The following is a 281,545-nucleotide window of genomic DNA, read 5'->3' on the forward strand; positions in this document are numbered from 1 at the left end:
TGCTCCATTTAGCATATCAAGACATCCAATGTACTACATTGCCTCTTCTTAAGACATCCAATGTACTACATTGTCTCTTCTTATAACAGTCACTGTACTTCTCATAAGTTATAAGAACAGTAAATGAATTATAGCCTATTATAGTTATAGAGCCTAAAAGTGGAGCACATTTATCTTTGGTCAAGTTGTTGAACCAGAATGAACAATTTACTTTCCTTGACTCCAGTCTGGGCTCATATAGGTTTTAGTTCTCTGGTGTGCTGGCTCTGGGAATGAGTTTAAGTTATTCTTATTCACAATGTGAAAACATTAAAGAGTTCCCTCGACTACACGAATAAAAGATTAAATCTGAATTGAGTCTTATTTCCTTTGACAGGGAAAGCTACCTCTCATCTGGCTGAGTTGCTAAGGTGATGGAATAAGATACAAGAGCTCCTCTGAAGAAACATTCGAAACGTATTTTGAAGGTTTTTAGACAAATTTGCCATTATGCAAAGTAGTGGTGACGGGGTGTGGTTAAGATATTTCTTTTTAATGACATTGTTCAATTGTGATATCATCAAACATATATCATTTCCCAAAGTTCTTGTTAGACCAGACTAGTTACTTTGTAGATTGAATATCATTACAAAACATACAGTAACCACTTTAGCCGATCTACAAGCTCACAATACGTCACGATGCGACCCATTGTGAGCTTGTAGATCTGCTATTTTCAAAAGATTTGTATACGTTCGAAAACATTCTGCACAATGCTTTTACTTTTAGTACTTTTGAAGCCAATACTTTTGTACTTTTACTCAAGTAAATGTTGAACTCCGGACTTTTACTTGTAACAAAGTATTCCTATATCGCAGTATTGATACTTTTACTTAAGTAAAACAATTGAGTACTTTTTTCCACCGTGCACTGCCTACCAGCAATAAAAAATGAATGACCAGAGGGGAGGAATATCAAAAGCGTAGACAACTAGCCCATTTTAGGCGGGAACCCCTTTTGGTGTTGGCATCATGCTATGCTTTAGCTATTGAAAAATAGCAGATCTACAAGCTCATAGCGCGCCACCGAGTGGCGAGCTACGAGCTTGTATGTCTGCTATTTTTGAAAAATCGAAGAACGACTGACATGGAAACATATAGCTTTTTCAGAAAACCGTCGGGATTCAGAAGACATTTTTAGAATCTGATCTCACGTCAGAATGGGCTAGACATGTACCCCCCCCCCCCCCCCCATCATCTCCTCTGCTAATCCAACCCTGCACCTAGAGTACCGCGTCCCCGCTAACCTCAAATTATATCCCTGCATGCTGCAATGAACTTGTAAGATGGATTGTGTCTGGCCTGGTGTGAGCTGCATAGTTACCATCCCCTAAGCTGGAGGGAGGAGGGCTGACTCACTGACTCACCTCGCCGCAGGAAGCAAGCTCTGTGTTGGCGGCCCGGTTCACAACCGCCCGCCCACGCCGGTGTATATATCCCTCCCGGCGCAGCTGACACCGCGCCGGGGCCAAACCCACCATCAATTCCTGTTAACCGATTTTAGACTTGAGTACACAAAATGTCTTCTAAATCCTGACAGTTTTCTGAAAAACCCTATATGTTTCTATTATATGTCGGTGGTGTTCAATCTTTTTCAGGGCCCCCAGAATTATCTGTATTTTTGGCCTATCTGATAGTAGTTCTGTAGTTCCAGGGACCCCCCCCCCCCCCCCCCCCCAGAAGCAAAGATTTAAGTTAAAAAACGTTCCCTCTGAAATAATATATGTCGAAACATTCGCACCACATTTTCACGATTTTTCAAAAATAGCAGACCTATACAAGCTCGTAGCTTGAGCTATGAGCTTTTAGATCTGCTATTTCTCAATATAGCTAAAGTATAACATAATGCTTAGAACACCAAAAGGGTGTTCCCGCCCAGAATGGGTTAAGAACAGTGGGAATGATGTGCACGGCAAGAGTCCATTTTGTCTCCCAAGTCATTTCAAGCCCTCGGCTGCTCTATACACAGCATGGCAACACAGCGTCCATGCTTCGCACCTGCACCTCCAGTCGTGTAACACATGTTGAGGATGCCTGTAATTGCTCACAACTACTGTCTATCATAACAACCCCCACCTACTATATATATATATATATATATAGGCTACACCACAGTATATCAACTAAAATAGTATTTGTATATTTTTTTATGCCTCCCATCATGTCCGACGTGTGAATCGAGATTGGAATCGAGATTGGAATCTGATTTGTTTAAATCAGTCTAAACGCAAACAAGTCACATTGTCACATTATTACTAACCCTACCCCAAACTTCACTTTATCTGCAAAAAAGAGTTGTTTGCGGTGGACACAGAAATGAAGGCGTGAGCAGGATTTGAACCCACTCAACCCAGGAGGTATACGGATTAAAAGTCTATTGCCTAACAAGCCATGCTACGAGCTGGCTGCTGGAACACATCTCCAGAGTCTAGTATATTATAACACGCCCAACTCATGTAAAGGAAAAGGAAAAGACCCTGTCCAGTAAGGAAAAAACCCTGCCCAGTACGGGAGGGGTTGGGAGAGGGGAAGCCTCGCCCGGCCCTCCCCCATCCCCTAAGCCCTAACCACACCAAAGGGTCACCAATGCAACTCCTTGGGTCCAAACGGTTGCAAGGAGTTAACGCTAAAACCGTCTCGACCCTTTGGTGTGGTTTTTGGGCCATTGAATTCCATGCGTTGAATCACTAGGCTGCAACGTGCGACAAGACATATCACACCGCAGGGACAACGCTAAAACCGCCTTGACCCTTTGGTGGGGTTATAGGGCTTTAAGGCCACCTCCCGATAATCCCTGATCCTCACTCAATGGACAACTAGACCTGAGGAATCCAGGGAGCCCAGGACATTTAAAGTAGGATCTAAAAATATTTTGTTGCCAGGAATCAAAGCCAAGATTTAAAAAATAATAAAAAATATCAAAACCTTTCAAGTTTTTATTATTATTATTATTTTAAATAGCAGATCTACAAGGTCACAACATTGTACTATTGTGTTGTGTATAGGTTTACTTGAAGTGGTTAAACTGATTTTGATGCTATATTAAATGTTTTATTTTGTGGATTTCGCCTTTATTTTATATGGAGGGACAGACAGTATAGACTGACAGGAGGTGGGGAGAGAGAGATGGGGGGATGACATGCGGTAAAGGCCGTCGGGATCGGGAGTCGAACCCGCGGCACACTGCCAGACTGGATTGCCAGCCAAGGTGCCTGGACCGCTGAGCCACGGCCCAGGACAGATGTTGATGCTATATTAACACATTTTGCTGCATGGGGGCCCACTGGGATGCCCTCAAGGACCCCTGGGGGTCCATGCACGGACCACAGATTTAAAGCACACCTGACTGAAGTATTCAGGTGCTTATGGGATCTTAAAATCGATTCCAAAATGTACAGGAATATGGTGCAAAATGCAGCTGATATAGACTTTCATCATTGGTTATCAGTGAAATACAAAATAGAGTTTAAATATTACTTTTAGTTTTTAAAGCCCCATATGTATTATAGCTCCACATTCCATCATTGATGATCTGCTATTCTCACTTAGGTCGGCCTATAGCTCACAACAATCCCCAAATCTGTTTGTGTTTTTGATTGTGGTTATTGTTTTTATTTACTTATCTTTGCAGTTTTTTCCCCTTTTTTTCCCTCTTTTGGAAAGCACACAAAAAAAATCAACAAATACACAGCGTGGGCCATTGAAATTGGGCTAAAACAACAACATAATTTAGGGCAGGACAATGAGAGCAAGATTGAGCATTGTGCACCTGATGTGCGTCATGCATGGCAAAGCAATACTACTTACAGTAGCCTAGCGTATGCTACTTTCTGCTATAGGAGACAATGGAGAGGTCGAACTCATAAAAGCAGGCTTCAGCATCGAAAGAATTAAGAGGAGCAGCCAAGCAGCCATTATCGACCCATTTCCAAACTCCCTCTCCTGTCTTAAGTTTTCAGAAAAAGACGGTTCTCAGTCAGCTGCTATATATTATACACTATCTCCATCAAACCTAGAAAAGTTCCAATCAGGTTTTAAAGATGGCCACAGTATACGGAATCGGTCCTTTCTGAAAGTAACCAATTAGTCCAATTAGAGAGAGAGAGAGAGAGAGAGAGAGAGAGAGAGAGATAGATAGATAGATGTCAAACAGGGGTCCGTGGCCTAAACTGGGGGTTGAGAATCACTGCTCTAATGTCTTCATTATACTTGTTAGTTTTGGCTGTGCAGCATCTGGCTGCCATGTTGCAGCTGATGCCCTCGCGTGCTGTTCCTCGCCACCCAGGTGTATCGTGAAGAGACACGGCCAATCGCATCATCGGTGGATCTGTTTTAATGATATGCAAATTACCATGGGTTCCAGTGTGGCAGGCAGCATGTAAAAAAAATGTAGTCCTTTCACCAACCTCTCAAATAATTGACCTCACATTTTCAGGATGATGATCACAAAGTCTATATACTCAGTCATTCCCCCCATGCCCATGGGGGGACACGTCAGCTCAACTGTGGACATCTTGAAGCCTGCGGGGACCACAGCCTGGCGATCGAGAGGGAGAAGTTGAAAATATCAGCAAACACTCCCGGGCAGCTGGTCCCACAGTCCACACACGCTCTGAGGACACGGCCCCTGGGATGCTCTGCGTATACGTCAGCCTTCCAGAGGTTCAGTGAGTGGGCTTCATGCCTCCTCAGGTGGGCCTGACGTCTCCTTGTAGTTGCGCTACATATTCTTGTTCGTCTCAAACCAAGTGACGGATGTGTGTGTGTGTGTGTTAAGATTTCAGACTGAGTTCGCCGAGTCAACTTTGTTGTCACACAGTGCAGGCTTACAAGTGTGAAGAGAAGTGGGAATATTTTTTTTTGTGTATAAGCTCATCATCATTTTGTTGAAAGTAGGGGGGCAGAGAGTCGAGGGAGGGCAGGGAGAAATAAAAAACGTCAAAAAGAACAAAATAAAATAGGCAAACTTGATCCTTGCAACTTAGGGCTGTATTTTGCGTGTCTTAAGTACCAGGTCTTTACTTAACTTAAGATGTGGAGGCGTGATCAATGCCATTTGGCTATTCTGAGTGGCCAAAGAGCATTGACCACGCCTCCAGGTCTTAAGTTAAGTAATAAGACCTGGTACTTAAGACACGCAAAATACAGCCCTTAAACTCAACTTGACTTTGTTCAATGCTTCTCTGCCTCTTCTGACTCACCATGTTTACACACGTGTGCACGCACGCACGCACGCACACACTAGAAGTGAGTAGCTAAATTATTGCTGTATAGCCTATCTTTTAAAGTGCTGCATGGTCATCAATCTTTTAATTTTATACCACGTCTATCTATAAATGAAAAGATGCCTGCATTGGGATCTGTTCACAGTGTCTGCCTGTTATGACAAAATAGTGCTGCCTAATGCCTTTTCTGCTGAAAATGAAGAATGAAAAAGCGGGCGGCACAATGCCCATTTTGTTTCCATTATTCTCATAAAATTGCTCACACAATTTAGAGAGAGACCATCAGCTCAGAGACTTGTGGCTCTGCACACAAGTCTGTATTTTAGGTTGTATTTCGTCTAATACTCTTGCCTATATGGCCGCAAGGCCATGTCGAATAATAAGAGAAAAAACTGCACTCGCTTTTGGCTTTTTATTGTTTGGGGCCATGCAGAAGCGGAGAATGCTGTTGGGAGAATGTGAATGACAGCGCGCGGTACAGGGCATATATCAATAACCTTGTCTAGAAGCTGTCTGAAGTCTGGACGAATCTCTCTCTATACTCTCTAGGCAAAGCAAGGGTCCATAATACATTTCATAACCTGTCATAAACTATATTCTCAGCTTTTGAAAGCATTCTGCTTGGCCCAAACTATAGAGCTCATTGACTCATTCGTTTTAAGCTTTTAATGTAAAAAAAAAGATGACATGAACATGCCCTTATTGAATCTATGATAAATTATGGATATTAGCTCAACGGTGCACGTTGTGAATTAATGTGCATGGCGTCTGGCACGTCTGTCAAATTGACTGTCTCTCTGTTTCTCTTTCTCTATATCTCCCTCTCATAGCCTATACACACTTGCTCACGCACAAATGCATGGATCCTTTGTGCAAATATTCTTTCTAAGTAAGTATACGGCATAACTACGTGTACAGTATGTTGACACGATCATCATATTACAGTACACAAAAATTGCTCAATAGTCTTCTGAGCCTCCTAATGTCTCCAGTGCAAGCATCGCATGGCCATGAGACGGAATAGATTATCCTTGACATACTGTTTGACTTTGCCAGATAATGAAATGTATAATTTGCAAGTGCCTAGCCTACTCTCCGCTGAGTGTATACTAGTGCACTTGCCTCAGACAAGGCATTTCAAAGGCTTCCGTGAAGACCAGAAAAGTGCGCTGCAGGTCTCCACCAGGCCGGGTTGGCGACCCAGGCCTGTGTCAGTCGTCAGGTGCAGCATGTCCCTATTTTGGGCTTGTCAAAATCTGTCAAAATGTGACTTGAGATTTGGACCAATCTTCATTGACTTTTCTTCATTTTGGCACATTCAGGACGGGAACCCCTTTTGGTGCTTTAAGCATTATGTTATACTTCAGCAGAGCTATTGAAAAATAGCAGATCTACAAGATCTACATGCTTGTACAGTAGATGCTATTTTAGAAAAATCGTGAAAATGTAACGCAAATATTTGTACATATATTCTTTCAGAGCGAACATTTTTAACTCTAATCTTTGCTTCTGGGGGGTCCCTGGAACAACATGTTTTCAGATGGGGGTCCGCGGCCAAATACAGATAATTCTGGTGGTCCTTGACATGAAAAAGGTTGAGCACCGCTGACATAGAAACCGTTTTTTTTTTTAAAGAAAACTTTTAGGATTTACAGGATTCGGCCTCCGGTCTAAATGGGTTAACATTATGTGATGTTATTATCATCCATAAGACCTTATCCAGTGGGGGTGCGTGCGTGCGTGCGTGCGTGCGTGCGTGCGTGCGTGCGTGCCTGCGTGGCCAGTCTGGCCTCAGATGACTGTCTACACCAACCTGCAGCTACGGTGCCATTTGTCATAACCTTTGGCTAAATTGACTTCACACAATTCCCCAAACAAACAAATTGCTAAACGCAACATCTGTGGTATCAAAATTCAGGGATGATGGCTCGACCACTTTATGGCACGACACAAACTTTATCAGGCACCTGAAAATGTGCCTGGATAGGGCAGTCACTTGGTATTGTGAAAGATAACATGTATGCTTCTATGGATAAAGAAGATATGTAGAGGCGTGTAAAAGCTTGCGTCGCAGAAGTGATGCGTCGTGAGCTTGTACAGTAGATCGGCTATTTTCAGTGTGCGACAAATACAGACAACGGACCATTAATTAGGTATTGGCACTTACTGTACCCTGTTGTGTGTTGGTTGATGCTTTCATGACATAATTGGCACAGTTTTGACATCACAGATGGCATTGGCAAGTGAAGTGATGATCGCATTATCTAATTTTGCATGAGGAAGCCAACATATCAAGCCCCATCAAAGTATCCCCCCCCCTCCCCCCTCAGATATGAACAACTATTTAATTCTGACCTTGACCTCGATTGTGACCTTGAACAATCAACACAGAAGTTGATCACCTATTTTGGGCTGATCATTCCCTCCAATTGTTTTATGAAAATATGGCCATGCGTTAGTTTGCTCACACACACACACACACACACACACACACACACACACACACACACACACACACACACACACACACACACACACACACACACACACACACAGTGGCAGATCAATTCTTTATTGATCCCCAGAGATCAGCAGGCCAGTGTTGTTTTTGGCAGCACATTTTTATTCCATAGTTCTCATTTAGTTTTAGTCACATTTTAGTCACATGGAATGTTTTAGTGTTAGTTTAGTTTTAGTCGACTAAATATCATAAGACTTAAGTCTACTAAATCTACAGTTGATTTAGTCGACTAAAATGTATTTTGGCGGGCCTTGATGCCGTCGTAATGACTGTTTTTACACTTGCTGAAAAGAGCCGATCTACGAGCTTGTAGATCGGCTATTTTCAGCATGCAACCAAGTGTGAAATGACTTATACTGGATCTCTTGACCACTAGTCCTTTCCTAACATTTTAGTCTAGTGTTTATTTGTTGACGAAATTGTCACTATATTTAGTCTTAGTTTTAGTCATCATAGCTAGGTTTTCATTTAGTTTCCATATAGTTTTCGTCAGTGGAAAAAAGGTAGTCGACCGACATTTTTCGTCATAGTTTTAGTCGACGGAATCAACACCAGTGTTGATTTTGTCGACTAAAACTATGTCAGCAGCAGCGACAGCAGTAATGAGTGAAACACAGTATCAGGCAGAAAATAATACAATCCATAGACTTATAGAGTCTGCACCGCACCGGGTTTGACCGAGTTAACATAATGTATATTCTATCAATAAATATTAAATATAAATGTGCAATCTATCACCAGGTGAATATATTATGCATGCATGTATAGGCCTACTGTACAGTATATCACCAATGGATATGTGAATGGATATATTATACCGTGTGTACAGACTATTAACCATACACATTACACTGATATATACAGTGTCAACCGGCATTTAACAGTAATGGATACGATATGGTGTACTGTCAACAGTGAATATAATGACTACAGTCTTTCAACAATTAATATTATAAATACGGGCGTCCGCTGCAGGCCTATAGTAGCCTCGGAAACCAAGATTCTTTTTTATTTCCAGGGAGAAAACTGGCCTAGTGGTCCAGCATGCTATAGGCTCTGACCTGACTGCATGCATGTCTCTCCCTCTTTCACTGTAACTATCAATAAACGCACAAAAGCCAAAAACAAATCTTTAAAAAAAAAGAATATATATATAAATTAGAAATACGAGCAGAAACAGACTATAGTATGCCCAGTGTTGCCGGGGGTTACTGTGCACTGATAATCTGTCGATCCAGGTGCGCAGCATTGGCTATTGGGTGGGTGAAATAACCAGTGGTGTAAAGTAACTAAGTACAATTACTTAAGTACAGTACCTAAGCACAATACTTTTGAGGTATTTGCACGTTACTTGAGTATTTCCAATACTTTTACTTCTACTCCACTACATCTCAGAGGCAGATATTGTACTTTTACTCATTATTACATTTTATTTATTATTACATTTATTTGAAAACTTTATTTACCAAAAGCCGCGAGCAGCAGGCGTCTCTTCCGGGTTTTTAGACAGCCGGTGGATGGAAATTGAAGCTCCACCCACGTGGCAGAATGCCGCGTCGGCCAGATTCCCGCAAACGCTTGCCCCGCGGCGTGGGTGGAGCTTCATTTCCATCCACCAGCTGTCTAAAAACCAGGAAGGTATACAGTACCGACGCCTGCCACGAGCGGCTTTTTGCCTCGCATGGAAGCCCAAGTGTGCTTACACACCCTGTCTGGAAGCAGTGATTCCCTCACCCTCTCACTCTCCCTGACTCCCTGTCACTCTCCCTGACTCCCTGTCACTCTCCCTGACTCCCTGTCACTCTCCCTGACTCCCTGTCACACTCTCTCCTGCCATATCTTTAGTGGGTCACAAGGCCATCTGACAACGGTCACCATGTCTACGTGTAAAACCGTAAAAGTGTCGCAGAGCAAGACACTTAATTCCATTTTGGCCATCTGAGCAGAAACAGAATCCCCCCCAGCATTTACCCTACCTCCAGGTCCTAAGTTCACGTATGGGGGTTAGGATATACTGTATGTGCTTTATACGAATTACATATCATTTACATTCCTCAGTGGAGCAGCTCCATTCGTCACCTTGAATGATGTACATTCTCAGCTATTTATCAGACCCCTAATCTCTCCTGGCAGATGAAATCCGACTGGAAAGAAAAAAGCAATTTTGTTCAGTGGCTCTGAGATAATCATGCCAGCATAATACAAATATTGTAAGCTAATAGTGAGTCTGGATATGATCGACCCTCAGGACAGAAGATTTCAGATCCGTCATAATTCAAAGCCGAAATACACAGCAAAGTGATGGCAAGTATTATAAAAAAAGAAAAGCATAATAATTATGCTGATTACATTTGAAGGGATAAGAAGAACAATGAGAAATGACTGGTTGACAAGATATCCATAAAGTTTGTCACGAACAATAATTAACCTGACTTCATGCTAAACTGTTCAAAGTTTTTAATTTTCACGACCCACAAAACTCTGAGAGTATGCATCATCTCGTTTTCGAGGGGGTCCAGCAACATACAGCAAATACAGAACAATACAACAAATTCATGCATACATATTACATAATCAAGGACAAAACAAACAACAAAGCTCTCCTAAAATTAGCCGCTCCCAGCCCACCTAATCACCCGCAACATAGTATCAATAAATCAATATATTCATGTAATGATGTAAAGATGATGAACAATACACCGGAAGCCAAAGACAGGCCAAAAACCACAACAGACATGCAAATGCGATATCTTGCATTATATTGGAACCAAATTGGGCCATTATTGTACACTCTTGGAGTTACAGGCCTGCAAGGGTCCTCCCTCGTACATGCTGCTCTAAAGGAACATTAAGCTTGGTAATAAAATGACCTGCAAGGTCACAGTTACATAATTCCCACAACAAGTGCTTGCGTGGCACACAAACATTACCTGTCCATCACCACAGAGTCTATTATTGTCCGACTATTGAAGACAGGGACGTGCAGAGAGCGTTACAGAGGCAGGGGCAGAAATCCCACTTTTGGACAGAAATTGCAGATCTACAAGCTCACAACGCGTCGTGCTGCGAAAGCAAAGTTCATTGTTTACCCAGGGAAGTGGACTAAGCTCGAGATGCAGCCACACCCTGCTCATAGAACATTTCATGGTAGGGGTTCAATGCCTTGCTCTAGGGCACTTCAGCGGTGGTCATTTTAACGTGCCGGTCCGGGGATTCGAACTGGCGACCTTCCGGTATCAAGACCACTCCACAAACCGTTCGGCCACCGCTGCCTCAAGCTCTCAACGTGACGTGTTGAGAGCTTGTAGATCAGCTATTTTCGGGTCACAACCCCAGCACTATCTACTGGAGATACGGTGTACGACACAGATTTCTAGTGGAAATGATGTTAGTGGAAATGTACAAGGTTTGTCCTTTCAGCGGTCCTCTAAGCTACATATATACAGTAGCCTCACCTGCCCCAGAAATGCATGGAGAATCAGTTATCACTGTACACCATTATTTAAAACCACTATGAATTGAATTGTATATGCAAAGCATTTGAAATTGGCTGAATAACTTCTTTCTCTGGGAGTAGGCTAATTCATTCATTCAATGTCTGCACAGCTGCACTAATGTTGCAGGTGCTCTTGAAATTAAAATCTAAAGTCAAAGGATTCATAAAAAGTGCACTTAGGCACACTTACATTTGATGCAAATGTTTTAACCACTCACTTCAAGACACACATTAAGAGTAAATGAACAAGGAAATCAATTTCAATCAAGATATTTAATAAATTCTTGGCAACATTTCAACTAATTGCCCCACTCTCATGGAAGCAGTGCACTCACTGCACCAACTATGACAGCATTACAGCAATTTATTTCCTAAATACTTCAAGAAAGTCTTCAAGATAGGCCTAAGTTGTTTTTAACATTTTTATTAACGTTTTGCTGCACAATGAACGGACTCTCTTTTTGAGAACTAAATAGACCAAATTGTGGCAATTGAATCTTGATTGCTTAAAAAAACAAGACCTAGAAAATGCTTTTATTAACTTCATCAGGTTTAAATTTGACACGATTGGTGATTTGATGATGATTGATATTTGGTCAAATGTAACCGAACACAGATTGTCATTGAAATCTTTTGGATTTTTTTTAAATTTGTATTTCATATGACAGTACTGTATGGACATTCTGTTTCACAGACGGCTTCTCTACCCACTCAGCTACAGCCGCCCCATAGATTTAGGGCATCCAGCAGACTCAAATTATCACATTTTGAAATGTCTTATTCTGGCCAAGAGGCTTTCCATAAGTGCTGATATAGAGTATATAAACAGCACTTAGATTTGTAGCACTCTGCTCCAGTCATTCTCAACATGTGGGTCGGGACCCACTGGGGGGGTCCCCCACAGGATTTTGGGGGTTGTCCACAGAGGACAGTGAACTGAGTGACAATGTTATTGACTTTTGACCTTTTTAATAGGCCCCACCTTAAAAAAAAAGAGAAAAGACCATTACTGCATCAAAATTAATCAACAAACTATGTATATAGGTCAAACATTGGCCAAATTGTCAAATAAGAAAGAGGCAAACCTTATGAAAATAGCCAATCTTTTTATTAATGTTTTTTTTGTGGCTTTCGCCTTTATTTTATATTTTTTATAGAGGGACAGACAGTAGGCTGACAGGAAATGGGGGAGTGACATGCAGTAAAGGACGTTGGGATCGGGAATCGAACCCGTGCCACACTGCCAGGCTCGGGCAACGGCCAAGGTGCCTGGACCGCTGAGCCACGGCCCAGGCGAAAATAGCCAATCTACAAGCTCACAGTGCCTCACGTTTGTGAGGAGGTGTGAGCTTGCAGATCGGTTATTTTCACAAAAGTTAGGTGTGGAACCGAGTCAAACAAAATGTACAGTAATACCTCAATATCTACATTCCAATTGACATTGCTTGTCAGGGTGAGGGGGTCCCCTGGCTGCACCCCAGTTCACATGATCATTTGGGGGGGGGGGGGTCCCCCTCTATGGGGTCCCCAGTTCACATAATTTGATTATTTTGGGGGGTCGCAGACTTGCGGCCTGAAGATGTTGAGAACCACATGCCTGTATAGCCCCAAAGTAGCAAGCTATATAGTGTGCAGGAAAACTTTTGCGTTGCTTGGCAACAGTCAACAACCCCAGTCCAGTTGTGGAACAATTTCTGTTAATAACCAATACATAGTGCTTGAGAAATGGTGCACACAACAGCAATAGCCTATATCACGCTCAAGGTGATGATTACCTCCGGCAATTGGCCTCGCGGCATGCCCACACAACTGAATCACAGCAGCGTACTCCCTCTCATGTGACATTGCTTAACCCATTCTGACCTGAGATCAGATTCTAAAAATGTCGTCTACATCCTGACAGTTTTCATTCTGACCTGAGATCAGATTCTAAAAATGTCTTCTACATCCTGACAGTTTTCCATTCTGACCTGAGATCAGATTCTAAAAATGTCTTCTACATCCTGACAGTTTTCATTCTGAACTGAGATCAGATTCTAAAAAATGTCTTCTATGTCAGTCGCTCTTCGATTTTTCAAAAATAGCAGACCTACAAGCTCGTAGCGCGCCACTCGGTGGTGCGCTATGAGCTTGTAGATCTGCTATATTTAAATAGCTAAAGCATAACGTAATGCTAACACCAAAACGGGTTCCCGTAAAGAATGGGTTAAATGATTACATCTATCCACTATTAGAAAAATCCATTAAACATCTCTCTCTCTCTCGCCCTCCCCCCTGTTGTCTTAACCTTAAACCCAGCCAGTCTGTGCGCTGTGCACGCTGTGAGTCAGTCAGTGATTTATTTATTTATTTTTTGCCAATCACTGTTCCCCACCTCTTGGTCTGCCTCCACCTGGGTAGGCCAGAAGCCATCCCAATGATTTCCTGTCACAGGCACTGCCTACACACAAGGGCCTCATCTCTCAGTAGTTGTTTGTAATTTTTCACCAGACACAGGACTCCCTGCTCTATTAGGGACATTAATGCTCGCTCTCGCTCTCTCTCTCTCTCTCTCTCTCTCTCTCTCTCGCTCTCTCTCTCTCTCGTTTGCTTTATTTTTACTACAAGATGCTTAAATGTTGTGTAGAGTGTTGTGGGCTTTTATACTTGAGCTCGGATTGAGCTCGGATTTGAATGAAAAGTTCACATTTGAAAGAAAACAAATTATACAACAGGTCGTTTCGAGGAAGCAGTCTGATTGGTTGAAACAGCCGTGGTTCAAACCGTGGTTCAAACAAGCACCACTAGTCTCCACACCTAATGAAAACAAAGAATTCAGCTGCTCTGTTTTCCCAGAGTGCAGCAAACTCGGTGGCTAGGCTAGCTAATTTCTTGGGACATTTGTGGTCGAAGGGACTACATCCGTCATTCAAAAAAATAGTTTTTTCAGCGATTTTCTTAGTTTTAAGGGTAACTGTTTTATAATTGCAATATTACACGAGAGGGTGTGGTTTAACGTGATTATTTAACTATGTCTCGTTCCTGACCACATCACTATCGTGGCAATAATCACGTTAAACCACACCCTCTTGTGTAATATTGCTTAATTCTCACATTACCGGTATGTTTTCCTTTCACTTATAGGCTATCCTCTTTATATCTGCCATCTTCCCTGACCCCCCCCCCCTCCCACTCATTCTCTGACTCATCTCGTCAGCAGGCCATCCTGCTCATGGTGTGTGTGTGTGTGTGTGTGTGTGTGTGTGACCGACCGCTCAACGTTTTACCTCCCATATAATATTGCACCTGCATTATTACATACATTCCTGCACTGATCTGCTAACATTTTGCAGACTGCTCCCCCACCCTACATGTCTTTTGAGGTTCACTTAGCACTCACGCTCTCATGCTTACTTCAATTGCTCCTTTGTGATTTATTTGCATCAAATTGCTTTTTGTGTCTGTGTGGTGTAGACACTATTGTGGGCCTCTTCCTGTACTCAAGAAAAATAATAAGTCTGCACACTGTTTTGAAAGCTCCCCAAAAACCTTTATTTAACAAGGCGGGGGGAAAAGAACACCTCTGTGGCCTTTGTCAGGTATATCTATTCATATACCTGATGAAGGTCACAGAGGCCCAAACGTGTTTGTTTTTTTCCCCCGCCTTGGTAAATAAAGTTTTTGGAGACCTTTCAAAACGGTGTGCAGACTTATTCTTTCTTGTTTGTTCTTTTCGTTCGAGCACAGGAAGAGGAAGGGGGTGCATACTTAGTTTAGACTAGTCATTGGTTAGACAAGTGGTCAGGAGGTGCACGCACATCCCAGGCTAATTCTCCTAACCACCTTTGTTGCACTAGCTTGTACGATTCATATAGAGCGTCGCAGTCCCACCCCCTAGAGAGACCCGGAAAATAAATCCCTGTTCATTTTCCTCATAGACTTTTCAGAAAGTATTTATTTAAAGACGTTTACGCCGTGGACAAAGCCAACTCTTGTCGTGACAAATCATGACAATAAACACAATGTTCTGGGCCAAACAAAGAATTAGAAAGTAGAACAAACTGCAAGGTACAACACTTTCTTTGTAAGTATTTGTTTGGTCCAAAATATTGTGTTTGTTGTCATGATTTGTCACGACTCGAGTTGGCTTCGTACGATGCTTAAAAGGTCTTTAAATAAATAAGTTTTGAAATGTCTATGGGAAAAATGCTTTGGGATTCATTTCCTGGGCCACTCGTCGTTCTGAAAGGGGGCGGGACTGCGATGCTCTATAGTGGCATATCTTCTTCAGCCAGACAGTTATCCTGTCATAAAATGCAGAGGAGACTCGTGTTGTAGTTTTAACAGCACAAAAGTAGCCCTATACAATCATGCAGAGACAATTTTCAGATTATATTGTTATTGTTGAGAAAAGTAAAGACCCTTTTTGTTTGGCACAAACAGAGGGGAAAAATACAATTTACTTTGAAAAATAAAACCATGAATGTCTCTTTGTCTATCTCTGTTGATTATTCTGTTATTAAATTACAGTAAAATAGCTACAAATGCAAATTTGAACAAAATTATGGTTTTCACAAGGTATCATAATATTGCCCACAACATGTATAATTGCCCCTGTTAAGTATAACGTTTTGTGCGCCTCTACTCATTGTGTCACAGTCCTACAGAGGGCAATGTTGTCTGCAGTACGTCCTGAACGTGACGTCACTGACTATACCTCTGTCACCTGCACTGCTACCTGTTCCGGTGTTCGATGATGTTGTTGTATTGATAATACAGAGCAGAGCGGCAACACAGCCGTATCATTGCCGCCTGATAAAATAAATATGCCTACAAGGCTAAAGATAGTCTACCGAGTCTAAGAGTTCTATTAAATCTCCACCGTAACTATGCTGAACAGCCCCCATCTCAACAAATTCCAAGAGCGAGTTTCAGCATCAACACGCAGGTGCAACACATTGTTAATTAGCAAGCTGCTGCAGTGTCTGGCGGCAATTTCAAGATTCTGTGTGGCAGAGAGTGCAGACTGAAGTTTTCATACAATTGTGTGCAACTGTGCACTGTGCAGCATCTTGTACACTAGGCTAAAATGAAAAGGAAGCAACCCCAACCTGCCCTACAATGTATACCTGCATCCCTTTTAAAAAAAATACTTTGCGAATGCCCCAGCAGCAGCAGCAGCAGCAGCAGCAGCAGACGACAGTGACGACTTCATTTTGAGCCCCCGGCTAATAACAGCAGCAGTGTAGGCTACAGGTAAACAATGCTACTGCTAAACCCTGCCCTATGCTATTTAAAATTTCTGACATTGTAAGCTTCAAGGCAGGGGTCAGTCAAAATGTAAATGTAAAAAATGTAAATGTAAAATAACCAGGCTATAATAGAAAGTTTCACACGCACGACACATGCGTGCTCGTGCTTTTTCTGAACTGACTTGCCTATATTTTAGTAAAGTGTATACTGTGTTATGCTATATAGTACGGTAAGTCCCAGATTGATAGCATTCTACATAGCAGAGTACTGTACCTGTCCAAATCTATTTATCTCATTCTACAATACAGCCATGCATACAAACAAACAAGTTTAATAGCGTGTTAGAGAAGGCTGGCCCATGCATGGTGCTTTTTGTCAGTGGTAGAAGAGGTACTTATTTTTTACTTGAGTAAAAGTATCAATACCACAATGTAGAAATGCTCTGTTACAAATAAAAGTCTGGTAGAGTAGAAAGTAGCTAGGCTAATTAAAATGATAAATTATTAATACTCCACCCAAAGTAAACAAATAAATAAAAAAATAGCTTACCTCACAATTGCACTTAAGTACAGTATAGGTAGCCTAAATGTACTAAGTTACTTTACACCACTGCTTGCACAGGAATATTTTGGGAGATGCTTATAAAGTATAACCCTTGCAGTTGCTAAACTCTTTATTGACCCTGACTAAGTGCTGTGCATTTATCTTATCTTAACCCATTCAGGACGGGAACCCCTTTTGGTGTTTTAAGGATTATGTTATTCTTTATCTATTGAAAAATAGCAGATCTACAAGCTCATAGCGATGAACCGAGTGCCGCGCTACGAGCTTGTAGATCTGCAAAAAAAATTTAATCGTTAAAAATTAAAATGTTGCGCAAATCTTTGAATATATATATATATTCTTTCAGCGCAAACGTTTTTAACTCAAATTTTTGCTTCTTGGGGGTGCCTGGAACAACATATTTTCAGATGGGGGCCCGTGGCCAAATACAGATAATTCTGGGGGTCCTTGACATGAAAAAGGTGGAGCGGCCCTGACAGGTTTTTCAGAAAACTATTAGGATTAAGAAAACATTTTTGTAGAATCGTCCTCAGGTCTAAATGGGTTGAACCAAGAGATGAATATGTATATGTTGGAAAGAGAGGATTTCCCCTCTGGGTGATCAGTGCATGGAGTCCAGTGCAGCAGAGTTAATCTCTTAGATTATTACGGAAATCCTCATTACCATTTTATTTGATCCCCTTTGTGTGAATATATACTTTACTGTATTCTCACAAAGACTTTAAGCTTTTTCAATAACATGTATATCATAAGTGTAGTTTGATAATTTTCTACACATGCCAAACAATACCTTTCTCTCAAATATTCTCAGTGTATGTCGTCTCCACTGTGATAAAGGGATGCAATTCAATTTGACAAACATTTTATTTATTGCATACAATACAAATGATTGGAATGAATAAAGAACAGGTCAGCTCCATATATGGAGATCTAATGGTGACAGCGAGGGAAGTGTCTTGAGTGTACAGGGTTTGATGAGTCTGGCCATATATTGAGCGTGTCTTTCTTGAGTGTACAGGGTTTGATGAGGTCAGATCAACATATGGAATGTCAGAACAGGTCAGCTCCATATATGGAGATCTAAGGGTGGCAGTGGGGGCAGTATCTTGAGTGTACAGGGTTTGATGGGGCCCAGGTAGCCTTGTAGGGCCGGGCCTTAATTTTCGGGCCTGTTGAGAATAACTCCGGGCGTGGCTGCACTAATAACTTTGCGGCGGGCCCCGATAGAGTTTGAATGGACGGGTATCGGCACGTGTGTGCTCCTGTCCGACCCGAGAGTTGAGATACTTGGGCAAAAACTGAGAAGTTCTGAAGCAGCAGACAGTCAGAGGCAGACATTTCGGAGTTCCGTTTTTATTGCACAACACAAATGCATACAGTTTTGACCTCTTACGTAGGACCAAAGGGCACAGTTATTTGTGGGCACCTCCTTGAAGGGACACGACGGTCAGAAATCATCTCCACATGATTGACACCCTAACCTGCAGCCTTAGAATGCAAATAGTTATCGCTATTTACGATGGAATACCAGCTGGAGACCCCTGGGGTGCCTAAACTCTTTGTCACGACATGTCCAGTTGGTCAACATCTAAAGTTAACTTTAGCCTATATTTGAACAGTAATTAAGACCTATGGATGTGAAATAACAGTGAACGGCGGTTCATTTATGAATAATATATACTTCACGTGTGTGCTTGTGTGAGTGTAGTGTGTGTGTGTGTGTGTGTGTGTGTGTGTGTGTGTGTGTGTGTGTGTGTGCTCAACAAGTACACCTATCACCATTAAGACGCCTGAGGGCGAGAAGCGAGCGTGCACGCATCCGCCTGGGTGACAGCAGACTGCTGGGCGAGCACTGGCGCTTTGGCATGGGGGGTCAGATCAACATATGCGTAGAGAGTGTCACAGGGCAGCCCGTGCCCTAGACAATATCAAGGACCTCGCACACAGACCACACAGCGAAGTCAACTTGATCATTGACAATCCAGCTGCATTGGAAGTGACTGTTCATATATTGTACAATGAGATTTCTTTAGCAATTAACACAATGATTGAAAGAGTTTTAAAGATGTTTATATTTGTATTTATTGACAGTTGACACTGAAGTTGCATTGTGTCTGTCTGTCACCTGTCTCCCCTCTGCAGTGCTGGCACTCCTCTCTAGATTGGAGGGTGCCAAGTACTGTAGAGGAGGAGGGGTGTTCGTTCATGTTTGTATTATGTTTGGTCTTGTTTATCTTAGGTTCTCTAAATTAATTGGACCTGTGAAATTGAGTGTAGTTGTACATTTAATATTCCTAAAATATAGTAGGGTGGAAGAATTACTCGTAGGCCTTAGTTGGCCGTGTGGTTGAGTTAATTAATGACCTTGCTGATTAGAGGATGGTTTGCCCCACCTGTTTAAGAGCAGGATTGCTGCAGGTGGAGGCAGTTCAGTCTCACTTGAGGCTAGGTAAGAGACAACAGGGGAGAACTGCCAGCCAGGGAAAAGCCTGTAACAGTTCCTGCTTGTCTCTTGAGTGTACATAGTGTTCATTTAGTTTTACTGGAAAGTTGTTTTGGCCAGACTTTGTCGCCGACTTGCACTGCACTTTCAAGGTAAATAAAAAGCCAAAAATGTTCTGTGGACCTGTCAACTTCCTGGAGCTTCTGGCCAATGTGTGTGTGCGTGTGCGTCTTTGTTTATTTTTGTGATACTCTTCCTATGGAATTAACAAACTTAAGAGACTAAGACTTTGTCTCTCAGTGCTCTACCCTGTTTTCCCCTCCGTCTATCATATCGAGTCCACTTCTCCCCGTCTCTGTCTGTAGATGTGAATATCATGAGCCTCATAAAAACAATTGTGTCTGTCACCTCACCTCCCACGGTGTCCACACTGCCATCTCTCTCTTGCCCGCAAAGCAGACATGTACAATGTATATAGACAGTTCATAGGCTACACTACTGTACATACTTCATAGGATATACATTGCTCAGCCGCTCTAATATTGGTGTCATTGTGTCTTTGCAGCCACGGCAGAGTTGAGTGACGTTCCGACGCACAGTGTTCCATCACCGTGTCTGGTGCAGATCCGACAAGGTGGGAGAGAGACCGTGGGAGAAAACGGACTATCACCCCTCGATGGGACAATGACAACACCAGGACAGGTGAGAGGGTTGAGGGGGTTGCGTGCGTGTGTGTGTGCGCTCGCGCACAGACATGTCAATGATAGCATCTTACCTCAGCAGTAGACATTTCGGTTCTTTATGTTCTGTGTAGGATGTGCGTGTATATCTGATCCAGGAACAGATTAAGACTCACAGGGGCCCCTTGGGCTTATTATCTTTCTCAGGGCCCTCTGAGTGATACCCAGAATTAGCCTGACCTAAGCAGAGACATTTCTGGTCTAGAGGGGCGGGTCGTGCCTCAGAAATGCGCGCACCCTGATTGGATCTCATCGATCTGTCCGTCACCCCCGGCCCCTCCTCTCCCCCCTAGTGCAGCACTACATCACATCATTTAGAGCGACGCCCACCCGGAAGGGTTGACTCCCACTTTTAGACTGGTTCAGCCCACGGCTTTTTCCAGGCTTTCATCTTTCGCACAGACGAAATGAAAGCCTGGGTATCGAGGCTACCCAGAATAGGCAGGTGGACACGCAAACGCAGTAATCGGATTGTAAGGCCTTTGTTGGTCAAGAAAGCTACTGTAGAGAACCGTTTACAGGACTTACGCCGTAACAGGGTTTGAGTGTAATGGGTTTGATGAGGTCGGATCGACAAATGGAATGCCCGAGCAGGTCAGCTCCATGTATGGGAGATCTAAGGGTTTGATGAGGTCGGATCAACATATGGAATTAATTCTGTACTGGCCATGGTGCACGCATCCGCCTGGGTGACGGCAGACGGAAGACTGCTGCTGCTGTCAGAACAGGAAGGGCGGGTGGGGAAGGATATGGAGATCTAAGGGTTTGAGGTCCGATGTAGAGTTGCTGGCCGGCTCCTGCAGTCTAGGTGATGATCCAGTCTTCTCCATGTATGGCTATCCAGGGTTAGGTGAGAATCAGTGTCGCGATCTCATTATATGGTGGCGTGACGTGACGCGAGGCGTGATGTCATGGAGATCTAAGGGTCTCCATGATGTCATGTGATGGAGACGTGATGTCACGAGGCGTGACCATAACATGGAGGTGTGGGTGACTAAAGGCCTATTCATAGTCTGGATTTTCGGTGGTGAGGTGACCACTGCTCCGGTGGTGAGCTGACCACCGGAGCTGAAATAATGTTGAGCGGTGGTGAGTAAAAACAGAGAGAAGGGCTGGAGCGGTGGCGGTGGTTTGCTCTTCACCGCGGCTCGTGACGTCATGTTGTAGTTCGATGGTCACCCCACCACTGAAAATCCAGACTATGTATGAGCCTTAACGGTGCGTTGTGTGACTAATGGACGTGACTAACGGACAGGAGATTCAGGTTTTCATAGTAAATGCGACCTACCGTCGCAACAAGTTGAAATATGGAGATAGTGATAGTGATACAAGGTTTCTGCCCGACAGCGCTGATATTGTCTTGGTTGTAGTGATGGAAATAAAGATGGACTCCGCCTGCCTGTGGTTCATTTTCACATGGTCAGCCCATTAAGTAATGGGCACATGGGAATCCATTTTCCAAGCTATTCATATCGGTCAATTTGACCATGACCATTTAATTTGATAAATGGGCTGCATTATCTGTCTAATTTCTGAAAGCAGCAGCAACTGAGTCTATTTATGCCAGGGGTGAAGAAAAGGATGAATACGAGGGGTAAATATGTTATCGTATCAATCATACTGGTTAATTAAAACGTCTATAATATATTCATATTAAAACGGATTTGTTTTGCCATCGTTGTCCTTGCTCGGGCAGAGCCATGGCTCACTGAGTGGTAGAGAAAGGGCTGTTGTTGGCAGACCTATTTGGTGGATCTGTCTGAATCCACGTTAGCCTTATTATATAGGCTCGTTTTGAATTATGAATAAATGCACTGCCCTCCGCTCTCCCCAACTCTCTCTCACACACACACACACACACACACACACACACACACACACACACACACACACACACACACACACACACACACACACACATACACACACACACACACACACACACATTTTTTTCCCATCAATATTTATAGAGAAATAAAAAACATAAGAGTAACTAAAATGAATTGGACAGCCAACTAGTGCTGCACGATTCTTCACAAAATGAGATTGCATAGGTGTCTGAATCTAGATATCGAACTTTTTTCAATTAATTGTGAAGCGCGTCTGTCTGTCTGTCTGTCTGTCTGTCTGTCTGTCTGTCTGTCTGTCTGTCTGTCTGTCTGTCTGTACTGTGTGACATCAATAGAACAATCAGCAGTCAGTAGTCACAATATAACTCGGCTCTTATAGTCACCGTGCGAGATACAGTACATCCTACAGTATGTAAACAATTTATTCATAGCACTGTTCTTTGATTTGACATTATGTTACTCCAAATGTACACTAACGGCATACTGTACATGTCTTCTCCAAGCAAACTCTCGAGCACAACATGCAATGACTTATTTCAGTTATTATTGGCGTGTCTCCAGCCCCTGAATCTCTAGCCGTGCCCATTAAAAAATATGTTCTTCTGGCGATGAAGTCAAACTAGCCTGAGCGTCGGGCTAAGTTATTACCATCATTTTAACTAACTGAAAGAACAGTTGTTTTATACGGGTCTGATGGTGGTTTTAACATTATGTTACATTAATGTGATTGATTAGAAACCCAACTCGTACCATTTACTGTACCATTCTGGGAAGAAAAAAAAACATCCCTTTTTGGGTTTAGAAAAATGTAGAACTTTCAAAAGTGCCTATTTTATCTACAAATGCCTAGTGGCTCCCCTTCCCCTAAGGGAATGTATTCATAGGAAGAGGGACAGTGGCCGTTGCACTATAGGTCAGACTCCAGAAGGGACTGCGAGCGAGGCCCACCACAGGCAGACCACCCTTGGACAAAAATGTCCTCAACAAAAGGTTGTTCGGACTGGCACCGTCTCCCAGTTGCCTTAACCCTCTAAGACCCAGCGTTGCTTTTTAGCAACAATTTTATTTTAATTACTAAATTATTATTTTTTTCTGTTCTTTTTTCACCTAAACGTCATCAGTGATGTTCATTGCAATGCCATTTCAATGCCATTGGTCATGATATTTGCATATAAATACCCCCCACAGAGGCTGAAATTCACACAAATAAAAAATGTCTGGACTCTGTGCAATTTTGAACATTTTTTAACCTAAGACTTTTGACCTTTACCCTAATAAAAGTAGGTAAAATTGTAATATATGTTTTTTTGTGATCATTAGAATGTCTAGATTCTAGACATTCTAATGATCACAAAAAAACATATATTACAATGTTCTAGACTCTAGAACATGTTTTATTCATTATTGTGAAAGATATCCCCCAAATGTAAATTATTAAATTATTATAATTATATAATTATTATATAATTATTATACATTTTTCATCAAACTTTTTATTATTATTTTTTTAACATATTTTTTAGTCTTAGTCCTAGTAGTACAAAGTAGTAGTAAGGTTGAAATCTATTTTTTGCAAGTAGAAATTAATGCGGGTCTTAGAGGGCTTAGGGTGAGCCCCACCCTCCCACATTCTCAGCCTTCAGAAATGAACCAGACATGTGGTGATATTTTTATAGACTAGCTCTAAATTAGTTTTTAATTTACCGGTATGCTTATTGTTGATTGTTGATGTACCTTCAGTTAACTTATGTTGTATCGTTGTTATATTGTAATCTTTTTTCTGGGGCAAATGTTTTCCGAAAATAGCGACAATATTTCTTATGACTAGAACTCTGTCTACTTGGCATTACTCCAAAGTATACCGTGTTGCTTGGATGACATTAATTTCAGAATGGTATAGAAACATGCTTTTAACAGTTCTGTCATAATTGTGTTAACTTTTAATGTAGCCTATTTATTCTATTTTATTTACTAAATTAAATCGTCCTTGGTCTCATTAAATACGCCATGATGTTTAGCCAACAGGAGAAGGTTATGTACTTATATTATCCCATTTTGGGCGTGGAACCCCTTTTGGTGTTTCAAGCATTCTGTTATACTTTAGCTATTGAAAAATAGCAGATCTACAAGCTCATAGCGCACCACCGAGTGGCGCGCTATGAACTTGTAGGTCTGCTATTTTTTTTTATCGTAAAAATGCGGCACAAATCTTTGAACAGGTGTATATATATATTCTTTCAGAGCGAACGTCAGGCCTAAATGGGTTAAATATGTTTATGGGGGAAGCTGTGACTAGACAGTGATGTACTGTATTGGCCGCAGTATATGGTCCATCACATCTCTAAACCATTACTTACCTCGTCCTTCGTGTCATTCAGGGCCCTTTGGGGGGTACAGACGATGTACCGCAGCACTAAACGTCTATTTGCCCGCAGGTTTTTTTTGATCTGCTGGGAATCCATGCATCTGCTTTTGACATCCCCCCCCCCCTCTAGTCATTCATTCTTCATTCATAACCGATGGGGACATGTTTTATCCCCGTTTCTGGTCAGACTGAATGCATTTCCTTTTGGGACACGGAAGACTGATATCTTTGGTATTTCTTTTTGCTAGGCCGATGCCTGTTGGGATTGGGAACGATGGGAGTGCATGCCCCTCCGGTTAAGCAATAGCCTACCCATTGTGCCCATTATCGGGTGCAAACGACGCACTCTCTCTGGTCCTCTCTGCGCCATGGACAAATTCACTCACACATTTGTAGAAGAATTTATAGAAGGATCACATCTCAGTTCAACAATTGAATAAAGAAATTGTATATTTTTAACACCGGTGTCTCTAAACTATAGGCCAATCTTTGACATTTTCTAAAGTTAGCATTGTTATTTTATTTCCCAAATGGCGGAAAAGGGCCGAGCTGTGTTGTGACTGTGAGTTTGCTATTTGTTGTGGTTTTTGTATTTCTTCCAGTTTTTCATGTGTTTATGAGCTGACGGTACTTAATTAGACCCCTTGGTGTGGTTGTTATGTGCAATGATGTCTTCCCTATAGGGTTTATTCCTGGAGGCTGAAACCTTGACAGTCAAATGTGCCAATGAAAAAAACTGTGATATAGTGACATCACAATATCAGCCCCTCCCCTAATCACATGTTTTAGGTTGGGGGAAAAAATCATGGCACCCATGGAAGGGGTGTATGGGTGGGTGGTAAAGTGATGGGGGGGGGGGGGGGGGTGTGTGTGTGGCTCTCTTAAGCCTCTTAACATGCACGTTTTAAGAGGCTGTGATGAGTGAAACTCGGGGGGGTTGATGGGGGGTGCGGTGTGGCAGTGACAGAATAGACAGTTGATGGGCTTGTGAGACGAAAAGAATCCTGATCTATACTTTGTCAGTCGCCGAAAATAGCCAACTGTTTTGCAAGTTTTTTAAATGAGGCATAATAAGTGGACGGTTTGATCTGATGCTCATACTGTCCAGGTTGTAACTAATCAGAATCCCTATATAGCAAGAGCCTTTCAAAAGGCTCCAATACATTCAGAACAGCGCTGCTCCACTCCACTGGGCTCCCTGTCTCATTTCGGACCGAATACAAGATCTCACTGCTAAACCCACCATTGCATCCACGGCAACGCTCCCTCCTACCTCAAAGAATTAGTCACCCTTCAACCCTCCACCCCGCTCCCTCCCTCCGCTCCTCAAACACTAACCGCCTCAAACCCGTTAAGACCAATGACGTGCGCCCCATGGGTGACCGGGCCTTAATTCTGCTCGGTCGCCCCCGAACTGTGGAACGGCGCCCTCCTCCCCGCCCACCTGCGAGCACCACAGTCGGTTGACTCATTTAACCCATTTAGGCCTGACCTATGGCAGACCTACAAGCTCGTAGCGCGCTATGAGCTTGTAGATCTGCTATTTCTTTATAGCTAAATTATAACAATGTTTAAAACACAAAGGGGTTCCCGCCCAAAATGGATTAAGAAGAGAGAAATTAAGACTTTCCTTTCTTATGTTTTTAGATTCTAACGAATGTAAAGTGCGTTATGAATCAAATCTATTATAATGTATTATTGTTATTGCTGTTATTACTGTATAGGCCAGTTGTTCTCAAGGTTTTCATGCCAAGGACCCCCACATTGATATATATTTGGTCTCGCACCCCCCCCCCCCCCCCCCCCCCATGAGAGAAGATTGGTGAAAAAAAGATTCAAGACCATTTTAGCTAAATGGGAGGGTCAGTGGCCGCGCCCTTATTCTTGTCGGTGACCCTCTGAAACCCGCTCAGCGACCATTGGGTGGTCCCCTGGCCCCACTTTGACAAGCACTGCTGTGGGCTGGCTGGGGATCTGTAACGGTGGATGGAGCACGCGGTGACGGGCCAGTATGCTCTGCTCTGTGAAGCATGTTAAATCATTCTGGGCGGGAACCTCATTATGTTACGCTTTAGCTTTAGAAAAATAGCAGATCTACAAGCTCGTAAGCGCGGCACTCGGTGCTGAAAATTGAAACTGATATTTAAAAAAGTTCAGGTCTAAATGGGTTAAATCATCCTCTTCAGCAGGATATTTGTTCCTCAGTTATGTCACCCTGCTACTCTGGCAGAGTGACAGCCTGCCATCAATAGGTTTTATTAGTGCAGTTATCTCCGCCTGGGAGCTGAATATTTCCCCCCTTTGTGTCTACAGTAGCAGTGCTCAGCGATAAAGCTATCAGCAGAGCAGCACACTTCTTCTTCCCCCCCCCCCGTTCTCCATGCGGGCTGAGCATTTGCCACATGGTCATACATCATAAGGGTGAAGATATGCTTAAGAATGCGGCAATCTTTTTGACAACTTGTTTTGATTATGACGGTGACGACACATACTGCAGGTTTACTTAAGGAAAAGAGCAATATGGGGCATGACTTCTGTTGACTGATATTTCTTCCCGCAGTTGTTTTTGTCCTGTCTCTTGTGACATTATTTAGTTGTTGGGACATTCTTTTCTTCAAATAAGATGTGCATTTCGGTCTTGCTCCACGTACTGCATACATTATTTACTAAGTGGCATTTAAATGAGGCAAATTATAACAGTCGAGTAGCTAAATGTAATCAATGCACACAGAAATAGTTCAGTTTGCTTAATACTGTTTCCCAAGGGGAGTTGAATTTACAGAGTAATTAGTTGAGTAGAATATACCCCCCCATTTACCCCCAAGCCTGTCTTGCTCTCATCTGCAAAGTTTACATTTGGTAATGAATTAAGAGCCTTGTGTTATTAATTTCTTTTTTCCCTTTTTTTTTTGCTGACATCTCTATAAGCTAAGGATAAGCTAGGCCTAAATCAGGAAAAATGCAGACAAAGCACATCGCAGTCCAAGGAAATCTTAGTGAGAAGAGCTTTCAGTGAAAGATAACGGCAGGTATATTTTTCTGCCTTTGTATGGTTCATAAAATGTCCTGGTTTTGTTGTAATTATGTAAAAATGCTTTTAGGGGAATCTTTTTCACATACATTTCTTTAAAAAACTAAAGTTTTCACATTCACATGTGTACTGTATAAAACAAAACAAGTTTATAATGTGCTAGAACTCCTTATAAAGCAGTAAAAACAAGAGCGCCATGGGTGCATTGTATAATAACCATGAAAATCAAGAGGAACATTATGGTATTACTTGGTTTGAATGTGCAGAATGATCCTGAAACATGAACTTGTTTGTGTTAACTTTGTACCGAGACCCCTATGAAGCTTCTTTAAACCTTGGTAGTCAGACCAGTGAAACATTATATACTGTAGTTACCGGTATACAAAAAAATGACCTTGGACTCAAGATTGTGCACAACATACTGAAACTCATTCAGGCTGTCTTTTGTACTGAACAGTTCCATGACGTTTCAATACAATTGCACTGGATGGGCGGGCAAGTGGTAGTCTCGCGTAGCCAGACAACTATTCCACAATCTCCGAGTGCCATATAGAGTCTGGGACTACAGCCCCCGAAATCCGAGTGAGGAAGCTGCCATTTCTAGTGTTCACGAAAATATATTTAAAAATATCTTTAGAGCTTATTCAGTCCTTTTCTGCTAAGCAACAAGCTATATATGCTCAGATAATTTCTATTATGTTGGGATACATTTGCGCGACTGTAAAGACGAAACGGAAGTGGCGAGGAGTCTCCACTTTTCTATTTGACTCATGACGGCTCTTCCGTTTCTCCAGACTGTATGACGAAAGCATTTGGAAATTGCGTCTGGTAACGCGAGACTATAGGCAAGCGGGGGTACAGACAGACAGACAGACAGCAAAGTGTTCCACACTGTTCCCCACCAAAGTTCTGGAGCCTGGTGCTTTCAAATGAGCTCATAGCAGGGGTTAAGTATTCTACGGTAAAAGTAAAACACAAGGTAATAGGCTGAGTCTCATAGTGTTTCAGAAGACCTTCTGAGGGTGAGAATCTAACAAAGACTGCAAAGCTCACAAATGACTGCAGACGAATGACTTACAGTATCTACCAGATGCAGGTTCTCTTAAGCCTCACACCAGCATGCCATGAAAGGCACTGTGTGATCCCTAACGGATAGACAGCATCGGATGCTTGCGTCGAGAAATGCTCCCATTGTTTTTTTTTAACGGCTGCAATCAAATTGCAAGAGGTGTCAGTCAGGTGAGTGCGTCAAAACCTGGGCACTTTTTCTAGTTATTTTGTTTTTCTCCCTAGGACTCACATTTGTCATAAAGGGGTGTCTCTTTCATGACATTATAATAGGAATATGCTCATTATTGTTGAAAGGCTAGGTCTTTATAACCTCACCTGCAATACGTTGGGCTGATCCTATCTCCAACGTTGCACTGTGAAATGACAAACATCATACAATAAACAATACTGGAAATCGTGTTGAAATATATGGCAACCTAACATGCAATAGCCTACTGCGTGTTCCCGTGGGGAAGTCATGACACTCCAATAGATGAAATCACTAGACTATGTGGCTTATTACCCCACAGTCAGTGCCAGTGTTCATTATTGTACACTGTTTTTTGTGTTGGAACATACATACTTTAGGGCAGTGGTTCACAAACTTTTTCATGTCAACGACCCCCAAATTGACACCAATGAGCCCGCAGACCCCCATTTGAAAAGATATGCCAGGGACATCCATAAGAGAACATATTTTTACGGATCTAGCCGTGATTCTCAACCATTTTAATTTCAAGGACCCCCACTTTGACCTGAATTATAGCCTACGGACCCCCATTTAATGGCATTTCTATCCCTGGGACTGACAAATATCTGACGAAGCACTGACGAAGGTCTTAGGACCGAAACGTTTGCTTTTTAATTGCACTTTGAGCACAGAGCACTTTAAGAGCATGATAAAATAAAGTCTCCGTCTAAGGAGTTTTTACTTCTATTTTCTATACGGTCTTTTCCTGTCAAAGTATCTCTGGGCCCCCAATTTATATTGTGAAATCAAAGTAAATTGAACTCTGAGAGTGTACAAATGGTAACTTGCATGGTAACTTGCATGGTGATCACAGATGAGCTAGGTACATTTTATACTAATTCAAATAATTATAATTAAATATTTCTCAAAATAATGCAACCGGCTTATTGGTATCACAATAGATTCTTACACCGCCAGAACACGTGAGGGAAAAATCGGGGTACATTTTTAAAACCCACCACGTCCGCCAGCCTTGGATGGTAAATAAATAAACAGAGATTGTTGCGATGTGGTCATATTATCATAATGCAGTGGCTAATTAAAGGAAAGAGTGACTCGTATGTGCTTTAACCCCCCTGAACCATTAAGTGACCTGAAGCACTATCGTTTACTGTTGTATATAGACCATTGCTTCGGCGATAATTTATTTATATGTACAGTAGCATGGTTACGATTTCATGCAATGCTGTACATTCCTCCCATTTGTTGGCAACTGTGTAATGTACAAGGCTCCCACGAGGCCACGCTTCCAGCATGGCATACTCTGTATGGCCCTCAGTTCTGCGACAATAGTGGGCTCATCTGTGTGCTTATGTAACACCGATAAGCATACGGTCTTCCCGCATGCTACTACATTCTCTCTCTCAACGGCACATATATATATATACATCACCCTGGGGCTGAAAGAGAGTAAATTACATTTGTTCCACTGTTGTGGCAGATATACAGTTCTCTGGTCTGGTCTCGCTGGTGTTGTCCTGCCACAAGAGCACATGTATTATGTGCTGGATCTTCGTACCGATCCCGAGTGCTCTGAGAAAGGGAAGCGCTTCGAGGTAATTCAGTTGGCATTCAACCGAGTCTTCCAACAAATACAGATCTTGATCTGTCTCTGTTTCACACATTATAGCTGAGGTTGAGTTCGCCTGCCGGTGCATGGAAATGGTACCAGAAATAAGCAAAATGACTCTAGCTGTAGAGAATCAACATGGCTTGATTTATTCCTCATAACAGATGCAAGCAACAAAAGGTTGGTGGGACATGCCGGATGCACCACGATGGATTTGAACCGACAACCTCCGCGGGCAGACACTTTACCACTGAGCCACCAAATCCTGTCAAAAAATGTCTGCATGAAAAAGATCATTGAACAAGCAAATATAAAGCCTGACTTATACATGGCGGACTAGCACGCTGAAAATAACCCTGTCATATAACTGTCATAATGACAGTATAAATTAAGCATAAAGTCTTTGATTTTAAAATCTGCAGTCATACCATACTATACACACTAATCAAAAAGGCCTCTCTTTTTTTCCAATTGTATTATTTCCAACTCTAAAGGGCCATTCACACTGAGCACTATAGTATAACTATAAAGATGATTATATCATTCACTATTGTATTTGATTTAAAACAAAAATGGCGGTGGTGTGAACTCTGCCATCCACTTGACTTTAGAACGATTCTTAAAACTGTATTTTATAATTGGTTAACGTGCTCCTGCTCAGTGTGAATGGCCCTTTAATAATAATAATAAACTTTATTTGTATAGCACTTTTCATACATAAAATGCAGCTCAAAGTGCTTCACAGGGCAGGACACAAAAATAAAATACAATAAAACACAAGTAGTTAAAATGATAGAACAATAGCAGAGAACAAAACCGAATATAAGAACATAAAATAAATAAAAACACATAAAATAAATAAATAAAACTCAACTAAAAGCAAGGGTGAAGAGGTGAGTCTTGAGTTGAGATTTAAAAATGTCTACAGATGGTGCGTGTCTGAGCTCGAATGGAAGTTTATTCCAGGCTGTTGGGCCATAGAAGCAAAAAGCTGCCTCACCGTACTTTTTTGTGCACATACCTTTAGGCACTTCAAGTAGGCCAGCGTTGGAGGACCTGAGGGGGCGGCTAGGGACATATCTAGGTAGGCAGTCACGGAGGTACGGAGGTGCGAGACCATTGAGAGCTTTATAGACAAGTAACAGAATTTTAAAGTCAATCCTGAAAACAACCGGAAGCCAGTGCAGTGATGCCAAAACTGGAGTAATATGTTCTCTCATCCTAGTTCTAGTTAAAACTCTAGCTGCTGCATTTTGGACAAGTTGTAATCTGTCAGTCGCTTTCTTAGACCTGGTTGTATTTGTTCTGTACCATTGGGAAAAGGAGGAGGAAATTTAATTCGTTAGTGTGTGGCAAACTGGCAATAGGATTGGTTGTATCATTTCTCTACAACCTGTAATTTACTTATCAAGCACCTTTTTTACAATCTCTTTTTAGATGGTTGGACTGACTGTAACTTGTTCTTAAGTTTCCTGGTACAAGATTCTTTCCCAATAACAATATTTTATTATCTAGTTCCCTACTAGTTTAAATGTGTTACTTGGAAATTAAAGTACTTACTATACTATTTTTTTCGTCCTACCAAGTGTCCACCAAGTGTTTTTCAATTGTTACATTATTTTCATTTACATACAACTGTACAGTGGTGCTTCTTCGTAAGTAATATGGACCTTTTAAGTAGGATGGAAGCACTTGGTCATATTGGCAAGGAAATGTGTGGGGAGGAATAATTGTCCTAACAGACTAAATTGGGAGAAAATAAAGGGTATAATTTAGTGATGCACCGAATATTCGTCCGCAAAAACTATTCGGCAGAAAATTGGCTAAAAATGCATTTTCGGCTTATTCGGTTTCGGCCCGATAAGGCAGAACATGTCACCGAATAGTGTATGCAATTAATGCATTCAAAAGAGCTGAATAAATGTTTTATCGACCCATAATAGTGATTATTATTATAAGTTAAGTTCACCTTCTTTTGCCATAAATCAGGTAGCTTTAAGGTACGGCCATGACAGAAAGAGGGGAAGAAAGAGAGCCTCAGTTTTACAAAGAGAAACATCACATCATCGACATCATTGATCAACATCTAACTGGATCTAAAAGTATATTGAGAAACAATTCACTTTATGGACATTAATCCATTCTAGGCTTTCTGCTATTTTTGGAAAAATCGTGAAAATGTGGCACAAATCTTGAGTCACAGTGAATATTTTTAACTCAAATCTTCAGTTGGGCAACATATTTCAAATCGGCATCTGCGGCCAAATACATATAATTCTGGGAGTCCTTGACACAAATGTTTGAGAACGAGTGACATAGAAACATGGGTTTTTCAGAAAACGCCAAAACGGTCAGGATTTAGAAGGCATTTGTAGAATCGAACTCAGGTCTAAATGGATTAAGAGACAATTGACTCATTTATGCTCCCTGAGACATAAACTATTCAGGAAGATTTGTTTTCAAGGTTTCCATCAGACACATCTATATTCCCCATGGGCTACCTGTTTGTATTTGTATTGGAAACCTTCTCTGCATTATTGAGTACCTTAACAAAATGTCTGCTATACTTTTGTAGCCTGAACAAAGTACTCTCAGCCCCAGCAAAGTATAGATACTTCTCTATTAAACTTCTGGTCAATTCAAGTGAAAGTTGCTCCGTCAAATTGTACTTGAGTTGGAGTACTTTCTTTTAAATATGCTTGAGTATTCAAAGTACTCAAAAGTACATATTTTTATATACAGTACATACATTGAAAGTTAGGGGAAAAATATAAAATAAATATACAGTATATAGTGAAATATAGCAGATACTTGTATCTGTATTTATACTTGTATATCAGCAATTTCAGTTAATTCATAACTTATTCATGTGCATTTTGGTCTTGTCCTAAATTGGGAGAAAAAAGGGTCACTCCTAATAAAAAAGGACTTTCAGAAAGATGGGAAGAAAGAGAGCCTGAGTTTTTCAAAGCGAAACATTACATCATAGATCAACATCTAACTGATATAATCCATTCTCATATATGGTAATGATGCAGCAGCATTCCGTTTGTATTTTATTCCAAAGTATTACGCTTTTTTTTTTAAGTACAGATACTGAAATACTGTTGAGCTCACTTATTATGAGAATGATAACATCAATTCACAGTCATTTAGGCATTTAGAGAGACACTTTCATCCGAAACTTGCAAAATGCAAGAATAAAAAGTGCATGGACCCACAAAATTGACAGGGTAAATGGCAAGTAAATAGAGTGGGAAGAAATTAATTGCCCGTTACCTTCCACACTTCTTTTTTTAAATGGAAAATAACTGGTGATTTATATCAGTCACTATACTTTTTTACTTTTGACATTTTTAAACGCAAATTTTTTGTGGGCTAAAATTGAGTTTCAACTAACGTCTCATCAAACATACTTGGGGAATAAAAATACTTTTTCTTCCTCTCTGTACACGAACCACTGACAAAAATACTCTTCTACATGCCACAAGAAACAATGCCACGGAACACTGGTCTCTGCCAGGTCAGCTAGGTTATTGTAGGCCAGCAATATTGATTTGTATTATGGACTATTGGTTGTCGGACTAGTGGGACTGTTGGAATAGTGGGACTGTTGGTTCTCTATTGGCTGTCTGACTATTGGCTGTCTGACTATTGGCTGTCTGACTATTGGCTGTTTAACTATTGACTGTCTGACTATTGACTGTCTGACTATTGGCTGTCTGACTATTGGCTGTTTAACTATTGACTGTCTGACTATTGGCTGTCTGACTATTGGCTGTTTAACTATTGACTGTCTGACTATTGGCTGTCTGACTATTGGCTGTCTGACTATTGACTGTCTGACTATTGGCTGTCTGACTATTGGCTGTTTAACTATTGACTGTCTGACTATTGGCTGTCTGACTATTAGCTGTCTGAGTATTGGTTGTCGGACTATTGGCTGTCGGACTATGTAGTCTGTACTGTACTGCAGGCTCGGCCCTTCCTACAGGCCGACGAAGCAGCCGCTTCTGGCGCCATGTGTCCCCCCAGTGCCTCCCCAGTACCTCCTCAGTGGGGTGCATACTATAGGGCCTCCCCAGTGCCTCCCCAACCTTTTCTTTAAAGACGCGAAAAATCCTGCTTGGGGCGCCAGATTGCTCAGGACCGGCCCTGCTGTACTGCCTCTCATAATGCAACCTGTGCATGTGCTACACCGTAGTCTGTGCTCTGTGCTGGCGTTACTCCCCGGAACATCCAGACCCCCAGGAATGCGGGGGGGGTTCCGGCGAGCCACCCACGTCCGAAACAGTCGAGAAATGTCTGTTACCGTGTGGGGGTCCCAGTGGGTTACTGTACTGTACTGTACTGTACTGTACTGTACTGTGTGTCTTGAGTGTACAGGGTTTGATGAGGTCAGAGCAACATATGGAATGTCGGAACAGGTCAGCTCCATATATGGGGGTCTAAGTGAAGGTCATATAATGGAGGTCTAGAGTGTCTTGAGTGTGTGCACGCACGCACGCAGCTTATGCAGTATACTGTATACAAGTAGTATACGTACAGTATGTAGGCCTGGCCTGTATATTAATACCATTTTTGGCAACATGCCCAAAATAGGGATGCCAGATTGAAAGTGGTAAAAATCACAAACAAAACCATCAGGACAGCAGTATGAAAACATGGGCATTTGCTTCCGACTGACAGCAGCTCTCTCCTAAAAGAAGACATTCAACGGTTGGGAAAAGTCATTTCAGAGAGGTTGAGCAGCTGACCTGAAAATAAGAAGCTAGCTCGGCCTCTCTTCCTCTGTTGTAGAACCCTTGGTGACTTGTCATGGCCTGGAAAACAGATCCTGACCACACTGTCAAATCTGTCTCCAGCTGCATACCACAATAGTCTAAATAATGTATTGATTTTATAGATTTGTTATCATTATTTATTTATTTTACTCACTGTTTGAGAGTGGCTGAAGGGCAATGGCAGGAGGCCAAGCTGGTTGTTGAGACTTTCTCTGTCTGTTAGTGTTTGCAGACTTTGGGAAGTCTCCCAATGTCCCATTTAGACCTGAGCTCGATTCTACAAAATGTCTTCTAAATCCTGGCATACTGTATCAGTCCATATCTTTCCAGACTGACAGTTCCGTAACGAATGAGGAGGACCAAACAAGAGGGGTTACAAAATGGAATTTCTTCCTTGGTTCAGTAGACTGGGATCAATTTGTTGCAGGTCTAGCGAACACAGACATGCAGGTCTGTGTTAATGTGTGCAAATTACCGGCGGATACAGTAGGCAGGCTCTGGATTCAAGCTCTGAGCAATAAATGGAGACCAGGCTGGTGACGTAAGCTTATGGAGGAGATTTGCGGGAAATGTACAGTACTGTATGAACGCTTGTGGGTTTCAGGGAGCTGGCCACAAATTCAAAGACCCACTGGTGACCCACAATGGTCACCTTTTAAAGTAGCTATAAGCAATAATATGTCAACATTTTAATGACTTTGTTTTATTTTATTTTATTGGTAGGTATTCAGACAGCCAGCAATGAGTAAAACACTCTCAGAAAAATGTTAGGAAGGGACTAGTAGACAAGTAAGACGCGTGAATGCAGGAAGCGAACGAAGTGTTGTGGCAGTCTGACACACACACACACACACACACACACACGTGCACACACACACACACACACACACACACACACACACACACACACACACACCTCTGTCGTTACAATTTCTGTTCCTATTGGTTATCTGTATCGTTCCAACTTGTATCGTTCCAATTTCTTCTCTGTATCGTTACAATTTCAGTTCCTATTGGTTCTCTGTATCGTTCCAATTTGTATCGTTCCAATTTCTTCTCTGTATCGGTCCAATTTCAGTTCGTAAGCCCTCTGGTGGCGGGTGGGTGGTGTTACAGCGTGACACGCACGCACGCGCGCGCACACACACACACACACACACGCACACACGCAGACACAGACACAGACACAGACACAGACACAGACACAGACACACACACAGACACACACACACACAGACAAGCTAGGCCGGCTTCTATAGTAATCGCTGGTCTGAGAAGGAGGCAAGCTGAGGTGGTTGGAATAGTTCATCACTTGTTTCCAAATTGCACACGCTAGTGGGCTACCGAGATACATACATGCTACATAATGTAAACAGACTGGCACAAGCATGCACAAATCACTTCCACGCAGCAAAAGACTAGAGAGAGAGAGAGAGAGAGAGGACAGTGTATCCAATGAAAATGACGGGCCGTTTTCGAAATGTGCAATTGTGCAAAAGGTATACATGCGCTTTAGTCCATTTTATTTCATTTTCACGTTCATTTGTTTTATTTGTTGATTTCGTAATGGATGTTCACAAACACCTGTTATTACCTACAGTATGTGTACTGTATTTTATCCCCGATGATGGCTACATGCCAAAACATTTTGGCACGTGAAAAAGTATGGAAAAAAAGTCACCTGTGGAAAAGTATGAACGCTAAATTCTAGTAAGTAAGAATGCTGAATTACCTGTCCTGCAATTTCAAAAAGCACCTAATCTTGTTGTACCTTGGAGCCAGGGAGCACTGCTCATTGGAGAGGCTGCGCCTACAAGTTTGACTGCTAATCTTCAGATAATTCAGATTTTAATTAACATTCAGGATATTACAACTAAATGTTTAATAGTTTCACATCTCATGAGTTGAACATGTCTCAGAGGAGTCTGTGATCGAATATGTATTATAGAGAAACATTTTGTATTCTATACCGGGGGCCTCATCTGTATCTTTGCCGGTTGTTTTGTTCAGTATTGAGATTCCGGTGTGTGAGGATTTATTTGTTATTAATCCCATTCATGGAATGATGCACGCATTTTGTACTGGCGTGTATATAATGATAATGATGATGATGATGATGATAGTTTTAAATAATGAGACCATGAAATATTCAGTGAAATACTAGATTAATGTTCTTCATTCTTCCCAAGATTCTTAACCTAATTATTTTATGTTCAACACAAAAAAGTACTAAAGGAAGCAGAAATCCAATGCAGAAATGGATGACCACGGTACCATGCAAAAACAAGAATTGATTAAATCAATTAATTACCTGCTGATTGTTATTATCTGCGGGGGTCCGCTATAACTGCCTCTGTCAGTTTCAGCGCAGTAGTTTAGGTATAGGAACCAAAGTTCTCTAAGGTGGAACTATTGTGCCGGCGTCATTGCTGCGTGTGGTTTATTTGCCACTTCTATGCCTGGTGGCTGGCATCAATTTCCACATGGCTAGTATCATAGATAATGTATATAAGAAAGACGTGAATCTTCTTCATGGCGTGCAGACTATGGGATGTTATCCCCATAGGTTGTTGCTGGAGACAAGGCATCCAATCAGCAAGCAGAAGTAGTCGGCAGTATGGTTGCCAGTGTAGTCAACTCTTTCGTGTCAGAAATAAGCTATCCAGGCTTCCAGAACCAGCCAAGCAACTGTGAGGTGATGAACAAGCGAAGCTTGGCGGGGAATCTGCGGACTAGGCAACCCATTTTGTCGACTAGGTGTTTTGTCGCAATTTGCGGTGTTGCAAGTTTCAGACCTATTCATAGACCTGCTGTTTTCTTTGCAATCAGCAGGTAAAAATATCAGACCAGTCTGAAGCGAGTGGTGCAACTCTGCACCACCAACTCTGCACCTGCCTCATGCAGCCCTATAGAGCGTCGCAGTCCCGCCCCCTTTCATGACGACGCCAGGCCCAGGGAATTAATCCCAATGCATTTTTCCCACAGACATTTCAAAAGGTATTTATTTAAAGACCTTTTAAAGGGACACTTCACCCTTTTTGCAAAAAAATATATGTTAATGACGTTTAGAAGCTTTAGATCACTTTCCTGGGGGCATTTATGTGTGTAATATGTGGTTTTAGTTATTTTAGATTGTAGCAGTGAGCCTGTTGTCTCTGATGTCATGGACACTGGTCTCACTACCTTCCTGGACTACAATTCCCATAATTCTTTGGTGCACTGCTCCTCCTTGTGGATAGGGGGAGAGCTGTCTTACTGAGACAACATGTAGTCCAGGAAGGAAGTGAGCCCAGTGTCCATGACATCAGAGACAGGCTCACTGCTACAATCTAAAATATCTAAAACCACATATTACACACATAAAGATCTCCAGGAAAGTGTTCTAAAGCTTCTAAACGTCATTAACATATATTTTTTTGCAAAAAGGGTGAAGTGTCCCTTTAAGCGTTGTACGAAGCCAACTCTTGTCATGACAAATCATGACGACAACACACAATATTTTGGACCAAACAAATAATTACAAAGAAGAAAAACAACAAAAAGTGTTGTAACCTGCCGTTTTTTTCTACATTCTAATTCTTTGTATGACCCGAATTTTTTCTTTGTTATGATTTGTCACGACAAGTGTTGGCTTTGTCCGCGGCGTAAACGTCTTTAAATAAATACTTTCTGAAAGGTCTATGAGGAAAATGAACAGGGATTTATTTTCCGGGTCTCTCGAGGGGGCGGGACTGCGACGCTCTATGGGTACTCTAAACATCAGGACATAGGGACATTAGGACATAGGGACATTGCTGTTCAACAACAGTTTAACTTTTAATGCCTTCAAAATGTTCAAATACACTTTTGTTTTTACAAAACCCTTCCCCAGGCAGCAATCATTTATTCCTGAGTTTTGTACTCTAAATGCGTCGCTGAGTAGTTTGTAAGAGTTCTTGCCATTTTTTGTTGTCTGCCTACTAGACAAAATATAAAAAATATGCTTATTTGAAGACATTACAGCTATCTTTTGCATGGCAAAGTGGTCTCCCTGCTTCTGTTTTTGCAATGTTTATAGTCAAAGCACTACAGCACTTTGCATACTTATCTTACTTAACCATGGAATGGATCAAATGGAATACCAAATCAAGGATTCAGAAGATAACAATGTTTATTTTTATTTTTACTAAACATCTCCATATTTTGACATCAAGTCCATTAATCCATTTTTTTGTGTTGCACAAAAGATACAGATAAACATTTCAACATAAACAATGATTCTTCGCATCTACCGTAGCTCTTTGTCCGTTGGGTTGCTTTTCAATAAGAAGCATTAAAGATTAATTACCCTTTTCCCAGAATATGCATTGTGATCTGCTGTGCAACACTGCTATAAAATAGTTTTTCTAGGGGAAGTGTACTCACATTTAGAAACATTTATGTAACTCTCATTTGCATATAACTGGTGGGAGTGGGAGTGTGATCACTCCGGTAGATGATTGTGTTTCCACAACCCCTGGAGGTATTGAAAAACTTGACTCTAACCCTGCCTCATGCAGTCCCTCGACGGTGAAAATAGATCGATGTCTTTGGAATGCCCTCCAGAGTTCGGCACGGTGGCATGGTTAGCCTGTAGTAGATGTGACACGAACCACAGGCTTTTACAAATGGTCAGAACACTTAGGTTGACACCAAACTATTCATTTGGGCAACCACGAGAGAGGTAATTTGATATTTCATACTTAGCGTGGTCTGGTAAAAGCAGTGCCAGAGATGGATCATGCGGCATATCATTAGTCTATGAATGAGTGTGCCTGTTTTGCTAATGACAGCGGAAGCAAGCCCAGGGCTTATCTTGCCATTTCCCACCTTGAGTTCTGCTGACTCCTGCTCTACTGTTTGTCTTCAGGTAGACTGTATATAGACTAAAGACCTCTGCTGTTCTTATTCATCACGTTTGATCTTGGCATAATACAATTAACGACAGCCGATGGATTGAATGGCGTTCAAGTCTGTTCATTCCCTCGCTATTTTTGACAGCTCGGTTGTACAGTTACGTATAGCTATCAGTGAGCCTCCACCAATGTTCATAATATAGTGACGTACAGCTGACTGGTAGAGGCATAATTTTCATTAAAACCTTTTTTTAACTAATTTACTGAAGGTAAAATATGTATGAAATAAATATGTATGAAATAAAAGCGTGAGCACTCACTAATTTGCTTAACCTTTCAAGGAGTTTGGAACAATTAAGCCTTTCAAAAACATTGAAATCATGACTGATTCTATAAATGCTTCGCTCAACAAGGGACTGATGACAATCTCACAACTTGTGTTGATAAGACACGAACGAACGCACGCACGCACACACACACACACACACACACACACACACACACACACACACACACACACACACACACACACACACACACACACACACACACACACACACACACACACACACGCACGCACACTGTCTTGGGCAGCGGCAATGGACATGAACTCAGGCTTTAGTGTTTATGTCAGTCAATTAAAGATGAGGTGCTGTGATTTTCACTCTGAAACATGATCATCAGGTATTATTATATACAGTAAGGAGGAAGATTTTATTTTCAAAACAATTGTACAGTATTTTTAAGAGGACACGCCCGCAGGTTCATTAAGTAGGCCTGGTTTGCCTGATGGGTGGTGATCCACTTGAACTGAAGCCGCACCCACAGCTGTTGTATGATAAACAGGGAGGGGTTAGGGCCGGGGTGGGGATGATTATTGTAATATATCTATCACTGTTTTTATCATTGACATGTTTGACTGTCAAGGTTTCAGCCTCCACGAAGACATCATTGCACATCACAACCACACCAAGGGGTCTAACGAAGTACTGTCACCTCACAAACGCATGAAATCACGGCACTTCATCTTTTAAGATTTTAATCAACCCATCTGGCAGATTCTTATAATGTACAGTGAATTCGTATATCACCTGACAGTTTGGAATTGATGAAAAACGTAATTCTGTGGTTAAGAACCCTTAGCGTCCCTATTCTGTGGCGAACATTCAGCAAAAAATGATCCAAAAGCTCTCTTAGGTCTAACTAAGTGAGAAAGATGACCCTGGTCTTACTAAGGGGCCATAGTCTAATTAGTAGAGAGCCGGCCTGGGAATCAGAAGGTCCCAGGTGTGTGTTTGTCCCCGCGCTCACTTGAGAAGCACTCAGCTGGAAATGTGAAATTCCCCCATGGGATGACATGGGTTTAATTACCATTCATACAGGATTTAATCGGTTCATCTAGGGAGTTTTTGTCTGCTGTTGTTTCAAATATATTGTCATTTATTTGTATTCTTATATAATAAAAAATATTACATATGAAAAATGGAGGCTATGAAGAATCTAAAACGTTTACCTTTATTCATACAGGTGAGAGACGACATACAGATGTCACAGAAAACGGAAGCAGATGGAAATGGATGATTTGCTGTGGCGACCCCGATGGGAATTTCCTGAAAGAAAAAATATGATGATACACACTACACAGGTAATTTCATTGGGACCTGAGGTCTCATTCTCAAGAGAGAACCTATTATATAGCATATTATTATGTAGCGTATATATGTAATGTTTTAACCTGCGGTTAAAATATTACAATATACCAGTAAGACGCCCTGAGGCACGCATCCGCCTGGGTGGCGGCAGACTGCTGGGCGAGCGCTGGTGCTTGCCATGGAGGGTCAGATCAACATGTGGAATGAATTCTGTACTGGCCATATGTGGAGCGTGTCTTGAGTAGAGATGGGTATCGTTAGGATTTTTTTGAGTCCGGTATTGCTACACGGTTCCCTATTTCAGGTTCAGGTTCAGGTTCATTTATTAGATTGTCCCCGTGGGGCGATTTGGTTTACAGCAAGGCATAACACAGGCAGGTAACATGAAACACAAAACACATAGTACACATAGAACATTTAAAACAGGATGGCAGTTCAAGGTATCAGTGTAACATTATAATTCATAACTTTTCCAGAAAGTAGTATAACAATAAGTAAAAAATAACTATTAATACAGATATAATTTATCTCCTCCTATCGGCATTTAGAGCCTTGATAGCTACAGGCACGAAGGAGAACTTATACCTGTTGCTTTTGGCCCCTGGAACTTCTAGGCGAATGCCAGAGGGAAGCAGCTTGAACTCAGAGCTGAGGGGATGGGAGTTGTCCGTAAAAATGGACTTGGCTTTCTTAAGCACCTGATTTTTAAATACTTGGTCTAGACTACTGAAGTTAACTCCGGCAATCTTTGAGGCCGTTCTCACAATCCTACCAAGGTGGTTTTTGTCCTTTACATTTAGGTTTCCATACCAACAAATGATGGAGAAGGAGATAACTGACTCAATAAAGGCACTGTAGAACAGTTTCATGAGGGATTTGTCAACCTGAAATTTGGCGAGCTGCCTCAAGCAAAAGAGGCGTTGTTGGCCTTTCTTGCACAATATTTCACAGTTCACATCAAATTTGAGCTTGCTGTCAAATGTAGTACCCAGGTATTTATAAGTGGTCACCAGGTCGACTTGCTCACCATGGACAACACTGTTCTGGGGAACTGGGGGGGATCTCCTGAAGTCTACACACATTTCCTTGGTTTTCAAGACATTCAGTTGGAGAAAGGCATCCTCACACCAGGAGAGAAAATCCTCAAGTACTTGGCCATGACCAACTTCATCATCATCAAGCAAGCTGACTATGATGGAGTCGTCAGCGTATTTGATAATGAATCTGTTGGCGTGCTGACTAACACAATCATTTGTATATAGAATATACAAGAAGGCGGACAAAACACAACCCTGGGGTGAGCCGGTAGAGGATGATAATAGGTTGGATAAAATACCATTGACCTTTACCTGTTGTGATCTATTGGTAAGAAAATCAAGGATCCAGCCTACCAGACCTGCATCTAGACAGAATAAGTTTACAAGTTTGTCTGCCAGAACGTGAGGCTGAATTGTATTAAATGCTGATGAGAAATCTACGAAGAGCAGCCTGGCGTGCTTCTTACTGCCTTCTAAATGTTTATAAAGAAGGTTAAGTAAGGTCGATGAGGCGTCTTGAACGCCTCTCCTGGTTCTGTAAGCAAACTGAAAAGGGTCTAACATGGACTCCGTTTTGACCAGGAGCTCAGTTTTAACCAGCTTCTCAAATTGTTTCATAACCAGGGAGGTCAGGGCAACAGGTCGGAAATCGTTCAGCACTGTAGGGTTCTTTATTTTGGCCACGGGCACCACTATGGACTGTTTCCAAAGAGATGGAACCTTCTGCAAGGAGAGGGACAAATTAAAAATGTAATTAAAGATGGGGCCTAGCTGATCAGCACATGTTTTTAGTAGGCGCCCACTGATTTTATCAGGGCCAGGACTTTTCCTGGGTTTACACCTCCTAAAACATTTAGTTACATCCTTCTCGTTAAAGAAGGGATTCGTAGGAGGGGCCGACATGAGACATGAGTTCCTAATTTCATTGTGTTTGGGCTTGTAATCGTGAGCATCGAATCTGCCATAGAATGTATTCAGATCCTGCGCCAGCTCTACATCTGAGGTGTATCCGTTGAGCTGAACTTTACTCCTGTCACAGTCCTTCATCCCTGTAATTATTTTCATGCTGTTCCAAGCAGATCCTAAGTTGTTCATTTTGAGCTGAGACTCAATTTTATCTTTATACCTACTTTTACATGCCCTGATTTCACGTTTAATTTCCTTCTGAATGTCACACAAAGCAACTCTGTTCCCATCACTGAAGGCTTTTTTCTTACTGTACAGAAGCTTTTTGAGTGTCTTAGAGACCCACGGTTTGCTATTCGGATACACTTTCACAGTTTTTTCAGGAATAACAATATTTTCACAATAGGACACCCAACTGCTCACAACGTCTGTTAACTCATTAATATCATTAGTAGATTCCTTGAACATATCCCAGTCGGTCGCCTCGAGGCAACCCTGTAAAGTGAGGCATGCATTTTCATTCCAGTCTTTAACCTATTTCGGTTCCAAAATGGTATAAAATAACTTCAATTATGTTAAATGTTTAACAACATACTATATATCTTACTGTAAACAACATCAAGGATGGGATAAAAAGGGAAGATGACGAATAAATATATCTGTAGGAGCCGATAGGGAGAACCGTAATCATTTGAATGCGTACCCGTTATGCGGTTTGGTACCCGGAACCCAACCCGGTTTGAGGTTCTGGACCCACCCCTACTCTTGAGTGTACAGGGTTTGATGAGGTCAGATCAATATATGGAATGTCAGAACAGGTCAGCTCCATATCTGGAGATCTAAGGGTGGCAGTGGGGGAAGTGTCTTGAGTGTACAGGGTTTGATGAGGTCTGGCCATATAGCGAGCGTGTCTTGAGTATACAGGGTTTGATGAGGGCCTGTTGAAAACACTAGTTTTTAGGGGGCACGGTGGCACAGTTGGTAGTGCTGTCGCCTCACAGCTAGAAGGTCCTGGGTTCGATTCCCGCTGGGGACGCTGTGGGCACTGGCGGCGTGTTCCCTCCTCCGCGTCATCAGTGCCCATACCCGAGGAGGGGGTTGGCGAAAGGGCCTTTCTGTGTGGAGTTTGCATCTTCTCCCTGTGTCCCCTAGGGTAGATACCCTCACAAAAACATGCAGTAATCCTGGTCTCTAAAACTACCTCCCCCTGGCCAGCCTGATGGAGGGGAAAGGAACTGGTCGGAATAACGTGTCCCTTCCACGCGCTACGTCCGGCCGGGGAAATTCCCCTCTGTCAGGTGAAAAGAAGCAGCTTGGACTCCTCATGCATAGGAGGAGGCATGAGGTCAGTCCGCTGCCCCCCCAGGTTGGCAGAGGAAGTGTAGCGCCCAGGATTACATTAGATAATTGGCACTGGGTGAAAAGAAAACTGGGTTACAAAATCGTGGGATAAAAATGTAGAATAAAAAAAAAGAAAACACTAGTTTTCGCCGGCTGCCAGGCACGGCTGCGCTAATAACTTTGTGGCAGGTCCGTCTAGAGTTTGAATGGACAGGTATCGGTCAAAAGGGAGACATCGAAGAGGAAGGACGGGTGGGGAAGGATCAACATATGGAATGTCAGAACAGGTCAGCTCCATATATGGAGATCTAAGGGTTTGAGGTCAGATGTAGAGTTGCTGGCCGGCTCCATACAGTATATGCAGATCTAGGTGATGATCCAGTCTTCTCCATGAATTGCTATCAAGGGTTTGATGAGGTCAGTGTTGTGATCTTCATATATGGAGACGGCCATATATGGAGAGTGTCACAAGGCGTGACGGACTGAAGGCCATATATGGTGGAGTGACGGATGGAACAACTGACAGGTTTAGCAGGTTTTCGTAGTAGGTCGCAACAATCAACTATTATGGAACTACAGCAAGACATGGATTAAAGGCAGTGCAGTACAGCAAATGTATATCTTAATATTGGGAAGTAGTTACATTTACATAATGTCTTATAATCCCTATAAAAGAAACAACTTTAGTAGCACTGTCACATAATACATTGGGTCCAGAACTCCAGATATAATGATCAACACAAAGTTTGGATCTCTTTGGGAACCACTGGGAGTGGGAAGAAAAATGGTTTAAAATGCACACAAAAGAATCAATATACAAAAAAATCAATAAGGAAATAAAAACGCTGAAGATGAATAAATAAGGAAATATACCTATACCTGGAGATTGATGCTACTGCATGTTGTAGAAAGTGAACTCATAGGCTATACTTTATGAAAGTTATTGCAGTTTCTTGCCAACAAAACCGACCGCTTAAAATAACATGCTGCATAGGTCCCAAAAACATGAAATACAGTTTCCAAAACATAGCCCTGCCATGGTGTCTATTAGCTGGAAATGTATTTCGGCAAGAGACAGTCTATCTCTTGCCAAGAAACTCATGCTAAAGCTCTGCCCACCATATCTCCTCCAGGCTACAGGGAGTTCCTCCGTTTCTTTAGCTCCAAAAACAAAACAAGTGCAAAGCAAACTGCATGTGTCTGTGTGCGTGGGTGTGGAATTTGTAGGCCTGTACATGTACATGCATGTTGTATGCACGTGTGTGTGTGTGTGTGTGTGTGTGTATGTGTGTGTGTGTGTGTGTGTGTGTGTTTGCTCGCCCACGCATTTTGCATTTATAATGCATTTGTGTCTGTGTATACAAATTTGGGGGGTGGTGTGTCTGTCAATTGCCCTTATATCGTTGCTGTCACGCAGAAACCTTCAATCTACATATTGTTCAACTATTAATTTCCCTGTGAATAAATCCCCTTCCCACAAAAGGAGAAATAATTGCCGGTTATATACATATTGAGCAAATGGGAAGAATATGAACCTAACAAAGAGCTTCGGTGACGAGTAAAGAACAGCATTGCATGCTTTGAAACAGATGTTCTCTTTTCCATATCCTGACAAGTAAACAGTCTGCGTATACATTCAAACTGGGTGCGCATGCATTCTGCATGCCAAGGAGGCATTGTCTTTGTTTTATCACTAAGAAGCTAGAGGCAACACAGGCAGTCTTGAAGTGCAGGTTACTAAACCCAATGTACATACAGGATTAGCATCTAGTCCTGGGGGCTTATGTACTGTACGTACGTACGCCATGCTGTGATGTGAAACATCTACCTCTTAGCCAATCAAGTTCCAGCGTTCACCTGAGCCAGTTACAATGTCACTCTCAAATAAATAAATGGCAAAAAATAGCCTCTACAAGCTCACAAGGCGCCGCATGATTGCATGACTGTAGTATGACTTAGTAGGACGGTAATTTACCAAAAAAAAAAACATGAAATGTTGAAACATGTAGATGTGTGGTTGGCCTGTGACAAGCAACGTGATCGTACCACACTTTCTTGAGTTTTTAATTGGTCATCATGGTAAATGAGCCTCAAGCCTGCGGTTATTCACATTTTCTAGTATTCTAATTCCACTTAATAGCTTCTTTTTGTGAAATAGATGGTTTTCAATGGGTTTTTTTCTTTTTTTTCTAATTCTATAATAACATACCCCAAATGCGGAAGGCAGTTTGAAAGTGGAAATTAATATTAATCTCAAGGCACACCTGGCTGGAGTTGTCACACCAGTGTGCCTTAATTGGGACCCAACCTTCAGACGGGAACCAAATAAATGGACGAGTGGTTCTCATTGACCGACTGGTCACGACCTGAAAATGCACGTGGCCCAGCCATCAGATGGGTGGGCGAAATGGGTGGGCAAACGCAAGTCCGCCCTGTTCTAGGAACGTTTGAGAACCGCTGAAATACAGTGATGTGGAAAATGGATAAAATATGAATGAATGGGTTATTTCAAATGTTGCTGCTATACAGTGTCATGGATGGAATAGGCTGGTGGACAGTGGACCTTCTTTTCCCTGGTGCTGTAGTCGATAGTAGGGTTTAATGCCGGGATCCCGGTCCTCCCGGGTACAGGGCACGCAATTTCCCGCCCGGAAATGTCTTCGGGACCCGTCATCCCGGAGGTTGTTGTTTTTTTCTTGTTAGTTTTCACACAGTGCGCGTTCTTTTCCCTGATCTATAGTGGTCAAATTTCCAATCTGAACCTTCCCATCATTTTCATCATTTCATGTTTGATGATATTTATATGGAATTATGGATCACACTCAAGGGCTGCAACGGGGGAGCCAGCGGGACCCAACGTAAATGTTGGCGGCACGGGCGGTATTTAAATACCTGCGGGACGGGCACGGGCGGTCAAGATAAAATCAGCGGGACTCCGCGAATCCTGCATCCTCCCGCAATTAACCAGATACAGAGCTTATTATATGAATGTCTGAGGAGAACGTATAATTTCCTGTCTGCGCTGGACAAGCACCGACTCGATCTCTCCAGAACTGTGTTGGACATCTTCAGGCACGCTCCCAAAGCTGCTGCACTTGTCAATCATTTGTAGCCTAATGAGTCTCTGTGAGAAGTGTGTTTTACCGACGGAGCAAGGAGTTTCCTTTCCCCGTGATGGACATTGTCACTTCTAAACCCCTTTTTGCTTTTGCCTGCATGTGTGCGTCACTCAGCAATAACGTGAAACGGAACACAGATGAGTATAGGCTACAATTTGTTTTATAATAACCACCAGCACGCAGTCTCTCTCTCTCTCTCTCTCTCTCTCTCTCTCTCTCTCTCTCTCTCTCTCTCTCTTCCCCCCCCCCCCCCTCTCCCAATATAATAATCACTAATCATCAGTGTGCTGTGCTGGCTATTTTAACACCCAATCAGACTTTTCATAAAGTACAAAGCGGGATGATCACATTCTCTGCAGCGGAGAAGGGGACCCAGCAGCACTGCTCAAAGGGTGAAAGACCATAAGCTAATGTGAAAGAAAGACGTGGGGTCGTTTATTTTTCCCCCCGTGCTTCGACAGTCCCATTAGTGCAAACTCCTTAAGTGTCACGTTTTCTGAATAGCGTGGTAGGCCTATAACATTATTCATATTTTGATTTAATAATTTTATTGCAGGCTATATGTTCATATTTCGTTCAAATAAAACGTTTTAAACCAAAAGATATCAATATTCTATTGAACATATGAAGTATCTACCGGTATACAGATTAATGCATTTTGGTGGGCACTTTGTTTCTTCTCTTTGGTTTTTTTCTGATGGGAATTCCTGCGGGAGCCCGGGAAAAGATCCGCAAATTCCCGGGAATTAAAATGAGCCAAATCCGGGAAAATATTAAACCCTAGTCGATAGTAAGCAAATCTGGTCCACCTAAAGGTGCTTGTACACAGTGGCGTGCACAGATAGACACTAGGGGGTGCTGGAGCCCCCTGCCCTTTTCCCTCTGGACAAAATGTGCCCTTTTGGATTTATTTATTTTGTGTACAGTATGTCAATTGATAAAAAAGCTTCTAATATATTATTTAGGCCCCAAAATCTATAAATCTCACACTATTAAGGCAACCGGCTGGTTCCACGCTCTGCACAAGATGCCCTTTTTTCACTTGAGCACCTGCCCCTCTAAATGTCTGTGCACGCCACTTGCTTGTACACTTTGCTTGGCCATACGTTCAGTCATGATACATGCGTAATGGGAAAAGGTGACATTCAATTGTGACACTCCAAGCCTGTCAGACTATCAAGGAATAGTCTCAGGAATAGAATATAAAAGAGGAGAGGGTGGGGCACAGGGAGAGCAAGGCGAAAAGGAAAACAAACCACAAAGAGAAACATGTCAAGCATATAGAAATCAAAGACTATACCAGGTGAATTCATTGTACTACCGTCACATTGTGCGACAAACAACTGATGTACTATGCCAGAGCAATATTTGACCAAAAAGTTGAATTTGGTCTTTCTTGACATGAGTTGTATGCCATTTGCTGCCATATAGACATAGCAGATAGTGATAAATCCCTTAATTATATTGATGTTGGTAGCTGTTTTTTAAGTCTGGCTTTGCTACTGTAGGTAAAAGCTTTGCTATGCAGACCTGGGATATATATCTGTCATCAGGGGTGCCAGAAAGGTAAAAGGTTTATCTCATAATTAGCTGTGCAGATTTGAGTGAATATAAAAACATGTATTTTACACATTGTCTGCCTTATTTGTCAGATGATGCATTACATCTTTAATCCAGTGAGTGAAGATTTGGGGGGGAACCTTTCCTTCCAGTTACGCAATTGCGCAAAACATTTGTCATCTTGACAAAAGGGTTTTGAAACCTATTCTTAAGCATTCTGGGTTATCTGGAGTAAGCCAAAATATGTGTAGAAAAGACAGACAATTGATTGCAGGGTGCACGGTGGCATAGTCTGTAGTGCTGTCGCCTCACAGCTAGAAGGTCCTGGGTTCGATTCCCTGGGGACTTGTTCTCTCCTCCGCGTCATCAGTGCCCATACTGGAGGTGGGGTTGGCGAAAGGGCCTTCCTGTGTGGAGTTTGCATGTTCTCCCCGTGTCCCCTAGGGTAGGTACCCTCACGTGTTCTCCCCGTGTCCCCTAGGGTAGGTATACCCTCACATGTTCTCCCCGTGTCCCCTAGGGTAGGTACCCTCACGTGTTCTCCCCGTGTCCCCTAGGGTAGGTATACCCTCACGTGTTCTCCCCGTGTCCCCTAGGGTAGGTATACCCTCACATGTTCTCCCCGTGTCCCCTAGGGTAGGTATACCCTCACATGTTCTCCCCATGTCCCCTAGGGTAGGTATACTCTCACATGTTCTCCCCGTGTCCCCTAGGGTAGGTATACCATCACATGTTCTCCCCGTGTCCCCTATAGGGTAGGTACCCTCATGTGTTCTCCCCGTGTCCCCTAGGGTAGGTATACCCTCACATGTTCTCCCCGTGTCCCCTAGGGTAGGTACCCTCACATGTTCTCCCCGTGTCCCCTAGGGTAGGTACCCTCACATGTTCTCCCCGTGTCCCCTAGGGTAGGTATACCATCACATGTTCTCCCCCGTGTCCCCTATAGGGTAGGTACCCTCACATGTTCTCCCCGTGTCCCCTAGGGTAGGTATACCCTCACATGTTCTCCCCGTGTCCCCTAGGGTAGGTATCCTCACATGTTCTCCCTGTGTCCCCTAGGGTAGTTATACCATCACATGTTCTCCCCCGTGTCCCCTATAGGGTAGGTACCCTCACATGTTCTCCCCGTGTCCCCTAGGGTAGGTATTCCATCACATGTTCTCCTCCGTGTCCCCTATAGGGTAGGTACCCTCACAAAAAACATGCAGTAACCCTGGTCTTTAAACAACCTCCCACTGGCCAGCCGGGGCACCTGATGGAGGGGAAAGGAACTGGTCGGAATAACATGTTCCTTACACGCGCTACTTGCACCCAGGATTAGATTAGATAATTGACACACTGGGTGAAAAAATGGGTTGCAAAATCGTGGGATAACGATTTTAACAAAAGGAAAGAATATTGATTGCAAAAAAAAAGAAACAAACAAGCAAGCAAAAAGAAACAACAAATGAACACAGCCAAAACATGTGAGAGCCTGAGGGTACACAGCTGATGCTTGTTTGGATCAAGCACATATGGGTGAGAGTCTGAAAATGCACCTCTTGCAGGCTCAACCCTCCAGCATCCTCTAGCAATAGATGCTAGTTTACTTTATATGGGCGCTTTGTTGTGGAGCTTGATGACTTGTTCTGGCACCAAGCCAGGACTGTCGGAATCGTTTGGCCTTTGTTTTTGTCTGGGGGGGGGGGGCGGGTGGGGTCCAGCTTCCTTGTCACCCTCCCCTCCCCTCTGCAGCCACCTCAAGATTGTCCAGTTTAACTACAGAGCTTTAGCCTTCCTCACCAGCTTGTTCATTTTCTTAGCATTGCTTCTGTTATGTTATCCTCAGTGGCGTGCACAGATAGACACTAGGGGGTGCCCTTTTGGCAATGTGCCCCTTTGAGAAATAAATAAATAACCCCCCCCCCCCTTTTTTTTGTACAGTGTACACTGTACAGTATGTGGACCATGGTGACATTAATCAATTCTTGATAAAAAAGCTTCTAATATATTATTTAGGCCCCAAAATCTATACATCTTACTATTCTGTACGTAGGACAGACCTGTACGTCTTAAGGATTCGAACCGAGCTGTACAAAGAACGTGTAAGGACGTCCTAGCGCATCCTCAATGATACGGGGCGAGATAAGAATATTCGTTCAGCCTTTCGGCTGCCGTATGCTACGCTCTAGGCAATTATTAGCTTGCCGTTGACTTACATGTTAGCGCGGCGGAAAGAATGACTCGTATCTCCTAATCCAGGGCGCTCTCCGTGGTTATGAATAGATCGATATGCTGGCACTTCATTTCTGCTCCTCATCCGTCTCTCCCACAAAATATGAACGCCTTTTGGATCATATATCGTATAAATTAAAATGATCGCAATGTAAGCTAGCAATGTAAAGTCAACTTTTTTTAGTAATTGTTTCCGGTTCATGGCTTTCAGAGTAAAAGCACTGAGACAACCCCGGCACCCCAGAGCTCCTATTTTGAAGCACTTCCGGCACTGGTAGTGTTAAGGCAACCGGCCGGTTCCACGCGCTGCACAAGGTGCCATTTTTTCACTTGAGCACCTGCCCCTCTAAATGTCTGTGCACGCCACTGATTATCCCCCCACATTTATACCATGGCAAAGAAGAGATACTGGAGTATTGAATTCACAGGAGGACCCCAATGGAAACAAACGAGCCATAGTGCTTGCTTTCTTGGGTTCAATCCTTTTAGCACAGTATTTTGTATGAATCTGTACTTTCTGTGCTTTTTGTGTGCGCGCAAATCCCCAATGGGCACCATCTAGTTCATTTAACCCATTTTGGCCTGATGTCGACAATTTAAAAAGGTCTTCTAAATCCTGACAGTTTTCTGAAAAACATGTTTCTATATCAGTGGTGCTCAATATTTCATGTCAAGGACTGTTGGAGATAGGCTCTTGATAACAACAAACACATTGTGCAGTGAGATACTTTAGAAAACCCTCTATCTCTGCGCGTCCTTTAATTGGTGAAGTTATAAGAACGGACAAAGGTATTAAGGATTTAACATGTATTTAATCAAATTCTATGAAGTTAAAAGTATTACAGATTGAATAATAGAATGAATATGAAATGTATTACATCAGATCTCATGGGCGTCAGAATTCTATCCCTTGCTGATTACAATCACCAAGTGACAGTTTGTGAAGTCACTGGTCAAATGCTTTCCCTGCCCGTTTTCTACATTAACATAAAGCCAAATCGGTAGATTCCAGATGACGATTTCTGTATGTTCCCCTCGATACTTCTGCTTTTCCTCGTGGGTTATGCGATGGTCAGTTTAGTCAGAGAGTTAGCCTGCAGGACAAAGCATAAGGACGAACCATACACCATATAGAAAATATGGAACTGCGTGATGCAGAGAGGCCTCTTGACCTCTCCTCTGGTACTTCCGTTTCCTTGCTTAACATCTGAGTGTCCATTTTTAGATTTCTTATCAACCAGCTCATATCAGAGGAGCCTTTGATGCTGTTTTGGGAAAACACAGTCACGGAAATATGGTCATACAGTGTATTCGTCATCCTTTGGTCATATAGATTAAAGGTTAAACATGGATGAATCAATATCCTGATCAAAATGTATAATTAATTTGTATTTACAGTAATCACATTATGCCTTTACATAAATGGCTCGTTATTTAACATTAATTATTTAGAAAATAATATCATCAACTGGGTATACTAATTGGATCTCTTTAACCAATAAACCAACAGGACCAAGACAATGATATGAAATTGGCCACCGACCCCCATCTAAAAATATGTTGGAACCCCCCAGAAGCAAAGATTTGAGTTAAAAAGGTTCGCTCTGAAATAATACTGTATATATTCAAAGATTTGTGCCGCATTTTCACGATTTTTCTAAAATAGCTGACCTACAAGCTCGTAGTGTGGCACTCGGTGCCGCGCTATGAGCTTGTAGATCTGCTAAAGTATAATGCTTAAAACACCAACATGGGTTCCCGGCCCAGAATGTGTTAACTCTGAGTTTATCACATGTACAGACATCAACATCTGCCATTGCTGTGCAGTGAGTAAGTGCTCAACAGCATGGAAAGTAAAGTACATTAAAAGACCACTTCACCACTTTTCAACCTATCTTCATATAATAGGTCCTCAATAATAATCATGATAAAATGGCACGATTTTTTCCTACTCAGTCTGTGTCTCATAGGAGGGCTGTGGGCAGTTTAGAAACCGTCTTCCAGTGACATCATCATTAGGCAGATTTTTTTTTAAACAAGATTTCTTTACAAAAATGTTTAGATTTTCATTATCGTGAGAACGATGGCTTCCATTTCCGCATTGCAACTTTTCAGGAATAGAAAGCCTGCAGTTTTTATTAGCTTGTATTCCCCATCGATGATGTCACTGGAAGACGGTTTCTGAACTGCCCACAGCCCTCCTATGAGACACAGACCGAGTAGAAAAGAATTGCGCCATTTTTTTCAAGATTATTAGTGAGGACCTATTATATGAAGATAGGTTGAAAAGTGGTGAAGTAGTCCTTTAAGTGACATCCATTCAGTATACTGCACACGTCTAAGTAAACGTTGATAAAGTAGACCATTAAAGCATCTACCATTACGTTACTTATAAGAGAGTGCACACTATAGCTGTGCCTATCGAGGTCACAGAGAGAGAGACAGAAAGATTTCTATATAGTGTCACCGAAAGAAAAGACACGTCAGAGAGCTCTTCAGGACTGACGACACCTCTGGCCCTGCGCTTCGAGGGGCGCCCCGACCGATGGACTGAATAATAGATTTGCAAGATAACGGGTCGTATCTGCTTTCATCCATGTTCATTTGCTGTTCATATTCATGTCACGTGGTCCCATTTTGTAATCGTTAAATATCTCTTAAACCATTCTGAGCGGGAACCCCTTTTGGTGTTTAATTTAATTTTTTATGTCTTTCTTTTTTTGTGGCTTTAGCCTTTATTTTATATTTTTTATAGAGGGACAGACAGTAGGCTGACAAGAAATGGGGGAGAGAGATGGGGGGGGTGACATGCAGTGAGGGCCGTCGGGATCGGGAGTCGAACCCGCAGCACACCGCCAGACAGGGCTGCCAACTTTCAGAAAAAGCCAAGAGTGAGACTTTAGTGTTTTAATGCGCACGACGCAAAAAAAGTGGCCTTTTTAATGTTGATTTGGCCTTTTTTAACATTGATTTAGAGGAATACAGACATCCAACCCTAGAAAAAAATGTGAGTGATGCAACGCTGTGTGGGGGTCCCCGGGGGTCTCCCCAGAACATCCAGACCCCCATGAACACACGCACCCGTGGGGCCGGGCCGGTTCCGGTGTGCTGTTTTCATGCTCAGACCCAGGCAGCCAGCCAGCCGCACACATAGCTCCGAAAGGGAGTGGTTGCACCACTCAAAAAAATCCAAAAATAGGCCTATATGAACATATATTTGTACATGCCACATCAACATATTTGTGGATATATTGTTTTTGTTTAAACTGCAAAAGAAAATGATATCTGCATATTATGCTGAATAATAGGGCATTTTGAATAATAGCATTTAACAAAATGAGTGAAAGAGTTGCACCAGGTGAAGAGATGGTCAGTCTCCTATTGGTCATATGGTGCACCTTCTCCATGTGTGCCTATGTCTTCTATTAAATATCCATATTGGTTTACATAAAAACGTATTCTGATGTGATAAAACAGACTACATCATAAATTAATCACCCACCTCAGTGGAACATTCTCTGTCAGTCAGTCAGTCAGTCAGTCAGTCAGTCAGTTGTGGTCTCTCTCTCTCTCTCTCTCTCTGAACAGAACTAATGAGTCGCGATGCGGCCCCTCCCCCTTCACACACACACACACACACACACACACCACAGACATATTATAATGTGCGTCTGGCACCGTTCCTCATCTCGCGCAAGAGACGCCACACCAAATATATATATATATATATATAGAAGAGAGATAGTCACTTGTTGTGGAGGCTATATTGTCTTCCATGAAAAATATTTCGAAGCGATGTTAAACTCTGCATGGCTCATTTCCATGCGTCACAGTCAGGGACCCTGCTGACGAGTTGGAGGTTACACTACTGCATATAACAGCATATGCATTATCTCATGCAGAACGGCTACTCTGCCGTTTGTGAGGACGCACACATCGACGCGCGGAGCCGCGGAGAAAACTGTTATTATGAGAGCCGGCTTGGCTTTTTTGGCACATTATATGCCCCCCTCGGCGTGCATATTGTGAGTGCGTGAGAAATGGTGGGTGTGGCGTGAGTGCGTGTGAAAGACGTCTCATGCGTGAGTCTCACACTGAATGCGTGAGAGTTGGTAGGCCTGCCGCCAGACTTGGGCTACCGGCCAAGGTGCCTTAGGGGCAGCGGTGGACGAACGGTTTGCGGAGCGGTCTTGATACCGGAAGGTCGCCAGTTCGCAACCCCTGGACCGGCACGTTAAAATTACCACCGCTGAAGTGCCCTTGAGCAAGGCATTGAACCCCTACCATGAAATGTTCTATGAGCAGGGTGTGGCTGTAAACAAGTCCTTGGCTTAGTCCACTTCCCTGGGTAAACAAAGAACTTTGCTTTGCTTTGCCTTGCCTGGACCGCTGAGCCACGGCCCAGGCCTCCTTTTGGTGTTTTAAGCATTGTTATGCTTTAGTTGTTGTAAAATAGCATATCTACAAGCTCATCGCACGGCTATGAACTTGTAGGTCTGCTATTTTTGAAAAATGATGATGGTGATGATGGTTTCAGAGCAAACGTTTTTAACTTAAATCTTTGCTTCTGGAACCGGTCCCTGGAGCAACATATTTTCACATGGGGGTCGTCGGCCAATATACATATTTTTGGGGACCTTGATATGAAAATGTTTGAGAAACGACTGAAGCCCAACACACACCGTCTGTGAACGCCGCGCGTCAAAGCAGCCGCCTCCGTTATTTTCAATGAACCTATCCCACACCGGCGGCGTCAGACGCGCGCTGGGCGCGCGTTCAAGCCTCGCCTGACGCTCCGATACGCCTGCTGTTCTATTTTCCAGGCGTTGCCGCACGGCCTCCATCCGGGAATCCGTGGGTGTGGCTGGCCAGCCGTGCGGTAGCGTGCCGCATCCTGTGGATGTTGCTGTGCGTCTATGACGCGCGGCAATACTGTGCCGCGTCACTGCGCACCCGCTTCACAGACGGTGTTGGGCTTGACATAGAAACATGGATTTTTCTGAAAACTGTCAGGATTTAGAAGGCATTTTTAGAATAATCTCAGGCCTAAATGAAGGTCCCGTTGAGTTTGTCAACAGCCCTTTTTATTGGAATTTAGATAATTTGAACACCAGTACCGACGCATCAACATAGTGCATAGTGGGAGTTTCTCATGGGGTATCCACAGGTCGCCCAGTCGGTAACTGGGGTAAGCGTGTTCTGTCCTGAGGCGAGTGTTCTTGTATTCTAGCAACCTAATACATAATTTGCCAGCATGAGGCACTGAAATAGCAACGTTTGTTACTGAATCATGAGACGTGTAAACATTTTAACCACTGAAAAGGCTTTGAAAACAACATTCCCTCCCCTAATTAGAGCCATCAATCTTACATGTGAGGCGGGCATAATTGACAGGATTTCAGGTCATGCTCAGTGTCTTGAATTTTGAAAGTCCCTCTGCTGCTCGTTTGCACATAACATAATCAAGGCTTGTTAATGAATGGGTAATTATTGGTTGAGTGCACTTTGTTGTCAAGTATTTTCTCCACAGACTTCACATCATTGAGATCTATGTGAGTGTTACTAGACTACGATGTCTAGTGTCTACTCCTGTAATGTACTGCACTTCTTGATGACGACAATTACTACGGTTTGAAATGCGATATAAAAAAGAAATGCTTGTCTCAAGGGTTCGAGGACGAAAGTAGATTACCTAATCCCGAGAGAGAGAGAGGAAGAAAAACAAAAACAACTGAACAATTAAGCAGTGCATAACAAGGCAACTCAGGCATCATTAATTTTTGACCGCCTGTGAGATCCAGCCTCAGCACAAACGCGCACACGCTCACGTCATAACTTCCTTATACAAAACTTCCTTACAAAACTTGCTTTTTGTTTCATTCTACATAAGGCCTCACCAAGAAAATGAAAATGCATTCAACAATCTATCAATTTTATGTTGTATTTAGGATTAATGAGACATCAAGATTTTCTGGCTCCACCATGCTGCCGTAGCCATTGTGGAACTTGCCCATAATTAATAACTCCTATATGAGTGATGAAGTCGCCACTGCAGTCTATACATATTTCAACATGTTTTGAACCAGAACTTGAACAGTCAGTTTATGACCCAGAAGAAAATCAACCTGGCACCCACAGTTGATCATATTAATTTATTTAATAAAGTAACCTTTACGTTGGGAATGTCTGAGATTTCTCCATGAAATGCATGGTGTCTGGGTGTGCTGGACGGAGGCAGAGCGCTTATCTCCGCTAGGCCAGGTGCTCTTACCCAGCAGTGTTGTTTTCGTCGACTAAAACTAAGGCGAAATTTTTTCGTCGACTACCTTTTTTCCACTGACGAAAACAAAATGGAAACAAAATGAAAACTAAGCTACGATGACTAAAACGAAATATATTGACAATTTTGTCAACAAATAAAAACTGGACTAGTGCACAAGAGATCCAGTAGAAGTCATTTTACACTTGGTTGCATGCTGAAAATAGCAGATCTACAAGCTCACAACGCGTCGCAGTGTGAGCTTGTAGATCTGCTGTTTTCAGCAAGTGTAAAATCAGTCATTACGACGGCATCAAGGCCCGCCAAAATACATTTAGTTGACTAAATCAACTGTAGATTTAGTCGACTAAAATCTTAAATTTACTCAACTAAAACTAGACTAAACACATTCCAGTTGACAAAAATGTGACTAAAACTAAATGAAAACGTTTCAAGCTCACAACGCGTCGCAGTGTGAGCTTGTAGATCTGCTGTTTTCAGCAAGTGTAAAATCAGTCATTACGACGGCATCAAGGCCCGCCAAAATACATTTAGTTGACTAAATCAACTGTAGATTTAGTCGACTAAAATCTTAAATTTACTCAACTAAAACTAGACTAAACACATTCCAGTTGACAAAAATGTGACTAAAACTAAATGAAAACGTTTCAAGAGACCGACTAAAACCAAAATAGAAATTTCCTGCCAAAAACAACACTGCTACCCATGAATGTGTAAATTGTGCATGGAGTGCAGCCGTTAACTCAATGGAGCAAAATGGCATTTCTATGACATGCAGTTTAACTTCTTGCATTTTGTAGTGAAGTGAAAGGCCTTTTGGAGCACTCCCTTTTGTGACATGAATCTCAAGATCATGTCTTTCTAATTTGGTGAACATTTGTAAAGAATCACACCCGTGTGAACTGAGTGGTGCAACCCCCCCCCCCCCCCCCCCTCTCTCTCTCATTAGCAGGAAACAGTGCAGCACTATCTCTCTCTCTCTGTTTCTGGCACAACAGCGCCACCTTTGCCCCTACTGGTACTCATAGTCACATAGTCACACAGTCACATAGGTAGGTTAACACGGACATTGCTGTTCCTTGGAGTGGTTGCACCACTCAAAAACAACAAACAACTGTATATATTTGTGGTCATAATGGAAAGAAAGTGGAAAGGCAACACCACCTACAGTATATTATTGGAGACGTGCTGGCTAGACAACTATAGTGTTTGAAAGGAGACACGTAACACACACACCACATATTGCTCCCACCATGCAATACTGTATTGATTTCAGCATGCAGACAATCTGCCGCGAAGAAACCCAGCATGTCTGTATCACGTCAGAGTTATGAGTGTGATGTCTCCCTTAAAGATCCATTATGCTTCTAGCTAATCAAAACATATGTTTTAATCGATATGGTCCCCACATAACCATGTCGTTTAAACCAGTAAATAACCACATAGTTGGTTTGATGTGTGCGTGTGCGTGCTCGCACTGCAGGACTGATCAGCACTGTGATTAGTCCAGCAATAACGTTCTTGTGCACACTCCCACTATGCAATACCTATTTTATACTTTTTTGAAATATTATATAAAAAAAGTTTTGTGGAAAGAAAAAGATAGTAATGAATATAGTTTAGAGTAGACTATAGTGTCTCTCCAGCTCTTAAAAGTAAATGGAAAATGCAGTTTCAGGTCAGGATGCCAATTTTAATTGGAATAAACAAGGAAGTGATGGAAGTGAAAAGGATGACACAAAGAAATGAATAGACAAAATTGTAACTGGGACACTATGCAGTTGAAGCTGATAAATGGGTACTGTCTGTCTCCCCTGGAAATTTATTTTCTGTTTATTAAAGGGCTGGAGAGATGGGGAGACTTCCTGTTTCTGAACAAACACTCAATAGCAATGAGCACTATCTGAATATTTTAAATATAAAATATCACTTTTACTGCACCTTTAACTTACATTTTATAATTGAAGTTGCGCTGAAACCTTGCCCAGATTGGGAGTCAACCGCGCTGTTTCCAACTGATTCCTTAAAATATCTAGCTAAGATAATGTGCAGAATGTGTCTGTTGAATGCGGTTGACAAACCACATTGAATGACTCCCTGCATGAAGATAGAGGCAGTGGGTGCATTATTATGCCTCGTACAGTATTGACAACAACACAGTCCCCTTAATGTTTCTTTAGAAACACTACGGCAAATACTCTTTTCACACACACTGTTTGCTACCTACTTTTCAATATCCGACTGTATTTGTGGAGCACTTGGAGAGTCAATTTGCAATTTAGGCATTTAGCAGACGCTCTTATTCCAGAGAGATTTACATTAAGAAATAACAAAAAAGCATGGCAATATGCATAAAAAGTAGTTATCATGAAACATGCGTAAGCTAAGAACGTATCAGTGGAGATTCTATATAATTAAACTATATACTATACTATACATATTATCTACTATAAAGTCCACGTGTAATGACACCCTTCCTTTGTGATCACAAGAATAATGAACAAAACTATCTAAAACGTGCAATGTAGGCCTACCCGTTTGGTGACGAGTGAAACGATGGATTTAGAATGGTCATTGACGCCATCAATTGTCCCCAAATCACCCATGGCAGGTCCCCTTTATGACATTAACCCTGCCATAACCCCGCAGGAGCACTTTTGCCTCTGTGTCCCTCGGGAAGAAAAATGGCACTTAACTTCCCTGACTCCGCCACCGGATTACGGGAGTGCTGTGGCAATTGTCTCCGTTGTTCCTCAGCCCCGGTGCATTTGTCATTGTAACATAGTACAAAACCCAACTGGCACAGTGTGGATAAATCTGTTGTTTTGTCAGACTGAATTGACTTTATATCTCCTCCGCCATGTAGCCTTTCATTGCTGCTTGCTCACAGCGCCGTAATTCATTCTTTATTGTTTTTTAGAACAGTGTAGCACATTGTTGCTGTGTCTTGTCTTGCGTCCCTGTGTATCTCCTGCGAGCACAGAACATGAAGCCTGCATGTCCTTGTACAGTACATTATGTACACAACATATATCAGTCTCTTGTGAGCTGCACAATTGATATTGTGGGAAGATGCTCTACAGTTTAAGAGCCATAAACGTCAAGACGTCTAATTGCCAATTATGTACCGGATGCCACGGACGACAAGACGTCTTCCCTTGGGAATTCATTTTTTTTTCTCTTTTTTCATATTCATTTTTTTATTTTTTTTATTTATCCATATTTTGAAAATTCCTCTAATCTGGTGTAAAGGTGATGACATGCACAGTACATGCATAATATAATTACAAATTCTTTCTTTCTTTATAATGGGAGAATTGGCACTCAAAGCCTAAACTGGTGACCACCAGGTGGCGCTGACTAGCGCTTTCTTTCTGTCTCCTTTTTTCTTCATACTCAAACAAGAAAACTATCACGGATTGTATCGTCCCTCGGCGAGCGGTTATTTCTTCATCATGAAGAAAGGCAGGCGGGCAGCAACACTAACCGCGTCACAACAGTCTTTCCACCTCAGAGGAAAAAACAGCAACACCACCGTCCCTCGGCGAACTTGGCTAGCCGAGTTGGAACGATACACAGTGACAGACACATTATGGATAAATGATAGTAATGACGACGCGTCTTTGCATCGTTTTATCTGCCCGCCTGACGTGTGCTCGATCCATCATCTTCATCATATTAAAATAAACAAAACAGTAGTAACGTAGCCCCGATATGTTCCCTCAGTCCCTATGCCCATTCTTTAGCTCATACAAAAGCCAATTACCGACAAAGGGTAGGTGGGATCAATGTGTACTTTTTTCCTCGTAAAAGTACACATTCAGGGCTTTCATCCAGTGTAGAGTATGTATGGGATATTATGTGTTCATTTTTATAACTGCCTGTCAACGTCTGACATAAAACAGGGCTAACTAGGCTTTCTGTTCAATAAGAGTATACGTTACTACAAAAGCAGGTGTTACATAAAGGTAAATATCTCCAGAAGGAGTGGACAAGTTAAGCTTTCTTTTGAGGTATGCTGTGTATTCTCGCTATAAGAGAACATTTACTGTGGGCCTCAGAAAAGGTCCTTCGTTCAATGTATCACCCCTAGCACCGCAGCTCTGCCCGGAATGGCTAGCAAACAGAGTGTTAAGATACGATATGTTAAGGGAGGGCGAGCTCCAAAAGTGGTATATACCACTTTTTGTAGAGTGGTATGCCGAAGACCTGCACTTTTGGAGCTCGCCCCTCATGAAAAATTGAGCGTTAAAGTGCCAGCAGATATGGCAGATTTTACTCTGAAAGGTCCCCCCTTCCGTTCCCCAACCAAAACTGGTTTATGTTTATTTCTTTTATTTTTTTTGGGGGGACAAAGCTCATTAATCAACATGTCAGTTTTCACCTCAATGTAAATAAGCCAGAGTTAGCCAAAGCTACATTTCATCTGTAGTCCCTGAGCAGGCTCTTAAAAAATTATTGATAAAAGAAAGACGGAGTGTTCCATTCTTACCTCGCGCTGGTCACACTAAAGTCTCTCTAGAAGCGTTTATATTCCAAACGAGAGGCATGCTGAAGTCAGAAATGAATCAAATGATGACAGAACATTGTCTTTCTGGTCAAAACCATGGAGAGCTCCCTAGATTAGGAGATACGAGCAATTCTTTCTGAGCCGTAAACAAGGAAGTGAACGGCAGCGCACATGCACGAAACGGCAAGGAGTAGAGGCCGATTTTTTTTGTTTTATATCAATAAGAAAAACTTAAGACGTGTTTGCACACATGTCTGAGGCCACCTACGGTTTGATTAGAAAAGGCGTGTATACACGTCCACGGCCATAATTGTGTTAACCAGTGGTAGAGGCAAACAAATAAAAAATAAAAAATAAATCTACCCTGAGCACACCTCAGCTCCGACCGTGCACAACGGGTTTATCGCTAAATCACTTATTTTGAATTTTTGATCGACGATTTGTCTTTCATGATGTCGGAATACTCTCCACAGAGTTTTGTACCAAATGTTCTGCCGTAACATTTCTCATCTGTACCATTGGTTGTTGGATATCAGATTGCGGTAAGAAAAGGGGTTGTCTGGAATTCTCCTTTAAAAGCACTGAAGAAATGTTAACAACTTGAACCGTTGTGAGCTTGTAGCTTGACTATTTATCAGGGAGGATATTTAGTGTAGAGTGAAAAGGGGAGGCAGCTTAGTACAGTATCGAGCATGGGCGACTTCAGTTAAATAAGAATAGGGTTCAAGTGTAGTATTAGTAGTTTGTCCTTGTTTACTTTACTGTGACACAGGAGGGATGGCATGCAACATGTCCCGAGGACATTAGTGAACTGAATCCAGAGAGTTTACAGTTATTTGATCTGCAAATGGAGGGTATCATCATCTGGGTATCAATATCTGGAGGTTATTGCATGCGGGAACGCCTACTAATCGAGTGGCAAAAAACTACTGGCCCATACATCAAAACAGAAATGTCCTATCTGATTGCATTCAACGACATTAAACAATGTTAAACTCACTTTGCCACTCGTTTTGTCACTTACTTTATGCATGTGCATACCTTCTACCAACAGGTTGGGACACTAATGCAGCCCCAGACTCTAATATTCAACTATGTTTGTAGAAAAGCTGTAATGGGGCACGGTGGCACAGTTGGTAGTGCTGTCGCCTCACAGCTAGAAGGTCCTGGGGACGCTGGCGGCGCTGGCGGCGTGTTCCCTCCTCCGCGTCCTCAGTGCCCATACCCGAGGCGGGGTTGGCGAAGGGGCCTTTCTGTGTGGAGTTTGCATTTTCTCCCCGTGTCCCCTAGGGTACGTAGTACCCTCACAAAAAACATGCAGTAATCCTGGTCTCTAAACTACCCCCACCTGACAGGGGGGGGACTAGGTTGGCGGAGGGTGTGTAGAGCCAAGGATCACATTAGATAATTGACACAGGGGTGAAAAGAAATGGGTTACAAAATGGTGGGATAAAAATGTAGAAAAAAATGAAAAGCTGTAATGGTGACCTTGTGATAAAAAACCCCCAAAAAACATGGTAACCGTCATCACGTTTAACAGCAAGGTTTAGTGAAGTCTGTGACCATATCTTGAATTGAAGATTGAATTCCAGAGTTACTTGATGATAATTATCGCAGCAAATGGGTCTTATCGGCTTGATTGTTTCCACCATTTTACATTATACACACTATTTCCACTAAAAGGAAAGCAAGTCAGTGAGCTAATGTAGGCCCACAACTTGCAGCGTGCACCTCCTCAGATGACACTACTCACTCTAGCTGCTGCTGCTTACTGGCACCATCAATCATCAAAATATCTGTCCTTGTGTGACTCCGAAAATATTGTACAGTGCTTATTCAGTGCAGTGCAATATTTGTCTTTTTTAGCTCCTATAAACTATTGTGTCATTTGCATTTTTATTTTCCCAGTTATGACAGTGATGGATTATGTCTAGTTAAACATTGATTAAAAAGGCATGCAAAGTGGAGCAAGCAGAAAAAGACATATTATAGTCAAACCCTATAGTTTTGATTTATATGGATGGACAATGCCTACCAAATTACCAATGTACAACCCAGCAAAATACAGTCGTATACCGGTATTATAAAATTAGTTTTTATGTACAGTAGGCTACATTATGCTTTAACCCATTCTAACAAAAAATAGCAGATCTACAAGCTCACACATTGTTACTTTTTAACAATTAAAAAAAATCCTGTAGGCCTAAGTGTTTTTTAACACAAATCTTCTGGTGGTCCATTGCACATACCATTTTCAGATGGGTGGGGGGGGGGGGGATCCGCGGCCACAAATATATCAATTTGGGGGTCCTTGTCGCAAAATCGTTTGAGAAATACTGGTTTCGAAGGCATTTGTAGAGTTGAAGTTGGGTCTCATTGGGTTACGGACAACTTATCGGCACTGGTAAAGTAGGCATAAGCCCAACACACACCGGGTGCGCAGCGACGCGGCACAGGCGTTGCCGCGCGGCAACGCGTGGAAAATAGAACAGTGGCGTATCGGAGCATCAGACGAGGCGTGAACGCGCGTCGGACACCGCCGGTGTGGGATAGGTTAATTGAAAATAACGGAGGCGGCTGTTTTGACGCGCGGCGTTCGCAGACGGTGTGTGGAGGGCTATAGCTTGCCCAGGTATAGACCCCTTCCTTCTGCAGTGCTTCAACAAAAGTGAGTACATGCCTCAAAGCAGATGCAAAGGAAAAGGCTGCTTTCTGCCGAGCTGCGTTTCAACAGAGTTTATATTTAAGCAACAAGGGAGTGCCATGTCGTGGGATATTGACACCGGGTTGTTTGCCGTATAGGCACAGGTCTGAAGGCAGTGTCCTCGATCAGCACAGCTATCACACTATAACGCAACCTTGGCTGTGTTTTTTAGATTAAAAGGCTAGGTTGGCAGGGGGAGTGTAGCGCCCCTGTTTACATTAGACCATTGGCACTGGGTAAAAGGTTTAACAAAAGCTGTAAGAAAGAATGAAAATTAAAAAAAAAAGAAAGTGAAAAAGTGAAAAGTACAGCAGCCGTTGCTAGGTTACAAGTCAACAAGGTGGATGTTATGGGAAGACATACAGTAGACCTTGACAGTTGCTAGGGAACAGTACTGTAAGTACTGTAAGACTGGGTCTTGTTGGTACTGTAACCTATACTGACAAGTAGAAATAAACATGCACCCACTTAGAATTATGTTTTCCTTTAAGTGTGAAAACATCTATCGGCACTTAGAAATAGACTGCCTCTAAGCCAATCCCAAGTCGTGGTATAATATTACATAATACAAATTTGGTTATTGATGCTTTTGTTGCACCAAAAAAGCCCATAGCTTAACAATCATTAGGATATATTGGACTTAAATATACCCCTGAAACCGGCTATCACCTTGGGATGTGTCTCAGAAGAATCTTTTGGATCAGGGGTCGCACAAGCTCACATATTCTGATGATTGAGGAACTTTTTGCTATAATCTGTGACTTGAGTGTAAATATGATCATAGTATCGCCAAACTCAGGTTGTGGTTTATCCGTGTCACTAGAGGAGCATAGCAATTATATATTCCTATGCAGAGAATAAAATCAAATAAGTATATCGGATTTTCCTAGCCTAGCGTGACCTTGTTTATGCACTTATTAACCCATGGCTGAAGGACTCACTTGAAAATCAGAGCCCATGGTTTAATGTCTCTAGAATGCTGCACAGCACTATGCTTGTTTATTTTTCTAGCATACGCTTCCTACAGCAGTTGTCTTTGTTGATAGATTTGATAGATTAATAGGCTGCCAGCAAATGGGGAGAGAGACGAGGGGGCGATACGCAGCAAAGGTCGTCAGGATTAGGATTCAAACACGTTGTCCAGATGGGGCCCAGACGGCAACGACAGACGTCCAAGCCACAATATTCCGATATTCAAATTAGACAGACTCTTTGGTATAGAGGTAGCCACGGCAACTTACAAAGTGCAAGCACCGAGTAAGTATGCCGCTTACTTGGCAACCAACAGGGGAATGGTTGCATAGTGCTAAGAATTCAAGTATATATGTGCTTAAAAAAGTAAACTAGGATTGCATAATAGACTTTGAAACTGGCATCTGTCTAATAAGCATAATTAATATCTGTGAGCAAGAAAACAACTTGGTTTGAAAACACGATTTAAAGGCATGCTTAATCATACTTAACGACAGGGTCTACTTTGTGTCCATGGGTAATTTCACAACTGAACAAAAAACGTTCCACAGGGCTCCGTTCTGGGGACTCTTCTGTTCAATATCGCCATGCTCCCACTGGCTCAGATTATGGAAAACAACAAAATGCTTCCATAATTATGCAAATGTGCACATTTACATAACCGTATCACCGTGAGACTATGGTCCAATGCAAACCCTGAGTAAATGGGGTGAACAAATCCACAATTGGATGTGTCCGAATTTGCTTCAATTCAAATAAAATAAAAAGACAAAACTGAAATATTAGTTTTTAGGACCTTTAGCCATCCAGTAATCTTGTAGTCATGGACTAGCTCAGACCTGAATTCCAACAACCGCATTAACGCATTCAGGGCGGGAACCCCTTTTGGTGTTTTACCATTATGTTATACTTTTGCTATTGAAAAATAAATTGCAGATCAAAAATCGTGAAAATGAGGCACAAATCTTTGAATATATATTCTTTCAGAGCGAACGTTTTTAACTCAAATCTTTGCTCCTGGGAGGGTCCCTGGAACAACATATTGTCAGATGGGTGTCAGTGGCCAATTACATATATTTTGGGGGGGTCCTTGACATGAAAATGTTTGAGAACGACTGACATTGACAATTGTCAGGATTTAGAAGACATTTGTAGAATCGTCCATACAGTAAGTCTAAATGGTTAAGACATTTACTAAATCAGCCTTACGAATATGAAAAGGATTAACCGACTTATGTTTCAGCAAGTTAAAAAAAAAAAAAAAAAGTCCATGCCATTCAGTAGACTCCACTACTGTAACGGTGCCTTTACATGTCTCCCTAAAATAATAATAATAAGCAAACGACTGCAGGTGAACGCTCTGAACGCTGCTGCTTATTAAGAAATATCACTGCAACATCACTACAGATCTTGAATCTTTACACTGGCTGTCCGTCAAATCATTGATTTCAAAATTCTACTGTTGGTTTATATACGACCATATAACCAATAGTGCCTGCATACATTTCTGATCTTGTGCTCCGGGACAACGTCTGCTTTCCTAAACCTACGTATATAGAGTCAGAAATATAACTCTGATGATCTGAAGCCACCTGAAACGACTCTAAACTCAGATCAAACGGGTCATCATGGGGTTAGTCCTCTTGACAGCTCCAAGAATCCCCCCACGCTCGCCCATAATGCCTCTCCATATTTGGGTCTTAACCCAGGCTACTGTAAGCGTAGTGTGGACAGTGCTTAATGTAGTAGACCGTTTCCAGGCAGCGCCAAAGTGGCATATGCCGCAGCCCGTTGAGAGCGGTACTCGTCTGATCGCTTTGGTCGGGTTCATTATCTCCCGTTTTCATTCGGTACAGCATGATTCTTTCACATTCGATTTGTACAAACAGCTCAGCGTCATACATAATTCATAGTTCAACGGGCTTACAGGCTTTTGGTGTAATGCTAATTGAGTCGGAGTATCTCATATAGACAAATTGTTTGTGACTTCATCCTGTGCTATAATTACCGATGTTAAATGTGAAAAATATGGTACAATGTGTGTAATAATCCGTGTTGCTACAGGAAAGCTATTGTGTCGCACGCATTTTCAACTAAGTGTCCCCGCAAAGGAGCTCATGCTCGTTTTGACGGTTCTCTGAGCAAGCAGATGAGTGTACTAGTGTCTGCCCAACAAAGTGTGACCGCGTTTGACTCTTGTCCTTCAATTTGATTGTGAATGTTGACGGTAATATCAATTCCACGTTTTTGACATTGTCTGCAATCAATGTTGTCTGCGTGGATGTTGAACGCAATGGCCCGTTTCTTGATTGTACACATGCTCAAAGCGTCGAGGCATTAGCATGAAGTTAACGATCTCCATCTATTGCCTGAAAGTTGTTATGATGGCGGAAAAAAGAGAGAAAAGATTGGCTTTATATTTTTTGACACCGATTCTTGTCCCTGGCTATGTTGGGTCAACTTGGGTGAGGTTCACAATTGTGCTGTAGAGATGGCAACCAAAACAGTCAAAGCTTGGGGGTCCTGGCCTTACTGCTGGTTCTTAGCTTAGGTTTAGTTTAGTGCAACAATGTTGAGCACATAATGGGCTCGAATCCAACCTTTATCTTGTCTCTTGCATGTCTCTCGTCTTACCCTTGGTTTTCTTGTCTGTTTACACTGACCCAAAGCATAAAGCATGCCGGAAAAATAAATCTCAAGAAAGACAAACAAAATAAAGGTGCAGACTCCACTCTCACTGTGGAAAGACACAAATGAAAGTCTCCATACCATGACTATGGGCCTTTTCAGTGTCTTCTAATAATATAATAAAACTCCCCCCGCCGCCATCACCCCGTACGTGTAATCTGGTCTCTTGTGAGTCATTCTCACCTTTTTTTGTTCTCCGCCGTCTCCGCTCCACTTCTCTCCTGAGTTTTATATTATTAGTGCTTCCAGGCAGGCAGTGGAAAAGGAGACGTTCACACAACATCTGGTGGAGTGGAGACTGTTAATTGACTCACCCCGAAAACTACACCTGCTGTGCATAGCACTTCCACGATGTCAACTGTTTTGAACTTTTCTAAATAATGATTCATTCCCTTTTCCTGTCACTCCATGTTAATCAATAGCGTACACATGACGTTTTTGATTGAATTTGGTGGAAAATTTGCTATTGAGCTTGAGAGTTTCGTTTCCCGGTCTACCTGCCCGAAGAGCTCCCACTAATTGTTCCTTTTAAAAGGCATCATTTAATTATGTCCAAAAAATCACGGTACAAAGCACAGTTTGGAAATGTGTTTCCGCTTTGCTTTCAGCTATTAGCTTGCCTTATATTTTAAACCTGGCTGCCTTCTAATTGGTTCTTGAAGGGCTTTTAAATCCCTCAGAGATGTATATAGCTTCACGGCGCTCTATATTCAACCGCGGGGTATATCGGAGAGAGAGCGGGCAGCAGCAGCAGCACCGTGCCTCCACTGAGATGAAGAGAGACAGTGGGTGCTTTCTCCAGAGAAACAGACAGCAGTATTCATTAGGACAGGATCATGGCAGCAAGAATCTGCAGTTGGACTGCCGAGAGTATATATATACTGTATGCACAGCAACAGCTTACCCAAAACGCTTAGTGCTTCCTGCTGCTGTCTAATACAGTCATTAATATACTACACTACACGACACGCATACAAATACTCACTCCTCTGACTCAAACATGCGCACGCACGCACACTTATGACGTACAGTACATGCAGTAGGCTGCATGTATGTCATGTGTGGGCATTGCCCCGGTGACATCACACAAACAAAGAATAAGAAATTAAATGAATGTGCAAATGTTGAAAGGGCTGGAGATGAGCTGTGATACTGTAGGGTGTAACTCGGAGTCGAGGAGGAAATGCGTGCTCAATTCTGTCCCAATTTAACCACGCAAACCAATGCCCCCCTTCCAAAATATTCTTATTCTTATTATTACATAGATTTATAAATTCTGGTCATGTGTGCCAATTAGCATGTCCTACAGTATAGTTGGCACCTATACTGTAGTTGGCACCTACTGTATGTATACTGTAGACACCGCATACCGTGTCTCTATGCAAGCGCTGCACAAATTGTACTGAACTGTACGTTAAAAAGAGGGTTTGTGTGCCGTTTTACCTTTTGCCGTCACTGTTAGAAAACGTCTTTTTGATGGAGTTCCATCCATGGAGGGGATTGGGCTGCGTTCAGCAGCTTTTGGCTGGTGTGCAGCGCAGCGCGGCGCGGCAGTCCAAAGTACAGTATACCGCTGGAACAAAACAAAGGGCCGTCACTGTACCCCACATTCTGTATGCTGTGTTCTATCAGGGAGGCGTTCTTCTCAATCCTCGCAGATACAGCCCCATTCATGTAGAAAGCAAGCGCGGTCGCTCGCACACACACACACACACACACACACACACACACACACACACACACACGCTGGTGTGTGTTTATTTAGGCTACATATATAATACATTACACACACATACAGGCATACGCGGATTACGCACGCATGCACACACACATGTATACCTATCTATAAATACACACACGCACGCACGCACGCACGCACACTCTCCAACATTCATTCCTGCCGCATCACCTCCCCCTCAAAAAGTGCCATTGTGGGGGTTTGAGCTGAATTAAAGCGATGCACGGTGGATGCGGTGTACTGTCCACCAACCCTCGCCATGTTGCCTGCTCAACGCAGACAGACGGGAACGGAGAGAGAGAGAGAGAGAGAGAGAGATTTGATCGAGGCTGAGAGAATAGATGGAAGTCTTCAGTCAGTCTGTGTGTGTGTGTGTGTGTGTGTCCATGAAAGAGGGATTGAGTGGCCTCCAGGCTCTCTCTCTCTCTGTGTGTGTGTGTGTGTATGTGTGCACGCACGCGCACGCAAAAGGGAAATTGAGAGACACTGCTTGAATAACCAGTGGGAGAATAAGAAATTAAATTAACATGCAATATTGAAAGAGCTGGAGATAAGCTATGATACTGTAGATTTGTAACTTTGCGTTAAGGAGGAGATGCATGCTCAATTCTGTCCCAATTTAACCAATGCCCAGAATGTCAGAATGTATTATCACGTCGCAGGTTTATAGGTGTACAAACAAAAGTGAAATTAGTTTTTATTTATCATGATTCATCATGACCAATAATCACTCATTTATGCGTTTCCTCTGCACAATATCACTGTTCTAATACAGTTACTACTATTATTAACATACTGTTGTGTGTATACTCCAGTGGTTCCCAAACTTTTTCATGTCAAGCACCCCCAAAATGACACTCATTGGAAACCGCGGACCCCCCCCCATTTGAAAAGATATACCAAGGACCCCCATAAGAGGAGATTTTGACGGCTCGGTGGTGGCGGTGGCTCAGGGGTAGAGTCGCCGGATGGTAAACCGCAAGGTTGCCAGTTGGAACCCTGTGGGCTCCCCCAGAGTTAGTGTCGAAGTGTCCTTGAGCAATGACACTGAACCCCTAATTGGTTCCGATGTGCAGGTTGGTGCCTTGCATGGTTTCCGTCGCCATCGGTGTATATGAATGTGTGGGTGAATGCACAATCTATGTAAAGCGCCTTGGATAAAGGCGCTATATCAATTTACCATTTACGGCTCTATAGCAGTGATTCTCAACCATTTTCATTTCAAGGGACCCCTGAAATTAGGCTACGGTTCAGGTTTGACCTGAATTAGGCTACGGTCCCCTATTTAATGGCTTTTCTATCTCTGGGACCCCCGATGTATATTTTAAAATATAAGTTAATGTAACTCTGAGTGTACAAATGGAACCAAATGGACACATCATTAGCTGGGGACCCCCTGGAACTCCCTCAAGGATCCTTAGGGGTTCCTGGACCCCACTTTGGGAACCATTCATATATACCATGGGGGGGGGGGGGGGGGGAACGCACATCTTGACCTCCCGGTCAAGAAGAAAATCTACCAATCTATAAATACTGCTTGTGTGTATTCATATACAGGGGGTGCAAATTGAGCTGCCATGCGACAGCGCAGACTTATAGCCAGCACGTCTGGACTCCTGGCTCGCTGCCCTCCTCCACTCCCTCCTATCCCTTATCCTCCCACAGTCAGTTTGTTCGCTAATCGCTGTACCAATTCCGGGAGCCTGACACAGTGCCCATACACAGCCAGCCTAATCCTTCACGCTCTGACCTCGTCTTAGGGGCCACGGGAGGTCTCCGTAGATGACCGCGTTTCTAATGCGGTCTGCTTGCCGCATTTGCCATCGTAGCATAGTGTATAGACGCCAATGCAGGGGATTTTCCATGTCTTATAGCCCCCAATGTGCTATACTGATATCTACTGTAGCCTCAAAAAGGCTGCCTGCTGAGGTATACACTCTTCTCATCCCATACGAGGCATTCCAGGCAGGCAGGCAGGCACGATGCTGTTCCGTCAAGGCAGTCCAGCCACTGATATATTTTAAGTCCTTGACGATACCTCCGGCAACCGTCCCAGCAGCAATGGTCTCTGTCCTCTGTGTAAAATGCCATTACTTTAGTTCTTGGCATTGAGGTTGAGGCCGATCTTGTGCTGCACTCCATCTTGACTGCCAGTGTAGTATAGTTCCCTTTCCCGTTCTGTGTCGGAGACGTAGAGCATTTCCATCTGCTTCTATAGTCTCTCTCTCTCTTCCTAATTGGGACCAGTGTGAAACTCCCTGCCACTGATTGCGAGTCTCAGGGCATGGTCCATCACCACAATAAACGAGGACAGGGTTTCAGCTGGGTATCACCTTTTGTAGGATTTAGTCACACTATAGAGCGTCGCAGTCCCATGACGACGACTGGCCCAGGAAATAATTCCCCATGCATTTTTCCCCATAGACATTTCAAAGAGCATTTATTTAAAGATCCGTAAGCCTCAAACAAAGCCAACTCGGATTGTGACTGACAAATCATGATTGTGACAAATCACAACCAATATTTTGGGCTGAACAAATAATTGTTCTTTTTCTTCTTTGTAATTATTTGTTCGGCCCAAAATATTGTTTGTTGTGATTGTGTTTGGCTTTGTCCGCGGCTTTAAAGGTCTTTAAATAATAGGGACTGCGACACTCTATTGTGGGCCAGAACCATGGCACGATTCCGACTATAGCTCGCCGCTATCATATGCACCACCTTCCAGTATATCCTCCTCAGAGCCACTATCTGCCCGACTCAGGGCTCAGGCCATTCTGTGAGTTTCTCAGCAGGGCCACCACTGAACACTACTTTAATTTAATTTCACTGATGTTCTATGCCAGATTAAAAATGTAATGGTGTTATTATAAGCTCACAATGCATTATGCTTGTAGATTTGCTATGTTTGGTGCGTGACACTCACAACTAGATATAAATCACTTCTTAGCGTGTAATGCAGTTCAGCAGTCCTGAAACACTGTTCAATGAGGAAAAGGGGTGGGGCAAAGCTACACTAGAAGTCCTACATACTTACTATAGGCATAGGGCATAGCAGTGGGTGTGGCTTTCTGGTTCCACTGAAAAATCGGCTATTTTCCCATAGAGATTTACCAAAATATTTATATCAATTATATTAAGCCTAGAATCAAGCCGTCCAGAATCCTATGGTGAATCTTGCCTATAAAACGTTTGATTTGTTTTTTTAAACAGCAAAAAAGGGTATGTATTAAAATTTTTCCCACATCAAAGGTTTTATGGTCTTGATTCAACAGGATCCTGGATGGCTTGATTCTATACGCTTAAAATAATTGATTCAGTGGAATCAGAAAACCACGCCCACTCCTATGCGTATAGCAGGGGTTCTCAACGTTTTTTGGCTGGGGACCCCTGGAAATGCTTTGGCTATGTCTCGCGACCCCCCCCCCCCCCTTCCCCACCCCCAATACAAACTGACTGCAAACATAACCTTAATAATAGAGAAATTCTATCACAAATGAATACTGAAACCAGATATAATCATTAAGGAAAGTTTATGCATGTACTATGTCACATGGCTTGACCAAGCATTTTTGTTTGATGGCTGTGTTCTGCCCCCCTTCCCCCCATCAAACAAAAATGTTTGATCAAACCATGTGACTTCCATTGGAAAGGCATTGGGGCGGCCATTAAACACGGACAAGACACAAAACGGGTGTCTTTTAGGTGTGAATGAGGCCTAAGGGAGCCTAACGCCATCTCTCCAAGGACCCAAAGTCTCACACCACCCACATGACCCACACAACCCCACAGCTAACATCGCCATGCCTCGAGCATCCCATGGAGCAGGTCATGGGGGTCATCATAGCAACCGCTGCAATTGGTATGATGATGATGACCTGTGAGTCCTGAATGGCGAGGAAAGGGCAGGCCATTATTGGAGATGTTACCATAGGTCACAAAAAAGGTTACATCCATTTTAGCACTGGGGCAGCAGGACACAAAAAGGACTAGAGCAACTATACACGAGCTCTTACAAGACAGACAGATTTATACAGATGACACTTGGACCTTTGTTGGACGGACCTGAAGTTACATTGTGTGTGTGTGTGTGTGTGTGTGTGTGTGTGTGTGTGTGTGTGTGTGTGTGTGTGTGTGTGTGTGTGTGTGTGTGTGTGTGTGTGTGTGTGTGTGTGTGTGTGTGTGTGTGTGTGTGTGTGTGTGTGTGTGTGTGTGTGTGTGTGTGTGTGTGTGTGTGTGTGTGTGTGTGTGTGTGTGTGTGTGTGGTGTCACTTGAATGCCATTGTTGGTTGCATTCATGAAAACTAACTGAACAAATGCGCGTGCACTGGAGCTAAACTCACAAACCACTGGACTTGTTTTTGCATGCTGCTAGTTGACTGGCACCAAATTTGAATGACATATTGAGGGGCCTCTAGTCTACACACAACACAGAGCCAAAAGCATTTACAGTACATACGCACATGAAGAAGAAAAAAAACGCAAAATAAATCAAATTAAATCGACATTGTGTTTCAAACCTTGCATGTTACATTACATAATTATAGGCATTGCTGTTGTTTCTCATTCCCCCATATCCATATTCTGTTCAGTATTAAATGATGTCCATTTGGACCAATTGTCCTCCATTTTTTCTTCCTGTAGCCTCAGACGGTGTGTCAGTTTCTCCATGAGATGTATCTCCTGAATCAAATCCTCCCATTGTCCCTGTGTTGGAGGTTCCATCTGTCCCCATTTTCTTGTGATAGCTTTCTGTCCTGCCGCCAATAAAATGTTTACCAGATATCTATCCTCTCCTCGAATCTTACCCATCAAGTTTCCTAAATGAGCCAAAAGACATAAATGTCACAAAGCCACAAAAAAAGAGAAAAACGTATTCTTGCCCCTCCCGTTTGTATGCGAGATCTCAGATTAGATCTCAGGAGTCATGTGACGACAATGAATGGATAAATGTACGTCAGTGTCTGAGCAAATGGACTCAGATCAGATGAGGTTTGATCAGATGAGAAACCCGGTAGCCTAGCTAATAGATTCCCAAATCCCATTTTCATCTACGTTTCCGATTTACCTTAAATTTAGACCTGAAGACGATTCTACAAAATGTCTTCTAAATCCTGACAGTTTTCTTGAAAAACCCATGTTTCTCTGTCAGTCGTTCTCAAACATTTTCATGTCAAGGACCCCCAGAATTATATGTAATCGGTCGCCGACCCCTATCTGAAAATATGTTGTTCCAGGGACCACCCCCGAAGCAAAGATCTGAGATAAAAACGTTCACTCTGAAAGAATATATAGTCAAAGATTTGTGCCACATTTTCATTAATTAAAAAAAATAGCGAAAGTATAATATAATGCTCAAAACACAAAGGGGTTCCCGCCCAGAATGGGTTAAGTTCTCCGTAACCGTGACAAATCAAACTGAAACGAATCGCCATCAAAATGTAATAACTGCTCCCTTATGACACGTGACTCTTGTGCAGCGAAGTTGTTAAAGGGACACTTCACCCTTTTAGCAAAAAAATATATGTTAACTATGTTTAGAAGATTTAGAACACTTTCACAGGTTGGTTTTTTTATGCGTGTAATATGTGTTTTTAGATATTATATAGAGCTAGACTGTCTTGAGATATTGTCTTCACAAACCAAAGTATGGCCTCCAAGTGAGCAATGCCGTGAAAAAGCAATTGCACTAGCACAGTGATAGCCTAACTGTTACATCAGACCTCAACAATCTCTGACTGATCACAACCTATTTAATATTCTCAATACTATGCTGTGTGTGAACAACCTCTTGTGGTCAAGGACATTGGATCAGGTCCACCATGCTGCAGAATGAAGGCCAGTGTGAACAACTCTGCTACATGCAGTGGTGGAAAGTAACTAAGTACTTTTACTTAAGTACTGTACTTAAGTACAATGTTGAGGTATTTGTACTTTACTTGAGTATTTCCAATTTTCCAGTATTTTTACTTCTACTCCGCTACATCTCGGAGCCACAATTTGTACTTGCACTCCACTGCAATTATTTGAAATTTTTAGTTACTTTGGCTTTGATTTACATTTTGATTAGAAAATATACAGCAGGCCCGGGAGGTTAGTTCAACCGTCTGGGCACCTATAGGCCTGACTCACACCTTTACAACAGACTGATGTATGCTTGTTGTATGAGATGTATAGCTGATGCAAGCTCGCAATGCATTTCCAATGGGAGTCACATGGTTTGACACAACATTTGTGTCGAAACACAGCCGAAAGCCGTTTGACACAAATGTTGTGTCAAACCATGTGACTTCCATTGGAAATGCATTGGGGCAAGATGTATCACACCCTTTGTATACATCTAGCATGCATCGATGTTGTATGCTAGATGGAAAGGTGTGAGTGAGGCCCTAGGCTGCTGAGCCAGCCAGACAAAAAATATCTTAAAAAAAGAAAACATACAGTAACCACTTCAACCCTATACATTTCGGCCATTTGAAAATAGCCGATCTACAAGCTTGGCTATTTTCAATAGATTCTCTACACATTTTGAGCTTGTGAAATAGGACATTCTGCAATATGAATACTTTTAGTACTTTAAGTACATTTTGATGCTGATACTTTTGTACTTTTACTCAAGTACATTTTCAATTCCGTACTTTTACTTGTAACGAAGTAGTTCTGAATTGCAGTATTGGTACAGTACTTTTACTTAAGTAAAACAATTGAGTACTTTTTCCACCACTGGCTACAGTACATGAATATATATGACTTATGAAATGGGAACAAAAAAACCGACGGGTGCCCTAAGCAATGATATGGGAGTAATTGGGTGGAGTAGCAGGCTGGTTGGGTCAGTAATGAGATTTCCCAAATGCTCTTTTTCCAGGTCTTTTTTAATCTCACCCCTGACTTCCCCATATTTCGATAAATAACACTGAAACTAATACAATAAACGAACCATTTTCACAACATAAAAACTAAAGTAAACTAGCAAAACCTTCTTTAAAAAAACATTTTAAACTGATTAAAACTAACTGAAATTGAAAACATGAAGTCAAAATGAACTTTAACTGCACAATTGTGCTTAAGTCTGATTCTATGTCACAACATAGAGCATGACACTCGCTAAGTGCATTGGAGGCCAAGAACACCAGAATACATACAGTATACCTGTCTGCACATGCAGCATTCATGGCAAAACTGTACCTTATGCTACTTATTCACCTAGCGACGGAGACAATGGAGACAGCTCTAAACATAAAAGCGTTTTAGGAATGAACATTAAGTTGAGAAAGCAAAGCTTCCAAAATTAGCGAATTACTTCCAAAAGAAAGAGGCGATGGCAGCTGTAGTCCTATAGTCTGCAACAGAAGATTGACTCTGCGAACTGACTGGTGGATATTTACAAAGATGACAGTCACATAACCTTTGCATTTTTGATGCAACTGTAAGTAAAGCAAATAGACTTTGGAATCAAGGGTTGCCGAACCATGCAGCCCATAAAGGACACTCGGGACCATGACCCATGTTTCTGTAGCATGAGGCAGCTAGTATGTCGCAGGGACTTACCCCCAAATCCAGCCCTTGATGTGGAGTGCCAAGCAGGGAGACATTAGGTACCATTTGTATAGTTTTTGGTATGAAACTGCCAGGAATTGAGCACCGACCACTCGGTCACAGGGCGGCCACTCTAACCACCACAAGGCCACACTGATCGAATTATTCTTTGGTGCTTAAGAGAAACGTTTAAAGTGAAAACTATCCCACGGCGATGCTGATTGCTTAGAACAACCATCACTGCACGTTTTTTAGGATGCCTGCATGGTTTTAGTGATTTTCTTAACTATACCAGAGACAGTGGCATCTGCTGAATATTCATTTTCTAAATTAGAACGGATTAAAGAGGAGGAATATAAGAGCACTGCGTGTGTCCGTAATTATGTGCAACTGTAATCGGGTTCAATTTGGAGAGGGTTAAGCAATTTAAGATAAAGTTCCATCCATTTGTACAGAAACAATGTTGAGTACCTCAAGTGATAGTATGTCAAATGATCCAAGGCACACTGTTCGAAAAACTAAACGAAACTAAATCAAAGGTATAGTACAGGTGGCACACCAATGATCCCTGGGTCTGCGGTTAGAATCCCGGCTCCTCCTGTCCACATGTCGTGTCCTTGGGCAAGACACTGAACCCTACCTTGCCTCCAATGAGTCGGTCGGTGTGAGCTCGCCACCATTGGTGTGTGAATGTGGGAAGTGAGGACGCTGGCGTCGACTTTTCGCCGCTTCACCTCCCAATGAATGGATGAATCATTGTATAGCTCTGTGAGCACTTGGAAAAGCACTATAAAAAAAAGCACTTCATTATAATAATGCGGTCCGTCTTCCAGTGATAATTTATTAGATTAGATGCATAGCCCTCTACTTACACTCCACTTCTATACTTGTATACTACTCGCCTGTTCCTAGTGGTCTAATAATCTAATTGTGATGCCCATGCACACCATGGCTCAAGAATCCACCACTCCTGAATGAAGTGTCTGGTGCTGGGAGTCTGGTGCAACGCACAGGTCCTCGCTGTACTCCTGGTGAGTGCAGGAGTGGACCTGGTGAGATGTAGGAGGGGCCCGGACAGGAGTCAACCCACAGAGCCTATAGTCCCTCCACATGCCATAATTGTACCTCTCAGTCCCGGCATAGTAGTTCCGGAGTGGTTCCAACGGATTGTGTGGCCCCTGGTCTTTCCCTATTGGGTCTGATCGAGGGTAGCTACTGGGATGTAAGTCGGGACTTGGATCACCCCGGCTGGGTCACCTGAGTGAGGGGTATGATGTTCGCGAGACCCAAAACCCAGATGACCTCGGGATAGATCACTGAGGATACGTCCAAGTTGCATCCATGCAATGTATTTTTTTGTTCTGCAGTACATTTCACTGTTATGGGTCAGGGTCATTTTAAAGCTGCTTCAAAATATGTGTGTTCGCTGATGACATTACGCACCCGCACGTTCTGGTAAAGTGAGATATGGGCTTTGGGGAGCCTGTCTTTGGGGCCCAGTATTGCCTTATTTCACCCCCGGAGGCCAATTAAGTGGCTCAATGCCCAGGTCTGTTATAGATGTAAGAGAATGAATAAGTCACATACAGTACACAGTAAAACCAGTGTAAATCTAAATCTTAATTCCATTTGTACACTCTCCGGACTTAAATGGACCCAATGAGGACCCAATGAGTAGGAATTCCTATACAGACACGCAGGCGGATGAGGGATATATAGCCCAGTAAATGCAGATGGCAAAATGCAATTACTTTGGGAATGTACAGTGTGTCGGGTGCAAAACGAGGCCTTTTCGAGTGCTTCAGATACATAATAATTCGCTTTTAGAGCAAGTGGTTCCCAAACATTTTAGCTGGAGTCCCAAAAGATAACATTTGATGTGTCCCCGGCCCCCGGGGACACAAAACTGCAAGCACATCTACAAAGTTTACAATTTAGGCATTTAGCAGACGCTCTTAATCCAGAGCGACTTACATTAAGTACTCCTATGGGCTGGGACGTCAGTCGGCTGTCAGCGTGTTAGGTGGGAGAAGTCGGACAGAGGCTCCACGTCCTCCCGGTGGGGGTTCTTCTCTTTGGCAGGTGAGCCAATACAACGGCTGTGATGACACAGAATTCACGCATGCACGTGTGGGGAGGAATTAATTGGCATATAATGCTGTGTTGTTTTTGGCAGCAAATTTCTATTTTAGTTTAGTCATAGTCTTTGGACTGAAAATTCATTTAGTTATGACATTTAGTCGACTAAAACTGTATTTTGGCGGGTCTTGATGCCGTCATAATGAGTGTTTTTACACTTGCTGAAAATAGCCGATCTACAAGCTCACAACGCGTCGCATTGCGACACCTTGTGAGCTTGTAGATCAGCTATTTTCAGCATGCAACCAAGTGTAAAATGACTTATACTGGATCTCTTGTCCACTAGTCCCTTCCTAACATTTTAGTCTAGTTTTTTTTTTGTCGACGAAATTGTCAGTATATTTAGTCTTAGTTTTAGTCATCGTAGCTTAGTTTTCATTTAGTTTCCATTTGTTTTTGTCAGTGAAAATAGGTAGTCGACGAACATTTTTCGTCTTAGTTTTAGTCGACGAAAACCACACTGATATAATGACTAAATTGGGAAGAAAAAGCCCCGGGGAAAAAGCACCAAAACAAAATGTCTTTGCATCGATTAACGGTATTAGCAATGTATGGCAATTGTAGTCATTTATGTAGGCTAATAACGTTGCAACACAGCCACGAGAAGCCAAACGACGTAACACCCAGGATTCGAATGTGGGGAAACAAAGCATCTGCTGCTCGTACAAAGGGGAATCCATTATTACACAGCAGGTGAGGAAATAATGAAGGAATGCAACATAATCAAAAGGTGCTCGACTGCTAATGGTTGTTTTGCTGATGGCTGTAGCAGGACATTACTGCTGACTGGAGTCACAGCTCCACTATTGCACACCTTTAATTCCCCACTTCTTCAATTCCCCCTATAAGCCTCAATTAATTTGCCCGAAATACAGAATTATTATGGTGATGATGAAGTAGCTAACCCAGGGCTAGTGGGCCGCTAAACTGTAATGGGAAATTTCCACTACGTCGACGATGCTTTGGGCCATCAATTAAATGTGGCAATAAGGTGTGCAACACTTCACTGCATGCGTACATTTTCTCACACTGCCATAAGGGTTTCAAAATACACCTTTTGTGAAATCCATGCGCTGAATAACAATAAATGGTTTCCTCCACCTGTAGTTATGTGTTTTAAACAATAGGTGCAGAACCCCCCCCCCCCCATCATTCCAGGAGCATGCGATGAATCAAATGGCGCCTTTTTCACTGCACGACACCAGCTCGACTCGCAGATAAGCCAATATGGAAAGTCAATGTACCTCAGTGGTCATCACAGCGACGTCCAACTGTGGGGGATCGTTTAACCCATTCTGACCTGAGATCAGATTCTAAAAATGTCTTCTACATCCTGACAGTTTTCCATTCTGACCTGAGATCAGATTCTAAAAATGTCAGTGGCTCTTGGATTTTTCAAAAATAGCAGACCTACAAGCACGTAGCGCGCCACTCGGTGGCGCGCTATGAGCTTGATCTGCTATTTTTCAATAGCTAAAGCAAGACATGATGCTAACACCAAAATGGTGTTAGCATCGTGATGCAGGCGATAGATGGATGGGTAGATAGGTAGGTAGAGGGATGGATGGATGGATGGATTCGTGTGTAGTTTAGGGCTGTGGACCGTTAAGAAACCAGTGAATTAGTAAATACAAACTCTTTTCAAATGTATTTGTATTTTGACAATGGCTACTATTTCAGCAGCACACCAACTTTCCATGATGTATACATCTGTAGTTTTATTCCCAATTGATGTCACTGGTAGGCCAGGTGTCCCAGTCGTGTCCTCTGAGACAGTGTGTAGACAGCAATGGTGGCATTTTAAAATATATATTTCTTTTACTTTTTGGGAGGGGCTCGGGGTGTTCAGTAGCATAGTCACCTTATTATTTATCTCTGTACCTAGTACATGTAAACAAAAGAACTCTTCTCTAACATAACTCTAAGATCTTGTGTTGTACTTACGGTACTTTAAATATGTCCTATTACCCGAGGAATATGATCTGTGATCATGACTATTACTGTGTCTACCTGATCCTGGGATATCTTTCAGTGAAAATCTCAATAAAAAAGATTTATGAAAAAAATAAAATGGTGGCATTAAAATGAGGACCAAATTACATGAAGATGGGTGAAGTGGTCCAATTGGCACCATGCAGTGGTACTGTATGACTGGTATATGGTCACTGGGCCTGTGCCGGCGCGTAACTACTCCATAGGTCATTCTCACATGACGGTGAGAGGCGCGCTTGATTCGTGTCTCACCTACCGCTGTAGTGTCAACCTTTATGATGGTTGCTCACCTCCTACATTGCGAAGCGTGGACCGTGTTTCTATTTTTCTACATATGCGAAGTGGATTGAGGGGCTCAAATATTGCACCCAACATGAAAGGAATTCAGACTATTAGTCACATAGCCCCATAATAGGCATTGTGTAAAGAGAGGCTAAGAAGAAGAAAAGAAAGACGGGGAGAGTGTGGGAAGATGTAAATTGTGAAAGAAAAGGAGCGTGTACGTTAAATTAGGAGGCTTCCTGGCGCCTGCGTGTAGTGCAGTGCCCGGGACATTTTAATTGAGGCAGATTCAGAGAAGTGACAGAACGGAAGAGGAATGAGGCGCAACTGAATGAGTTTATTAATAAAACATGTTACAGCTGAGCTCACCCACACGTCTCTGTCCTTTGGAGATGTCTCTGTCGCTCTGTCGTTTAATATTTTTGCTGCTACCTGGGTGCAAGAAAGGAACGCCGGCTTCACTTGTTGTACTTTCTTGTAACTTGACTATAATTGCCCTGTCACTTTGAGACACAATATGAACTTGAGAGGATAGTATGCGTCACTGACCTACCTTATTGGGTATATAATACATTATGTGACTTGTTTTTTAATGATTTGTACATTTGTTAGTTAATACTAGAGAGAGAGATGATGCATTAAGGGCCTTGCAAACGGCGAGCGATAAAACGCGCCTATAGTTAATTTCCAATGAGACCTGCGTTTTTGCTCTGAGAAGTCGCGGTGCGACAACGCAAGCGTATTCACGTGAGCGCGGTCCTGTGAATTTGTTACAAGCCCGCGACTCACCAGACCTGGATTCTGTTTAGCTTTTTTTTCTTTAAGCTTGCGTTGTTGCGCAATAGACCTGGAGGTGACCTGCTATTTTTCAATAGCTAAAGTATGACATAATGCTTAAAACACCAAGGGGTTCCCGCCCAGAATGGGTTGAACTAATTTGTGCGGGAGGGAGGCCTTACGTTCCGTTTCCCGAAGCCAGTTAATGGGACGCGTAAGGCTGTGCTCTAGAAATGTGTTGTTCCCCAAAGCCAGTAATGCCAAATTGGCTGCACCTTGCGCAGCCAGCTAAGGCTTTCTGGAAACGGGTTACCTGCTATGCGTGCGGCCTTCTGGGCATGTGTGCATGCGATGCACACCTGTGCATTCTTTTTGGCCTTTATACAGTGCTGATGTGATTATGGGTGAACACACAATTAATTGCAGAATAATGCAGCTGTTTACGGACTTGTGGCCACAACTTGAGAAACTGTTTGTACCTTGTTGTTTGAACATAGTACCATTATGTTATGCTAAACGCAGCGGCATTAAAGCCCCGCAGTCTGACACAAATCTCTTACATATGGCCTCAGGCTTACAACTAAGATTGGATAAAAACAGCAGACATATTAAAGTTGTTTGACTGGCTTGTGCCTGTTCATCTCAAAGGCTGAGTCCCATGCTGGAAAAAGAATAATGCGAAGGACATCTATGCTTGCGCTTATCAATGATGAGCAAGGCACCGCTTGCTTGTGAAGCATTGAAAATAATGAAAATATATGCTTTTTCAAGGAGCCATAAGCTCATTATACATCATACAATTCAGCTCTCGTTCTGTTGTGCAACAGAACGAAAACAAACACAAGTTCATGCCATACCCGGTCGGCGGTTATCAAGCTATTAATTTTACATCCCACAGTAAAGGACACATGATTCACTTACGTATTACAGGTCACGGTCAGTGCATCCACACCATTGTCTAGTTTCACTCTCAACCTAGAATTATATTCTCACTGTAAATTAGGTATACACTTAGTTTTTTTTTTTTTTAATAATGTGACTGTTGAGACAGTATGAAGAAACTATCAAATATGCACACCGGAATGATGCTCCCATCATGGGTTTATATTAATTTATCGGCGGTAACGTTTCGAGCAGGGAGTCTCTTCCTCAGACCTCACTGCTTAATGGTTGAGACAGTGTACACCATAACTAATCAGATGTGCCTGGGCAAGCCTATCATGATCGTACATCATCACAGAATACATCAAAATGCATGCAGGGCAGGCGAGGTGTCCCGCTAGCTCAGTGAGTTATAGAGCAAAGACCATATAAACAAGGACTAAGTTGCAACTGACCTTGGTTCAAAGCCAGCTTGAGGCATTTTACTGATTGTTTTTCTTCACTTCTTCCCCTCTCTCTCTATTTTGCCTGTCTCTCTCTCTCACTGTATTCATCACACTGTATGCATTCTATCTATCTATCTATCTATCTATCTATCTATCTATCTATCTATCTATCTATCTATCTATCTATCTATCTATCTATCTATCTATCTATCTATCTATATTTCAGAATACTATAATCTTCTTGAGATTCTGTCTTATAAATCACTTAAGAAACCAGATGTGCGATACCATCTCCTGACTGATCTTTGGGCTTCTAAATACTTCTTTAGTTTGCCAAAGTGCATCCTTCTAATTGAACCCTGCGTGGACTTACTGGACTATACTAACAGAATGTTGGTGAAAGGCAGAGGAGCCAGCCAGGGGGCTTGAAGTGCCAGCTCTATATTCCCCCGTATATACAGTAGTGGATATTTGGTGGCTGGAACATTTAATTAGTAAACAGACCATGCGACATGTTCAGTCCAGAGGCAATAATTTGAACCGCATCAACCGTTCACATGTTCATCGCTCCGTGCCCGAGTTACAAGGCATTTGAAAATGACACACGGTCCATTAAGTTATTGTGAGTGAGCGATGGCATTGACTCATTGACTCACTTCTAATGACTTAGCTGTACCTAAGCAGTAGCTGCAGCGTATACAGGAACAAGAACCACACACTGCAATCAAGGAAGAACAAACAAACAAAAGAGAGAAGGATCCGGGCAGTGGGCACACAAAGTGGAAGAATTAGGAACGTCTTCATTGAATTAAAAAGCAACTGCCAACATGTTTCATCAGGGCAAGAATGAAGGACAACATCAAACATATCTCATTATAAACTGGTTGGAATAACGTGTTCCTTCTGCACGCTACGTCCAACCAGGGAAACTCCCCCCTGTCAGGTGTAAAGGAGTAACTTGGACACTCAGGCATGAAGGAAGCATGAGTTCAAGTCCGTTGCTCTCCCCTTGTCCCCCATATATGGGGACTAGGTTGGCGGAGGGTGTGTAGAGCCCAGGATCACATTAGATAACTAGAACTGCACTCTGTCGAGTGCATACTTGCTTGTTGCACACTAGTAGGCCATAAATGGCCAACTAGTGCGCAAGCAGAGCGCGCATGTAATCTTTTCGCCCGCTGTAAACTGCCAAATTTCAGTATCTCTGTGAAGGAACGTTTGAAATGATTAATGTTTAGATGTAATTATTTGCTACCTACTATACATGTAATCATTTAGTATTAAGTATGATTCTAGTTTCTATCTATATAAGAAATACTGTTTTATTGTTGTAGATATATTCTGGATCCATTTTTTGTTTTTCAGAGACAAATAAATCATTTATATGTGTTGAAAAAAAAAGGTATATAAACTGAATTAAAATATGTTATACAGTATACTTTTTCTGTAAACGGTGGAATCTCAATATCTCTGTGAAGGAACATTTGAAATGTGTAATTATTAGGTGTAACTATTTACTACCTATCTAATTTATGTATGTAAACGCCTATAAAAAAAAGTATATAAACTGAATTAAAAATGTAATTTTAATTTTAAATCTATTTCATGTTAGACTATAGTGATATTAATACTAAATCATGGTCAGAGTAATATGTGTCTCTAACTTCAATTTCTATAATAATACTTTCACATTTGTTAAAATATACATGATCTAAAATATTTCCGTAATCTGTAGTTGGATTTGTATTTAATTGTTTAAAGCCTAATTTTGACATGTAGGTCTTTATACTTCTTTCTATCTCAGTATTATGGTCTTCATTGAAATCTCCTATTATCAAAATTGCAGAAGTCGGAGATGATATGTACTGTATCATGTATTCGAGAAATGTGTTTAATTTTGAAAGGTCTGTTTTAGGTGATCTGTACATAAGAATGATATATAGATTTTTATCTTTTACATGTATACATATATGTTCTACTTTCTCTAATATCCTGCTTTCAGTTGGAATTCTTTCAATGGAAATATCTTCTTTTATAGCAAACATAACTCCCCCACCTATATCTTTTTCTCTGTCATTCCTCATTGTATTGTAATTCGTGTTCGTTGTTTTTAATTTAAAAGTAATGTTATTATTTTTCTTTAAGTGTGTTTCAGTAAAAGCTATTAGATCCAACATTTCGAGTTGGGAATCTGAGTTTATATCTTCTAAATGTGGTAGATAACCGCCGCGATCCTAACTCCTCCGGATCAAAGGCTCCAGCCCCTGTCAGGATTGGCCTGGTGAATGCCAGATCGCTGACAAATACAACATTTATCCTGAGGGATTTCTTCAGCTCCCGCGCCCTGGATCTCCTCTGTCTGACAGAGACGTGGATGGTGGCGGGTGAGTGCAGCGCCCTCGTTGAACTGTTGCCGGCCGGCTGTTCCTATTTCAACTCCCCGCGGCCCTTGAGCAGGCAGGGTGCGGGAACATGGAGCAAACACCATAGGACCTAAAGGATGAAGCGTTTGAATGTCGTGTGGGTGTCCAGCTAGCCAACAGTCCAACAGTGTGAACAGCTGCGGTTGTCAGTAAGATTACCAGAATGGCTAAACCTAACCGGCCTAGCCTAGTCGGCCTGGCTTTGTTCGGTTTCGTCTCATTGATCTGCAGCGGCTCTCCATCAAGCAGGGCGTTATCGCTTCTCCTGGGCGTCGTGTGGGATGTCTTCCCGGCGATGGTCTACTGGTAGTTGCCGTCTCGGCCCTTGTCACTGCGGCAGCTGGCGATTTGAGGCCGTTTGCGTCGTGAAGCTGAACCTCCTCAGTGGTCGCATGGTCGACCACTGCCTCAGCATTCCTGGCCACTCCGTCACTGAAGAGAGAAACCTGGCAGCGAACCTCCACTCAGGATTGTTTATTTTAAGGACCTTTTTCTTCATAGAATTTAGGTTTCCAAAAATATCATGTATTTCAGTTGAAAAAAAAACATTTAAAAAATAGGTTGTTCCAAAAATATCATGGATTCAAGTTGAAAAAAAAAATATTAAAAAAAAATATATTATACTCGTATTTATTTACATAAAGAATCAATAAATGTGCATTGTTTTTTATCAATTTTCTTTACATTTGTCGCTGTGATAGTTACATTCTTTTTTATGTTATTTGTTACTATTTTCAGGCAGATTTTAAACATAACGATTTCTGATTTTAATGCATCTAAATGTTCATTAAACTTATTTTTATTACTACCATTTAATTCAATCAAATAATCTTCTGACTCACCCAACATTTCAGAAATAATATCATGTTGACAACTTATCAAAAGGTATTGATCACACACTGCTATATCTTGCGTTTTAAATATGATCTTTAATCCTGATTTACAATTGTCAGATGTTGTATTACACGAATTACAAAAGTAACCTTCATCCACGAGTCGAATGACCGATTCATCACAAGTTCGACATAAAATCGTTGGCGAATCTTCCAATTTAAACTCAATAATCCTCCCCAAATAACTATATAATATTTCCGTCTCTAAGTCATTTACGTTGTTCATATTAAAAGAAAACTTTTCTGTTGGTTCCTCATTTAATATTACTTTTTTTCCTTCTTTTTCAAACCATAATCTTAATTCTTGAACTTCTGGTATATCAAGCTCCCTATATAATATAGTACCTGTATTACTAGTCAGATTCTTTTTGTCATTATAGCTAGTTATGATGGTTCCCTGTAAAATTAAAATAGGGTAAAGAGAACCGGTATCCATGGTTGTGTCTTCTTCCCAAGCTGTATATATAATTTTTGTATTTGATGAATCCAGTAACTGTAATTCCCTTTTTCTACGTGGTCCATTATTTGTAGAAATAGTCTTTACTTCTGAGAAATTAATGCAAATCCCCAATACGTCTATGACACATTTGTCTTCTAACAACTGTATGTCAGGTATCCTGGTGAAATTAAACTTAGGTTTCAAAATTTCCACATCTCTATCAAATACAATAATTTCTGTCCTTGATTTCAGTATAATTTCAAATTTTTCGCGGTCCGTAGAATATTTTGCATTTATTTCTTTAAATTGTCCGTCAGTGATGAAATAACATTGGTTTACTTCAATCAAATTAAAATATTTGTCACATTCTTGAGTAAATCCTGTTACCTTAATTGTTGCTGTACTGTCTGTAATCCGAAAGAAGAAGTATATTCCGTTAGTAAATTTACGTTGTTCACTTTTAGTAACTACCTTTCCACAGATTTTCCATCTTTCACGACTTCCAAATGATAATGAACTTAATGCTGAGATTTTAATTACGGGGTCCTTCTTCATCCTTTTATTTGAAGGTAGCCTATATCTGTAGATAGTTCCATTGTTTTTCTGTATGTTTCGGTGTGGAGGTGTCCTATTGATCTAGATCTGTGTTTACAACAGGCTTCCGTGTGAAATTGTCAAATGATCTGGAGTGTTGATATGCCCGAGTCTGTCTGCGTCTTCCTCGGAGAGTCCTGGTTTCAATATCTTCCTTCTTTCACTGTGCATAGGATAGCTGAGAGTCTTTGGCTGAGAGTCACCCCAGCTAACTGGTACACCTGAGAGTCTTTCACCCTTTCTAGCCTTCCCCCGTGGACGTGTCAAATGATCTGGATTGTTGATATGTCAGTTTCGGTGTGGAGGTGTCCTATTGATCTAGATCTGTGTTTACAACAGGCTTCCGTGTGAAATTGTCAAATGATCTGGAGTGTTGATATGCCCGAGTCTGTCTGCGTCTTCCTCGGAGAGTCCTGGTTTCAATATCTTCCTTCTTTCACTGTGCATAGGATAGCTGAGAGTCTTTGGCTGAGAGTCACCCCAGCTAACTGGTACACCTGAGAGTCTTTCACCCTTTCTAGCCTTCCCCCGTGGACGTGTCAAATGATCTGGATTGTTGATATGGCCAAGTCTGTCTGCGTCTTTCTCGGAGAGTGTTAAATGACTGAGCTTCTTGCGATATTATAACTTAGTTTTTGCATATATAATTATATACTTAGATATATATTTAATTTTGCAAACCACACTAATATTAATAATTATGGTAACATTTTTGACACGTTGTGACTTTTATACATTCCAGAATCATAATGTTGTATTACATACGTCATTACTGAGAGCAGTTATACAATATCTATATACGTATATAGGCATATACTATATACGTATATCTATAATACTCTATACTCTATACTGTATAAAGTGTGTAGTTGTAAGTTGATTAGCGGTATTCTGTGATCGGCCTGGTCCAAAAACCGTGACAGCAAAAAAACCGTTCCGCCATTTCAGGACCCCCCCAGAAAAACATCAAATCTGTGCCCGTATTGCTGGACCAATGATGACGAAATGACCATATTTCTTACGTCATCATTTAGAGCTAGTCATACACATACGTGTATGACTAGCTCTAAATGATGACGTAAGAAATACGTGTATGACCAGCTCTAAATGATGACGTAAGAGATATGGTCATTTCGTCATCATTGGTCCAGCAATACGGGCACAGATTTGATGTTTTTCTGGGGGGGTCCTGAAATGGCGGAACGGCTGTCACGACAAATGGACCAGGCCGATCACATTACTTGCGCGCTCTGCTTGCGCAAGTAATTGACACAGGGGTGAAAAATGGGTTACAAAATCGTGGGATAAAAAATATATTAAAAAAAACATACTCATTATATATAGCAACAGGACACACAGCTTTGCAATGACATAATTGGCAGTGTCTGAGGCACGCGAGTGCCCATTGGTTAATACAGTCCGTAATAACACGGACATGCCATTAGGCACTCAATCAGCAGCTGACGCCACACATGTGTGTGTGACAGCCAGAGGAATATATAAGCAAAAAGCCAAGCACCGTCCAAAATATTCAACGAAAGGAAAAGGACACTTTTTTATTAAGATCATTAAAAACCCAAACAGGTGTTGGATGTGCTGGTGGGGGATGGTATGGGAGTCCATATGCCTTTGGACATCTGGTTATGTCCGTTATGCATAGGACTGAGTATAGGCTGAGAGGAAAAGGGGGATCGTGACATGCAGCAAAGGAGTGAACCCCCATGACACGCTGTCAGTCTAGCCTGGCGCAGCCAGACTTCATCCGCCCCTAATTGCATATGCATAATGCCCCGAGGTGCAGCGCAGTGGTACAGTTACTACAGTATATTAATATCGCAACGCGAGGCTACTGTCAGGCTACATCGTTAGCCTATGGTGCCGCTACACACCAGTGATCCGGATCATTGTCTCCACCAGGCCAAAGGCGTGGCGAGAGAGTGTGTTGCACTTTTGCGTGTGTGTGTGTGTGTGTGTGTGTGTGCGTCCGTCCATCCGTTACCAATCTCTGGCACCGTTGGCCCGATCCATGCCAAACTTTGCACACGCACTCCCTGGATGCCCTCTGCCCCCAAATATTCCACAACGGCCTGTTATAGCGCCACCATGAGGCCGATTAGGGACAAACACATTTCTGTAGATTTCCCGTACACATTTTATCCATACACCACACAATTCGGTATACGCTATCTCCATAGTCATGTGATCAACACGGATCTGCACCATTTCCCATCTTCCATCCTGATTGGCTATAAGATTGGCTTCCAAAGCTCACATGATTGGTCCGTTTCGAACAAAATGCCACAATTCACAAACGCACTGTGCAATTTCCGTGAAATTATACATGCACATTTCCACTAGGCCGAGGACCACATGGCACTAATTATTTTCCAAATCAGCCTCACGGTGGCGCTATAACAGGCCAATTCCTGTTTTTAGCTATAACTGCATCCATCTGTATACAACGTATGTATGCGCACTCCCTAGAGGCCATGGAGAAATATTTTCCCTGCATCCTTTACATCTGCCGGTTATAGCGCCAACATGAGGCCAATTTCTGCAAAACACATTGTTTATATTTTAGTCGCACAGATTTCATCCAAATCTCATGCAAATCGGCGCAAATGATCTCTGCAGTCATGTGATCAAGACGAGTGTTGGATTTCTCAGATTCTACACTGATTGGCTAAGATTGCCTTCCAAAGTTTTCAGGAGGGGCCCGTTTTGTACAAAATGCTGCAAATGTCCTGCAGAGATGCTATATGAGTGATCTGGCAAAAAAACATGTTTATATTACTCCTAAACATTTAGCCAAACATCACACACACACACACACACACACACACACACACACACACACACACACACACACACACACACACACACACACACACACACACACACACACACACACACACACACACACACACACACACACACCTATCCTCCTGGTGGAGACCTGTGCCCAGAAGGGCATTCTTTTTTGTTTATTTTGTATTTCCGGTATGTTATCCCTGCTTCTGGTCAGACTGAGTATAATTGTATTTAAAATGTATAATATGCTAAACCACATTATGACATTGGCCCGCACCATTAATATGTTGGGGACATTTTCAAAACGTCCCCAAAAAGGTTGTAAAATCAATACACTAAATTGCTAAAATGGCACATCAACAACACGTGAGCTTTTAAATCGGGTTTGTTTTGGTCACACCCTGAATCCAATGGTGACAACTTAAAAAGGTTGTTATCTCATAAATTATTATGAATTATGAATGGGGCTATGACGTATAGAAATCATGAACATAGACCCGTGTGGGGAAATGTCTGCCATATTTGCAACAACACATAGAGCAAATTAATGCCTTATGAGGCACTGTAATTTTTCATTTTAATTGATTCCTTTGTGTAACGTTATTGAAATGCATAACAGCAGCTGTGCTGATGGACAATAAATTATTTTCAATTTCATCAAGTCCCTTATGGTAACGACGACAGTACAATAACAAAACATTGCAGCAGTTGCTTATTGCAAAAATGTATTCCATGAAATTGTCATGTTTCTGCTTGACTGCGAGTGTTGTAATCTCCTCCGAAAGTCGGGGTAAATAAATTGCATCTTAACCACCTCTCTCTGTTCATATAGAACAATGTGGTTATCCAGATTAACCCATTTTGACCTGAGATCAGATTCTCGATTTTTCAAAAATAGCAGACCTACAAGCTCGTAAGCGCGCGCTATGAGCTTGTAGATCTGCTATTTTTCAATAGCTAAAGCATGACATAATTCTAACGCCCCAAAAAAGGTGTTCCCGCCCAAAATGGGTTAACGGCTTCCATGTCGGCGAGCCATGGGGAATGCAATTGAAAAGGTGTATGTGTATGCTTTATACAAGGAGATAATGTGGAGCATGCTCGGTGTGATTGAAAAGGGTATTGCAAAAAACAAACAAACAGATAAGGACGTAGACTATAGAGGACATATTTCATTAAAGAAATCAAATGGTAGAGAAAAATGGACCGGGTACTATCTGAATAACATATGGATACATTGCTTCTGCAATGTCTCCGTATATATATATATATATATATATATATATATATATATATATATATATATGCCTGCACTGAGCACTGTACGCAGGAGTTGTGCCTCTTTGCAGAGCACTCTCTGTCTACAGCTTGGACATCTGTTTGCCTGGAAGGGTTGGGGAATGAGCGTATAAAGTCAAGATACGGGGTCAGTTCAGCCCATAGAGTGTGTGTCATATTAGTCATTTATAGCATATACCCCTTCCTGCTGGCTTGGGATCCGTCCAAACAGCAGCACGTCGAGGAACAAACCCTTATTATAATGACGACAGGGTTCTCCTTTCAGGCAATGTCACGTCACGGGGCAAGAAATCAATGCGGCCTTATCTTGTCCGCTGTCGCAAGACTGGGACAAGCGCTTGACAGAGGGCTGGTTAGAGCAGTTGAAAGTGGCCGCTCTCCTTTTTACAGAATCGGATGCACACATAGGGGTGGCAGGGATGTTGCTGTCTGGGCCGACGGATTGACTATACACGCCCCCCCTGTGCAGTCTCTGAAGTGTCTCCGGAAGACGCGGCTTATACTTGGAAGCCGGGAACACTGTGATTGCTAATTCTTTCTCCAACTTTAACCCATTTTGACCAGGGAATGATTCTACAAATGTCTATAAATCCTGACTGTTTTCTTGGAAAAAGCTATGTTTTTCTGTGTCAGTCGTTCTCAAACACTTTCATGTCACTTCTCACGATTCTTCAAAAATAGCAGACCTACAAGCTCGTAGCGCGGCACTCGGTGGCGCGCTATGAGCTTGTAGATCTGCTATTTTTCAATATCTAAAGCATAACATAATGCTAACACCAAAAAGGGTTCCCGCCCCAAAATGGGTTAAGGAAAAGACAGAGAGACAGACATTACAATTTACAATTTACAATTTAGGCATTTAGCAGACGCTCTTAATCCAGAGCGACTTACATTTAAGCAAGAACAAAGCATGGGAATACATCACATAAAAAGCATTTATCATGAAACATGCGTAAGCTAAGAAAGTAACAGTGGAATATTTATATAGTGAAACTATACATACACTATACATATAAACTATACATCTTTACTACTATGCTATATATGTGTACTATGGCGTGCTATGACTACATACAATACAATTACAGTGCTGTCTACATAACATGCTATAAGTCTGTATCAAATGCTATATAATCCAACAGAAATGCTATCTAAGGGTTTAGGGTAAGTGCTAAGGGCCATGATGGAGTCTGAAAAGGTGGGTTTTCAGGCTACGGCGGAAGATTGGGAGTGATGCTGCAGTTCTGACTGCAATGGGAAGTGCATTCCACAGTTTTGGAGCCAGAAGGGAGAAGAGTTTGGGACGTGTGGAGCGTTGTCCCGGCGTTTTTAGTGAGGGTACTTCCAGCTTCCCTGCGTTGGCTGATCTGAGTGCGCGGGAGGGTTTGTAGGGTTCAATCATACTTGTAAGATATGGGGGAGCCATACCTTTGGTTGCTTTGAATGCCAGCATCAGAGTTTTGTATTCTGTGCGGGCAGCGACCGGGAGCCAGTGGAGGGAGCGGAGCAGGGGGGAGACATGTGAGAATTTTGGCTGGTTGAAGACCAAGCGAGCTGCTGCATTTTGGATCAGCTGGAGAGGCTTAAGTGCACATGCTGGTAGGCCAGTAAGGAGGGAGTTACAGTAGTCGAGTTTTGATAAGACTGTTGTCTGGATTAGGAGCTGGGCTGATTCCTGGGTGAGGAACGGTCTAATTCGTCGTATGTTATAGAGTGTGAACCTACAGGATCGAGTGACAGCTGTGATGTGAGGTTTGAACATTGCAGTCATAACAAACACGAAAGTGCAGCACAGGCCAGGCCAGGGCGACGGGTGTACTGTATGGGAGCTCCAGGTGTGTGCCTGTGGATTTTGTGACAATCACACATTTGTACAAAACGTTATTCATTCTTTTTTATTTACTATAACAGTACTTTGTTATTACCCCATTACAGAAGCAAATTATATGTCCTAAAATATATATTTTAACCTCTATCAAACCTATTTTGGGCATGTCATTATAGCCAAACATGACATTTTTGATGGGTTTTTTTTTTTATGCTTTCACGCATCTTTAAAAATAGTGAAAAAAGCTCAGTCATAACACACTGCATCACGATATGTTATGAGCTTCTACATTGGCAATTTCGCTATGAATACAGGTGTGCCTTGAAAACCATTGCTCTAAAGTAGCAGCTATAACTGCCACTCGCATACATACGGTATCAGAAGAGAGAGTTTACTTCATGCTCTCAAGCTATCTTCCCTCCGGCTGTATAATTATTAGAGCATCACATGTGCTCCCTCCCCCATGATGTCAAACCAGGACATGAACACACACAGAGTTTCAGACAGAAAACAGAAAAGCAGAAAAGATATCTTTATTGCTAATCCCGAAAACCGAAAATTGGCTTACGAGCAATCAGTACAAAATATGTACAGTAAGTACACTGTATATATACACACCATTGTTTATTGCCCTGCTGTGTTGAAGTCTATTCCCTTCAGTTACCGCGCCGGATATATATAGTATTTGTAAATATGTAGTTTTTAATTTAATTTTATTGATATCCCTCTTCCCCTTGCTCCCCCCTTCTTCTTTCCTTTCTCTTTAATGGAAATAACAAAACGATGGAGCTTGCACTAAAACAATAATTTCACCTGCAATTTTACACCTGGAAACCTGTGACGTGATGAATAATAAAGTTTATTCTGTTGATTCTGATTTGTATACTAGTGGGTTTTGCGGTTACCGCATGGTTATGCTTCAAAATCAGAAGGAGAGATGCTTCTCACGGCAACGAAAAAGAAGATTAATAGGGTCCCACTATGAAAAGCACCGTTCAAATATGTGACACCCACAGTCACGGCCAAATAAAATGCATCTCAAAGGGGTGAAATAATCTAGCGTATAGTGCATCACGGTTCAGCATGTTGAAATAATTAAATTGCTTCCTTAAGGTCCTTTCACACAGGAAGTGCCTGACGCGCCTAGTAATTCATTTCCAATGAGATGCGAGCGTTCAGATGGGGCAGACCGGGCAGTCTGACAGCCGTTGCGGTAACCGGCGGGCGTTCGTGCTTGTCTCGTAAGCCCACATCTAGAGTTTAATCTTTTTCCTACGCGATATGTAGAAATACATCCATTCACATGAGGGAGTATATACAGTAGGCAACAGTGCGACCCCATGGATCTTAGATTATTATGCTGTAAGTAGGCTAAGACTTGACATGTGGTTCTCAAACCTCATTTCAAGGACCCCCAAATTAATATATTTAGCCTAAATATTTTGTGCCAGGGATACAAGATTTAAATGTTTAAAAATATATATTCAAATTCTTTCACATTTTTTTTTCAACAATACTTAGTTGCTCTACAAGCTCACCAGTCACAATGTGGGGTGTTGTAAGCGTGCTAGATTTTGATGCGTCAAATTAAAAACATTTAAAACTCATCTTCTAAAACTGGTAGTCCCAATACTTAATTCTGATGGTTACGGCTGGTTACCGTCACGTGACTGGTGTAAATTTCCACCGATAACCCACTCCTTCAATCACTTTATATCATTCGCAGCTGATTCCGGCTGTACTGGGGAAGGGGAGCGCTTGATTGCTTTACAGACACATGCCGTGCGGGCGTGTGTCACCGCCCGGCTCATATGACTGTGAATGTGTGGCTCCAGGCAGCCCCGTAAAGACATCAAGCGCTATTCTCCCGTCACATAGCAGACTTGCCGAGCACATAAAGTTATTTGGCTCGCTGCGCCTCGGGTCGGCCTACGCCCCCAGCCAGTGTAAAATACCCGGTAACCTGAGACCTCTCGTGGCTTATTGCTTAATTTGACTTTCTTTAATAACAACCTAAAACATGAACCTTGGTTGTTAAACCTTTAAAGTTAAACCTTTAAAGACGTACAAATATACACAAATGAGAACGTGTACAGTATGGAAAAGTAAGGGGAGGGGGGGACTTACACTTTTTTTTACAGGGGCCAGTTTTTTATTGCAGCCGCCCGTATAACTGCTCTTTGAGAGCGGTTTTGAAGGAGTCTACGGATTCACATTTCTTAATGACTGTTGGTAGGGCGTTCCACATTTTAGTGGGATAGGAGCAAAATTAATTTAAACCCCTTGTTTGAGACGAATCTGGGTTGCACATGGTTTGTTGAACTCCCTCTGGTGTTGTGATTAGGGAAGTATTTTGACAGATACATGGGTATCTTAGTGGTGTATAGCAAATCTTGTAGACCAGGCCCATTGCACGTTGCTGTACTCTGTCTTCAACCCAATGCCATTCCAGCCTATCACAATGTGCAGGGTTGAGGTGGGTTCTGGGAGTACAAAAGCAAGGTGGTGAAAAGCAAGGTTTGCCACAAAACTATTGTGTAAAAACAGTTGCTGCTGTGCTCCATTAGCTCCTACTTCTGTTCATATTCTATTGTGTAGGCAAACTGAGATTGATTCATCTTAGTAAATAAAAACACTTTTCTGGGCAAACCTGTATTATGCTACATTGATTGACTACATTGTGCACCATAGAACCATTTTTGTCAAATAAGTGCATTTTGAGTACAAGGCCTTAGTTGAAAGTGTCTTATGATCACAATCCCATAGTCTTGAGTGGTGTGTATGCCCTAAATAGATAGTTGGTTGACAAATCTAGGCTCTACCGATTAAATATAAACCCTCTATATTTAAACCAATACTTAGTTGACTGGATTTGGTTCGGCAAAAGTAGCCAATCTATAAAGCTCACAAAATGTCATGTTGCAACACAATTTGAGCTTGTAGATGTGCTATGTTTCTGCGAATGTTGTGTCTCCCCCCCCCCCCCCCCACGCTCTGTCTGAGACACACTTTCTGCATGCACTTTCACTTTACATGGACTTGAAAATCAACATACACCTACTGTACAATAGCCCACCTCGTTGCCATGGTTACGTGACATAAGAGTTAAAACCACATGAATGTGGTTTGGTTAGACATATTATTTTGATGGAACGGAATACCGCTAATTGCGAGTGTTTCATTATAAGTGTTGTAATGTGTCTGCCCGGCGCAAACAAATAACTCGTTTAACTTCACGCTGGCTCTCTAATTGTTATCACCTTCAGTTGTTTACATGTCAAATTGCCTGCTGTCAAAGTGGACCAATAAGATGAAAAACAGGAATAACAGTTCCTGGAGGGAGCCTTTACTCATTTTATAGCCCTAGCAGTTAGGGGTCTAGTGTCTTGCTCAAAGACGCTTTTCTAATGCCAGGGATTCGAACTCGGGCCTCCCACGTGAAAGTCCAACATCTAGAACCACTAGACCAAAGGGATATCCCTATGGACCGGGGGATATATTAGACTTTTTGAGGCCATCAGGCAGAGGCTCTGAGCCACACTGCTACACTTTGATATCGAACTGTGTAGATGCAAGAATCTAGTGAAAGTTACATATCCATGCAACTTGGACTGAAGCACATATACCTCCTTTCAGGCCGCATTCCCCACCCAGGGCTGTGTCAGTCTATGGGTTGCAGGTGTCATGACGGACCCACGGAAGCTGAATGGAGAAATAGCATTTGTATGACATACATGACACACGCATTTCTTTAATTTCAGTGTCAACCTGTACAAACATCTAGTCTTTGCAATTGGCGCGAACATTGTTCTCTTGGAAATTGGAGCTGAGAACGGTCGGGTTGGCTGAGTGTCACGCATGCAAATGTTTTTGCTTGTAAACAATCCGTTTATGTTCTGAAAGAGATGGATAAGAGTGTGTAAATACAAATGTATTCTGTGTTTTAAGTGTTGCATTGTGTGTGTTCTCTCTTTGAAGTTATCGCGTTTCAGAGTGCCATGTCTTGCAGATCATTGCATCATGGGAATAGACAAAGCATGGGTCCTTTTTTTGTTTCTGCAACTGCCCGTGCACAATTCCGTCAATTCCATCGGGACACATTCTGTTCTACAAGCTGCTCATCGCCGTGCATAATGTACATTATTCTGTTCTGACATCGGAACTGATACCTGTTAGTTCAGGTATTTCACATCTGTATGCAGTGCATTATGCCTCTGGTGTCATGTGATCAAGATGTAATATAACAATAAAAATATTAATAAACTTTTTCTATAGCACTTTTCATGTCATAGAATGCAGCGCAATGTGCTTTACAGGGCAAAAAGAGAAAAACACAAACGTAAAATAGAATCAAAACAAGCAAGACACAGTAACATTATTAGGACAGTAAAACAATAGCAAAGAGCATAAAAACAGCAAATCAGGCAGTGAGCATGAATAAGAAAGAACACACGGGTTTAAAAACTCAACTAAAAGCAAGAGTAAAGACAAGAGGTGGGTCTTAACTGTGTTTTAAATATGTCTGAAATGGGAGTTTATTCCAGCCTGTCGGACGGGAGAAGCAGAAAGCTGCTTCATCGTATTGTTTTCACAGAGCAGGCCAGCAGTGGAGGACCTGAGGGGGCGGTTTGGGAGTTCTGTTCTGTGATTATGCGTACATGTCAATGATGTCATTCCAATTGGCTATGATAGACTTCCAGAGTTTGTGGGCCTTACTTGGGCAACCGGGTCTGGCGGAGATCTGCACTCGGAGGAAAGCACTTTTGTTTTTAAATGTATTTTGGTAGGGAATATTTTCAAATGGCTTTTCACATCCACTAGGTGGTTTACTGGTTTATTGTTGTCTACAGTACCCATAAAACAGTAGGCTGGTGTGTGTGTGTGTGTAGCCACCACCAGAGGTACTGTAGGCAGGCCATCACCTGTGAGTGGCATCAGGAGCAATGGACCAGACCGCGGCCATCTTTTTATGTTTTATTTTTTTTGTATATGTTTTGTGGCTATAACCTTTATTTTTATTTATTTTTATGGAGGGACAGACCGTAGACTGACAGGAAATGGGGAGAGAGATGGGGGGGTGACATGCAGTAAAGGCCGTCGGGATCGGGAGTCTAACCCACGGCACACTGCCAGACTGGATGACCAGCCAAGGTGCCTGGACCGCTGAAGTTAATGGCAAGGTGCTAACACAGTGCAACTTCCCATAGACAGCCCATTCATCCAAACAGAAAAGTCCTATCTGATTGTATTACACAACGTCAAACTCACCAACATTGCAGCTGTACGAAAAGCTTGAATTATTCTCTTTCTATCCTCAAAGTGTTTGTTTCATAAAAATCCACTGTAGACATGTTATGAGCTACTTTGTGTCCTTGCAGGTGATTATTTTTCCAAGTGCTGGAGTTTGGAAGTGCTCGTTAGATATCACTCAACTGTCCTGCGTACCACCTGTTTTGAATTTGCACATAATGCAGGAGGCAGCAGGACATTGCTTTATTGAAAACGAGTGCTTCCAAACTCTGATGGCAAGACGGCCACGGTCTGCAAATGTTCACAGCACTTTCTAGACGGGCAGATAGGAAGACACCAATGTTTGGGTCCTGACAAGCTGACACCGGTTTACAGCATGAGGGGATTGTTTGTTGGTTGCTAATGGTAGGCACGGCTTGTCATGTTTCTTGCTTACTTCAGATTTTTGTTTAGTGATAATTGTGCATATGTTACAGAACTAAATGTTTGCATCGTACATCTGTAGCCTATACCATTGCTGTTTTTTTAAGATGGTGCAAGCTGGTACATGTAATGTGCTATAGGCCTATGTTTGGTGGGTATAGAGAGAACACCTGGTAATCAGAAGGTCACTGGTTCACCTCAATCTCGGCCCCGGTGTCGAATTGTCCATACAGCGATCATCATTACCATCTGAGCAGCCATCAGCTGGGTAAAACTGACTGGATCTGAATTTCTAAATTACACGGTATAAATATATGAATAAATAACACACACATGCACATGCACATACACACACACGCGTTTGTACATTAGTGGGTTGAGAAAACATGCGACACTGTAAGTAACCTGTTGAACAATGGTTAGAGATTGTGTCACAGTACCTAACTTTAGTGTTAGTCTACTTTTAGTCGACTAAATATAAGATTTTAGTCGACTAAATCTACAGTTGATTCAGTCGACTAAAATGTATTTTAGTGGGCCTTGATATTTTACTTTTTACACTATTTTCAACGAGTATACAGTATACTGGATCTTCTTGTTCACTAGTCCCTTCCTAACATTTTAGTCTAGTTTTTATTTGTTCATTGTGTTAGGGTTAGGGAAATTCTCAGTATATTTAGTCTAAGTTTTAGTCATCGTAGCTTAGTTTTCATTTCGTTTCGTTTTTGTCAGTGAAAAAAGGTTGACGAAAACAACACTGATGGTGTATAGGAGTATACATACAGTAAGAGTGGAGCCCTGTAGGCAAGCTGCAAAGTCAAGTTGCCACTACATGGAGGGAATGTTCATTGTATTACTGGCCATAAAACCTTTTACGCTACTCGGCCTACAGCTATTGTCCAACACTCACAGAAATCATTGCACATTACATTACTGTATCTACCCTGTATATGGAGTCATGTGATGAACATGAGTTTTGATATTCCATACCGATCGCCTATAATTGACGGCCGACATTTGCGGAGTGACCTGTGTTACACAAAAATCATGAGAGCAGCACCTGATCAACACACATTGATGGGCCTCTACACAATGATATGCACACCTCGCCCCTTTATTTCATTTTTAATAAAGTGCTAAAGATCCTCCATAACTGGAATAATTCATTATGGGGTGGCCTATCTAAGAATAACCTGACATTGAATGACAGATGCGGTCACTGAAATCATAATTTCATTTCATTTCAGCCACCCGAGACAAGACCAGATACAGCTGTGTTATCAATTCTATCATCTACTCATCTGCGCTGCTCATTTTTCATGGCCAAGTCGTCAGGAAGATTGGTGAGTCATACCATTTATTTCTTCGCAAATTGATCGCCAATTTAATAAGCCAGGAGAAAGTAAGTCCCAGTAAATGAGCAAACTTCGAGGATACATTGAATAGGGAGAGTCAGGTAGGGACAAGGGACGTAATATTATGAGCACAGAGGGAGCATAGAGAGCATATCTTTGCACCTCTAAAGTGGCTTTCTGTGTTTGTGAGGAAAGTTTAGAGAATATTATATTAAAGGTGAGCTTCGCGTGAGATTCTGAGCGCTCCTTTTACCAAGCTCCCTCGCAAAAACAGCCAGGGAAACCACGAGACTGCAATTCTACAGTTTTCCTTTCCTTTCCTTTCCTGCAAAGATTTCAACCCCTTGCGTAGAGGTGCATCCGCCCGAATGACCAGTGAAAATGTTAAGCCTAAAACTCAACAATTAATTGCAATGCGGAAAAGAAAACCTCATTGTCTCCACCAGGCCAAAGGCGTGGCCGAGGCAGTGTTTAGCACCCTGTCTGTCCGTCCCGACTCCCTCCGTGTGTCCGTCCGTCTGTTTGTGGACAGCTAATCTCCGTGCACACACACTGAAACTGTGCACACACACACACACTCCCTGGATGCCATAGCAGAATTCTTCACATCAGCCTGTTATGCACCACCACTATCTCTATACAGTATGAGTATGTGATCTATAAGCGATCAAGACGGCCGATTGGCTTCCAATATTTGCAGGAGTGGTCCATTTTTAACAAAATGTCTCAAATCATGAACGCAGCGATTCCACTCACCTCTATAATGACTGATAGTATGTAGTATGTCATCAATGTGCTATATATATTTTTTTTCTTTTCCCTCTGTGTGTTAAGCATGTGCAGCAGTTATATCTGGTTGGACCATATAATGTAACCTAATTCTGATTAGTGTTTGGGTCTATTGTATTACGCCTCTTGTGCAAATCCAAATAAAATAATTGTGTGTGTGCGTGCGTGCGTGTGCGTGTGCGTGTGCGTGCGTGTGTGTGAGAATTAAGAATACGCCACAATGTTTACCCACACTGAACAATTGTTCAGATTTGTCACAGAAAAAAATGCAATTAAGGGAATTTGACGCGCCAAATGTCTTGGCTCCTCAAACTATGGCTTTGTTCAGGCTCGGGCAAATCTGATTTGTTTCTCAAATGTGACACTTACTTGCGACGGAGCTTATTACTTCCGGCAATTATCAGCTATAAATCTAATCCAACTAAATCCAGCTGACTTGTTTGGAGAGAACCAGGGAGGCGATAACATCCTTCTTCCAAATACAGAAACGCGTCATCCCTGGAACGCTCTGAAGATTTAATTGTTCCTGTTTGATCGTGCTCCGGCCAAAAGTTAGTATATTGGTTTTTCCAATGTCCTTATCCTGGTTAATTGCCTGTGTCAGTTTGCTCATGCGTGTGGAGAGGGAAAGTAAAAGCCACTTTTCCACCTGAAAATGTGCGAAAATGCGTGTGTACGAGGCGCGTAAATAGATATCTCCGTGTGTGTGTGGCTCTCTAATTGTTATCACCTTCATGTTTACATGTCAAATTGCCTGCTGTCAAAGTGGACCATTACGGTGAAAAACAGGAATAACAGTTCCTGGAGGGAGCCTTTACTCATTTTATAGCCCTAGCAGTTAGGGGTCTAGTGTCTTGCTCAAAGTGTGTGTGTGTGTGTGTGTGTGTGTGTGTGTGTGTGTGTGCGCGCGCGCGCGTGTGTGTCCTTTTTACTTTTTAAAACGACTCCCTGACGGAGATGTCATACCGCGATGTATGTGGGAAGCTGGTTAGCTGTCCTCTCTCTCTCTCTCTCTCTCTCTCTCTCTTTCTCTCTTATCCATCTCCACCAGGCCATACGCCAGGGACTGAGATAATATATTTTATGCCCTGCGTTTGAACCAATCTGTGATTCTGTGCCACACTTTTTGTGCACGCTGCCAGTATAGGCCAAGGAAGACACTCGACACACACACACCCCTGCTGCACCTCTCCTCCCATATCGGTGCACGGCATGTCCCCAAAACATCAAACGCATACCTGATGGAGAAAAACACGTTTTTCACCCTTTGGAAAATGTCAAATTGCCTGTCTGCTGCGCATGCCTCACACCAATCTGCCTGCCCCCGAAAATATTGGTCTTAAACCCATTGGTGCACGGTAAAATGAAGTACATTTACTTGCATGAGTACTGTACTTGAGAAAATGCTTTAAGTATACAGTCAGTCATAGGCCGTCGGTGATGATGATGGGTTGCACCTGAGTGGTCAGGTTTTCTTGCAGCGGCGGCGGCGGCTGTGCATGGACAGCCCCGCTCCGGAGTAGCAGTCTTTAACCTATTCTGGGCAGGAACCCATTTTGGTCTTAGCACTATGTTATGCTTTAGCTATTTAAAAATAGCAGATCTACAAGCTCATAGTGCTATGAGCTTGTAGATCCGCTATTTTTGAAAAATCGAAGAACGACTGACGTATAGAAGACATTTTTAGAATCTGATCTGGGGTCAGAATGGAAAACTGTCAGGATGTAGAAGACATTTTTTTAATCTGATCTCGGGTCAGAATGGAAAACTGTCGGGATGTAGAAGACATTTTTTAGAATCTGATCTCGGGTCAGAATGGGTTAGTGCAGTCGGCGCAGACAAAACGAGAGGGGACTGTCTGTCACAGGAGTGGGGTCTGCTTCGACGCAGGTTTCCTCTCCCGTCTCTCTCCGCCTGCAGCTGAAGAGATGTGTCTCTCCTCGGCACGGCTAGTTCCTGCAGCGACGGTCTGCCTCCCAAGAACTGCTATAAGAACTGCAGATCTTCAAAACAATGTAGTTGGTGCTAATCTAGCATCCTGACCTATGGCTATACATTAAGTCTACTTATTTGTGTTTTATATAAGCCGATAATGCAGTGATCCGGTTCACACCTCGTTATCGGCAGGTTATTTCACTGAGTGTGTGTCCAGGAGTTTGTCCAGGTTTTGTACCTGTGTGTGTGTGTGTGTGTGTGTGTGCACACGCAAACACTGAGTGTGTCGCTCTCTCTGTGGATTGTTGAAACTTTAGTAAAAACATTACACCACTTCTCAATAATTAAAGATGTGCTACTCTCTGCTTGGAAGCTGGTTCACATCAATCTGCTGTGCTGCTGTAGCATATATACCTGATCTGGACCCTCCAGCCTGGCATGATGCCTGGATGCATGGATGACACCCACTTAGTAGAAAACAAAAAGACCAGCTTTTGATTAATCTCACCCTAACGGTGTATTATGGTATGCGGCGAGGTCAGGGAGTGATAATCTGAGTTGTTGAAGTCCAACTCTGCATTCTGTTCTATGTTCTGCTCAGTAGAATCTACTGTGCTGAATGTCACTTTAACTTAAACTCAAACTAAGCTAAACTAACTATAGAGCGCCTCCTTTCATGACAACGCCAGGCCGATGAAATGATTCCCAATGCATTTTCCCCATAGACATTTCAAAATGTATTTATTTAAAGACGGTTACGCCGCGGACAAAGCCAACTCGAGTCGTGACAACTCATGACAACAAACACAATATTTTTGACCAAACGAATATCTTACAAAGAAGAAAAACAACAAAAAAAGTGTTGTAACCTGCCGTTTTTTTCTTCTTTCCAATTATTTGTTCGGCCCAAAAAATTGTGTTTGTCATGATTTGTCACGACAAGAGTTGGCTTTGTCCGCGACGTAAACGTCTTTAAATAAATACTTTTTGAAATGTCTATGAGGGAAATGAACGGAGAATCATTTCCTGGGCCCTGCGACGCTCTATAGCACTATCATACATGATACACCTGCATGAATGTAGACAATCATCTCATGCATTGATTACATTTTCTGTTGGCTGTTGCTTTCGATTTGTCTCTCTCAACAGTACATCGTTCACATAATACACACACAACCTCACACGCGCGCACACGCACTCACTCACACACACACACACACACACACACACACACACACACACACACACACACACACACACACACACACACACACACACACACACACACACAGCCAATATACTGTTTTGTATACATATGCACCCATGCAAAATCACTGAACATAATGCATGCATAAGCACATACTGTAGACATACAGCATACTAGTCTAAAGATTCTATTACGATTAATCTGTATGAAACTGCAGATTGAAAAACTTTTCTTTTGAGTTCAGAATACAGGATGCCCTGCCAGAGGGCATTTTCTCAGTTTAATCAGTTCGCTATTCTCCAACGACACACAAAGTTAGTGAAGAAGAGTGGAGTGGAACATCTATAATGTTGAGCTCTTTTTGCTCCAGAATACAGTATATGGAAAGCAGTTTGTATTTCACCATTTAACAGAGAGGAGAGGACATATAGAAATGCGATTCACTCAAAAGTGGCAAGGGATGTGCCGATGAGACATTTTGGCCGATATCAATGTCCGATATAATTAATTTCTGTTATGGGTTGTTAACCGATATATCCGATGTCGATATGATCTCATTCGGTATTGAAAAATTATAAAAATATTGTCCATTGTGAAAAATACATAGGCAAGTCAGATTGAACTTAGATACCTTCATATTATTATATTGTGAGCTTGTAGATCGGTATTGAACAAACTGCACAGCCCATAGGATGGTTCTGTATACTGTGGGGACCTCGTGTTTTTGTATTGTCTTGTGCTCTGTGTTGTTTTTGATGTGGATGTTTGAACAGACTGTGAAGACGAATATCCTTCGGGACAATAAAGATTATTAAACTCAAGCTGTGGGCATACAATATAAATTCAGGACTTGCCTGCACAAATGGGCATTGTTCAGCAACAGTTTGTGCTGTGTGTGATGTCTTACCCAGTGTAGGTTGAAAGGACGGAGATCGAGTGACGCAACGAGAGAGAGCGATCGAGCCTGAGTGAGTGAGGGAGAAAGAGAGTGAGGGAATTGTGTAAACGTATTTCAACGGTGTAGGAAGATGTTGAACACAGTTCGTGCTGAGGTAGGCTGGGCTGAGGGCTTTGCCCTGCCCATTCTAAATGCTGAGAACCAAGCTTTGGAAGATGAGATTCAAATGAAGGAAAAGTTAAGTATACAGTTGGACTATAAACTTCGAGGATGGAAGGACAAAATAGAAGCCATGTCTGAACATTCGAAAAACTTGGATCAAGCGCTGTCACAAACTCAGGCTCTCCGCATGGCTCGACACAGAGGGACAGACTCGGAGAGGCACATCAGAGCCATTGCAGAAAAGGAGGCGGGACACCTGCGTCAGGAGATGGGACAGCTACAGATTGAGGTGAATTTTTTAAGGGAGAAGAAAAAGTCCGAAGAGAACGACATCTTCAAGTCCAACCAGAAACTAGAGGAGCTCCGTAAGCAGCTGAACTGGGACCAGGAGACCCTGGAGGCCTGGCTGGACGACTCTGCGCACAAACGCGAGGACACCATGGCCATCGTCAAGTACGCCCAGCAAGATGAGAGCAGGATCAGGTTTCTCACTGCAGCCATAGAGAACAAGTCACTGGAAGCTATTAAAAAGCATAAAATGCTGGACAATGCGGTGACCGAGACGATGTCGGCGCAAATCAGTTTCGACAACTCTGCCGAGCATTTCCGACAGTCTCACCTGGAGAGGCAGGAACTAATCGGTGAGTGGGAAAACACCATTGGACAGATGAGGAAGCGAGATGACGAGACGCAGCAGTGTTCACTGCAACTTGCTCAAGTCAACCAACAAATTGGGGTGAAGAGCTATACAGTTAAAGAGAAGACGACTCTTCTGGAGAACCAGACAGAGGACAACAACGAACTTCAGAGGAAGATAATCGTGGCCAGCCATCAGATGGAAAAAGTGGAACGACAATACCGAGAGCAAGAGAAAAAATGTGCCGGTGTGAAAGTCACATTGGCGGCTCTTAAGCCCTCAGTGAGCAGAACTTCCACGGACGTGGAGTCAATGAGGTTGCAGATAACCAGCGAAAATGAAATCATCCAGGACAAAACTAGCAAGCTAAAAGAGGCCAGGCTCCAAAATGCTGCACTGGGGGCAAAACTGATGATATTAAGGGAAACGGTCCTCAGCATGGAGGAGCTGGCTGCCCAGATGGACCAACTCCTCAAAGATGATCAGGAGAGCTTGTATGCATTGGAGATACAGATAGAACGCCATGTGGAGGCGCTGTCCTGTGCTCAAGATGACGTGCACACTCTAAGGATAAAGGAGAAAGACATGGTTGCCCTGCTGATAGCGAACAGGTCGGCACTTTCGGGGCTGGAAAGCGATCTCGGCAAACTCGACCAAGACCTCCTACAGCACGAGACCGCCATCTACAAGCAGGACTTCCAGATCCAGCAGCTGCAGAGGAAATTTGCTCGGCAGGAAGAAGAGAAGATCAAGGACGAGTTGATTTTGGTGAAGAAGACAACTGAGCTGGCTGATGCCGTCGACAAAAGTAAACAAACGTCCAACATGCTGAAGCCTGAACTTATACAACTGGAGACCTGCATCCTCCGCATGAGGAGAGTATTAGAGAAGACGGGAGCAGCGACGAAAGATCTCAACACTACGATAGACGAGCTCCGATATTACATTGATAAAAGGGACAAGGAGGTGGGGAGAATCCAACGTAAGAAACAGGACAGCATTGTGGACTTCAAAATCCTGGGTTTGCAAATCAAGCAGCTGAGAGCTCTGCTCTACGAAAACGAAGACGGAGTACTGTCTCAGGAGACGACGGGGAAGAAGATGCGAATGCTCATGAAGGAGAGGGAGAAGGAGATCAGGGACCACAGGGAGAGGCTCAGCAAGCAGGTCAAGACTAACGAGCAGGAGAGGCAGATGGTCTGCATGAAGGTGAACGAGACACAGTCTAAGATTGACTTGATGATGAAACGCTACGAGATCCTGACTTTTTCTATGTACACTCCAGAAGGAGAAGAGGAGAGGTCAGAGGCTTACTATATCCTGAAGGCTGCGCAGGAGACAGAGGAGCTCAAGCGAAAGGGAGACAGCCTGGACAGGGAAATCCGCAAGAAGGAAATGGAGATGAGAGCGTTTCAGAACTTGCTGCACCTCGCAAACAGCTGTAACTCCAGGTACCGCAAATCTTTCACTAGTGCGACTGAGTGTAGGGCAGAAAACCAGAACAAGCTGAAGTTGGAGGAGCAGGAGAGAGCGGCCATGGAGAAAGTCAAACGCAAGAAAAGACACATCAAAGAGCTGCAGGAAGACATACAGCACATGGGCAATCCTGGCAGTCTCCTGCAAAGCAAAGTTTATGTGCAGAATGAACAGATGGAGCAGGTGGAGAGAGAAATTGCCAACCTGAAAAAAGGGCTGGCCTCTCAGAATGAGAAACTTGTCCGGGTCACAAAACAGTGCTCCAGGCTGATCAAAGAGATCCGCTCATCCAATATGACCAGAGAGGAGACGTTTACAGAACGAGACATTAGCCTGAGTGAGCTCAGAGACTTCAACAAGATGGTCAACAACTTGCTGCTGGAAGTCATGGATGAATATCCAGATCTTAAGTTGGCGCTGCAGATGTACTTTCTCCAGGCCAAACTGCCCCTTCCATCTGCAGCCGCATCCAGCAGAGGCTCTAGAACCAGCTCTGCCCGCAGCTCCGTCTCTCTGATGTCTTCCATATCTTCAGCCAGCAGAAGTCCCATGACATCCGTCATGTGATCCTCCACAGGCAAGGCCAATGGACCTGGGGCTGTGCCTCTCTGTGATCCCACTGGCTGAAAACGGAAACAAACACATTTCAACGATAATACTCCGCTAGCAAGGTACAGTTGAGGAAATTCTGTCAGGGTTTCACTTTCAACACAGACTGCAGTGTCAGTATCGGGCCACCTAGGCAGAGTCATGGGGATCCAGTCTCATCTATAATAATCCAATAAATAATAAACAACAAAGTGGTGTCTAATAACAGCGTGGCTTCCATGTGGTTCTCAGACAATTGGGAAGCTACGTATGACTCCATAGCTGGGCAAGGTTTCAGCCTGATTTGATGGCCATTGACTGCCATTATAAATTTAAGTAAAGTAAAATATAAAATATAAACGTATAAATCTATATATAAAACAAGACTGTGGCAAGACTGTGGCTCTCATGTGTCTATGATAGCAGTGTCGCCCCTTTGAGTTACATTTAAAAATTAAAGTTAAATATTTGAAAAAAATATAAAACCTTAAAAAAAATGCAAGGAGATAAATCCTTGGCCTTACTGATGGCATCCAAAATCGGTGCTGATCAGACAGACGGATGGACAGACAGACAGATGGAGACAGACAGACATATGGACAGACAGACCGGGGAATAGTATGACAAGGCAAAGAAGTTGCTGACGTGTGGAAAGAGCTGTGGAAAAGACAGGGTTGTTCTGCAACATGTCAACTTCATCAACCCTCATGCTTTACCTCATAATGCTTATGGACGATCCTGAGACCAATGGAGCACCCTCAACATTGTTCCCGGTTAACGAATCCGGAGTTCCGACATATACAGTACCTACAGCTAACGGCGTACCAATTTCCTCGAATAGGGCCTTTTATGTGCAACGACTGCAGAGCACGGAGTCTTAGATTAGAGATGCATTTCTTTTTTTATGAATCAAAATGAATGAATCAAGGTTTTGAACCTATAGTATATAATATATATAATAGTAAAACATACTGGGTGCATTTAGTGAAAACAAAACATTCCCAGCTATTACATATAGCATTAATAGCTATAGCCAATACAATTCAAGTACACACAAAATGTGTGTACTTAACAAAAACAGGATACATTTCTGTCATAAATATTAGAACAATTTGACCAAAGACACCCTAGCATAAAACCTTAAGATAAACAAAATGGTACCAGGGACCAGGGTATCTTGGTAGTACTTGTATCACTTGTATTCCCTGGCCCTGTATTTTGAGATCAGACTTCATCCAGTTGTGCTGAACACCCCCCCCCCCCCCCCCCCCCCCTCTCTACTGTTGTAGACCGGCTTTTAATTGAGATAGACTGGCTTTTAATTTAGTACTCCTTTGGTGAAGAAGACTTCAACGGGATCCATCCAGTTCCCTCTCCTGAGAACAACTCAGAGGTCATGCAGACCAAATCATTACACTGCAGAGAATAATGAAGGGGGTCAAGGGCACAACATTTCCCAAGATTTTTTACTCAGGGCATATGGGACACCAAGGAAGCTTGTTGAAAACTGCGGCTGCATTCTAGCCTGGGTCACCACAGCCATCCACTGAGATGTTCGACATCATAGCAGGAGTACCGCAGGGGGACTCGCACCATATCATGATTGACCATACACTGAACAAAGCCATCAGAGAGAGACTATGACGTAGGCTTTACCCTGTCCCCAATGCAAGAGTCTGTGACTACCTCCAGTGAATATCGCTGACCTGGACTTTGCCGATTACATAGTGCTGGTCTCAGATACTGTGGAGCAAGCCTGCACCTCTCTATTGTCATCGGAGAATGAGTGTCACTCTGAAGAATCTCAATCTCAAATATGCAGCAAAAACCAAGGTCACCGACGCCACTGTCCACTCCAGAGACAGCTACAGGCTCAAAACCACGACTGACTTGAAATATCTTGGTGCCTGCATCAACTGAAAAGGACCTCAGGACCAGATGTGGACTGGCGAGGTCAGCGGCGCTCCATAGCATTAAGAAATTGTGGACATCAGCCAAAGTTGACTGTTTCAACAATTGAGTGAGTCTTAACTCTATGATTCAGAGGCGTTGAACCTCAGACCAAGACTGAGAAGTCAATAGATGGCTGATGTAACCACATGCTGCACATGGCCCTTGATGAATCGTGGCAGGACCATGTACGTAATAAGCTTTAGGACAGTATGCTGACTGTAATAGACAAGCTCAGGGAGTGTCATCTGAAGTTTGCCCGACTACCTCTAATGGTGGCCTTTATTTGCCTCAACTCCAGGGGCCTTTATTGGATGGGGATTACATTAAAGAGAGGGACAGGCCTTTATTTATTTTTTAAATAAATGGATCAGAAGGCATTTGATCTAGATTTTGTGTCAGTTTGAACCCAGTAAAATAAACAACCAACAAACACTGGGGACATTTATTGAAACAAAACAATTCCTCATATTACTGTACATACAGTAACATTAATAACCATAGCCAATACAATTATAATAAATTGCCATCCATAAATATTAATATAAGAACAATTTAAAAAAACATGCTAGCATTAAACATTAATAACAAAAATAAAAAGGTGCTACCTTGTGGCACTTACATAAACCACCTGTTTTTTTTCCCCCCCTCCCAGCCTGTACTAGAGACGAGCCTCTATTTGTTTGTGTCGACAACGTCCCCTGACGACAATGTGTCGATGCAGTTACGCTAATTGAACAACATTTTAAATGACTTCTCAAACTAGTCAAAACAAAAGGCAAAAGTTTAGGTATAAGGGCCGGGCTATAAAGGCACTGTAGAAAATGGGGCCAATAATCTCCACCTTCCAGGCGCTTTAGATAAGGATGAATTATAATTGTATTCAATAATACTTTGTGGTAATGTAAAGATCTTTTTTGTTAAAACATTTTTTTTTTGTTAAAATGTTGGTTTAATATTCTGATAATAATTACTATTAGTCTTTCTGGGCGGGAACCCCTTTTGGTGTTTCTAGCATTATGTTATACTTTAGCTATTGAAAAATAGCAGAACTACAAGCACATAGTGTGGCACCGAGTGCCGCTCTGCGAGCTTGTAGGTTTGTAACGTTTTTAACGCAAATCTTTGCTTTTGGGGGAGTTCCTGGAACAACATATTGTCAGATGGGGGTCAGCGGCCAATTACATACATTTTTGGGGGTCCTTACCTTGACATGAACATGTTTGAGAACCACTGACATAGAAACATAGGGTTTTTCAGAAAACTGTCAGGATTTAGAAGACATTTGTAGAATCGTTGTCAGGTCTTCTTCTTGCTGCGAGAGTGAGGTCTAGCCAACACCAACTCGGGATTCCTGGATTGCTGCCCTCCACAAATTCCTATCCAACATCAGGTTCTTGAGCTCTGCAGTGTTATCAGCCAAGTTGTCGCGCCGCAGCACGTCTACATAGGTGGTACGCTTCTTTCCCCTCCTGGCTTTGCCCTGGGTTGGCTCCCATAGGGTCAGGTCTAAATGGGTTAATAAACGGGTTAATAAACAGAAAATACATGTCGAGGTGCGTTGCCAATTTTCAGAGAATACCCATTTTCACACGGAATGTGATGTAAAGTATGATAAGACCGCCCCTCACCTCACACAGGTGTGATTTTTATCCTCACATTCCGTGCTCAGCCAATCAAATAAGTCATCACCATGGGGTACACACAAACACAAAGCTGGGCAGAAGAGTGGCTAGTATGCGCGTGACAACATCATCATACCCGGAAGTTATGCGGTGTGGAAAAAAACTACGTTCTGACCTTGACAGCCCATACATCCAAACAGAAAAGTCAGATTTGATTGCATTAGATGACTTTAAACGACATTCAATTAACTTTGTCACTCACCTTGCCCCTCTATTTGCCACTCGATCTGCCATTCACTTTTTTGTTTGGTTTCGAATGCATTCCAAACCAATTGTTTAGCAAACCATTTTGAGGGGCGCTAGCCACTCCCATGGTGGGATGGCTGGATGCTTTAACTTTAACCACAGCACTGTGTCAAGGCCTGAATACTGTCATTTAATTGACCTACTGTGCCTCTGCTACGTTGTCTCCCTTAACGTTAATAGAAAGAGAAAAAAACACAAGCCATAATTACTACTCACTGCCCTCTAAAAGTGTAGTTGACCCACAAATGGAAATTCTGTCATTATCAACTATAGCCTCGTGCCAAGTTGAAACTCAGACATTAGGCCTACCTTATCCACACATGGAATTTGCCAGCAAAATTCCACTGTAGCTTTCTCTAAAAACCGTTATATATATAATTATGACACCAATTTAGTTTTTATAGTTCCAAAAACTGCAAATATAAACGGTGGAGATATATATTCCCTTGAGGGAGGAAAGCTCACGTCTGACAATGTGCTGGGCACACTGCACCATCTGTAGTGTGTTCCGGTCAAGGGCGGTGGTGGCTCCCTCCCGTACCGTACCAGGTGGCGATGCTGCTTTTTGTAGAATGACCTCGGTGTGCGGGGACTCGCACTGGATGTTTTTATGCAACAGAGGCAATACACAGCTGAGACTCTTGAGACCTTTTGACGACGTGCGTGGTCCATTTGCAGTCCCCAGCCATGACCATGCAGGCACTTGATATCACTGACATCTCCACTATGCAACACTAGGGCCTCCTGTAGTCCTCATTCAGCGATCCTTGGTCTTTCTGACATGAAAGGAGAATTTCGGACTAGAAGGCTTTCTTACCTTTATTTGTAGTTATGTCCCCACCAAAGAGGTCCAGGTTTGCGCATAATTGGCTATTTACCCTACCACAAGCCCTCAATGGGGGTTGGGTTTTAGTGCTAATTCGCTTATTTCCATCGAAAAATAAGTAGTAAAGTGTGCCGCTTGGGATACTATTTACATCATGAAGAGAGGATATATATACAAAAAAAAGATTTTTGAGCGATGGAATTGGCACTAAAACCCAACGCCCAGTTCAGTTCAGTTCATTGAGAGCTTATATTAGGGGAAATAGCCAATAATGCGCTTTTGCACAAAATAACACCTGGACCTCTTTGGTGGCGACGTAACAATTACAAATAAAGGTAAGAAAGCCTTCTAGTCCGAAACTCTCCTTTAAAGGACCACTTCACCACTTTTCAACGTACCTATCTTCATATAATAGGTCTTCACTAATAATCATGATAAAATGGCACGATTTTTTTCTACTCATTCTTTGTCTCATAGGAGGGCTGTGGGCAGTTTAGAAACCGTCTTCCAGTGACATCATCATTAGGTAGATTTTTTTTTAATCAAGATTTTTGTACAAAAATGTTTAGATTTTCATTATCGTGAGAACGATGGCTTCCATTTTCGCATTGCAACTTTTCAGGACTATAAAGCCTGCAGTTTTTATTAGCTTGTATTCCCCATCGATGATGTCACTGGAAGATGGTTTCTGAACTGCCCACAGCCCGCCACAATGGTGCACAAAATGCGTACATACTGACTCTGACAGACAGTGTGATAAAAACGGTTCCAGAAACTGTTCCAAATAATTATGATTAAACCGATTCCGCTTCCGCAAAGTTGGATCCGGTTCCTTCGGCTCCAGATCCCAAACATAGCTTAGAGCATACATGGGCAACTGGCGGCCCGCGGGCCCCCACCTTCACTTAATGTGGCCCGTTTTGAGCTTGTAGATCTGCTATTTTTGATAAGACATTACAGTATATATATATATGCAATGTGGCGTTGTGGCCCTCTGGAGTGAGTTTGGAGTTATAGTGGCCTTCTCAAGGTTGCCCACCCCTGGCTTAGAGCCTGGCTGTTCTCATGACAGAGTTAGCTGATCTTGTCCCTTGTACCGTCATTGTTTGACACTCCAGGCCACCTGTGGTTAACTACGTTCTAAATTAAAATAGACAGGACATCGGGATATGAAAATTAATCTTTGCTTTATATAGGAGAGGGAAAGAAAAGCTGTCGTACAAAAATACTGAAAATAGATCTTCTTCTTGGCATCACCTTTGCTCTCTGGCAAGCTCAACAAGCTTATATATTTCTTCACTTAAAATAATAACATTTGGTCATTTCATCATCTACTCAGGTTTATGTGAACACCCCAGACACATTTTTAAGTTAGTCGACTTAGTATTTAGATATTTGATATTCATTTTAGCTGCCTCGTCCCCTTCCTATACAAAGCTATTGTAACTCAATTTTAACCATGATGATTATGATAATTTATTTTTAATATACCTATTTTTTAATAAATTAAATAAGGAATAAAAAAAAACCCTGGGCACATCACATATTAGGAGGGCAGTATCAGTCACAAGAAAAAGTGTTTTTTGACGAATCTATTATGGTTAAAATGGAGTTTGGAGTTACAATGGGTTTGTATAGGAAGGGGGCTAAAATGAATATCAAATATCTAAATACTGAATCGAGCAACTTAAAAAACTCTCTGGGGTGTTCACATGAGCCTGAGTAGACGATGAAATGACCAAAAGTTATTTTGAAAGTGAAATATCCCTTTAAAACCCAATTCCCGCCAGCATTAATTCATCCCTCGATAGCGTATTGCCGAGGTTTTATCGCGTGTAACACTTACTTTGAATAGCCAAATATCCGTAACCGCATGTTACAATGACAAAATGCTGACCGGTTGTTGTTGTCTCGGTCGGTGGTGAAAAATCCCGACCGCGAATATCACAGCGCCTGCTACAGGCCACTGAAAAACCTTGTCTTCCCCAGAAACGGCGCAAAGAATGTCGTTTCTGAGATGCAAGGCTTTGAATGCCAGCCTATACAATGCAAGTGGATGCACGCACATCTTCAAAATGGCCGCGGCCACTGTCCCACTTTGACTGTTGTGCTAACGAACGGTAGCTAACGATTCGATCGGATAAAAACATGGATTAAAGAATATAAACCCCGGTTAACCCTTTGTTAGGCAATACAATAGAAAATGAACGTCAAATCAATATCAATCAATGTAGTACAAACGAGATTAACTGTTTTTAACTGTACTGTACATAATCTACATTTCAGCAGCTTCCAAATAAATTATGCAAGTGAATTTACATCACAAAACCAAACCATGAAACCCATTAAGTTACAAACACACCACCACTGTCATGTCGTCCCCATACTTGATGAGGTTGGAGCTGTGGTTGGCCCATAACGCAGTCGAGTGTATCCAGGGAGCTGAGGAGAGGACTCTGCACAACACAGGAGCCCTGAGGGGCTCCTGTGTTGAGGGTCAGAGGGTCTGATGTGATGTGATGCTGCCCATTCTCATCACTTGGCGGCTTGTCAGGAATCCCTGTATACACTAAGTTGAGTCAGGCCCAGGTCTCTGACGCTTTGTGTTGTGTTGTAGGAAACTGTTGTGTTGTGTGGAATTCTAAATTATTACTGAGCATGTCGTCTGAGCATCTTTGTACACTGTGCAATCCTGAGTGTTAATTTAACTCAATTTAACCTCTGTTACAAATGGATTTCATTATCGCTGAGGATTTGACGGTCTTTCTTGTTCCATTATGCTCTGTTCTTGCCACACGTCCAGTCCAATTACGGATCACATGAATGAGCTTTTACGAGTTTAAAGGGAAAGAGTTTCAATTAGGTTCTCTGCGAGAGGACTTTAAAGTACCCCCTATCCTGTGGGAGGTGCCGCCATATTGTTTTGAAGTGCAGTAGGCTATAGGCAGAGTTGAAAGACTGCGTGTGTTGTAAAAGCTTTTTGATAAGATTAATTAATTGCAAATCAATTGGCGCTGGACACGGTGGTGAATAGAGACACAGTTTAATTATCTATGACTTCTAGTTTACTACTACTTTGTTGTCAATACCGTTGTGCCTAAGCCTGATAGCAACACTGAAACAAGAGGTTGTTTCTTGTCTTGTCCTGCCCACCTTTATTTCAATGTTTCGGTGTCAGAAATCAATGTTGCATATTATTCCTGACATGCCTCATTTATTTTTCTTCACTTTGTCATTCTATACCTGAATATGAGTGATGCTGTGTGTATAGTATGTGGCCACAGTGAGCTGAATTGCTGAGCTGTATCGCAACTTGAAACGATTAAATACCGCACAGGGTAAATAAATCAAATATTTAAACACGAAATATGGGCTGTGCATGAATTATGACAAGAATGTCTGCAAAGAACTGTAAACCTTCTCCCTGAATTACACACTGCACACACAAATGCATCTTGCATCAAGAGTTGCCAATGCCGAGATTATGTTTTGCTGTCTGTCTGTCTGTCCACCCGTCCGTCCATCTGTGTAGGCCTACAACTAATCTCTGGCACTGTATATACTCTATTGGCGTGAAACTCCCTGGAGACCAGCGTAGACGTAGACCTAAATGTTTCAAATCGGCCTGTTATAGTGTCAGGATGTAGATTCTTGCAAAATCTCCTACCGATTTTCTCCAAACATCACACGAACCGGTACACCTTATCTCTATAGTCATGTCATCAAGAACATTTTTCATATTTCATCGTTATTGGCTAAAGACTGACATCTACCTAGCATCGGAAACCCAGACGTTTTTATTTCCAGGGAGAAAAAAAAGCCTGGGGCCGAGTCCACTTCAATTTGGCATAGACATACAGTAGCGCAAACGTCGCTCACGCTCTGCTGATTTCTGATCGTCTGCACCTTGATGCACACACACATACACACTCCTCTCTCTCTGTCGCTCTAATTAATTAGTCTCATGTCCAGCAGCTGTGCCTAGTTTCTCCTGGCAGATCCTGCTGGGAGCTGCCTATGCCATAAAGAGAATATAAGTGAGTTCCAATCTAACATCTATACCTGGCCTGGTGGAGACCTGTGCTCTGAGCAGTCCAAGGCTAATTTTTTCTAGTTTAGTATATAGTCTTATTATGTAACATATATATATGTTATTGCCAGCATCATCATGTGAGACGTACATGTAAGGCAATAGCACAGTCCCTTGTTAACTGTGCCACATGTTTTATCTTGCGTCTCTGCAGGAATGCCATGAATAATTTTCCGTGTATGTTAATCTCATAGAATAAAGCATTTCCGAATTCTTAAAAAAAAAGAAGAAACAAAGACAGTACAGGCACTGACAGATCTGTGACGTTCACCACATGAGGCCCTTAATTAAATTAGTCTCCAACACGGTTACAGTGTATTTTACATTCACCCATACATCCACCCACCAACGGCGAAGGAAACCACGCAAGGCACCTTGCACCTCTACCTCCTGAGCCACTGCCGACCCCGTTCTATTCTGTTCCCTTTGCTGTAGGTTACCCCCTCTCTCTCTCTTCTCTCTCCGTTCCATCTGCACTCCAAGCGGGCAAAGCTGACCTCTTGAATTTGCACTGAACGTGCTGTCATATAAACGACAATTATCTTCTCTTATAGAGAGAGTCTGTGCGTATCACGTTTGGCGGTCCTTGCCATGGAAATGTTTGAGAACCACTACTCTGCACTACTGTGTAACTGCAGTTTCTCTATATGGCTGCATGTTTCAGTGACGCAATGGAACGTCCCCTTGTTTTGTTGAAGTGTGTGGTTGCTGGACTCTTGGGGGTTTTAATGCAGATGTTGGACCTGTTTTTACTAATGTGATTCTTCACGACCCTGCTAAGTTTTGTCCCACATATAGCCACAAGGGAGGGTACAGTAGTTTAAATTTGGACATCTACAGTTATTGCATACGCATGCTGAAAATATTTGAAGTGTTAGGAAAGAAAACTATTTTTTTCTTCTTACACAAAATATTTTCAGATTGTGGGGGGGGGGGGGGGGGGTCCACGGCCAAATACATATCATTTTGGATTTACTGATTAAGATGGCATTTTGTAGGATCGGCCTCGGGTCCCAGTGGGTCGAAGTGGTTAAATCTGTTCTAGATTATTGTTCTCACTAAAAGACCCCGTTTAATTATCGTCAGACAGCTGCTTGTGAAATGAAATTACGGCGAAGCACCACAGGGGCTTGGATAGTGTACACAGCTAGTCAGCTTCCATCACGTCACGTAACACGCCAGAAGAAGTTAATCTCCTTTTTTTTCTTCTCCCTCTGCGTATGCTGTGGATCATGTCTGACATGTGTCCTATAATAATCAGCGAAACAGCTTGAAAATGTTCCTGTGCATGTCTCACCACAGGATAGATCCCAGCGTTTTTTTTGTTGCCCTGAAAGGCTCGCGAGGCAGCATGCCCTCGTTCTAGCTTGCAACTGGGTATTACTAGCCCCCCGAATCCACAGCAGGCCTAATTATGCAACATGAGATCATGCTAGGTACAGTATATATACACAGTGTAGAGTAGGAGAGTAGCGACATGCTTTGATCTCGCCGCAAAGCGCGGGTGCCCTATGGGCGATAGTTCCAAACATTGCTCCTATATGGATGGAACTATCCCATTGAGATAGAATGACCGCATTCCATTGTTACAATGCCCCCTTTCTTGACAACGCCAGGCCCATGAAATTAATCCCAATGCATTTTTCTCATAGACATTTCAAAACGTATTTATTTAAAGACCTTTTAAGCGTCGTACTCTTGTCGTGACAAATCATGACAACACACACAATTATGTTGGACCAAACAAATAATTGCTAAGAAGAAAAACAACAAAAAAAGTGTTGTAACCTGCCGTTTTTTTCTACTTTCTAAGTCTTTGTTTGGCCCGGAAAATTGTGTTTGTTGTCATGATTTGTCACGACAAAAGTTGGCTTTGTCCGCGGTGTAAACGTCTTTAAATAAATACTTTCTGAAAAGTCTATGAGGAAAATGAACGGGGATTTGTTTTCCGGGTCTCTCGAGGGGGCGGGACTGCGACGCTATAGTGTCGCCACTCTCTTACTATATTACTCTGGGTATACATACCCACTAGAGTTGTGTCATCAGGATGATCACTCTGCCTGTATGTGACTAAAACTATGACGGAAAATGTTCGCTGCATGACTGCCTTTTTTCAATGACGAAAACTACATTTAAAAACTAGACTGGATAAAATTAAGACTATAATATTGTAACGTTTTTATAGCACCCTGAGCTGGATTCGAACTGACTTATTTCATCAACAAATAAAAACTAGACTAAAATGTTAGGAAATAATAGATCTACGTCGCCTATTTTCAGCATGCGACAAAGTGTAAAATCAAGCATTACGACAAGGCCGCAGCCTTAACGGTACGTTTTAACAGCGGGCGACAGCCAGACAAATTCTCCAGAAGTGTTGTCAATGGGACCCGGCGACGACTGGCGATAGAGGCCATAGCAGGCGAACAGGCGATGGTCGAAAAGTGGGCGGAGGAACGTCGGCCGAAAATATACAAATAATTAATATTTTGGGCAACGTCCCCCTGGCGATAGTGGGCAATAGCCAATGAAATTCAAGCGATGCTCGCCGTTGGTCTCCCGCTGTTAAACGTGTTGGATTTAAAACATCACCTGTGTGAAGTGCCCTGGGGCACTCTTATATTCCTACATTCTGACTCTCTGCCCGACCTCCTCCACCTCCTCCACAATACATGCCCTAGTTCCTTCACGTCACTGAGATGAGGCATTACACAATGCCCCAGAGTTGTTTTCGTCGACTAAAACAATGACGAAAACATTTCGTCAACTGCCTTTTTTTCACTGACAAACTAAATGAAACTAAATGAAAACTATACGCTATGGTGACTAAGACTAAATATATCGTCAAGAAATAAAAACTAGACTAAAATGCTAGGAAGGGACTAGTGCACACGAGATCCAGTATACCGGTAGGCTAAGTCATTTTACACTTGGTTGCATGCTGAAAATAGCGGATCTACAAGCTCACAACGTGTCGCAGCGTGACACGTTGTGAGCTTGTAGATCGGCTATTTTCAGCATGACATTTAGTCGACTAAAACTAGACTAACACTAAACATTCCAGGTGACTAAAATGTGACTAAAACTAAGTGATAACTATTCAAGAGACTATGACTAAAACTAAAATCAAAATTTGCTGCCAAAAACAACACTGCGAGGCCACTTCTCGCTCATATTATACCGACGCAAATAATATTAACAAGAATTATATACAATTATATACAAGGCCGATTTGCCCAGACACATATGACGTGAATTTCTCCTTTCATTGTCAATGGCAAATCTGACACGAGTTAGGACAAAGAGCTGTGTGTGTATATATGGGTCTAACACCAAAACATTTTAGATGACTAAATTATGATTAAATTACATTTTATTCAAAAGAGTATGACTAATTAAAACGAAATCAAAATGTGTCTTGCAAAATAACTTGTCTGCAAACAATGACCGCATGAAAGTGAAAAAACATCTACAAAGGAGAAACTGCCACATGGTCAAAGAAAGGTTGCAACATATACCTGCATCATGTGCTTTAGGCTATATAAGCTCTAAACAGATGAACAACACAAACGGAAATCAAATTCTAATCAGCTATGTCTGGCAGCAGCTGTCGTTACTGTCATCTTTGTATTTTGTACTCTTCTTTCAGCCCCACATTAATTAGCCTACTCTCTCTCTCTCTCTCTCTCTCTCTCTCTCTCTCTCTCTCTCTCTCTCTCTCTCTCTCTCTCTCCTCCCCTCCTCTGTTTCTCTCTCCAACCCACACACGCACGCCCGCACCCCCGCCACGAGTTTGCGCGCGCGCACGCAAACCTGCTCACAAATGCGCACACACACACAAGCCGACGCCGTCACACTAGTGCCAGCTTGGTCCGGCGGCAAGCCTATATTCTATGCCTGTCCAAGATCGCAGCACCGCATGCATGTAGCCTACCTATACCCTCTCTGGATGTTTGCGCATAAAGAATGACCGTCAGTCGCTAGATCAAATTCAGTTCATCACGATGGCTTTCCTTTAACTTTGCAACGAGAGTTCTAGGGATCATTTTCGTGCAGCCGCGCTCGTCTCCCCGTGATCGTTTTCGGTCGGACAAATCCTTTCCCAGGCATTTTTTCCACTTCAAACTTGTCAATATAGGATCAACTATATGATGCTATGATATTTAGACCGTCTCCACAAAGTTTTCGGTGTGTCGACTGGAAACCATGGGCACAAAATTCGAATGTCATGATGATGGACATCATGGGGGGGTTCGTCACATCGCTGCCTGAAGTGTTGAATTAGGATGAAGGCAGGTGAGTCAGCCTTCGCGTTTGTCTAAACGCGGCGCGCACAGACCGAGCATATCGCCCGCGGTTTAACGGTGCGTATTTGCTGCCGGAGAGCCAAGTCGTGCATCTGTGCAGCGGATTGCGCCACGGAAACCGGGGGAATAACGTACCGATGAGCCGATATGGGTAAGTGAACTTGTTTTTAAAACGATGACCACGGAAGCGTGTATCACATAATATACTACTGACTAGTGAGTCAGGTCATTTCACAAATTATCACCATCAGTCATGCAGGAGCGCCAGTTGTGGTCTGCGCTTTAGGCTATAACGGGGCACGAAATAGGTTGATTTGTTGGCACAAGTCCACCGTATAACTGGGTGTTTACATAGCGGGAACGAACGACTTTTTTTTTTTTTTTTTTTTTTTTTTTTACCGACCCTTTTTTTCCTCAAATCCATGCAGGCTCTTTTGATTCCACTCTCCCTTAAATAGAGCAGAATGCATTGCTATAGAGTATAGACCCTGATTTTTTTTTTTTCTTTCCAAAATGGAAAACTGCTTAGATTATGCTTTCCTATTTCATGCGTATTCATTGGCAAGGGCCAAAAAAAAAACGCTCAAGATCGACAGTTCCATTGCTTTTAAATGCAGAAATGCATCAGATAGTTGTACAGTAACATTCTATCTATAGCCATTCTCTAAATGCACTGGACAGTGGAGTGGACAATAGTGTTAAAACATAGGCCTGCCCTGCAGCAGCATGAGGTATATAGACTTTAGAATGTAAATGTTTAACTGTGTGGCCCTGTTGCCCACTCAGTCTCAGCCAAATGCATGTGTATAGCCCACTAAGGATGAATTGCCCGCATGCACACCAGTAAAATTACATTATCTGTATCTGTATTATTTGTATTTTTTATTATGCTATAATCACTCAGAATACTTTCAGACAATCACAAGCACTTTATGGCCCATAATATGGAAAAACCTTTCACACAATTAAGCAGCCTTGCAGGCATCCCTATTAGCCAGTGGAGCCAGCACCAAAAAATTGAGAGGACCTGTGATGTCATTAAATACTTTTTATTTGTATTTTTTTTTCCTTTCTATTCATTTGGTCATTAAGGTCCACAGAATGAGTGGTCTGATCTGCCGGAAATATCGCGAAAAAATGTTATGGCCATTTTTGTATCCCCCACCATAACTGACCAATAAGGCAACATTTTATCATACTTTAATTGGCATAGTAACAAAAATGGCGATAACTTATTTTCGTGATGTTTCCGGCAGAGCAGACCTCTCATTCTGTGGACCTTAATGACCAAGTGAATAGAAAAAACACAAATAAAAAGTACTGTATGTAATGAAATCACAGGTTAATCCTTTACAGTTGAGCTTTTGGGCCTGTGGCTCCCCGGCTAGGCTATGCTTCCTCAACGCCCCTACACACCTGCCACCAGTTGGGCAACTCATGAGGAGGTTTGAGGATTAAATTGAACCTACCTACTGTATACAGTTTTAGAGTTAAAACAATGGATTCTCCAGATTTGACTGCTTTGGAAAATAAGCCCATCTAGGCTATGTTTGGCCCATGACACCTTTGTATAGGACAGAGTATAGGGCAGTAGTCTATAGCATTAGTAAAAATGACTATCCAGTTCTCTCTCTCTCTCAATAAATCTGTCTCCAACAGAATCATCAATCATTCTTATTGTCATGTCACAGGTAAACTGTACAGGTGTGAAATTTGTTTTTGTGCGAGGTCCATTGTTTTCTGTTGTTTCCATATTTCCATAAAGAGAAGGAGAGAAAAAATATGTTGGGCAGGAGGTGCAAGGGGGAAAAGAAAAACAAAGTATCTATATTTATACATCCACGTGAGGTTTATGCATGGTGCATACACACGCACGCAAGGATGCGCACACACACGTGTGTAGGCCTACACTGCGCATGTGCAGGCGTGGGCGCACACACACACACACACGCGTGCGCAGTCGCGCACGCACTGTGAGGCTGATATAAATCAGTGACAATGTTATTCTCCTGACATCAGGGCATCTCACTTGTTGGAACGTTGTGGCTGATTATCCTATATGGTGATGGTAGAAGAGAGGGCACCACGCAGCCAGACGGATGCACATCCTCTGATTACAATTGCTGCCATTATGATTAGGGATGCAACTAACAATTATAATCGTTGCTGTCGGGAGAAAACCTCCTAACTCCATTTTTTAGGTTTTAGATTTATTTTTTTATTTTTTTGCATAAATCGGTGCTAATGAACACCCTTTACGTCTGTGTGTTTAGAAAATATTGAACCAATGGAAAGTAGTAAAACGCTTGGGACAAAACCTCTTAACTCCATTGGACTATCAAACTGTCTGCTAAAGCAGCTAACTCCACCACCGCTCCCCCTCTCATGCAAGTAATTGACAATATATACACTCAGTTTATTAAGAGGTTTCTTCCCGACAGCAGAGATATTCACTATAGCGATTCATTTGATGATCATTTGTCAGATTACAGCATTTGATGAGTCAATTTTTACCAAGAACATAAAAAAAGATATAATGTGATAAAGTACAAGATTATGATAAAAAATGCTTATTACATGATACATAATGCGCAACATTTCAATTTGATTAGTTCCACACACTAAAGTAAGCAAAATAAGATTAGTTAGATACATACATTTTCTCTCATCAGTTCAACTAATTACTGTGCAAAACCATGATACTGAAACTACACATGAACTCTTTTGAGAATATTGCAAACTTTCAATGTTTCACCTACCCACAGGTCAGAGGCTGGTTATGACTTCTAGTCTTGCATAGTCGGACGATAAAAATAGATCCCACCTACTGTAAAGTTGATTTTGTTGACTAAAACTAAGACAAAAGATGTTTGTCAACTGACGGAAACTAAATGGAAACTAAACTATGATGACTAAAACTAAGACTAAATATAGGCTACCGACGATATCGTCAATAAATAAAAACTAGACTAAAGTGTTAGGAAGGGACTAGTGGACAAGAGATAAGTTACACTTGGTTGTATGCTGAAAATGGCACATCTACAAGCTCGCAAAGCGTCGCAGCTATTTTCAGCAAGTTTAAAAACAGTCATTACGACTGCATCAAGGCCCGCCAAAATACATTTTGTTGGACTAAATCAACTGTAGATTTAGTCGTTTAAAATCTTATGATATTTAGTCGACTAAAACTAGACTAACACTAAAACATTCCGGGTGACTAAAATGCGACTAAAACTAACTGAAAACTATTCAAGAGACTGCTAAAACTAAAATCTAAATTTGCTGCCAAAAACAACACTTGGACTCACAGCATAAATTAAACCAAAAGGACACGTAATGGGGGTCCATTGTCTAATGCATACCATTTTCAATTTAGACATTTAGCATACGCTCTTAATCCAGAGCGATTTACATTAAGCAAGAACAAACATGGCAATACATCATACTCCAAAGTGGGGGTCCCTAAATGGTGATGCCACTGGAATAAATTGTAGTTGTGCATGCACCAACTATGCTACACAACTTCAGATTCTCTGAAGTCCCACTTTCAGTGATTCATTTGAACTATCATTTGGCCTCTATTTGCGTCATTATAATTTAGCCTTTGATGTTGCTGTACCCAATGTATCCAATCTGAATGCCATAATCACTGTAATAATGGAAACTAGAATAATGGCATTTTGAACAGCTAATACATAGCTTTTGTACTGCTTTTCAAATAATGTGTGTGCACAATTAAATTTGCCTTGCATTTTTGTTGGTTAGGGCAGGACTGTGGAAGGACTAAGCTAGTCCTATTCAATTATTTGTGCTACAACATATCATTAATGAATTATGATTTGTAACCAAAAACATTGATATTGCCTGTCACTTGGCTTGTTCACTTAACCTAAGGCCAAAGGATGTTCCTATAGGAAAAGAGAAGGGAACCTGCACACTCATATGCTCCAAAAGGTTTATTTATTGACAACGTTTCGAGCCAAGGCTCTTCATCTGGTCAAAACGGAACGCAAAGGATGTAACTAACTGTCCTAACTCTGATAGGGGAAGGACATTGACAACAGTGTGGCTGGAAATTTGATAGTCATGTAAAATTGGCACTGCCTTAATAGGAGGCAGTGCGGTTAACGGTTTATTTAAATTGAACTTATTCGGCCTCAGTTTCAACTTATTTTTCAAGCCGGATAAAATTAAACCAAAATCTCAAACATCATATTTCCATTTTTGAGGGGGCGCTATAGCCACTCATATATCACAGCTTTGTGTGTTTGTACCACGGAACGTGATGATTCGATTGGCTGGTGAATCACGATAAGAGCGGCCCTCACTTCACGCAAGTGTGATGTCTAATGCTATGTCTGTCCAAATGGATCGGTGACAGTTATTCATCTGAAGTGTGAGCGGCGTGAATGTTGTTGGTACACACAGACTGCACAAAAAGCTTTCCTGCGCTGGAGTCCAGTGGCATTTCTGGCTCTCTGGATTCAACCAGGCATCCCCCTTCCAGATGGCACCCTACGCACGCACGTGTGACGCAACGCGCCCAAACGCGCCCAGTGGAGCCCTGGCGTTAGGTTGCCTATATGCCTAGAAATGCTCCTGGCAATGCTGCCAAATGATTACAATTTGAACAATGGTTAAGCCAGTGCCTTTTTCCTATAGAGTAGGCCTATGGTTTTTAATTCATACGGGTCTGTGGTAGGTAACATACAGTAGGCTAAGTGTCAGGGCTGATGTCACGCCTACCTAGTGGTGACGTCATCCCCTCCTTTTATAAGGCATTTCGCCAGCACAAGTTCTCTGTCCGATTATCATTTCATATCTAGTCTGTTTGAGATATAAACTATCTAAACTAAGCCTTGCAACTTAAGCTTTCTTAACTTGCCCATTTAGCCAAAGATATCGCCAAGACCTAACTCCGAATTATACCGGCTGGTCAGCACTTTCCCGCTCCTGTGACGAAGAACCTCCACCACCCTTACACTAAGTTATATGACATAAAAAATACACAGATAAATATCTTAGCCGTGAATATTGAAGCTGTTGCCACCAAAGTGGACTAATCACAGCTCACACCACGATGTGCATGTCACACAAACCTGTAACGTAACTTGCAGCTGAGAACAGACCATGACATTGCACAAAACGTAATGATTCATTCGTGGACTTAACTGAAGACCACGTTGAAATGAACAACTTGGACAGGAAGGCCATAGGAATCTACTGTATATCTTGTTTTTTTTGAGCGGAGCTAGTGTTTTAAGACCCATATACAGATGCGTTTTGCTGCTGGAAAGCCCTGGTTATGCCCCGTTAAAACGGGAATAAAAGTATAAGATGGATGACAACGCTGTTCTCCCTTCAGCCTTCCTCGGCAGAATCAATGTATTAATTCACAAATCAATATTTCTCTTCTCTGTATCTTGTTCCTTCTCGATCAATCAAATAACATAGTCACAACATTATTTTCCTTTCATGAACTATTGTCAAGCACCGCCACGAATGGCATCCACACTTTTTGGAACTTAGCTTGTGTATTCTGACCGTCATGACGGATTGGTTCCAGCTCAGCAATGGAGAGCATCTCGTTGAGCCATCTCTTGAAACATGGAGAAGCCTTAAACCCATTCTGGGCGGGGAACCCCTTTTGGTGTTTTAAGCATTATGTTCTTCTTGAAAAAGCTATTGAAAAATAGCAGATCTACAAGCTCATAGCGCGGCACTGAAAAATCGTGAAAATGTGGCGCAAATCTTTGAATATATACTTTCAGAGCGAACATTTTTAACTCAAATTACATATATTTGTGGGGGTCCTTGACGTGAAAATGTTTGAGAACCCACTGACACAAACATAGGTTTTTCAGAAGACATACATTTTGTAGAATCGTCTAAATGGGTTTTAAGGATCTGTTATTGGTGGAAAGGAAGGGCCCTTGTCTCATCAGAGCAAACATATATTGCTAAACAGCAGTCTGGCTGGATATCCTTTCCCAGTCAGTTGTCTTGAGAACCAATTAAATATATTTACCCAGAAATTGGATGATACTGGACACTGCCAGAATTTATGTTACAGAGAACCCTCTGCAATACCACCATCTGTTATTCGGAACTTTCCTGAATGGATGTGAGCTACCTTTCTTTATTATGTCTTACGGGTAGTATTATATTTGCCACTTTCTATTAATATGAAGTTTCAGTTTTCAGGCATTAAGAGAAAAGCTTTAGATTTTTTCACCGTCGCTCTTCATCACAACACATGTATTTCTGTTCACTACGGGGTCAAGGTCAAGTCGGTCAAATACAGTACTGTATAGGACCGTGTTAATTTCTGCATACAGCTTTTGCCTGCATTCTGCTGCTCAATCACATCAAAGCATGTTCCTTTTCTTTTTCTTTGGCGTTTTACAGCACCTGGCATCCGCTATATGTTGCATTTCTGCCATCTTAAGGCGGCAGGCCTGTGTATACTCGGTCATTAGATTAGATCCGTGGGGAGCGGGGGAAACGGTGGGGGAGAGAGATATTTCTCACGTTTTGTCTGTGCATTTTTTGACTGGTGCAACCACTCCTATAGACAGCTAAGCGTGTCCCTGGGTCCCTGGCTGCATGGCTGGGTCTGTCCGAGCACGGAAATAGCGCTTGGTTGGTTTCCATGACCAAGTGTCACTGTTGTGCAGCCTAACACACATACACACGTATTAACTGTATATATGATGATTTACAATTACAATACAGTACAGGGACAGTACAGTAGAGGGACCCCTACACGGTAACTCTAGATGTTCTGGTTGTTCCGGGGACCGTTTCGGACGTGGGGCGGCTTGCCGGAACTGGGGGGGCTTGCCGGAACCGGGCCGTCACCCTGGCCACATTCCTGTGGGTCTGGAACTTCCGGGGGCCCCCACACGGAGTTGCACCACTCACTTCAGACGGGTGTGATTATCATCTCTGTTCGGTTGTTCCGGACTCTTCCCAATCCCCTGTACACTAACGTACGTTGCTGTATACGGTTGGTACAGTATACCTCCTGGTGACCTTTGGTAGTAGAGAGAATGAAAAGCCTTCCCTTGGTTCTAGACCCCCGCCTGACCACAAGAACAAAAACAGACTCCAGAACAGCTCTAAGATTTTAAAGCCTGACCACAAGAACAAAAACAGACTCCAGAACAGCTGGGAGATCGCCTAATCTGTGTTGGGATTCGTCAGTCAGACCTGCGCCACTGGAGTGATGGCATATAATGTATCTGATAGATTTGCGCAATGATAACATTAATTATTTGGGCCAGCTGTGTGGACTCGACTGTGTGGTTGCATTGCATATTCACCTTTAGCTAAGCCCCGCCCTCTCCCACTTAGACACTCCCACTTGGACACTTTCCAGCCGGGCTCATTCATTCCAATGTAAATAATATGGATTTTACACATTAAATACTGGTTCATTTTTGGGAACCAGACCAAAGCGTTTTGTTTTGTTTTTTAACCTGCAGTTATACCTTATTGTTGGTATAGGCCTAGAATGTTTTAACCCATTTTCACCTGGGAACGATTCTACAATTGTCTTCTAAATCCTGACAGTTTTCTAGAAAAACCTATGTTTCTATGTCAGTCGTTCTCAAACATTTTCATGTCAAGGACCCCCAAAATTATATGTAATTGGCCGCCAACCCCCCCCCCCCCCCCCCTATCTGAAAATATGTTGTCCCCCCTAGACGCAAAGATTTGAGTTAAGAACGTTCGCTCTGAAAGAATATATATTCAAAGATTTGTGCCACATTTTCACGAAAAAAAGCAGATCTACAAGCTCGTAGCGCAGCACTCGCCGCGATACGAGCTTGTATATCTTGCTATTTTTCAAGTATAACATAATTCTTAAAACACCAAAAGGGGTTAACCCGTTCAGAATGGGTTAAATGCGCTAGACCCCTGGGAGATGGATTGATGAGGTGGAGCTTACATAATTATACCCAGAATGTGGGTGCTCTTATCAACTGAGTTAGAGTTTCCTTTCAGTTTTTTGTATTACTTTATAGTACAACCAGAGTGATCTAGTGAGAGAGTGGTGACACGCTTTGATCTCGCCGCAAAGCGGGTGCCTTATATGGGCGATAGTTCCAAACATTGCTCCTATGGCTGGAACTATTCCATTGAGATAGAATGAGCACTTCCGCGTTCCATTGTTACAGTGAGAGTCAACGGGAGTGTCATTACTCTCTTACTAGATTACCCTGAGTACAACATACATGGTTTTCCCTTTTAGTTTTAGCCTTAGTTTTTAAAACTTTTTTTAATATTTAATAGCATATTGTCTATGTCCCTCAAACGTATTACTTGCGCAAGCAGAGCGCGCAAGTAATATTTTCGCCCGGTCTCCTTCGTCGTGACAGCTGTTCCGCCATTCGAGGCTTACGCAGAAAAACATCAAATCTGTGCCTGTGTTGCTGGACCAAATGACCACAAATGACCATATCTCTTACGTCATCATTTAGAGCTAGTCATACGTATACTATATACATAATCAGTAAAAAATAAAATAGCAAATTGTGCCTGATCTGCTGGGACCAGAGTACGTGGTGTGTATGTGTATGACTAGCTCTTAATGATGACGTAAGAAATATGGTCATTTGTGGTCATTTGGTCCAGCAACACAGGCACAGATTTGATGTTTTTCTGCGTAAGCCTCAAATGGCGGAACAGCTGTCACGGTTTTTGGCGCAAAGTAACCACAGTATACCGCTAATCAACTTACAACTACACACTTTATACAGTATAGAGTATATATGTATACGTATATAGTATATGCCTATATACTATATATATACTATTATATATTTCTTACGTCATCATTAAGAGCTAGTCATACACATACACACCACGTACTCTGGTCCCAGCAGATCAGGCACAATTTGCTATTTTATTTTTTACTGATTATGTATATAGTATACAGCAATATGGTCATTTGTGGTCATTTGGTCCAGCAACACAGGCACAGATTTGATGTTTTTCTGCGTAAGCCTCAAATGGCGGAACAGCTGTCACGGTTTTTGGCGCAAAGTAACCACAGTATACCGCTAATCAACTTACAACTACACACTTTATACAGTATAGAGTATAGAGTGTATACGTATATAGTATATGCCTATATACTATATATATACTATATATATTTCTTACGTCATCATTTAGAGCTAGTCATACGTATACTATATACATAATCAGTAAAAATAAAATAGCAAATTGTGCCTGATCTGCTGGGACCAGAGTAAGTGGCGTGTATGTGTATGACTAGCTCTTAATGATGACGTAAGAAATATGGTAATTTGTGGTCATTTGGTCCAGCAACACAGGCACAGATTTGATGTTTTTCTGCGTAAGCATCAAATGGCGGAACAGCTGTCACGGTTTTTGGCGCAAAGTAACCACAGTATACCGCTAATCAACTTACAACTACACACTTTATACAGTATAGAGTATAGAGTATATATGTATATATGTATATCTAAACATTAATAATTTCAAACGTTCCTTCACAGAGATACTGAGATTTGACATTTTACAGCGGTCGAAAGGACTTGCGCGCTCTGCTTGCGCACTAGTTGGCCATTTATGGCCTACTAGTGTGCAACAAGCAAGTATGCACTCGACAGAGTGCAGTTCTAGTTTCTAATGGTTTGAGCCTCAATCACCACTCTGATATATATCCAGTCCATGGCATTTCTTTGTTTTGCTTCTGAAGCTGTTTTATCTGCAGTACCACAACGTCCTGAGGTGGTGGCGGTGCTGATATGCAACTTATTTAATATTTGAGTCATTATAATAATGATGCTAGATAAACACAGGCTTGTTTCCATTTCATGGCAGCTTGGAAAATGAACAATGGCGGACATTGTAAGCAAAGTGGAAATGCAAATTTGGAACTGAAGACTGAAGAGAGGAGAGCAATTTCCATAAAAGCCCCTATATGATGAGAAATCCTGATTGTTCAAAATTGCATATTTGTGGGGATAGAAAATACACAGGGGAGCTAAAAAAAAAACACAAATAAAAAAGTAGAATTTTATGTTATAGGTCCTTTAACATGCACCTTTTGTAGTCAAGTCATCATCCCATAGCCTGGAGTCAGGTTATGAATTCATAAAAAGAAACTGTTGGTTATCGATGTGAAACACACTCCGGAAATTGAGTTCCTTGGCCTACTGACAGGCAGCATGCACACATAATACATACATGGAGGCAGGAGGACATTACATGCCTGAACCCTTGGCTGACAAGTTGGCCTCGACAGCCTGCGAGTCTGTGGATCTTACCGTTGCTGTGTGGGCCAAACCTTGTATCTCCATATTTCAACTTTTCATGCTTTTTCTTACATTAATCCTTTCTGGGCGGGAGCCCCTTTTTGGTGTTTTAAGAATTATGTTGTACTTTAAATATTGAAAAATAGTAGATCTACAAGCTCATAGCGTGAGCTTGTAGGTCTGCTATATATTTTTTTATCGTGAAAATGTGGCCCAAATGTTTGAATATATTCTTTCAGCGCGAGCGTTTTTAACTCAAAACTTTGCTTCTGGGGGGGTCCCTGGAACAACATATTTTAAGATGGGGGTCGGCGGCCAATTAGATATATTTCTGCGGGTCCTTGACATGGAAATGTTTGAGAACGACTGACAAACACAGGATTTGGATGGCATTTGTAGAATCGTCCTCAGGTCTAAATGGGTGAATCCCCTATCACCCTACGTATAGCGGTAATAGCTGATCTACAAGCTTGTAGATCATCTCTTTTCTCTATTTCTGATGCGTTTCATTTTTGAGTAGTGCAACCACTCCTACAACCAGCAATGTCCGTGTGTCTGTGTCTATGTGAGCCGTGTGTCTGTGTCTGTTCACCTATCTATGTGACGTTAATGAGCACCACCAGTATAATGAGTACCAGTAGGGGCACTGTTGTGCCAGAAACAGAGAGAGCGTGCTGCAGTTGCCTGCTAATGAGAGAGAGAGAGAGAGAGAGGGGGCGTTAAGCGAAAGTGGTTAAGTGTGTTGACTGGTTTTTATAAATATTTAACCAATGAAAAGTAATAACAAAAGCTTCTGACTAAAATAATTACATTGGAGCTGTTTCCCCCCCCCCCCCCCCCAGGGGTATGAAAGGTGCTATATAAATAAAGTTTATTATTATTATGAATTTGGGGGTCCTTGACATGAAATGGTTTGGGAACCACTGGTGTAGGGCAAGCAAATAGACTTGTCGACTTACAGTAAGAGAAAGTTGTATCTGTGTGCTTCAACCCCTGCACCTCCATAGCCTGAATCCTAGCCGTTAGCGCAGCCATGTCAAACATACGTCCCGCGGGCCGAGATGATTTAATCCGGCCCCCCACTTGTAGAGCATAAATGTATGAGCCTGTAAAAAAAAGTAAGTCTCTAGCACATTCCTGTCAAAGGTTATGATTTTTTTTAAAGAAATATAAAAATGCTCAATCCCAGTTCTGAGCTGCCCTCCCTAACTAGTCTGATTGCTGTCAGCTGTGCTCAATTGAATTCACTGTTAAGGCGACGCATGTCCCCCCCCCCCCCCTCTCTCTCTCTCTCTCTCTGCTGCTAGCCTGGCGCAGCCACACTTCACCCGCCCCTATTGCATAATGCATATGCCCTAATATCCCACGTAGCCCAGCCCAGCGCAGTGGTATATTAGTATCGCAACGCGAGGCTACTCTTCTGCTGCGTGTCGAAGAGTAGGCTACTATACTTCTCCAGTACAAGGGTCTATAACCGAGGAACATTCAGATCACAGCTGACAAAGAAATGATCTCACCACTGCAGATCATACATATTATTTAATGATGTTATGAAAATAACTTCTCAGAAACTGGTCCCTGATATGTGAAAACAAGACAGAGATGAAATGTCATGTTTTCATTAATTTTTTTGGCTTTTTTTTTTAAATAACAAGATTTTTAAGTATTAGTTATTGTTATTCACTCATATTTTTTTGAATGTTCCATTGTTCATCACTTCAATAAAAAAGGAGGCCTGCATAAAACCAAGGGTTGTGTAGCCATTTACACATTTCTGCTGAGACAGTATTTGAAATTTAAATATTCTATTTTAAAATGGTTTATTGGCGCTCCATAATTAAAATAGCATCTCTCATAGCAAATGGCTTCTACACACTAAACCAGGGGTCGGCAACCCAAGATGTTGAATGAGCCATTTTCGACCAAAAAAAATAATTCAAAATCTATCTGGAGCCGCAAAGAAATTTAAGCCTTAAAATGCTTATATAATGAAGACAAAAGGGCTGCAAGTGGATATTAGCCTATCTATCAAAATAAAAAGTGCGCTATGGTTTAACTTTCATTACGGGCACGTTCGGAAATAGCGCACTGAGCGCACTGTGCAATGCAAACTAATATAGGCGAGTGCGCTTCCGTAATTGTCTGGAAGAGCATTCCATGTTTTCCACACAAGTGTGTCGTGTTTTGGGAGGTTTACAATATCGGTATTTGCCTGTATGCTTATTAATCTGCAGTGACAAACTATCAAACAATAAAAAAGTAACGTTGAAAGACATGTCCAGGGAAAGCATGCTAAGTTTGCATGAATGAGAGAAAGAGGGCTGTTGCAGTCGCAGAACTGCTGAAGAAAGCAGAAGGGAGCAAAGTCAGCAAACTAACTTTTAAGAAGCAGCTTTAAACTCCACCACTCATGCTGGCTGCTGCTATAGTTTCGTTGCAACACGGGAGATAATACGTCTATATGACTCCTTCAACGTCTATATGACTCCTTCATATACTGTAGTCACCGTCTGAACGGCTTGCCACGTTTTATTTATTGTTTGATAAGTTTGTCACTGCAGATTTAGCCATGGTGCGTCATGGCAACTGCAGCCTGTTTTACGCAATCGCTACATTTACATTGTAAACGTGTACATAAACATTCAGATTCCAAATATAAAGTACTCGCCACGTGTGCCACTGGTGTTAAAATGTTGCTGGTACAGCGATTAGCATTGCTGCATCCCGCGTTGTTTAATAAAAAGCATTTTTATCCGAGCTGTTATTTTGCCATTGGCTTTCAACTACGCGCCCCCAACCGGTGTGCAACTGTGGATTTCCCAACCCCGTTTGAGAAAAGTAGCCGGGGCGCTCGGATAAAAATGCTTTTTATTAAACAACGCGGGATGCAGCAATGCTAATCACTGTACCAGCAAATTTCTAACCCCCGTGGCACATGTGGCGAGGACCTTATATTTGAAATCGGAATGTTTATATACACGTTTGGACTGCGATTGCGAAAACAGGCTGCTGTTGCGTCATGGGCTACTGCAGATCAAGCATACAGGAAATCCATCTGCATTGGCTGTGAAGGCATAAGCGTCTGTCCACGAATTGTTAAATCCTCTGTTTTCGTCTGCTATCTTTCTTTTTCTCCCTGTAGAAGCCATAGCGTAGCAGCTGGCACCAGCCTCACACACCCACCGGTTTGTTTATAATAGTGTCTGGCGCGCAGCATGCGTCGCATGCTATGACGCAAATTTTAGTTGACATTATTGAAACTTAATATTTATTCTACACATTTTTACAAATTTGGGAAACTTAAGAATGTTTCTGTCACGTTTTGCCTCCTACAGAAACCATAAATGAAAAATAAAAATGTGAAAAAATAAACTTTATACATTTTCATCGATTTTTTTGTAATGCTACAGAGAGCCACCAGGGGAGTGCTCAAGAGCCGCATGCGGCTCTAGAGCCGCCGGTTGCCGACCCCTGCACTAAACCCAAGCGTTTAGGTTATAAAGGTTATAAACACTTATTTGTAACACTTTTTAACCGTGTCAGTGTTTAGATTATAAACAGAAGAACATGTTTAATCGCCCGTAAAACTTTTTAAACACATAAACGTGTTTAGTTTTTACAATCAAAGTCAGTCATATAGGTGTTTAGAATTCAAACACTAGGTGTTCTCGTGAGGTGTTTGAGTGAACTCGTGTTCTACTGTATTTTATGACCAATAATAAACATTTGGCATTTTATTATTACACACTGGTGTTTATGTTTTAAACGTGTCACATGTTCCAGGGATTTACAGTGTAGGCTACAGGTATAATACCAATAATGAAAGTTAATAATTTAAGTACCTATTCTTATTATAATTTGTGTGATGTAGTGTAGCTATAGCATGCACAACCGGAAGAAAAACAAAGCCAAATGACAGCTGTGAACGTAAACATGCGTGAGCATGCTTGCAGTCCGCGACTGCATGCATGGTTGCACCGCTCCGGCCCTCATGAAGTCACATTTCGTCCAATGTGGCCCCCACCCCAAAATGAGTTCGACATCCCTGCGTTAGTGGGTCCTGGGGAAGAGCACGTACAGTATAGTAATGTGAACTTATTTACAATACTTATGCAGCTTTGCAATGTATATGTCGTCCTAGCCTGAAAACCAGACGAATCTGCCAGTGCAAAAAAAAAAGAAAAAAAAAAATCCCTCTGCAGATTTTGTCTGGCCCAGCTCGGTTGTGATTGTATTTTGCTGCCCCCCCAAAGTTGTGGGGAAACCAATGAGGGCCTCGCCCAGTATGCAAATGTGAGGTGGGTTTATCACCAGAGGTGATGGCTAATTATTTTTAAATCAGCCCCTTGGAAATGGAGGTTCCACACAGAGATTCCAGACTAATATCGCAGTCATATTTGTCTGACCATGCCAGGCTAACGTTGTCCATATCTCTTTTGCACTGCTGCATGAACGAGGAAACACAAGGAACAACCGTAAAAAAATAAGTCAGCATTTGCTACAGTTATAGGATTCAGGCTATATGAAGGTGCAGGGGTTGAAGCACACATGCCAGATACAAGGTGAATGCTTATCATTAGTCTCTGCCTACAGGCACATGTGACACTGCAATGTGAAACAGTCCACTAGGTTAAACAGATGAACACGTACGTGTACCGTTAAACATTACTGAATCAAGGGCTTTATAGATCGGGGAGCGACGCAACGCCTATATGTTCTCGCTTGGATCAGCGGATCAAACCTCGTGAAAGCACAGACAAACTCGCTTTGCAAGGCCTCACTCACACCTAAATACACACTTGTGTCTTCTGTGTGTTATGGCCTCCTCAATGCATTTCCAATGGGAGTCACATGGTTTCATGACACAATCTTGTTGCAGGGCTGCCCCCCCCCCCACCCACCCATGCAACAAGGTTGTCTTCAAACCATGTGACTCCCATTGGAAATGCATTGAGGCGGCCATGACACACGGAAGACACAGGGCACAAGTGTGTCTTGCATGTGTCTTATAGGTGCGAGTGCAGAGGCCCAAGTAAACGACAGGCGTTCAGCCTGGAAGCTGACCGCGATCCAGCTCTAGATGCGGGCGGGTGGAACGAGCACGAGCGCGGCAATTTCACGGGTGGCTGCGCCCGCTTGCCGCGCTCCGCCCATTAGAGTGTCCACGCCTCTCAACTAGTCGCCCGCCTCTCATTGGAAATGGATTACTGTAGTCGTGTCAATCGCTCCACGTCTGAAAAAGGCTCTTTAATGCATTTCTTTTTAAATATAGGCCTAAATAATATGGTAATATATTTTTAATATAGCTATAGTGGATGTACAGTAGCCTATACTCTCTATACTGTTATTATTATGTCAACTATGCAGACTAAATTAATGCAAGTTTTCAATTTGATCATAGTCATTCTGGCTTAATCAAAACAAACTTTTTTTTAATTAGTTAATTAATTTATTCAATAGGCTTCATATACAGAGCTGACATACTGTACCAGACAAGCTGAGTTTGTTCTTGGTCAATGACAAGAAACTCATTACAGCAGAGACATCAAGCTGGATGTTTTTGGATCCCCCTCGACATCGAGACATGCTCGAGAGTCAGGAAATACTGGCAACTTACTGTATACTGGGGCTGCTGTTGTTTGGTACTGTGCACAGCAGAGAAAGGAAATGCTGTGTCCAATGAAATGAAGAATGGGCTTACGCTGTCTGGGGAAAGAATGGGGGAGTTACACTTCATATCAGCACGGGGAGTTACACTTCATATCAGCACGGGGAGTTACACTTCATATCAGCACGGGGAGTTACACTTCATATCAGCACGGGGAGTTACACTTCATATCAGCACGGGCAGTTACACTTCATATCAGCACGGGGAGTAACACTTCACATTTGTCGCTGTCGGGTAGAAACCTTGTATGTCCCCTTCAGGGCGGGAACCCCTTTTGGTGTTTTAAGCAATATGTTATACTTTAGCTATTGAAAAATAGCAGATCTACAAGCTCATTGCGCGGCGCTACGAGCTTGTAGATCTGCTATTTTGGGAAAATCGTGAAAATGTGCCTCAAATCTTTGAATATATATGAATAGAGGGTATGCGCGTGACATCATCAAACCCGGACGTTATGCAGGAATGCCTACTGAGTGGCAAAAAACTACTTTCTGGCCATGACAGCATGACAACATGCATCCAAACAGAAAAGTCTGTTTCTGATTGCATTGAACAACATTGAACAATGTTAAACTCACTTTGCATGTTGCTTTGCCACTTGGTTTGCCACTCGGTTTGCCAATCGGGATGTGTCTGTGTACTAATGGGTCCAATGTATAGTTATTATTTAGTCACAAGCTCTTGTTGATACTTTGCATTGGTCGCAATTAATCAGTACAGTAGACTTAGCCATTTTCACTTAAAAATAAATAACAAACGTAGCTCATCTACAAGCTTACAACACGTCATGATGCGTCTCGTTGTGAGCTTGTACATCGGCTATTTTTGCTTCTTTAGCGTGACACTGTTGTGCAACAAAGTAGGTTAATCATTTTGTATTTTTTTTTTATTTAGTCATGCTTTTGTTAATACTAAATACTAATAAGATAATTTAGTTGGTTAGTAAGTTAATGAATTCATTAATTAATTAAGGAAGAATATCTTGGAGATTTGTTTCTGACAAACCGACGTCCAACCATATTGTATTGTTTTTGCAGAATGTGTTGTTATAATTGTACTCTGTCCCACGCTTCAAAATCATTTGACACATCTTAAATCAAATGTATTCAAAGTCCCTTGGAACCATGGAATTCATATTTGGCACTTAGTTGTAACGCGTGCAACAATTCAGTCACACCCATTCTGGGCGGGAACCCCTATTGGTATCTTACACCCTCAGGCCGGGCACCCATATTTGGGTTCTGTACAGTATGTACAGTATTCAAAAATGTAATTTTTTTGATGCCGCTATATAAATATTTGAAGTTTTTCAGAAACCTTAGGTCAGGATTTATAGGCGTTTTTAGGCCTAAATGGGTTAAGAACATGGATATAAGCCTCTGTATTTAAGGCTAGCGGTAATCACACGGGAATAACATGATTTACAATGCGTTTAAGTAATACCAGCCACGCTTCATGGGCACTTTAGTAATACACTTCCTGGGTCGATGGTTCATTTAAAGGCCATTGTTGAATAGTTGTCTTGATTTGTGGCTAAATTAGAATTCAATATGTAAGTAATTCTAAAGAAAACCATTTATCTCCGATCCATTAATCCCCTTGGATCTGAAATGCCAATGCCTAGATTGCATACGTCAGTGCACATATTCATGGCATTTAGTCTTGAATGACACATTGTGAGGATTACATGATTCTAAAAACAAAACGGACACGTTTTTACAGACACATATAGATAGATAAATAGATTAATGTAGGTAAATCTATCGGTGATGGACAGTACTGTAACTAATAGAGATGTCCCGATACTGTATTGGTATCAGAAAAGTATCGGATCGGCCCTTATTTGTCATATCGGTAACATAAGATCACAACACTGGTATCGGTATTTGGTTACGGTATCGGCTAACACAGAAAGTGTGGGATCGGATCGGGAACGAAAAAAGTGTATCGAGACATTCCTAGTTACTACTGTACGTAAAGGAGAATTCGGGATTAACCATTTTCTTGACCTTAATCTGATTATTTATCAAATATCTGGTTATTTTATCCAGTAACTAGAGGTGGAAAAATGGCATAACTCCAAACAGAACGAATTGTCTTCCGCCTACAGCGAGAGGCCGTTAAACCCCGCCTCCCTGCCTAAAGCTGCAGTGCGTTTGGCGTCGGTATACCCAGGCTTTTTTTTTCTGTCGCATTTGGCTCAAAAATGAAAAGCCTGGGGAAACCCATTGGAAATTCTGGCATAGGAAGCCCACTTCCTTGTATTTCGCTGTGTAACAGTGTAACAATGACATTATACTTTTATTTTCTCCACCCCTACGTTATCATCAGAATCCTGCAAGAAAATGGCTACTTCGGAATTCTCCTTGAAGTCCATTTTTGAGTGGCGCAACCACTCCAAGGAACAGCAATGTCCGTGTTAACCGCGTGTGTGGCTATGACTACCAGTAGGGGCAAAAATGGCGCTGTTGTGCCAGAAACAGAGAGAGATAGTGTTGCACTGTTGCCTAGTGCTAATTACAGAGAGAGAGCGAGAGAGAGGCAGGGGAGAGGGGAGTTGCACCACTCAGTTCACACAGGTGTGATTTTTTATTGTTTAACGTCTGTCTGTCTGCAATAATCTACAGAACAGCTATAAATGCACAACTAATTTAGAATATAATTAACCTGTAGTAGCAAGTAAATCACTTCCCTAATTCCTGTCCATAGTGTTCATGTCGAAAAATGTATATGTCTCTCCCTCATACGCTTAGTTTCAATATTTCTTCTGGGCACAGCACCAGGCTTGTGTCACCCCTTCCTTCCTATATAGAATAATTGCTGTTACAGTACAATGTTTTGGCCTGCTATCATTTAACCCATTTAGGCCTGACGTCAAAAAAAGTCTTCTGAAAGAATATATATATATATATATATATATATACAATAATATACACAAGCTCGGCGCGCTATGAGCTTGTAGATCTGCTGTTTTCCAATAGCTAAAGTATTACAAAATGCTAATGTTAAAACACCAAAAGGGGTTCCTGCCAAACATGGGTTAAACCATTGTCTAATAAATAATCTATGGCATATACTGTACCCCTCAAAATCACAGCATGTCGTCGGAGTAAGCGCAAGCGGCACCACTCAAAGGTACTCCCTAGTACAGTATGCACGTGGGACACCGTCTTCCGTCTCCAAATGTACTGTATATGCGGTAGTTCTGTACGGTATATGCAGTTCTACTGCACGGCAGTTATAAAATAAGCTTTTATCATAAATCTGTCGTTTTTATACGACTCCCATGTTTTCGTGCGTGAGTTAAGCCTGCTACTCTCTCCAATTTTCAAATTAATGAGCATAAAATAATGGGTTTTAAGTGTGCAAAAGGTACTTCATTTCAATATTGCAATGCCAGTGTGTCCAATTAATCACTGTTGCATGATGGGGCTCGGGCCCGGTAATATGTCACCTGGTTCTGTGGCCCGAAAGTATTTTTAATTTTATGTGCCTTAAATCTGAGCGAACACACTCAATAATGTAATATATCACTTGCACTGTATAGTGCCCTAGAATATTCTTTTTTGCTTGCCTAAGCTCTATCACATCAGACACTTTTAACCCATTCCGAACGGGAACCCCTTTTGGTGGATAAGCGCTATGTTATACTTTAGCTATTGAAAAATGGCAGATCTACAAGCTCATAGCGCGGCACCGAGTGCCGCGCTATGAGCTTGTAGGTCTGCTATTTTTGGAAAAATCGTGAAAATGTGGCGCCAATCTTTGAATATATATTCTTTCAGAGCGAACGTTTTTTAACTCGACTCGTGAGTTTAAAAACGGCGGCCAAATACATATAATTCTGGGGGGTCCTTGACATGAAAAAGGTTGAGAACCACTGACATAGAAACATTGTTTTTTTTTTTTTTCAGTTTGATTTAGATTTAGAATCGGCCTCTGGTCTAAATGGATTAAACCCTTGGCTCTTGTGTCAGAGGAAGACAGTAAAGAGGAAGGTGGTGGTTGGGGGAGGGGGGCCCAGGCAGGCACTCGATTCACATTTGAAGCTTCCAAATCGCTAAGCCTTTAACATGTTCCAGGTAGTCTCCGCACATCAGAAGTATGCTGATTAAAGCTTTTATAAGTGGACTATATCGCTGGCAGCTTCTTTACAGCAGCCAGAGTTATCTGTATGGCGTGCGTGTGCGTGCGTGCTTGTGTGTGTGTGTGTCACATGAGATGATTTAGCCCTCTATATCATATGCACACGTGCTATAATGTATCCTATACCGTATGTGAAAAGATAGCTATACAGATAGGTACATTTTGTCTTCAAATACACTTTTCATTTCTCCGAAGTGCTTCGCCGCCTCAGCCTTATATAGCAGCGCTGCTCTGGTTAGCCCACTCGGGCACTCTGGGTAATGGCCTTTGCGTCGGTGCTCCAGAGCTCCCATGCATTCAAATGAAATATCAACTTGTCGCTTTCGCCAGGGGGGAAAAGACGGGGCAGGTTTGACTGCTCCGACTTCAGTTAAAGGAAGCTCTCGGTCTTAGAGGATTTTTTGAGAGACGGGTTGCTTTGAAATAACCTTAGTTGGTGAAGTTGACGCTATTGTGAAGGAGAACGCCGAACATGATGATATTATAAATAAATCAAAATACAAATGAATACATTTAAGCGCAGTATACACTGAAGTGAAAAGTCATTTCTGGGGACCAGGAGGACGTGATGGAAAATTGGAAAGTTGCACATTTGATGTTTTTTTCTGCAAAGCCTAGTGGTTTGGTTTCCCAACAATTAACATTTATCATCTGCTCCTTTGCAGTGCATGCATGGACAAATAAACCCTTTTACAGCTTTTACATAATTATGCCCTCTGCTCTAATCACAATTGCAGTTGAACTACAACATGATGCACCCTGGGATTCCATACGTACATGGCAGTTTTTGACATCACTGACTATTTAAGTGTATGTGCGTATGTGGGTTCACAGAAGGTGAACACACACGTGTCTGTCTATAGGCCGACTGCAAGTCACTGTTGATTTTGACAGCACATTTTGATTTTAGTTTTTGTCACATTAGTCACCTGGAATGTGTTAGTCTAGTTTTAGTCGACTAAATATAAGATTTTAGTCAACAGTTGATTTAGTCGACTAAAATGTATTTTGGCAGCCCTTGATGCTGTCGTATTGGCTGATTTTACACAAAATAGCAGATCTACAAGCTTGTAGATCGGCTATTTTCAGTATGGAATCACATCTAGGACTTGTAATTGACTTATACTGGATCTCTTCTGTTGGACAGAATTGTCAATTATATTTAGTCTCAGTTTTAGTCATCATAGCTTAGTTTTAATTTAGTTTCCATTTAGTTTTCATCAGTGAAAAGTCGAGTTAGTCGACGAACATTTTTCGCCATAGTGTTAGCCGACGAGATCAACACTGCTGTATAAGCAAGTGTGCGCTTGTGTGAACATGTTTGGAAGTGAGGGGTTGTCGTTCTCTGTCTTTCTTATCTGTGTTCCCTCCCCATTAGACACACCAAAGAGACAGATTGTGTCCTAACGATTGGTTTAACTCCATTCGTCTGAAGTGCTGTTGATACATCGCAGCCAAAGACCCATGTCTTGGAGACCATTAAGCCACCTTGGCAGTGAGGTCTGTGGGAGGTCCCCAAAGGGCCCTGATACATGATATACTGTATATAGGAGAGAATTGAGTCGTATACTGTCGGGCTCACGCAGCCTGCCACATCTAACGACCAGTAACGACCGGGTGGTGATCAATCTGAAACAATCCGATGCCTCCCCTTCACTGTAGTCCATAAAGGGCCCCCCTCAGGACTCTGATATAGATACGACAAATGGGCTTTCATCGCTCTGGGTCTGCAGAGAGAGAGAAATCTACGCCGACACTATATGCACACCATGCACACTAATTAAAGTGGCGCTGGCTTGAGACCTCAATGAGGCAGCGGCAGAGAGTGTTGTGTGATTTTTCATTCATATCGTTATATCTTGCCCGGGGGGGCAATTTTGTTTTTTTTAAGAAGCTGAAATATGCCGGAATCGCTGTTGAAAACTCCCTTTCTTTTTTTTTTTTCCCGAAGGATTGTGAACAGACGTCACAGAATGTGGCTTAACCCATTTTGGCCTGACGTCGAAATAAAAAAAAAAAACTTCTAAATGCTGACAGTTTTCTGAAATAGCTATGTTTCTGTATCTTTCATGTCGAGGACCCCGGAAATTATATGTAATCGGGCCACAGGACCCCCATCTGAAAATATGTTGTTCCAGGAACCCCTCAGAAGCAAATATTTGAGTTTAAAACATTCGCTCTGAAAGAATATACATTCAAATATTTGCGACGCATTTTCACGGGTTTTAAAAAAATAGCAGACCTACAAGTTAGTGCCTAGCTATGAGCTTGTAGATCTGCTATTTTTCAACAGCTAAAGTATAACATAATGCTCTCTAAGACACCAAAAAGGGGTTCCCCGTCCGGAATGGCTTATAATAAGTGACCTCAGCGGTTGAGGGCTCTCCGGAGTATTGCTGAGGGGGCCTCCCTAACTGCTCCAATGGGATTACCGTTTAGGTGAAACTGACGACTCATTGGATTACGGAAGGATGTCGGCCCATCTAACAAGGCGTTCCCCCTAATGGTGCTGATGGAAAGTGGATGTGCGTGCGGCACCACTATGAACACTTAAGCCATTTAGACCTGACACACTAGATTCTACAAAACTGTCTTCTAAATCCTGACGGTTTTCTGTGTCGGTGGTGCTCAACCTTTTCCATGCCAAGGACCTCCAGAATGGTCTATTTTTGACCGCCGACCCCTCCCCCCCCCCCCCCCCCCCCATCTGAAAATATGTAGTTCCAGGGACCCCCGCCCCAGAAGCAAAGTTTTGAGTTGAAAACGTTTGCTCTGAAAGAATATATATTCAAAGATTTGCGCCACATTTTCACGATTTTTCAAAAATAGCAGACCTACAAGCTCGTAGCATCTGCTATTTTTCAATAGCTATAGTATAAAAGTATGCTTAAAACAGCAAAAGGGGTTCCCGCCCAAAATGGGTTAAGCCTTAAAACCACATGAACCCTAGCGGGCCCCTTTCCGGGCACGTCGTAATAGGCTTAACATTTGGTGAAAATGGCAGATCTATAATAAGCACGCAACTTGCGCTGCAACATTCTAGATCAGCTATTTTCAGTCCTCAAACTTTTTTAATTGGGGAGTGTACAAATGGAACCCTCTCAGAAACCTCTCAAACCACTTTGAGAGTCATCGTGTATATAAGGAAAAAGGAAGGGACCAAGTACAGACCCCTGGGGGACCCTGCATGAGCTACAAGCTCGCAACGCAGCAATGCAGCTGTGAGCTCGGTTGTTTTGTTGGTAGTTCGCCAACTTCAGTACTAATCCATTCTTGGCTGATTGTTTTCATATCATATACAAGCCTACTGTACGTGGGTTTTGCCGTCACCCTCACTCGTGCCGTCACCCTCACTCGTGTAGGTGCGGTGGGCGGCGGTGGCACTAGCAGCATTCAAGACAGATTTTCTTTGGGAAAAGCATATGCGATATGCCTCATAGGCTCATAAGATCAATGGGGACAACTGCAGTGTGTAAATACTTTTACTATTGGTGAGTTTATTACTGTAGTTTGTTCAACAAGTTAGATTGGAGACGTGTCGTCGTCATCCGGTACAGTAACGTATAGCAGGAGTTCCTCCTCGCTCTGCCCAATATTATCCAGTTTGGTGACAGTCAAACTACAGTAGCTCTTGCCGTGATTTCATGTTTCTTCATGCTTATCCAACAAAAGTCCAGGCGTGCCGCGTGTGGCATTATTAAAAACAAACAGCTATGCCGCACGAGCATAGTTCTAATAGTCGCAAAAGACTTGCGATAGAGTTAAGTAGTTGATCATCTGATTCATAGCCTGGCAGCCTGCTAGCTAGCAAACCTCCCCCTAGCTTGTAGCTCCTTCTAAAAACCAAAGGAACTGTTGTTGTAACTTGTTGTTGAACATTTATGGTTGTATGAAAAACATCGCAAGGTTCATTCCTTCGCCTCTTCCCCGCTTCAGTCTCCACTCCAAAACATTGTGAACAACGTAACATGCCGTAGAACGGTCTTGCGCATCAAAAATAGCAGATCTACAAGCTCACAACGCGTCCATCCGTGAGTCATTGTGGACTTGCAACTTTGACTTGAAACAGCTGAGCTAATTTCGGCCAACCAGAGCGGCATTCAGCGTAATCTAGTAAGAGTGGCGACACTCGCGTTGACTCCCACTGTAACAATGGAATGCGGAAGTGCTCATTCTATCTCAATGGGATACAGTTCCAATGTTTGGAACTATAGCCCATAGGTGTCGCCACTCTCTTAGTACTATTCCACACGGCCTGCATTGAGTGCATTCACCGGCTCTGTTTTGCTTCACTCGCTGGCTGTTTCAGAACGCGATGTTTTAATGCTTGATTGGATGGAATAAATATCATATTTTACCGCCGACTAATCGACTATAAATCAATTTTGATGGTAGTCGAGTCGACTATCAAAAATCACGTTTGGTTAATGCCCTAGTGTGTGTGTGTGTGTGTGCGTGTGCGTGTGCGTGTGTGTGTGTGTGTGTGTGTGTGTGTGTGTGTCAGTCACTTGGTAGTGAAAACCAACCAAAGGCTATTTCGTGCTCGGACGGACAGACCCAGCCACGGACGGACAGACCCAGGTGTCTATTGGAGTGGTTGCACCACTCAAAAACGCATAAAAAGTTCTCCATGACCATCACAGGGCCTCTCAAAGTTTGGGCCTGTGGCTCCCCGGCTATAAGAAAGCTGTTGAGCTGTTGAGTCTTACTGTGTAACCCTTTCAAGTACAAAAGAGTAATTTTTATATATATATAATCTTTCACACAATGTTCTTTTCTTCGTTTGATAACCTCTCTGTCTGCCCCGGCCCTGACAACCGTGCTTAACACATTTAGGCCTGACCTCGAAATGTAAAAAAGAAATCTTCTAAATCCTCCAGTTTTCAGAAAGAAATACTTTCACGATTTTTTCAAAAATAGCAGACCTACAAGCTGAGCTGGTTCCCGCCCAAAATTGGTTAAATGACATAATAGCCACCGGCAAGAAAATGGGTACAACGCTATTTCCTTTTTGTTTTTAAACCAACTTCATTCCTATCTATAAAAGTCGGAAGTCAAACGAAGAAGAGAGCAAAAAAAGTTAAATTGTTAATCTGCTCACACTGCCCCGACCATCATCGATGAAACAACCACTAAAAACATGTGCTCCACATAATAAAAGCAGGCATTGAGAGTTTATGTTCATGTGTGAGTGTTTGTTTGTGTGCGCTTGGTTTGTGTGCGCGTGTGTGATTCAAATGTTCACGCAATGTTCATTGTTCAAAACAAAAGCAAAGAAAAACCTGTTCCAAACAGTAATTACATGGCCAAGAAAACATCCTCTTAAGTGTGTGTGTGTGTGTGTGTGTGTGTGTGTGTGTGTGTGTGTGTGTGTGTGTGTGTGTGTGTGGGGGTGTGTGGGGGTGTGTGTGTGTGTGTGTGTGTGATGGGGGTGGGAGGGCAAGGCAGACAGGCGATCTTTCTCTCCATGGAAACACGTTTCTGCCACTGCATATCAGAATTTCCTGGATGGAGTATATTTTCCACAAGATGTGATTGATTTGTTCACGCCAGCACAACCTTTTCACCGCTTCCCTCTTGACAGAAGGCTTCTCGGTGGCCAGAACATGTAATTCCCTACAACACTGAAGTGGAGGAGGGTATACATGTCATTCACAAGATAGCATGTCTTTATTCCTCTGCACCAGACACGTTGCCAAGGATAGGTACTGTAGGTACTGTACTGTACTGTAGGACACGTTGCCAGCCCAAGGATTGGTACTGTACCAGTGTTGTTTCCGTTAACTAAAACCAAGACGAAAAAATGTCCGTCGACTACCTTTTTTCATAAATGAAAACTAAGCTATGATGACTAAAACTAAGACTAAATATACCGACAATTTTGTCAACAAATACAAACTAGACCAAAATGTTAGGAAGGGACTATAGTGGAAAAGAGATCAAGTATAAGTCATTTTACACTTGGCAGCATGCTGAAAAGAGACGATCTACAAGCCCACAACGCATCGTGACACGACATTGTCTAATTTCAGCAAGTGCAAAAAAACAGTCATTACGACGGCATGTCAAGGCCCACCAAAATACATTTTAGTCGAGTAAATCACCTGTAGATTTAGTCGACTAAAACTAGACTAAACACTAAAACGTTCCGGGTGACAAAAATGTGACTGAACAGTTTGCAACACACTGCGACGTGCTGTGTAATGTCTTGACAAATCTCCTTTCTGATGGGGGTTCCGGAGGCCAAATGCATAACAATTTGGGGCTCCCTGACATGAAAATGTTTGGGAACCACTGTGCTACATGTAAGGGTCTGTGTGTATTGGACACCTCGTATACCAGGGGCGGAACTAGGGGGTAACTTACTGTACTGTACACGTACAGGTCTGTGTGGAGTGGACACCTCGCTAGCAGGGGCGGAACTAGGGGGTAACTTACTGTATACGTGGCTGTAGCCCAGAATGTTTTCTAAAAATCCTGCAAAATAATAAATTAAGTGAAAATTAAGGATTACAGGAACAAGAGATATAAGCATATAGTACAGATTCCAGGTTATATAACATGATGGAGCCCCAAGTAAGGTTTCATTTCAGCCTCTCTCCATGTGTGTGTGTGTGTCTGTGTCTCTCTGACTGTGCCCTGCGTGGGATTGTTTTTGTAATCCAGCCCACACCCGCTCGATATCTGACCATTAGTACAGCCTGGTTTCAAATAGTTTCGCCCGGTTTGTGTCCCACCACGCTCTCCTGACCCTCCACGCAATTTAACCCATTTAGACCTGAGGACGATTCTACAAATGCCTTCCAAATGCTGACAGTTTTCTGAAAAACCCCATGTTTCTATGTCAGTGGTTCTCAAACATTTCCATGTCAAGGACCCCCAAAAAATTTATGTATTTGGCCGCCGACCCCCATCTGAAAATATGTTGTTCCAGAGACCCCCCCCCAGAAGCAAAGACGTTCACTCTGAAAGAATATATATTCAAAGATTCGCACCATATTTTCATGATTTAAAAATAATATCAGACCTACAAGCTCGGTGCCGCTCTATGAGCTTGTAGATCTGCTATTTTTCAATAGCTAAAGTATAACGATGGTTAAAACACCAAAAGGGGTTCCCCGTTCAGAATGGATTAAGTACTGCATGCAGCTCACGCAATATTTACTTCACTTCTCAGTCTGGGGCAGTGTGGATGGGCCGGTTTTTTGGACACCAGCTGGAGCCCAGAGATTCTGATTGGCCTGTGGGCATTACATCTCCTCTCCTCAATGTAAAATTGAAGTTATACTTCCCTTCCTAGCCTCGGTACCCCATGCAGGCTTTTATTTTCGTGTTTCGTGTTCGGCTCAAAAAATAAAAGCCTTGGGGGGGAACGTGACACATTTCCTGGTCTAGGAGAGTATAGGAGTGGGAGTGAACTACAGTGGAGAGGGGGCGTCGCTTTCCTCCGCTGATTGGAGGTTGCTCCAGGCGTGCCCGCCCCTCTAGAGCAGGCTACTGTCCTTCCTATGCTGTTATTCGTTGAGCACTTTCCAATCATCTAAGCCAGGTGTGCCCTACGTAACGGGGAACATCGGAAATCAGGCTCCAAATGCAAGACTGCAAGACTGAGAAGCGAAGTGGGGTGGGAGCGGTTGGAGACACTGAACGAGTGCCTCAGTCCCTCTCAGGCTACAGCTTGAGAGAGAGAAGGGGAGAGCGACTCAACCATTTCAGCACCACGGAGGCATGGACAGAGACACAGTGGACTGGGCTACAGTCTAAAGGGGAGAACGACTGAACCATTTCAGCACCACAGAGGCATGGACAGAGACACAGTGGACTGGGCTACAGTCTAAAGGGGAGAACGACTCAACCATTTCAGCACCACAGAGGCATGGACAGAGACACAGTGGACTGGGCTACAGTCTAAAGGGGAGAACGACTCAACCGTTTCAGCACCACAGAGGCATGGACAGAGACACAGTGGACTGGGCTACAGTCTAAAGGGGAGAGTTTCAGCACCACAGAGGCATGGACAGTGACACAGTGGACTGGGCTACAGTCTAATTCATGCTTCGTCGCACAGCAGTTGGCGCGCACCGCTCTCGCTGTGACACAATCATGCGAAAGTATGTCTATTAAAGCTGCTATAAGCAATAATAGGTCAACATTTTAATGACCTTTTTTTTTTGGGGGGGGGGGGGGGGGGGGATTCAGACAGCCAGCAATGGGTAGAACGCTCCCAAAAAATATAGACGCTGTGACACATCTATAGGGGCCGCAATCTGCATTCAAAGATGTTCCTAGAAGCTTTGTCATTGGTCGACAAAACCCGGTCGCAATGACTAACCATTCGGGAAGTAGACAGGCAAATCGACCAATGACAAAAGCCTCTAGGAACATCTTTGAATGCAGATCGCGGCCCCTAGATTTGTCACAGAGACTGCATTTTTTGGGAGCGTTCTACCCATTGCTGTCTGTCTGAATACCACAAAAAAAAAAGAAACGTCATTAAAATTCTGACATATTATTGCTTATAGCAGCTTTAAAGGGATAGATGCCTACAGTATATAGATTACCTGTCGGCAACATTTCAAAATGACGTTCTGCTCCCCGAGACTATCACTGACTGACAATGTAACGGACCCGTAACACTGTGGTTAAGTGTTGTTTTTGGCAGCAAATGTCTATTTTAGTTTTAGTCTAAAAGGGCCTTTCAAACGGGAAGCGAGGAGTGCAGGCGTTGTTGCCTTGGATCAACGACAGGTCTGCTACAGGTCTGTTCAAGAGGGGCGTGACAACACAAGCGTAAAATAAAAAAGCTAAACAGAATCCAGGTCTGGTGAGTCGCAGGCGTGTACAAGTAACGAGCACGCGCGCAACATATTCACGGGACCGCGCTCACGCAAATACGCTTGTGTTGTCGCACCGTGACTGCTCTGTGCAAAAGACGCATAGGCGCGTTAACTCGCTTCACGTTTGAAAGGACCTATAGTCTCTTGAATAGTTTTGACTTAGTTTTAGTCACATTTTAGTCACCTGGAATGTTTTAGTGTCTAGTCAAGTTTTAGTCGACTAAATATATAGGTTTTAGTCGACTAAAATGTATTTTGGTGGGCCTTGATGGCGTCGTGTTTTAACATTTGCTGAAAATAGCAGGTAGATCTGCTATTTTCGTCTAGTTTTTATTTGTTGACGAAATTGTCAGTATATTTAATCTTGGTTTTAGTCATAGCTTAGTTTTCATTTAGTTTCCATGTAGTTTTTGTCAGTGGAAAAAAAGATAGTCGATGAAATCAACACTCCTTTGGTTACAATTGTACACTTGCGCTAACAGCCCATACTTTCCAGACTGCCCAGTGAGAAGCCTGTACGTGCAGTGTATAGGGAGCTTCTTATTTTGGAAGGGAGCTTTTATAGTGTAGCTCGGTTACTTTTTTTTTTACCACACAAATCCTTGGTGTCTAGTACTGATGCAATAGGTTGTGTCAAGACACAAGGCACATGTCAAGACCGGTAGAGTCACAGAGCAGAGATGCATTCCCTCCTGGTGGCTGGCTGGCTGGCTGCAACATCATGGACTACAAAAGACTACAGAACCCATAGTCAGCATCAGCAAGGCATTCAGGTCAGGACAATGGTTGCTTCCCAGCTAAACTATATAAGCTGATTGCCCCAGTGAGGGAACCATACTGTAGGAAGAGAGGACTGAGGCCAACAGAGGAACAGGGATTTCATTGTGGTACAAAGACGGCAAACTTTAGAATTTTGATTTAAATGCCTCTTTTACTTTAGTTTAGCTTCTGTCTGCGTTGAAGGGGAAGACTGAATACACTTAAGCTACGTTGGGAAAACAACGCTTTACCGTCTCCAGATAGAGAGAAAATAAATACTTCTGTTATTGCTGTTTTTTTATATTATTGCTTATGAATTTATCTCGCCCCCCCCACACAATAATAGGTTAGTTTAAATGTCTTAAAGGATAAGCTGAAGGCCCTGCAACAGTCCCTTGCATGTCCCTCACAGATATATCTTTCATCTAACGTGCCTTATATAATCTGTCATAGCCATAGTTTCTCTCATGATTAACCCATTCTGTGCGGGAACCCCTTTTGGTGTTAGCATTACGTCATGCTTTAGCTATTGAAAAATAGCAGATCTACGAGCTCATAGCGCGCCACCGAGTGGCACGCTATGAGCTTGTAGGTCTGCTATTTTTGCTGCTATTTATTTTTGCTGCTATTTAAATCGAAGAATTTTTTAGAATCTGATCTCAGGTCAGAATGGGTTAATAATGAAACTGTCAGGATGTAATAGACATTTTTTTAATCTGATCTCAGGTCAGAATGGGTTAATAATGAAACTGTCAGGATGTAATAGACATTTTTTTAATCTGATCTCAGGAGAATGGGTTAAAATTCTGAGCACAGCGAGAGGGCCTCATATACAGTTATATTTTTGAATCCAGTGTAGCTTTGCTAAAGCAAACAACTTGTTGACAGTTCTGGGCACTCGGCAGTGGAGGACGTGAGGATATATGGGCGAGAGAGAGAGAGGAGAGTCTGAAAGCTTCTCTCTCTCTCTTTGATTATGGCTTTGCACTTGTGAGTGTAATTCTCTGTTTATTTCCCCGCCGCCCGAGGTTGGCGCTATAGAGGAAAGCCATGGGGCTCAACAGAATCAGCAGGGACCGTCATCTGTGGAGCATGAAGCTATGCATGCACATAGAATCACATGGCAATCCAATCCAAGTCTTGTTTGTTGCAAAATGTGAGGAAGAAATGTTGACCTATAAGGCAGTGGTTTTCAACCAGTGGTCCGGGCAGCACATTTTCATAGATTCATAGTCGTTTGAATAGTTTTCATTTAGTTTTAGTCACATTTTAGTCACGCAGAATGTTTTAGTGTTGGTCTAGTTTTAGTCGACTAAATATCATAAGATTTTTGTCTAGTAAATCTATAGGTGATTTAGTCGACTAAAATGTGTTTTGGCGGGCCTCGATGCTGTCGTAATGGCTGATTTTATACTTGCTGAATGCGACGCTTTGTGAGCTTGTAGATTGGCTATTTTCAGCATGCAACCGAGTGTAAAATGACTTATACTCTCTTGTCCACTAGTCCCTTCCTATCATTTTAGTCTAGTTTTTATTTGTTGACAAAATTGTCAATATATGTAGTCTTAGTTTTAGTCATCATAGCTTAGTTTCCATGTAGTTACCATTTTGTTTTCGCCAGTGGACAAAGGTAGTCGACGAACATTTTTCGTCTTAGATTTAGTCGACGAAAACAACACTGGGTCGGTCCTTGAGGGGGTTCCAGGTGCTCCCCAGCTAAATGCTGGAGTTGGTAACAAAATTAGATCTTTATGTATGCATGTAACAATAATTTAACTCTTGAGAGCGTAACATGACGCTCTCAAGAGTTAAATTATTGTTACATGCATACAGTACTGTTACAATGCACCTGTATTAGGCTACTTAATTTATAAGAAGTGCTACACAATTTGAGCATGTAAAATAATTGTCATTTTGATCGTTTGCCTTATCTCTCCCATGGTACCACATCAATGGAATTGTGGGTAAAACCGTATCCAACGACGACAAAACAGTTTGGGTTTTGGGAGGCAAAATCTCATCAAACGGCGGTCCGTGGATTAATCCATTCTGGTTTGTGTTTTAAGCATTATGTTATACTTTAGGAATTGATAAATAGCAGATCTACAAGCTCATAGCGCGGCACCGAGTGCCACACTATGAACTTGTAGGTCTGCTATTTTAGAAAATGTTGCGCAAATCTTTGACCATATATTCTTTCAGAGCGAATGTTTTTAACTCAAATCTTTGCTTCCGGGGGGTTCCTGGAACAACATATTTTCAGATGGGGGTCGGCGGTCAATTACATATAATGTTTGGGGTCCTTGACATGAAATATTGAGCACCACTGATATAGAAACATAGGTATGTCAGGATAAATTTCGACGTCTGGTCTAAATGGGTTAAATGCCGAACAAATAATGGGCCTTGAGATGAAAATGGTTGAAAACCACTGCCCTGAGGCATTCGAGGGCACCATTCTTTAGCTTTTGTCACCAACATCAGGAGGGTTCATTCTCTGAACCCAGAACATGTCATGGCAATCCAGCTGGTAATCCTTTAGATATTATTAATATTTGGACCTGAATAACTGAGCCATAGTGGGGTTAAAAATAAATAAAAGTCTGTGCCAAATGTGTGCAATGTGGCATCAACATTTAGAAGGTTGCTGTCCACTTAAAACACCAATTCAAACAAATAATGGCTCAAAGTCTTTGGTAGCACGGTACAGTTTTTATACAGTATATGCAGCAAACCTATAGTCACCAGCGAAGTTACGTTTTCTGGAAATGTTGAATATCTATTCTGCTGTGTGTCTCTGAACCAAAACAAATCACACTTGTGTGAAGTCAGGGGTGCCATATTTCTTACAGTCTATGGTGTGCACGCACGCACGCACGCACGCACGCACACATACTGTCTCTCTCACTCTCATACTGTCTCTCTCTCTCTGTGTGTCTATAGGTCCATTGCTGTATGATGGACAACTGGCGCTCATCCTCGTCCCCCTCCTGCTGCTGCTGCAGCCTCCGTTGTTGCTCGGCTTCGGGGAGCGAACCTGTCCCAACGGCTGCCGCTGCGAGGGGAAGATCGCCCACTGCGAGTCGGCCGGCTTCCTGGACGTCCCCGAGAACATCTCGGCGGGCTGCCAGGGCCTGTCGCTGCGCTACAACGACCTGCACACGCTGCTCCCCTATCAGTTCGCTCACCTCAACCAGCTCCTGTGGATATACCTGGACCACAACCGGATCTCCGCCATGGACAGCCGCGCCTTCCAGGGCGTCCGCCGGCTGAAGGAGCTGGTCCTGAGCTCCAACGGGATCACGCTGCTGCACAACGCCACCTTCCACGGGGTCCCCAACCTCCGCAGCCTGGACCTGTCGTACAACAGGCTGGAGATGCTGCAGCCGGGTCAGTTCCACGGCCTGCGCAAGCTGCAGAGTCTGCACCTCCGCTCCAACGGCCTCGCCAGCATCCCCATCCGGGCGTTCCTGGAGTGCCGCAGCCTGGAGTTCCTGGACCTGGGCTACAACCGCATCAAGGCCCTGACGCGCACCACCTTCCTGGGCCTGCAGAAGCTGATGGAGCTGCACCTGGAGCACAACCAGTTCTCCCGCATCAACTTCTTCCTGTTCCCGCGCCTGGCCAACCTGCGCTCGCTCTACCTGCAGTGGAACCGCATCCGGGCGGTCAACCAGGGCCTCCCGTGGACCTGGTACACCCTGCAGAAGCTGGACCTCTCCGGCAACGAGATCCAGAGCCTGGACCCGGCCGTGTTCCACTGCCTGCCCAACCTGCAGGTCCTCAACCTGGAGTCCAACAAGCTGTCCAACGTGTCCCAGGAGGCCGTGTCGGCCTGGATCTCGCTCACCTCCGTCAGCCTGGCGGGCAACATGTGGGACTGCGGCGCGGGCGTGTGCCCCCTGGTGGCCTGGCTGCGGCACTTCCGGGGAACCAAAGACACCACCATGATCTGCAGCAGCCCCAAGCACCTGCAGGGGGAGAAGATCCTGGAGGCCACGAGGAGCCACGGCATCTGTGAGGAGAACGACTACTTTCAGACCGAGACGCCGCCCTCCTCCTCGCCGCCGCCGACCTCTGACCCGGTTTCCGAAACCACCGCCCCGTCGGACCCGCCGTTCACCCCCACCACCAGCCAGCCGCCGCCGCCCTTGTCCCCGCCCGCGACCTTTGGACCTCGCGTCCCCCCTCCCCCCGCGCCGGGCAGACCCCAGCCCCTTCCCCACCCGAACCTCCCCAAGCACGTGAGCGCCGCGAAAGACCCGAAAAAAGACACCGCTCCTCCTCCTCCGCGCGCTACGCGGCCCACGCTCAACGGTCCGCTGCTCACGCCGCCGCCGCTGGAGATAGAACACATGACTCTGCACAAGGTGGTGGTGGGCAGCGTGGCGCTCTTCCTGACGGCGTCCCTCGTGCTGACCCTCGTCTACGTGCTGTGGCGGCGCTACCCGGGGGGCGCGGCCCGGCTGCTGCTGCTGCGGCGGCAGCAGCGGTCGTCGGTGGTGGTGGCGCGGCACAAGCGGCGGAAAAAGAGCCCGGCGGAGCAGCCCGAGGAGCAGAACCTGAGCTCCCAGCTGCAGGAGTATTACATGAGCTACAACCCCGCCGCGGCGCCCGAGGTGCTGGGCAACGGCACCGGCGGCGGCGGCGTCGCCTGCACTTGCACCATCTCCGGTTCCAGGGAGTGTGAGGTATGAGTCCATCCATCCATCGCAATCAAGCTAAGAAAGAAAAGAAAAAAAGAGAGAGAGAGAGATCACCCCCCCCCACAAAAATCTAAACACAAAGGCATCGACGGAGAGGTAAATCCTTCGTTCAGATATGTAGCACTGTAGAGAAATTGGGATGCCTTTTGAATGAGAGTTAAGCACCCTTGTCTTTTTGGTTTCATAACACGCTTACCTTTAAAATCTTCAAGGTTTTCCAGTTATTTGAGAGTTTTACCTTTTTATATAAAAAACTGGAAAATATGAATGAGGGTGTGAACCAGGGGACAGTGGTCCACTGCTTATGTTCAGAGCACTGCATTTTTATAGTTTTTTTTTAAGGGCCTTTCTCGGCCCCACCCCTCTCCAATTATTGTTTACATTGTTTCCAAGATGGCCGCAGCACCAGGAGAGGGTAGGGCGGAGGTGAGCGGGTTGAGGTTGATATATGCCCTTACTGCGTTCACACATTCAAGACACCTGTGTCTAGTGTCTGTGTTTAATGGCCGCTCCAATGCATTTCCAATGGAAGCCCATGTGGTTTGAACAAACATTTTGTTTGATGGGGGGAGGGGGGGGGGGTGGCAGAACGCACCCATCAAAGCTGTGTTCAGACACAAGGCAAGTGTCTTGAATGCAGCTCAGTGAGGGCATATGTTGACCCCACCCCGCTCACCTCCGCCCCACCTGGTGCTGCGGCCATCTTGGAAACTAAACACACTATAAACAGTGGCCGAGAAAGGCCCTTATTACACCTGCTGCCAGTTACTTTAACCCATTCTGACCTGAGATCAGATTCTATAAATGTCTTCTACATCCTGACAGTTTTCTGATAAAGCTATGTTTCTATGTCAGTCGTTCTTCAATTTTTCAAAAATAGCAGACCTACAAGCTCGTATCGCGCCACTCGGTGGCGCGATATGAGCTTGTAGATCTGCTATTTTTAAATAGCTAAAGCACGACACGATGCTGACACCAAAATGGGTTCACGTTCAGAATGGGTTAATATTGAATTGTTTGCTTATCCAATTTGAATATGGCCGAGTTTTTGCACCACGTTGTTGTTATTATCATCATCATCGCATCTTTTGATCTATTGTTTGTTTTTCATCACACATTCTATCATTTTAAAAGCACACTTTGTACACCTGATGCAAAGCTTGCCTCAGTGTGCATCATACCTTATATAAGTGTCTACAGAACCCTGGCATGGCTCACGGAATGTTTTAAGATGCTATCAAACATGGCATTTTAGGTACATTATGTTGGAATTCACAAGGTTTTTAAATGCATTTACAGTAATTGTGGGCTTGTAGATCGGTTATTTTCCGATCGTCTTGTAGATCGGCTTGTAGATCAGCTATTTTCAGCATGCAACCACGTGTGTGTGTGTGTGTGTGGCCGTGCTTGCTGCGTGAAAAGAGATTTTAACGGGCAATTATGGGCACTAGATTTGCCCGTAAACCGCAAGTTTAGCAGCATATACAGTAATATACGGTAATATACAGATGTGATGGTACAATTCTGGAGTTTACCGAAGTTTCTTGAAGTTTAACGGGAGTTTCCTGTAATATACACGTCCGTATTCCATGCTTTTTGCGCACGTGTACGTGTTGTGTGCGCGTGTGTGTGCGTGTGCGTGCGTGCGTGTGAGAGAGAACACTGACAATGACCCTGTTGGTGGCTCCTCCAATAGTTTTCATGTCGTGAGCACCTTTTCAGTCACTATACAGGTCCAAGCCCGTCTCTATTGATCAACCACCGGGGCTAGAGTACTGTACGTCTTGGTGTTGTGGAATAACAGTACAGTACAACATCAATCAATGCAAAAATCACAGCAGGAATTGATCAAACCGCATCGATCGGCCAACAGTTGGATACCAAATTACACAGTGCACGAAGCTGCTTGACAGCTCATTAAAGCAACTAATAGAAAAGTACCAGAGGCACACATCAACATGGCCACTCTGGGCACGTACGCTTGAATGCCTATTATTGGCTCCCATGGTTGGCTGAGTTTTACTGTCTACATCATGGGCCTTAATTCCGCCCACTGTAACTTGCTGATTTTTTCCTCCGGTACATTTTTTTAACCCATTTTGACCTGAGAAAAGATTCTATACAAAATGTCTTCTAAATCGTGACAGTTTTCTGAAAGCCCTATGTTTCTATTCTCAGACATTTTCATGTCAAGGACGCCCCCCCACAAAAAAAACAATGTATGTAATTGATCGCCGACCTCCATCTGAAAATATGTTGTTCCAGGGACCCTCCCAGAAGCAAAGATTTGAGTTAAAAACATCGCTCTGAAAGAATATATATATTCAAAGGTTGGCCACAGTTTTTTTTTTTAAATAACATTTTTCAATGGCTAAAGCGTAACATAATGCTTAAAACACCGAAAGGCGTTCCCTGCCCAGAATGGGTTAAATGCTTTACCTTGCACTCTGTTCTGTGGTATACACTATGCGGTATAACGGCTGATCTACAAGCTCACAAAGCACCGCGTCCTCGAGAAGCACTGTGAGCTTGTATACCGTATAGACCAGCTTATTTTTTACAACACTGTACGGCTGAAGTATTATTATTCGGGCTTCCACAAGTCTTTGGCCGCCGGTGACGGACTTTAGTGTAGAAGCTTTTTGTGGGGGTGGGTGGGGGCAAAACAGTCAGTACTTTGGTTGTTATAGGAGATTTGTGGTAATCTGTAAAGAGGCGAGGCAGTACAGGTACTGTTATCCCCAGAGCTTATGGTTTTTATATATACGGATCTCTTTGCGATGATAAGGAGCATATTTATATCCTTTCCTCTTACGGCGGGGTAATTACGATCACCTTGCCTGAATGTTCAGAGAGGCAGGGACGTTTGATCTGGAGATGCACGCTTCAGTGCAAATGTAGCCCCCTTCGAATCAAAGGATGCACACCTTGAGTGAGCCGACTGGAAGAGATTATTCATGAAGCGCGTGCGTGTGCGTGCGTGCATGTTGTGAGGGAAATGTATTCGTAAGCTTAACTTAAGGGAGTCAACTTCCAGAGGAAATCCCCCTACTGAGAATGTGCAAAATGATTAATAAATAAATGAATTAATAAATAAACAAACAAACAAACAAAGAATGTGAAGAATTTCACCTAAACAATATTTGTGTCATTTCTCCCCCTGTACCAGTCAGCTCCATTTCCAAGCCATTCTTTCGCACCCCCTCTCCAACTGTGCATGACCAGCGGGTGAACCGAAGCAGTCGAAGCGCCATTAGTTTTCATAACAAATCTGGCATCTATTTGAGCTGTGAATACACACAGTTGACACGGTAGGAAATATCCCGTCCTAGTATCTGTCTCCCTTTTGAGAGCCGTCTCCTGCGACAGCAAATAAAGCAGCTATAGGCACCGAAATGTTCATTAAAATTCTTCTTCTGGCTAAGCTTCTCATGTGGCAGAGAGCGTGACTAATGCTTTTGCACTCCATCAATGCTGTATGCCCTTAATCCTTTCAGATACAGAAACTAATTATTACCTGTAATGTGATTTAAGTGCAGCAACACTGAAATCCAGAGCTCGGATATGTTTTGGCATGCTCCCCTGACACTCGCACACTCGCGCACGCACACACACACATACTATTACTACAGTTACAGTTTTTTGATGCCTCCATGCTCCACCTGTGACAGCCATATGGCCTGAGGCATTATGTTTCCGTCTGTCTGTCTGTCCGTCCGTTCGTTTGTACATCCATCCCAACATCGTGCGCGCGATATCTCAAGAGCGCCTTGAGGGAATGAAGTGCCGTTTTGACACAAACATCCACTTCAAAGGGTCAAGAGATGAATTGATTACAAGTAGATGGGGCAAAAGGCTAAGGTCATTCGTGGCCTCATGTCTGTTCCATTCATGTGGAGGTGATAAACTCGATTGACACCTTGGATGAAAATGTCACGGCATTTGGCCACGAATTGGCCCCGCTTTGCGACTGATGATTGAAATGATTAGTAGTAGGTGCAGGTCACCGTGACCTCACAGAAGCTGTACATTAAATCCCTTTTAGAAATGTTCATTCTGGCCTGGGCCGTGGCTCAGCGGTCCAGGCTGGTGATCCATTCTGGCGGTGTGCCGCGGGTTCGACTCCCAATCCCGACGGCCTTTACTGCATGTCCCCCCCCCCCCCCCCCCACCATCTCTCTCTCCCCAGCCTACTGTCTGTCCCTCCATAAAAAACATAAAAAAAATAAAGGCGAAAGCCACAAAAAAACATAAAAGAAATTAAGAAATACAAATGGGGCGATGGAAGCCGGGCAGGGACGGTGACATCACTGCCTGTGTTCCTGACTGTGCAGTGTTGTTTTTGGCAGCAAATTTAGATTTTAGTTTTAGTCATAGTCTTTTGAAAAGTTTTCATTTAGTTTTAGTCACATTTTAGACACCTGGAATGTGTTAGCGTTGGTCTAGTTTTAGTCGACCAAATGTCATGAGTTTTTTGTCGACTAAATCTACAGTTGATTTAGTCGAACAAAATGTGTTTAGACGGGCCTTGATGCCGTCGTGATGACAGTTTTTTTTCACTTGCTGAAAATAGCCGATCTACAAGCCCTTGTGGGCTTGTAGATCGGCTTGTAGATCAGCTATTTTCAGCATGCAACCAAGTGTTAAAATGACTTATACTGGATCTCTTGTCCACTAGTCCCTTAACATTTTAGTCTAGTTTTTATTTGTTGACGAAATCGTCAGTATATCTAGTCTTTAGTTTTAGTCATCATAGCTTAGTTTTCATGTAGTTTCCATTTAGTTATTTCGTCAGTTTAAAAAGGTAGTCGACATGTCGGAAATGTGTGTGTGTGTGACTGTGTGTGTGTGACTGTGTGTGGGGGCAGGATTCAGTTGGCATGGCAACAACAAAATGGGTGGAAAAACAACAAATATATTTTAATGCATGAGTAACAAGTGCTTAAACAGCCGACAACAGTTGGGCCTACAGCATGATATTAAGGGAGTGAAAACGAATTGAACATTCAGGAGTAAGCTAATAGAATAATAACCGATTCATTTGCTTAATGGGTTTATTTTACATTTGGCTACAGTCGCGCAGTTGGTGTCCGTGGCTGTGTGTGTAATGATCTTGCAACAAAATGTTGTTATATGTTATACAATGACAACAAAGTTTTTAATAGTATTATAACCTTCATTATTCTATTATTTCTTACCCTATTCTCCCTTACAAGGACATATGTAATGGCTTGGCTAATAGGACAACAATATGGTGACCATATTAGACTGCTATATTAGTTTTCTCTAGAAAAGAAAAATGTCAAAATAACCTAAAATATTGTATATATATTGTGCATTATATGCATCCATAGAACTCGAGGCAGTTTTCTCCGTTGCATTTCAATTTATCGTGCATGTGTTGATTGATTGATTGATAATTTTATTAGACAATAAGATGCAAACGGTACAGGGTACAGTCAAGCACAGCATTGTGTTGATTAGGTCTTAATAAACACGACGTTTATACAGTTGTAAATGACTTTATTTTCCGTACACCGGCTGAACATGTAAACATGGTTCCCTCCACAATTCACATCTGAATACCTGCGCTCACTGCGCATGCGTATATGTCCTAGTGTCCGTTGCCGTAAAGGAAACTATAGAGAACTGTCGTAAAGTGTACAATAGAGAACAACACAAGTTAACAATCTCCCTCTTCTTTCTTTAAAATAAAAAAATAGATTCAGCCATCCCATAAACCAAGTGCAAAGAAGAAAAGTCAAATAGAAAAACATTCAAGAAAAATAACAAAATACAAACTTCTCCACTTTGTCTTTTTTTCCATTTAGGCTGGATGCCATAGTCCTTCACAGAGTGCTTTCAAGAGCACTAGAGGTGACGGTCAGACAGTCAGCGAGTTGGGCTTTCGTCACTGACCAGAGCACCTTTTTGATTGTTTTACTCTGAACGAGCTCTTTGATGCCGCTTATGTCTAACCGAAGTCTCTTCTCTGTGACCTGTTTAGTCGACTTAAGGGCATCGTAAAGGGAGTGATTGTCAGTCACACAGACCAACCCGGGAGCATTCAATTCGGCAGTCCCAGTAGTGAGCTCAGAAAAGAGGGTGGCAAGGAAAATTGCATTGTCAATTCCATCCGACATAGCAAGAGTCTCTCCCGCAAGTGTGCTCCGCACTACACGTCTGATCCTCTTCGATTGCCAACAGAGAGGAGAAAACTTTCCGCTTTCCTCCATGAGTGTGATCAATGTCCCCCCTTGTGTACCTCCATCTGGCAAGTTCCCCAGCGAAGCATCACTGAAAACAGTCAAGTTCAAAGCATCATTATTACCCAAATGCTGAAATTTCAGAGTAACCTTTTCAGCTTTAAGTTTACGAATCACCTTATTTGCAGGTCTGGTTTGCCTTGCAACCCAAAGAATTTGTCCTATTTTTGATCTCAGCTGCTCTCTTTCAGTTTCACTAAGAGCTGAATCTCTTTGTATAGCACGTGCTGGCTGCATGTGGATGAGTTGCATGTTGTCAATATAGCTCTGCTGAAGGAATCACATCAGTTACAAAGTGTTGCGAGCCGGCCCATCTACATGACATGCCAGTACACCTTTAACTTTGCATTGGTCATCTAACCAATAAAAGACTGCAGGATCCACTTTTGACACTTTACCACCTGTGCTCAGCATGATTTCTTTCACTCTATTATACCAATAAAGTGATGCATCAGCAAGACCATATACTGTACACATTTCTTTAGTTTCCATAGAATCCCTTTACCGTTTGCTTCCGGGGGTGGGCGGACATGAATGTCTCTTGACAACTCCATGCCCTGCAAAAAGGCAGATTTAATGTCCATAGAATGGACTTTCCACTGATTTTGGCAAATCACTGCTAGCAATAACCTCAGGGATTCAGAGGCACAAGTCGGTGAATCTTTCTGCAGCTGTTGAGTATTAAACTCTTCAAACCCCCTGGCTACAAGCCTAGCTTTAGGTACAATACCCTTGTCAGTTTCTTTTAGACTACAGACCCAACGGGTGGAAACACATTTCTGGCCTGCATCTTCAACCTCTTCAAAAACATAATTATTGTTCCAGTTGTCAATCTCTACTTGTTTTGCTTCATCAAATGATATGTGTTTTGTTATAAGAACATCAGCATACCTGACTTCTGAATCGGATTCAATGTTGAGACTATTCACACGTGACAGATCAACCGCCTCCTTTTGACCATGACCCCCATCATTTTCAATAAATTGCAGGTTATACCAATTTTTGTACCCTCCTGTGGCTTTGCCTGCCCTATTAAAGGGACACTTCACCCTTTTTGCAAAAAAATATATGTTAATGACGTTTAGAAGCTTTAGATCACTTTCCTGGGGGTATTTATGTGTGTAATATGTGGTTTTAGTTATTTTAGATTGTAGCAGTGAGCCTGTTGTCTCTGATGTCATGGACACTGGTCTCACTACCTTCCTGGACTACAATTCCCATAATTATTTGGTGCACTGCTCCTCCTTGTGGATAGGGGGAGAGCTGTCTTACTGAGACAACATGTAGTCCAGGAAGGAAGTGAGCCCAGTGTCCATGACATCAGAGACAACAGGCTCACTGATACAATCTAAAATATCTAAAACCACATATTACACACATAAAGATCTCCAGGAAAGTGTTCTAAAGCTTCTAAACGTCATTAACATATATTTTTTTGCAAAAAGGGTGAAGTGTCCCTTTAAGGACTTTAGCTCTACATAGAACACTTTCATCTCTTTTCATAAAAGTTAGTCTGTCCTGCTTTTACCTTGACACTTGCAGAAATCACAGGGTTATCATCACAGACATTGTGCTCCATTCCAGTTTGTGTTACATCATTTTGAGTCACTAATGTATGTGCTCCCTCTCCTGCATTGGACTCCCTGTCACTTTCCTGTTCGTTGTCTGTGTTTTGTTCAGTAAATGAGCTACCTGTGGCTCTGTTCACCACACCTGTGTTTTCACTATCTGCTGCTTGGTTCTGTACAATTGTCTCACTGTTTGTGTCATTGAGAACCTCATCTTGAACACGTGTGTGTATCTTATTAAGCCTTAAGTGATGTACTCTAGCAAGGATACCACCATGTCGTACAAATACAACAGCCCCATCCTGACCAATAACTACCCCTGGTCCCTTCCACTCTGTACTGTCAGCTCGTTTGTAATAGACTTTGTCTCCTGTCTCATACTTTTCATCTGTGGGTCTGAGCTGCTTACGTAGTGCTCTCCTTATCCTCTCTGAACATTCAGATTCAGTGAAAGCTTTCCTAGAAGCATGCAACGCTGATATGTGTTGCCCTACCCTTGCACTTACTGTAGTGCCTTCTAGTGCAGGTAGTTTATCAATTAATACAGAAGGAAGGTTAGGGTTTTGTCCAAATACCAGTTGATGTGGGCTATAACCATGAACACTGTGCATACAGTTCTTAGCCATAAGGGCCCAGTCTAGGGCAGTGTGCCAGTCACATCCGTTTTCCTGTCTCACCTTCAGGAGGATGTCAGTGAGAGTCTGCTTATGTCTTTCCAACAGCCCGTTGCTCCAGGGACTGTATCCTGCCGTTGTCCTCGTCTCGATGTTGAAGTTTTCTGCCATATCTCTGAACTCTGCGTTATTGAACTCTCCACCGTTGTCGCTGTACAGAATACGAGGGGGACCGTGAACACTTATCCATGTGTGGATAAGGGAGTTGACTATTTCAGAGGCTTTCTTCGTTTTCACAATACTTCCTGCGCTGAAGCGTGTGAATTGGTCAATCACATACTTATCACCATACTCCTGGCTCCAACTCGTGCAGGTCCACCGCCACTGTTTCATTATACTCTGAAGCTAGAGGCAGACCAACAGCTGGCTTCGGCTTAGTTTTGCTGTATCTCTGACATATGTCACAATCATGCACTATTTGTTGCAAAATAGTGAGGCAGTCCTTGTCTTTGTTTCCCAAGCTCTGGATTAGCCTCTGCAGCCTGTCTGCAGATGCGTGGCCAAACTGTTTGTGTAGCTTGAGAAGGACTTTGCGCTTTTCGGCTGAAGACATGTTTTCTGTCACTGTCAGGGCTTCATCTTCAGCTGTCGCTGCAAGTATCACGTCATCTTTCATTCGCTGTGTTGTGTTGTCTTTGTCTCTTATGTCTACACAGTAGTGTCCTGAGCTAGTGAACTCAAGAGGAATCTGCTGCTTAAACATTACTGCTCTGTCATTCTCCATGTCTAAAACAGTTCCTGCCTTCTTCAGTGAAGATTTACTCAGTAACAGTGGAATGTCAGCATTGACCACTTCTGCCTCAATGTGACATTTTGTGTGTCCTATTTTAGCACGTAGTTTCACTTTTCTGGTGGAATATACCAAGTTGCCATCTCCAAAAGGAAATGGTCTGGAACTGGAATTTTCTGTCTTCATCATTTTGTCTGCCTGCTCTTGACTAAGACCATTAACAAAACTGTCAAGCCATTTCTCCCCACATACAGTACGAGTGCATGCAGTGTCTATGATGGCGGATCCTACTGATTCAGTTATGAAAATCTCTGCGTCAGACATGGGGTTATTTGTCAACAACGTGATGTTAACTTCATCTACATTTTCGTCTTCAGTTAATCTTACTTGTTCGTTCTTCTTGTGGGGACAGTCCTTGGCCCAATGAAATGTGCTTTGACACACAGCACATCTTCACCGTTTACCGAACTTATCCAATGGGTTGGTGCCCGGCAACAATGTCCTTTCACTCCTTTGTTGAAATGTCGTGTTCCGTCTTCCTTGTCCTTGTCGTTGTTCAGTGAAGAAAGCTGCATCCTGGTTTAGTTGTATCCCGCGTGACGATCCTGGCGCCGTCTTCCCTCCAAAAATGCCGACTTCATCGATGCAAACTTTAAGTCGGGGCACGCCGTTAGTGCTAGTTGTCTGTCTTTTTCATCGAGGCAGGCCGTGTCTAACAGCTTGAAGGCTAACACCGCATCTGGAAGCGCCATGTTGTACCTTTTGATTCGGTTGTAACGCTGCTCAAAGTCGATTATGTAATCTGCCATGGAAACCGAACTGTCTTTCATTAAACGATCAAACTGAGAATACGCTTCGTACGCACGGTCCTTTTCTTCTTGCTGAAACACGCCGTCCAGTTTAGCTAATAATGTCTCCATACCAGTATCATTGTCCAAGTCTTCTGCTATCTTCTGATATCTCCATCGCGATTTCCCTGGCTCGTCCTTCCAGTCCCAAAGCCACTGCAAGCGCCTGCTTCTTCTTGTCGAGTTCGGTAACTCGCGACCATATGTTGACTGCATTTTTCCAACCTGCATTCATTCACAATGACAACAGTGACAATAAACAATACGTTTCTCAAACACATTTAATCTATATGTACAGGTTGGAATAGAAATACATTAATAAAACATAAAGGGGGGGGGGGGGGTACTTCAAAGGATGAATTGCTTTGAGTGACGGCTCAGCTCTACCAGGTTCTGGTAGAGACGATGTATTTAGTCAAATATCTCAGTTTTCCCATGAGATTCAACAGGAGATGTGACAGGATGGCATTCACCGCACAACTAAAAATGCAGGTGTAATTACAATTTACCCCACATTGCACCAACACCACAATGCACCTGCGTCAGAAGCATGATATTGATGATTTGCATGATATTTATTTGAATATTATTTTGATCTTGTAACACTTTAAAACAGTGGTTTTCAACCTTTTTCATATCGATGAAATTTTAAAAAGAAAAGAAAACTTTTCTTCTCGAGTATAACAATAAACCAAATGGAGATGGACCCGTAAGGTCCATTTGGTTTCATGTTGCACTCGAGAGTTAAAAATCTATGAGGGTCCATTTGGTTACCAACTCTCCACCTGGAACCCCCTGAAGGACCGCCGGTGGTCCCCGGACCACTGGTTGAAAACCACTGCTTTCCTTCCTTTAAATGTAGGAAGGAAATATTAAAAAAAGAAACGCTGAAAACAGGACATCATTTGGAATTCAACTGACTGTCCCCGAACTTGGGATGTCTGGTGACTGTACAACACTCTTATCAACAGTTTAGCGGACCATTATGTCTTCAGCGATGTCGAAAGGGGAACTATGTCACCATGCAAGCTCCTAAATTTTGAAATCGGTGTGTCTGTCCTGCTTCGGCAAAGTTGTTGAAGAAAAAAAAACGTGTCCATCTGATAGCTATACCCATAATTATGGATTGTCTTTCTTGGGCCATAATCATATTGGCTACATGAATCAATTTAGAATACTATATTTATTACTTGGAGAGATAAATGATTAACATCCATAAACAACGTTGGTGGAAATGCAATCAATTCCATGATTTCCATCTAGTTTCATAACCAATCAGTTTGGGAAACCAAACGGGTGCTCCGTATGCAGTATAGCCCATTCTGACCTGACTCACCTGAGATCAGATTCATACGAGGTTTCCACTGGACACACACACTGGTCTGATGAACCCATTCTGACCTGAGATCAGATTCTAAAAATGTCAGTCGTTCTTCGATTTTTCAAAAATAGCAGACCTACAAGCTCGTAGCGTGCCACTCGGTGGCGCGCTATGAGCTTGTAGATCTGCTATTTTTCAATAGCTAAAGCATAACATGATGCTAACACCAAAATGGGTTCCCGTTCAGAATGGGATAGAGCCTCGATGGTGGCATCAAATTTCCCATTTACGCCTGATAATATCAATCTGTATGAAAAATCAATGAAGCATGCGTTTAAAATAGTTTTCAAGTATTACTTGAATATACAAGATGTATAGAAAATATGTGAGAAAATATGGTGAATACAAGATTGCAAACAGGCTTGCAAGATGATCTACAATTATATTATTTAAGGGAGAGGAATGTATATATATATATAATGTTTATATACTACTATTACTGATAAGACTTATCATTGCTGGCAGGCTTTTGTTAAAGTTTTGAATGTGAATGTGGTTGAGTGCATGTCTCTCTATCATTTACCCATTTCGACCTGAGGACGATTCTACAAATTAATTCTAAATCCTGACAGTTTTCTTGAAAAACCTATGTTTCTATGTCGGTGGACCCTCAGAATTAGCTGTATTTGGCTGAAAATGTTGTTCCAGGGACCTCACAGAAGCAAAGATTTGAGTTCAAAACGTTGAAACTCTGAAAGAATATATATTAAAAGATTTGTGTTCACGATTTTTCAAAGATAGCAGACCTAAGTACTCGTAGCGCGGCACTTTGAGCTTGTAGATCTACAATTTTTCAATAGCTAAAGAGAACATAATGCTTGAAACACCTTGAACCCCTTTTGGAGTTTTAAACATGTTATAATTTAGCTATTGAAAAATAGCAGACCTAAAAGCTCATAGCGCGCCACCGAGTGGCGCGCTACGAGCTTTTAGGTCTGCTATTTTTGAAAAATCGTAAAAATGTGACGCAAATCTTTGAATATATATTATTTCAAAGTGAATGTTTTTAAATCAGGTCAAAATGGGTTAAGCTGTAGTTTGGGGTCATTTTTGGAGGCTATAGGCTTTATGATATTGATAGTCTGACATACCACTCAGAAGGAACAGTATACTAGGCTACTATTGAGACAATAATAATAATAATGATAGCTTGAATTTATATACTGCCTTTCATGAACCCAAGGACACTTTACAAAATGTACCAACAACAATCAACAACTATATGCCATAAGCCTGAGAGAATAAGTGTCTTTTCAAGGCGGCCTTAAAAGAGTCCAACGTTGGAAGAGAGTTCCACAGGGTGGGGGCTGCCACACGGAACGCTCAGGATTTAAACACCTCAAGCTGGATTTGGATGAACTGGTGATCTGATCTCAATTACCTCATTGGCAATCTCATCAATTACAATTCTCATACATTTTTTTAAACTTTTAGTTTAATCTATCCGCCGTCTTATGACGTCTCGTTCAGTGAAAATACTACTGTAGATCTGTAATCTCACAAAGGCATTGTGAGTTTACAGCCTATACAGGTCTGCTGTTGTTGTGGCGCAACACTGGTATGCAACAAAGTATAAAAGTTATACTTTGTTGCCAAAACATAATAGATGAGTTACACTATATGAATGAGTTGATAATCGTAGACGAGTTATTTAAATGTAAGATGAATGTACGGATATAATTAAACTTTGCTGTTTCATAACTTTGTTCAACTATTGATTCAACCCTCCGCATGGGGGTGTAACAAACAGGTATAGTAATTGTGATTTAAACACACACCGTTATATTACTCAAACACACACTTCCTCCAAGTTGTAATAAGGCTCTCAAACATTTACTTATTTTCCGGCCATTTTATTACTAATAACTCATAACACACTCACACACGTACAAACACACTTCTACTAAACTTGTGTACAGTAAAAGCCCTATTTGCTTTGTCTGGCCCGTGTTTAGATATAGTTCAAATAGCTTCCACAACTAAATGCTCTTAATCATTAGCACAAGATTCAGAGGTCGCGACTTCAGTCGCGTTAGTAGCATTAGGTAATAAACTGAAACACAAAAGAAACACAAACACATACTATTAATTCACAGATCTAACGACTGCACAAGCGTATCACTATGACAGAGTATTTACCGTACTTATTAACACATTACAAAGACTCACGCAAACGCCATGTCTCCTGTTCTGTTACATTGCTTTCGAATGAATGAACGGATCACGCGTATCTGCATTGTCTCTGTGAGAGCACGCCTCTTCGACATCTGACACTTCCTTCCTCATGCAATTGTCATCACTTATTGACTTGTGTCCCACTAGTATGCGTCCTAACATTCCTTCTAGCAGTAGTTAGTATAACACATTTTACCCCCCAATTTACTGTATTAATATCTACATCCCTGAGATACTGTAATTGGTTGATAAGAGGATTTCTGTTATATAACACAGAGTATTCTATATAGGCAGTGAACTTCCTTAGTAACACTAACATCTATACATATACAACACAACATGCAGTTACATATATAAGCTGGGTCGGCACTTAATATTATAATGAGCCCACCACCCGGAATAAACGCGACAATGAAGTACTGTATAACCAACCCACAAGGGGTACCATTAGAGTTAGACCCGGCCCTGGCCTTGTAATGAGATATGCATGTATGCATGCACATTCTCTGTGTGCGTGATGCGTGTCTGTGTGTGTGTGCGTGCATGTGTGTTATGTGCTTGGTTGTGTCTGGACTGGAGAACCAACATGGCCGATAGACCAAATAGACAGAAATGATCAGCATCCGTGACATGATAATTATGTCAAGTCATGATATGAAGATAGGTTGAAAATGGGTGAAGTGGAACTTTAAATGTGGAGGACAAACTTTATTTCATGCACTGATTTATTATGACATTGTACATTTTTGTCCGTCAGTCAAAATCCCCATTACATGGGAAAGCCCCCATATATGGTGCCCAGGTCTCTTGGAGATCCCTGAAGTCATGGTAAATGTGACCTGCTGTCACATATATGGAGATCCCTGATGTCATCAATATTGGCCAGCAACTCTACATCTGATCTAAAAACTCAAACCCTTGGATCTCCATATATGTCAGAACCTGTTCTGACATTCCATATGTTAATCCTTCCTCTTCGATGTCTCCCTTTTGACTGATACCTGTCCATTCAAACTCTAAGATTGTTAGTGCAGCGGTTAGTGCAAACTAGAGTTCTCAACAGGCCCGAAAATTAAGGCCTCATCAAACCCTGTACACTCAAGAGAATGTCCCCGCTACCACCCTTAGATCTCCATATATGGAGCTGACCTGTTCCGACTTTCCATAATGTTGATCTGACCCCATCAAACCCTGTACACTCAAGACCTTATATACCCCCCCCCCCCCCCCCCCCCCCCCCCCCCAATGCCAAAGCGCCACCGCTCGCCCAGCAGTCTGCCGTCAACGAGGCGGATGCGTGCACGCCCTTAGGCGTCTTACTGGTTATAGTTAATGTATTAATTGTTTGTTTGTTTATAGGGGGAGGGGGGGGGGGGATATTATGCTTAGGGCACCACAAAGTGGAACACAGAGGGCAAGCAGTGGCACTCATTAAAATGCAATTATTGGTATCTGTACTCATTTCATTCTCCATTTCCTCCTTTAAGCTGGTCTTAAAGAGAGAAATTAAAAAAAAAAACTCATCAAAATTAATGAAGAATGGTTACAAAATACTATCCCTGAATCGGTGCTACTCTCCCTATTTTACAATTTAACCTCCATAGAGGTTTCTCTCATCATCCTGGGACACCTGTTTCACACCTGGGACACCTGTTATTCATTTCAGTCAGGAATTCTGGTGATTATGAGTTTGTAGTTGCTCAGTGTGTAACCTTTTATATATTCATTTCCACTCTCGCTTCTATGTTTTCACTCATCTGGAATCTATTTTCTGCTGCTCTTAAATTACAACATTTGCAAGTCTCGATTCCAATAGGGTTTAATGCATAATTCTCTTGGCCCATTTGGAGTATTTGTTTGTTTTTAAGACGTTTATTCAATTCTGTGTATTAACAAACCACAACATTTATCATCATACACATTTGTATGCTCTTATTTAACTCCAGTTGATCAGTATAAGCTCTGATAATCACATAGATTAGTCTACAAAAACATTCGGGAAGTCGAACGACTGATATTTTTTTAATCTGATCTCAGGTCAGAATGGGTTAATGATTTGACACACGCAGTGGGTTTTTTGTGTACATTTCTATTTTAATTTAGTCATGGTCTTTGGAATAAAACTTTTAGTTTTAGTCACATTTTAGTCACCTGGAATGGTCTAGTAACGGTCTAGTTGTAGTCGACTAAATATAGTGAGATTTTAGTCGACTAAATCTACAGTTGATTTAGTTGACTGATACACTTACAATACACTTGCTGAAAATAGCACTAGTAACAGCACTATTTTCAGCATGAAGTCAAGTGTAAAATGACTTGTCTTTTATGTATACTGGATCTCTTGTCCACTACTAGTCCCTAACATTTTAGTCGTCATTGCTTATAGTTTTCATTTCGTTTTTTTATTCCGTTTTCGCCAGTGAAAAAAGGTAGTCGACGAATATTTCTCGTCATAGTTTCAGTCGACAAAAACAACACTGGACCCGCGCAGTGATTTTTGTCCCCGCGCGGCGATTCAGGTAGCTCCTGTCTGAAGCATCCGGAATACGGGGCTGTAGCCGCGTCCTCTCCAGTCCAGTCAACTCATACCAGGTATACCAGGCCTCTGTGTAGCATCGTCCACACAATACTGCTCCTACATTTCCCTTCGTCGTTGTGTATATTCAGTAAATTGGTTCTCCACCAAGTAATGACACTTATAACTTTAAACACCTTGACAGCTTTAGATTCAAAGGTGACATATAAACAGTATACCGAGGCTGCCGGGATTGTTTCATTACCTTTTGGAGCATAACGCCGAAGTATTTGTGCCTTTTTTGATCCATGAACTGAAACTGAAAATGGTTCCATGGCCTGTTGTCGAACCGAAAAATATGCCACCGGAACAACAACAGGCAGAGAGAGTTGCTGTAGTCCAGTTGAAACTCATGCCGTTCACTTGCATTGAACTCATTTTCCCAGAAGCCCTTGCAGCCCAGAGCACGGGTCGATTTCCACTTCCGTCATCATAATAACGCGGCGGCCTCGTCACCAGGTTAAATTTCTTTTTAATTATAAAAAAAACGCGAATTAAACACATAGCGGGTTTAGCGTATTACGTAGGGCAGAAACATGGATTAAATGGCGTGGAAAGCGGGTTATGACAAATTATTTCAGCACAAAATGCTCAAGATCAGGAGAGTTCAGAAAAGGAGAATAGGGCATTTGCATTTCTTTCACCATATAGTAAATGCTGCATTCATGCAGGTCTGGAGAGGGCAGTTGTTTTACAGACGGGTAAAAGGGCAGGGTCTGAAGCCCCCTTTGATGTCTGTGTGCACGTGCCTGGACAGAAGTGTCTATGCCCATGAACTATCTGCCGGTATCTAATATCTAGATGGATGCACTGTAATCATACTATACTCTCCAGATTGCTGCTGAAGCAGTCTGCTTATACATCCTGCATTGACATTCTCTGTCACCTGTCATCAGAGTAGCAATTGCTCTTGTTTTTCCTTACACACCAATGCACACATGCAAGCGTCACACATTGAATATTCACATCGCATATTGAACGACGTTAGCTTTGAACCCCAATTTCAGACCATATTTCTTATGTCTTTCCCCATAGATCGAAATGCAGATGTCACTCTCGGTTGAGCAGACTTTGTTACTGATGGCTCCAGTCATCCTATGCCCCGACAACATGCCTCTTTAATAGTCTCTTTAAATGTTTTGCCGTCTTCTCTTGCCATCTTTTAACACGATACATTCTGTGTTATTGTTATGTTATGTTATTTGCTTTGCTTTGTTGTATTTGTCATGAACCTTCCTGGGAGTAACTGCGCGCACATAGCTAGGTGTAATGTTGGAGTCCACAGAAGACATGTAAATATGAAATAAATGCTTAAACGTGTAGCTAGGTGTAATGTTAGAGACCACAGAAGTGAACCTTTCAAGCCTGTTTTCTCAACTCACTGTTTTCTGCAAGACATTGCTCAATAAGCCATATCTCCAAAACTGTTCGGTCAAACTGAACAACCAATTATGTCAATTTGAAGCTATGATTCCCTGCTTTCACATGACATGACAAAAAAACAATACGATGACTTAGCCTTGGTCAGAAACGGTCACAATTGCCCTGTTGCAGCATGCAGCCAATATAACACAGTCCAGGCAGTTGAAACTTGCAGCCATTTTACACAAATAAATGTCCCTTGAAACTTCAGCACCATAGACAACGAAAGGAAAGGTTCTGCAGTAAGAGAAGAAGAAAATAAAGAGTCTGTGTGTTGTTATTCTAATTGAGGCGGCCAATATAGAGAGCATGATAGAGAGCGCGGTAATTCTGATTCACATACACAAGCACAAAACAGAGCCGACTACACCAAGACTGACATTAGGACTTTAACCAAAACCTTTTAATAACGTCCAAAGCGTGCTAGAGCCAATCCAGACAGTCTTTCCTGGGACATTAGTGCTTCTCTCAGATTTATGTCTTGATGATTTTCAGTTTTTAAAAAGACTTCTCAGCACTTAGCACGGTGACAGGTAAAAAACGTTTAAAGTAGCCACGTCTGTGACACACTGGGCACAATGGAAGCATTTCTCAGTAACGCAACAGGAATTAATTTAGCGTCAAGGAAAGGAGCTGCGATGGGAATTCCGTTGAAATGTCTTTATTGTGGATTAAAGCTAGCCTTTCTGCGGATGCATGTAGTGTTAGAGGCTTGCTCATTTTCAAACATCCGCTCTGCTGCTCCTGCCGTATCACGTGACACGTGCAACGCTACCACAGCTCGCTGACAGGCTGCTGTTTCTTATGGAAGATTCCTGATTATTATTTTTTCTGGCCTATCACCTTTTATATTTAATTTCGTTTTTAACCACATTTCAATGTTTATATGTTCTTATTAATACACTTTTGTCAAGAAAATAAAATAAAATAAAGAAATAATAAAAATAACTTTAGGCGTTTGGGCGAGTGGGGCCCCCTGCTATAAAATTGTGTATAAAAATACACATTTAGCCCCATGTTCTAATGCCCCCGCCCCCTTTCAAAAATGAACGAAAGAAAACGGCAAATGAAAAAAAAATAACACTTTTACTTTCTCTAATAACAACCTAAAACATGAACCTTGGTTGAAACAAACTAAAGTTGTCCTTTAAGTAAAAGTACCAATACTGCAATTTAGAACTACTTCGTCACACGTAAAAGTACGGAAATTGAAAATGTACTTGAGTAAAAGTACATCGGCATCAAAATGTACAAAAAAAAAAGTACTAAAAGTAAAAGTACTCATTGTGCCGAATGTGCCATTTCACAAGTTCAAAATGTGTACAAAATCTATTGAAAATATCTATTTTCAAATGGCCGAAATGTATATAAGGTTGAAGTGGTTAATGTATGTTTTCTAAGCAAAATTAAAATCTCCAAAGTAAATAGTAACTAAAGTTTTCAAATAGATGTAGTGGAGTAAAAGTAAAAAATGTGGCTCTGAGATGTAGTGGAGTAGAAGTAAAAGTACTGGAAATTGGAACTACTCAAGTAAAGTGCAAATACCTCAAAATTGTACTTAAAGGTATATTCAGTGATTTCACTCAAAAAACCTTAGGTTTCGTTTTTGGCTGTGGGACCCAGCCTTTCGTCCAATCAGGATAGAGAGTCAAAAACGAAACCTAAGGTTTTTTGACCCCCAGGGGTTAACTGGGGACAGGGAGGAACTCCTTATATGGCCAGCACACTCTATAGTAGAGGAGGATTATCACAACAAAACAAAAAAATAAGTGATATTTGAATAAGTTAAATCACTGAATATACCTTTAAGTACAGTACTTAAGTCCTGCGTGCGTGCGAGTGTCACATTCAGTTCCATTCACAGTCTACATACTAGTTGTCAGTGGATCAATCCCAGCTCCCACTTTCAGTCCCGTTCCTTTCTCTGATACAGTATTGTTGAATAGAGGAAGGGAGCACTGCTGCCGTAGTCCTTTGTTTGTTGAACTGAATACAGGTTCGTTGGCGAGGTTAAATCATGAAATATTATAATTATATATAATTATATAATTATAATAAATATAATAAAGAAGAGGATCCAAGGCACTCTGTATTGTCCTCGTCGTCCGGTGAGCCAGTCATGCAGATGCAACACAGGCATGTGTGGAGGACATAAGGATAGGCTACTGGCAAATTGGGAAAAAGTGGTAGAAAAAATAATTGGCTATTCTATTGATGCAATGCACCAGCAAACATGTCTTCTATTTTCTTTATTTTTAAATACAGCCCTTTCCCATTATGTTGGTTATATAAATACAGCTTATACAGAGCATTGAGACATCTATGTATGTAAGTATGTCATGACAATGACAATTTCCAATATTAAAAGTTGGGTCCAGCGAAGCTAGACCCAGCTTATGACTTTCATGTAATAATTTGTATGTGTTACATTTGTATCGATTGATGACGAGCTCTACCGATTGGCCTTGATTATGTAATGAATCACATAATCATCATCTGTTGTTCACACACTTTTAAAACTGAAAGGCTGTTGTTTCCAGTCCCCCCCCCCCCCAGGCCATAACAATGTACTGTTTTCCTGCAACATAACCTATACATCCAAATCTCATAATTTCAAAACACAATATTCTCCCCTCGCCTTTTTTTGCGAACCACTGAAGGGCGACTATAGCAGTAGCTGGAGTCTCTCTTTGCAACACTGTTGCTCATTTCAGGCAGCGTTTAATAATTGAGAAGCAGGCGTCAGCCAGGTTTAGCTCGATGAAAGCACCAAGTTGGCGGCTGGCTCGGCAGGTTGTTGTTGTGCGTCTCATTACGGTGTGCGCTGCAACACAGCCGGTCCCAGTGGATGATGGGTCGCGGCATGCCGCAGGATACAGCAGCTAATGCACACTCTCCCCGCCGTGGCCGTGATGCAATAAGGGAATGTCAGGGCCAGGAAGGAATGTTATGAGGTCAATCCCGGCAATACACCAGGGACGAGAGATTTCTAGCGTGTCTTGTAGCTATTTGTTCTGTGCCTTGACTATCAAATACTTCCAGGTTGAAAAAGCCAACCTGGAATCTCGAATGTTTGGTTTCTGCTATAGCTTATGTTGTATTTACAACTAGGAATGTGCATTTTATAAGTGATCTAAAATGTGGTCCCCTCTTTATTTCCTTCTACACCAAACCTCTTGTTCACTTGTTTATGACATGCCCAGAATCGAGACTCAAGGGTTCATGGGCTTAATAACCACGTATGCTCTATTTACTTAATCGTATGCAATTGCCACAAACATCACTAGTCGTCGCATTGCTGTGCATTGTGAGCTTGTAGATCTACTCTTTTCACTATAAAAACAATAGGATTCTCTTGAAATCTTTCTATAGGGGTATAGCATAAAGTGAGTGGCAATTAAGTCGAGTGGCAAAGTGAGTTTAACGTTGTTTAATGCAATCAGATGGGGCATGTCCAAAATAGGGATGTCAGGGTAAAAGTGGTTAGACTGTAAAAGTCTGAGCACATACAGTACAGCAGACAGTGTTTGGAATGTATGATAAGGAAAATAAATGTAATTAGGGGTGCACCGATGTATCGGCCGACAATCCGTAGGGGCCGATGTTCGCCTCGTTAACTGCCATCGGTGCATCTGTAAAAAACTTGACTTTCACCGATGGTAATGGTCGTCTTTTTGGGCCAAATAACAAATACAATACTGGGTGTGTTGGGGGTGCGTCAGCTCAGTCAGGAGGTAACAGGGGGTGCACGGCCAACAAAGTTGGGGAAAAGGATAAAACTAGACTCTATAGTCTTATCAAGAAAATATTGACATGTCAACGTGTTACTGTTCGGGTGTCAATCGAATCAACTGCGTGAGTGAGTCGGACATCTCCCGCTGTTGAAAAAAAAGGAGATCAAGTTGAGCGTCTTTTTCCTGAGATCCCATTCACTGACAACAACAACATTTAGAGGTGGGCACTGGGTCTGGGTTTGGAGTAGCCTATTTTAAAACACTGTCCGACTTTGTTTGTAGCCAATAAAATACTACGCGAGAGAGAGAAAAGGAGAGAGCCGTGCACTGCGTGCAGGCAGAGACGTCAGTTCCACCTGTCGCTCGGTGAAAAGTTTGCACGGACGGACGGACAGAACTGTTAACTTTTGACTGACTGACAAAACCTTTAGAGGTTAGGTAGGTCTATCGGGTTGGAACTCGGAATGATTTCAAACACATTTTTATTTGGAATCGCATTGGCACGCATACTCTCTTTTTATCCCATGATTTTGTAAATATTTTCGTGGCACAAAACAAAAATAATCAGACCCATCTGAAGTGAGTGGTACTGTACTGTACTGTACTGTACTGTACTGTACTGTACTGTACTGTACTGTACTGTACTGTACTGTACTGTACTGTACTGTGCTGTGCTGTGCTGTGCTGTGCTGTACTGTACTGTACTGGCCCTCCTACCTGGCCTGTGTGTGTCTGTGTGTTAGGCTGTGCAACAGTGACACTTGGTGTTTTGAGTTAACGGGCCGTGCTGCTGCCTCCTGCATTATGTGCAAATTCGAAACAGGTGGTACGCAGGGCTGTTCAGTAACAAACGACGAGTGCTTCCAAACTCCAGCACTTAAGCACAGAAGTTATTGACAGAAAGTAGCTCATAACATGTCTACGGTGGATTCTTATGAAAAACAAGCTCGGCAGATTGAAAGAGGATAATTCCAGTTTAAGACAAGCATATCGTAAACCAAATTGGATGAGTGGGGAGTCAATGGAGGGTATTGCAACACTAGATTCATTCCATTATTTAAAAAAATAGCGTTGCAAATTGCTAGAGAGAAGTGAGAAGGTAATCCGAGTTGGAGGACTTCATAGACACAGTATCAACAGGCTCTGTGATTGCAATTGTTTTACTGCTCTTGAGATCACAAATTAACGTTCCGTTGTATTTCCATAGTTTGCATTATTCATGAAATTGTCACAGTGCATAATTAATTAAATGCTCTGAGCTTGTAGAGTGACAAATTCACAGCTTCACCTTGGAAACACGAAGTGTAATGTTTCTATTTATAGACAATTTCTCTTCTCTCTAACCCGTTTCAAATAATTCTGCTGCTACCCAGAGTTGACGTTTAAAGAAAAACTGCAGTAGGCCTAGCAGTTTGCTGAAAATGAGAGTTAAGGCAAGTGATAGTAAACTTAGGACAAATTAAAATGATACAGGATGCAATATTTTATTGAGAGGGATTTTTTTTTTAATTCTGGCCAGAAATGGAAACACAAATGCTACTTTTTAGATCAGCTGAGAAATAATTTAGTATATAAACCTACAAGAAATGTACACGGTATAAAATGTACGTTTGATGTAAGTCAGCATCCTACTTTAAATCTGCCACGTCTCTGCGTGCGTGCGTGTGTACGGTTGTAATGCACTTAACTCGAGAAACGTTTGCCCCACCAACTTCACATTCGACACACGCGTTCCACACCCCCGCAGGGAGTGCAGTGCTTGATATCGAGTCGGTCGGACGCACGGTTCTCCAGGACCACCACAAAAGGCTCTGCTCAGGCTCTGCCAGTGGACCTAATCAGCCTAGGGCCCCTCACCTGTGCAATTCCCAGCCTCTGCCTCAGCCAATTGATTTGCCATGGCAACCTCACACCTGCAAATTGATTACTTAAACACTACACTTTTCGGGCGCAGACAGACAGATACAGAGATCTCCATATACAGTATGGGCACAAAGGGGACACAGACATATGTGGTGCTATGACAAGTTGACAACGGGTATTATTAGGTTCCCAAGTTGCATCGTTCTCAAGTAGGCCATAGTTTGCAAAGTCATGCCGCAATCGCACAACCGTGAATTACCGTAATTTGTCTGTTGGTGAATATTGACGAGAACATTATTTCAAGTGTTGATTTAATTTTGAGAGTATACAACTTGAGATAAAAGTACTTGAGTACAAGATTGAAAATCAAGTGTTATCCCGGAACGTGTGAGAATAGTGTATTAACCCATTTTGGGCGGAAACCCCTGTTGGTGTTAGCAATATGTTATGCTTTAGCTATTGAAAAATAGCAGATCTACAAGCTCATAGCGCGCAGTGGCGCGCTACGAGCTTGTAGGTCTGCTATTTTTGAAAAATCGAAGAACGACTGACATAGAAACATGGCTTTTTCAGAAAACATTCAGGATGTAGAAGACATTTTTAGAGTCAGGTCAAAATGGGATAAATGGTTAGGCCATTTTAGGGAGTTTGTTCCGAATGTCTCTCAATGGTCAGTGTTCGTGGAAAGAAAAATGCATCACTCCAACCAAACACTCTTTTAAAAAAATATACCGACTTTCCCCGGGTAATGGGAGGGTGGGAAAAATAATGGCTTTGTTAACCACTAGGAAAGCCGATAAAACCCTCGAGGATGCTGCATCACGATTGGACTCGCACTTATAGAGAGGAACACAATGAAATCCTCTGTGTCTGAGAGTGTACAAATCGCTCCATTTGACCACTCCGAGTTACAGACTCCTGTGTGGTTCGATTTTAATTAACACTGATTCTTACTCATACTTAATAGGGCAATTACAGATCAATGGTCTTTTGTTTCCTTCTGAAAGGAGCCTGTGCATTGTGTTCATATGTCTAAACCAAAATAATGCAGACGAAAATAATACAACAAGAAGGTCGAGTCTTCTATTGATGCTAGTCTGGCAGTCGCTCACAAATCAATCCCGAGTTACAAAGAGGGTTATGAGCAGAACATATTGACAAGTTGATATGTGTGCTATTCACAGCTATATGAAAGTGTAGCTTGCTGTGATGCAACATGTCGCTAATATTTTCACATTTTGTTTGTACAATATTGTATTGCATCCAACCTTCGTGAGACGGTGATGAAAGTCAGATCGACTGAACATGAAGTTAATTTTAAGTGAGATTTCTTGTGCCTCTGTCTGGCTGTCTGTCTGTCAGCAGCTAATCTTGGGCACTGCCGCGCTGGACCGATCGATGCGAAACTTTGCAATCCAATCCACCTTATTTATAAAGCACATTTTACAACTCAGAGTTTACAAAGTGCTGTACAGAAGAATAAAACTAAATACACTGTAGCTAAACACGGAGAACAACAGCAAACATACGAAGAATACAAAACAGATAAAAAACATGGAACATGGAGACTCTACCTGGGTTAAAGGCCAAGGAGTAGAGGTGGGTCTTTAGGTGGGATTTAAAGGTCTCAATGGTCTCAATTGTCAGTTTGACATTGGGGGGGGGGGGGGGGAGCGCATTCCATAATTTGGGGGCTATGATGGAAAAGGCTCTTTGCACGCAAAGAGGAAGAAGAACCTCGACCACCAAATGTTTTAAATTGGCCTCATGGTGGTGCTAACAGGCGGCTACTTCACGTTTTGGCCTCTAACGCCGATATGACATTTGTTTTGAGGATAAAAAAACATCACACTGTGACACATTCCGTGCTCAGCCACTCAAATCATCACAAATTCCGGCCAATCACTTTTGGCGTCTTCACTTTTCTGCCCTCGTTCTTTTTTTTATCCTCAATATGTACTTTGCTCACCCAGCCAATCAAATCATCGCTATGGGGTGATCAGCCAATCATAATCATCGTGTTTGTGTTCACACAGACAAAGCTGGGCATAGGAGGGGCTAGCTAGCGCCTCTCAAAAATCTGTTTTTGTTTAGAGTTTTGTTTTATCATGACAATAATTTTCAGTATTAAAGGGACGCTTTTCCCCTTTTGCAACCAGATCTTATTTTAATGATGTTTAGGACACAAGAAACACTTTCCCGGGATTATTTTTGTGTGTAATATGCGTTTTTGAGTGGTGCAACCACTCCAAGGAACAGCAATGTCCGTCCCTACCTATGTCCCGGTGTATATGTTCATGACCAAAATTTGTCATGAAAATTCCTTCCCGGAGTCACACCTCCATGCAGCCTCCCCCCTCTCCACAAGGAGGCTGTGCACCAAAGCATTAATGTCCAGTCGAACCCTAGTCAAACACACAAACTTAATTATTTTTCTGACCATACGGTGCAACTTTCAAATTACTACAAATACTATTAACATTGAGTGTCTCTCATACAGAATTGGAGACAGATTTATTATGTCTGTCAGAACTTTCACCCGATACCTAGAACTACCTAGAAATCATCTCATTACAAGGGGCTGTTATCACCCGTTGTCATTCGTTCAGTATGGATCCCTGTGGCCTAGCGGGAGGCTTTGGTATAGAGCGTCGCAGTCCCGCAACCCCCTCGAGAGACCCGGAAAAGAAATCCCCGTTCATTTTCCTCATAGACTTTTCAGAAAGTAGTTATTTAAAGACGTTTACGCTGCGGACAAAGCCAACTCTTGTCGTGACAAATCATGACGACAAACACAATTCTTCGGGTTGAACAAATGATTAGAAAGAAGGAGAAAACGGCAGGTTACAACACTTTTTTGTTTTGTTTTGTTTTGTTTTGTTTTTTTCTTCTTTGTAATTATTTGTTTGGTCCAAAATATTGTGTTTGTTGTCAGGATTTGTCACGACAAGAGTTGGCTCTGTACGACGCTTATAAGGTCTTTAAATAAATAAGTTTTGAAATGTCTATGGGAATGCATTAGAAACTATTTCCTGGGCCTGGCGTCGTCATGAAAGGGGGCGGGACTGCGACGCTCTATAGGCTGTTGTGTAATCGCAGTTTTTGATATTACTATTTGTAAGTAAACAACATCAGGAAGAAGCAGGACTCAACCATCAGGATTCGAACTCCATTCTTTTATTGTATATGTCATCACACCAGAGAGAGACTATTGTCTCCCTCCAGAGCTTCCCCCAGCACCCCCTCACAAACATCTCCCACACATATTCTATACTGTCAGCAGTGTACAGAGTTTCAGGAGTAACAAGAGATGGTCATTCCTTAAATGGACTCTATTCTATAGTTAACTCACACAGTTTGAAATAGGTTTACACGAGTCGCCAGTCTCTAATGAGTTTGTCAGTGAAGAACAGGTGGTAATTAGAGTGTTAACCCATTCTGTACGGGAACCCCTTTTGGTATTTTAACTATTTAAAAATAGCAGATCTACAAGCTCATAGCGCGCGCTACGAGCTTGTAGGTCTGCTATTTTTGAAAAATCGTGAAAATGCTGCAAAAATCTTTCAGAATACTTTCTTTTTATTTATTTCGACGTCAGGCCTAAATGGATGGAAGTATCATCTACTAGTAGGCTACATTAAATGAATCAATACCATAGTGTTTATATGCATTTTCGCCACCACAGTTGCTATAGCATTTCTATGTGCACTGCAGCCCATTGAGACCGATGTCACTGTCGCGGCCCGGCGGAGTCACATTGTAACGCGCCACGAAACGCCCTTCCTGCACCAGCCTCGGCAGCGTGCAGCGTGTTGTTTTTGGCAGCGAATTTAGATTTTTTTGTTTGAGTCATATAATTTAATAGTTTTAATTTAGTTTCAGTCACATTTTAGTCGCCTGGAATGTTTCAGTGTTTAGTCTAGTTTTAGTCGACTAAATCTACAGGTGATTTAGTCTACTAAAATGTTTTTTGGCTTGCCTTAATGCCGTCGTAATGACTTGCTGAAAATAGCCGATCTACAAGGTTGTAGATCTGCTATTTTCAGCATGCAACCAAGTGTTAAAATGACTTATACTGGATCTCTTGTCCACTAGTCCCTTCCTAACATTTTAGTCTAGTTTTTATTTGTTGACGAAATTGTCAGTATATTTAGTCGTTAAACTAAACTATTTTGGATTGGCATTGGACAATCACTTTTTGGGGTGGGATTTAGTGAAGGGCAACGGTGATAATAGCTTCTTTCAATAGGATGACAATTAACATGAAGATCGTCTGGAACTTTGGATTGTAGTCGACTCTCCGACTGTCCTAAAGATAAAAGAGACCGGAACAACTCCTATCTCTATCGTGTTAGTCAGAACACAAGTTAGTCAGGCATTATTACTAGGGATGTCCCGATCACGCTTATTTTGCTCCCGATCCGATCCGATTCGATTCTGATCATTTGATTTTGAGACATTCCGATCTTTATATTTTTATATAACACTCATGCCATATCACAATAGCAAATATCCTATGTGTGTCACTCTAGTGTAGTCTGTTTGACATGCATTAGTCTACGTACCCCATTTAATGTCATTTCTATCTCTGAGACCCCAATTGTAAATCAATGTTAATTTAACTCAGAGTGTAAACATGGAACCATTCCATTTGTAGTTACAGACCCATAAGGGTCAATTTGGTTTCAAACTATCATTTAGCTGGGGACCCCCTGGAACTCCCACAAGGACCCCTGGGGGTCCCCGGACCTCACTTTGGGAACCACTGATATACAGTGTGGTTTTGGCAGTCTATTGTTGCTAGGAGACGAACCCATTTCGGAGCTTAGCTAGCTTACATTAACAGATGTTTCTCTGATGGCTTACATCATTTTCCAGGCCAACAGTTTTCTTTCTTGCATTTCTTTACGAGTAACGTAAAGAAATGTCTTTATGTCTCTATGACAGGCAGATGTGAAAAATGCACATACAAAGTTGTACACAGATCGGCGCAGTTATAGGTAGAAACATGATTTGGCCTGTTATAGCGCCACCATGAGGCTGATGTGAACATTTCTTAGTGGCATTTCTTCCTTTTTTGCGTAGGGGGGATGTGCATGCATAATTTCACAGACTGTCCAATGATTTGAGCCATTTTGTGGGGCCAGTCGTGTAAACTTTAGATGTCAACCGTAGCCAATCGGGATGGAATATGAAAAATCTAACAGATCTGTGTTGATCACATGATTATAGAGATAGTGTATACCGATATTTGTGATGTACAGTATGGATACAATTTGTGCAAGTAATAAAAAAGATTGAAGGGAAGACCTCCGCGCACTCGACAAAGCAGCAGACTGCAGACACGTAGGTCTGCTATTTTAGAAAAATTGTTAAAATGTGCCTTTAAATCTTTCCGAAAATTGTCATGATTTAGAAGATTTCCACAATTAATGTCCAAAATGCAACATTTCGTTCTTTCGACCTTCCTCAGGCATCTCATGTCGCAGGAAATGTGTTTTGCAAAAATTCGGCCTCATGTAGGCGCTATAACAGGCAGATGATTCCCCCCATATACAGCTGTTGTCCTCCCATCCTCTTCATCCAGGAAGCTTTGAAGAGAGTGTGGGAGTCATACAACTAGCCACCCCCCCACCCCTTCCCCCTAGCCGCTGTTCCACTTGACAGGCATTCTTATGAAAATCGTTTCGAAGAACGCTCTCATTCACTGACAACTTTTCCCGCTATACCTTGCAACAGCTTAATGGAGCAATCGTTAGAAGCACAGTGCATGTTCAATCCGTTTTCTTTTCCACTTTCATAATTTTGTCAATTTCTTATTTCCTTTTTTTTCCGCAAATCGCCTCTATACCAAAACCGCCGCGTCTAATGAATCGTCATCAAATTCTCACGGCAAATATTATTTGGCGATTGGGGGCCATGATAGTGTTTCCAAAGACGGAAATGGCGTGCGTGTGTGCGTGCGAGCCACACCTCTTTCATCCAGCCAAACTAAAACATGAGTAGAATGAGAGAGTGAATTATAGGTATACAGATCAAACCGGTTGAAGCGAAACAGACAAAACCAAGGTTTATTTTTAGTTATCCAATATACACAAACACCCTCTTAACTGTCTAGTGGGTGCAATTTCACGCCCCTTTGCCTTGATTGCAGGGTCACCCTTAAAATGATTTTTCTCTGCAGAGGACGTGCTATAGATGCCGCATTCAATAAAATGAAGCAAATTGTAAGCTTTGTACCTCAGGCCTGCACACACACACACTGCGCTGACATGCATGCACGTATACACAAACACTGCAATGGTGTTTCTGCACACGCATACACAGGCAGACACACATTCTCACCACAATTCCAAATGATGAGCCAGGGTTAGCCCTGGAGCTAAGATAAATAGCGTTCTTCAGTTGTCAACACGGCCGACAGAGGAAATATCTTATAGCAGATTGTGTCTGTGTGGGGGTGTGTGTGTGGGTGGGTGGGTGTGTCTGTGCGTGCGTGCGTGCATCATACCAAAAAGGTGGAAAAGCCTCACTGACACTTTATATAAAAGATCCTCCTCCTCCATCGCCCTAAATTGAATTTTGTAATCTCCTACCTGCAGGCTTTGGCTGACACTGTATACAGTATACTTCATCTCAGATATCTGTAGCACCAGTACCCACCCACCCACCCACCCACCCTCCCTCATTCTCTCACAGGACACAAACATCTTAATCTGCTATACTCTACAAATACGTGCATACACGCACGGCACGCACCGTGACGCACACACACACACGGTACTATGCATGCAACCTGCAAGCACACTGTATGGGTGTAAGTGACACGGTCAAGCTGCTGCTTAATGGTACAGAACACGTACTAGGCACGCAAAAGGCACGCAAATGTCTTACTTTGCACATTCCTCGGCGATGGTGAGTGTGTAATACATACATCGCATGGATGCAACTGGGACGTATCCATTCCTCAGTGATCAGTATCCTGAGGTCATCGGGGTTTCGGGTCTCGCGAACATCATACCCCTCACTCGGGTGACCCAGCCGGGGTGATCAAGTCCCGCGACTTACGTCCCAGTAGCTACCCTCGATCAGACCCACTAGGGAAAGACCAGGGCCACACAATCCGTTGGAACTACTCCTACTCCTACGTCTCGCCAGGTCCACTCCTGCTCTCACCAGGAGTACAGCCAGGACCTGTGCGTTGCACCAGACTCCCAGCACCAGACACTTCATTCAGGAGTGGTGGATTCTTGACCCGCAATGGTTCTGCAGGCTCCACCTTGATTTCAGTGTTGCCCGAGTGTATCCACCACAGTAAAATTAATTAGTAAAGTTCATTAATTTTGCATCCCCGTTTGGGTAAATGTTTACACTCTCAGTTGTTGTTAATGATAATATGTCTGGCAGAACTGTAGAGATAACAGTGTACTATATCCGTGCAAAGATGAAAGAAACAGGAGAACGACTCCTATCTCTATCTTCAACCCCAGGTCTCTTCTTGATGTAAGATTATGCTCTCTTAATCCCAGTTTATACTTAATCGTACGATGCGGCTTCGCTCACGGAAATAGCCAATCTAAAGCTCACGACGCGTCGTGAAGGGATCCCATTGCGAGCTTGTACTTCTGTGCACTTGAGCCGTCGTACGATGAAGTATAGCAAAATGGCTTTTTACACAGTCAGTACCGGTGTGTGTGTGTGTGTCCCCTCCCCCAGGAAAGAGAAGCTAAGGAGGCTTTCTACAGTACATCATGCCAAAATGTCAAAACTGTGAAGGATGAAAGGGGCAATATCCAAATATGTCTCAGCCTCTGCATAGGAGCTGGTATACACTGGGCTGGCACTAATAGCTTGCATGCAGTCAAAACCTCCCGACACATTTGTGCTCTTGACACAGACGTGGCGTGTGTGTAACATGAGACAATTTCACAGGATCACGCGTGCAACGCTTGTCGCTAATACGCCTGTTAGGTTCCCCTCACCTCCGTGACTGAACGCCCTTCTCCCACTGGATGTGTGTGTGTGAAAAAAGCCCTTAACTCTCCATTTGTGTTGTAATTTCTTTATTGACTGATGACCCCTTGAGATGAACCATCTCGTTGTCAAGGGGATCCAGGAGAAACCATTTTGAATTTAGTTTAGTTTAGCTTTCTCCTGCTGTCTGTGTGCAAGGAGGGTCAGTCAGTGAAGCTTATTTAAGCAGGGAAGGGGAACGCGCTACGTCCGGCCGGGGAAATTCCCCTCTGTCAGGTGAAAAGAAGCAGCTTGGACTCCTCATGCATAGAAGGAGGCATGAGGTCAGTCCGCTACCCCCCCAGGTTGGCAGAGGAAGTGTAGCGCCCAGGATTACATTAGATAATTGGCACTGGGTGAAAAGAAAACTGGGTTACAAAATCGTGGGATAAAAATTGTTAAAAAAAAAAAAAGGAAGGGGGAAAAAAACGGAACAGATAGCGCTCAGAATGAAGCTGTACGGCACCACCAGGTTCTATTTATATCACAATGAGGCTAGGATCATAATAATGTGCAATCAGCCAGCAAATGGCATGATATCAACACCCAGAATGGAAACATGGAAACAGCGACTTACAGAGAGGCTTACTCGTTCAACACGTACACGCTTCCATTGAAGTATTGAGAAAGAGGCGAGCTGTCTTTTTTTTTCAGACTGCAGGCAAATCCGATTTGTTTCTCCAAAAAAATGCTCCATCTGCATTGGTTGACGTGGCAACGGCGTAATGCCATAGGCATGAGTAATGGGTACTTTAACTTAACTTATACACCGTGTAGGACGATGGTGTCACTCGCTGAGAAAAGAACCCATGCTACAAGTCTGTAGACCAGGCTATTTTCTACCGCGCAACACGTCATGTTGGCAAAGTCTAAAATCAGGCTTTAATGCTGTGCCAATCTTATTCATAATGAACCGACTTGATAAAAAAAAACAATCCGATTCCACTTAGGATATACAATAGGCCAAAAATATGACTTATGAGCCAGAGCAGGGGCGTGCACACATAGCCATCAAAGCGAGGCTTCAGCCCATGCCCTTTTTACCCGTCCTGTAAAACACCGTTTGATTGCCCCGTTTTGATTCCCCCCCCCCTCCCCCCAGTCAAACGTGTTTGGTCAAACCACGTGACTTCCATTGGAAAAGCATTGGGGCCATGAAACACAGGCAGAGCACAGAACATTAGTTCTTGTGTATACGAAGCCTAAGGCCTCGATCACACTATTGAGACGGCTGTCTTGTCCGTGTTTAATGGCCGCCCCCCAATGCATTTCCAATGGAAGTCACATGGTTTGACCAAACATTTTTGTTTGATGGGGGGGAAGGGGGGCTCAACACAGCCATCAAACAAAATTGCACCCGTGTGAACCTTAGAGTATATATGAATAGAGACGGCACCCAGTGGAAACCCTGAGGCGAAATGGACATAGTGGCCGAATTTGGTATTGCAGCGTGGGACCAAAAACATGAACGCGCTGTCCGTTGACTATCATTGTGCACGTTCACGACGGCAGCACGTTCATGCGCGTTCAACGGCAGCGCGTTCATGTGTTTGGGCCCAATCACTATTGCAATCCATCCCAGAATGCACTCTGTTCCTACCCGGAAGGAGGAGTGAAATCGCCTCATGCGCTTTTGAGCAACTTAATGCAAGTGGATGGGAGGAGAACTCGGATATACTGTAGGACATAGGTGAACCAACACGGACATTGCTGTTCCTTGGAGTGGTTGCACCACTCAAAAATGTTTGGTGAAACCATGTGACTTCCATTGGAAATGCATTGGGGGGGGGCATTAAACACGGACAAGACAGCCGTCTCAATAGGGTGACCGAGGCCTTAAGGCTTCGTCAAACTTTATTAAATTGTACGACGCGCTTCGCCTTGCACACCTGACGAAGCGCGGGGTGAAATGCGCTGTGCAATCTAATAAAGTTTGATGAAGCATTAAGAAGTGGGCAGTGGCCCATCTACTTTATCGCGAGTGCTCCCTCATTTTACACACACACACACACACACACACTTACTTAGTTGCAAATTGTTTCTTTTCATGCATTATGTTTTATGCACTGTCTTCTTTCTCTTCTCACATGGACATAATTCATGAGGTTTAGGCTCTTAATTTTTCCCTTTGCAAATGTTTGAATTATTAAAGTTTGGTTTCCAGGGGGAGCAGAGATATGTGTGGATATCGCACAGTTTTTAATGGTGCCCTACAGGCATGAAGCATAACGTTGGTTGTCTGCGTCAAGCAGGGGCTGACGCTTCCCACAGAAGTCATCTCTTCCTTAACCCATTTAGACCCGACGACGTTTCTACAAATGTCTTCTATAATAAGTTTTATGAAAAACTGTTTCTATGTCAGCGGTGCTCACCCCAAAAAATTTATGTAATTGGCCGCCGACCCCCATCTGAAAATATGCAGTTCCAGGGACCTCCCAGAAGCAAAGATTTGAGTTAAAATTGTTTGCTCTGAAAGAATTCATATTCAAAGATTTTCACAATTTTCCAAAAATAGCTGATCTACAAGCGCGCTACGAGCTTGTAGATCTGCTACTTTTCAACGGCTAAAGTAATAACATAATGCTTAAAACACCAAAAGGGGTTCCCGCCCTGAATGGTTTAAGTTGACTTTCTACTTAGATTGGCCCTCGGTAGTTTGAAACGGGTATATTTTGTTCCACTTTGATGAAAGATAGGACTTTTTTTATTTTATCTTTCCATTTCTTTTGTTTTTCAAGGTTGTGATAATTAGTTGGATGAGGCATTCTCTTTAACCCATTCTGGGCGGGAACCCATTTTGGTGTTAACATCATGCTATGCTTTAGCTATTTAATAATAGCAGATCTACAAGCTCATAGCGCGCCACTGAGTGGTGCGCTACAAGCTTGTAGGTCTGCTATTTTTTTTTAATCGACATTTTTAGAATCTGATCTCAGGTCAGAATGGAAAACTGTCAGGATGTAGAAGACATTTTTAGAATCTGATCTCAGGTCAGAGAGTTATATGGAGAGTCATTGCAGGACTGCGCTGGTGGATCACAACAACCATATCCCCCCTGTTCAATTCTAGGGAGAGCAACTGGTAGCCTGGCTGCTTGGCCAGACTCATATCACACTACTGTCATCTCACACTGTCGTACAGTATCACACTGTCACGGACCCGCCGAAGGCAATTATTATTATTTTTTGCCACCGGCAAACTATTCACGTCGTCTGGCCACTGCGAGACATACAGTAAAGCAACTGGAGCTGTGCTCTATTCTTGGTTGAAACGGATCTGGGTTGCTGTACTGTACTTGGACCACTTTTTTTCGGTCTGTATCCAATCTTTAGCTGATTTACAAGCTCACAGTGGTATTTTTGGCAAACGTTCACCCCAGACTATAGGCATGCCCGGGGGCTCAACTGGTCAAAATCTGAGTCAAATTCAGACTCAAATATCATCCGCTATTCATCCGAATTGAAGTGGACTCGGCTCCAGACCTTTTTATTTTCCCCCTGGAAATAAAAACGCCTGGGGTTTCCGAGGCTAGTATTCTATTGATACGGTGATATGAGAGTATAGATGGTGTCAAATATGGTTTAACTGATTGTGATGCTATTTGAACAAATTTAGCTGGGGACCCCCTGGAACCCCCCCCCCCCAAGGACCCTCAGTCAATCAGTCCTTGAATGAAAACTGTGGCTTTGTCAAGCTAACTAGTGGTGACTGGTGAGTCATTTATAGCATATACAATCACAGTGGTATCTCATACAGTATGTACTAAAGATTCATATATGGGCCAGCTCTGCAAATCTGGTCATAGACGCTTACCGTCTCACGGGACCAGCGATGTACTGTACTCCCCTCTTTCAGCACATACTGTAGTACAGCCACGTTTTATGGACAGGCAAGGCAACCGCCTTGGGGCCCTGAACACATTGATGCATTTTAATTGTAATGTATTGTACGACGACATCTCAATAGGTAACCTCCCTAAAGGCAACCTATCGCCACCATGTCTCCCTGTGGGGGATCTGTTGGGAAGTGAAGAATCAAAGAGAAAAAGCGAGTGATGTTTTTCTTTCTTTTTTTACACGTCAGGTAGCCTAGTTAATTGGTTCATTCAGCTATTATTGAACTTTGGTCAGGAGGCCCCATGGGATTCTCTGCCTCGGGGCCCAACAGACTTTAGCATCAAGTCAAGGTTCTGTCTACAGACGTGCAATTCCGCTGTTTCCGTGTTTTATGTCACTCCCTCTTTCTCTCTTTGATGTTCTATCAGAGAAGCTCAGAAGGTACCCATAGCCTATAGAGAAAGTGTGTGTAAGAAAAAAAGAAGAAAAGAACAGGTAAAAACAAGAATAGCTATATATTTTCCAGATTTCAGAGACTATTACATTTGTTCCGTGACACCTTTAAATGTATCTCCCTCAGAAAATAGTTCATTTAGGTTCAAAGGTTTTTGCGGCACATTTTCACGATCTTTAAAAAATAGCAGATCTACAAGTGGCGCGCTACGAGCTTGTAGATCTGCTATTTTTCAATAGCTAAATTATAATAACATAATGTTTAAAACACCAAAAGGGGTTCCCGCCACAAAATGGGTTAAGAAAAGTTGCTCTTGAGAATGGTCTCTATTAGGAATTACACGTTATGCAGGCATGCCCCTGCAGTCATAATACACGAGAATCTTTGCAGCTTGTTTAGAATAACGTTTATAGTAAAAGTAAGCTCATTTTACAATTTGTACATCTTTCATTAATTACAGAGCGGCTTTATTGTATAGGCCTATTCATCGTCCAGTTTTCGGTGATGAGGTGTATACCACCAAATAGGTGGCCACCTCGTCACGTGAATCTGGACTAGTATGAATACACTGCTGCGAGAGTGAGGTCTATAGCCAACACCAACTCTGGATTCCTGGATCGCTGCCCTCCACAATTTCCTATCCAACATCAGGTTCTTGAGCTCTGCAGTGTTGTCAGCCAAGCTGTCGCGCCGCAGCACGTCTACATTAGGTGGTACGATTCTTCCCCCTCCTGGCTTTGCCCTGGGTTGGCTCCCATAAGGTCAATTTACTTGCCTCAAGTTCTGGGTGCCTGACGCACGCAGTGCCCTGCCAGCCTCATCCTTCTCTCTCTGACTTTGTCCGTGACCCGTGGTAAGTCGGTCCCCATAGAGGTCCACATTTCTGATGCGGTCCGTACATAGTGCCATTCGTAGCATTCCTGTGTAGACTCCATCCAGGGCTTTTTCCTGTTGTACTGTGAGGGTCCATGTCTCGGCCCCGTACAACAGTACTGACTCCACAGTAGCTATGAACAGCCGCCTCTTAAGGTCTTCTCCCATGTCTGATTTCCACACACTCCTCATCCCGTACAAGGCTTTCCAGGCAAGTGCTCTCTGAACCTTCAGATCCTATGAATAATGGGGATTAATTGTGGCCGATTTATAAATACCTTGGCAAACTTAGCAGATCACTTTGGGGGAGATCTTTTTCCCTTCTTTATCAAATGAGTTCAACGTTTAGCCCTGTGCTTATACTGTAAAGTACAGTAGGGAAAAAGGCAGGAAACATACACATGATCCCAAACATACTAGAAAAAAACGTATGTACAGTAAAGAAAATAACTAAAATCCATGAACCAGTTTTATTTGGATTTAGGTGTAATGTTTTGAGCCACCAGCCTTTTCCTCAGACTTTACAGTGAGTGTTCTCCAAGTGCGTTCCTTGTGGGGGTTCGACGTGGACCCTTTCAGGTCTATAACCCATTCTGAACGGGCACCCGTTCAGAATGGTGTTAGCATCATGTTATGCTTTAGCTATTGAAAAATAGCAGATCTACAAGCTCATATCGCGCCACCGAGTGGCGCGATACGAGCTTGTAGGTCTGCTATTTTTGAATAATCGAAGAACGACTGACATTTTTTTAATCTGATCTCAGGTCAGAATGGGTTAATCAGACCAGTGTGTGTCCAGTGGAAACCTCGTATGAATCTGATCTCAGGTCAGAATGGGATAATGGGTACAAAATGGAACCGGAACGGGCCCAGGCTCATTTGGTTCCATTGTGTACTGTACACCTTCAGAGATACGTGGCTTAATTCCGTCCCTGAAACTATAATGCCATGAGAACAACTTGTGTGAATGGTGACAGCGTGGGTGATCATAATTAAGCTGCCTTTGTCTACACATCAGTCCCGCATTGAGTCATCGGTCTCGAGTGCGTCACACAAAAAACTAATCATTTCCATCAGTCGGTTCTTTTTAACCCAAGCCATTTTTATTTATGTTTTCCTTTTATATTCGGACAGACGCATGGCCCGCCAAAATACATTTTAGTCAGACTAAATCAACTGTAGATTTAGTCGACTAAAATCTTATGATATTTTGTCACTGAAACACTAAAACATTCCAGGTGACTAAAATGTGACTAAAACTAAATGAAAACTATTCAAGAGACTATAATATGACTAAAACTAAAATAGGCATTTTGCTGCCAAAAACAACAACTGCCTCAATCGAGGGTATAGGTTTCTCCAGCTATAGCATTGGTGATACAGGTATAGCACGCTGCTTGGACATGCATGCTGTTGGACATGGGAGACCGCTGCCAAGTCATCTGCAGAGTCAAGGTGCTATAATTATATTTGTTGAGAAAAGCATCCATCTGATGTCTCTGCGTTGATCCCCAGCTCTTTCTCGCATCACCAAAAGTCTATGAACGTGTTGGAAAGTAGCGCTGAAGGCTGACATCATTGGCCTCATTCCTGTCTCCACTTCAAAACTGTTCACTAGTCAGGGTTTCCTAGGCTATACTTGGCAGGGTGTGAAAGCTCTTGATTATTAAAAATGAGCTGCTGGTGGGAGTATATTATGTGTCATAAACTATCCACAAAGTTGATGTGGAGCTAGAATGCCCATTTTGCACGTTGTTCAATCAGGTGGGCACAGCTAGTGAATATCCCGGTCGACGCACAATCCTCTCCCTTTTCCTCAAATCTGCTTGTTCTTGTTATATGAGTGTGAGTATTGTGTGTGTGGGCGCGGCGGGCACGTATATGCGCCAATACGCGTTAAGAAGACGCCTAGTGCTGTTTTTTGAGTGGTGCAACCACTCCAAGGAACAGCTTTGTCCGTGTTCACCTATGTATGTGACGTTCACCTACAGTAGGGGTGCTGTTGCCTGCTAATGAGAGAGAGAGAGAGGGAGAGAGGGAGGGAGGGAGGGAGGAGGAGGTGGACGGGGGGAGAGAGAGGGGAGTTGCACCACTCTGTTCACACGGGTGTGATTTTTGAACAGCTGGTGGATGGAAATGATGCTCGCTCGCGCGCGGCTCCAACCTTGCAGCATCGGCAAAGCGTTTCCGGTCTTTTTTGCACGTCAATCACCACTAATTCCACTAATTGATTAGCCTATAGGCTATGTAGTCTCTTCAAACCAACCACCTGTGGTCTCTGGTATAGCATTTGCAGTAATGCTGTCCACCTGTATTGGTTATGTTATGAGTCTACAGTATGTAGTCGTTATGTGAGAGCCCTTGGGCCACGGAAGCCAGCTTTTGGTATAAGTCATGTTTTCTCAGATTAGAGTATACCGGTAGATAATAATTAGAGAATAATCTTTATTTTGTGTTCGTTCGGTTCGTTAGTGCATGGTCAAATTCAAGGATTATACTGTAGGTTCAGCATTTATTTATCCGAGTTGCTCCGTGTGTTATTTCTGTGCTAAATATCTTAAGTTATTAATCAAAAACGGGTTGCATCTGCCTTTTTCCCCTAGTCGGGGACGTAACTGTTATCTCCAGAGTTGTTTTTTTAAACTCTTTGGCACTCCGAGGCATTTAACAGATGCTCTTATCCAGAACGATTTACAAAGGGAATAAAGTCGATTAAAAAGCATGCATGAACCCTATAGTCAACAATGGCAAGGTTGAATGGTCATGTTAGGTGGATGGAAAAGAAGCTCCACCCATGAATGGATGCCGCGACGGCCACATTCCTGGAAACGTGGAGCTTAATTTCCATCCACCAGCTGTCTTAAAAACCTGGGAAAAAAGACGCCGGCAGGCAGCAGAAAACGTCCGCGCCTGTCTGGTACTGTAGGTCTGGCAACAGCTAGACAGAGGCAGACGGACGGATACAGAGATCTCCATATACAGTATGGGCACAAAAGGGACACAGACAGATAGTTACAATGGGTGCTATCTACGTATGACAAGTTGACAACTGGTATTATTAGGTTCCCAAGTTGGCCGACGGGCACGTACAGGTCTAGTGTTAGTAGAGTGCAGAAAAAAAATCACACCTGTGTGAACTGAGTGGTGCAATCCCCCACCTCTCTCTCTCTCTCTCTCTCTCTCTCTCTCTCTCTCTCTCTCTCTCTCTCTCTTATTAGCAGGCAGCAGGCACAGCACTGTCCCTCTCTCTGTTTCTGGCGCCCCCTACTGGTACTAATAAGTCATATACTCGTGCTCATGGCCACAGGCCACATAGGTACGCACGGACATTGCTGGTTGTAGGAGAGGTTGCACCACTCAAAAAGAAAAGCAATTCAGTGCTACAAGTACAACTGAAGTGGGATACCAGGTAAACATTAAATGTACTCCTACAGCACTAGATCAGTATAATTGTTAATACATTAGCTTTCTTGTTCTGTACAGTCGGCTACAGTAAAGGTTAGTATTTATCAAGTCTGAGCGGATATTTGCAGCAACGGCGCTGCTAACAGCACATGAAGCATTCTATCCTGCAAAGGGCAACAAAGCACTGCCAAATTGTTTGTTTGAGTGTATCAGACATCTAAAATTAAATTTATTGTGCACTACATCATAGTTTAAGAAGGGGGAGAGAGAGAGAGAGGTAGGGGAGACTGTGAGCGGCCGGGGCAGGGCTGGGAAAATAGCTGCAGCCTTCTAATGTTGTCGTCCATCACAGGCATAAATCATAATCACCGTGAATCATAACACTCATACGGACACACTCACACACACACGCACACACACACAAACAAATCTGCACGCACGCACAAATTTCATCAGGGACATGCTCGGTGTGCTCCCAGCTACAACTCACTCATTGCATCAAATTTCCTCGGGGAGATCTTTGAGCTCTACGCTAAGATCATGGATTGCATTTCTCAGCGTGCTAATGCATACAGACGAGATCTCTCAAAACGGTACTATACGCCAGTTAAATGACATTTATACATCCCCTCTCTCTCTGTCTCTTTCTCTCTCTCTCTCTTTTTCATTGTACTGTATGGCCTATTTTTGTACTGTAGCCTACATGTTAATTATGCATGCACGTACACGTGTGTGTGTGTGTGTGTGTGTGTGTGTGTGTGTGTGTGTGTGTGTGTGTGTGTGTGTGTGTGTGTGTGTGTGTGTGTGTGTGTGTGTGTGTGTGTGTGTGTGTGTGTGTGTGTGTGTGTGTGTGTGTGTGTGTGTGTGTGTGTGTGTGTGTGTGTGTGTGTGTGTGTGTGTGTGTGTGTGGGTGGGGGGGGGGGGGGGGGGGGATTTGGGGCAGCATTCTCTTATTATGCCCTCTATTCTTTGTCACACTGATAGCGAAGATATCCGATCTACAGGCACACGTGTCGTAATGCAATGGCTTTTATTTTGTATTAAATTGTTAAAATGTGACATTATCAAACATCTGTCTAATAAATGTATTAAAGTCAGTCTGACCAGAGGCAGAGATATAAAATATAAATCACCAGAGGGGTTCATATCTAGTCTCTCAAGACGGACTCGCACGGTTTTCAAATGGTTCCACCGAACCACTCTGTGCGACAGAAGGCCTGAAAAAGGCTTAGAAACTACAGAGGATAGCCCTCCCTGGAAACATAATCTAGGTTGGTGCTTAGCATAAATGGAAATTCAAAAGATTGTGGAATTGGCTTGTCTCTCGCTTGGGAGACTGCAGGGTTCAGTATGTGGTTCTCAAACGTTTTCATGTCAAGGACGCCTAAATGAATGTGTATTTGGCCACGGACCCCCATTTTATATAGTTTCTAAAAAGCACAACGATGCTTTGATGACTAAACCAGACACCATGCCTTCTTTCGACTTGTCCTGAAGTGTCACCACAAGATTTGTGTCGTTTCCGCATTCATGTTCAAGGTTGTTTGCGTTGTGAGCTTGTAGATCGGCTATTTGTAGGGTGATGTAGGGTTAAAGTGGTTAAACTGACTGAAGCTATACTAACGAATTTCGTTGGGGATCCCCTCGAACCCCCTCAAGGACCCCAACTTTGAGAACGTGTGTGTGTGTGTGTGTGTGTGTGTGTGTGTGTGTGTGTGTGTGTGTGTGTGTGTGTGTGTGTGTGTGTGTGTGTGTGTGTGTGTGTGTGTGTGTGTGTGTGTGTGTGTGTGTGTGTGTGTGTGTGCGCAGTCAATGACTCAAGGCATATTGTGCCGTATAGACACACTAATAATATAATGTAGCTTCATTATAGATGCATGCCTTTAGTATGAGTCTCCTGTAGATGTGTGAACCCTGTCGGTGTGAAGTTTTCCTTTCCAGCTTCAGCTATAATGTGCGTCTTCAGGCAAAAATACTGCACTTGCCATCAATATTTTTTTTTTTTTTTTCATTCCTTCGTGCACTCGGCACTATCCATTTATCTGGGCATTTATGCATTGTGTTCCTTAAATAGAAATGAGGATACATTTCGAGATAAGGACTGCGGCAGTATATTTGCACTCTGCAATGAGTCGTTTGATCTAACTTTGATCCTTTATTAGACACTCCATGTAAATAACCGTAAAGAGGAAAGATAAGAGACTTGGCTTCATGAGATAATGGCATATTCGCTTGGTGTTTTAGTTTAGTTTTTAGTTGTTTTGTTGGGAGTTTAGGATTGGACTTTTAAAGGTAGACTGTGGGCGACTGTGGCTCAAGAGGTAGAGCAGGTCGTGGATCCATGGGTCGGCGGTTCGAATCCCGGCTCCTCCTCCTGTCTACATGTCGAAGTGTCCTTGGGCAAGACACTGAACCCCAAATTGCTCCTGATGTGCTTGCATGGCTTCCACCGCAATCGGTGTATGAATGTGTGTGAATGGGTGAATGTAATGATCACAATCTATGTAAATCGCCTTGGATAAAGGCGCTATATAAATGCACCATTTACCATTTAGAGCAACACATAATTGACAACTTCAGATATCTACACACAAACAGAAATATATGTTAAAACACGTTGACGGCTTTAGATTAATAATTATAGCCAAACCAGGCTGCCGGGATTGTATTATTACCTTTTGGAGCATAACGCCAAAGTATTTGCAGCTTTCATCCACGAAAATCCGCGAGAAAATAGTCCCATGGTTTGTTGTTGAAGAGAGAACACATTGCGATCTGAAACGAACACCGGCTCGTAGGGCTGTTGTAGTGCAGTCAAAACGACCGTTCACTTGCATTGAACTCATTTTTCCCAGAAGCCCTAGCAGCCCAGATCACGGCTCGATTTCCCGTTTCGTCATCGTAACGCGACGGCCTCGTCACCAGGTCCGCAACAAATCGGCTCTTTCTTTTCGATTATTAAAAAACGGTGAATTAAACAAATAGCGCGTACGTATGGCGGATTAAGCAGCACCGATTAAATAGCGTGGAACAAGGGATATGCAGTAAAACGAGTTCTGATGAATAGTGATATCACAAGTGTAGGAAGTTGCTAAGTTGTAAGTATTGACTACTGTTAAATATTACTGTATTTGTACAACACATATCTCACACCCAGGTCATACTACGGTGACAATTAAGTCAGGAAACATCTGACCAAGCATCAAACATTTGCATCAAACGACGACAGCGTTGCCCGTACATCTTTCACTTCTTAAATGAACATACATAAAAGTATGTATATAGTCTGTTTGACAGTATAATCATCATCATGGAAGTATAAGGCCTAGGGCTGTATTGTGTTTTTTATCCTCCTGTGATATTGTAGGTATATAAAGGCATGTTGATGAGACGACATGATTTATGGTTCCAATCCCATCGGTATGCAACACTTCTCTGCACAGGGCACTCACAGGCTATAGCGCCCGCTCAAGCATGCCTCGCACGGATAAACACACTCGCGTCACCTTCTCCCAATGTGCTTGCTTTGTTTTAAATGTTTACCGACACATCAACCTATGCAGGTATTATACACTGTATACATGTTGAGAGTCGGGAAACACAAAATGAATGTCATTGTCGGTCATGACTCATGACGTGACGTGGGACTATACTCGGTATGGGAACATTAACCCATTTAGGCCTGAAAAAAAGTGTCTTCTAAATCTGTTTCTAGGCCTATATCACTCAATATTTCATGTCAAGGACCCCAGAAATGATCTGTAATTGGCCTCCGAGACCCCCCATCTGAAAATATGTTGTTCCAAGGACCCTCCAGGGACCCTCCAGAAGTGAGTTAAAAACCCTCGTTCTGAAAAAATATATTCCAAATTTGAGGCACATTTTTACGATTTTTCAAAAATAGCAGACCTACAAGCTCGTAGCGCGCCACTCGGTGGCGCGTTATGAGCTTGTAGATCTGCTATTTTTCAATAGCTAAATTATAATAATGTTTAGAACACCAAAAGGGGTTCCCGTACAGAATGGGTTATGAACTCATCGTCTCAACTTGACACTGTATCACTATATCTGGGAATGTAATGGGAATGTGTAGATTTTGTAAAGCACCAGCACTACTAAAGAAATGTTGGGGACGGGGTGGAATGTGTAACTGTTCAAACATGATTTGAAGAACTATAACATAGCATTTTTTTTTCTCCACATTAGTTGAATTTCCAACATTTGAAATGACCAGTTAAAGGACTATAGTGTGACCTTGTTCAACAACTAGGGTGAGATGAAAACAACAAATTGGAGCAACTTTTCGTGTTGACAGACAGAAGCTATAGGTGTGTTTTACCTTTTTACTTCCAGAGGACGAGGATGTTTTGCTGTCAGAGCGAGGAGGGACCCTATCTTTTGCAAAGCTATAGCTCCTTCTAGCATTATTATGGATGGTTTTGTTCATGGGGCTTTTTTTTCCTGTTGCTTTGAGATTTGTTTAATGATTTATTGATATAAGCTGAGCTATGAATTACTTTGATCTGCCCCCCCACCCACCACGCCCTCTGTATCTATCGAGTGAGAAGATTAGAGCAATCCCATGTCCATCCTATGGGGGAATCAGGACACACACAGTATAAATCCACAGCCATGGCATAGGAGTACACACACACGCGCGCGCGCACACACGGTTGGATACACATTTATGATTGCATACAAATAGGCACAATCAGGTTTGCACGCACGCACGTACACACGCACGCACAAACAATCGCTTCCATGCCGACGAGGTTCTATCGGGAGCATTGTGTTGCACTTGTCTTTCCCCATGATTAATTTGCTATTGCTTTTTACAATAAAATGACATTGAAATCGTTTACGAATTCTCTGCCCAGCGTGTGCTCATTGATGGGGGAAAGAGGAGGATGGCATGCTGCGTCAACACTGGAGTACAGGCAATGGGTGGGGAGAATACAATGGGATAATTGGAGCCCTGAGTGGAGAAAGAACCGTGTGATCCAGTGGAGAGGGACCGGAATTATATCTGTGTTAGTTCCAGCTCCCCTGACACAGCAAACTAATTACATCATGTTTGCATTGCACTAATTACTGCTCTAATTAAAAGCTCATCAGGACAATTGAGACAGCGGATGAAAGAAAGGGCAGCCGTGCACCTTCCCCCCCCCCCGGAGACCATGTTACCTGTTTCTTGAAAAGAGCAGGGATTATTTAGTCTTGAAGACTAGAATTTGTGCTTCATCGTATGGCGGTCGCTGGCCGCTGAAAATAGCCCCGTCTGCCGGCTCGCAGCGTGTCACATTCATCATGACGCGTTGTGAGCTCCTAGCCCATTTTGGGCAGGAACGTTTTAAGCATTATGTTGTGCTTTAGCTATTGAAAAATAGCAGATCTACAAGCTGAGCTTGTAGGTCTGCTATTTTATTTGTATCTTGAAAATGTGGCGCAAAACTTTGAATATATATTCTTTCAGAGCGAACGTTTTTAACTCAAATCTTTGCTTCTGGGGGGGGGGGGGGGGGTATTTTTGGGGGTCCTTGACATGAAGATGTTTGAGAACGAACTGATTTAGAAGGCATTTGTATAGACTCGTCCTCAGGTCTAAATGGGCTAGATACGACGGAGCAAAAAAATGCGTTCAGACCTGAATATATATATATATTTGCTCGGTTCACCCCGTTTGTGCCGCACCACGTAGCGCCGTGCCCGTTCGCTCCACTTCTCGTCTTTGCACATTGACGCTGTATGCAATCGCGCCGCTCCAACCATCCAAGTCTATTGAGACGGCTGTCTTGTCCGTGTGTAATGCATTACCAATGGAAGTCACATGGTTTGACCAAACATTTTTTGTTTGATGGCTGAACAGCCGTCTCAATAGTGTGATTGAGGCCTTTGAACGCACCTTTAGAAGTTGCTGGTCTTTCATCATGGGGGATAATTTGTATGATGGGAGCTGAAGCATGTTGTTGTGTGACCTTCAGCTGGGATCGTTGTGTCCTCAGACTCTCCCAAGTTGTATTATACGGTGCTCAAATACGTTTAATGTGTTGACCAAGGTTGCAACACATTATAAAATTAGCAACTCCCCTGTCAACACGCGCACGTGCACACACACACACGCACAGGCACGAGTGAAACAGAAAATAATATGTACAGCAATAATTTCGCAGGAGTAGAGACATATCAACTTAAATATAAAAGTAAAGAAGGGCCATATTAATCTACATAAAATATACACATATAGGGTTAAACGGAGGTGAACTTAACCCATTCTGAACTTGCACCCATTTTGGTGTTGGCATCATGTTATGCTTTAGCTATTGAAAAATAGCAGATCTACAAGCTCATAGCGCGCCACCGAGTGGCGCGCTACGAGCTTGTAGGTCTGCTATTTTTTGAAAAATCGAAGAACGACTGACATTTTTTAGAATCTGATCTCAGGTCAGAATGGGTCAATCAGACCAATGTGTGTCCAGTGGAAACCTCGTATGAATCTGATCTCAGGTCAGAATGGGATAAAGGTTCATTCCGTGCGGGGGAGGTGATCTGCTGTATGGGTTGCCTTGATCTTTTCAGTATAGCTAAATATGCCCAGCTGCCTGTGGTGATTCAATCATTCATGCACTCAACATGTTATATGACATTAAGGGTGCGTTCGGAAATGCGTACCGGGAGCGCACTCTCCTATTAGTTTGCAGTGCGCTCAGTGCGCTATTTCCGAACGCGCCCTAAGTGTTAATGATAGGCTACAGCACTCTTAAGTGCCTGCTCTTTCTGTGTGTGTGTGTGTGTGTGTGTGTGTGTGTGTGTGTGTGTGTGTGTGTGTGTGTGTGTGTGTGTGTGTGTGTGTGTGTGTGTGTGTGTGTGTGTGTGTGTGTGTGTGTGTGTGTGTGTGTGTGTGTGTGTGTGTGTGTGTGTGTGTGTGTGTGTGTGTGTGTGTGTGTGTGTGTGCGCGCGTGCGCGGCAATTAAAGAACACACAGGTCTTCAGCTCTCTCTACCTGAGAGAAGGTTAACCCATTCTAGTCCCTAGAACTACATATTTTCAGAAGGGGCCAATTACATTGATTTTGATTGATTGATTGATTTATTAACAGTTTGCAGAATTACAGTACATTTCAAGTACAACTCAATACAAAAACAGTTAACAGTGAGTGGAACGACGCCATAAAGCATTACACTTGTTTACAATAGGGCCCACCATTTTCATCAAAACATTTAGAGACGTACGAATTGTAGCATCTGACCCAGACCAAGACACAGGAGACGGGTATTCAGTGGGCTCAATCGCCCGGTTATTTATTTGTTCAATCACTCACATGTAGGGGTCCGCAACGGGAGGTAATAGGGGGAGAAATAACACAAGGAGAACTCAAAATTGTCTTTCTAATCCTGGCGGGGGGGGGATAACTATAACAAAAGGTTCTAACAAAAGGAATTGGGGAATCCAACCCAGTGGCGTGCACAGACATTTAGAGGTGCAGGTGCTCAAGTGAAAAAAAGGGCACCTTGTGCAGCGCATTTTGGGGCGGGAACCCATTTTGGTGCTTTAGCTATTGAAAAATAGCAGATCTACAAGCTCATAGCGCGCCACCGAGTGGCGCGCTACGAGCTTGTAGGTCTGCTATTTTTCTTTAATCGAAGAACCACTGACATAGAAACATAGCTTTAGATTGTGGCGGCCTAAATAATATAGTAGAAGCGTTTTTTTATCAAGTTTTTATCAATGTCACCATGGTCCACACACTACAATTCTTTTTTTTTTTTTTTTTTTTTTTTTTAGAGCAAAATTGCCAAAAGGGCAGGGGGTGCTCTAGCACCCCCTAGTGTCTATCTGTGCACGCCACTGATCCAACCTATATGGGACTCCGTCCGCTGTGGCCCCGGCAGGGGGCTAACAGTGAGTCCTTTTCCTCCTTCCTATGTTGCGCTCCTTTTTGGTGTTTCACTCATTTGCGCTTTCGGGAAGCGTGTCCTTTTTTATGCCCCGTGCGTCTGCCGCCAGCTATAGCCCAACCGCCTTGGTGAGAGGCCAGAGTCGGAGTGAGAGAGCGACGGGGACATTGTAGCTTCGAGGCGGATCGGGTAAAAAGGGAAAATAAATATATACAGTGAGGGGAAACAGGGGGGGCGGTGGGGGGGGATTCAGATTTTACGGGGGCCAGTTTCGAATTGCAGCCGTCCGTAGGTGCCCTTTGAGAGCAGTTTTGAAGGAGTCAAGGGATTTGCAAGTCTTAATGACAGTCGGTAGGGCGTTCCACATTTTGGTGGCATAGGAGCGAAATTAATTTAATCCCTTGTTTGTACCGAATCTGGGTTGCACATGGTTTGTTGAGCTCCCTCTGGTGTTGTGGGAGTGGACTTCGTTGACATTAAGGAAGTATCTAGACAGGTACATGGGTATCTTGGTGGTGTCGCGAATCTTGTGGACCAGACCCATTGCAAGGTGCTCTACTCTGTCGTCAACCCTAAGCCATTCCAGCCTGTCAAAGTGGGCAGGGGTGAGCAGTGCTGGCAAGTAACTTAAGTAATATACTACTTTCAGTAATATTATTACTTTTTTCCAGTAATATGTAACTTAACTAGTTACTTTCACATTTTGAGTAATAATATTACATTTACTTTTTTTCAAAAGTAATATTATTACTATTTTCACGAGCCTTGGTGGAACTGTGGGTTTGAGTGTTTATTTATAATGGTAGACTGGGTTGAAGTCAAGTTGCTTTGCAGACTGCTGATCCGCTCTAGATCTAGACTCTAGAGCGGATATGGAAACGATGCACACTCGTCTGTACGTATGTGTGAAGTATCGGATGCAGAAGGGCGGGCCTTAAACCGTCCGGTACACGGAACAACAACCTAAACTAGTGTGTGTAACTCGTTAGACTGCACTTTTAGAGGGAAGAGATGTAAATAAACTAACAATGGAGGAGGTGGAGGAGACAGAAACACCGGCACAACAAAGCCTTATAACATTCAATACTTGGAAGTATTCGCATTATTTTGAGTATGTCCGCGATCAAGACGAGATGAACATTATTGTCCGCTGCAAGTTGTGCATATGGAAGAAGCTATATTCCACATCGAATCTACTTCTAATCTATGTACAAATGGATCCATCATCATTAGTTAAATAAACACTGCAGAATAGGGGAGGGGGGACTGCTAATGTTGAAAATGCAAAGTAAGACTTTTGGGGACAAAATATGCAATTACTGGGGGCGGGAGAAAAAAGTAATAAGTAAAGTAATAAGTAACTAGTTACTTTTCTCAGGGAGTAATAAGTAGTGTAACTTTATTACTTTTGTTAAAAGTAATAAGTAATAAGTAGTATATTAGTGTTAAAGTAATATTTTGCCAACACTGGGGGTGAGGTGGGTTAAGGGGAGTGAGGCCAAGTAGTAGCCTGACCAGTTTGTTCATATTGATAATATTGTCACCCACCCACTCTGACCAAGAAAAGCCATCTGCCTTGCTGAGATTACTATTTGATCTAAAGAGAATGGATTCAGTTTTACCCAGGTGGGGGACCTTGACATGAAAATGTTTAACCACTGACTGTCAGGATTTAGAAGGCTGCCTCCCCCTGGCCAGCCGGGGCGCCTGATGGAGGGGAAAGGAACTGGTTGGAATAACGTGTTCCTTCCACGCGCTACATCCAACCAGGGAAACTCCCCCCTGTCAGGTGTAAAGGAGTAACTTGGACACATGAAGGAAGCATGAGTTCAAGTCCTTTGCTCTCCCCTTGTCCACCATATATGGGGAATAGGTTGGTGGAGGGTGTGTAGAGCCCAGGATCACATTAGATAATTGACACAGGGGTGAAAAATGGGTTACAAAATCGTGGGATAAAAAATATATTTAAAAAAAAATAGGATTTAGAAGGATTTTGTGGAATCGTCCTCGGGTCTAAATGGGTTAAGTGAAGTCTTCTCAGCCTGTTTCATGAGCGTTAAATCAAAGTTCCGCTCGGTGACGTGCTAGATCCCTCGTTCATATACAACTAGCTCAGCTTTGGGCGGCTGAAAGTTGGACAATTTCAAGTGGACTCTGATAGCTCTGGAAAGTGCTTAAGCAAGCGAAACCCAATGCGTAGTGATGACTTGCACATGTGGCTATTAAGGAAATGTTGGATAACCTGAAGCCAATCCCTAAATAGGCAATTTAAAGGTTAAGTCACACACTAGATAGAGGGGTTTTAAGAGGAAAAATGTATAGAGGCAACCGTGGATATAATGTGACTGGATGGCTGGGTGTGCCAGCTGATCTTGGCATGGAGATTAATTCATCGTCTGCGGCTCTCGAATGAGGCCAAACTGTCAAGCTTTCGCTCACTGCATTATAGCAGTCATGAGTGGAACTGGAAGAGGTCTGCTGGCGTTTAACCACTTAGCCCTATATATTCTTTGTAAAACTGTAGAACTGTAGAACTGAACACACATACGGGCTAAGTAATCACCAAAGCTTGTTATTCCATATAGATTGACAGTCACACAACAACACTGTATTAAACACAACAACCATGACGATTGACAACAAAGTCCTCCATTCTAGTACTTTTCTGTTCTCTAATCTCTACCGTCACCATGTGTCCCGTTGTCCTATATTGTATTTTACGTGATTAAACAACATAATTGTATTATTTTTGTCAGCAAATCAAGATGTCACAGCAACTTCTTATTTCAGTAACATTAGATATCGAAAAAGTAAACTTAGAACACAGATAACAGACAGACTATCCTACATGAAGAGAGGGTCTCAAACGTTGTCAGGCTGCCTGCAACCCACCCGCCTGCAACCCACCCTCTGATCACAGAGCAGTGTGAGAGTAGCCTGGTTAATAAACCAGACCGAATCAGCCGTTGGCAAAAATAAATTGCCTGCCGGCGGATTACGGTCTGGAGTGGCTCAATTGTACGCCCATTTCCTACACCAGAGAAATGGGGCGGCCAATCGGGACACGGTATGCAATATGGGCGGGCTTTGGTACAGTGACTTTCAATGCTTGAGACCTTTGACTGACAGTAGCTCTGACCAATTGCGTCAAAGAGAAAATGTTTCAACCCGCTCCCCTGGAAATGAAATCCAAGCTGAGCCTTCCCAGACTAATATCCCGCGGTCCGTGCGATATTAGTCTGGTTTATTAACCAGGCTAGTGTGAGAGCACGTTGCTTTTCTGTTTACGACGGGGGGAGGGGCAGTGCAGTGTGCTGCAGCAACGCTGCCTGAATTGAATTGAAATTGACTGTGCTTGGCCGGAGCTTTTTTTTTGCTCAGCACTTAAGCGCTGCGCTGCGCTGCGCTGGTTGTGGCTGGCTGGCCTGACCCTTTTCGTTGGACAGCCAGGCCACTAGGAGGCAGGCCACCGGGAATAGTCCCGGTCCTATCCCGACGGCCAAACCGGGCCTAATCCGGCCACTCTATCCCTGAGCCACCGCCGCCGCCCCACCTTTTCACTTTCAGAATCAGAAGTCACATCACATGAGTCCCATTGGCAGGCATACTGTACGGTCCCCAGTTCAAATGGTCCGAACCCACAGAGTGGAGGCATTCCAGAGGGTAGATCTATAGGCCTACTAGTAGTAACAGTATCTGGTAGGGCTTTAATCCATATTGACCTGGGAATGATTCTGCAAATGTCTACTAAATCCTGACTGTTTTCTTGGGAAAAAGCTGTTTTTCTATGTCAGTCGTTCTCAAACACTTTCATGTCACTTTTCACGATTCTTCAAAAATAGCAGACCTACAAGCTCGAGCTTGTAGATCTGCAGTCTGACTTACAGGATGCAACAGTTGTCGCGGTTCCTGACACCACGAGTACACCAGGTTGCTGCTTTACATTAACTCAGTTCTGAGTTTTGGACTTAAGACCCGCCCGCTAGACAACAGCGTGGCTTGCTCCATTGCTCGAGCCACTGACTGAAGCGTTGTGTACAGTGTCTGGATCTCCCTTTGGCAAAATGTCACAGAGGTTTTGCTATTTCTTCCAAAAGGTTGTGTTTGTATGCTCAATCAAATAGGGATTACAGAGGTGTTCGTATACTATACGGTAGTGTTGTGTGTACCTCCTGACCTACTCGGGGGGGAAATGTGTCCCCAATATGGAGTCGCTGCTTTCGCCACGCGTCCCCCTCTAACTTCCGACCAATCGCACACGATGTTCGGCGATAGTTTGAAAATCTTGGGAGGTGCAAGAACTATATTGCTTCGAAAAAGCACTGGCAAATTAAAGTTCTTATTGAATTGAAAGCGGAACAAAGTGTGTGTTTTGGTTGGGGGCCCAACCCAACCCATTTTGGGCGCGAACCCATTTTGGTGTTAGCATCACGTCGTGCTTTAGCTATTGAAAAATAGCAGATCTACAAGCTCATAGCGCGCCACCGAGTGTCGCGCTACGAGCTTGTAGGTCTGCTATTTTTTTAAACTGTCAGGTCAGAATGCATTAAAGAACCACCATAGAATCTGATCTCAGGTCAGAATGGGTTAAAGGAGTCTGCATAGAGAGAGCACAACAGGACTGCAGTGGAGAGAGAGTTCAAGTTCCTCAGGGTTCACGTCATAGCAAGGACCTGGGCTGGTCACATCATGGGGGCACCCTCACCACTTTATGCTATATATATGTCGGGCTCGGCAGCAGGTTCTGCAATCCATAAGAGTATTGAACTGACAGTGACATTGACTATATGGACTGTGACCCCCAGACACACTCACAATAGTACAGTGGAAAGGACCCCCAAATAGCCATAGAGACTCGATCTGGCTGACGCAATGCGACACGTTGTGAGTAGATCTATGTTTTGTTTTTTTGTTGTTTTATTTATTTGTTTTGGGGGGGAGGGACAGGGGGGACGAAAATGTTTGAAGAAGATTTCGACAGTAATGATGTGACCCAAATAGCTGTGCCAGGTTGAAACTTGCACGATAATCTCATGAATTTAATTTAAAAGTGTGCCTTTTCCTTTCCAATCTTGGTTGCCCCCCCTGGTGGCCACGGCACCCACCTGTGGTCTAGACAAATTTGTTTAATTACATCCATCCATCCATTCATCCATCCATCCATCTTCAACCGCTTATCCGTAGTCGGGGTCGAGGGGGCAACAGCTCCACCAGAGAGCTCCAGACTTCCCCTCTCCAGAGCAACATTAGTGACTTCCTCCTGGGGGATCCCGAGACGTTCCAAGGCCAGCAAGTTGACGCGTTTCCTCCAACTGCGCCTTGGTCTGCCCCGGGGTCTCCTCCCAGTAGGACGTGCCTCATACTCAAGGACTTCCCTAAGGAGACACCCGAGAGGCATCCTAACCAGATTCCATTTCCAGGCAAAGAAGCAGCGACTCTAGTTACATTGTCATCGCATACGTTAAGTTATTTGTTCACAGTGATAAACTACTTCTAAGGCTGGATCGACAGGCATTTTTAGCTAGTTTATTTAGCAATTATTCTACAATGAAAATGGAGCAACAATTTCTATTCCTTTGAATTTATCTAAAATGTCTTGTTATAGAAGAAAGATAAGACCTATGATCTGTGGCCACCAAATTGAATAATAAACCACCACTTTAGCTGTGAGTCAATAGCATGGTCCCTATCAGGGCTGTATTTAAAGTTAACATCCTAAAGATTGTTAAACTGCTTGTATTGGTGCAAGACACAGAAACACTTATGCATCATTGATCTTAATTTAAATGCAGACTGTGATGAATTGTAGCTCTTATAAAAAGCAATTTCTTTGAATGGGAGCCTTACGGGCAATAGTCTCTGTCTTTCCCCCGAAGGGAACATGTATCTTTTTGATGACACAGAGCTGAAGGTAATAATAATTCCTATACCGTCCAGTTCCGTTAACATGGGATTGCATTTCTAACACGGTCTGCTAACACACTTTGATTAAAGTACCTGTGCCAAATTAGTCGGCAGCCTTCTGCATGCTGTGCAAAACCTTTCCTGAGATTCTACATCCCAAATTACAAATACAAAAACAGAACCTGGGAACCAGCCACCAACTGTACAGCAACACAGTCATCAATGTTATGTTTGGATGTAGGTATCATTATGGCAATTAATCTATTCATCCATAAATATGCACGCACGCAGTGTGCACCATAGACTGTAAAAAATATGGACAAAGCGTTCTCCGGGTCTTATATGAACGTAAAATGAAGCCTGTCAGTCCTTGAACTGTAAGTCGCCATCTTTGTAGATCCGTTTGGGCCCAGCTGGCCATTGGCTGGCCCAGACAACGAGGCGGGACTTCCCCCCCCCTTCTTTTTCGGCTCCCGATCATAGACTGTAACGGTAGCCATGCCCCTCAGAACATACGCGACGTTATGGTCATTTTTTCAAATAAATGGGACCATAGTTTTCCAAAAAGAATATTATGACATGAGAAATGAGACTTTAAACTAGTGACTGGAAGCAGAAAGTATTCATAAGGTAATACAGTCTAGGTGAAGTTGGGCCCAAATACATCTATACCTCTATGGAGCTATGGGGGTTTTTTTGGGCCCAATGACAGCGCCACAACAGGCCATTATATGAACTTTCAGGAAGTGCCGATTTCTTCTTAATATGGTACAGTTAAGAAGCAGGAGTTAAGCTATATCAATATGGTGTCCTTGAGGTCAGATGTAGAGCATTGTGTCCAAAACTGTTACTTTTCAGATAATGGAAAACCTTTGTTTCAATGCATCCAATGTAGTTATTATTTTGTCAATTAATACTTGTCATTGGTTAAAGGGAAACGGCCTATTTTTATATATGTATTGCATATTTATATTTTAGCCCTCATTTCCCTCCTATCAGCCACTACATCATTCTGGCTGTATTTTGGTTTTGTTCCACATTTTATGTTGACATTATACCACTGTTTATGTTGACATTCATCACTTGCAGGGACGTGTTTTTCTGTGTTCTATTTGAAAGGTGGTGTAAGGGATCTTTTTGATTCGATAATTTCCCCGCCTTTTTTGTGAAGTTAAAGCCTCTATATTGTGAATTTGTACTTCGTCATGTGAAAGTGTCTTGAAAATTGCCCATTTTACAACCTAGCTTATTGGCTATTTCTTTGGGAGATTTTCACCAAAGTGACATGCCTGGAACAGAGACGCCATGTTGAAAGTACAGTATATTGAAGTCCCTCCGTGGGCTTTTATAAATAATTAACCAATGTAAGGTATTATGTACCTATAGCGCTTGTGACTAAATAATAATTACATTGGGTCCGCTCACTGGAACACGGGCACCAGACGGCGACCATATGCATCATCTGTCCTCAAGAGTATATTTACTCCAAACTCATTAACCCATTTAGACCTGAACCCATTTTGATTCTACAAAAATGTCTTTTCTGAAAAACCTTTGTTTCTATGTCAGTGGTACTCAACTTTTTCCATGTCAAGGACCCCCCCCCCCCCCCCCCCCCCGAATTATCTGCGTTTGGCCGCTGAGCCCCATCTGAAAATATGTTATTTCAGTGACCGCCCAGAAGCAAAGGTTCGAGTTAAAAATATTAATTGTGAAAGAATATATATTCTAAGGTTTGCGCCACACTTTTGCTATTTTTCAAAAATAGCAGATCTCGTAGCGCGGCACAAGCTTGTAGATCTGCTATTTTTCAATAGCTAAAGTATAGCATTTTGCTTAAAACGCCAAAAGGGGTTCCCGCCCAGAATGGCTTAATTTCACTACCTTATATAACAATACCATTTATCATAAGCTGTAAAATGTAGTGCAATGAGCGGAAACATGTATTGAATGATCAATGCTACATTACTTGTGTGTGTGTGTGTGTGTGTGTGTGTGTGTGTGTGTGTGTGTGTGTGTGTGTGTGTAAAATAACATATACTAATTCTTTCTGGGTCTGAGCAAGAAAATAGCATGGTTGTTTTGCACCACCTGTGCGCACACGCACATATTAACTGTATATATGGTGATTTTGGGTGTGACAGTACAGTTCCATTTTGGACGTGGGGCGGCTCGCCGGAACCGGCCCTGCCCCATGGCCGCATTCCTGGGGGTCTGGATGTTCCGGGGACCTCCCGGGGGATCCCCACACGGAGTTGCACCACTCACTTCAAACGGGTGTGATTTTTAAGCATGTGGTGCACACCGCTCCAATGACTGGCCGCGTGTATGTATACAGTATATGTCTGTTTGGAGTATGTGGGTGACCTACCTTCAACCAATCAATCAAGCTTCACACTGTGCACTACAACAATTACAGTAGTACTGTACAGTCGACTACTGTAACTCCCTCCTTACTGGCCTACCAGCATGTGCACTTAAGCCTCTCCAGCTGATCCAAAATGCAGCAGCTCGCTTGGTCTTCAACCAGCCAAAATTCTCACATGTCTCCCCCCTGCTCCGCTCCCTCCACTGGCTCCCGGTCGCTGCCCGCACAGAATACAAAACTCTGATGCTGGCATTCAAAGCAACCAAAGGTATGGCTCCCCCATATCTTACAAGTATGATTGAACCCTACAAACCCTCCCGCGCACTCAGATCAGCCAACGCAGGGAAACTGGAAGTACCCTCACTAAAAACGCCGGGACAACGCTCCACACGTCCCAAACTCTTCTCCCTTCTGGCTCCAAAACTGTGGAATGCACTTCCCATTGCAGTCAGAACTGCAGCATCACTCCCAATCTTCCGCCGTAGCCTGAAAACCCACCTTTTCAGACTCCATCATGGCCCATAGCACTTACCCTAACCCCTTAGATAGAATTTCTGTTGGCTTAGATAGCATTTGACTTAGACTTATAGCATGTTATGTAGACAGCACTATAATTGTATTGTATATAGTCATAGCACGCCATAGTACATATGTATAGCATAGTAGTGAATATGTATAGTTTATTATGTATAGTGTATGTATAGTTTCATCATATAGATATTCCACTGTTACCTTCTTAGCTTACGCATGTTTCATGATAAATGCTTTTATGTGATGTATTCCCATGCTTTTGTTCTTGCCTAAATGTAAGTCGCTCTGGATTAAGAGCGTCTGCTAAATGCCTAAATTGTAAATTGTAAATTGTACAGTGACTACAGTATAGTACAGTACAGGAGTACAGTCAGTGGCGACAATATCGACGGTGCAACCGGTTCAATGCACCAACCGGGACCCAGCCCCCATGAAGGGGGAAGAGGGGGGGGGGAAGAGTAAAGACTACTTCCCTGTCCACTCCTTCTTATCTTTACCGCAGTCTTTTTTCAACGTTTGTGTTACTGTGCTCATGTAGCAGGCAGCAGCATAACGAAGCTCAGCTGTAGCCTATAATGTCACGTTCTGTCGCGCTAATGAAACCAAATATTTGTACCGGGGCCTATCGCCAGGTCCGTTCGCCACTGAGTACAGTACTCATGAGTACAGTACAGTACACAGTAGGCTATACAGCTGAGGTAGGCAACCTTAGGACCAGTGCCAACATTGGCACAAAGGAGGGTGATCACTGGCACACTGGCAACTGGCAAGTGTGTGAGAGAGTATTTTTGGTTTTAAATAAATAAATGAAGTACCTCACATTTGTGTGTAAATTACATCCTGCATTCTACATTCATTAAAACTGAACTCTGTTATTGCTCTGAGTCTAATGATGATTATAACAACGTGAAATAACATATTTAAAAAGAAGGAAAAACTTTATATTTGTGGACAATCAAAATATGATGGAATTTTTTCACATGGTGTCATTAAAATTAATTAATGTTGATATGGCACACTGACGATCTAGAAAATAAAAAACCCTGGGCTACAGAACACTGTACGATACAGTACAGTATAACTACCATGATCATAAGTGTAGTTTCATCACTCGGTTCACACGCACACAAAATTGCGCAAGGAACAATGAAAGAGCATAAGATTATATTCTCGTGACTGACTAATGGCAGTAAAAGCTGCGATAGAGGAATATTAAATTGTCGTCCTGTAATGGCCGCTGAAGTCGATTGGTGCCTTTCAGTGGAGCCATGTCTCTGCCGTGGCATAACCTGACTAGAATTTCCCAAGTAGGTTGTTGGTTGTTCGAGTTGTCACTGTTTTAGGTTCATACAGCATACACACATTTCTCTAAAACTTCCGATACAAATGGGAGTTTAGAGATACTCTATAGGTCTAAAATAGCCAAGAACTCGAGGGGTGCGTGTCTACATTTTTATTGTTATTTCACACTTAATGTCCGGTGGCGCAGAACCAGTGGCGAGCTGGGGACGATTTATGACGGACTGAATGTCCGGGAAAACTGAAACCTTGACTCCTTTAATCAGTCTTGTGGGGACAGTATACCTGGGGGACGAACGGATGATTTCATGTGCAAAATAATGTCTGTGAGGGGTTCTGTAGCCCCATCTACTGTGACCTCCCCTTTAGCTGTAGGCCTCTGGGACACTCAGTCACATAGCATTGCCATCCAGAATTGGGGAGTGGGTTTGGGGTGAAATTGTGTATTTTGTGACAGAATTTACCAACGTTGTATAACATAAAATGTAAATGGTGGTCCGGGAAGTTCCACAGTGAGTGAAATAACTTGTCTAAATGTGTATTGTTTTGACAACCATACAACACCAAGTATGCTGCTGATTAGGAACATGCCTCTGTGTTAAATATACTGTATACATAACTGTTGTACACACACACACACACACACACACACACACACACACAGTGCTAAAGGGCAATGTGAGACAGCAATCGTTGCATTACCATTAGCACTGTGCTGCACTGTACTGTAAAATGTTACGGCAGGCAAGTTCAATCGAAGACAATTGGGAATTCCAATTTAATCACCCCTGCTTTAATTAACATTTTCAAAGAGAACGCTGAAAATGTTATCCAAAATTAAAATAAACATTGGTATCATTGAGCTGCATTTTACAAAAACACACACTCATACTGTGCACGCACGTGCACACACACACACACACACACGCGTGTGACATTAGGTAAAGTCACCGTACTTCAACCTTCTAGTGAGGGGGATTTTCATCGCCTGCTTAATTGCTCACCCTAATTTGCTTTGCTGGCATTATCACAGCCCCATTGTGTTGTGATGAGATTAACTCTTATCACAGTCTTAATTAACTCCATGTTGGAACCACCAAGTTTGTCACTGGCTAGAGAACAAGCTTGTCAGACAAGGTTTAAAGGACCACTTCACCACTTTTCAACCTATCTTCATATCATAGGTCCTCACTAATAATCATTAGTTACTCTCTGTGTCTCATAAGGAGGGCCGTGGGCAGTTCAGAAACCCGTCCTCCAGTGACATCATCGATGGGGAATACAAGCTAATAGAAACTGCAGGCTTTCTAGTCCTGAAAAGTTGCAATGCGAAAATTGAAGCCAATCGTTCTCACGATAATGAAAATCTAAACATTTTTGTAAAAAGAAAAATCTTGTTTAAAAAAAAATCTGCCTAATGATGATGTCACTGGAGGACGGTTTCTAAACTGCCCACAACCCTCCTATGAGACAAAGGCCCAATCCGCTCCCTTGCTGACTCAATGAGCCCTCACTGACTTAGCTGCGCGTTCATGTGAAGTCTGCGAGGGCTTGAGGGATGTCCCAGCTGTCTAAAAAAAACGGAAATGCCACAAAACACAGCTTCTTCTGTCCGTGCATGGAATCTAAAGTGTGCTCAGACCTTAGAGTATATATATCTATAGAGAAGGCACCCAGAGGAAATCTTGAGGCGAAATGGACATAGTGGCCGAATGAAGGTATTGCAGCCTGGCCCCAAACACATGAACGCGCTGTCCGTTGACTATCATTGTACACGTTCACGACGGACAACGCTCGTGCGCGTTCAACGGCAGCGCGTTCATGTGTTTGGGGCCACTCACCATTGCAATCCGTCCCAGAATGCACTCTGTTCCTACCCGGAAGGAGGAGTGAATCCGCCTCATGCGCTTTTGAGCAACTTAATGCAAGTGGATGGGAGGAGAACTCGGATGTCTTCTCTATAGATATATATACTCTATGGCTCAGACCAGACTGATTTACCGATGTCAAATGGGACATCCCTCAAGCCCTCGCAGACTTCACATGAACGCGCAGCTAAATCAGTGAGGGCTCATTGAGTCAGCAAGGGAGCGGATTGGGATTGGGCCACAGACTGAGTAGAAACGAATCGTGCCATTTAATCATAATCATTAGCGAGGACCTATTACGATGACGATGGGTTGAAAAGTGGCTAAGTGGTCCTAAGTGCCATGTCTCTTCTATTCTCTTTTACAGAATGAGTACACGTGTCCAAGGCCACTACCTGGTGCCTGGCTGAGAGAGGCGTCGACCATCCATTAACTACAAGATGGACAGTTTTGAATGGACCGGCCAGGAATCGGCACTATAAACGGAAACAAGGAAACGAATAAGCAGGGACAGACAGATGACCCGGATGGACTCTTCACTTACCCCATTATTCGCCAGAGTCGAATAAAAGGATATCCTCCTAGACTATAAAAGCGAAAACCCTGGACCCAGGGGGGAGCGTGAAAGATAATGTTAGTTTCCCCTTTTCCCCCCCTCAAGGTTTTATAATGTACTTTTTGGCCTGTGGTACTTATACCTGTCAGCTTTTGCTACATTCCATCACTCTTCATCACTACACGTATACCGTGTTGAAAACGGCATAGGCATTAATTACCATATCAAATAGCCCCGGTTTTGTTACGGAACAGAGGTTTGACAGACAGTCGCCCAGCCCCTCAAAGAGGGGGCCCGACGGTGGAAGCTAATGGATGGTTTACTGACGGCATATCGGCTAATTGACTTGGTGAGGATAACATGGCTTTGTTTAACCACAGACTATAAAGACTGAGCCAAATCCTCAGGCTTTAAAATGTGTGTTGACTGAACAATGAGTCAACAATGAATCATTAATGAACGTTCCTCGAACAATTAAGTAGCTCTGACTTACTCTTGCTAACGAAGCCGTGTTATCATTTCAAGTAGGTTGAACATTTTCACTTCCTACGTGGATATATCAAACCTTTCTTCTCTGTGGATTTTATTTTGTATTTTTATTTTTATTTTTTTGAAAGAAGGAAGGAACTCTTTGAAGGAAGGTGTAACATTATGCCACCCTTGGAGCTGCAAAGATTCACCAATCAATAACTGTAGCTAGAGGAGTGTCTGAAGTTTATGGGACACTTAAGGAGTGCCAATTAAGCAGGGAGTTTTTTTTATTTTTTTTTATCATTATTACTACTATTATCACTCATTCCCTGGTTTCATTTGTGTGGGGACTGGAGGACGAAGGCATTCAGACAAGGAAAGGAAAATGTAGTTTCCACAAAGGGTAAAGTGTAATATTCTGCAATTACGAAGCTGTTAATATGTTGTACTTGAATATATAATATGAATATTGCCTTTCTACAGTTTCCAACAACAAATATCAAACAGTCAAATGGCTTTTTGTCTCTTCTACTCATGGGTCTTGAGAATAACATTCTGTAAACAAAAAAGTGTAGCTCTGTTACACTTTAGCCCCATGCACACAGAGTCTGATTCTTTAGTACAAGGAAAAACAAACAACAATTTTAATCAAACGCATGCTGCTCTATGACCCTCTTCGATCCTATACTGCAAAATTGCCATCCGAATAGTGGCTGCGGTGGTGCATTATTTACATTTCTTTCAATTTCACCTATTCTTTATTCCAGGGATTCTCTTTTTCCCCCAACAAATTTGACTGATTTGACCAATACAATAATTTCATCGGACTCTGCGTGCAAGGTCCTTTACAGTGGATACTTAGTATCCTTAGTATACTTAGTACCTAGTACACGTTGTGCGATGCAGACGTCTGTCACACTTTGAAAATAGGCCATCTACATCAGAGCTCACAATGTGTCGCACCGTGGCAACTTCCGAGCTTGTATATTTTTGGAGCAAGCGTCGTACAACCAGAGGCCAAGAAACGGGTTTCTGCCTTCCTTAAAAATAAATAAAGTTTCAAACACATTGTTGAAGCCTCAACTCCTCTTATATCCCGCAGTGCTCCATTGCCAGATCAGCTTTCTTATGTGTAAAATAATGTACTACTGTATGTGTCTTTGTGGAAAAATTGATCTTGCAATGACAAATTGAGGAAGAATATGTCGATTATGAAACGGACGGCACTGCTGACTTTTTGTATGACTCATGAACACACCAATTAGCTCTTCTTATGAACTGATCTATGAACTTTCAAAGAAACAAACATCTTTTGCAAGAGATATTGCCTATTGCTTTTTGAAATTTGTTTTCCCTTTGTAGACTATCAGATATCTTGTTACCTGCACCATACTAGTATGTTTACCCGAACTGGGGTGCGCACGCTTTTCCGACACACCAAAGGTCCGAAGCGCGGGGACATGCGATGCGCTGCGAAAATGCGCTGCTCCCGTGCCCGAACTGGCGGAGGGCAAAACAATGGAGTCTGAGGGGTATACTCAAAATGTTTACCATCATTATTTCATCTCACTAGTGGTCTTGCAATGTCTACACTTGCTTCTAATCTATGAACAAAGTGTAAAATCTGCCTTCGAAGAGCCGACTATTCTAATATACGGCAACCTTCCCCGTGTTTCTTCACTAGTCCGAACCAGAAGAACACAGTTTGCCGGCCACTCCTACAGAGCTGACGATGAGGTCATATCTTCCCTTCTTCTCTGGAGTCCTGCCTCAAAGCAGACCAGGGTTCGAAAACTGTCATTCCCTGATGTCATCGCCGTTTTTTTTCCTACTTTCTAATTATTTGTTTGGCCCAAAACATTGTGTTCATTGTCATGATTTGTCACGATCCGAGTTGGCTTTGTCCGCGGCGTAACCGTCTTTAAATAAATAATTTAGGAATCGCCTATGGTGAAAATGAATGGAGAACCATTTCCTGGGCCACTCATTGTTCTGAAAGGGGGCGGGACTGCGACGCTCTATAGGGACACGTGCATCAGTAAGCAGGAACTGGGGATGGCAATGAAGGACCGGAAAGTCTTGGCGCGGCGTTGTGAAATCAATGATCTCGACTGCGGTCGAAAAATGATGATTGTCTAATATGGCTTATGTTCGTAAGAAGAGGAGCAAGTGTGTTACATGCTTTGTCTCATAACCTACAAAGTGGCTCATTTAAATCGCCGTGCGTACCCGCGGGTCTAATCTGTGATCAATTCTTACGTTATATCACAGAAGCATTGAGTTGTGAATTGTTGGTCTCGTCTTAAAAAAACACTTGTTGGATTTCTACATTGGGAAAAAGGTCATTTTATATTGTACATTTCTGCTCTCCCCCCCCCCCCCTAAACTTATTGATATTTAGTAATCGACTGTATTATTTGTTCACTGTTTTATAAAGAAATTGACTTTATTGTTGAGCAATATGAATCGGTCTAATTAAAATATTCATGAATAATTTTCTTTTTTTCTATTCTATTTCAATGGGAATATATCCGTCTATACATCTGTGAAGACGCTGAACTGCGGCACGTCGTGGACTTCCAGGGTATATACGCGACATGAAATAAAATCAATGGACGTGATGCATGACCACGTTCCCTTTAATGAGCGAGCATGTTCAAAATGTCTGAGAGCCTCTGCGTGTGTGTGTTGACTTGGACATGTACATACTGTATGTTTCATGTCTTACGTTACAGACAAAGACTTGATCCCCTTCCCCGACAAGACGACGACAGATCTTTCGGCAATGAGGCCATCATCGTGTCAACATTAGGCTCATTAACCCATTAAGACCTGAGGCTGAGGTCCCAACGGTATTCTGAAAAATGTATGCTGCTGTATCAACGGTGTTCAGGTGCTCACATCTTTTCATGTCAAGGACCACCTACAATTCTATGTATTTGGCCGCCGTCCCCCCCATCTCAAAATAATTCGTTCCAGGATGATTCGCGCAAATTTTCACAATTGTTTTTTCTCGAAAATAACAGATCTACATGCACTTGTACGTCTATTTTTCAATAGCCAAAGTATAAAAATAATGGTAAAAAAAAGTGGTTAAAATATAGCTAAAATGTAAAACGAGACGGATGCTTTCCCCCGGTTTGAATGGATTAATTCATAGAGCGAAAACATTGATCTCAGTTGGACTATATGCTGTTCCTGATGATGACACCGACTGTGGGCAACCGTTAACGTTCTGCTTTCCACCAGCTCTCTAACCCATTCTGGGCGGGAACCCCTTTTGGTGTTATAGCACTATGTTATGCTTTAGCTATTGAAAAATAGCAGACCTACAAGCTCTACGAGCTTGTAGGTCTGCTATTTTTGAAAAATCGAAGAGCGACTGACATATAGAAGACATTTTTAGAATCTGATCTCAGGTCAGAATGGAAAACTGTCAGGAAGTAGAAGACTTTTTTTAATCTGATCTCAGGTCAGAATGGAAAACTGTCAGGAAGTAGAATATTTTTTTTTAGAATCTGATCTCGGGTCAGAATGGGCTAATTATGCCGGCCTGTTATAATGATTTGCATATCCGAGAGGGGTGGGTTGGGGCGGATTTGATCTGCGTTCGCTCTGCACTCGGAATGTGTCAAAGCTGTCAGCTCAGGGGGACAGATGGCCGAACTGCCTGTCTCTGCCTTCGGTGTTTTTACATCCCCCCCCAGCCACACCACCCCCAGTGCCTCGCTCTTGGTTTTCATCTTTCTCTTTTAATATAACCTGTCCCCATTTCTACCTCCCCCCCACCCCACCCCGCCCCCCCTCCCTCTCTCCCTCTCTCTCTCTCTTTCTCTCTTTCTCTCTCTCTCACTCACTCACTCTCCATCGTGGCCTCTCTACCGTCTATCCATCTTCATCTCTTTTTTTCCACCCGTATCTGTCTTCTTGCGTCTCTTAACAGCTCACTTTCTCGCTGGCGTCTTTTCCAGCTTTCTGTAGCCGTCTCCTATATGTTCTCTCTATCTCAGTGGTTTTTTTGTGTGTTTGTATGTGACTGCCCATATACACATTAGACATTAGACAGACAGACAGACACTTAGTTGACCCGAGTCAGGTCTCTATACGAGCCCCTCACCTGATTTCGCTGTATACACTATAATATCATCGGCAAAGAAAAATAGCCTTCGGCTAGATCACCTATATATCTCCGCCGTTTGCCCCAAATGTATGTATGCATGTATAGTCAATTAATAAAACCAATAGTTTCCAGGTCTTTCTTTGCTCTCTGTGGATCCGAAGTCCTTCCTGTCTTCTCAGCCTCTCCCTCCATCATTGGGACTGTGTGTGTGCAACAACACAGGCAGGGCTGTATCCTTAGCGAGCGGCCACCATGCATTATTCATGCTGTTGAAGCTTTATGTTGACCAGAGTCCAGAAGAGTTTCCAGTCCGTGACACTTCCTCCACTGAAGGGCCCTAGATACACCGCTAGACCACTGGTTCCCAAACAGTGGGTCGGGACCCTTTTTTATGGGTCACGACTCGAGTAAAAAATCCCCCTTTTTCTTCCTACAAAATACAGTATACATATTTTTATTTTTATTATTATTATAATTATTATTTTAAAAAGTAAGATAATTAAAATTAAAAACAAACATCTAAGAAATTCCATAAATGCAATGATGATCAAAATTATGAAATAATAAATAATTAAGTGTGAATCTAGTGAACTAGTGAAACTAGATCTATACAAGCACATGCAGAAGGCGTTGCTTTGCGCGGTGTTTTGTGAGCTTGTAGATCTGCTATTTTCACTAGTTTGGGTCTCGACCTGAAAGGTTTGGGAACCACTGACTGAAACAAACTATAAGCTACAGAGAAATGTACTGGGATACTGTATGGTACTTTTTAGTTACCAACCCTTACCCACCATATCACATTATAAAACATTGCCACTCCCTGTGACATGTACTGTGGTGTAAAAAGCACTCACATTTTTTTTTACTTACTGCATGACAAAAATGGATTATAAAACTGTGGGATAAAAATGTAAAATATTTGCCTCTGAGATCTAGTGGAGTACAAGTAAAAGTTCAGAAATTGCACTGAATTCAAAATACTCCAGTAAAGTAAAATACCTCATACTATACAGTACTTAAGTACACACACACACACACCTTGCTGCTTCAAGGTAATTTGCCGCTTCAAGGTAAAGCGAGGGAGAGACAGAATGTCGACAGTATCACCATGGTTACCATATTGCTTCTCCCATAGATTGCCTATACGGTATGGCACCGTAAAAAAAAAAAAAAAAAAATGGTGGTCATTGCGCATTTTGAAGCACATGACATGCTGTATTTATCTGTACATAGAAATCCAAGAACCACATGTCTATTAAAATCGGATTAAATTAAATCGGAACATCGCAATTTGCAGTCCAAGCAGACATTTTTCACGCTATATAGCCAGAATCATGCTGTGCACGAGGAAGAGTTGGGTGAGAGTGTTGGAGTGCATGGAGGAAGGGTGAGAAGGTGACGGTTGTTTGAAGCGTGAAGTCAGCCATCTGTAACCGTAGCGTCCTCCAGGGGAGTCCCCTTTCTCCATTCATTCATAATGAGCTCACACTTGGCCTCACACAAAAATGGACCCTTATTATGGGGTCCACAACCAAATTGGCCTTTTTGCACAGCATCCACATGTCCACTGGTTGTTGGAGTAGCCTACTAGATACAGCATAGACTATAGGTTTGGAAATGTAAGCTTGATGTCCATGTCCTCAGACTTCCCATTACAGATCACAGGTATACATTTTGTGTTAATGTTTGTTTCCAGAACACTGAAGTACACCATTTAAAGTGTAAAATGGTAAATGGTGCATTCATATAGCGCCTTTACATAGATTGTGCATTACATTCACACACCGATGGCAGCAAGAAACCATGCAAGACACCAACCAGCACATCATGAGCAAATAGGGGTTCAGACTTCAGAGTCTTGCTCAAGGACACTTTGACACTAACTCTGGGGGAGCCCGGCGGGTTTGAACTGGCAACCTTGCGGTTACCATCCGGCAACTCTACCCCTAAGCCACAGCTGCCCTTGCCCCTTAGATTTACAGGCCACACAATAGGATCACACTTAACACAATACAATATATTTTGATGAAAATTAACTCATTACTAACTTTGTACAACATTTTATTTGATATTCACCTGTACATTGATTTAATTAGGCCTGGGGTAGGCCATTGTAATGACTGATACATATAGTGTCCAGGTACTGCTCTATCTTGTCTGTCTGTCTGTCTGTCTGTCTGTCTGTCTGCCTGCCTGCCTGCCTGTCGACTAGATTACAGCTTTTATTGTGAAGTTGAAGACCATGTGACCTACGTGACAATGATGATTTTTTTTGTGGGCTAGAAAATTAGGGAAATTATTTGATATTTGTTCAGAAACAAACAAACAGAAAAAAACAGAAAAAAGGTGTTTTCCTACTGTTGATCAGGTTATGCCAAAATACCAAGGACGCGGTCCAACACTTAAGCATTCTCCTGATTTATTTTGTGGGCTAGAAAATTTGGAAAATAAACCAAAAAACTGAAAAGTCAATTCCTAATGTCGATCAGATTATACTACGATATAATAATACATTTTTTTATTTATAGATAAAGATATATATAGATATCCCCATACTCATACTGAAACACAGAGATATCCCCTGACCCATACTGAAACAGAGATATCCCCTGACCCATACTGAAACAGAGAGATATCCCCTGACCCATACTGAAACAGAGATATCCCCTGACCCATACTGAAACACAGAGATATCCCCTGACCCATACTGAAACACAGAGATATCCCCTGACCCATACTGAAACACAGAGATATCCCCTGACCCATACTGAAACAGAGATATCCCCTGACCCATACTGAAACAGAGAGATATCCCCTGACCCATACTGAAACAGAGATATCCCCTGACCCATACTGAAACACAGAGATATCCCCTGACCCATACTGAAACACAGAGATATCCCCTGACCCATACTGAAGCACAGAGATATCCCCTGACCCATACTGAAACACAGAGATATCCCCTGACCCATACTGAAACACAGAGATATCCCCTGACCCATACTGAAACAGAGATATCCCCTGACTCATACTGAAACAGAGAGATATCCCCTGACCCATACTGAAACAGAGATATCCCCTGACCCATACTGAAACACAGAGATATCCCCTGACCCATACTGAAGCACAGAGATATCCCCTGACCCATACTGAAACACAGAGATATCCCCTGACCCATACTGAAACACAGAGATATCCCCTGACCCATACTGAAACAGAGATATCCCCTGACCCATACTGAAACAGAGATATCCCCTGACCCATACTGAAACAGAGATATCCCCTGACCCATACTGAAACAGAGATATCCCCTGACCCATACTGAAACAGAGATATCCCCTGACCCATACTGAAACACAGAGATATCCCCTGACCCATACTGAAACACAGAGATATCCCCTGACCCATACTGAAACACAGAGATATCCCCTGACCCATACTGAAACAGAGATATCCCCTGACCCATACTGAAACAGAGAGATATCCCCTGACCCATACTGAAACACAGAGATATCCCCTGACCCATACTGAAACACAGAGATATCCCCTGACCCATACTGAAACAGAGAGATATCCCCTGACCCATACTGAAACAGAGATATCCCCTGACCCATACTGAAACACAGAGATATCCCCTGACCCATACTGAAACAGAGATATCCCCTGACCCATACTGAAACACAGAGATATCCCCTGACCCATACTGAAACAGAGATATCCCCTGACCCATACTGAAACAGAGATATCCCCTGACCCATATATGTCAAACTCAAGGCCCGGGGGCCAAATCAGGCCCGTGAATGAATTATCTCTGGCCCGCGGGATGATATTTAATTAGTATTAGAACTGGCCCTCTGGTATATTATTGCACGGACCACCGGCACCATAATACTACAAGTCCTGCTTTGTGAGGATCATAGAACAGGAAACTGAGCTTAATAATAATGCATTTTCAGTTTTAAATGCATTTACTTTTTTGCTATATTTGCCTGGGACGTCCTCCTGACCGCGGTGCCCATGTGTTGAAACACAGTCCGGCCCTCGACTTCTACCAATTTATTTATTTTGGCCCACCGTGTATTTGAGTTTGACATCCCTGCCCTGACCCATACTGAAACACAGAGATATCCCCTGACCCATACTGAAACAGAGATATCCCCTGACCCATACTGAAACACAGAGATATCCCCTGACCCATACTGAAACAGAGATATATCCCGTGGCCCATACTGAAACAGAGAGATATCCCCTGACCCATACTGAAACAGAGAGATATTCATTGACCCAGCATTTACTTCTGGAATCACAGGACTACAATAAGCGGAGAACATTTGAAAGTTAATGAAAGTTAATTAACGTAAAATCTGTTCAAAACGTACACAAAACGCACAATAGTGTGACCTGCAGACTGACTGGTAATCGTACAAATATAGAAAGAAGCAGGGGCTCGCAACTCCCTTTTTTTTTTTTTTTTAAGATATTTTTTTTGCGGCTTACGCCTTTATTGATTTTTTAAGGGATAGAAAGTAGGCTGACAGGAAACGGGAGAGAGATGGGGGGATGACATGCGGTAAAGGCCGTGTCGGGTCCGGGAGTCGAACCCGCGGCACACCGCGACTGGATCACCAGTCCGGTGCCCAGACCGTTACGCTACGGCCTGGGCCGCAACTCACTTTAAGATGCTCCAAACTTTTATTCAGCGACAGGCAGGCAGAAAAAAGCTGACGTTTCAACCTCACAGTCTTTGTCAAGTATGATTCTTTGACAGTGCCTCAATTCCAAATATTGCCAGAATGTAGATCTGGGAAGGCCGGATTCTGTAACTACCGGTAGATCATCAACCGATTTAAGAGAGTATTCTTTTCATAAGGGGCCCAATGTAAGAATTCCTTTATTAACCCAATCCTTCAATAAAATCACACACGTGTGAACTGAGTGGTGCAATCCCCCCCCCCCCCCCTCCCTCTCTCTCTCTCTCTCTCTCTCTCTCTCTCTCTCTCTCTCTTTCTCTCTCATTAGAGACACAGCACTACCCCTCTCTCTGTTTCTGGCGCCCCCTACTGGTATTAATAAGTCACATACTCATGCTCACTTATACATACAAACAGGTACACAGGTAAACAGGTACACGGACATTGCTGGTTGTAGGAGTGGTTGCACCACTCAAAAAGTGAGTTTTGTTAACCCTATAGAAAACTAACCTTATATTTGTGTAATTTTCATAATGTTGCTGTTGTCTGAGGTGATATCTGGTTGTTGGCTGATCCAAGATTTGGGTCACACTCACAAGGTGGCGGTAATGCACCAAAAACTGGATGCCAACTGTCGTAAAACAGAAGAAGAAGAAGAAGAAGCAGAAGCAGCCATTTTGACTCTGACACAGAATGGTGTTCACTGTTCACCAAGCATGGTAGGCCAAAATGTTTGTTGCAGCTGATGTTGCCACTGGCTTTCGGTTGTTTTAGCACTTTAGTCTGTGTTAATGTGTCAAACATTAATGTCTTCAAATGAGTTGACCACAAATGAAGTGCTCTGCTGCTGTGTCTATAGAGACGTGGAGATACCGGTAAAAAGCATACATGTGTTCTACATTCTACCTGTGTATTTAAATGCACTTTTAGTTTAGTAATATCACTGTCTTTTCTTGTAGCTGTGGTGCTGTTGATGTCCCCCCTTGCCCTCGCATTGATTGTGCTGTAGTATCACTGCAAATCAAAGTAGGTTTTATTGTTTGTTCTTTTAATAATGATTTGAGTTAACCATATATTTGAGTTAAAAATTCGGTGAAAGAATATATATAAGATTTGCACACATTTTCAAGATTTTTCAAAAATCGCAGATCTACAAGCTCGTAGCGCCGAGGTTGTAGATCTGCTATTTTTCAACAGTTAAAGTTTAAAATAATGGTTAAAGTGGTTAAAAGCTATATAAAGGTGACACCGATGCGGCCCCATGGTCTAAATGGGTTGAGGGGACCAGTCTTTTATGTTGTTGTTAATTTGAGTTATCCATTTAGTTTGTATAGGCAGTTACTGTAGACATTTGAGTTGTTTTCTACTGGCACGTTTTAATTGTTTTCTCTAATCTGTTACAGTTGTAACCTTGTCCAAGGCCGGGTCCGCCCTGCTGCACACGACTTTCCTCTGTTGTTGGGACTACACCGTGGGACCTTTGGGTGTTTATTGGTGTGTATGTTTATTGGTTATACCTCCACTGCTAATGTTGTTGCATGAGTTATTGTCTTGAGTTGTCCCCTTTTCTTTCCCCAATATAATTTCGGTATAATAGTTGGTGTCCTCGGTCCGACCTGCCCTTTCATAGGAGAGCTAATTATAAACTTGTCACTTTATTATCTTATCTTGCCTGACTAACATTTTTGAAGGGTGCAACCACTCCAAGGTTCACCTGCCTATGTGTTGGTTCACCCACCCACCCATGCACCTATGTGACTGTGAGCACCTTTAGTACACTATTAGTACCATTAGTACACTATTAGTACCAGTAGGGGCGCTGTTGTGCAAGAAACAGAGAGTAAGAGTTATATACTGTGTAGCCACATTGAAGTAGAGTTGTTATATTACACACACACGCATACACACACACACACACACACACATTACTGCTTGTTTGGGATTTTGCTGTGGTTACTTATTTACTTTGTGCTGTTATCATCAGTATCTTTTAACTTTTATTTTAATTTTTTATGTGTAGGGCACAGTTTATGGAAACCTCGCTCAATGTCTTCGCTACTCCTGCACAGCAACGACCCACTGCGCAGACAGAGCACCAAGGACCCACTGTGCAGACAGAGCACCAAGGACCCACTGCGCAGAAAGAGCACCAAGGACCCACTGCGCAGACAGAGCACCAAGGACCCACTGTGCAGACAGAGCACCAAGGACCCACTGTGCAGACAGAGCACCAAGGACCCACTGTGCAAACAGAGCACCAAGGACCCACTGTGCAGACAGAGCACCAAGGACCAACTGCGCAGACAGAGCACCAAGGACCAACTGCGCAGACAGAGCACCAAGGACCCACTGCGCAGACAGAGCACCAAGGACCCACTGCGCAGACAGAGCACCAAGGACCCACTGTGCAGACAGAGCACCAAGGACCAAGTACAAACTGTGAGTACGTCCTTCTTTTCTTGGAAATACATTGAACTGCGTATTACAAGATTACAAAAGGCATAATACATAAGCAGTGTAATATTAAAAATAAGAACAGCAGCATGAAATGTGTTATATAAAGTAAAAACAATACTGTCATCTTATTTTAAACGGTAACAAATGAAAACAAGATTACCTTGCAAGTTTCTAAATTGCCCCATGCAATGACATCATGGAGTCCATTATTGAAATCCATTGTAATTGATTCCAGGTAAATGGAGCGCTAAAACCGAAGGCTGTTTTACGGCCGGCTGGCTGGCAATTAAAGCAGACGAGAAACCCTGGGCCGTTCCGATCATTATCAAAAAAGTTTGATATTTATTTGGCTTGCTGTATGTATAGTATGGATACTATACTGTAAGAAGGTTGGGGGCTCTTTTGGGTCAAACAACAGTAGTGTGTTGGTGCTAGAGGCCCATTGGCTCTGTGTCTCTCCATTTGATGATGTTTGGTTGTAACCCCAATCCTTGTGTTGGGAATTGAAAGTCCCCTGTATATATGGCAGGTGCAAATACCAGCAGGGGTGAATTAATTCACATTATCATGTCTTCTGCAGATGAACTTCCACCAACTCCTTCTAATACCACCTCCTAATACCACCTTCTTCTAATACCACCTCTTTCTGACACGTCCTTCTAACACCACCTCTTTCCATGTTGGTGGAAGCTGATCTACAGAAGAGTAGATGTGACCAGATTTGCCATCGCGCGGAGAAAAACTGAAATTATTTATGTTGAGTTGAGTTAATACAATTTTTAAGAATTTAGGTAGGTGGTTCCACAATTAAATACATTTAAATTGAAATTTTAACTTTGTGTTGAATTATTGAGAGTAATCGAAATCTAAACGCAATATTATTTGTAAAATGTATAAAGTTGATTATATTGATTTGAAATCAATATAATCAAATGTATACATTTTACAAAGAATATTGCATTATGGTAGTTGACATTACACTTATAATACAACTAACCAATCGTGATCTTAATATATTGGTTGTTAACTCACTATCTTTGACTTTAGACAATCAAAGACAGTGGGGTTGTAACCCCAATCCTTGTTGGGAATTGAAGTCTCCTGTATATATGGCTGGTGCAAATACCAGCAGGAGTGAATTAATTCACATTATCATATGTCTTCTGCAGATCAGCTTCCACCAACTTCTTCTGAAAAAATCCAAAATGAGTTAATAGTACAGGCAGACTCTTCACAAGCATGTCTCAAATAAATGTGCCTGCCTTCTATAAAGGGGGACTTCAATTCCCAATACAAGGATTGGGGTTACAGCCAAACATCATCAAATGGAGTGACACAGAGCCAATGGGCCTCTAACGCCAACACACTACCGTTGTTTGACCCAAAAGAAGCTTCCACTCTGCACAATGGAACACCCATACCAACCCAGACCTGGCCTTTGCCATGTGTCGGCAATGTAAATGCATCAGTACCTCAGTCAACTAGTATCTTGCAATTTATTACAATTTAGGCATTTAGCAGACGCTCTTAATCCAGAGCTACTTACATTAAGAAAGAACGAAAAGCATGGCAATACATCACACACACATAAAAAGTTAGTTATCATGAAACATGAGTAAGCTAAGAACGTAACAGTATATATAATTAGTGACTAATTGTTTTGGTAGTGACTGTTTTGGTAGTGACAGTCGAGTTTTTAGCTTAACTCTACAATGCTAGGCAAAACATGCCTAAGAAAAACAGCTTTAAACTGATGTACATGGATAGAAACATCACATTTAGCAGAAAATCCAAAATAGTTTATAATTTATGAGAAATGATGTGTTTCGGTAGTGACACACTGATTTTCAGACTTTGGAAGACATTAATTTCAGACTGAAGTAAACTAGCTACTCATCATTTGGCCGTGATGAACATGAAGTCTGTCACTTCTTGGTGAAGAGTGTGGGGGTGTGGCTTAAACCAGGCTCCATCTATGGACTTAAACTCTTTCTGTTCCGGTAGTGACATGAAAACAGCATTTTTTATATATATTTTTTTAATTGAAACAAATCTACAAAATCAATTCCATTATTTCAACTTATTTCAAATAAATCTAGGAAAGTGACAAATCATTTAAGTACTTTTTCATGAATTGAACTTTAGGGGTTAGAGGTTGGGACAGCCACCGTCCAATATAGGAAGTAACATATAAAGTGTGTTCTTTTATATATTTAATTTCACATTATCTCAATTAATGTTTTGTGATTAATTAGACCATACTATGACATTACTACAGTGAAAAGTCTGAACACTAAATTGTTTTTTAATATGCGTTTTTCATTGTGGGACTGCAATTTGAACTAATTCGGTAGAATAGCCCATATACTATACTAATATACTATAAAGTGCTATGACTACATAAAATACAATTCTAGTGCCGTCTATGTAACTGCTATAAGTCAGTATAAAATGGCTGTTGGGACACATGTTACCAGGGCGTTGTCTTTGTTTGGCGATAAGTCCGTTCTCTCACACAATCACTCAGTATATTGAACCATCTACTGGCCTAACATTTTGGTTCTTGTTATGGTCGGGGCTGAGCCTCGGGCCGGCCTGGGTAGGGTAGGGCCGGGCCTTAATTTTCAGGCCCATTGAGAACTCTACATCTACCCCTTCCCTTCCCCATCCCCTCCCTTTTCTCCTCCCTTTTCTCCTCCCCCCCCCCTTGGTTGTGTGGGTTCGTTTCCCATCAGTGCGATTGTTATTAACACTGTACAGACTCACTGTCCAGTAAGGCCTGCCACTAACTCATCATCCGGGGAGACACTCCCCGGAGTTATTTTTTGTCTCCCACTCTGCAGTTCCATGACTGTGGACCAGGCTTCTTCACTGAGCCTATCAAGAGTGTGACTGGACCCGGCCTCCTCACAGAGCATGACCATGGACTGCTACCATATCATAGTACACCACAACACTGTATTTGATCTTAACATTTATACCACTTCATATGATCTGACATCATTGTGGCAACATGTTGAATGTCCTCGCTTGTAGCAGGCATTATGTATGTGGGTGAATGTCATTGCTCGTAACGGCTTAGGTATGTGACTCTTCCCTTTGCATCAGGTATCATCTGCTTGACTCTTCTCGACACCCACAAGCTCTCTGGCACTGAATCGTCCATAATCATAACGTCTGCTGTTGCCAGGTTCTTCTTAATCTGAGTGCATTTTTGTGGCTCTTGAAGCAGAGACAGGTACTCGCCCATCTCTTCCAATACAAGTCAACAAGATACTGCACTTTTTCACCCTTCAGCATGTATGAGACTTCTTTTGTGAACAGCTCAAGTGGCAAGACTGAGGTGCTGATATAATTCCATTTCTGACCCACAGCAAAGGCCAGGTCTGGGTGTTCCATCGTGCTGGGCTCTTTTGGGTCAAACAGTAGTGTGTTGGTGCTAGAGGCCCATTGCCTCTGTGTCTCTTCATTTGATGTTTGGCTGTAACCACAAACCTTGTGTTGGGAATTGAAGTCCCCTGTATACAGTATATGGCAGGTGCAAGTAGACCTCAGCTTCCACCAACTTCTAAAACCACCTTCTTCTAACACCACCTCCTAACACGTCCTAATACCACCTCCTAACACCACCTGCTTCCATGTTGGTGGAAGCTGATCTGCAGAAGACATATGACGATGTGAATTCACTCACTCCCACTGGTACCAACCCAGACCTGGCCTTTGCCGTGTGTCAGCAATGGAAATGCATCGGCACCTCAGTCATGCCACTTGAACTGTTCACAAAAAACTAGTACATACACACTGAAGGGTGAAAAACACCACCTCCTTCCATGATGTGGTGGAAGCTGATCTGCAGAAGACATGTGGAATTTAGAAAATCTATGTAAAAATGTTAAAAGAAAGACATGTATGGTTAACATTGAACGTGTCTGTTACATAAGTGTCAAATAAACTTTATCATGAAAACCTTTGTCTCCCACTCTGCAGGTCCATGCACTTCTATTATGGACCCCCAGCTGCCTCAAGTGTGTGACCGTGGACCAGGCCTCTTCATGGAGCCAGCAACAGTGTGCCTGCCTGGAAATAGTCATCAAGTATCATATGTAAGCTAAGAACCTAATTTCTATGTAATGAAACTATGCATAGATACTATAGTGCTACTGTATATGTCACACAGATGATACCTGAGGAAAGGGGTTGGTCATTTGTGTGCAGGCCAAGACGAGCACACTGGAAAGACCTGGACAAGTTATGCCTCATCTGTGAGACGGAAACTAACGTTTAATGTTTTCATGAAAACGTTTATTTATTGGATTGGTGTCTCTCCATTTGATGTTTAGCTGTAACCCTAATCCTTGTGTTGGGAATGATAGTCCCTTGTATAGATAGCACGTGCAGGTAAAAGCGGTAGTGTCTTCTGCAGATCAGCTTCCACCACCTTCTCTACAATTTCCTTCTAACACCACCTCCTTCTAACACCACCTCCTTCTAACACCACCTCCTAACACCACCTCCTTCCATTATTTCTGCAGAAGCTGATCTGCAGAAGACATGTGAAATTTAGAAAATATGTATAAAATTGAAAAGAAAGTCATGTACTGGGTATGGTGTGTCAAAATGTCTCCTCCCCCCTTGTATTGTATGTGTTTTTGTATGGATAGTTTTATCATTTTTAAGAACGTGCTCAGGGACTACATATGTAAACTATCTTTTGGCTAACTCTGTCCCATTTACATGGATGTGAAAACTGACATGTTGATTAATGAGCATTGTCCCTGTCAAATAAATAAGCATTGTACAGACTCACTGTCCAGTAAGGCCTGCCACTAACTCCTCATCCGGGGAGCCACTCCCCGGTGTTTATTTTTGTCTCACACTCTGCAGTTCCATGGACTTCTACTATGGACCCCCAGCTGCCTATCAAGAGTGTGACTGTGGACGAGGCTTCTTCACAGAGCCTTCACTGAGCCTATCAAGAGTGACTGTGGACCCGGCCTCCTGACAGAGCATGACCATGGACCATATCATAGTACACCACAACACTATTTTATCTAAACATTATTATACCACTGCATATGATCTGACATCATTGTGGCAACATGTTGGTGACTGTCCTCGCTTGTAGCAGGCATTATGTATGTGGGGACACGTGGGTGACCACGGCAAAGGCCAGGTCTGGGTTGGTATGGGTGTTCCATCGTGCAGAGAAGAAGCTTGGGTGCACTTTTGGGTCAAACGGTATAACCCCAAACCTTGTGTTGGGAATTGAAGTCCCCTGTATATATGGCAGGTGCAAGTAGACCAGCAGATCAGCTTCCAACAACTTCTAATACCCCCTTCTTCTAACACCACCTCCTTCTAACACGTCCTTCTAACACCACCCTAACACGTCATTCTAACACCACCTCCTTCCATGTTGGTGGAAGCTGATCTGAAGAAGTGTGTGAATTCACTCACTCCCACTGGTACCAACCCAGACCTGGCCTTTGCTGTGTGTCAGCAATGGAAATGCATCGGTACCTCAGTCATGCCTCTTGAACTGTTCACAAAAGACTTGTATACACGCTGAAGGGTGAAAAGTGCAGTATCTCGTTGACTTGTTATTGAAGAGATGGGGTGATTAACCCCCTGGTCTCTGTCCCTACTACTATATGAAGTTGTAAAACTGTGGAATAATGTTGTGATTCAGTCATGGAATAACGCTATGTCAAGCCTGGTTCTGTAACATCTTTTCACTGAGAATCAATTCATATAAATTCCCCTAAACTTTGTAATTCAGTGTGGTCTGTATTCCTGCGTCTTTTTAAGGGTCTTTTACCAAGGTGTTTTATCCATTGCCTGGATTGTGTTCAAAGTGTTTTTCTAGGATTGGCTAAGGTGACTAAAGGATTTTATTTAAAGGGTACCCTTTAAATAAAATCCTTTAGTCAGTCATTTGTGAAAGGAAATGTATATAGTTGTATACTGATTCATTTGGTATAATTCAACCTTCTCTCAAAGGTTTATCCATTGTGCTATCTTAAATTGACAGCTCACTATATTTGAAAACTAGGCCTAAGGTTTTTGAAAATGTTTCTTACTGTCTTAAACTGACAGTCCTATATTTCTATAACTATTAGGATAATTTCTTTGGGGTTTTTCCATTACATTTTTCTGGTGGTCTGGACATATTTTAATTTAAGGTCCAGGTTCAGACTTACATTATTCACTTATAAATATAAAATAAAAACATTCTCATCATAATGGTAAAATTAGAACCATCACTGTCTCTCCATTTGATGTTTTGCTGTAACCCTCTTCACAGAGCCTATGTGACTATGGACTCTGCCTCCTCACAGATCACAACCATGTTATATTACACCACTACACTGTATTTTATCTTAACATTCTTATTCCACTATATACTGTATTATCTGACATTGTTATACTATATGTTATCTTACACTATTACGTTTATTTCTATTGCTACTACTATTGCCTGTATTTCCTCTGTCTCTCTATTTTTCTCTCCCCCGACATAGTCGGGTTCTGCTTGATGTTTCTTCTAAATTCCAATACCCCAAATCTCGGCCACTTGCTCACTCACACTCGGTGATATTGGTGACCTGCTGAAATATGTGACCATCGATCTTGTGGACTTCACACAACTTTATGGAGATCTTTCAATACAATAAGGCCTAAATACCACTAGGTTTTTTACTCTGAATGTAAATTGTTACGTTTCATTTATCAGCAGACACTGACATTGTGATTGTCTACACGAATTTCACATATTTCAGCAGGTCACCAATTTCATCGTAACACCATCAGTGGCTGAGATTTTGAGGTATTGGAATACAGGTTTTTATATGTGAAATGTGGACTATTGTGTAAGGGGATTGGACTATGTTCAAAAGGATATTTGAGCCCAGGCGGTGGCGTAACCGTCTGGGCACCCGACTGGTAATCCAGTCGCAGTGTGCCGCGGGTTCGACTCCCGAGCCCGACACGGCCTTTACTGCATGTCATCCCCCCATCTCTCTCCCGTTTCCTGTCAGCCTACTGTCTGTCCCTTTAAAAAAAAAAGACATTTGAGCTTTTGTGGCATGGGATAATAAAGTTGTTTTTATTTTTGTTGCTTCCTCTTGCCTCATGTAAAGCATCTTTGGGTAGTCAGAAAGGCGCTATATAAGTGTGAGATATTGTTGCGACCATAGGTCGCATTTACTATGAAAACCTGCATCTCCCGTCCGTCCGTCCGTCCGTCAGTCACCCAGGCCTCCATACTGTATGCATGTCGGGAGCGACGGTGTTGTCGGACTAATGCTTGTCGGACTGATGGTATGTCTAACAAATGTATGCACCCCAGATATCACAATCACATTGCACAATTTGTAGATGTTTTGCTTACTGTGTAAGCACCTGTCCACAGGAGACTTTTCTAAAATATGTCAACACTATATTCTACATATCAAAATCACACAAAAAACAAGCAGACATAATCATTCAGGTAACCAATCAGTGAAATTTTGAGAATAAATAAAACTTGAATGAATGAATAAATATTTTGGGAGTAATTAAACGTTAGAGTTGTCGAGAAATACAATATCATGAAGAAAAAACAAAAGGCATACATGTGTATTACATCTAAAACAGTAAACAGTAAAACAAGTCGTTTGCAGGTCATTCCATTTATTAGGGCCACAGAAGCTAAAAGCAGATCTACCAAGTTCAGAGTTAACTTTTGGTACCTTGAATTTGGGGAAATTACTTGAGCGGGTGTGGTAGGGTTCAGAGACCCTTTTCAGGAAAGATGAGATGTATTTAGGACAATCTCCAAGCATGGCTTAACAAGTTGTGTAATGTTGTGTCTTCCTCTGTAATGTATTTTTTGTTGTCATTGATGTTTTTTGTGTGGCTGTAGCTGGGGTGAAAGCCCAAGACAAATTTCCCTTGTGGACATCGATGAGTGGTAAACAGAGTCTAGGGATTTAAGAGTGGATGCTACTACATGTCTATAGATTATGTCTCCATAATCCAAGACGGACAGGAACACTGCCTCAACTACCCTCTTTGTGCTAATGACACTTCTGGAAAATAACAGAAGACAAGTAACACATTATTGTCTGCTGTGTTGCTATTCGATGTGTACACTGTAATTTCTTATAGAGGTATGGCATCTAAAGAGCACAAAGTACCTTTCTGAATGCACCAAGTATCGCCAAATCTCGCGATACTTCAGAGCCAGAAAAAAATGTTTGTTATGAGCTGGTCCAGCCAGCTCCATTCACTGCCATGTATTAATTGCACTTCCGGTGTGAGTTTGGCTCCCATGAAAGTGTCCATGAAAGTGTCATGGCGCAGCCCAGTCACGTGACCACTTCTCTTCCTTCTCAGAGCTTCTTTGGTGTCAATAGCTTGTAGTGCACAAAGAACATCATTACAGGACACAGGTTGAAAGTGGAAATTAAAAACGTCTTTCCGCCTGTACCTGATGATTTCCATCAATATGGGGCCCTGAATAGTTGATGTCAAATAAGTTGCCTGCATTTAAAAAAATGCATGTTAAAATATACCAAGTTTAACTGGAACGGATCACTGACACATGCAGGTGCTTCTTCGCAAACCCTCTCAGTACTTTATTCTAGTGTATTTCTCGTTTTCTGTTGTGCGGAAAGCCTTTTCTGCTGAAAATAGCCGATTGACAACCTTGTGGATATGATATTTTGCTTGTTTGGGATGGCTCGGGTTAGGGTAAAGAAAATATCACATCATTATCAATAATGGTCTAAGGGACGGTGCCCTCAGTACCCCTCATACCTGTGTGTGTGCCCCCAGCATCCCCGGCGGGAATCGAACCTGGGACCGTCCAGCTGTGAGGCGACAGTGCTACCATTACCAACTGCACCAGGGTTGGGAATCATTCGTCTAAAACGCAACAGGCCAGTGTTTTTATGCATCTCACAAAGTCACAAGTGTACTTTATACATGATAGAATAATGAAAATGTGTTCATGTTTAAGTTTGTTTATAGTTTGAATTGTTAAGCCTAAATTAGTCTGTACCTTCGTTTTATTACAGTACTACAACTCCCAGCCTCTGGGCCCCCAGCGGTACTACAACTCCCAGCCTCCGGCCCCCCAGCAGTACTACAACTCCCAGCCTCCGGCCCCCAGCGGTACTACAACTCCCAGCCTCCGGCCCCCCAGCGGTACTACAACTCCCAGCCTCCGGCCCCCCAGCAGTACTACAACTCCCAGCCTCCGGCCCCCCAGCAGTACTACAACTCCCAACCTCCGGCCCCCCAGCAGTACTACAACTCCCAGCCTCCGGCCCCCCCAGCAGTACTACAACTCCCAGCCTCCGGCCCCCCAGCGGTACTACAACTCCCAGCCTCCGGCCCCCCAGCAGTATACCTCACCCCAGCCAGTCTCCTCCTCCTATGCCTCACCCCAGCAGCCGGCCTCCTACGCTTCGCTTCAGCAGCCGCCGGTCTCCTCCTCCTCCTCCTACACCTCCCAGCAGCACCCTAACCCTAACCCTAACCCTAACCCGCCCGCCTCCTCCTCCTACACCTCCCAGCAGCCGCCGGCCTCCTCCTCCTCCTCCTCCTACGCCTTCCAGCAACCTCGTTTTTCATCATTTTTGAACATGGGCTATAGCCCCTACCGTACGGCATACTATAGCACGCCGTTTTTCATCATTTTTGAGGATTTGAAAAAAATTCAAAATTTCAAAAAACATGGGTTATAGCCCATCGTTTTTTGAAAATTAGATTTTTTTTTTAACCTCGTTTTTCATCATTTTTGAACATGGGCTATAGCCCCTACCGTAGGGCATACTATAGCACGCCGTTTTTCATCATTTTTGAGGATTTGAAACAATTTCAAAATTTCAAAAAACATGGGTTATAGCCCATCGTTTTTTGAAAATTTTAATTTTTTTTTTAACCTCGTTTTTCATCATTTTTGAACATGGGCTATAGCCCCTACCGTAGGGCATACTATAGCACGCCGTTTTTCATCATTTTTGAGGATTTTAAAACAATTAAAAATTTAAAAAAACATGGGTTATATCCCATCGTTTTTTGAAATTTTGAAAAAAAAATGTAACCTCGTTTTTCATCATTTTTGAACATGGGCTATAGACCCTACCGTAGGGCATACTATAGCACGCCGTTTTTCATCATTTTTGAGGATTTGAAAAAAAATCAAAATTTCAAAAAACATGGGTTATAGCCCATCGTTTTTTGAAATTTTGAAAAAAAAAATTAACCTCGTTTTTCATCATTTTTGAACATGGGCTATAGCCCCTACCGTAGGGCATACTATAGTACGCCGTTTTTCATCTTTTTTGAGGATTTGAAAAAAATTCAAAATTTCAGTGCTACCATTACCAACTGCACCAGGGTTGGGAATCATTCGTCTAAAACGCAACAGGCCAGTGTTTTTATGCATCTCACAAAGTCACAAGTGTACTTTATACATGATAGAATAATGAAAATGTGTTAATGTTTAAGTTTGTTTATAGTTTGAATTGTTAAGCCTAAATTAGTCTGTACCTTCGTTTTATTACAGTACTACAACTCCCAGCCTCTGGGCCCCCAGCGGTACTACAACTCCCAGCCTCCGGCCCCCCAGCAGTACTACAACTCCCAGCCTCCGGCCCCCAGCGGTACTACAACTCCCAGCCTCCGGCCCCCCAGCAGTACTACAACTCCCAGCCTCCGGCCCCCCAGCAGTACTACAACTCCCAGCCTCCGGCCCCCCAGCAGTACTACAACTCCCAGCCTCCGGCCCCCCAGCAGTACTACAACTCACAGCCTCTGGGCCCCCAGCGGTACTACAACTCCCAGCCTCCGGCCCCCCAGCAGTACTACAACTCCCAGCCTCCGGCCCCCCAGCAGTACTACAACTCCCAACCTCCGGCCCCCCAGCAGTACTACAACTCCCAACCTCCGGCCCCCCAGCAGTACTACAACTCCCAGCCTCCGGCCCCCCCAGCAGTACTACAACTCCCAGCCTCCGGCCCCCCAGCGGTACTACAACTCCCAGCCTCCGGCCCCCCAGCAGTATACCTCACCCCAGCCAGTCTCCTCCTCCTATGCCTCACCCCAGCAGCCGGCCTCCTACGCTTCGCTTCAGCAGCCGCCGGTCTCCTCCTCCTCCTCCTACACCTCCCAGCAGCACCCTAACCCTAACCCTAACCCTAACCCTAACCCGCCCGCCTCCTCCTCCTACACCTCCCAGCAGCCGCCGGCCTCCTCCTCCTCCTCCTCCTCCTACGCCTTCCAGCAACCTCGTTTTTCATCATTTTTGAACATGGGCTATAGCCCCTACCGTACGGCATACTATAGCACGCCGTTTTTCATCATTTTTGAGGATTTGAAAAAAAATTAAAATTTAAAAAAACATGGGTTATAGCCCATCGTTTTTTGAAAATTTGAATTTTTTTTTTAACCTCGTTTTTCATCATTTTTGAACATGGGCTATAGCCCCTACCGTAGGGCATACTATAGCACGCCGTTTTTCATAATTTTTGAGGATTTGAAAACAATTAAAAATTTCAAAAAACATGGGTTATAGCCCATCGTTTTTTGAAATTTTGAAAAAAGAATTTAACCTCGTTTTTCATCATTTTTGAACATGGGCTATAGCCCCTACCGTAGGGCATACTATAGTACGCCGTTTTTCATCATTTTTGAGGATTTGAAAAAAATTCAAAAAACATGGGTTATAGCCCATCGTTTTTTGATGCCTCACCTCAGCAGCCGGCCTCCTACTCTTCGCTTCAGCAGCCGCCGGTCTCCTCCTCCTCCTCCTACACCTCCCAGCAGCACCCTAACCCTAACCCTAACCCTAACCCTAACCCTAACCCTAACCCTAACCCGCCTCCTCCTCCTACACCTCCCAGCAGCCGCCGGCCTCCTCCTCCTCCTCCTCCTACGCCTTCCAGCAACCTCGTTTTTCATCATTTTTGAACAAGGCTATAGCCCCTACCGTACGGCATACTATAGCACGCCGTTTTTCATCATTTTTGAGGATTTGAAAAAATTTCAAAATTTCAAAAAACATGGGTTATAGCCCATCGTTTTTTGAAAATTTGAATTTTTTTTTTAACCTCGTTTTTCATCATTTTTGAACATGGGCTATAGCCCCTACCGTAGGGCATACTATAGCACGCCGTTTTTCATCATTTTTGAGGATTTTAAAACAATTAATAATTTCAAAAAACATGGGTTATAGCCCATCGTTTTTTGAAATTTTGAAAAAAAAATGTAACCTCGTTTTTCATCATTTTTGAACATGGGCTATAGACCCTACCGTAGGGCATACTATAGCACGCCGTTTTTCATCATTTTTGAGGATTTGAAAAAATTTCAAAATTTCAAAAAACATGGGTTATAGCCCATCGTTTTTTGAAAATTTGATTTTTTTTAACCTCGTTTTTCATCATTTTTGAACATGGGCTATAGCCCCTACCGTAGGGCATACTATAGCACGCCGTTTTTCATCATTTTTGAGGATTTGAAAAAAATTCAAAATTTCAAAAAACATGGGTTATAGCCCATCGTTTTTTGAAATTTTGAAAAAAAAAATAACCTAGTTTTTCATCATTTTTGAACATGGGCTATAGCCCCTACCGTAGGGCATACTATAGCACGCCGTTTTTCATCATTTTTGAGGATTTGAAAAAAATTCAAAATTTCAAAAAACATGGGTTATAGCCCATCGTTTTTTGAAATTTTGAAAAAAAAAATAACCTAGTTTTTCATCATTTTTGAACATGGGCTATAGCCCCTACCGTAAGGCATACTATAGCACGCCGTTTTTCATCATTTTTGAGGATTTGAAAAAAATTCAAAATTTCAAAAAACATGGGTTATAGCCCATCGTTTTTTGAAATTTTGAAAAAAAAAATAACCTAGTTTTTCATCATTTTTGAACATGGGCTATAGCCCATCGTTTTTTGAAATTTTGAAAAAAGAATTTAACCTCGTTTTTCATCATTTTTGAACATGGGCTATAGCCCCTACCGTAGGGCATACTATAGTACGCCGTTTTTCATCATTTTTGAGGATTTGAAAAAAATTCAAAAAACATGGGTTATAGCCCATCGTTTTTTGATGCCTCACCTCAGCAGCCGGCCTCCTACTCTTCGCTTCAGCAGCCGCCGGTCTCCTCCTCCTCCTCCTACACCTCCCAGCAGCACCCTAACCCTAACCCTAACCCTAACCCTAACCCTAACCCTAACCCTAACCCTAACCCGCCTCCTCCTCCTACACCTCCCAGCAGCCGCCGGCCTCCTCCTCCTCCTCCTCCTACGCCTTCCAGCAACCTCGTTTTTCATCATTTTTGAACAAGGCTATAGCCCCTACCGTACGGCATACTATAGCACGCCGTTTTTCATCATTTTTGAGGATTTGAAAAAAATTCAAAATTTCAAAAAACATGGGTTATAGCCCATCGTTTTTTGAAAATTTGAATTTTTTTTTTAACCTCGTTTTTCATCATCTTTGAACATGGGCTATAGCCCCTACCGTAGGGCATACTATAGCACGCCGTTTTTCATCATTTTTGAGGATTTTAAAACAATTAATAATTTCAAAAAACATGGGTTATAGCCCATCGTTTTTTGAAATTTTGAAAAAAAAATGTAACCTCGTTTTTCATCATTTTTGAACATGGGCTATAGACCCTACCGTAGGGCATACTATAGCACGCCGTTTTTCATCATTTTTGAGGATTTGAAAAAATTTCAAAATTTCAAAAAACATGGGTTATAGCCCATCGTTTTTTGAAAATTTGATTTTTTTTAACCTCGTTTTTCATCATTTTTGAACATGGGCTATAGCCCCTACCGTAGGGCATACTATAGCACGCCGTTTTTCATCATTTTTGAGGATTTGAAAAAAATTCAAAATTTCAAAAAACATGGGTTATAGCCCATCGTTTTTTGAAATTTTGAAAAAAAAAATAACCTAGTTTTTCATCATTTTTGAACATGGGCTATAGCCCCTACCGTAGGGCATACTATAGCACGCCGTTTTTCATCATTTTTGAGGATTTGAAAAAAATTCAAAATTTCAAAAAACATGGGTTATAGCCCATCGTTTTTTGAAATTTTGAAAAAAAAAATAACCTAGTTTTTCATCATTTTTGAACATGGGCTATAGCCCCTACCGTAAGGCATACTATAGCACGCCGTTTTTCATCATTTTTGAGGATTTGAAAAAAATTCAAAATTTCAAAAAACATGGGTTATAGCCCATCGTTTTTTGAAATTTTGAAAAAAAAAATAACCTAGTTTTTCATCATTTTTGAACATGGGCTATAGCCCCTACCGTAGGGCATACTATAGCACGCCGTTTTTCATCATTTTTGAGGATTTGAAAAAATTTCAAAATTTCAAAAAACATGGGTTATAGCCCATCGTTTTTTGAAAATTTGATTTTTTTTAACCTCGTTTTTCATCATTTTTGAACATGGGCTATAGCCCCTACCGTAGGGCATACTATAGCACGCCGTTTTTCATCATTTTTGAGGATTTGAAAAAAATTCAAAATTTCAAAAAACATGGGTTATAGCCCATCGTTTTTTGAAATTTTGAAAAAAAAAATAACCTAGTTTTTCATCATTTTTGAACATGGGCTATAGCCCCTACCGTAGGGCATACTATAGCACGCCGTTTTTCATCATTTTTGAGGATTTGAAAAAAAATCAAAAATTCAAAAAACATGGGTTATAGCCCATCTCTTTTTGAAATTTTGAAAAAAAAAAACCCTAGTTTTTCATCATTTTTGAACATGGGCTATAGCCCCTACCGTAGGGCATACTATAGCACGCCGTTTTTCATCATTTTTGAGGATTTGAAAAAAAATCAAAAATTCAAAAAACATGGGTTATAGCCCATCGTTTTTAGATTTTTTTTTTTTTTTTTTTACCTCGTTTTTCATCATTTTTGAACATGGGCTATAGTCCGTACCGTACGGCATACTATAGCACGCCGTTTTTCATCATTTTTGAGGATTTGAAAACAATTTAAAATTTCAAAAAACATGGGTTATAGCCCATCGTTTTTTGAAATTTTGAAAAAAAAATGTAACCTCGTTTTTCATCATTTTTGAACATGGGCTATAGCCCCTACCGTAGGGCATACTATAGCACGCCGTTTTTCATCATTTTTGAGAATTTGAAAAAAAATCAAAATTTGAAAAAACATGGGTTATAGCCCATCGTTTTTTGAAATTTTGAAACCGCCCAGACCTTCATCCGAGGTGCCTCTGCTACCAGACCAGGGTTGTGAGCTCTCATGGGGCGGCTTAGCGGCTAAGGATAGACATTGCCATCCCTAGGTATATCGACCTGGGACAGTGGCAATTTGTTTTTGGTTTATTTTCTGTGTCTTGTTAGCAAATACAGTAGATATTTGATAGGGACGGCTGTAGAGAACCCCACCACTCTTTAGCTGAGAGTGGTGGTGTGAGTCTGAGAGAGCAGATTGCCTTGTTTGCCTTGTTTGGTGGTGGGTGGAGCTAATACTAATTTGGCACACCTGGGGTGCCACACAAACATTTGCTTTTCTCACTGGAGAGGTGCTGGGGGACACCACAGCTATCCTGTGTTTGATGTTGATGCATTATTCGTAAGTTTGCTCCTTGTTTACCAGAAAGTCCTTTTTTAGTATTTGATTTGTTCATGTTTAAGTTTTATAGTTTGAATTGTTATGTCTAAATTAGTTTGTACCTTCGTTTTGCTTATAAGTCTGATTATGCCTTTGGTTTTTTTGCACTACTGATTGTTACCTGTTTCCTTTCTTGTCAGTTAAACCCTAACCCTAACCCTAACCCTAACCCTAACCCTAACCCTAACCCTAACCCATTCATCATCACTTCCATCTTGTCCACGTTTTTCATCATTTTTGAACATGGGCTATAGCCCCTACCGTATTGCATACTATAGCACGCCGTTTTTCATCATTTTTGAGGATTTGAAAAAAAATCAAAATTTCAAAAACATGGGTTATAGCCCATCGTTTTTTGAAATTTTGATTATTTTTTTTAACCTCGTTTTTCATCATTTTTGAACATGGGCTATAGCCCCTACCGTAGGGCATACTATAGCACGCCGTTTTTCATCATTTTTGAGGATTTGAAAAAAATTCAAAATTTCAAAAAACGTGGGTTATAGCCCATTGTTTTTTGAAATTTTGATATTTTTTTTTAACCTCGTTTTTCATCATTTTTGAACATGGGCTATAGCCCCTACCATAGGGCATACTATAGCACGCCATTTTTCATCATTTTTGAGGATTTAAAAAAAATTCAAAATTTCAAAAAACATGGGTTATAGCCCATTGTTTTTTGAAAATGTGATTTTTTTTTAACCTCGTTTTTCATCTTTTTTTAACATGGGCTATAGCCCCTACCGTAGGGCATACTATAGCACGCCGTTTTTCATCATTTTTGAGGATTTGAAAAAAAATCTAAATTTAAAAAAACATGGGTTATAGCCCATCGTTTTTTGAAAATTTGATTTTTTTTAACCTCGTTTTTCATCATTTTTGAACATGGGCTATAGCCCCTACCGTAGGGCATACTATAGCACGCCGTTTTTCATCATTTTTGAGGATTTGAAAAAAAATCAAAATTTCAAAAACATGGGTTATAGCCCATCGTTTTTTGAAATTTTGAAAAAAAAATTAACCTCGTTTTTCATCATTTTTTAACATGGGCTATAGCCCCTACCGTAGGGCATACTATAGCACGCCGTTTTTCATAATTTTTGAGGATTTGAAAAAAATTCAAAATTTCAAAAAACGTGGGTTATAGCCCATCGTTTTTTGAAATTTTGATTTTTTTTTCTTTTCTCGTTTTTCATCATTTTTGAACATGGGCTATAGCCCCTACCGTAGGGCATACTATAGCACGCCGTTTTTCATCATTTTTGAGGATTTGAAAAAAAATCAAAATTTAAAAAAACATGGGTTATAGCCCATCGTTTTTTGAAAATTTGAAAAAAAGAATTAACCTCGTTTTTCATCATTTTTTTACATGGGCTATAGCCCCTACCGTAGGGCATACTATAGCACGCCGTTTTTCATCATTTTTGAGGATTTGAAAAAAATTCAAAAATTCAAAAAACATGGGTTATAGCCCATCGTTTTTTGAAATTTTGAAACCGCCCAGACCTTCATCTGAGGTGCCTCTGCTACCAGACCAGGGTTGTGAGCTCTCATGGGGCGGCTTAGCGGCTAAGGATAGACATTGCCATCCCTAGGTATATCGACCTGGGACAGTGGCAATTTGTTTTTGGTTTATTTTCTGTGTCTTGTTAGCAAATACAGTAGATATTTGATAGGGACGGCTGTAGAGAACCCCACCACTCTTTAGCTGAGAGTGGTGGTGTGAGTCTGAGAGAGCAGATTGCCTTGTTTGCCTTGTTTGGTGGTGGGTGGAGCTAATACTAATTTGGCACACCTGGGGTGCCACACAAACATTTGCTTTTCTCACTGGAGAGGTGCTGGGGGACACCACAGCTATCCTGTGTTTGATGTTGATGCATTATTCGTAAGTTTGCTCCTTGTTTACCAGAAAGTCCTTTTTTAGTATTTGATTTGTTCATGTTTAAGTTTTATAGTTTGAATTGTTATGTCTAAATTAGTTTGTACCTTCGTTTTGCTTATAAGTCTGATTATGCCTTTGGTTTTTTTGCACTACTGATTGTTACCTGTTTCCTTTCTTGTCAGTTAAACCCTAACCCTAACCCTAACCCTAACCCATTCATCATCACTTCCATCTTGTCCACGTTTTTCATCATTTTTGAACATGGGCTATAGCCCCTACCGTATTGCATACTATAGCACGCCGTTTTTCATCATTTTTGAGGATTTGAAAAAAATTCAAAATTTCAAAAACATGGGTTATAGCCCATCGTTTTTTGAAATTTTGATTTTTTTTTTTAACCTCGTTTTTCATCATTTTTGAACATGGGCTATAGCCCCTACCGTAGGGCATACTATAGCACGCCGTTTTTCATCATTTTTGAGGATTTGAAAAAAATTCAAAATTTCAAAAAACGTGGGTTATAGCCCATCGTTTTTTGAAATTTTGATATTTTTTTTAACCTCGTTTTTCATCATTTTTGAACATGGGCTATAGCCCCTACCATAGGGCATACTATAGCACGCCATTTTTCATCATTTTTTAGGATTTGAAAAAAATTCAAAATTTCAAAAAACATGGGTTATAGCCCATTGTTTTTTGAAAATGTGATTTTTTTTTAACCTCGTTTTTCATCTTTTTTTAACATGGGCTATAGCCCCTACCGTAGGGCATACTATAGCACGCCGTTTTTCATCATTTTTGAGGATTTGAAAAAAAATCTAAATTAAAAAAACATGGGTTATAGCCCATCGTTTTTTGAAAATTTGATTTTTTTTAACCTCGTTTTTCATCATTTTTGAACATGGGCTATAGCCCCTACCGTAGGGCATACTATAGCACGCCGTTTTTCATCATTTTTGAGGATTTGAAAAAAAAATCAAAATTTCAAAAACATGGGTTATAGCCCATCGTTTTTTGAAATTTTGAAAAAAAAATTAACCTCGTTTTTCATCATTTTTTAACATGGGCTATAGCCCCTACCGTAGGGCATACTATAGCACGCCGTTTTTCATCATTTTTGAGGATTTGAAAAAAAATCAAAATTTCAAAAAACGTGGGTTATAGCCCATCGTTTTTTGAAATTTTGATATTTTTTTTAACCTCGTTTTTCATCATTTTTGAACATGGGCTATAGCCCCTACCATAGGGCATACTATAGCACGCCATTTTTCATCATTTTTTAGGATTTAAAAAAAAATCAAAATTTCAAAAAACATGGGTTATAGCCCATTGTTTTTTGAAAATGTGATTTTTTTTTAACCTCGTTTTTCATCTTTTTTTAACATGGGCTATAGCCCCTACCGTAGGGCATACTATAGCACGCCGTTTTTCATCATTTTTTAGGATTTGAAAAAAAATCTAAATTTAAAAAAACATGGGTTATAGCCCATCGTTTTTTGAAAATTAGATTTTTTTTAACCTCGTTTTTCATCATTTTTGAACATGGGCTATAGCCCCTACCGTAGGGCATACTATAGCACGCCGTTTTTCATCATTTTTGAGGATTTGAAAAAAAATCAAAATTTCAAAAACATGGGTTATAGCCCATCGTTTTTTGAAAATTTGAAAAAAAGAATTAACCTCGTTTTTCATCATTTTTTAACATGGGCTATAGCCCCTACCGTAGGGCATACTATAGCACGCCGTTTTTCATCATTTTTGAGGATTTGAAACCGCCCAGACCTTCATCTGAGGTGCCTCTGCTACCAGACCAGGGTTGTGAGCTCTCATGGGGCGGCTTAGCGGCTAAGGATAGACATTGCCATCCCTAGGTATATCGACCTGGGACAGTGGCAATTTGTTTTTGGTTTATTTTCTGTGTCTTGTTGAAATTTTGAAAAAAAAATTAACCTCGTTTTTCATCATTTTTTAACATGGGCTATAGCCCCTACCGTAGGGCATACTATAGCACGCCGTTTTTCATCATTTTTGAGGATTTGAAAAAAAATCAAAATTTCAAAAAACGTGGGTTATAGCCCATCGTTTTTTGAAATTTTGATATTTTTTTTAACCTCGTTTTTCATCATTTTTGAACATGGGCTATAGCCCCTACCATAGGGCATACTATAGCACGCCATTTTTCATCATTTTTTAGGATTTTAAAAAAAATCAAAATTTCAAAAAACATGGGTTATAGCCCATTGTTTTTTGAAAATGTGATTTTTTTTTAACCTCGTTTTTCATCTTTTTTTAACATGGGCTATAGCCCCTACCGTAGGGCATACTATAGCACGCCGTTTTTCATCATTTTTTAGGATTTGAAAAAAAATCTAAATTTAAAAAAACATGGGTTATAGCCCATCGTTTTTTGAAAATTAGATTTTTTTTAACCTCGTTTTTCATCATTTTTGAACATGGGCTATAGCCCCTACCGTAGGGCATACTATAGCACGCCGTTTTTCATCATTTTTGAGGATTTGAAAAAAAATCAAAATTTCAAAAACATGGGTTATAGCCCATCGTTTTTTGAAAATTTGAAAAAAAGAATTAACCTCGTTTTTCATCATTTTTTAACATGGGCTATAGCCCCTACCGTAGGGCATACTATAGCACGCCGTTTTTCATCATTTTTGAGGATTTGAAACCGCCCAGACCTTCATCTGAGGTGCCTCTGCTACCAGACCAGGGTTGTGAGCTCTCATGGGGCGGCTTAGCGGCTAAGGATAGACATTGCCATCCCTAGGTATATCGACCTGGGACAGTGGCAATTTGTTTTTGGTTTATTTTCTGTGTCTTGTTAGCAAATACAGTAGATATTTGATAGGGACGGCTGTAGAGAACCCCACCACTCTTTAGCTGAGAGTGGTGGTGTGAGTCTGAGAGAGCAGATTGCCTTGTTTGCCTTGTTTGGTGGTGGGTGGAGCTAATACTAATTTGGCACACCTGGGGTGCCACACAAACATTTGCTTTTCTCACTGGAGAGGTGCTGGGGGACACCACAGCTATCCTGTGTTTGATGTTGATGCATTATTCGTAAGTTTGCTCCTTGTTTACCAGAAAGTCCTTTTTTAGTATTTGATTTGTTCATGTTTAAGTTTTATAGTTTGAATTGTTATGTCTAAATTAGTTTGTACCTTCGTTTTGCTTATAAGTCTGATTATGCCTTTGGTTTTTTTGCACTACTGATTGTTACCTGTTTCCTTTCTTGTCAGTTAAACCCTAACCCTAACCCTAACCCTAACCCTAACCCTAACCCTAACCCATTCATCATCACTTCCATCTTGTCCACGTTTTTCATCATTTTTGAACATGGGCTATAGCCTCTACCGTATTGCATACTATAGCACGCCGTTTTTCATCATTTTTGAGGATTTGAAAAAAATTCAAAATTTCAAAAAAATGGGTTATAGCCCATCGTTTTTTGGAATTTTGAAAAAAAAAAATAACCTCGTTTTTCATCATTTTTGAACATGGGCTATAGCCCCTACCGTACTGCATACTATAGCACGCCGTTTTTCATCATTTTTGAGGATTTGAAAAAAAAATCTAAATTTCAAAAAACATGGGTTATAGCCCATCGTTTTTTGAAATTTTGAAAAAAAAAATTTACCTAGTTTTTCATCATTTTTGAACATGGGCTATAGCCCCTACCGTACGGCATACTATAGCACGCCGTTTTTCATCATTTTTGAGGATTTGAAAAAAAATCAAAATTTCAAAAAACATGGGTTATAGCCCATCGTTTTTTGAAATTTTGAAAAAAATAATTAACCATGTTTTTCATCATTTTTGAACATGGGCTATAGCCCCTATCGTACGGCATACTATTGCACGCCGTTTTTCATCATTTTTGAGGATTTGAAAAAAATTCAAAATTTCAAAAAACATGGGTTATAGCCCATCGTTTTTTGAAAATTTGATTTTTTTAACCTCGTTTTTCATCATTTTTGAACATGGGCTATAGCCCCTACCGTAGGGCATACTATAGCACGCCGTTTTTCATCATTTTTGAGGATTTGAAAATTTTTCAAAATTTCAAAAAACATGGGTTATAGCCTATCGTTTTTTGAAATTTTGAAAAAAAAATTACCTCGTTTTTCATCATTTTTGAACATGGGCTATAGCCCCTACCGTAGGGCATACTATAGCACGCCATTTTTCATCATTTTTGAGGATTTGAAAAAAAATCTAAAATTCAAAAAACATGGGTTATAGCCCATCGTTTTTTTTAATTTTGAAAAAAAAAAAATTAACCTCGTTTTTCATCATTTTTGAACATGGGCTATAGCCCCTACCGTACGGCATACTATAGCACGCCGTTTTTCATCATTTTTGAGGATTTGAAAAAAAATCAAAATTTCAAAAAACATGGGTTATATCCCATCGTTTTTTGAAATTTTGAAAAAAATAATTAACCATGTTTTTCATCATTTTCGAACATGGGCTATAGCCCCTACCGTACGGCATACTATTGCACGCAGTTTTTCATCATTTTTGAGGATTTGAAAAAAATTCAAAATTTCAAAAAACATGGGTTATAGCCCATCGTTTTTTGAAATTTTGAAAAAAAATTAATCTCGTTTTTCATCATTTTTGAACATGGGCTATAGCCCCTACCGTATTGCATACTATAGCACGCCATTTTTCATCATTTTTAAGGATTTGAAAAAAATTAAAAAAAAAAAAAATGGGTTATAGCCCATCGTTTTTTGAACTTTTGAAAAAAAAAAAAAAACGTTTTTCATCATTTTTGAACATGGGCTATAGCCCCTACCGTACGGCATACTATAGCACGCCGTTTTTCATCCCTAACCCTCATCATCACTTCAAGCCGGTCTGGTCCTGGTGCTCTAATAGGCACACTGGTGTAGGTGGTGCACTAGTGATTGTTACCCGTTTCCTTTCTTGTCCATCACCTAACCCTAACCCTAGTTGTCTGGTACCAGAACAAATCAAACAAAAAAGCAGTGTAAATTATCTGGAACCAGTGGCTCAGTGTGTTAGAACGCTGCCACATGATCGGGCGATGGTGAGTTCAAACCTCACCGATTTCAGAAGAAGAAAAAAAACAAAAAAACTGTTTAGTAGTATCCAGCAGTTAGCTCAGTCTGATGAGAGGCTGTCCTTGGGAGCCACAGGTCCAGGGTTCAAATCCCACATTATTCATAACTGTGACACTTTGCTTTGCACACTGATTTCCAGAAGGACAACTTTAAAGCAGCCCAGAAATTCACCATGATTGTGTGCCTCAGTGGCCCAGCGGATAAGTCAAATGATATCTGTAGTATACCTAGTAGAAGTGTGCCGGTTCAAACCCGACATACTCCTAGTAGGCGGTGATGGTTCAAATCACTGACACCTAGAGTAGGAGTGGCCCAGTGGATAAATCAGATGATATCCATAGAATACCTATTACAATGTGCGAGGTTCCACACAAGTCTTTACTTTCAAGAACGATTTCAGAAGAAGAAAACAAACAAAAAAGCTGTTTAGTAGTATCCAGCAGTTAGCTCAGTCTGATGAGAGGCTGTCCTTGGGAGCCACAGGTCCAGGGTTCAAATCCCACATTAGTCAAAACTGTGACACTTTGCTTTGCACACTGATTTCCAGAAGGACAACTTTAAAGCAGCCCAGAAATTCACCATGATTGTGTGCCTCAGTGGCCCAGCGGATAAGTCAAATGATATCCTTAGTATACCTAGTAGAAGTGTGCCGGTTCAAACCCGACATACTCCTAGTAGGAGGTGATGGTTCAAATCACTGACACTTAGAGTAGGAGTGGCCCAGTGGATAAATCAGATGATATACATATTACAAGGTGCGGGGTTCGACTCAAGTCTTTACTATCAAGACCGATTTCATAAGAAGAAAACAAACAAAAAAGCTGTGTAGTAGTATCCAGCAGTTAGCTCAGTCTGATGAGAGGCTGTCCTTGGGAGCCACAAGTCCACGGTTCAAATCCCACATTAGTCAAAACTGTGACACTTTGCTTTGCACACTGATTTCCAGAAGGACAACTTTAAAGCAGCCCAGAAATTCACCATGATTGTGTGCCTCAGTGGCCCAGCGGATAAGTCAAATGATATCCGTAGTATACCTAGTAGAAGTGTGCCGGTTCAAACCCGACATACTGCTAGTAGGCGGTGATGGTTCAAATCACTGACACCTAGAGTAGGAGTGGCCCAGTGGATAAATCAGATGATATCCATAGAATACCTATTACAAGGTGCAGGGTTCTACTCAAGTCTTTACTATCAAGACCAATTTCAGAAGAAGAAAACAAACAAAAAAGCTCTGTGTTAGTATCCAGCAGTTAGCTCAGTCTGATGAGAGGCTGGCCTTGGGAGCCACAGGTCCAGGGTTCAAATCCCACATTAGTCAAAACTGTGACACTTTGCTTTGCACACTGATTTCCAGGAGGACAACTTTAAAGCAGCCCAGAAATTCACCATGATTGTGTGCCTCAGTGGCCCAGCGGATAAGTCAAATGATATCCGTAGTATACCTAGTAGAAGTGTGCCGGTTCAAACCCGACATACTCCTAGTAGGCGGTGATGGTTCAAATCACTGACACTTAGAGTAGGATTGTCCCAGTGGATAAATCAGATGATATCCATAGAATACCCCATAGAATACCTAGTACAAGGTGTGGGGTTCAGGTAGGAGGATAAATCAGATGATATCCATAGAATACCCCATAGAATACCTAGTACAAGGTGTGGGGTTCAGGTAGGAGGAGAGTAGGGTGGGCAGGTAGGAGGAGATTAGTGGGGTCAGGTAGAAGGATAGTATGGGTCAGGTAGGTAGGTGGGGGGGGTCAGGTAGGAGGACAGTAGGCTGAGTTCAGTCAGGGGTAGGGGGAGAGTAGGAAAGGGAGGGGCCAGGCAGGGGGAGAGTAGGAAGGGGAGGGGCCAGGCAGGAGGACAGTAGGGAGGGGCCAGGCAGGGGGAGAGTAGGAAGGGGAGGGTCCAGGCAGGAGGAGAGTAGGAAGGGGAGGGGCCAGGCAGGAGGAGAGTAGGAAGGGGAGGGGCCAGGCAGGGGGAGAGTAGGAAAGGGAGGGGCCAGGCAGGGGGAGAGTAGGAAAGGGAGGGGCCAGGCAGGGGAGAGTAGGAAGGGGAGGGGCCAGGCAGGAGGAGAGTAGGAAGGGGAGGGGCCAGGCAGGAGGAGAGTAGGAAGGGGAGGGGCCAGGCAGGGGGAGAGTAGGAAAGGGAGGGGCCAGGCAGGGGGAGAGTAGGAAGGGGAGGGGCCAGGCAGGGGGAGAGTAGGAAAGGGAGGGGCCAGGCAGGGGGAGGGGCCAGGCAGGAGGAGAGTTGGAAGGGGAGGGGCCAGGCAGGGGGAGAGTAGGAAGGGGAGGGGCCAGGCAGGGGGAGAGTAGGAAGGGGAGGGGCCAGGCAGGAGGAGAGTAGGAAGGGGAGGGGCCAGGCAGGGGGAGAGTAGGAAGGGGAGGGGCCAGGCAGGGGGAGAGTAGGGAGGGGCCAGGCAGGGGGAGGGGCCAGGCAGGAGGAGAGTAGGAAGGGGGAGGGGCCAGGCAGGGGGAGAGTAGGAAGGGGAGGGGCCAGGCAGGGGGAGAGTAGGAAGGGGGAGGGGCCAGGCAGGGGGAGAGTAGGAAGGGGAGGGGCCAGGCAGGGGGAGAGTAGGAAGGGGAGGGGCCAGGCAGGGGGAGAGTAGTCAGAGGGGGTCTTCCTGATTTTTTTAATAATTTTCTAAAAAAAAAAAAAAAAAAAAAAAAAAAAAAGAAAAAAGATTAAATTTAAAATTTAAAATTTAAAATTTAAAATTTAAAATTTAAAATTTAAAATTTAAAATTTAAAATTTAAAATTTAAAATTTAAAATTTATTTATTTTTTAAATTATTTTTTAAATTATTAAAAAAATCAGGAAGACCCCCTCTGACTACTCTCCCCCTGCCTGGCCCCTCCCCTTCCTACTCTCCCCCTGCCTGGCCCCTCCCCTTCCTACTCTCCCCCTGCCTGGCCCCTCCCCTTCCTACTCTCCCCCTGCCTGGCCCCTCCCCTTCCTACTCTCCCCCTGCCTGGCCCCTCCCCTTCCTACTCTCCCCCTGCCTGGCCCCTCCCCCTTCCTACTCTCCCCCTGCCTGGCCCCTCCCCTTCCTACTCTCCCCCTGCCTGGCCCCTCCCCCTTCCTACTCTCCTCCTGCCTGGCCCCTCCCCCTGCCTGGCCCCTCCCTACTCTCCCCCTGCCTGGCCCCTCCCCTTCCTACTCTCCCCCTGCCTGGCCCCTCCCCTTCCTACTCTCCTCCTGCCTGGCCCCTCCCCTTCCTACTCTCCCCCTGCCTGGCCCCTCCCCTTCCTACTCTCCCCCTGCCTGGCCCCTCCCCTTCCAACTCTCCTCCTGCCTGGCCCCTCCCCCTGCCTGGCCCCTCCCTTTCCTACTCTCCCCCTGCCTGGCCCCTCCCCTTCCTACTCTCCCCCTGCCTGGCCCCTCCCCTTCCTACTCTCCCCCTGCCTGGCCCCTCCCCTTCCTACTCTCCCCCTGCCTGGCCCCTCCCCTTCCTACTCTCCTCCTGCCTGGCCCCTCCCCTTCCTACTCTCCCCTGCCTGGCCCCTCCCTTTCCTACTCTCCCCCTGCCTGGCCCCTCCCTTTCCTACTCTCCCCCTGCCTGGCCCCTCCCCTTCCTACTCTCCTCCTGCCTGGCCCCTCCCCTTCCTACTCTCCTCCTGCCTGGACCCTCCCCTTCCTACTCTCCCCCTGCCTGGCCCCTCCCTACTGTCCTCCTGCCTGGCCCCTCCCCTTCCTAATCTCCCCCTGCCTGGCCCCTCCCTTTCCTACTCTCCCCCTACCCCTGACTGAACTCAGCCTACTGTCCTCCTACCTGACCCCCCCCACCTACCTACCTGACCCATACTATCCTTCTACCTGACCCCACTAATCTCCTCCTACCTGCCCACCCTACTCTCCTCCTACCTGAACCCCACACCTTGTACTAGGTATTCTATGGGGTATTCTATGGATATCATCTGATTTATCCTCCTACCTGAACCCCACACCTTGTACTAGGTATTCTATGGGGTATTCTATGGATATCATCTGATTTATCCACTGGGACAATCCTACTCTAAGTGTCAGTGATTTGAACCATCACCGCCTACTAGGAGTATGTCGGGTTTGAACCGGCACACTTCTACTAGGTATACTACGGATATCATTTGACTTATCCGCTGGGCCACTGAGGCACACAATCATGGTGAATTTCTGGGCTGCTTTAAAGTTGTCCTCCTGGAAATCAGTGTGCAAAGCAAAGTGTCACAGTTTTGACTAATGTGGGATTTGAACCCTGGACCTGTGGCTCCCAAGGCCAGCCTCTCATCAGACTGAGCTAACTGCTGGATACTAACACAGAGCTTTTTTGTTTGTTTTCTTCTTCTGAAATTGGTCTTGATAGTAAAGACTTGAGTAGAACCCTGCACCTTGTAATAGGTATTCTATGGATATCATCTGATTTATCCACTGGGCCACTCCTACTCTAAGTGTCAGTGATTTGAACCATCACCTCCTACTAGGAGTATGTCGGGTTTGAACCGGCACACTTCTACTAGGTATACTACGGATATCATTTGACTTATCCGCTGGGCCACTGAGGCACACAATCATGGTGAATTTCTGGGCTGCTTTAAAGTTGTCCTTCTGGAAATCAGTGTGCAAAGCAAAGTGTCACAGTTTTGACTAATGTGGGATTTGAACCCTGGACCTGTGGCTCCCAAGGACAGCCTCTCATCAGACTGAGCTAACTGCTGGATACTACTAAACAGCTTTTTTGTTTGTTTTCTTCTTCTGAAATCGTTCTTGAAAGTAAAGACTTGTGTGGAACCTCGCACATTGTAATAGGTATTCTATGGATATCATCTGATTTATCCACTGGGCCACTCCTACTCTAGGTGTCAGTGATTTGAACCATCACCGCCTACTAGGAGTATGTCGGGTTTGAACCGGCACACTTCTACTAGGTATACTACAGATATCATTTGACTTATCCGCTGGGCCACTGAGGCACACAATCATGGTGAATTTCTGGGCTGCTTTAAAGTTGTCCTTCTGGAAATCAGTGTGCAAAGCAAAGTGTCACAGTTATGAATAATGTGGGATTTGAACCCTGGACCTGTGGCTCCCAAGGACAGCCTCTCATCAGACTGAGCTAACTGCTGGATACTACTAAACAGTTTTTTTGTTTTTTTTCTTCTTCTGAAATCGGTGAGGTTTGAACTCACCATCGCCCGATCATGTGGCAGCGTTCTAACACACTGAGCCACTGGTTCCAGATAATTTACACTGCTTTTTTGTTTGATTTGTTCTGGTACCAGACAACTAGGGTTAGGGTTAGGTGATGGACAAGAAAGGAAACGGGTAACAATCACTAGTGCACCACCTACACCAGTGTGCCTATTAGAGCACCAGGACCAGACCGGCTTGAAGTGATGATGAGGGTTAGGGATGAAAAACGGCGTGCTATAGTATGCCGTACGGTAGGGGCTATAGCCCATGTTCAAAAATGATGAAAAACGATTTTTTTTTTTTTTTCAAAAGTTCAAAAAACGATGGGCTATAACCCATTTTTTTTTTTTTTAATTTTTTTCAAATCCTTAAAAATGATGAAAAATGGCGTGCTATAGTATGCAATACGGTAGGGGCTATAGCCCATGTTCAAAAATGATGAAAAACGAGATTAATTTTTTTTCAAAATTTCAAAAAACGATGGGCTATAACCCATGTTTTTTGAAATTTTGAATTTTTTTCAAATCCTCAAAAATGATGAAAAACTGCGTGCAATAGTATGCCGTACGGTAGGGGCTATAGCCCATGTTCGAAAATGATGAAAAACATGGTTAATTATTTTTTTCAAAATTAAAAAAAACGATGGGCTATAACCCATGTTTTTTGAAATTTTGAAAATTTTTCAAATCCTCAAAAATGATGAAAAACGGCGTGCTATAGTATGCCCTACGGTAGGGGCTATAGCCCATGTTCAAAAATGATGAAAAACGAGGTTAAAAAAATCAAATTTTCAAAAAACGATGGGCTATAACCCATGTTTTTTGAAATTTTGAATTTTTTTCAAATCCTCAAAAATGATGAAAAACGGCGTGCAATAGTATGCCGTACGGTAGGGGCTATAGCCCATGTTCAAAAATGATGAAAAACGAGGTAATTTATTTTTCAAAATTTCAAAAAACGATGGGCTATAACCCATTTTTTTTTTTTTTAATTTTTTTCAAATCCTTAAAAATGATGAAAAATGGCGTGCTATAGTATGCAATACGGTAGGGGCTATAGCCCATGTTCAAAAATGATGAAAAACGAGATTAATTTTTTTTCAAAATTTCAAAAAACGATGGGCTATAACCCATGTTTTTTGAAATTTTGAATTTTTTTCAAATCCTCAAAAATGATGAAAAACTGCGTGCAATAGTATGCCGTACGGTAGGGGCTATAGCCCATGTTCGAAAATGATGAAAAACATGGTTAATTATTTTTTTCAAAATTAAAAAAAACGATGGGCTATAACCCATGTTTTTTGAAATTTTGAAAATTTTTCAAATCCTCAAAAATGATGAAAAACGGCGTGCTATAGTATGCCCTACGGTAGGGGCTATAGCCCATGTTCAAAAATGATGAAAAACGAGGTTAAAAAAATCAAATTTTCAAAAAACGATGGGCTATAACCCATGTTTTTTGAAATTTTGAATTTTTTTCAAATCCTCAAAAATGATGAAAAACGGCGTGCAATAGTATGCCGTACGGTAGGGGCTATAGCCCATGTTCAAAAATGATGAAAAACGAGGTAATTTATTTTTCAAAATTCCAAAAAACGATGGGCTATAACCCATTTTTTTGAAATTTTGAAATTTTTTCAAATCCTCAAAAATGATGAAAAACGGCGTGCTATAGTATGCAATACGGTAGAGGCTATAGCCCATGTTCAAAAATGATGAAAAACGTGGACAAGATGGAAGTGATGATGAATGGGTTAGGGTTAGGGTTAGGGTTAGGGTTAGGGTTAGGGTTAGGGTTAGGGTTTAACTGACAAGAAAGGAAACAGGTAACAATCAGTAGTGCAAAAAAACCAAAGGCATAATCAGACTTATAAGCAAAACGAAGGTACAAACTAATTTAGACATAACAATTCAAACTATAAAACTTAAACATGAACAAATCAAATACTAAAAAAGGACTTTCTGGTAAACAAGGAGCAAACTTACGAATAATGCATCAACATCAAACACAGGATAGCTGTGGTGTCCCCCAGCACCTCTCCAGTGAGAAAAGCAAATGTTTGTGTGGCACCCCAGGTGTGCCAAATTAGTATTAGCTCCACCCACCACCAAACAAGGCAAACAAGGCAATCTGCTCTCTCAGACTCACACCACCACTCTCAGCTAAAGAGTGGTGGGGTTCTCTACAGCCGTCCCTATCAAATATCTACTGTATTTGCTAACAAGACACAGAAAATAAACCAAAAACAAATTGCCACTGTCCCAGGTCGATATACCTAGGGATGGCAATGTCTATCCTTAGCCGCTAAGCCGCCCCATGAGAGCTCACAACCCTGGTCTGGTAGCAGAGGCACCTCAGATGAAGGTCTGGGCGGTTTCAAAATTTCAAAAAACGATGGGCTATAACCCATGTTTTTTGAATTTTTGAATTTTTTTCAAATCCTCAAAAATGATGAAAAACGGCGTGCTATAGTATGCCCTACGGTAGGGGCTATAGCCCATGTTAAAAAATGATGAAAAACGAGGTTAATTATTTTTTTCAAATTTTCAAAAAACGATGGGCTATAACCCATGTTTTTTAATTTTTTTTTTTTTTTTTTAATCCTCAAAAATGATGAAAAACGGCGTGCTATAGTATGCCCTACGGTAGGGGCTATAGCCCATGTTCAAAAATGATGAAAAACGAGAAAAGAAAAAAAAATCAAATTTTCAAAAACGATGGGCTATAACCCATGTTTTTTTAATTTTTGAATTTTTTTCAAATCCTCAAAAATGATGAAAAACGGCGTGCTATAGTATGCCCTACGGTAGGGGCTATAGCCCATGTTAAAAAAAGATGAAAAACGAGGTTAAAAAAAAATCACATTTTCAAAAAACAATGGGCTATAACCCATGTTTTTTGAAATTTTGAATTTTTTTAAAATCCTAAAAAATGATGAAAAATGGCGTGCTATAGTATGCCCTATGGTAGGGGCTATAGCCCATGTTCAAAAATGATGAAAAACGAGGTTAAAAAAAAAAATCAAAATTTCAAAAAACGATGGGCTATAACCCACGTTTTTTTAAATTTTGAATTTTTTTCAAATCCTCAAAAATGATGAAAAACGGCGTGCTATAGTATGCCCTACGGTAGGGGCTATAGCCCATGTTAAAAAATGATGAAAAACGAGGTTATTTCTTTTTTCAAAATTTCAAAAAACGATGGGCTATAACCCATGTTTTTGAAATTTTGATTTTTTTTCAAATCCTCAAAAATGATGAAAAACGGCGTGCTATAGTATGCCCTACGGTAGGGGCTATAGCCCATGTTCAAAAATGATGAAAAACGAGGTTAAAAAAAATCAAATTTTCAAAAAACGATGGGCTATAACCCATGTTTTTTAAAATTTAGATTTTTTTTCAAATCCTCAAAAATGATGAAAAACGGCGTGCTATAGTATGCCCTACGGTAGGGGCTATAGCCCATGTTAAAAAAAGATGAAAAACGAGGTTAAAAAAAAATCACATTTTCAAAAAACAATGGGCTATAACCCATGTTTTTTGAAATTTTGAATTTTTTTCAAATCCTAAAAAATGATGAAAAATGGCGTGCTATAGTATGCCCTATGGTAGGGGCTATAGCCCATGTTCAAAAATGATGAAAAACGAGGTTAAAAAAAATATCAAAATTTCAAAAAACGATGGGCTATAACCCACGTTTTTTGAAATTTTGAAATTTTTTCAAATCCTCAAAAATGATGAAAAACGGCGTGCTATAGTATGCCCTACGGTAGGGGCTATAGCCCATGTTCAAAAATGATGAAAAACGAGGTTAAAAAAAAAAATCAAAATTTCAAAAAACGATGGGCTATAACCCATGTTTTTGAAATTTTGATTTTTTTTTAAATCCTCAAAAATGATGAAAAACGGCGTGCTATAGTATGCAATACGGTAGGGGCTATAGCCCATGTTCAAAAATGATGAAAAACGTGGACAAGATGGAAGTGATGATGAATGGGTTAGGGTTAGGGTTAGGGTTAGGGTTTAACTGACAAGAAAGGAAACAGGTAACAATCAGTAGTGCAAAAAAACCAAAGGCATAATCAGACTTATAAGCAAAACGAAGGTACAAACTAATTTAGACATAACAATTCAAACTATAAAACTTAAACATGAACAAATCAAATACTAAAAAAGGACTTTCTGGTAAACAAGGAGCAAACTTACGAATAATGCATCAACATCAAACACAGGATAGCTTTGGTGTCCCCCAGCACCTCTCCAGTGAGAAAAGCAAATGTTTGTGTGGCACCCCAGGTGTGCCAAATTAGTATTAGCTCCACCCACCACCAAACAAGGCAAACAAGGCAATCTGCTCTCTCAGACTCACACCACCACTCTCAGCTAAAGAGTGGTGGGGTTCTCTACAGCCGTCCCTATCAAATATCTACTGTATTTGCTAACAAGACACAGAAAATAAACCAAAAACAAATTGCCACTGTCACAGGTCGATATACCTAGGGATGGCAATGTCTATCCTTAGCCGCTAAGCCGCCCCATGAGAGCTCACAACCCTGGTCTGGTAGCAGAGGCACCTCAGATGAAGGTCTGGGCGGTTTCAAAATTTCAAAAAACGATGGGCTATAACCCATGTTTTTTGAATTTTTGAATTTTTTTCAAATCCTCAAAAATGATGAAAAACGGCGTGCTATAGTATGCCCTACGGTAGGGGCTATAGCCCATGTTAAAAAATGATGAAAAACGAGGTTAATTCTTTTTTTCAAATTTTCAAAAAACGATGGGCTATAACCCATGTTTTTTAATTTTTTTTTTTTTTTTTTAATCCTCAAAAATGATGAAAAACGGCGTGCTATAGTATGCCCTACGGTAGGGGCTATAGCCCATGTTCAAAAATGATGAAAAACGAGAAAAGAAAAAAAAATCAAATTTTCAAAAACGATGGGCTATAACCCATGTTTTTTTAATTTTTTAATTTTTTTCAAATCCTCAAAAATGATGAAAAACGGCGTGCTATAGTATGCCCTACGGTAGGGGCTATAGCCCATGTTAAAAAATGATGAAAAACGAGGTTAATTTTTTTTTCAAAATTTCAAAAAACGATGGGCTATAACCCATGTTTTTGAAATTTTGATTTTTTTTCAAATCCTCAAAAATGATGAAAAACGGCGTGCTATAGTATGCCCTACGGTAGGGGCTATAGCCCATGTTCAAAAATGATGAAAAACGAGGTTAAAAAAAATCAAATTTTCAAAAAACGATGGGATATAACCCATGTTTTTTAAAATTTAGATTTTTTTTCAAATCCTCAAAAATGATGAAAAACGGCGTGCTATAGTATGCCCTACGGTAGGGGCTATAGCCCATGTTAAAAAAAGATGAAAAACGAGGTTAAAAAAAAATCACATTTTCAAAAAACAATGGGCTATAACCCATGTTTTTTGAAATTTTGAATTTTTTTAAAATCCTAAAGAATGATGAAAAATGGCGTGCTACAGTATGCCCTATGGTAGGGGCTATAGCCCATGTTCAAAAATGATGAAAAACGAGGTTAAAAAAAAATATCAAAGTTTCAAAAAACGATGGGCTATAACCCACGTTTTTTGAAATTTTGAATTTTTTTCAAATCCTCAAAAATGATGAAAAACGGCGTGCTATAGTATGCCCTACGGTAGGGGCTATAGCCCATGTTAAAAAATGATGAAAAACGAGGTTAATTTTTTTTTCAAAATTTCAAAAAACGATGGGCTATAACCCATGTTTTTGAAATTTTGATTTTTTTTTCAAATCCTCAAAAATGATGAAAAACGGCGTGCTATAGTATGCCCTACGGTAGGGGCTATAGCCCATGTTCAAAAATGATGAAAAACGAGGTTAAAAAAAATCAAATTTTCAAAAAACGATGGGCTATAACCCATGTTTTTTAAAATTTAGATTTTTTTTCAAATCCTCAAAAATGATGAAAAACGGCGTGCTATAGTATGCCCTACGGTAGGGGCTATAGCCCATGTTAACAAAAGATGAAAAACGAGGTTAAAAAAAAATCACATTTTCAAAAAACAATGGGCTATAACCCATGTTTTTTGAAATTTTGAATTTTTTTCAAATCCTAAAAAATGATGAAAAATGGCGTGCTATAGTATGCCCTATGGTAGGGGCTATAGCCCATGTTCAAAAATGATGAAAAACGAGGTTAAAAAAAAATATCAAAATTTCAAAAAACAATGGGCTATAACCCACGTTTTTTGAAATTTTGAATTTTTTTCAAATCCTCAAAAATGATGAAAAACGGCGTGCTATAGTATGCCCTACGGTAGGGGCTATAGCCCATGTTCAAAAATGATGAAAAACGAGGTTAAAAAAAATAATCAAAATTTCAAAAAACGATGGGCTATAACCCATGTTTTTGAAATTTTGATTTTTTTTCAAATCCTCAAAAATGATGAAAAACGGCGTGCTATAGTATGCAATACGGTAGGGGCTATAGCCCATGTTCAAAAATGATGAAAAACGTGGACAAGATGGAAGTGATGATGAATGGGTTAGGGTTAGGGTTAGGGTTAGGGTTAGGGTTAGGGTTTAACTGACAAGAAAGGAAACAGGTAACAATCAGTAGTGCAAAAAAAACAAAGGCATAATCAGACTTATAAGCAAAACGAAGGTACAAACTAATTTAGACATAACAATTCAAACTATAAAACTTAAACATGAACAAATCAAATACTAAAAAAGGACTTTCTGGTAAACAAGGAGCAAACTTACGAATAATGCATCAACATCAAACACAGGATAGCTGTGGTGTCCCCCAGCACCTCTCCAGTGAGAAAAGCAAATGTTTGTGTGGCACCCCAGGTGTGCCAAATTAGTATTAGCTCCACCCACCACCAAACAAGGCAAACAAGGCAATCTGCTCTCTCAGACTCACACCACCACTCTCAGCTAAAGAGTGGTGGGGTTCTCTACAGCCGTCCCTATCAAATATCTACTGTATTTGCTAACAAGACACAGAAAATAAACCAAAAACAAATTGCCACTGTCCCAGGTCGATATACCTAGGGATGGCAATGTCTATCCTTAGCCGCTAAGCCGCCCCATGAGAGCTCACAACCCTGGTCTGGTAGCAGAGCCACCTCGGATGAAGGTCTGGGCCGACCAGGGGGTTGGATCCAGTCAGGGAACCGGTGTTGGAGGGGAGTTAAGGACCACGGCTGCTGCAGAGGAGGTGCAGAGTGTAGCTGGATGTGCAGCAGCCATGGGTGCGTCTGGACGTGCAGCAGCGATGGAGATGGTGCAGGGTGCGCTCTGTCTGGGGAGGTCTCTGGAGGCACCACTAAGAGGGGAGGCGTGGTGGGAGCCTGGAAAGGAGCTGGTGCTGGACAGGGCTTGGGTTGAGCAGGCACTACTTGGAGGGGATCAGGCATAGGGGGCATGTGGAGTGGAGCCATGGGAATGCCTGGAGACTAACCGCTGGGTAGAGAGGTGATGGAGGATGCACTGGGTACGGCTTGGCTTTAAGTCGGGCTGGGGGCTGGGTCGGGTAGCGCTGAACTGGATGCCGGCTGCTGGGGCGAGGTGTAGGAGGAGGAGGCCGGCGGCTGCTGGGAGAAGGAGGAGGAGGAGGAGGAGGAGACCGGCGGGTTAGGGTTAGGGTTGCTGGGAGGTGTAGGAGGAGGAGGCCGGCGGCTGCTGGGAGGTGTAGGAGGAGGAGGAGGAGACCGGCGGCTGCTGGGAAGCGTAGGAGGAGGAGGCCGGCGGGTTAGGGTTAGGGTGCTGCTGGGAGGTGTAGGAGGAGGAGGAGGAGACCGGCGGCTGCTGAAGCAAAGCGTAGGAGGCCGGCTGCTGGGGTGAGGCATAGGAGGAGGAGACTGGCTGGGGTGAGGTATACTGCTGGGGGGCCGGAGGCTTATAAGCAAAACGAAGGTACAGACTAATTTAGGCATAACAATTCAAACAAACTTAAACATGAACAAATCTAATACTAAAAAGGACATTCTGGTAAACAAGGAGCAAACTTAAGAATAATGCATTCATTTTCATTAATCTATCATGTATAAAGTACACTTGTGACTTTGTGAGATGCATAAAAACACTGGCCTGTTGCGTTTTAGACGAATGATTCCCAACCCTGGTGCAGTTGGTAATGGTAGCATTGTCGCCTCACAGCTGGACGGTCCCAGGTTCGATTCCGGTTCGGGATGCTGCGGGCACACACACAGGTATGAGGGGTACTGAGGGCACCGTCCCTTAGACCATTATTGATAATGATGTGATATTTTCTTTACCCTAACCCGAGCCATCCCAAACAAGCAAAATATCATATCGACAAGGTTGTCAATCGGCTATTTTCAGTAGAAAAGGCTTTCCGCACAACAGAAAACGAGAAATACACTAGAATAAAGTACTGAGAGGGTTTGCGAAGAAGCACCTGCATGTGTCAGTGATCCGTTCCAGTTAAACTTGGTATATTTTAACATGCATTTTGTAAATGCAGGCAACTTATTTGACACCAACTATTCGGGGCCCCATATTGATGGAAATCATCAGGTACAGGCGGAAAGACATGATTTTAATTTCCACTTTCAACCTGTGTCCTGTAATGATGTTCTTTGTGCACTACAAGCTATTGACACCAAAGAAGCTCTGAGAAGGAAGAGAAGTGGTCACGTGGTGTGTTCACTGTTCAGAAAGGTACTTTGTGCTCTTTAGATGCCATACCTCTATAAGAAATTACAGTGTACACATCGAATAGCAACACAGCAGACAATAATGTGTTACTTGTCTTCTGTTATTTTCCAGAAGTGTCATTAGCACAAAGAGGGTAGTTGAGGCAGTGTTCCTGTCCGTCTTGGATTATGGGGACATAATCTATAGACATGTAGTAGCATCCACTCTTAAATCCCTAGACTCTGTTTACCACTCATCGATTCGATTTATTATGGTTGATAGCTATGGTATACTCACCATTGTGTCTTATATAAGGTCAAGGTCAAGGTAAACGTTGTCCACAAGGGAAATTTGTCTTGGGCTTTCACCCCAGCTACAGCCACACATAAAGCATCAATGACAACAAAAAATACATTACAGAGGAAGACACAACATTACACAAATTGCACACATGTGGATCATCTAGCCTCACACAGTTACTGCTGTTTCAGAAGTACAAACTCGCCATTTAAAACATGGGTAACAAGGTCCTGACAGAGACGAGAACTACATTGGAACTTGTTCTTGTATAAAGCCATGCTTGGAGATTGTCCTAAATACATCTCATCTTTCCTGAAAAGGGACTCTGAACTGAACCCTACCACACCCGGTCAAGTAATTTCCCCAAATTCAAGGTACCAAAAGTTAACTCTGAACTTGGTAGATCTGCTTTTAGCTTCTGTGGCCCTAATAATTGGAATGACCTGCAAACGACATTAAAATTGACCACATTGGTACCCTTGAGTCGTTTTGAAACCTTGGTGAGCATACAAACCCCCAAGATATGCAACGGTTTTAGATGTAATACACATGTATGCCTTTTGTTTTTTCTACACGATATTGTATTTCACACTTAAAATGAGTTTACTTAGTCCCAAAATATTTATTCATTCATTCAAGTTTTATTTATTCTCGAAATTTCACTGATTGGTTACCTGAATGATTATGTCCGCTTGTTTTTTGTGTGATTTTGATATGTAGAATATAGTGTTAACATATTTTAGAAAAGTCTCCTGTGGACAGGTGCTTACACTGTAAGCAAAACATCTACAAATTGTGCAATGTGAGTGTGATATCTGGGGTGCATACATTTGTTAGACATACCTACATATCAGTCCGACAAGCATTAGTCCGACAACACCGTCGCTCCCGACATGCATATACAGTATGGAGGCGTGGGTGACTAACTAACGGACGGACGGACGCGAGATGCAGGTCTTCATAGTAAATGCGACCTACGGTCGCAACAATATCTCACACTTATATAGCACCTTTCGGAGTACCCAAAGATGCTTTACATGAGGCAAGAGGAAGCAACAAAAATAAAAACAACTTTATTATCCCATGCCACCAAAACCTCAAATGTCCTTTTGAACATAGTCCAATCCCCTCACACAATAGTCCACATTTCACATATAAAAACCTGTATTCCAATACCTCAAAATCTCGGCCACTCACTCTCGGTCACACAGCATGGTGGTGTTACGATGAAATTGGTGACCTGCTGAAATATGTGATAATCGTGTAGACAATCACAATGTCAGTGTCTGCTGATAAATGAAACGTAACAATTTACATTCAGAGTACAAAAAAACCTAGTGGTAGGCCTTGTATTTAAAGATCTCCATAAAGTTGTGTGAAGTCCACAAGATCGATGGTCACATATTTCAGCAGGTCACCAATATGACACCACCATGCTGGACTGACCGAGTGCGAGTGAGCAAGTGGCCGAGATTTGGGGTATTGGAATTTAGAAGAAACATCAAGCAGAACCCGACTATGTCGGGGGAGAGAAAGAGAGACAGAGGAAATACAGGCAATAGTAGTAGCAATATAAATAAACGTAATAGTGTAAGCTGATATATAGTAGGATAACAATGTCAGATAATACAGTATATAGTGGAATAAGAATGTTAAGATAAAATACAGTGCAGTGGTGTAATATAACATGGTAGCAGTGCATGGTTGTGATCTGTGAGGAGGCAGAGTCCATAGTCACTCTTAATAGGCTCTGTGAAGAGCGTTACAGCAAAACATCAAATGTGATTTTACCATTATGATGACAATGTTTTTATTTTATATTTATAAGTGAATAATGTAAGTCTGAACCAGGACCTTAAATTAAAATATGTCCAGACCACCAGAAAAATGTAATGGAAAAACTCCAAAGAAATTATCCTAATAGTTATAGAAATATAGGACTGTCAGTTTAAGACCGTAAGAAACATTTTCAAAAGCAGTAGACCTAGTTGTCAAATATAGTATAATATAATAGTATATAGTCCATTTAAGATAGCACAATGGATAAACCTTTGAGAGAACTTTGAATGGAACCAAATGAAACAACTATATACATTACCTTTCACAAATTACTGACTAAAGGATTTTATTTAAATGGTATTTCACATACCCTTTAAATAAAATCCTTTAGCCAATGGTATTTCACATACCCTTTAAATAAAATCCCTTAGCCAATCCTAGAAAAACCCTTTGAACACAATCCAGGCAATGGATAAAACACCTTGGTAAGACCCTTAAAAAGTAATTGGAAGACGAAGGAATTTAGACCACAACGAATAACAAAGTTTAGGGGAATTTATATGAATTGATTCTCAGTGAGAAGTTGTTACAGATCCAGGCTTGACATAGGGTTATTCCATGACTGAATCACATTATTCCACAGTTTTACAACAGACAGAGGCCAGGGGGTTAATCTGGCGACATAAATATCATAAGTGATAGGACCTGAAATATTTGTTATGCATAACAAATGGGACAATACAAACGGGGCTTCTTTATCCGAGTCCACTTTTGTGGCACTTGAAGCAGAGAGAGGTACTCACCCATCTCTTCCAAAACAAGTCAACGAGATACTGCACTTTTTCACCCTTCAGCATGTATACAAGTCTTTTGTGAACAGTTCAAGTGGCATGACTGAGGTACCGATGCATTTCCATTGCTGACACACGGCAAAGGCCAGGTCTGGGTTGGTACCAGTGGGAGTGAGTGAATTCACATCGTCATATCATATATCTTCTGCAGATCAGCTTCCACCAACATGGTGACGGTGTTAGAAGGACGTGTTAGAAGGAGGTGGTGTTAGAAGAAGGGGGTATTAGAAGTTGGTGGAAGCTGATCTGCTGGTCTACTTGCACCTGCCTTATCTACAGGGGACTTCAATTCCCAACACAAGGTTTGGGGTTACAGCCAAAAATCATCAAATGACGAGACAGAGCCAATGGGCCTCTAGCACCAACCCAAAAGAGACCCCAAGCTTCTTCTCTGCACGGTGGAACACCCATACCAACCCAGACCTGGCCTTTGCCACGGGTCAGCAATGGAAATATATAAGCACCTCAGTTATACCACAATGATGTCAGATCATATGAAGTGGTATAATAATGTTAAGATAAAATACAGTGTTGTGGTGTTTGGTGTACTATATGGTAGCAGTCCATGCTCTGTGACGAGGCCGGGTCCACAGTCACACTCTTGATAGGCTCCGTGAAGAAGCCTGGTCCATGGTCACACTCTTGATAGGCTCCGTGAAGAAGCCTGGTCCACGGTCACACTCTTGATAGGCAGCTGGGGGTCCATAGTATTAGTCCATGGAATGGGAGTGGGAGACATAAAAAACTCCGGGGAGTGTCTCCCCGGACGATGAGTTAGTGGCAGGCCTTACTGGACCGTGAGTCTGTACAGTGTTAATAACAACCACACTGATGGGAAACACACAACCAGGAAGGGGGGAGGAGAGGAGAAAAGGGGGGGGGGGCGGGGAATATGCCCCCCTATTCCTCACCCCCAGGTTAAAAAAACGTATTAACCTCCTCCCTTTTCTGCATCATACCAATCAGTCCCCAAAACACTTTACATGTAGAGCAAAGGACCGACTAGCCAGAGCAAGCAATTTTACAGGCAAATACATTACAATATAATGACATAATTGTGAATACAATAAATATATATTTTCTGACATTGATATAGCATAACAAAAGGTTTTGATGTTTAAGTTTATTTGACACTTATGTAGTAAAACAGACACATTCAACGTTGTCTCTTTTTTTTTTTTTACATATATTTTCTAAATTTCACATGCAGATCAGCTCCCAACACATAATGAAAGGAGGTGGTGTTAGGAGGTGGTGGTGTTAGGAGGTGGTGGTAGAAGGAGGTGGTGTTAGGAGGTGGTGGTAGAAGGAGGTCGTGTTAGAAGGAAATGGTAGAGAAGGTGGTGGAAGCTGATCTGCAGAAGACACTACCGCTTTTACCTGCACGTGCCATCTATACAAGGGACTATCATTCCCACCACAAGGATCATCTGTGTGACTCTAGACATACAGTAGCACTATAGTATCTATGCATAGTTTCATTATATAGACATTTTAACGGTTAGGTTCTTAGCTTACATAAATTATACTTGACCATTTCCAGGCAGGCAGGCCCTCTGTTGCTGGCTCCATGAAGAGGCCTGGTCCACGGTCACACTCTTGAGGCAGCTGGGGGTCCATAATAGAAGTCCATGGACCTGGAGAGTGGGAGAAGAAAAACTCCGGGGAGTGGCTCCCCGGACGATGAGTTAGTGGCAGGCCTTACTGGACAGTGAGTCTGTACAGTGTTAATAACAATCACACGGATGGGAAACACACAACCAACAAGGGGGGGGGGGGGGGGGGAATATGCCCCTCTATTCCCCACCCCAGGTTAAAAAAAACTTTAATAACCTCCCTTTTCTGCATCATACCGATCAGTCCCCAAGACACTTTCAATGTAGAGCAATGGACCAACAGAGATACTATCCAGAGCAAGCAATTTTACAGGCAAATACATTACAATACAATGATATAATTGTGAATACAATAAATATATTTTATCTGACATTGATATAGGCTACTATAACAAAAGGTTTTCATGATAAAGTTTTTGAGACTTGGGCTATGTAGTAAAACAGACACGTTCAATGTTAACCATACACGTCTTTCTTTTCATTTCTTTACATATATTTTCTAAATTTCACATGTCTTCTGCAGATCAGCTTCCACCACATAATGGAAGGAGGTGGTGTTAGAAGGAGGTGGTGTTAGAAGGAGTTGGTGTTAGAAGGAGGTGGTAGAAGGAAATCGTAGAGGTGGTGGTGTTAGGAGGTGGTGGTGTTAGGAGGAGGTGGTGTTAGGAGGAAATAGTAGAGGTGGTGGTGGAAGCTGATCTTCAGAAGACACACGGAAATGTGAATTCACTCACTACCGCTTTTACCTGCATGTGCCATCTATACAAGGGAATATCATTCCCACCACAAGGATTAGGGTTACAGCTAAACATCAAATGGAGAGACACTGATCCAATAAATAAACTTTTTCATGAAAACATTAAACGTTAGTTTCCGTCTCACAGATGAGGCATAACTTGTCCACAGGTCTTTCCACTGTGCTTGTCTTGGCCTGCACACAAATGACCAGCCCCTTTCCTCAGGTATCATCTGTGTGACTCTAGACTTACAGTAGCACTATAGTATCTATGCATAGTTTCATTACATAGACATTTCAACTGTTATGGTTCTTAGCTTACATAATTATGACACTTGATGACTATTTCCAGGCAGGCAGGCACTCTGTTGCTGGCAGGCAGACTCTGTTGCAGGCAGGCAGGCTTGCTCTGAAAAGACGTGGCAGTCAATGAGTTTTCACGTCTTCATTCGCTTTCACATTTACAAAGACTCAACTTATGTAACTTAGATAGCAACTAGAACTGCACTCTGTCGAGTGCATACTTGCTTGTTGCACACTAGTAGGCCATAAATGGCCAACTAGTGTGCAAGCAGAGCGCCCAAGTACTTTCGACCGCTGTAGGTGTAACTATTTGTTACCTACCTACTTTATGCATATAAACACCTAGTATTATTAAGTATGGTTCAAGTTTATATAAGAAATACAGTTTTATCGATGTAGATATATTCTGGATCCCTTTTTAGTTTTTTAAAGAAAAATAAATCATTGATATGTGATGGAAAAAAAAAGGTATATAAATTGAATTAATATGTATACATATACGTATACATATACATATACTATATAGAGTATGTAGTTGTAAATTGATTAGCGGTATACTGTAGTTACTTTGCACCAAAAACCGTGACAGCCGTCCCGCCATTTGATGTTTATGCAAGAAAAACAGCAAATCTGTGCCTGGTTTGCTGGGACCAAACGACCACAAATGACCATATTTCTTACGTCATCATTAAGAGCTAGTCATACATATACACACCACGTACTCTGGTCCCAGCAGATCAGGCACAATTTGCTATTTTATTTTTACTGATTATGTATATAGTATACGTATGACTAGCTCTAAATGATGACGTAAGAGATATGGTCATTTGTGGTCATTTGGTCCCAGCAAAACAGGCACAGATTTGATGTTTTTCTGCATAAACATCGAATGGCGGGACAGCTGTCACGGCGGAAGAGACCGGGCGAAAATATTACTTGCGCGCTCTGCTTGTGCAAGTAATAACTAAACAATAACTTAGACACTAGACATACAGTAGCACTATAATATCTACAGTATGCATAGTTTCATTATATAGAAATTTCAATGGTTAGCTTACATGGGATACTTGATGCCCATTTCCAGGCAGGCACTCTGGTGCTGACTCCATGAAGAGGCCTGGTCCACAGTCACACGTACTCATAATAGAAGTCCATGGACCTGCAGAGTGGGAGACATAAACTCCGGGGAGTGGCTCCCCGGACGATGAGTTAGTGGCAGGCCTTACTGGACCGTGAGTCTGTACAGTGTTCTGGAATATATTTAATAACCACCCCTCCTTTTCTGTGAGGAAAAACGCGGAGAGTCCGCATGACAAAGTTACTGGCCAGGTAGTAATAAGTGGTGAGGTGTCTGAGGAGTGCAGGACACTTTCTTCACAGTGCTGGGGGACTATAGTTAGTGTGGCGTTGCCTGGCGTTTTCTCTGCGGATTCCTGTGGGGACCAATAAGGGCCTTTCTCTGCCCCACCCCTCTCCAATTGTTTATATTGTGTTTAGTTTCCAAGATGGCCGCATCACCAGGAGGGGGTGGGGCGGAGGTGAGCGGGTGGGGTTGACCTTTGTTATGGTAAAGTTTATTTGACACTTGTATGGTAAACAATGAACGTGTCTGCTTTACTACACATGTCTTTCTTTTCCTTTTTTACATATATTTTCAAAATTTCATATGACTTCTGCAGGTCAGCTTCCACCACATCATGGAAGGAGGTGTAGCAGGTGGTCAGGTGTTAGAAGGAGGTGTTAAAAGGAGGTGTTAGAAGGAGGTGTTAGAAGGAGGTGTTAGAAGGAGGTGTTAGAAGGAGGTGTTAGGAGGAGGTGTTAGGAGGAGGTGTTAGGAGGAGGTGTTAGGAGGAGGTGTTAGGAGGAGGTGTTAGGAGGAGGTGTTAGGAGGAGGTGTTAGAAGGAGGTGGTGGAAGCTGATCTGCAGAAGACGGAAATGTGAATTCACTCACTACCGCTTTTACCTGCACATGCTATCTATACAAGGCCCACATACCCCCTGGAGCCGATCCACAAGGCAGCAGTATCGTAACTTTGATGGCACACCTTGAGCTACTTTCTGTTGGAGTTTGGAAGCACTCGTCGAAGTAACTGAACGGCCCTGCGTACCACCGGTTTCAAATTTGCCCATAATGCAGGAGGCAGCAGCGCGACCGCCGACCCGTTCATACAAACGAGTGCTTCCAAACTCCAACACTTAGAAAAAGAATCACCTGCACAGAATTTGACAGAAAGTAGTTTTTATGGATTTTTATGAAACAAAAGCTCGGCAGATTGAAAGAGGATAATTCAAGCTTGACCTAGAGCTGCAAGTTTAACATTGTTTAAATCAGGGGTTCCCAAACTTTTTTGGACCAGGTACCCCTTTTGGGGTAGATATTTTTCCAGGTACCCACTCATCCTCGCAACACAGATAACAATATATTTACAACCACAAGCAGTGTTTCCTGCAGGAAAAAGCTTTGGCATGGTGCTGGGCACAGGCCGCAGGGGGGCCTTCTTGCGTCAAATTTTGTTTAATTAATTAATTTGATTCAATAATTAATTAATAAGATTAATAAATTAAGACTAATTTGTATTATTGCTCTTGTATTGCTATTGGAGACACTGGGGGGACACTGGGGGACACTGGGCAGGCACTGGGGAGACACTCAGGGGGGCACTGGGGAGGCACTCGGGAGGCACTCGGGAGGCACTGGGGAGGCACTCGGGAGGCACTGGGGAGGCACTGGGGAGTCACTGGGGAGTCACTCAGGGGGACACTGGGGAGGCACTGGGGAGGCACTCAGGGGGGCACTGGGGAGGCACTGGGGAGGCACTGGGGAGGCACTGGGGAGGCACTGGGGAGGCACTCAGGGGGACACTGGGGAGGCACTGGGGAGGCACTCAGGGGGACACTGAGGGGACACTGGGGGACACTGGGGAGGCACTGAGGGGACACTGGGGAGGCACTGAGGGGACACTGGGGAGGCACTGAGGGGACACTGGGGAGACACTGAGGGGACACTGGGGAGGCACTGAGGGGACACTGGGCAGGCACTGAGGGGACACTGGGGAGACACTGGGGAGGCACTGGGGAGGCACTGGGGAGGCACTGAGGGGACACTGGGGAGGCACTGGGAAGGCACTGGGAAGGCACTGAGGGGACACTGGGGAGGCACTGAGGGGACACTGGGGAGGCACTGAGGGGACACTGGGGAGGCACTGAGGGGACACTGGGGAGGCACTCGGCTGGGCACTGGGGAGGCACTCAGGGGGACACTGGGGAGGCACTGGGGAGGCACTCGGCTGGGCACTGGGGAGGCACTCAAGGGGACACTGGGGAGGCACTGGGAAGGCACTGAGGGGACACTGGGGAGGCACTGAGGGGACACTGGGGAGGCACTGAGGGGACACTGGGGAGGCACTGAGGGGACACTGGGGAGGCACTGGGGAGACACTGGGGAGACACTGGGGAGGCACTGGGGAGGCATTCAGGGGGACACTGGGGAGGCACTGGGGAGGCACTCGGCTGGGCACTGGGGAGGCACTCAGGGGGACACTGGGGAGGCACTGGGAAGGCACTGAGGGGACACTGGGGAGACACTGGGGAGGCACTGGGAAGGCACTGGGAAGGCACTGAGGGGACACTGGGGAGACACTGGGGAGGCACTGGGAAGGCACTGAGGGGACACTGGGGAGACACTGGGGAGGCACTGGGGAGACACTGGGGAGGCACTCAGGGACACTGGGGAGGCACTGGGGAGACACTGGGGGACACTGGGGAGGCACTCAGGGACACTGGGGAGGCACTGGGGAGGCACTGGGGAGACACTGGGGAGACACTGGGGGACACTGGGGAGGCACTCAGGGGGACACTGGGGAGGCACTCAGGGGGACACTGGGGAGGCACTCAGGGGGACACTGGGGAAGCACTGAGAAGGCACTGGGGAGGCACTGTGGAGAAACTGCAGCCACTGGGGAGACATTGGGGAGGCACTCAGGGGGACACTGGGGAGGCACCATGGCGGACACTGGGGAGACACTGGGCAGACACTGCAGGGCAGACACTGGGGTGGCACTTGGGGAGGCACTGGACATTTCATAATTTCTTTTTTTTTTTCTTTTTTTTTGGCAGCTTGGATACCCCCTGGCTATGTGTCGCGGACCCCACTTTGGGAACCGCTGGTTTAAATTATACAAGCAGATCGCAAACTGGATGAATGGGGAGTCAATGGAGGGTATTGCAACTAGATTCATCCCATTATGAAAAGAATTGTGTGTGTGTGTGTGTGTGTGTGTGTGTGTGTGTGTGTGTGTGTGTGTGTGTGTGTGTGTGTGTGTGTGTGTGTGTGTGTGTGTGTGTGTGCGCGCACCCCCCTACTGTGGCCTCTAAACTAACCGTACACAGCAGATGAAACATCAAAATAAGATAAATACACCAAACCAAAAGCAAATAAAGTACATAGCAGCAAAATCTAAACCACATCAATCAATATTAATTAATGGTCCAGTATACACCCATGTCCTCAGCCCAATCATTGCACATTAGGCCGTGGGACGACGGCTTCCAAAAGCTTTAGATTTTGAGATAGTTTGTCCCCATCAAGTAACTGCACATATCTTTGTATAGATTCATCGTTTATAAACACGTCATCTAATGTTTCCAGCCGCACTAGTTGCACAATGCACCTGAACTGAATATAAAATATGATGCTGGGATCCTTTTATTATAGTACCTATACTTATTACAAACGGTATACCGTTTGTGCACGGTTAGAGAGAGAGCAGGGGGTGCCGAGTTGTAGGCCTACTCACTGTGATGTTTCTCCATCCATCCTGGGTCTTCCATCCTGTCTGTGCAGTGGGTCCTTGGTGCTCTGTTCGCGCAGCGGGTCGTTGCTCTCTGTCTGTTTGTGCAGGAGTAGCGAAGACCATAAAGGCATAAACTGTTCCCTACACACGTACAAAAACAAAAAAAGGTTAAAAGATACTGATAACACATTCACCTTGAACCTAGGTAAACACACACAGCAGCAGAGCACTTCATTTGTGGTCAAATCATTTGAAGACGGAAATAAACAAATGCAAGTGCCAAAATGAACAATATGGCCAACAGTGACCTCAGTTTAATGCACAAAATGTATTCAGAATTAATTAATTCATTCTGAACAGAGATTCATACACAACTGTTTACATGACCAAAGCATTCATTCGGAATATAACTTTCATGCGACCAAATCAACCCAGAACTAAAATCACAGCATCCATACACTGCAATTGGCAATGGCACTGTAATTTGGGTTTGTAAATAGCTAATTTTATTATGGGGGGAAAATATGGTCTATTTGTATTTTTCTAATGGGTAAAATAGCACATTTCTGCACACATAAAATGTATGTCTCCAAATGGCCATCCCTGCTAAGCCTGCTTGGACATAAAGCACTATAGTCTAAGGGCAGACATGTGTAAAATATGTAAAAAATGTATTCCAAACTCCCAGTAGCATTCGGAATAAAGTTTTTATATGGTGATCTATACGGATTCAAACGGTATATACCACCCCTCCAGACCTGAATGAAAATTAATTCGGAGTGGGATATTCTATTCCAGTTTAGGTGTTTACATTATAATTTTTATTCTGATGACTGTAATGAATCCATTCATTCCAAACAAATTTCTGCATGTAAATGGGGCCAGTGGCATGTGCTCAACCAAACACAGGCCATTAGCAGCATTAGCCCAACAAACAAGGCCTACCATGTGCTTTCTCCTTCACCCTGCATGAGAGCTGGAACACCATTTCCTGCAGCAGAGTCAAAATGGCTCTCAACTAGGAGGAACAAGACTTTTGTACTTCCTGCTGGTCATGTGACTAGGTCAGGTGCAGTAGCTGCACCATTCACCTAGCCTGGGTAAACCCACTCCCCCAGAATGCAAATCTGGCGAGGGGGGAGGGGTTTACCCAGGCTACCATTCACCTGTACTGGATTCCCACATACATTTTGATCATATTTGAAAATAGCCAATCTACAAGCTCGCATTGTTTGAGCTTGTACAGCTGCTATTTTCAAAGGGTTTTTTATACATCTTTGAAATGGGACATTCTGCACAATGAGCATATACTGTAGGCGGATCTAGAGATAAAGCCCCCCCACCCCCACACACCAAGAACACGCTATTATGACAGGCTATAGGCCTACAGCAAGCAATTGCAAATATATAAAATAAATAAATAAAATGCTGAAAATAGCCGTTCTACAAGCGTGAGCTTGTAGATCTGCTAACGTATGAATTTCCTCTAAACAAGAAATATACAGTATGCACAGGTTGGGGCCGAAGTTAATCAGAAGGAGATATTAGCATAAAGAGGCTATGGGCGATCACCTCCTCTCCCTTTGACCTGCTGACAGGTGATTTCTTTTAGGCCTGGGGAGGGCATTCCACGCCTGGGTAGCAGTGCTTTGGAAGGTGAGTTTGCCCATATTTGTTTTATAAATGGGTGGCACGAGTCCAGATCGTTGTTCACGCTCCCTCTATTATGGCTGTGGGTGTTGCTCACTTTTTTAAAGAAATTAGTCAAGTAAGTGGGTACTGAGGGCATGGAGGGTAAAGTTGCATTTACAATTTTGAATGTCAGGCCCATCTTCAATTGCTTGACTCTGTCTTCCACCCTGAGCCAGCCTATGCTGTCAAAATGACTCTGTCTTCCACCCTGAGCCAGCCTATGCTGTCAAAATGCTCCGCATATAGGTGGCTCATGGGCCCTAGGTGGAGAAGAAGTCGGATTAGTTTGTTTTGGGAAGTTTGAAGCTTGGCTTTCTGTGCCATTGATATGTTAGAGAACCAGGACGTACAAGCATAGTACAACATGGGCAGTATGAGGGCTCCAGCTAAGGTCCTGAGGGCCCTTTTGTTAACAAAGGAGGAGATTCTGCCCAAGAATCTTGTCCTCTGATTTATTCTTTTGATCGCCCTTGTTGTTGCCATGCTATCACCTGTCAGTTTATTGTCAAGGATACATCCTATATATGTGACCTCTTCTTTGCTAGAGGTTACTATGTCATCGACTCGGACCTCATTTACATTTGTCCTACTCCGGGAATGGTTGGACCCAAAAAGGATGGATTCCGTTTTACCGAGGTGCAATGAGAGTTTGTCGTCGGTATAAGCCAGGTTCGGATTTTGGTGAGTTCTGTACTAAGAGCCTCCTCAACCTGCGCTTTGTTTTCTCCCGATATCAGGAGTGCTGAGTCGTCGGCAAACAAGAACAACTTACAGTTACATGCGGCACTCATGTCGTTAATGTATAGTAGGAAGAGTAATGTGCTTCCTTGGGGAACCCCACAGTTCACTGGGAGGGGGGAGGACATGGTTTTCATCAGTGTAAAAAGGTAGTTGACGAACATTTTTCATCTTAGTATTAGTCGACGAAATCAACACTGATCTCCCCTCCACTCCAGGCTGGAGGGCAGAGGGGGTGGCTTTTGGGGCTTGAGGCCGCTGTATCGACCGATTCCGTAACGGGTCTCATGGTCGCAGCCTACAGTACGTATTTCCTGTAGGCGGTAATATATTGCGTTACGTACCCAACACTGCATACTTACACCTAGAAACCTCATTCAAACTTTAAAATGTTCATCCTACGGAGGACATGTTTGCCTGAAAATGAATCTTTGAAATGTTTCATAGTTTTAGTATACTGGTAGTAGCCTATACTGGAGTGTATTTGTGTCTGTGTGGATGAGGTTTGGAAATGTTTGGGAGCCAATCTTTTCATTTTCCTCTCCAAGGTACAGTACAAATTGTGAGGGTGTTATTTTTGTGTTAGCAAGGGTTGCCCCTCATTTCACACACCAGTTGTCCCCAGAATGTACCGGTCTGCAATTAGCTGATGACTTTTTTTCTTACGTCTGAAATGGAGAGAGATGGCCACGCTGCATCTGAGGGGGAGGTTTCATGCCATGTTTGGTGTCATCATTCACGCCCACAAACACACACATCCTCAGGCAGACAGAATAACCTTCACAGAGAGCCTTCAAGGAAATGCTCATCACTTATACCAAGTTACAATTGTGTAACCACTTACCCGGCACTGAAACCGACCATCGGAATGCATTAAATGACCACAGAACAGCAGCTGACAAGGCAAACTGCCAATATCCCCCCAGAAACCACATTACCACATGCATGCCTTAAGCTGGGGATGACACATATATCGCGAGAAGGAACCGCCGAGCAGCTCAAGCCAGAGTCCCGGAAATAGCACACCCTTCGGCTTGGCTCTGCCTCTCCATGAAGTCAGGTGCGAGGACTAGTAAAACAAAAGCAATCAGTATATACGACACAAATTGCAGTGAGTGCGAGTCAGGCCCATGAGGGATCCATTGCTCTTGTGGCGGTCACCCAAAATGACCAAATCAGGTCACTTGAATGGTGTCCAAAAACCTGACATGTACAAAGAGACGTTGTGGCCCCGCTGGCTCTCGTTCAATCTGGACCGGCTTAAATGAAGCTCAGGGAGAACAAGCGGTTGATCCCCGTGCAAGCTAGTGATAACAAAGACAAATGACAAGCCAGGGCGCTGATGGAGTCACAGACTGCTGTCCAATGACCGGTGGGGTGTTTGAGATATCCCTCGAGGGAGAGGAATGGGCACTGACAAGAAAAACCTTTCGATCAACTGTGCAATCCAGCGATAGCGATTAAATCACTTTCCCCGGGACGTTATCATTGTCTGACTGGCTCATCCATCTTATCGCAGAGTGTGTGGGCGTTTAGTGTATACATGCACATGTGCACGTGGGTGTGTGAGTGCGCGCGAGCACAGATGCAGGTGTGTGTGTGTGTGTGTAGTGTACGCACAAGTACATGCGTAGGTGGGTGAATGTGTGTGCCTGAGAGGATGGCTTGATCTGGGCGGTGCGCCAAGCTCACTGAGTGGGTTTTCGCTGGAAAAGTGCACACCGTTTTTACAGCGAGGCTTCCAACCATTATGGGCTCAATGAAACCCAGAGTGTATCAATGGAAATTTAAGTCACAACAACCATTATTTAAAAGGCATTTTTTTTATTTAGAAAAAGATTTCTCAAACCCTAAAATGTAAAACACACTTATAAAGACATTATAGTTATTCCCCATAATCTGCAGTTATTGTTTTGTCTTAATCCATTTTAGGCGGAAACCCCTTTCGGTGTTAGCATTATGCTATGCTTTAGCTATTGAAAAATAGCAGACCTACAAGCTCAAGCTATGAGCTTGTAGGTCTGCTATTTTTGAAGAATCGTGAAAAGTGACATGGAAGTGTTTGAGAACGACTGACATAGAAAAACATAGCTTTTTCAAGAAAACAGATTTAGAAGACATTTGCAGAATCGTTCCCAGGTCAAAATGGGTTAAAGAACATATTGTATACATTAAAATGAGGCCGCAGGAGCCTGTCCACTCAATTAGGAATGATATTTTCCCCCTGTGTCTTTTCCCTTAGGAAGTTATTTGTTCCAACAGAATTAATCTCTGCTTGATTTACATCACGGGTCATTTAATATAATTAACATAATTAGCAGTCAAGAGGGGGGGGTGCAGAAAGTCTCTTTGGAGAATCGAAGTAGGCCTACATTTTCTGTTCTTTCATCCGTTGTACACAATTGATTATAGTATAGTATAGTATATTATTTCTACAATGTTTGTAAAGCAGATGATTACTACTGTACTCTCTCACTGTTCAATGTAAATGTAGGTTACAAAGTATACAGTATGCTCCTTCAGTGGCGTTTCTCAACTTTGGGTCTTAATTTTCACGGACATTCCACAGAAATTAATGGAAGATAAGCATTATACATTTCATACATGTCGGCTATAGATTATACATAATATAAAATGTGTTACAGTGCATGTGGAAAACCAGGAGGCTACATGTGTGAAAAGCGGAATGAGGAGTGCCAGTTTTTGGAGCGCGAGACGATATTTTCCAATCGTATACTGTAGCATACAGTATGTACATCATTTACTTTATTTATTTAGTCTGTGGGGGGTGGGTGGAGGCCGGAGAGACAAAAGTTATAGAAACAAACCTTCAGCCAGATGCACAGAACAAAATATAATACAGTACTTACTGTATACAACCCAAAACAAGACAAGGAGAACCCCAACACAATCAATACAGCCCACTGACAAAGGCTACTCAATTCCAGATTAGCTTTTA

General features: G+C 42.5%; 2 protein-coding genes across 2 annotated transcripts; both read left to right on the top strand.

Moving 5' to 3' along the window:
* Window positions 1-19,455: 19,455 nt before the first annotated feature.
* Window positions 19,456-217,547, top strand: LOC310878845 (leucine-rich repeat transmembrane neuronal protein 4-like; the record flags this gene model as incomplete). The annotated part of the gene is made up of 5 exons (XM_083793260.1): window positions 19,456-19,525; window positions 20,085-20,153; window positions 102,016-102,111; window positions 155,565-157,312; window positions 217,377-217,547. 5 exons carry the CDS (start codon window positions 19,456-19,458, stop codon window positions 217,440-217,442), a joined length of 2,049 nt encoding a protein of 682 aa, XP_083649386.1. The 3' UTR covers window positions 217,443-217,547.
* On the top strand, window positions 107,245-109,794 carry LOC310879589 (coiled-coil domain-containing protein 39-like; the record flags this gene model as incomplete). The annotated part of the gene is made up of 1 exon (XM_083794360.1): window positions 107,245-109,794. The coding sequence occupies one exon, from the start codon at window positions 107,245-107,247 to the stop codon at window positions 109,792-109,794; it is 2,550 nt and encodes an 849-aa protein (XP_083650486.1).
* Window positions 217,548-281,545: the final 63,998 nt, after the last annotated feature.

Source organism: Protomyctophum parallelum (genome assembly GCF_964188405.1).
Source record: "Protomyctophum parallelum genome assembly, chromosome: 21".
NCBI classification, from domain to species: Eukaryota; Metazoa; Chordata; class Actinopteri; order Myctophiformes; family Myctophidae; genus Protomyctophum; species Protomyctophum parallelum.